At 39.6% G+C, this 282,326-nt stretch overlaps 13 protein-coding genes and 2 long non-coding RNA genes across 26 annotated transcripts; 10 read left to right on the top strand and 5 right to left on the bottom strand.

Annotated features, from left to right (window-relative positions):
• Nucleotides 1-35,080: 35,080 nt before the first annotated feature.
• Nucleotides 35,081-35,486, top strand: LOC119769185 (the record flags this gene model as incomplete). The annotated part of the gene is made up of 1 exon (XM_038261093.1): nucleotides 35,081-35,486. A coding segment is annotated over one exon (399 nt), but the record flags the coding sequence as incomplete, so codon positions are not given.
• A 33,654-nt stretch (nucleotides 35,487-69,140) lies between these two features.
• LOC6030789 (pseudouridylate synthase 7 homolog) lies at nucleotides 69,141-71,943 on the top strand. The gene is made up of 2 exons (XM_001841647.2): nucleotides 69,141-69,590; nucleotides 69,652-71,943. Exons 1-2 carry the CDS (start codon nucleotides 69,304-69,306, stop codon nucleotides 71,549-71,551), a joined length of 2,187 nt encoding a protein of 728 aa, XP_001841699.2. The 5' UTR covers nucleotides 69,141-69,303; the 3' UTR covers nucleotides 71,552-71,943.
• Nucleotides 71,944-80,651: 8,708 nt separating this feature from the next.
• On the top strand, nucleotides 80,652-88,767 carry LOC6030818 (GDNF-inducible zinc finger protein 1). Of its 3 annotated transcripts, none has more exons than XM_038260051.1 (7): nucleotides 80,652-81,366; nucleotides 84,303-84,920; nucleotides 85,895-86,003; nucleotides 86,062-86,158; nucleotides 86,856-87,800; nucleotides 87,857-88,175; nucleotides 88,236-88,767. In XM_038260051.1, the coding sequence occupies exons 1-7, from the start codon at nucleotides 81,342-81,344 to the stop codon at nucleotides 88,373-88,375; spliced, it is 2,253 nt and encodes a 750-aa protein (XP_038115979.1). In that variant the 5' UTR covers nucleotides 80,652-81,341; the 3' UTR covers nucleotides 88,376-88,767. The 3 variants fall into 3 exon arrangements, with proteins under 3 accessions (XP_038115979.1, XP_038115980.1, XP_038115978.1); XM_038260052.1 differs by lacking the exon at nucleotides 80,652-81,366 and adding an exon at nucleotides 83,578-83,780; XM_038260050.1 differs by lacking the exons at nucleotides 80,652-81,366; nucleotides 84,303-84,920 and adding exons at nucleotides 83,579-83,780; nucleotides 85,083-85,803.
• Nucleotides 88,740-93,389, bottom strand: LOC6030837 (pyrimidodiazepine synthase). The gene is made up of 4 exons (XM_001841649.2): nucleotides 93,187-93,389; nucleotides 90,890-91,482; nucleotides 90,708-90,829; nucleotides 88,740-88,892 (listed from the first exon to the last, which is right to left on the bottom strand). Exons 1-4 carry the CDS (start codon nucleotides 93,212-93,214, stop codon nucleotides 88,862-88,864), a joined length of 774 nt encoding a protein of 257 aa, XP_001841701.2. The 5' UTR covers nucleotides 93,215-93,389; the 3' UTR covers nucleotides 88,740-88,861.
• Nucleotides 93,390-95,376: 1,987 nt separating this feature from the next.
• Nucleotides 95,377-97,293, top strand: LOC6030816 (UDP-glucosyltransferase 2). Its single transcript, XM_001841650.2, is given in 6 exon segments — nucleotides 95,377-95,603; nucleotides 95,663-95,883; nucleotides 95,940-96,231; nucleotides 96,286-96,462; nucleotides 96,464-96,833; nucleotides 96,893-97,293. Coding segments are annotated over 6 exon segments (1,554 nt in total). The 5' UTR covers nucleotides 95,377-95,487; the 3' UTR covers nucleotides 97,271-97,293.
• A 4,085-nt stretch (nucleotides 97,294-101,378) lies between these two features.
• Nucleotides 101,379-105,071, bottom strand: LOC6030822 (UDP-glucosyltransferase 2). Its single transcript, XM_001841651.2, is given in 5 exon segments — nucleotides 101,379-101,960; nucleotides 102,020-102,264; nucleotides 102,267-102,571; nucleotides 104,319-104,828; nucleotides 104,893-105,071. Coding segments are annotated over 5 exon segments (1,611 nt in total). The 5' UTR covers nucleotides 105,057-105,071; the 3' UTR covers nucleotides 101,379-101,573.
• A 744-nt stretch (nucleotides 105,072-105,815) lies between these two features.
• On the top strand, nucleotides 105,816-108,825 carry LOC6030812 (UDP-glucosyltransferase 2). Its single transcript, XM_001841652.2, has 3 exons — nucleotides 105,816-106,602; nucleotides 107,737-108,289; nucleotides 108,347-108,825. The coding sequence occupies exons 1-3, from the start codon at nucleotides 105,971-105,973 to the stop codon at nucleotides 108,731-108,733; spliced, it is 1,572 nt and encodes a 523-aa protein (XP_001841704.2). The 5' UTR covers nucleotides 105,816-105,970; the 3' UTR covers nucleotides 108,734-108,825.
• A 3,847-nt stretch (nucleotides 108,826-112,672) lies between these two features.
• Nucleotides 112,673-114,609, top strand: LOC119770851 (UDP-glucosyltransferase 2-like). The gene is given in 4 exon segments (XM_038266439.1): nucleotides 112,673-113,489; nucleotides 113,573-113,886; nucleotides 113,889-114,124; nucleotides 114,184-114,609. Coding segments are annotated over 4 exon segments (1,566 nt in total). The 5' UTR covers nucleotides 112,673-112,860; the 3' UTR covers nucleotides 114,571-114,609.
• A 2,198-nt stretch (nucleotides 114,610-116,807) lies between these two features.
• Nucleotides 116,808-124,068, top strand: LOC6030795. Its single transcript, XM_001841655.2, is given in 9 exon segments — nucleotides 116,808-117,162; nucleotides 117,227-117,294; nucleotides 117,297-117,455; nucleotides 117,516-117,807; nucleotides 117,865-118,414; nucleotides 118,526-118,899; nucleotides 122,331-122,468; nucleotides 122,526-123,707; nucleotides 123,773-124,068. Coding segments are annotated over 9 exon segments (3,159 nt in total). The 5' UTR covers nucleotides 116,808-117,052; the 3' UTR covers nucleotides 124,059-124,068.
• On the bottom strand, nucleotides 118,899-121,015 carry LOC6030813 (UDP-glucosyltransferase 2). Its single transcript, XM_001841656.2, has 4 exons — nucleotides 120,712-121,015; nucleotides 120,422-120,651; nucleotides 119,863-120,362; nucleotides 118,899-119,654 (listed from the first exon to the last, which is right to left on the bottom strand). The coding sequence occupies exons 1-4, from the start codon at nucleotides 120,822-120,824 to the stop codon at nucleotides 118,920-118,922; spliced, it is 1,578 nt and encodes a 525-aa protein (XP_001841708.2). The 5' UTR covers nucleotides 120,825-121,015; the 3' UTR covers nucleotides 118,899-118,919.
• A 1,578-nt stretch (nucleotides 124,069-125,646) lies between the features above and the next one.
• Nucleotides 125,647-127,415, bottom strand: LOC6030809 (UDP-glucosyltransferase 2). Its single transcript, XM_001841658.2, has 2 exons — nucleotides 127,226-127,415; nucleotides 125,647-127,169 (listed from the first exon to the last, which is right to left on the bottom strand). The coding sequence occupies exons 1-2, from the start codon at nucleotides 127,324-127,326 to the stop codon at nucleotides 125,702-125,704; spliced, it is 1,569 nt and encodes a 522-aa protein (XP_001841710.2). The 5' UTR covers nucleotides 127,327-127,415; the 3' UTR covers nucleotides 125,647-125,701.
• A 5,072-nt stretch (nucleotides 127,416-132,487) lies between these two features.
• On the bottom strand, nucleotides 132,488-261,750 carry LOC6030793 (DNA-binding protein D-ETS-3). Of its 10 annotated transcripts, none has more exons than XR_005278289.1 (10): nucleotides 246,929-247,056; nucleotides 243,699-243,959; nucleotides 243,077-243,498; nucleotides 196,084-196,134; nucleotides 186,297-186,374; nucleotides 174,081-174,128; nucleotides 150,304-150,493; nucleotides 142,592-142,797; nucleotides 134,157-134,392; nucleotides 132,488-134,090 (listed from the first exon to the last, which is right to left on the bottom strand). XR_005278289.1 is itself a non-coding variant. In XM_038260822.1 (9 exons), exons 2-9 carry the CDS (start codon nucleotides 243,932-243,934, stop codon nucleotides 134,256-134,258), a joined length of 1,368 nt encoding a protein of 455 aa, XP_038116750.1. In that variant the 5' UTR covers nucleotides 243,935-243,959; nucleotides 260,829-261,750; the 3' UTR covers nucleotides 132,488-134,255. The 10 variants fall into 10 exon arrangements, 8 of the variants coding, with proteins under 8 accessions (XP_038116750.1, XP_038116748.1, XP_038116751.1 ...); XR_005278290.1 differs by having other exon boundaries at nucleotides 132,488-134,087; XM_038260822.1 differs by lacking the exon at nucleotides 246,929-247,056 and adding an exon at nucleotides 260,829-261,750 and having other exon boundaries at nucleotides 132,488-134,392.
• LOC6049676 lies at nucleotides 164,680-165,544 on the top strand. The gene is made up of 3 exons (XR_005278292.1): nucleotides 164,680-164,840; nucleotides 164,908-165,054; nucleotides 165,379-165,544. It is a non-coding gene; the product is annotated as an uncharacterized LOC6049676 (long non-coding RNA).
• Nucleotides 250,066-251,071, top strand: LOC119768972. The gene is made up of 2 exons (XR_005278291.1): nucleotides 250,066-250,348; nucleotides 250,414-251,071. It is a non-coding gene; the product is annotated as an uncharacterized LOC119768972 (long non-coding RNA).
• Nucleotides 261,751-276,710: 14,960 nt separating the features above from the next.
• Nucleotides 276,711-281,457, top strand: LOC6030784 (esterase B1). The gene is made up of 5 exons (XM_001841663.2): nucleotides 276,711-277,437; nucleotides 277,494-277,621; nucleotides 279,806-279,942; nucleotides 279,998-280,589; nucleotides 280,649-281,457. The coding sequence occupies exons 1-5, from the start codon at nucleotides 276,868-276,870 to the stop codon at nucleotides 280,959-280,961; spliced, it is 1,740 nt and encodes a 579-aa protein (XP_001841715.2). The 5' UTR covers nucleotides 276,711-276,867; the 3' UTR covers nucleotides 280,962-281,457.
• Nucleotides 281,458-282,326: the final 869 nt, after the last annotated feature.

Here is a 282,326-nt window from a genome sequence, read left to right as displayed (position 1 = left end):
AAAATTCAAAAACCAAATCAAAAAATCAAATTATTCTCTCTACAGCATTGCCTTGGCATTCTCGATTGCGACATTCCTACTCGAAACTAGGTGCCCGAAGGCTTGATTGTTGAGGGAATTGCAAACCTCTTTTTAGTCCAACTGCCTATCAGCGACTCCACCGAGACAGGGCCCAGGGAGACGACTCCTACACCCGGATTGAGCTAACGGCCTGACCCTTTAGGTTAGACCGGGGCCAACATTTACTTCCCCGTCCAACGGAAGGCGTGATCAGACAATTCTCGTCTCGAAAAATGCCACCGGGACCTTCTGGGATCGAACCCAGGCCGACTGGGTGAGAGGCAATCACGCTTACCCCTACACCACGGGTCCCGGCAAATATATAAATTCACAAGATCGTATTTCTTATAACCTAATAGAGTTTTGGAGTTCCTTTCAACTATGATTTATACTACAATCGTGATGCAATCTTTAATACTGTTATGAGCAATACAAAAATCGGAAGTATCGTTTCTGGAAATGTAATTAAAAAAAACAGATCCATGCACAGGTTCCATTCCATCCAAAATCTAGAAAATTTACATCAATTTCATCCTACCCAGTTGGGTCAGTAACATCGACAGGCATCGGCCACACTTTAAAATTCCTCGCAATGCATTTCGCACTGATTTTCCCCGCGAAACTGTTTGGTAAGAGAATTAAATAATTCAAACTTATTGGAAGTAATTGCTCGCTGCAGCATGAAACTGATCCACCTTCTTGCCTTTCCAGGCCAAATCTCGAGCCCGGCCTAACCTCAAACTCGCCACCGAGTGAAAATGCAATCATTTCTTTCAATTAACATCCGCTATATCAATAACAATTTCTGCGCCACCGACCGCTATTGTGTTGGCCTACAAATAGAGAGTGAAATAAAAAGATTGGCCGAGAAGAGTGCGGAAAGATCTCAGTACTTTGAACGGGGTTGCGTCGCGCCAAAAACTGTATCGATTAAATAATAGGAAAATTGCAGGATAATAGTTTTTGGTGGTGAGGTCCGGGAATAGGATATAGGGGGAACAGTTCATATATTGCTGGTTTATGCTTTCAGGAGCGAACCCCTGTGGTGTACATTTTTGGTGGTACACATTTATAGCATTGAGCAGACACGTAAACATGGCATGTTGATATTACATTTTCGATCGATAGAAATATTGGTAGGGACTCTTCCCAGTAGGTACTTGACAATGAGTGACATTTATTTAAATAGAAAAACAATTCTTGCCTTACAACTTATTTCGGAATAGTTACCATGGAGAATTTCCCTTATCCCCTTTAAAAGGGGAATTTAAAAAATGTAATCTCATTTGAAATCCGCTAAAATCTTGAAACAAATGACAAATTTACTTCCAACCGATTGTAAACAATATTCGAGAATGAGATAAACATGATTTCGAACCGGAATGGTCGTATCATCTGCTTAGAGCGAATCCTAAATCCCCAACAAAAAACTTCGCACCAGCTTTGTAATGTTTCCACCATGCGTGAGAACCTAATACCCTTGCAACGGTATAAACATCAGTAGGTGACCTCCTTCGCAACGGCTGGAAACCATTTTCCTCCAGATGTCACCATTCCATCAACCATCTCGCGGCCATCGGTAGCCGCAACTCTACATAGTCGCGCAAAACGCGTAAAACATGGCTTAATTATACTATACAACAAACCAAACGGACACCGCCTCCTTCGCTCTCTTTCAGCAACGCAAACCCTGCTTGGACCCCTCATTCAGCAACATGTGACGAGGTTGGTGACAAAAAACGGGCTGCTGCGATTGGGAGTGCGCGCGGGAATCAACGCGCGTTAAATCTGCACCTCCACATGCATGCAAGTCGTCGCCGTCGCCGTAGTAGGCCATCCAAGGGTTATTTCTGCAGCAGAGAACAACCATGGCTAGCTACCACGAAAATTGGCCACTGGACAGATAGAAGCGATGCATCGCGTACGGCGAAAGAGAAACTTTCTGCGAAAAAGTGCATCGCTGCAGCAGCCATGAATGGAGAAAATGAAGCTTAATTATAGAGAGCGTTGCGATCGCCGCGCGGGGACAATTCGGAAGAGGTTAACGGTATTCTCCCCTTGGTCATTGCTTTCCGCTGACTGATTGTTCGATTGTGCTCTTCTAGTTAGGGGGGCGCTTTTCCGGCAAAACGACATTTCCACACTTTGTCCACCCGCTAATAGATGGTGCGAATGTCACTTGCCTTTCACCATTCAAGTTGCCCGGTGGTCTGAAATAGTCCATTTTCCAGTTTCTTCAACCAATTCCTATCAGTATGCAATGTAATGAACACAGCGTACAGAGCGCAACTGCTGACGGTTTGATTGCCCTCGTAAACTGCCAACTTTACGATTTTTTCGCAATACTTCCAGCAAAAACGACCAATTTGCCAGCACAAATTTAGCTTGAAATTGAAAGGCCAGTCGGACGTTTATGCCATCATTTTCTCGTAGTCAGCAGTTTGTGCAGGTGCGAGGGGAACAATTGGCCCGAGTTCTTCTCAAAATATTTTAAAAGGTCTGTTTTTTTTATAAGCGCTTGAATTGCAAGACAATAATGCCGGCAACGGGAGCTATTAAGCGAAATGTGATACCTTTTTAAATGGCGCGAATTCGATATATGTGCTTGCTAGCATTCTCGCCGCTCTCGGTATTGTATTTGTTCTGTGCGCGCGCAATTTCCTTTCGATGGGACGCTCAATAGTTGAACCTTCGCCACTGGGAACGCCGTTGTGGCTGGGAAAACCACGGTCGAATGACATGTTTATTGGAGAAGTAGGAAAATACGACTCTGAGTTTTGTGAATAATGTTCGCATTATTATTAATTGGTTCACATACTACTACTCATTTAATACCAAACAAAACATTTCTGTACAATTGAAATTGAAAGTTGTACACTACCTAACCGAGGGGGGAATAGCCTTTAAGCTCGGAACTATTATCATAGCAACCTTTGATCGAATATCTGATGATTTGACAGTAGAGGTTTGATAAAATTCACTTTTCAACAATCAATCTTCGATCTTAAAAAAGCGTTAAAAAGAATATTTTTTTTCAAATTTTAGAATACAATTGCATAGTGGTTTAACACCTAAACTCCCATCCATAAAAATATCCCGCGGACTACCAAGCAAGCGAAAAAAGGTGGAACTCCAACTTTGAACAGCTATATCTCGGCTCCCTGTGGACGGATTTTCGATATCTAAACAGCAAAAGATGCGGACAGATCTCTAGATAATGTTGCTTTTTTGAAAAGTCAAAAATAGAGGCGTTTACCCTAAGTTATTCCCGAAACCATAGGAGCAACTTTTTTTCAGCCCTCTTTTTACTACATGTTTTACATGCAGTTATAAATATTCAATGATAATCTATGTCAAATCCATGCCAGAATGATAGATAATGCTCATTTATTATACTCAAGACCATTTTCGGTCCAATGTGGCCACATTGGAACCGGTCCCAGGTACTCCGGTGAAACCCGGATTACGCTATATTGTGGAGCATTTTCGGGAATATTTTGGTCAAGGCAACATGCATATCACAGTTCATCATTTTCAATATCAAGCTCATTGGTGATACCCAAGTCCATTTTGGACCAATCTGGCCACTTTGAAACCGGTCCCGGGGTCTCCGGTAAAACCCAGAATATGGCAAATTACGGGATTATTGGAGGACAATTTTTGACAGGGCAATATGGATGTCAAAGATTATCATTTGCAAAATCAAGCTCATCCATGATCCTCAAAACCACTTTTGGACCAATCTGGCCACTTTGGGATCGGTTCCCGGTACTCCGGCGAAACCCGGAATAAGGCAAATTACGGAATTATTTCTGAATAATTTTTGACAAGGCAATATGGATGTCAAAGTTCATCATGTTCAAAATTTAGCTCATCCATGATACCCAAACCCTCTTTTGGACCGATCTGGCCACTTTGGGACCGGTTCCCGGTACTGTGGTGAAACCTTGATTACGCTCTATTGTTGAGCATTATTGGGAATATTTTGGTCGAGGCAACATGCATATCAAATTTCAAAATTTTCAAAATCAAGCTCATTCGTGATCCTCAAGACCATTTATCTACCAATCTGGCCACTTTGGAACCGGTCCCGGAATCTCCACTGAAACCCGGAATAAGGCAAATTACGGGATTATTGCAGGTCAATTTTTGACAGGGCAATATGGATGTCATAGTTCATCATAATCAAAATTAAGCTCATCCCTGATTCCCAAACCGGTTTCGGTTCCCAACATTCCGGTGAAACCCGGAATATGGCAAATTAGTGGATTATTTTTAATAATTTTTGACAGGACAATATGGATGTCAAAATGTATAGTTTTCAAGATCAATCTCAACCACGAATGCAATTTCTTTTTTTTTTCGATATGGCTATTATGGCAGATGACTGCGGCAATACCAAGATTTTTTTCAAATAACGGGGCTCTTTCAGCAAAAAAAAAAAATTACTAGTCAATGTGGATGTCAAAATAAATATGATGAACTTGTAAACTCAAATTGGCTGATCAAAAATTGCTCTAAAAAATTGCAACAATCCCGTAATTTGCCATAATCCGGTTTTCACTGGAGTACCGGAAACCGGTCCTGAAGTGGCCAGTTTGTTTTAAAAGTGGTTTTGGAGAACATGGATGAGCTAAATTTTGAATATGATGAACTCTGAAATCCATATTGCCCTGTGTAAAATTATTCAGAAATAATCCCGTGAATTGCCTTATTCCGGGTTTCACAGGAGTACCGGGAACCGGTCCTAAAGTGGCCAGATTGGTCCAAACGTGGTTTTGAGGATCATGGATGAGCTTGATTTTGCAAATGATAATCTTTGACATCCATATTGCCTTGTCAAAAATTATTCAGAAACAATCCCGTAATTTGCCATAGTCCGGGTTTCACAGGAGTACCGGGAACCGATCCCAAAGTGGCCAGATTGGTCCAAAAGAGGTTTTGGAGATCATGGATGAGCTTGATTTTGCAAATGATAATCTTTGACATCCATATTGCCTTGTCAAAAATTATTCAGAAATAATCCCGTAATTTGCCATATTCCGGGTTTCACCGGAGCACCGGGAACCGGTCCCAAAGTGGCCAGATTGGTCCAAAAGAGGTTTTGGAGATCATGGATGAGCTTGATTTTGCAAATGATAATCTTTGACATCCATATTGCCTTGTCAAAAATTATTCAGAAATAATCCCGTAATTTGCCATATTCCGGGTTTCACCGGAGCACCGGGAACCGGTCCTAAAGTGGCCAGATTGGTCCAAAAGTGGTTTTGGGGTTCATGGATGAGCGTGATTTTGCAAATGATGGTCTTTTGCATCCATATTGCCTTGTCAAAAATTATTCAGAAATAATCCCGTAATTTGCCTTATTCCGGGTTTCACCGGAGTACCGGGAACCGGTCCCAAAGTGGCCAGATTGGTCCAAAAGTGGTTTTGAGGATCATGGATGAGCTTGATTTTGCAAATGATAATCTTTTACATCCATATTGCCTTGACAAAAATTATTCAGAAACAATCCCGTAATTTGCCATAGTCCGGGTTTCACAGGAGTACCGGGAACCGATCCCAAAGTGGCCAGATTGGTCCAAAAGAGGTTTTGGAGATCATGGATGAGCTTGATTTTGCAAATGATAATCTTTGACATTGATATTGCCTTGTCAAAAATTATTCAGAAATAATCCCGTAATTTGCCATATTCCGGGTTTCACCGGAGCACCGGGAACCGGTCCTAAAGTGGCCAGATTGGTCCAAACGTGGTTTTGAGGATCATGGATGAGCTTGATTTTGCAAATGATAATCTTTGACATCCATATTGCCTTGTCAAAAATTATTCAGAAATAATCCCGTAATTTGCCATATTCCGGGTTTCACCGGAGCACCGGGAACCGGTCCTAAAGTGGCCAGATTGGTCCAAAAGTGGTTTTGGGGTTCATGGATGAGCGTGATTTTGCAAATGATGGTCTTTTGCATCCATATTGCCTTGTCAAAATTATTCAGAAATAATCCCGTAATTTGCCTTATTCCGGGTTTCACCGGAGTACCGGGAACCGGTCCCAAAGTGGCCAGATTGGTCCAAAAGTGGTTTTGAGGATCATGGATGAGCTTGATTTTGCAAATGATAATCTTTTACATCCATATTGCCTTGTCAAAAATTATTCAGAAACAATCCCGTAATTTGCCATAGTCCGGGTTTCACCGGAGCACCGGGAACCGGTCCCAAAGTGGCCAGATTGGTCCAAAAGTGGTTTTGAGGATCATGGATGAGCTTGATTTTGCAAATGATAATCTTTGACATCCATATTGCCCTGTCAAAAATTGTCCTCCAATAATCCCGTAATTTGCCATATTCTGGGTTTTACCGGAGACCCCGGGACCGGTTTCAAAGTGGCCAGATTGGTCCAAAAATGGACTTGAGTATCACCAATGAGCTTGATATTGAAAATGATGAACTGTGATATGCATGTTGCCTTGACCAAAATATTCCCGAAAATGCTCCACAATATAGCGTAATCCGGGTTTCACCGGAGCACCGGGAACCGGTCCTAAAGTGGCCAGATTGGTCCAAAAGTGGTTTTGAGGATCATGGATGAGCTTGATTTTGCAAATGATAATCTTTGACATCCATATTGCCTTGTCAAAAATTATTCAGAAACAATCCCGTAATTTGCCATAGTCCGGGTTTCACAGGAGTACCGGGAACTGGTCCCAAAGTGGCCAGATTGGTCCAAAAGTGGTTTTGGGATTTCATGGATGAGCTTGATTTTGCAAATGATAATCTTTGACATTGATATTGCCTTGTCAAAAATTATTCAGAAATAATCCCGTAATTTGCCATATTCCGGGTTTCACCGGAGTACCGGGAACCGGTCCTAAAGTGGCCAGATCGGTCCAAACGTGGTTTTGGGGTTCATGGATGAGCTTGATTTTGCAAATGATGGTCTTTTGCATCCATATTGCCTTGTCAAAAATTATTCAGAAATAATTCCGTAATTTGCCTTATTCCGGGTTTCACCGGAGTACCGGGAACCGGTCCCAAAGTGGCCAGATTGGTCCAAAAGTGGTTTTGAGGATCATGGATGAGCTTGATTTTGCAAATGATAATCTTTGACATCCATATTGCCCTGTCAAAAATTGTCCTCCAATAATCCCGTAATTTGCCATATTCTGGGTTTTACCGGAGACCCCGGGACCGGTTTCAAAGTGGCCAGATTGGTCCAAAAATGGACTTGGGTATCACCAATGAGCTTGATATTGAAAATGATGAACTGTGATATGCATGTTGCCTTGACCAAAATATTCCCGAAAATGCTCCACAATATAGCGTAATCCGGGTTTCACCGGAGTACCTGGGACCGGTTCCAATGTGGCCACATTGGACCGAAAATGGTCTTGAGTATAATAAATGAGCATTATCTATCATTCTGGCATGGATTTGACATAGATTATCATTGAATATTTATAACTGCATGTAAAACATGTAGTAAAAGAGGGCTGAAAAAAGTTGCTCCTATGGTTTCGGGAATAACTTAGGGTAAACGCCTCTATTTTTGACTTTTCAAAAAAGCAACATTATCTAGAGATCTGTCCGCATCTTTTGCTGTTTAGATATCGAAAATCCGTCCACAGGGAGCCGAGATATAGCTGTTCAAAGTTGGAGTTCCACCTTTTCCTCGAGCATGGGAGTTTAGGTGTTAAGATGCTGTTTTAACGAACTTAATTGATTATTGAAATCTCCATTTCCGTGCTTCGACATGTTCTACAACTTTGTTCTTCATGATCATGGCCTACTTTTGATTAAAATTGTGAATTAAAAAGTCATCATAGTATGCTAAGAAAAAGCTAACGTTTAACAGTTGAGAGATAGAGCTTTGATGTCTTCGGCAAAGTTGTAGGGCAGACGATTTTTAATAAATTTTGTGCCTTATCTTGTTATTGAATGTTAGTTTTGGGACCATTTCATAAAAAAAGCAAAGCAATCCACTTTAACGAGCCCCGGGTCTTTTGTGGGCTCTGTTGCAAGTTTCTGCTCATTTTTAGGCGTCCGAAGGTATGTGTGGTGAGTCACCCTAAACCTCTTTTACGCAAATGGACCGACGTTTTAGAAGGCCAAGAGGATAAGGCGGAAATCGAACCCGCACCCCATAGCAACTTAGGGATCGGCAGCCGAAGCCGCTAACCACCGCTCCTCCTTTTAATAAACATCCCCAAAAAAACATTTTTTTGTCTAAAACGATGTAAAACATTGATTTAAGACGATTACAATGATCAGAAAAGTTATCAATATTATCAAAGCAAGCAAACAACTTTGTCCAACACGCCAAGTGATAGGAGCTCTATATGATGAGTTATAGCAAGATTTTGTGATTGTGATAAAAGTCCTGGGGTCAAATAGATTATGTCTAGTACGTTTAAAAAAGCAAGGATAATAATTGCATTAAAAATATACTGGAAAAGAATGAAAAAAAAAAAAAAACATAAAACAAAAGATAACAAGTTTTTTAAAGCAAAAACTTCAAAATGAAAAAGAATTAAAAAAAATGTAGAAAGGAGGGCAATAGAGAGTTAATCTGGCCTGTCATGCGAGCACTTCTAAAATTAATTTGAAATCAACTGTTTGAAATATTATGATAAGCTTATCGAAAATGTTCAGTTTTATTGTTTCTCAAATTAATTTCTCAATGCAAAAAATGATTGCAAATTAATCATCAATGACTCACCCCAGGCTCACTTTGATCACCGAGTACTGCGACAATTATGTTTACCGCTGATAATCACAGCCTGCTCGTTTCAATCAAGTCAGCCATGACGGTGCGCGTACGTGTCCATATCAATTAATCGTGGCATACTTTGGTCCTGATGCCGTGAATGAGCAATCATAGTCGGTGTTTGCCAAGCGTGCCTGCTCATATAGACATTAACCGATACGGTCAACGTGAGTAGGCCTCGCGGTCGAAGGTCAACATCGCGCGCTTGCGATGTCATCGCTAAATATGTAAACTTACGCCGTATAATTCAGCCTACTAGATGGCGCGACCTCTAAGGTTGAAGAAGAATTGATCGCGCGCGGCGACGTTCTGTCTCGCGATCATCTCTTCGCTGCGGCGTGAGTTATGCGGCGGCAATTTGAAATTCTTGAACTGTGTCTGTTTTTCGTTCGCGTGCTCGACTCTGCAGCAAGTGAAATCCTAATGGCCACCAGACCGCTCGTCACCAGCTTGGGAGGAATGCTGTGCGCTGAGCGGGTTCTCCACGCGGCTTAGTGCGCGCGCGTTAATGAACAGAATTATTCATAATGGTTCCACTGGTCAAGACCGTAATTGTCTTCCTCATAGGTGCTCCCCTTCTCCCCCTGGTCGGTTTGTCAGATGAAAGCGAAAAAATCTCATGAATCCTTAATCGCTTACCCCCTTGTAACTCCACGCCGCCAAGCTGGCTAATAAATTGTATAAATATTTATTAGTCCAGCCCGGAGGGATCGAGCGCGTAATTGGTCTTCGATTTGACCACGGGCGCACAACTTAAAAAAGCCGGTTCAGCAACATTTTGATCGAGGGTATCTTTCCGGTTCTGCTGACGTCGATCCGCGATCAAGCCAGACTTGCTGTGGCCATCAGATTAGCTTTGGTTTTGGTTTTGGCCGCCGGGGTGGACTTGGGAAACCGAACCACCGCCTCTATTGAGTGTGTGTGTTGCTCACTTGTCACAACACGAAAATATTAACACAACGATAACGATTTATCTTAATTATAGGAAACACATTGGGGCGATTTACGAAAAGTCTCGTGTGTTTGCGTTGGTCAAATATCGCATTTCATCGCACCGACAGAGCGATCGTGCGCGCGATCGCGCACAAGTGGTGGTCCAGTTTGACGCGAAACAGGTTAAGTGTCCTCGGGGTGGATCGCGGCAGGGCACATAAATAACAGATAAAGCAAATTTTCAAGCTGAAGATAAGGCGCAAGCTTTAAAACAATTATCAATTGTGTCATTTTTTTTTGCTTCGGCGAAATCGGCGGTGAAATCGAGGTCAACGTTGCGAAGCTGACCGTGTGATTTCCTGTAGGTTGAACCTGAAGTTGATACGGTACAACTGGAGTCCCGCCAAAAACCTGAATTGTAACGGAATGAACTGCACCAAGGCGTAACATGGTTCTAAATCGCCCACAATCACCAACTTGTACAGCGAGATTCGACCGCCCAAGATTTATCGCAACAGATTTAGGCTCGCTCTTAGCTACAAACTAGAAAAAACAGGAACAAACTCATTAAATTCAGCAGTCCGTTTTTGCGCCTAATGCAAAATGCATGTTTGTTCATAGTTCTGATCCCGCTACACCGCGACCGAGCGTGTGGGTTCATGTCCGCCGTATAGGGGAAGGTGGGGCAAGACGACCATATGGGGCAAGAGGAACAATCGCTCGTACGGCCGTAATTTTTACAATTTTGATTATTTCCAGTATGAGGAAATGTTGCTAGCAATGCAATTAGCTGATTCTACTACCACATAACCGCCAAAACGACGTAAACGCCACGGAGCATAGGATTTAATGAAGTTTTTTTACAAACCTTTATTTTCTTATAATATTTGGAAAGTACAAAATAAGACTTTGGGTTCGTTTTAAGGCTCATTTTATCAAAATGCATTTTTTCCTAGATCAGTACTGTCCCTACCAATGACTTGCACGTATTATAAAGTATGATTTATGTTTTGGTTATTATTGTAGAGAGCTTTTAAAAAATCTTGTTTAGGTGGGGCAAGCGTACCATATGGATTTTTAGTATGGAAAAAAATACGAATTGCTGCAACAACATATTTTATTGGGAAATAAATACATAAACGTACTTAATAACTGATAAACAATTACTTAAAAAAATTGTCCTTACAAAATATAGTGATATTATGAAATTTTCCTTTTTTTCATCTAAGCAATAATCTTTTTCGTAAAAACGATCAAATTTTTAGTAAAATAATATTCTTTAATCTAAAAATGAAAGAAACGTTTCAAATACATCCTTATCTGATGTATCAAAGTGATAATAGTTCAATTGTCAGCAAATTAACATGTTTTTTCATTCATTGTTCCTCTTGCCCCAACGGGTTGTTCGTCTTGCCCCACTAGTTGAGTAGAACATACTGAAAATAAAAAAAAATTAAAATCATTTTTTTGCATTAAAAAACAGGATTTTTTGAAAACTTGTTCTATCAAAGTCTTAGTCAAGACCTGCAATAAGATGATTATTATAAAATCCGACACATTTTTAACGTTTTTAATGGGTTACAACGATCATTTCCTTAGCTTGTTACACTTGCCCCACTTTCCCCTACTAACGGTTACCCCCATGCCAAAGTGGTGCATGCGTTTGCACATCGCTCATTCCTGCTCGCGGAGATTCCTCCGCTAAATGGTACATAATTTACGGATTATCTCGGCCCAGAACAGCTTCAAGTCTTCCGCGGGGATAATTTCGCATGTTTCGCTACAGAACGGGACCTCGGGAGTGATCGGGAACGTAAACCAGATTGTGTCAAAGATCGGGAAGTATTCGCACTTCAAGTGGCTCGTGTAATTTCATCTTGAGAGGTTAGCTTTGGCAGTATATTTAGCTCGATTTGTTAGATGACCAGTTTGCACGCAATGTAGCAGTCACACGCAGCATGCCATGACTATCGCGGTCGATATCATTGAGTTATGTGACGATCAAGTAGTCTGGCTGATCGCTGCATCGGCGGGATTTAAATCTTGTCAGCACAGCCAACTGAGATCTGAATGGAGGATCCTCTGACAATTTTTGACTGCCAATTTGTAACTCCTCAACCCTAGCTTATTAGTCGTCTTTCCAGTTTATCGCTGTCGTCCGGCCAGCGCTGCCCGCTTCTCAGCATATATATTTATTTATTCACTCTCTGACACCGAGAATACCTGTTTTCGCCATCAGAGACAGGTTGACCTGTTTGGCATTTCTCCCCGTGCCGCACCGCAGTCGCAGTTTCTCTCGGCACTGTGTCAACCGATCGCCTTGGGGCAACGACTTTGTCGTATGAGGCAAGCCAGCAAGAGTCAAGAGGAGAGAGTGGCCAAGTTTCGAAAACCTATGCTTCAAAGTGCCAATTAAACAAAATTAAACAACAACAGCAATCAAAATATGTCCAACATCTTGGGACCGGGCCGGCTCTTGTGGAGATGGATCCATTTGGCTGATATTTGCCAAGTGGGTTTGCTTGCTCGCAAACCTGTTTGGATTTCTGGGAAACGAACTTAAGATGAGAAACGAAATATTGGTTGTTTTGCCCCCCACCCTCTTTCTGATCTTCCTTTATTTTGCGCCCATCTGGCGCACTGGTTGATGCTGGGGCTTAGCGTGGTCTGTCTGTGCTGCTGCGTACCCAATATGGCATTAAGCCAATCGGCTCTCGATAATTGCATAATCGCCACCGAACCAGATCTGCCGATGCAGCCATCGAAAGTTGATTGGTTGAGTGCAGGATTGGACGGATTTGGAACCATCGAAATGCAGCAGTCACAAACCGATGCGGTGGCGCTCCCGTCCCGCAGAAGTCGGTCAAGTATCGACACCGACTCTGTTTTTTCATCCATCAACTTTCTAAAATAAAAACAAGTTGACCGAGAGCGCGCGAGCGTTTTAAGTAAGTCACTTTTCCAAGTGAAGGCTTCTGAGAACTGGATCAGCGAGACAGGCAAACACACCAGAAATACTTATTATCACCATCGCCTTCAATGAACGAAAGGTGCGAACTGGATTTCATTCATGATTGATTGGCTGTTATCACTAACGGGGGGAGAGTCACGTTTGGTGTGACTCCTACGTGGGTAAAAATTGACGTCATAAACGCTGTGATTGATTTTACACATTTCTAGATTAACTAAATATGTGCTATAATTTAATGTGATGACTTGAAAAGGTAACCTACCAAACCTAGCAATTGATCCTTCTATTTCGACGAATCAACTTTGCGATTAACTTCACGCAGTAGGCTTGGCCATTGAGAAGAAGACGGTTCCAAAATGCAGACTGGACTTCGACTGAACTAAATTCTCAATGACAGCCATCTATTGGAAAAAGGATTTGGATGACGGGAAGTGTTGGCGATCCACCTTTTATGACGATTCCATCAATCAAATGTGACTTAATGGATTCAGTAACATAACGAACCTTGTAACAATACTACACCAAGAAAGGATCTACATCTTCGCTCAGCGCACGATTCGCTTAGAAACGTGTCAACAAGGCCAGGCCAAGAAAATTACACACAAATGGACGACGACCTAGCCCCGGCCATCGCCATCCTCGCAGAAGATAGTGTTCTCAAAGTGCGTTAGCAGCGCTTAACGATGACAGAGATGGATTACATGGCCGCTAAATTGCTCCGGCACTAAATTTGCACATTCACCTCCGCTGATGGCTAAAATAGAGCAACCATCATCATCCGCGACGATCGCTTAGAGGGCTCGACAATCGGCGTTGTCGGAGGCGGCGCTGAGTCTTACCGAAACTGACGACCGAAGGTGGCGTGGCAAATGGCGTTTTGATAACATCCGCCGGCGCAGCCTGCTGAGCTGTGATGCGCTTGGTTTGATTTTACACCTATTATAAAGCAATTATCGGGCCCACAAAAAGGCGAGCGACGAAAGGTACTTAATCTTGTCGGTCGCGACGCAAACGACGCGCTTCCTCAATAGCGGAGTTGAGGTGGAAGAGGAAGAAACTTGTGAGGCAAAAATAGCGAAAGAAAAGGTGCGAAGAAGGTGATTCTGGGATCACGAGCTAGCTATATAGATGATGACCGGTTTATGGGCCGTTGATGAAATATCGAAATAGTTGAGTATGTTCATTAGATTTCTTCCAGCGTTTTATTATTATCGCGTTCTTAACAAAAGACATGAATGGACTCTACGCAATGTTCTGCTTAGTAAATGGAGGTTTTTTAACAAGCCATTTACGGTTCAAATTTCACGGTATCCGCAGCAATTATCCAAGAAGATTGTTCTCTTTGTTTTCTTGTTTACACCCAACCAAAAGTTTTGTGATATTTAAATTGTGGCCCCCAATGAGTTACGCTTCTTGTATTTAAATCTAAAATAGTCAATTTTTGAGTAATTAGAACGAACTCAACTCAAATGGAGTCGGAGACGGCATATTCCTAATTCTGAAAATCTTGAGTCGGATTCGGCGTTAAAGTCAAATAATTTCTAACAACTTTGTTGGGGAGTTTTTGTTGGAATCGGAATCAGTGAAGACGATTGTTTTTGGAGAGCTGGAGTGGGAGTTGGAGTCCAAAGGTTTCCGTATTCCGCTTAAAGGTATCATCATTGGACTATTGTTTAGTTTGTAGGTCACATTCATCTGACCGGTTCCAAAACAATGTACATATTAAAGGCCCCAGCGTCCTGGCCCGACACACAATCATCTCGCGCTTGACCTTTCCTGGTTCACAGCAAATCCATTCAAACCCCTAAATGACCACCGGAGTTAGAAATCGGCGTCGATTCGCCACTCTTTTCGCCCGGCCCGATGCCCTCCTACAATAGACCACACCACACCACAAAGAGATCAGGCACATCCGCTGACCTTAACTCCAACGGCTTGGGGGCCTCACCCCAAGAACATAAAAGCCACCAACTAGGTGGTGGTCGGCCACGCGAACTGCGGCTAACTCGCCCATAAACCGGAGACAATTAGCCGAAAAAGTGGCGTCCGACGGCGTCGTCTTCCGGAACTGGGTTAGTAGTGGCGAAACTGACCTAATCAAGTCGGCAGCAGGCTGCCGGGGGGCGTTCAATTGTTTCAATTGATGTGTGAAAATGACACAAATTAAATCCGATACGTTTGGCGGCGACCAAAATCAAGTCGCGATCTTCTGGTCCGCCGCACAGAACAATGGCGCATTGTCCGGGAATCGTAGTTGGCGGCGCGTCGGAATGCCGCCGACAGCAGCAGGTACTCTCTGGGGGCACGATTCCCAAATTAAATTGCCGCGTTTTTGGCTAATCGAATTGCGAGTGAATTGCAGCCAGCTTACCTGTGGAGGAGAAAGGAGAAAAGAGAAAAATAGGGTTAATTTTGGGGCTTCGATAGCTGTGCGCAACGGTTGGATACACGATAATTGAATTAACAGCGAATTAGTCGGTTAATTAGCGCCGCCTGATCGGAACCTGCGATTGCTGGCACGGCCGGCGTTGAGGCGTAACGATCGAACATAAAGAGCGGAGAAGCTATCCGATTTGCAACAACTCACGATCGAGGTGTCGGCGCTGAATGGTGCTTTCGAGTGGAACGTGCGTGGAATTCTTGTCTATGGGAGTGTGAATTGGCTCGTTTCAGAAGGAATCTCTAATCCTTTCCGCCGGCCCGGTTATCATCGCAGTAGGCTAAGCCAAATTAACTCCGAAAATTTATGGATTTATTATGCACCTGCGTGTGTTTATGGAGCGATCTCCACAGGTGAATCACTCATCCCGTTCCGTGACCCGAAGGTGAGAACACCCAAAACGAAGGACAATCAAAAATGTAAATTCCATCGATTCGGAACACGGGGTCCCCCTCAACTCTGGCAAACTAGTGCGCGCGGCAGTTTAAACCTACGATTTATCGCCGACTTGATTGTGTCCAAATTAGCTGATTTTTATTGATCTTCTATCCCTTGTGGTTGCGCGGCCAAGCCCGTGACGATCGCAGATCGCTTCTTCAAAGCCCATTCGCGCGCGATCATCGTCATCGTCCCAAGTGCCGTTATCCCGTTGGACCGACCTCCGCGAAGAAGCTGTGACGACGACGACGAACGGTGAACGGGGGAAGAAGTACATATGAAGATTCGCCACTGCCACGTCCCCGGTGCGGGTCTTGACCGCGTTATGTGCGTCCGCGCGCCCCCCAGCGTGTGATAAAAAGAGGCGCGAAGAAAATGGCGATGATCGGCGGTAGGGTGGTTGGTTGTTGAGCTGTCAAAACGGCGATTATAGCGATAATCAGTAAAGCAATACATTTTTAGGACCAAAAACTGCTTTGGTCGGCGTAACATGCTTTTTTTAAAGAAGCTCGAATCGATAAATTTATATGCTAACATGATCTTCAACACAACTGCGAACCACCCTAATGTTTATTTATTCACGCCTATATTTTCCAGAGGAGAAACTGCGTCGACCTTTCTTCAGGGCAGGTTTCATGGCAATGAGAAGGGATTGGTTACAAATCGTTAAAATGGTTTGATGTTAAATTGATTCGTAATGAAAGTAATATTCTTCTAACATAAACTTTTGATTTTGAGCATAGTGCATAGCATGGATAAAAAATAAACTCAACTGTCGCCAGAATATTTAATTTTACATTTTCATACAAGTTTTTTAAAGAGTTTTGCGACATGTAAGTGCAAGTATTTTGGAACCCTTTCTCAAGCAAAAAAAAAATAATCCAACTTTCTACAAAAGCAAACGATTTCAAGCAGTTTGCAAAAAAAATCCGGGCCACTCCAATCATCTTTCTTCACAAGTGGCGACAGCATCTGAGCCACGCACGTATGCAAATTTTGCCCTGAAGGTTTCAACTGTGATGTTCATCAGCGAGAGAGAGAGCGAGCGAGAATTAAGTCAACGCAACAACGGCGACTAACGGGCTTGTTCAAACACGCGGTGGGTGGTGTGACTTCAACTACAAAGTTTGCTTTGATTGCGCGCGCACACGCTGAGTTAAAAACACATTGGCTTAATTTTGCTGTGGCTCAATTAAATGACACACGCGCGCATCATCAAGCAGTGCCATGATTCTGGACCTGGCTGTGTTTAGGGGCGACACTTATGTGTGCTGAAAAGGTCACTCCAGAGCAAACAAAGGCTATTTGATGATGTGGCATCCATAAATGATGAAGCTTTTTAACTTCTTTAAAATAACTCTTATTATAAAGATTCTTGTCTGTATAAATAAGAAATATTAGCAGTGTGTGTTAAGGGGCATTAGACTATGACAAAACAAATACGCAGGTAAACAAACAATTTGATTCATTTTGCATTTATATTTAAAAAAAATGTTTTTGATAAACATACGTATTGTATGATGTTCTAACGCTTTTCAACCTTTGTCTAGAAATTCCACAATGTCAGCATTTTAACCTAACAAACATTAACAAACAGTTAAAACTCACTCTGCAACATGACCCAAAGGGTCAAACCATAAACAACACAAGGTCTTCTCGGGTACCATAGCTTACCCATAAGGGTAAACAATAAATATAGCAGTCAAACTGTCATTGCGCGCACAGCACAAAGTACCTCCTCGGCCGCTCTCGAATTTCGTCATTGTGTCAAAAGGCATTAAACCAACGTAAATATAGGTACTCTTACTTTTATTTAGGCACTTACGTGGTCAGTACTTGGGCACCGTCGTCGCCGTCGCCACCGCTGGGGGGCACAATTCGCGACAAAAGAGTATTATTAAGTGCATTAAACGAGCAAGCATGAAAGTATGCGCTGCGCGGTGGTGGGAAATCTCGCCTGCATCCAAGTAAGCACTGCGGTATCACTCAGGCGAGCTCGTCTCATTGCCGACTAGATCACATATTTCGTGAACAGTGTGTATTACCACATGTGATCACACTGGCGGCGTACAAAAGGAGCATTCAATGGGAGCATGAACCGGCTCAGGTCGCCCAATTTGGAACCGGTCGCAGCGGTCGATTGCCCCGGGGCCAGTAGTTGTGGACAAATTGGAAGAATGAATGAAAAACATGGTACGCGATGAATGAAGCTGTGCGCTGCTGCAGCAACTCTCGCTCGCAGATGCGACAAGTGAGTAAAGTCAACCAATCTAAGGGGGTATAATATTTTCTGCGAGAATGTGCCCCTTGGAGCTGTTTTTTTTACGTAACCGTATAAATAGATATTTTGTATACACTAGAAGACCTCGAACCGGTCGTTTTCAGCAACCAACTAACGGCGACGCAAACGCCAAATCGAGCTCTTTCGCGTACGAGATAATTACTTCTAATTTTCAGATAATTTGATGCTCGGATCAGGTATCCGAAAATTAATTTACGAAACTTGGCTTGGCCCTCCTACCGCGAGGAGGTGCGGCAAGGTTCGCCGGTCTTAAGTCCATGATGAATTGAGTTGCGTAAATTTCGTGTCGTCTGCGCTCTTTTGTGTTCGAAAGGACCTCCACGACGCTGATGGATGATTCCTTATAAGGCTTACCGGTGAACCTTGATGCGTACTCGACGGGGCCACCTCACGCGACAGGTTGCTCCGCAGAGATGCCGTTAGTTTCGTCGATTTCGGAGATTGGGCAGGCGAAATTAAGGGAAAGTAGCACCGATGCTGAGAAATGGAACGCGTCATTCTGCCGCTGGCTTGACCAAGATCTAGATGAAGCTGCCGCGACTGCGCAGCTGATTGTAATCAAGAAAGCGAAATTGAAACGATCCCTGACAGCCCACCTTCATTTAGCTCCACTAAAGAGTGGAGCAAATGCGCGCCAGTGAAAAGCTTTTTTATTGTATGAATTACGGTCCACATTCCTAAATTTAGTCGGTGTTTAAGTCTGTCCGAGAAGCCAAGTGCTGCTGGTCCAATCCGATCCCGTCCTGTCCCGCCGTACGGAAAGATCTTGCATAAGATCACACACGAGCTCGAACTCATTGTGGCCTATGCGCGCGGCGCAAAATGCTCTCGTTTTGTATGTTTATAATAGAGAACCATAAATGAGACGAACGAGATACTCTATTTTATACTGCACAAAATTGCTACCGCGTAAACTAAATTCACCACATGATGCTGGCCGATCTCAACCGTATACTGTCTCTTTCGTTCCGCACGGGAACAAAGCCGCAATGGTGCTCTCTTTCACCGGCGTACACGAAGGAACACAATAATTACCCACGTTTTGGACTCGTTTAGCTTAGATGGTCTCATTGGCTGCTTGTTACGGGGCTGTATAACCATTGAGACCACGAGAAGTTGTAACAGGTTGGGAAACGTGATCTGGTCAATTTCCCTACAAACACCCCGTGGTGAGATCAGCTCGTTACGTTGGCAGAAAACAGCCCTTGTTAATACGAACATTCTGGAGAAATCCGATCATCATTCTTTCGAGTGAGAAATTTAGTTATTTAGATTAAACTTACACAAAGTTTTTTTCATTGAGTCAAAACACTATTTTTTCCTAACACCTCATTGGACCCCAGTGCCATTGACCAAAAGAAAAATATTCAAACTACACAGTAAAAAATATTATAAATTTGGAAGCTGTAATTTGGAAAGGTTGAATATAACCTCTTTAATGATGTAATTTTACCTCAATTTAGACTGAAAAAGAGACATTACACCAGAAAAGTGGTAAAATTACACATTTCTAGAGGTAAAATTATACATTTTTTCTGACATAAAAGATGAACCCCTTCCCAGATGTAATATTACCATGATTTTTTTTTTCTGTGTACATGCCCACCGACTAAACCGGTCCTCCTAGCAGAAAGTGAAATTCCTATCTGACACACTTTCCAGCACATACCACCGCCGCGGAGTTGTCCTACCACGAAAGCATCTCCTAAATGCAGAGAGTTAGAGCGCCAACGAACGATGCTATCTTGCAGCAGCCATCTGAGCGCATGTGACAGCAGTTGGCGCGTCTGAATGAGACGCCATAATTAATGTCAAAGGTGGCGAGCATTAATAAAATTACCTCATCATGTGTGCGCGCTGTGGTGTTGTGTCCACTTGACTCGACCGATCACGCCTTCGGTGTTGCGTCCAACATAAGCACTTGTCGCGACCCTGTCGATAGAACGCACCACGCTGCTAGACACTCAGTTCACGAGGACAAATTGATTTATCTATGAGCCGTGGCGTCACGAGATGGCTTCATTCATCTAGCAAGCCGTGAGTTTGCGTTAGATTGATTGAAATTTGTTAACCAAAATTACACGAATAAAGAAAACGCGCCAAGCACGACTCTGTTCTCCACACTCCCATATAAACTGGTTGCAGAAGAAGATGCTCATCGAAGCAGACCATCATCGTGGCTTATGCAACCGCTATCGCACCTCCGCGATGCTCGTTTGCGTACGCAAACACGCGGGGGAAACGACACAAATGTCAACGGGTCATTTACGAATATGAAAGATGAAGTGTTAGCTCTCTCGAGGGACAATTAATTCGGTCTAAATGACACATGTGATCGCGCAAACAGGATGGCTTCGATCAGATGTTGCATCATGCACGCGGCACACGCATACAGCGTGGTGCTGGTGAGTGACCTTTTGCCAGCCGCCGATCCCTCGAGGTGCAATCTGCCTCGGATCTGGCACAAACGGCGCACAAAAGGCCAATTCCAGCTAATGTATAACAAAACAGCATCCCGAGATTTCGTCAACATTACATTGTACTGCGGGACTCGCGGGACCAAGAACATGGCCGGGCGCGGCACAGTGGGGCCCAAGTAGATGAAGATTAATCTTCGACTTCCCACCGACCAGTACAATGGGCTGTCGTGGTCAACAATTGATACGCTTAGCGGGCCATTGATTGCAGTAGCCGGGATTGGATACACTTGGGCCTGATGGGCATCATTATCGTCGAAGTAGTCCGGTCCGGCGAGGTGTGTTGCTGCCAAAGGGGCTACTAAAGCAACATGGAAGGGGTGAAAAAAGTGGTTCAATTATGTTTTAATTTTCAAACACTCACAGTCAGCTTCAAGCGTGCAGAGATACAATTTGATGAAATCTTTTCTTTCGTAATCGGTTTATTGACTGTGACAAAACTTCTATGTTCTTATTTCGCAAATCATTTATCAACATGTAAATACCGTTACATAAACAAAATAAAAATAATTACTGTAATTTTCCAGCTTCATTCGAGGTACTGTCAATACAATAAAACTGTCAATCTTTGGATGTTACGCTGAAATGCAAGATTTCAAATTCATTTATTTCAAGTTCTTTTGAGCCAATCTGTACAATTTACAACTCTGATGAAAGGAATAGTATGTAGCAATTTTCTCATTATTTTGATAATTTTGCTTAATTTAGCAGTCATAACCTAAAATTGAGTTCAGCCACCTTTTCATAATACATAACATTCCCAGAATTTCGAGTCTCAATTGCTGGCAACAAACTTACAAGTCAAACTTCTTGAGACACATTTGCTAGTCCCTTAGGAAACAGAAAAAAAAACAACCTTACCTAACATGCATCGAACCGGTATGGCGCCGACACACCAATGCCCTTCCCCCTGCTTCTCCCATCGCGTTATGCACGGCATGTGTGTGTGCCTTTGTGCTCCGCATTTCGATTCCATTTCTTCAATATAAATAGTTTTCACCTTCTTTGGGGCCGTACCCGCTGCAAGTGAGTGGTGAGAGGTGATTAGCATTAAACCGTGGAACGCGTTGTTTTTAAATTTTCAGCGGTACTCGAGTTCTTTGGAACCTTCGTGGTCAACGGCACGGAGAGTCCACCGACTTGGCATGATGATGCGTGTAATGTAGTAATGTTGCCGTGCGGTAGGCATGATGTATGGTTTGCGTTAAGCGATAAATTTCACACATTTTAGAAAGCATAAAACACCCATGAACGGGAGGGGTATCAAATTTCGGTTTGTATTGCGATTAACCGCGGCGGAAACGGTCAGCTGTGCACAACGTAATTTGTCCCAGACCAACGGCCACATTTACTCGGTAAAAGTGTAAAAATTGCATGGACTTTTGGTTTTTATTACGTTCTCACCATCAGACCGTTTCCGCACGTTACACGCTTGCGAAAATTAACCCACTTTTGAGTTTAAGTCTCAGCTTTTGCTGCAAAGGTTTGCTCTTCTGTCACATTCACAGCTCTGCTCAATGTAACGAAAGGATCGTAACACTTTCGGGTGGTTAAATCAAAGCTTCCAGTTGACAAAGTACAAAGCAATTGCATGTACAGCAAACTCTGATTGCTTACCAGGGCGAACCCCAACCTACCCCAATCTGTCCTCCCTGCAGACGACGAAAAAGTGTGCAACACACAACAAAGAAACAAATAAACATGGCACCACCACCAAAGGCTACAAAAAGACCAGATTCGCCCTGCCTAGCACCACCGATGCCATTTCTGCTGCAGTAATAACTCTTGGAACGGTTGGTCTGCCCACGTGGTCCGTCCGGCGACTCCGCCGAGACACTTGGTTTGCACAATCCGAAAGAGCATTGGCCGCGCGTGGCCGTTGCGCCTTGCGGTCTGTACCAAGAAGCGAAAGTAAAGCGATTGATTGGTGCCGGGAGATGACTCATGTTTTGAGATATGCCCCGCGTAAGACCGCGAATTCGTCAGTCCCAGACTGCGCGCGGTCTCCGAAAAAAAGCTTTTAAATCTAATGAATGACATTGGAGATCAGGTCGGGGTGGAGAAATGGTACCACCAGTGCATCTCTAATGGCTGCCGCCACCGCTGCCGTCGCGGATTACTCCGTTAAAAGTACACAGATGCTGCGCAAAATATAGGGGAGGAAGGTTTCGTAACTCGGCGATCGAGACCGCCACATTGTGCAACGATCCATCGCGAAACGGTCCCTTGAGTCGCTCGAGCGAACGGACATCCTGACCCGGGGGTGAACGTAGGAGGTGTTGATCCAAGGTGGCTACCCTGCGCCCGGCACTCTGGATAGTGCCAATCAAAGTAGGCTGCGTTATGACTTTGGCTCGACACAAGGCGAACACGCATGAATGACATCAACTTCGATTGACGCCTAAATTTGCTCCAGACTGCTCCCTCCGGGCCAAATCGGCACGATTACGATCAATCCGTCCCTGAATGCTTATTCTCCACACATCACCACGGCAACTCGCTCAAGCAAGCTCGCTTGCTACGACTGCGAAGCCTTGTCGTCGTCATAGTACGTAGATTAATTGACGGTGCCATTGTGGAGCTCGGCGATCCGAAACTAGTAATTTTCACATCCACCCGCTGCGAAGAGATGGCGCATTCGTTTGCGCGATCACGCGCGCACAGAAGAGTATCGAAATAATTGATCCAACTTCCTTTCAGTGCAGCATCGCGAGCCCCAATTGCTCTCGATTAATGAAATAATTCCCTCACTTGACCACGACCACCGAAAAAAAAGCAGCAGCTAGTTTCTCAATTAATGCCCGGTGCACCCGCGCGCCCGTCCGTTCTAGTTTGGACCCACGGTTGCGGCCATGGGACCGCCGGATCGTAAAGAGATCGCAACAATCGACTCTCGGGTTTCGTTTTGTTGTTGTTGTTTTTTTTTGGAACCTTTGGCATTGAATTGAACACGACCAAGACGTTTAGAGGTGCCCCTCTCTCCGTTTCTGTCGATTCACTGGACGTGTACAAAGGTTTAACAGCCCCGCACAAGGCTTAGCGCCCGCGTGAGGGTTATAAAATTACTCTAATTTCTATTCTTGCGTGGCTCACTAAACGATACTTAAGTGTTGCTAATTTATGGTAATGCTCAGTGGGATTTGTGTTGGCCTCTGTGGGTGCCGATTTGAGATTTAGCAACACCTTGAAGGCATCGTTTAATTTAAATATTGCCTAAGTACAATGATTTTACTAAGTAAAAGATGACCACCATCCATCTTTGTGATGTTGCTGCATGCTGGACATAACCTAGAAATTTCGGTATTAAACCGGGCAAAGCCAATATCTACTAAGGTCATAGGGCGGCTTCTTTTGGAGGGTAGAATTTGGATTGATTACAACAAGTCAACACCGAGCTTTGATATATATTTTTGTAAAAGTTAGCTCAATGTTGATTGGCCACCAACGTTCCTTGAATCTAGGCAGATCAGTGTAAAACAAACTAGAGGTAAGCAACCATACCACAAATTGTCAAATCAAACACGCTGAAAAAAGATTACCTCTGTTTTGATTAAAATCAAATTGGGCTCGTAAACCTCCTCGCGAAAAGTGCCCATTTAGTGAAACCCCAATGGTTTGAATCCCAATAAAGCGCCATTCATTGAATGAAACTTACATTGTTCCACATTTTGGCCAACATTGTTAATCCCGGAATTGTAGCGTCCATTTCTAACCCAATTCATCTTAATTACCACAATACGCGACCTCGCTCGCACAACAATGGGAAAAAGTGTGACCGGAAGTTGTGGGGCCCGCAAATGAATGCACTCATGTGACATCGGCCACACGGTTTTCAGCAGCAGCCCCATTAACCGGTTCGTTCCGCCGACCGCGGCTCGATTCCGTCCGGTTGACACGTGGTGCACTTGAAAAACACACTGACACCGCACGTTTCCGGTTTGAGGTTCTCTCTCTAGTTTGACACGTTTTTTTACTAACAGTAATTCGATGTTGTAGGTCACCGTGCCATTCAGAGACGCCTTTGCTGAAAATCAAGGTAAAAACACGTACGACAGGTTCACCTTATATACGTGGGGTGGGCAGCCGATGTGTGGTCCCACCGGTTCGGGTGCTCTAATGCCACTTCTGAGCTGTGACGGTGGTAATAACCTAAAAATCGCGAAAAAAAACGCTGTAAGAGCTTGCATGTCGCCTTAATAACATAATTTTATTCATTGTCGCATGCGTGACTGGCCGGTTTAAAGTTTGTTTAGCATGCAGTTTTTTTTCGGTATTTTACGTTGACTCGACGGAAGGATGTTTAATTCAGCATACGGTAGCGTAAAGAACTGGAGGAAAGTCAGCGGAAACGCCACAAACACGCAACCCAAAGCTACCGCAAAATGGAAAATACCTACATGAATAGGGCAAATTGGCCTTAATTTAGGACGCGAAGCACTGCTGAGGACTTTTGGGGAAGTTTTGAGTTATGGTACAATCATAGTATGCTATGTGCTATGGGAGAAAAGTTGTACCGCACGGCAATAAATAGTTATCGAGTTCTCCACAGTGAGTCACTTTTTGCTGGCTTGCAAAGCCAACTTGGACAATCCCGGCATGACTGCCATATGACGGCAATAAAGGCAAGCAGCCTACTGTGTGTAGGATCGTCGAACGGAGATAAATTTATGACGATAATAGTTTGCATATTTTGACGAGAACTTTTAAACGAATCTTGTGAACATGCTAAATTCTAGCTGATTCTCACGTCAAGGAAATGTTGGAATGAGAAAAACTCATTTAATCCAATAAAAGTGACCGGGAGCTCCCATAATGAAGCGTTAAATTTAAGCACAGTTGAGTCGCTTTGAATAATTACCAATATGATTTATGTCCGTTCCTTTCCCAAGTGGCCCCCGGTTAGTGCCAACGAACTTTTGCAGAAAATTCGTCTCTCGTAAAACGTAGAATCGAATTCCCACATTGTCCAAATTTAGAAAATCGTCCATTTCCCATGGTTCGAGGCAGAAGAATGAACGCTCAAATTAGCGACGATTGGAGATTATCGCCGTCTCCCTTGCCGTCTCCAGGCCGGAACGTGGTGGTCCAGCGGATCGTGGCAGCGACAGGAAAGTGTATTACGTGGGGCGGTAAACGGTTTAATTATTTTTCTATAGTCCCGAAGCCCGGGATTCATTCACGCTCAGTCACTGCGGTACGTGTCCGCAAGTCAGGTCACCTTGAAAGCTTGCTTCTCTAGCATTCCATGGGAGACCAACACGAATCGGCCGCTTGCGGAGTTTTACACTTTGTTGATGTCATTTACAAAGAAACAACCATTCGATTTCTTTCCGTTTTGTTGTACCCACGGGATCTCTCCGTGTTCTTCGTGTGGATTCATCGCAGAACGTATATACGAAGAAACGGAACGAGCAGAATGTCTCAGGTAACTAGATTACAAAAGGAAATTCTTCACAGCCACCTTCGATTGTACCCAGGCCCAGATGAATGGAAGAGGAGAAATAAATTAAAATTCCTCAACTACCTGATCACGTACCTGCGTATTTGTGCCTTTCCACACCAGCTTGGGACCGAACCCGAGGTCTCTACGCATTCTTCCAGCACGGATTACCTGCTGCTGCTGTCTTCGTAGTCGTCGACGACGCACGTACGAAGGACATGGCAGTTACGCGCGCGTAGCAAATGAGCCAGAAGGTGATTAACTCTGTCAACACAAGCAAGATCGAACATTTTCCCACCGACAGGAACCCCTCACCGCCGACTGGGCAAGAAGTCACGAACTTTCGTCCGGTCCTTTTTGGAGCCCACGTTCAAGGACCAATCGACTACCAGGAATCTCTCCGTAATAGTTTGTTATTGCTAAGCAGTTAGTATAAACAAATGATCTCGTAAACAGATGAGCTTCCCGGTACTATTTCCGGCCTTGGAACAAACAGATTAGAATCTTGCAGTCGTCGTCGCGGGCCGTGGACAACGCCCGGCGGAGACACAGCCCGATAATAATGAGGTTGTGCGGAAGTCGTAAAGAGCGGCTTGATACATTACACGATACGCGCGAGGAAGCGATCTGTTTCACGACACCGCGACGGCGGCGATGAGGGTAATTGCAGCTTGGAATGCTCCTGGAAGTGCCCGGTACCGTTACTAGTTTGCATACAAACCGGACTCTGTGTTACATATTACGGGACGAGAGCAGGTAATTGTTTCCGATGAAACGTTATCGAGAAGATTCTCTTAAATTTTAGTCATCCGGACGTTTAGTGACTCATACCAAGTTTTGACACAATTCCGCGAAAACAGATCGCAGCAACCTGAATCTCAGCTTCCAAGTGACGCTGACTACTCGGATCTGTGGTTCATTCAAACACAGGCTGATTCACCAGCTTACCTGGTTCAACATTGTACACGCATCTTCCAACAGGCTTCAACAGAGCGGTTAATTTGCGTGCCGGTAAACAAATCATTTAGCAAAGCGTTGAAAAATTCATATAAAATGCTTCACTTGGCGCCTCACGCTGCCAAATTCCTCCTCCGAAACCGTAGCGAAACACGCTGTATTAATCTTCCCCAGCTCAATAGGCCGTTACTCATCATCATCGCTCATATCGGCGATCAAAGCGAAATTATTGTAAGCATGCAGCGGAGCATGTGCTCAAATTATCATGATTCATTAGCGATGTTTCCCCGGAGCCAGGAAGCGCCGCGAGATGCACCCCCGGAGGCGTAGAAAATTGCACTCTCGCTCTCTCTCTCTCTCTATATCTTTCGGGGGCGCGAGCTTCCTTGGAGCGAACAATAATAAAAAATACGCCAATCCAGTGTGAATAATTTAGTGAATGAAAATGATAAACTATGAATGAAATTAAGACTCGCGGCCGATGGAGTGGAAACGAACGGTTTGTGACGGGAGGGGTTTGGGTGTTACCGGACGATTTTAGAACCTGTGAAACCACATGCGTTGGATCGTAAAAGGTTGGTAGCAGTGATGGGAATACTCTTTCTCTCAGTTTGTGTTATTCCACCCCTGCATTTGACATTCGCTTAACTTTAATATCGCAAACCTTGAAGCGCTAAATGACAAACGCGTGATCAAGGTTTAAAGTACTAAAGGTATGAAATATTTGTGAAGTTCTTTTGCCATCGCTGACATTAATTAAACAACGAATCCACTACCTTTGTGTAGATGCTGCCCAGTGTCCCCCGAGCCAGGGCATCGTGTATACAACACAACAAGTATTGTGTGGGACTCATTGTGGTGCCCGCCACCTCTCTATGAATGTTTTATGGGATGGTGACGCGACGGAGGTGTAGGTCGATGCCGAGCTTGTTCGGCAAACCAGGTAGACAATCAACCTGCAGCTGAATGATTTACGACTCCCTATCTGGTTAATTATGTTAATTAGTCTGCAATGTTTGGACGCCCGCTCCGCGAGTTCAATGATTTTGGGTCAGTTCTACAAATATTGATTTGCGCGCAAATTGTGCCTCGCTAATGAGTCGACCCCCCGCGGGGAAGTGTATTTTGTCTAACTAAACAACCCAATTCTGAGCAGTGCATTGATCGGAACCTTGGCTTCAGGCACGCAAAGATGTTGATTTTAGTGTGCAATTTGTGTAAACTACCCTCGATGTTGTTGTTTTAGACGTCGCAAACTGTCCAGAAGCCGGCGTCACGAGGTGTCTTCGCTAAACGCAGTAGCCCGTGCTCGCTAAGTGACTCATTTGCGGAAACCTTATGGCATATAATCTCGTCCAATGCATGGTTTCCTGCGGTAAACAAATGCAGTCCAAGCAAACACGGGCGATAATCGGGTCCTTCAAACTCCAGAACGCATCCAAGGAAGCCGCGCTGCGCCACACAATGCAGCTCGACTGTCAACGCGTCACGTCACTTATCAGTAATAGTGACGCGAAGAAAGAGAGTCCGCGTCTCATGCATAAAGCATGAACCAAACCGTCGGTCAGTGCCTGCGGGAACCGCTCATGAACGATAATCGGTTTTGTTTTATTTATACATTATTTGCTTTCTTATCCACCTTCGATGTCGACTACCGTGTATCGAGGCGGTTGACGCCACGCCGCCTTGGATTGATATTCCATGGGGACACACCAAGATATTTGCTCACTTAGGGTGCTTTCAGAGTGGACGCTACTAGCGACGCGACGCGACTTTGACAGGCGAAGCGACTACGCGCGACCATGCGCGACTCATTTGCTGCCAGCAGAAGTCGCGCGCGTATTCAGAGTGGAAGCGACGCGATGCTATGCTACAAGCGATGAGTAAGCGACTGTCAAAATCGTCGCGCGACCAACCTTTGCTTACCGAGGTTCGTCGCCTGTCATTCGCGCGATCTGATCCGGAAGATTTGTTTATTTAGTTTTTTTTTAAGTTTCAAACTCAAGTAAAATGTCCCAGTCCCAGGAAATCGAATCGGAAGACTTGATTTCTGGAGTATTTGAGAGACCCGCCTTGTGGGACCAGGCTTCAAAGTCATACCGTAACCGAGTGGCCATAGATAAGGCGTGGTCAAGTTTGGCCGCCAAACTGCAACTTCCTGACGGCAAAGGTGAGTATCAAAAGAAGGTACTATGTTTTCAAACTTTTGAATGCTTTTAAATGCTTCAGTTGTAATATAATTTGCAAATCAAATTACGATTCCAAAGGAGGGTGGTCGGGGTTAGGCTGGGCCAAAGTGTTAATGTATGGTTCATTACCAAATAAAATTACAACAACAATGGTTTAAGTAAGATTTTTAAAGATCTTCTATGGCAGGGCTGCCCATCCTTTTGGCCCTGTGGGCCAGATCAATTTTTCTGAAATAGTGGCAGAAGTAATTTTTGATAAAAGATTAAAAACAAATTATGTGTTATTTTCAAAATGTCCTATAAGCTACAGGGTTTCCTATGTTAATAGGACCTTCACAAATAAAAATCCAGAAATAAAACTTATTGATTATCGAGTGTTGCAAACTAGATTAATATTTGTATATAGAATTATAGAAAGAGAGAGGCAAAAAAAAATGTTTGTTCGATTTATTTCAAACGCACTCCTTTTTCTTCCTGTTTTTTAAGGGATTTTCAAATCTTTTATTTGCAACAATCTTTATTTTCAATTCTCATGCTAACCTTGCTTACTCATTCCAAAAAAATCATGTTCCTGCAAACAGATAAACTTCAAAGGAAGTGCAGTAAAAAACCATGAAAAAACAAAAATAAATGATTTTTATCTAATGTTTGTTTTAAAATAAGAAAATTTGATATTCAATTAATTTTTTAATTCAAACACTCAACTTAGTCAACTAATTTATTCAATATTTCATGTACGGAAAAAAGGGCCAGTCATTGAAAATTTTTCAAGATCCGTCGCGGGTCCGATGAGATGGCTTAACGGGCCGGATCCAGCCCGCGGGCCGTGGATTGGGCAGACCTGTTCGATGGGATTATTTGTTAAATTTTTCAGTAGATAAAAGGTATGCCGGGACCAACATTTTTTCCCATCAGACGGAAGGCGTGATCAGACAAGTCTCGTCTCACTGGGGCCAACTAGGGTGAGATGAAACCACGATTATCACTCATCGCCGGATCGGGTAAAACTTGTTGAACGTGTACTTAAGTTTTGTTTCTAAAAATCATTAAAAAATATATTGTACAACAGCGATGTACCAATTTCATTTCTCTGTGTCTGTTCTGATCTGACAACCCTAACTAAAGGTTGTGGACTTGAACTAATAGAACATTGAATAGCTGGATGTCGTTTTCGGATTACATTTTTAAAGAAAATATTTTAACTGAGATAACTTTTATTGTATCGTTATTAGAGTGCTATAATCAATTCCATCTGAATAAATCGCGAATTCAGTTTGATACACCTTCAAATTTTATTGTTCCACACAAAATCCGAGAACTTCTCTCGGACGACTCGTCCACTGCTTACATTCACGGGATTAGATCGTCTGGCACGGGTTGGCCTAATATGCTGTTGAAAATATTCGACTTCTCTCAACAATTCAGCTGTACCTTCACGGTCGATAATAGTGTTATGTAGCACGCATATGGCTTTCGTTATCAGTTCAGCAGTTGTTACATCGGTTTCGATGGGCTTCCACAAAATACGCCATTTTGCATTAATACCACCGAACGCGCATTCAATGCACTTACGAGCTTTGGACAATCTTTCGTTAAAGTATTCGCCCTTTTCGTCACAATTTCTTCGGGAAAAAGGCCTCAGCAAGTTTGGCAAGAGGGGGTACGCCTCATCCCCGACGAGAACGAATGGGGCAGTAATGTTGGATCCGGGTAGTGGAGCATCTGGGGGGATCCCGAGCTGTCCGGTTCTCATCAGATCATGTAAAGTAGATGCCCTGAATGTTCCTCCGTCGCTCTGTTTCCCAAAAGCTCCAACCTCAATTGTAACAAACTTGTAGTTCGCATCAGCTACGGCTTGTAGGACCACCGAAAAAAACTTTTTAGTTAAAGTACATCGAACCTGATTGGGGAGGGCACTGGATCCGGATGTGCTTGCCATCGATACTGCCGAGACAATTGGGAAAGTCCCACAACTGCCAATAGCCTCGTGCGACCATCAAAAATGATTGTTCCGTTGGTTGAGGCATGTGCAAAGGCTGAAGGTGGTTCCATATCGCACGGCATGTTTCCTTAACAATCTCTGCGGCTGTAGATACTCCGATGCGGTATGAAAAATGTATTGCGTTGTAAGAAATTCCAGTGGCCAGAAACCTATGAATTAAACAAAACAGCATAGATTGTTTTTTTTTAATAAGATTTATTCTAGTGAAAAATTCGGTTGCATTAATTTTAAAAGTTATGTTATTTTAAGTCTTTCCTTTTTCGATTACCATAATCGATCATCTTAATGATGAAGGCTATAAAATTACTCGAAAAATGAATTTCTTAACTTGACGATTCTGACTTAAGGACGGAAGATTGTAATAAGGGTGGGTTTTTTTTTTTTATACATTTTTAGAAAGGTATTTAAAAGAGCCCAAAAGTTTAAAGATCTAACAACCCTATCAAGAGTTATAAGCACTTAAGTGTTATTCATACACTTTTTTAGGCCAGATCTCAGATATTTTGATGAAAACGATGTTCGGGTCATTATTCGACCCATTGTTGAATGGGTTATCAAAACACTTTTCCAACCAGCCTAAAAGTTTGAAAATTTGACAACCCTATCAAAATTTATGATTGCTTATGTTAATTATACCCTTTTTTGAAGCCGGATCTCACACATGAAAATGATGATAAAAAAAAATCTATACAAGTCTCCATACAATTTCGGGGGCTGGTGATACAAAATGAGTACGTAAATGTATGAAGTTCTGGATCTTGAGAAGGTATTTTTGATCGATTTGGTGTCTACGGTAAAGTTGTAGGTTATGATTAGGACTTCCCGGAAAAATATGGACACGAAAACAAACGGATTTTTTAATAAACTTTTTAAACAATAAGTGAAATTTCCAAAATCAAAATTTGAAAAGAAGAAAAGCTGAGATATTTTCTCTCAGGAATTTAGAAAATCAATTTCTCAGCTTTTCAGAAATATTTTTCAGGGGTGCATTTTCTTAAAAGAAGAATTCGATATTTTTCAAAAACTCATATCTTCTAAACCAGATTTTTCACCATCACGCGCTATGGCTCAAAAGATGGTGTTTTAGTTCCCTAAAACACATCGAATTTTTCAAAAAGTTAAAAAATACAAATTTGCGGAATTTACATACTTTACATAATTTACATGCCCATACTGTATAACCAACCTTCAAAATGGTATGGAGACTTGTATGGAAAAACTGATGATGCAAAATTCCTACTTTGGAAATAGACAATGTATGGACAAAGTTTCATCCAAATCAAAAAAGTAATAACAAATCCCAATTTGCGAAATCTTAGAGAACCACTCAAATGCTTAAATGAGCAATTCTCTACGAAATCGACCATTTTTTTTTTATTTGCCTCAAACTTTGCGGGGCCATTTTGTGTCATTGGTTCACCCATATAAATCTCCATACAATTTTGGCAGCTGTTCATACAAAAATGGTACTTCAATATTCGAAAATCTGTTACTTCTCAAGGATTTTTTTGATTGACCGAAGACCTCAAAAGTTTTAGTTATTGATGAGGACTATTCAGAAAAAATAGGTACATGGAAAAATGGTGTTTTTTTATTACCTTAAAGTACGGTAATAAAAAAACAATCTTTTACTTAAAATTTATTGACCTAATTTTTTTAATGTTAAATCGAATTGGTAATTGAAAAGTGCATTACAATTTTTTGATTAAGTGCACCGTTTTCAAAATATATCCATCAAAAGTTAAATTTTGTCCGAAAAATTCAGGTTTTTATATTTTTAAAATAGTGTCCATGATTGTCCATTCTTGAAATATTCCTGAATCAACACTAAAATTTCAAAAGGGCCGGCCAAAATTAAACTTTTAATGGCTTTGTGTTGCAAATGGCACACTTATTAAAAAAACGTAAAATTCTTTTCGATTGCAAATTCTATTTTATATAAAAGAAATGACGTCAAAAACATATTGTACGAAATTTATTTTTTTACAAAAACTGCAAAAAAAATACTAAACTCGTCGGCAAAAATTTGGTTCATTCTTCTGATTGGCTTAAAAGATGCGGGGGTTTGTCCCCTAAAACATATATATAATTTCAAATATTAAAAAAAACACGGATTTTGGGAAATTGATTTTTTGTGAAAAAAGGTTAGTTAAAAAATCACCAAAAATTTTACCGTGTACCTATTTTTTCTGAATAGTCCTCATCAATACCTACAACTTTGCCCAAGAAACCAAATCAATCAAAAAAAATATTTTAAAAGTAACAGATTTTCGAATATTGAAGTACCATTTTTTATGAACAGCAGCCAAAATTGTAAGGAGATTTGTATGGGTAAACCAATGACACAAAATGGCTTTTTTGTGATAGGAAGGCCCCACCAGGTTTGAGCCAAACCAAAAATATTAGTAAAATCCATTTCCGGGTTTGCTTGAGAATTGCTCAAATGTGTTTAAGTTTTTGCCTTCCTCACTGAGGTAAGGCTATAATCCTGCTCTAAAAACAACTTTTTAATAAAAGCTCGAAGACCCACCTTCATGTATACATATCGACTCAGAATTGAAAACTGAACAAATGTCTGTGTGTGTGTATGTGTGTGTGTATGTGTGTATGTATGTATGTGACCAAAATTCTCACTGAGTTTTCTCAGCACTGGCTGAACCGATTTTGATCAAACCAGTTGCATTCGACTTGGTTTAGGGTCCCATACATCGCTATTGAATTGTTTGAAGTTTTGATAAGTAGTTCAAAAGTTATGTATAAAAATGTGTTTTCACATATATCCGGATCTCACTTTTATGCATGTAAACGATGTCTTGATCCATCATCCAACACATCGTTGATTAGGTAATCGAAAGACCTTTCCAACGAGTCCAAAACATTGAAGATCTGGCAACCCTGCCTCGAGTTATGACCACTTAAGTACTTTTTATGTACTTTTTTGAAGCTGGATCTCGCTTAAATGTATGTAAACGATGTCCGGATCCATCATCCAACCCATAGTTGGTTAGGTTATTGAACAACCTTTCCAACGAGTCCAAAACATTGAAGATCTAGCAACCCTGTCTCGAGACATTTCCACTTAAGTGCTATTTATGCACTTTTTTCAAGCCAGATCTCACCTAAATGTTTGTAAACGATGTCCGGATCCATCATTCGACCCATCGTTGGTTAGGTAATCGAGAAACCTTTTCGACGAGTCCACAACACTTAAGATCTGGCAACCCTGTCTCGAGTTATGACCACTTAAGTGATATTTATGTACTTTTTTGAAGCCGGATCTCACTTAAATGTATGTAAACAATGTCCGGATCTATCATCTGATCCATCATTGGTTAGGTAATCGAGAGACCTTTCCAACGAGCTCACAACATTGAAGATCTGGCAACCCTGTCTCGAGTTATGACCACTAAAATGATATTGATGTTCTTTTTGGAAGCCGGATCTCACTTATGTGTATGAAAACATTGTCCAGATCAACAATCCGACATATCATTGGATAGCTATTCAAAATACCTTCCAAACGAGTCCAAAATATTAATTGTCTGGCAACCCTGTATCAAGTTTTGACGACTTAAGTCAGTATTTTGGTTTATTGGTAATTGTTTCCTTACCAATAACCAAGTTTGATAATAAATATCAATCATTTCCTGATCTTTTGCGTAACGAGATCTTCTGGTAACGAGTGAGGAAGGCACCAACCACATAGGTGGATTAAGTTAGTTTTTTAATTGTTTCTGTCCGAATTGTCGACTTATAAAATGTTAAAAATGAAAAGAATGTATGCAGATTTTTAAACAAAGATGGCGTAAAGAATGGTGCACGCCCGAAATGTCAAAATCACGCAATGGGACCAACATTACAAAAAAAGTGTGCCATGGCATGACAACCACACTTTTTGGTACCACTGAGCGATTTTGACATTCCGGGCGTGCACCATTCGTTACGCCATCTTCGCTTAAAATCTGGATACTATTAATGATCAATTCTACACTAACATTTCATATAGCGCTACGTCTCAGACAAAAGCTATGTACATGGTGCTTTTGAAACGTTATCGGAGTATTGTCATTCTTTAATATTTTTTTTTATTCTTCAAACAATCCTCTCTTATAGGTTCTGTTGACATTCTCAGGAAGAAGTGGAAGGCTTTGCGCGATATTTACCGACGTGAATTGCAGAAAATCCCAGAAGCACGGTCTGGAGACGCCGCGGACGGAGACCAAAATTATTCGACCTGGGCCCACTTTAAAAGCATGGCATTCGTGCGTGACCAAATGCGGCCAAGGAAAATGAGTGGCAATCTACAATCGGGAAATTCGGTGAACCAACAAGAGCCTGAGGAAAACGAAGAAAATGAGTGCGCGTACGAAGAGGAGCACCTTGACGAAAGTGCGGAAGATACGTTCGAGGTTCCAAATCCGCCTCCTGCCGAATCAGGCAGTCCAGTTGGGCCAAGCCCCCCCCCAAAGAAAAGAGAATGTCCAAAGACAACAATGTGGCACGGCTGATTGACATCGAAACCAAAAGCTACAACTGCTGGAAAGAAAGGTGGCTTCAAAAGAGCGAGATGAAGACGAAGCTTTTCTTGAAAGCCTTCTGCCGCATCTCCGAAAGCTGGATCCCGAGCAAAAACTGCTTTGCAGAATGAAAATGCAGAGTGTTGTTCTGGAGCATGTGTATTCCCACGGAAACAGTATTGACGGAAACAACAATGTTTAACTGAATCAATATTCAAAGAAAGAGGTTGTTTGAAATGTAACCTATTGAATTGCAATAAAATTGAATTGAATTACAATTGAAAGAAAAGTCAATACATAATTTCTCTGAAAAATATCCTTAACCGAAAAAATGGCAAAAAACATTTCCAACCATTCCAAAACATTAAAGATCCCTATCAAAAGTTATGAGCATTTAAGTTTTAATTAAACAATTTTAGAGTTCGACACTTGGATGAAAGTGATGTCCAATTCACCATTTTAATTTTTGTTTTGGTAAGAGGATGACAATAAAAAAAATCTACATCAGGGATACCCATATTGCGCGCGTTCTCGGTTAATTGGGTGAATCCCAAACCTTTTTTCCGAGTTGAGAATAACGTATTTCACCGCTTCAGAGGCACAAAAATCGTCGTCAGAATCTGAATCCATTTTTTGACACAACTTGAACTAGTTTTGTATATATTTGAATGTTTGTTTTTCCCCCAGTCGCGTCGCTTTAAGTCGCGTCCACTCTGGGGCGGAAATCGAGTCGCGCGTTGTCTCTCGCAGTCGCTTCACCTGTCAAAGTCGCGTCGCGTCGCTAGTAGCGCCCACTCTGAATGCACCCTTACTTGCCGTGGCTTACTTCGACCCCGGGTAAACACAGGATATTGTAAATTATGTCAAATTGGAACTTGTTGGGCGGCGCAATAACAAACAAACCGGGGGCTGTCGGCAACCAAAAGAAGAGGCAGGAGGATCGGAAGACACATGGCTAGACCCGATTATCAAACAATAAAAGATAGGGTGTAATAACAATATTTATCTTCGATTCTTGCTATTTCTTCGCTCTGATCTTTGGCAGCGCTGGTGCCGACAAAAGGGCTCCGTAGGCACCAGCGTCTTGGGAGGTTCGTTGACTTCCGCCTTGGCGGTAGGCGCCCGTTTCTCAACATTCTAACAAGGCAGCCGCAAAACTCTCGGCTAATTGATATCGCTTTTTTAAAACTGTCCATCTTATCTTATTCCAGTATTCAAATGGCACTGATACTCATCGCCGCAGACTCCACTGTACGTTCCGTGGGAGTTGGTAGAAAGAAGTTAATCGAGAAAGGCAGGCGCCAGCGGCTGATGTCGACTTTAAGTCGACTATTTACGACGAACGGAATTGAAGACGACCCAGCCGTATAGTAGGCGGGAAACGAGCGCCCTCCAAACTTGCGCGCGAACTCCTCCGCACAGTCACGCGTCCATATGTTTATACCCCAAAACGGTTACTTAACCGGCGGAGTGTGTTCCGCGAAAGTTGGAGGGGCTTAGGGTGATCGCCTAATAACGTCATGATTCGAATTCCCGGACGCTTCGAAACCCGGACACTTCAACTTGTTTTATCAATTATTTGGATATAAGTTCGCATCATGAATGTCAAAACTGTATTATTTGATGAATTCTAACATCAACTTTCATTTAAAGTTTAGTTGAACGCTGTAGTTAATGCCAAAACAATTAAATAATATAAAATTATAAGTTTACCAGAAATGCGAAACATTTCAACGGAAATATTTCATAGGCGTCCGAAGCACCGGGAAGGCAAAGCAGAAATTTATGGTTTTGATTTTCCTTAATTCTAGCTAATTTATATATAAACTATCGATTGTTTTGATGTTAACAGCTTATTTGTGACCTAAAGAATGCCATTCACTAACATTTCAGTCCAAATTTGTGAGATTCATAAACAAAATCGAGTGTCCGGAATTCGAAGCAAAAGTGTCCGGATTTCGAATCAGCTTTTAACAGTGTCCGGGATTCGAAGCACAACAAGTCATTTTAGTTTTCAAATTCTGATGAAAAATTGTTAGAAAAGACATATTTTGCATGCATTCTCTTAAAACTGACTGTTTATACTAAATCCTGATGATATTTCTACATTTCCAACTCATTACATGATTTTTTGCCAGCTATAACAAAAATAATATGGTACTAAGTGTCCGGATTTCGAATCATGACGTTACGCAGTGACAAAGATGATGACGACGACGATGATATACGATGTTTGGGGCAGTTCGTGTGGTAAATCTTCGATCCTCGTGGCCCAAACGTGGTCGTGTGTCAACGACGAATGGAAATATAAATTGGGTCGTTTAATTTTAATGGAGTTTATGATTTGTTAATCTACGGTCGAACGAAGTGTTTTGTTTTGATCCCTGTGCTATGTTGGGATGGTTATCTATGTAAAGTTGAACTTTTTCTAAACGATTTGTCTTCTCAATATATTTTTAGAATTAGATAGTTTTCAGTATTGCAATCCTCGGGAAAAGCAAAGAATTTTAGTTTGCCTTTTTTGTGAATGCCAGAGCTTACAATTTTGCAAGTTTCACAACTCGCTCATATCGCAGAACCATCTATTGCGTCATACCCACGGGCGTCGTGAACCATTGTGGTCTGCATGTGTGTACACACCTCTCGCGTTACCAACATAAACCGACCTCTTGAAGTGACCCTTGGGTTGCACGGACCTAGCACACAGCCTCGCGCTGGTCAGTTGGCAAATCAACGTACATGTGTTATTATTTGTCCGCAAGTTGAACCTCGTAGCACCGCCACCATTTACTAAACAAGGGGCTTTAGAGTTGAGAGGTTGCCACAAAACAGCAATTTTGGCAGCTTTGTTCAACTTTTGCTCGTGTATACTTCTTCTCCTACCTCCGTTCTTTGTACAAAAGAGGATTTTTTTAACGTATGTGATAGAGCCAAAGGTGGACAATTACGGGGTTGAGATCGGGAACAAATGTTTTCACTTTACATTTTAAGGGACACCAAAAGACATCAGGTACAAATGGTGGCCCGACAGATGTCATTAGGGGGGTTTATTTCACATGTAGGTGACCATTATCTACTGCAGCCATCTCAAATTGTGTCTTGTTGTGGCAATGTTGGATGCGAGCGAGAAATTGCGTGACGAATAAGGAAATTGTTTTTAAATCATATTTGAGTGAATTTTTGCTTTTGTTCACAATGTCCACATTTTTTTTAATTTTCTGTTGTTTTGGCAGCATACTATAACTTTGGTTTTGCTTGAAGCTCAATATATTCAAGGTAAGGTAAGCTACTTGTCAAAAACACGGTTGGAATAGGGTTAAAAAGATCAAGATAGGAAATGACTATTCTTTCTAGATCAAATCACCCTGAAAAAGGGATGGAAACATCCTTTCTTACACTGATGATTATCGTAAACACATTTTAGACAGCACAATGCTACCGTACTTGCATAATTTACGCTCAATTGATCTTCAAGAAATTACAACCCTGCGTTAATTATAGGAATTACCCGGCTCATCTTCAACAAATCCATCCTATTCTTGCGCTCTATTACATCAGCTCACCCGGAAATAATTGAACACTTGAGCGCAACCGGTTACGCGAAGATCACGAGTTGAAGGCCTGGCATTATTAGAAATTATCATCACTTTCTTTATCCATTGGCGCTCATGGCCACCTGAGATCATTGTAGTTGCTCGGATGGTGCGGTTTATTGGCTACTGCCACCAAATCGTAGCAATCGCCGATATGCTAAGTACCAGATTGCTTGGATCGGCAAAAGTGAAAGTGTTTTCTGACATGCTCCACCACGGTAACAAGACTGTTGAAAGAGACCCATTTATCATAATTGAGCTTAGAGCGTAACGGAAACTGCCCCAAACTGAACAAAAATCGGTTATGGTCACGATCACCAAATATGGCAAACTACTACCTGTTGCACCCGGCCAAGCTGGTGATTTGACGGGCAAAAAACCTGCTCCACGCTACGGGTCCACAAAAAAAGGCAAACCCTCGAGTCCCACGCAAGCGTTCACCAGCACCAGCACCGTTTGCAAATCATATTCTCACCGCCAACTGCCACCGGAGCAGCCAACGCGATTTTTTTGCGCTCGCGTAGAACACGGTACGTCATCTTTGCACACAAATCGAGTCCTTGGACTTACCTGGAAAAGAGAGAGAGAAAAAAAGAATAACATTAAAGCTCGTGTTATTTTTTTCGGTTTGAGCCGTACTAAAATTTATCACGGGCCTTAAATCAAATTCGGCTTCGACCATGAAGTCGTCTGCGGTTGATGGAAGAACTTATCCCATGACTAGTCGCGTCGTCGTGCGCAAGCATCTTCAAGAAAATAGAAAGTGACAGTGGGATTCTCGCGAGAAGCGTGACTCGCCTTCCGCTTCGGAAAAGTTCACCCTGAACTCCATCTATGGACCCCGCACAATCGCTAAAAGTCAGTAACATCTATCTCACGATCGAGGGCACCCTCGCGCTAAGCTTTAAGCACACTTTCGTGCTCTCGATCTGCGCAAGCAAATAAAAGCGCAACTTTGCTTACTCATCAAGCTCCGAAACTCCCGAGTCGTCGTCCAGCGGGAGAGGTGCTCCAAATTGGATGGCTTTTCGAACGGGCGCGGGCGCGCAAAGCAGAACGCTGAAACAAAGGAAGCGTTGCTGCCCGGATTGGCCGGCTTGTGGACAGCATTAGTCATAGCCTACTCAGCGAAATAAAGTTCACAGGTAGGATTTTTTTAAAGCTTTGGATGATTCTTGGGATTTTGTGGATTCAACCCGAGTTTTCATCGTCTATACAAGTAAAACTACTCTGTATCTGCCTACTTGGATCGAAGGGTGTTAAAGCCCCACGAAACTCCATTAACAGCCAGCCTCCTAGCCAGACTGGTCAACAAATTACCCGCACATGGTTGCAAGGACACACTAATTTAGTCGCGGCGACAAGATCCTCCAGATGATAGTTGTTAAGTGGAATGGTACTTGTTCTGTGCACGCGCAGCTTTATTGGCACAAGGGCTATTAAACCAGACCGGATCGTGACCGGCTAAGGTCCCAAAAAATCGTACAGAACTACGATAATAAATTGGCTTGGGTTTGGGAAGGTTTTATGGGTACTACATGGGTAAAAAAAAGTAAATCTTTCCCAGTTCCTGAGGGGAACACCCTTAAAGAGTATCGGGGCCGGCATTTACAAAGCGGATTCAGTGGCAGTTTCATTCTCAACTTAATGTTAACATGTTAAGGTTAATTTTAACATTCCAAGGTCGCCTCCCTAAGGTGTCGTGATAAGGTCCAGTTTGTGACGATACACTACCTTCCCTTTACTAAGCAATCGGTTCCAGAAGGGAAAAGATCACCAGTTGTGTTGGTCCGAGCCGGGATTTGAACCCCGATCTACCGCTTACGTGCGGAAGCGTTACCACTGGACTACGTGGCTCGATCAACAGCTGAACTTTATTGTTTCGGCAATAATGGGCCAAAAAGGTTTCGGTGGTCAACCAATCCAATCCGGTAGGGCGGCTACGAATTTAAGGTAATTATTTTTTTCAAACCCCTTCTACAATTTATTCCCGCCTTGTACGCAACGATCTTTTGCACTATTTCTTGAAATTACACAGACTCACCGCTAAAAATAGTTCAATTTGCAACAAACGATCGATTACAACGCCTCCCCTTGGCAGTGACGGGCACCCGCTCCAAACCTCCTTTCCATCGCACCTGTGTGTGGATGTATTTTTAAATTTACTGATTCAGATCAACCAAACGCTGCCGTGTTCTGCTCGCCACGCTGCTCAACGTTTCTTTCTTAAACTTCTTGCACGGTCCAGCATCCCACCACTCCAGGTAAATCGCCGACTCTCTGTACTCAGATCTCGAGGTGAACGAGTGGAAAAAATGGATCATAATGGGTGTATGCTGGTCGGATCTTGAGAGCGCTCTAGATCTGGTACGGCCCTCCCCAAGCACACTCCCGACACTCTTCTTGGGGGGAGCGCGCGCACGCTCGATCGTGGAGGATAAAAAACGTGTTTTTCATGGCTGCGAAAGGGCCCGCGGGAGCTAGACGGAGGAGCGGGTTACACCGGAAAGACTTCATGAATATTGAAATTAAGTGCTCGACCGGGATGATGGTGAAGGGAGGTGCATTAAAACGCCACGATCCAGATCGGCCAAGAGAGAGAGAGCGAGGGTATTTAAAACTACGCTTAAGGTTAAGATGATGCTACAGAATTCAGCCAGGAAGGAGTTGATCCCCGGGGATCACGACTGCAGAAAGAGTGAGGATCTGTAATTGTTTTTGAACAGGTCTTGAACGACTTGAAGTAAATTTCGACTCACTTAAGTATTACAGGTCTGAAACGTAGAGGCACGTTTTAATCCAGCTTTGGATGCTGAGATGAGTTCCAGAAAATGGAAGTTTTATGCGAGAGGTTCCAGTTTTGTGGTTGACAAATGCTCATCTCTAGAATAGTAAACTTTGACACAACAAAGCTAACACCAGAAAAGGTAGGGCAAGTAATGTTAGCTCGGCACACCTCATTGCATTACGTATTGCAAATCAATTCATTCGATTAGTTCAAATTTTCTTCCCCCGATTGCAGTGATATAACATTTGCAAACGATCAGGTGATAAAGACGTTCAACGCTGACATAACGCTTCTTTCTTTCCCAAGTGATAACAAAGTGTCGAATTGGCAATTTTGTAAAATCAAGTCCAAATTAACGAAAACGCGCTGAAACAAATACGGGCACGATGCACCAAGAAAAAACAACAACAAGCCGTTCAAAAAACGGTGAACAACCAATTGGATAACACCGAAACAAAAATGTGACGCAAGCTAGAAAGTGGTCAACATTCCGGCCGAATTGTAACCGCGTGCCAATGAACGGAGAGTTTTTCAAAGATCGATTGCCGAAATTATCATTTTTTCTGATTTTCATGAATTGATGCACAGCAGCAACGTGGTATCGTTCGGAAATTGAACAGAAATAGATCTCAACCGACGCGGAAGTGATTCATTATTCTGACTAATTTGATCAGTTTGTTGATATTTAATTCATGGGTAAACAGCGGTAGCAATCATAAGTATTAAATCAACATCTGACTTTACTTTACCTTAAGTTTGTCTACCTTGCTTGCGTTACGTTTAATTTTGAAGGTAAGTAAATGTCAAAGGTAAGATAAACTTTAAAAGAAAGCATCTAACAGTAGGGATGTGTTTTTATACAAAATTCCAAGCAAATGCGCTTAAAAAAATGACGTATGATGCGCAAAAAACAAGAATCCGTTAATCGACAGCGTAATTAGTGTCGTGTCATCTCCGCTTAAATCATCGATCCTTAATTGGCAGGTAATCGGTGCTTTGCTACTTGAAACAGACAGAGACATGTACCAAAATATTTACTTGAAGTGACTGTTTTTGGGGCTTGTCTATTTGATTTACCGGACGCCAAACGCAACGTTGTAAAATTCCGTTGGCGACTTAGAGAGCTTCCCCACACCGTGTTCGCACTGATCCACCTACAATGGCCTAAACCCCGTAATTGCCAGACACAATCGAACCAAACAGTCAGTCAGTCAGTCAGACAGACAGATGGATGATACTTAACCCCGTGTTTTCTTTCGCCTTTTTCCGCCAGCACAGCGACACGAACGCCTCTATGATTAAGTGCTTGATTATACTCTCCCACTTTTGGGTTAATCTTTGTTGTTGTTTTTTGGCTGTTCGTTTCAATTTGCACATCAAACCATGATTTAGATAAAGCTCTTCCGAGCTACCGAAAATTACTATAACTGTTAGCCAAATTGTTGCACGCAAAATGGCGCTTGAGAACGGTTGCTCTCAAGAGCGTTCTCTAAAAGGCGCTCAACGCCCATGCAGCAAAAGCAGATTGAACTCAAGATTTGGGTTATCTTCGTGAGCGTGTAATGTGTTGACAGCATGGCTTACGGTGGGAAATGACAACTCGGCAACAGCGCGTTCCCACTCATGACGGGAACTTCAAGTGCGGTCAAGCGAGGACACCAACCCCTTAGGGCGATCGCAAAACGTCTCGCGACACCGGTTCAGTGACCCCTTCCGGGCTCACCCAATCGTTTATCCAATTTTCATTGTCTTTCCCGTCCAGGCGTCTCCCAAGCGTATCACGACGATCCCCAAACGGAAGGAAAGTGTCTGGTTCTGGAGCGTCGTCCCCGGAGCGGATCCATGCAGGCTTACGACAGTCAAATGGATTTATTATCCAGTGCAGTTTTTTATACCTTCAGGGGTCTTCTCGCAGAGTTAAGCCACATGCAATCTGATACCGGTTCCAAAGATCGGACTGGAGGGGCGACGGAACCGTCCGTACAGAGAGAGAGAGAGAGACCGCGAGTGAGCGGAGAGGAGACTTTTCGCAAGTAACCGATACTTAAGATGTTGTCGAGCAGGAAACCGCGAATCGAACTGTCAACCGCAACGGTCTGGTTTCCAGTTTCAATCTGTAACAACTTTGAGCTGCTTCGAGAGACAATTTTATGCAATCGCTTTGAAAAAGTGAATTTTCTTTAAACCAGGTCACATACGACCGAAACCAACAAAAAAGGTCAATTCCATTTGGACTGCTTGGTGTGCTCGCGCGATTCCCAAAAACACACGTGTGGTAAAACAAATCAAAACCTCAGCAGGCCTCGTCGCGTGTTTTGGTCGGAGCAAATGTTAGGGTCCGTGGACTAAGGCGGCGACGACGCGGTCCCAGAAGGCTCTGACACGGAATGTACCGCTCACTTGGTAATGTAATATTCATCAGAGTCACAAACCGTTCGTTCCCGCGCGGTCACATATCAGTGTGTAAAGGCCTTTAGAAGAAAGTGAGCGACGCTCTGACAAGACAAAGAGGTAAAACTCAACGGTTTCCAGCGAAACAAGTTCTGTGCTACTGACCAGAGGCGTCCCAATACAAATAAGGAGGGTCGGCTTTTAAATTTCCAAAGAACATCTACTGCTCTTGACTTTTGATTGCCTTTCCCTGGTGTTTTGTAAGTCAAGAATTAGAAAATTGACGAATCAATTATGTTTAGGACCCTCGATCAACCAATTTTCCCCCTTTTCAATGGCTACCAATGCTCCGGGAAACCAAGGAGAGTGAGGTGACCCAACTGTTGGTTAGGGCGGTGTTGCCAGTCCGTGTGTTTCAACGAACTTTGTGGGAGCTCCGAGAATCAAGTTTTATGTTATATCAGATGGAAGTTGTGTGTATAGGATAGGACAGGATAAAGTGTGCAGTACAAGAGAGTGAGGGCGAAGCAAGAAAACTCGAAGTAAAAACAAACTGAAATAACCGGTTTTAAAGCTTTTCTTCGTTCCTTTTGTTTTGGTTGTCTTCTCCGCTTCTTGGGTTAGTCTTCTTGGTTGAATTTTATTTTCATTTTATGCTAACTGTGTCTCGTTGTCGTACGAAGGAGAGAAAGAGAGTACGACTTAAACCTACAACCTACTGGGATGTTCAAAACTAAAAGCACTTTATTTTGTAGTTCTTTTGCCTTCATGGTTTGCTTTGTAACATTGATTTCCTTAATCATTTTTTTTTAAACTCGAAAATCAAGTGACTCACAGAAATATAGCAGAGTACCCAACATCGAGTAGTTTATGTTGATGTCGGCCCTGTAAGCAAAAAATCTACAGATTTCTTAACGAATACTTCTGATAACCATTGAATCATTGTAAAACTGAACAACCCTAATCAAGCCACAACCACAACCAAATCGTGCCACACATGAGCAGCGTGTCTTAACCTCTATCATTCTCTCTGTGCGCTCAGAGGCCTGACACTGCGCTGCGCAGGCACCCCGTGGAGAGGCCTGAAGAGGGGACACACAACAACTCCCATAAAATCTGTGTTGGCTGGCTGGCTGGTTTCTGTGGCCCGCGCTGCACACTGCGAGCTCGATACTTTAAGATTTTAAGCTGCTCAGTTATCATATTCATAAATTTCGCCTGTAAATCATAAGATTGAGCACAGCGATTCTCAATAACCTAGTACCGCTGTCTCTCGGAGTTCTCGGGGGTTATCCGCAGCACAACCGCAGCATATAATTTCTATTTCGTGCCTGCAGCTTCAAACACTGGATTTGGAGGTTCTGATTTTGTTTCCAGTACAAGTTTCGAACTACGCGAGAAAGATTCGGTCTCGAGGAAGAGGAAGTCGTGCCCTTTTCTCCGAACACGTGATGCTTTGTTATGGGATTATACCGAGTTTTGTTGTTCTAATAAATAACCTCATGTTTGCCTAAGACACTTTCCGTTTTCTCCCGATTCCAGGTACACCCGAGAGGTTGACTGTTTACACACATTAATCATCACACAGAGGACAACACCTTGGCAGGTATCCTGGGGATGAAGTTTTCTTCCTGCTTATTTTTCTAAGGAATTCATTTTTAACTAGTTTTTATCACTCTTCGAGATCTAAGCAGGCCTCACTCATGACAGCGATCAAGCAGGCTGTGACTATCGCTATCCAGAGTCCAAAACAGGTCATCTAAGTAACCCTTGAGAAAAGAATATAAACTATCCTCTGGAGAAGGCCATTTTTCATACAATTGAAAGATTTGATAATGCTGTGAACTATCTCCCCTTCTCTGTTTTCTTAATATGCGCTGCGCGTTGCACCATTTCCCGCCACAACAAACAGCTATTTTGAGAAATAGTCCAAGCGAAAGGGTCGATCCAGATTCTATGGCCGCGGTCTTCACTCTCTACGCCACTGGATAGCGGTATCAACCGACCGCCGACACACATTCATAAAGAGGTTGCATTCATTGTTTTGAGCTGGTGTTGGTGGTTATTGTTTACTCAGGCCTGCTGTGATTTACTAAAATTAGTTCTTTGTTTGGGGACGCGCAGGTCATTAAAATGAAATCCAAGCCCGCCGTCACGAAAGAATCCAGCGCGTTGAAAAACGACGAAATAATCGTAAATTAATCCTTACAACTGTCGTCGACTTCGTTGTCGTCATCGTCCCCAGAACAAGGTTCATTTGTCTGTGACACACTGTGCCATTCATCAGGGGAGCGCTCCGCGTGCCCTTTGACATTCCAAGGCACATGTGATTGATGCAGAATTTTGCTGGCGCGTGCATGCACCGATTGACCACGTGAGCAAACACATGGCGAAGACAACAAAACACAAGGAAATTACCGTTTCCATTACTTCATTGACTGGAGATAATTAGTAAACAATGCAACATTAAAGGTGCTTTTGTCAATAAAACATTCGTCGACAGAACGAGCCGGTTCATTTTTACAAATGTTTTCAGCGGGCTTAATTGCTCGGACAGTTTCATTCGACGGTTTTAGTCGTTGGGTGTACCGCGAGGTACAGACTAATTAAATGTTTATTTTGCTGGGTACACCTTCTACCCCATACACAAAAAGGTAGAACGTTTCATTACCATACAAAGAAACTCCCTGAGGTTTAATGGTAACGTATGCGCATAAAATCCCTCGATAATAAAATGAACAGGGAAGACAATCACAATCGACACGACGACGTAGAGTGATTGTTTTGGGTTTGAATTGTTTACATTCGATGATCTGACACGAGATTTGTTCCGATGTTTGCGTTTGACGACGCATGGATGACCATTAAAAAAAGAATTGAGAGTATTTTGCTTTCATTTATAGAAAAATATCACAAAACTTTAATTATGCTCGTAAAATAAATCAGAATTGAGTAGTTGACGTTAACTAGGATCAAAACAGCTCTTTGTGCTCAGAAATAAAGATAAAACACTTCAACAGCTACTCAGCGGGAGTGCCCACTGGCTGGGCCAACCCCGGGTGACCAGAAACCAGTTTCAGGGATTAAGGAGCACTCGATAATGATCCCCGACGGGCTCCATAAAATCAACGAGAGAACGTTCTCCGTTCCAGCGGTCAATTTTGATTCGGTGTTACGCCACTCCTGGAACAAGACATCATAGCAGGAGGAAACAACGCGCAAAAGCCACAACTTGAATCTCAGCCCCGAGACCAACCTGTGACCAAAAAGTTGCCCCCCGATGGGGCAAGACAACTTTTTGTTTCGTTTATCCTGGGACCAGTTCTCGGTATCAGTTCGCTGGACCAAAGGACCAAAGAGATGCTGCGAATGATTACACCAAAAGATAATGACGATGACAACAACCCCCGGAGGCGGCCCCGTTGTTGACCGACTACGTGGCACATCAACCGGGATTGCAGAAGCGGCGGAGATCCCATGCGAAACGGTTTTTAAATATTCATATCCAAAGACAGCGGGAATCGTAAAAAAACGAGTTTTTATCGGACCTTCAAAATCTGGGGAGACTTTTAGGCGTTTTAAGGCTCGTGCTCCATTTTAATCGATCGGGTCGTAGGAGCAGAAAATTAATCTAAGTTTTACGACTGGCGAGAATTGGTGCGCGGCACTCCCAGTTCCAAAGAACCAACGCGATCCAAGTAAGCTGCAAGCCAATGGTAGCAGGCTTCTCGCAATCGACGCAGACTTAAATGCAGCGGTGACGTAAATGATCTTGTACCAGTTGCATACCGCCACTAAAGGAGTCGGACTTTTGCATTCGCCTTATGATATGGTAAGATACCTGTTTATACTTTGAATGTTTCTTGTTTTCCTCTCGAGTTGGCTGTTATTTTTCCCTCGCAGTATTCAACTCAACACATGGCCGAGGTACGTAACTCACACAAGCATGCTTGTTGCGACGCGAAAAATAAACATTCAACAATTTTCGTAATTGTGCATTTTCTCATTGTAAACATTGAGCAATCGTGGTTTTCGCTTCTGCTGGTGGAGAAAAGCGCACTTCGGACCGCTCGTTCCCGGAAGGGCGATCTAGGATGCACCGACTTTTGGTGAATGTTTGTATCAACAAGCATGCTGCTGACTGGGCACCCCCTTGGTTGCTTTGTTTGCGGCTGATGTTGAACAGATAACCTACTTTAGCTTGAGCTTTAAAGATATGAAACTTAACGTGAAGACTTCCATCATTGTCATGATTTTTCCTTCAAAGATATAAATTTTGCGTCGCTTTCAATGTTTTGACAAAATTCCTTCAACAAGTTGTTTAGAATAGTGCCCTACACATGCTGATTCCTTTTGGTAACGATTATCCCATTCCATGTAAAGTTATGGAAATCGTCATTAATCAATGATTGCCAACTAGGACGTTAATGACTGTGCCACAAAATTATATAAGTTTTGAAGCACCATTTATTTAGATCAAAAATTCCTTCAGTGTCTTCAAGAAGGCAACAACCGGCACATGTTGATTCCTTTTGGTGCTGAAATTCGTTAAATTGAATTTAATACTCAATTTTTTATAGTGATGATTAATTTTCTTCTAAAATGATCAACGGCTTCACCTTAAACAATTTCACAAAAAGTGTCATGTCTGAAGTGCTATTTCAAACAACAGAATTCGAGTCATCAAAAGTTATACAATCCAATTAGCTAAACGCTAATCAAATACTACTTAACATCACGGGAAACCAGACAGAAACCTGTCACAACGGGACAGATGTTCCCGAGCGTGCCGGTTAACACCGTTTCATTGTGCTGAGATTTCTCTCTCTCTACCTATTTTTCTAAACAAAACTCCACGAAATCTCGAAACCTTACAGCGCAAGGTGGAAAAAACATGGTTTATCTTATACTTTCCCTTCACGTTCCGTGTCTCGTCAACGAGCAGTGTACCTGCCTAATTCAAAATTCTGCTCTTCCCCAAGACATAAATAAACAAACAATAAGAGTCTGCCCGCCGTGGCCAACGAAATGCATTCGTCTTCTTCAAACTGCCGCCAGACAGCCCCGTCGGAACGACGGTAAATAGACGCGAAAAAAGCAAACCAAGACGGCCACGACCATCAGGCAGGCCTAGAACAAATCGCGGAGACGAGCAGTGCAACAGGTGGGACGGGACGCCGAAAAGTGCTCGAAACGGGGTCGATTGTGTACGGATAGATAGCAGTAGGCAGTAGGCGCGGGGAACGTGATCGAACTTTTAAGGGGGTTTGCACCTGCCCCAGCGCCTGCTGGTTGACCGTGTAATTAACCGTGATTTTTTAGCCATTTTGACCACGGCGTCCAATACCGCTAAATATAAAGGTTTTTTTTATTTGCACGATTGCTGGATAAGCGATTTTATTGTCGGGCTAGCGACTTTTCTTAGCTTGTTGTAGGTCACACACGATTGAATATTTGCGATAAAGTAACATCGATTCCAGTGATCGTGCCATGAATCACGCGATACAAAACAAAGTGATAAGTCGAATCAAGTTCAATTAGTCCACGCTGATGGCTCATCGACTTGTTATATAGAACTGGAGGAATTCCAGCGGACACGTAATGATTAAAATATGCAGATGGCACTACTTAACTGCCCTTCAACAGAGTACAACAATTACAATCGTGCACCGCATTTTTAATCACGGCACCCACTCACGGTGCCATTAATTCACGCAGTAATCGATACTCGCTTTGAAGATCGGTCACGGTTGATTCCGGTGAAACTGCGAGCACCTCCAAGCGGGAGATAATTGCTCTGCAAAGGATGACAAGGTGCTAATCAGTATGCAATCAACATTGACAGTAAAAATGCAGGTGATTTGCAAACCCACCGGTGGAATTCCAACGCGCGAATGACGCAATAAATTGCTTGTATTCCAGCTTCCTAGAAGGATTCTTTGAGAATTTGTAATCATTTGCAACTAGAGGATTCGTCGTGCGGTATTTGCGTAACCATCGAAGCTGGCTTCGTTTTCTTACGGCAAACCATCTCACGATCAAAGGTCTTAGCAGCCCTGCCTACTAGATCATCCTAACGAACGATCGTCAGACCACCATCACCAGAGTTGATGGCCTGCTACGTTGAGAGTGTACGGTTTTTTAAAGTTCGGCGCGCATAGGGCGAACCCAATCTATCATTAGACAGATTCACCACACTCGAGAGCCGCGCACACGGTCTCCGGAATCTTGCCGAAAGATTCTCTATTTTCGGAGCACACATTCCCCCCCCGTAGCCAGTCGGTGAAGGGTTATTACCATGGCACGGCGCGCGGATCGTATCGGGACCAGATGATGAAAAATTATCGAAACACAAAAGCCAAAAGCATGAAAACAGTCGAGTGTGATAAAATGCCAAATGGTTTCCATTCGATCGGTGAATTTTGTTTGGCTTCTGGGAGAAGATTTAGAGGTGTCTCCTCTTCTAAGCCACACATTGCCGGCCTGACCGCTTCTCCCCACCGTCTGGCCGACGACCGTCTGTCTGTCTGGCCACAGTCAGCACCGCCACGTCGTCCGGCCCTGGCAGAAAGGCAGAAGATTTATTTTTACTCGTAAACATTTTTTAATTCATTCCAATTCATTCTGATCCCGCGTCTCGCGAACGTCAGGCCCCAAAAACCGCTGACGTGCGCGAGATTGGTTCAGATAAATTCAGTGATGTCCAGACTGCTGTGGTACACCCTAGTGAGGATAGCAAAAATGTGCGTGTGCTGCTCACATGGCACGACATTTTCTGCCAGCCCTTTCTTGTTTGGGTGTACCAATCGCAATCGTCCTGAGCGAAGCTTAAGCCAAACAACAGCAAAAAAAAACTCATCAGCGCTCTCCGAATCTCTCGACTAGGGTTAGACAAGCACTAGACGTGTTTGTTGAAGCAAAAAGAATGGCAGCACAACACATCCCGAACGGATTGCGAAAAAGTCACATCCACGGAGCCGACTCATGCGAAATGTCGTCGCGACGCCGAAGATGCTGTGCCATTTGCAAAAGCTATCATCATGATGTTTTTTTTTGCCGAGCTACCAAACAAACCCATCGTGAATGAGTATAATGAACCGCGAGGGTTGAGTTTTTTTTCGCCAGCATTCCCGCCAGGGTCTGGAGCCGGTTCCTAGATGTGGCGATAGTGGCCACGTCATCCTGGTGGAACCATGTGTGAAGGGCAAATGGGACAGTTTGTCGAAAAATGGTCGGCACTACATGTTTATATTTGTAAATATTTTCCGCAGAGTTCAACGATTTGTCAAGTACCCCGTTTTGAGCTCATATAGTGCTGGCAATAAATCCAAGTCAAACGAAGAACGTGCCTCGATTAAATCGCTTTTTGCAATGTAAAGTGTTGTTCGAACGGGAGGTCAGACCAGTTCAAAATTCTAACCTAACTTTTCAGGTCGTTTAAATGAGGATGAATGGTGTGCCATGCCGCAACAAAGTGAAATTGATTACACCAAATGCATGTCATTAGAATACTTTATGTTAATTATCTTGTCCTAACTAAACGTTGTTCGAGAAGTCTATTTCGATCCGTCATTCGATCCTTCTTGAGGTCCCATAAGTTGCTATTAAAAATTATGCAGTTTAGTTAAGTACTTCAAAAGTTATGCTAAAAAACGATTTTAGAAAAAGTCCGGAAGATTGTAAATAGGGTGGTTTTTGAAAGAACCCGTCATGCTATACATTTTCAGAAAGGTATTTAAAAGACCTTTCCAACGCGTCCAAGACATTGAAGATCTGACAAATCTATCAAAAATTATAAGCACTTAAGTGTTATTTCTACGCTTTTTGGAGGCCGGATCTCAGATATGTTGATGAAAACGTTGTCCGGATCTCTTACGCGATCTATCGTTGGATAGGTATTTAAAAGAGCTTTGCAATGCGTCCAAAACATTGAAGATCTGACAACCCTATAAAAAGTTATAAGCACTTAAGTGTTATCTACGCACTTTTTCGAGGCCGGATCTCAGATATTTTGATGAAAATGCTGTCCGGATTAGGGACCTACATAGGGAAATGAAATGTTCTAAGAGAAATTCTAAACATCCAAAGTCATTCAAATTTAAGGTTGAAAAACTTGTAGTATTTTTTTTTTGTGCTGGCACGTTTCTTGTACCGAACTAGCACAAACTTAACAAAAACTATCATTTTAATAAAAACAACAGTTTTAAAATGTTTGTAAATGTTATTAATCTCATTTTTCTGCCCAAAATTATTTTAAATTGATTCTGACCTTGTTCTTGCATGGTCTTGTTGCTCGATTGGAACCCCGATTTGACAGTTCGATTGGAACCCTGAGAGTAACATTTCGCCTCTCCATATAGGCTCTCTAGTCCGGATCTCTCATGCGACTTATCGTTGGATATGTATCCAAAAGACCTTTCCAACGCCTCCAAAACATTGAAGATCTGACAACCCTATCGAAAGTTAAAAGCACTTAAGTGTTATTTACGCACATTTTGGAGGCCGGATCTCAGATATTTTGATGGAAACGTTGTCCGGATCTCTCATGCGACCAATCGTAGGATGGGTATTCAAAAGACCTTTCTAACGCGTCCAAAACATTGAAGATCTGGCAACCCTATCAAAAGTTATAAGCACTTAAGTGTTATTTACGCATTTTTTGCATTTTGGATAGCACCCTTTAAATGTGAGGAAGGCGCCAACCACCTAAGGGTGGATTAAGTAACGTTTTTTTTAATTTATGATGCAAAATAAAAAATCTGAAAACATTGTTTCCGTAAAAAAAAACAATTAAAAGAAACTTTTATCAAAGTTTTTTTGAAAAATTCAACCAAAAGCGATACATTTATTCCAGAACCTTTGAAGTACAGTCCAGACTCGATTATCCGGAGGCCTTTTACCAATTTCACATTAGAAAATCGAATAATCGGATAGTCGAATCACGAAAAAAAATCTTTCGTTGTCCCCGAAACTACTCTAAAGTGATTTATATTTTTTTAATCCAAGATAGCGCCCAAAATGTTGGTGATGAAATACAGTTCAGACTTGATTATCCGAGGGCCTTGAAAAAAATTCACTTCGGATAATCGAATCTAAATTGTCGAGCTTAATGTGATTTAAAATCTTAAAATACACGATGGCGGCCAAAATGGAGACGATGAAAAATTAAAAAAAAAATGCATTTTGTAATTTAATAGGCAATCAACTAGTAAAATTTGACTAAAATTAGTTCGCAGAATTCTAATTTTAATCCGAAGTCCCTAATAAACCGTCTGATAATTAAGTATGGACTGTATTGTATCTTCAGATATCATAACATTTTTTGCTAAGTACGATAATCATTCATTGTGATTTTACTAAATCAATAGTCCCAGTATAGGGACAGTTTCGTCTCCCGTACGACCAGGCTTACGGAGGGAGAAAAGCGAACGGGTTTGGCCGCGAAGAAAACCGGTCGTTTGCCCACCGCAGCTCTTTTTTTGCTGCTGCTATTGCTTACTTTATTCAGTGTGTTTGCTCTTTCACAGCCGTATTTTATTGAAAGAGAGAGAAAGAATGGAAAAAAACAGGATTCAGCATATTTATTTTTATCGCTCGTCTCGGGAATATTCATTCCCTCCGCGATCTCCACCACAGGACAGAAAAAATCAATAATGGAAAACAAGTTCAATTTATTGGCCCTTTACCTATAATGTTGCGGAGAAAAGTGACAACAAAGAAAAGTGTAATTTATAAATGTAAATAAAGCCTCTTTCAACGTCCTAGACAGAGCGTTCCAACGGTTTGATGGAATCGGTTTTTATGAAAATCATCTTTTTTGATGGACCCTAACCCTACCCTGCTGATCGCGGTAGGCGAGGCGTTCTTTGGTAGCTCAACGCCTATTCTGTTCTACCCATCGGCGATCTTCTCCGTACGTCTGCTAAGACGCGTCTTCTTCGGACGCACACGCGGCACCAGTTGGTGGATGGTCTAATAATGGCGTTTCATCAGGATGCTGAGAAAATAGATTTTCGAGGAGATTCCGCCACTGCCCCTGTCCGGCTCGTTATAGTAATTATCTCTTACATTAAATCAGAGAACATGATTATTATAAAAAGAGAAAAAAAGAACGATATAAATTATTATAAAAGCGTAACCTGGTTGGGCCCCGGGTTGATGTCCCGTGCAATGCCGCGCGCCGTCCAAACAAAACCAGATCGATCGATCGTTCGTGCCTCAGAAATCCTCCGTGATGGAATGGTTGGTGCGCTTGGACCGCTCGGTGTCCCATTTTAAATGCGCGGAAGGGGGGAGCCGGTAGGATGGAGAAATGAAAGTAGAAAAGCGGTTCGATTCATTCGGTAGCAAGCCATCCGGCCTCGGAATGGCATTTTACTGGCCCGGCCGCGCGGCGATGGATGAGCCTATTAAGTTGCCTAGGCCCGTGTGTCACAGGCGGATTGGTCACGGGTTGAGCCCCCGGAGGCCTCCTAGTCGTCGTCGTCATCGTCGTCGGGAGGAGAAACATGTTTTCTAGTTTCTCTTTCCTTTCTCTTGCCCTTCTGCAGCGCTGGCAAGGGGCCGGGAGGGGCTTCCACGTCGCTATAAATCGATGTTCTTGAATCGTATTAAAAATTTATAACGTCGTTGTTCCCGTCAACTTGCGAGCGGGCTCCATTATGTTTGTGTGTGTTGGTTGCTAATGTCATATGAATAAATAGTCACCACATAAGCAGCAAACGACGTGCACCTCACCATCGGTGAGTGTCCCTCCCCTCGGTCGTGTTCATGTTTCAATTTATACGCCGCCGCCGGGTCTTTATACGGGAGGAATCTAAACAGAATCTCGAAACTGCCATTGCCACCAGCATCCATTTCTTTATCTGTAAACGCTGTTGGTGACAACTCTTTCCAACCACGGAAGGGCACAACAAAGTTGGAATCGGAGCGCATTGAACTGTGGGGACTTGGGTGGACTCCGTGGGATTGTAGTTTTCTTGCGGGAAATAATCTAACAGAGTATCTTATCTCAAATTGATATGGCAACACGGTTCAGAGTAAAATGATGTTGACTTTGGATCACAATTGTATTCAGTTAGCCCTGTGCAGATTTATAGATAAAATGCATACAAAAAGCATTTTTTTTTCTCCTCTCGAATATTTAAACTGTTTTATTCGTTAACATTCGTGCTGATTAATTCAATTCGACGAATGACCTCTACGATCAACTTCACGCAGTAGGTCTGGCCGCTTCCAAAGTTGTGAGACAAAATCCACGCTCCAGAATTGTTTCACTTGCGGCATACAAACTAAAAAGTGTCATACTACTGAGGATTTTCTATGTAAGCAATTTGAACAGGATATGTGTCGATCCCCCGATTCCCACACCAATCCAAGTTGGTCCAGATTTCGTGACCAACTTGGACTGAAAAACGAACGGACGCAGCAATCGTTGACTTCCTTTTTTCTTCGCTCGACAACGTGTTCCGATCCCGATCCAAGTAACCCAAACCCATCATGACGACGCATACGAGATCCTCCCAAATCGCAGCCTACTCTTCTGGATTCCGGATCGCGCTCTCGAGTGGTGAGCTAACCGTCTAATTCAGCCAAATAGGTTTATAATCATCGGAAATCGTGTGCGTGTGTGGTGTGTGGTATCTGAGGAGCCAACTCCTTCTTCCCCATTATTCCTGGAGCTGGTTAGTCGAATGACGCCAAGTTACACCCACCCGCGCACGACGCCGGTGTCTGTGGCGGGGAAAGGTTGGGATTTTCCCTGAGAGCGCGCGCGGAAAACCTCATCCAAATTTCCCAGCGACGCCGATGCTGACGCGTACGTGTGCCAAAAGTAAACAAATCCCGCAAGTGGCCACCTTCTGAGTCGTCGGAAGGGTGGAAAATCTGCTACCACGTGGCGGTAGTGGCGTCTAAACGCGAGGGTTGTGTAAATATAAACACAGCGCAGATAAATTGCAGAATGCGTGGATTTATTTCAGTATATTTTCACATCTCGTTAAGCTAAACATCGACACTAAACATGCACGTTCGAAGGTGATTTGGCCAACGAGAAGCGTAGTAGGCTTTGGATTTCCTTATTTAAGGTGAGAGGGCATGTGAATCAGAAGTTAATCTTAACGTCATAACTGTCAACGAGAACCTTTTCTAACGCAAATTTTTGTGTCATCATCATTTAGTTTTCTGATTGTTGGATGTGAATATTTTGAAATTCAAAATAACTCTTATAATGAAGCCAGAATTAATTCCGCTTATCTGTGGCGGTTTTTACGAGCTAACGAATCTCAAAAATGTTGATGAAGATGACAGTTTTTCGCGTATTTGTCAGATCATCACTGGTTGTGGTTGGCAACCGGGGTGTATTTACACATTTTCTCAGCCCCATCAACAACAACAAAAAGCCAAGCACTCGCGTCGTATAGTGAAACGCTTTTTTTCTGAATGGAAGTAAAAATAAAAATTTGGGTTGATTGCGCTTTACGATCCTTGCTTGCGGAGACACAACGAGTGTGGCGGCTTTGTGTGTTGAGTGTCGGCTCATTAGCTCGGGAAGTTGACTGTTGATAATTTTAAATTCCCAAAAAAGCATATTTTAACCCTTAAAATGTGCTTGATGTCAAAACATTCCATGTAGAAGTTTATATTTCAGGCAAAGACAATACAGTCGACTCTCTGGCTGTCGATCTTCTCGATATCAATATTGCTCCATCTATCGATGAATTCTACAGTCCCTTCAAACTGCATACTTCGATTGGCTTTATTCCTCGATATTTTCTCTTGCTTGAAGGATCTCTTCCTCGACGGTCCCTTGGATTCTGTTTGCTTTAAAAATCTCTTCCGGTTGTCAATATTGTCAGTTTCTCATGGCTTGCATAGACATTTTTCTTAGCGAAACGAAGCTTTGAAGGGTGTTTGACATTAGTTTGTTTTTGTTTGCTGGACGTTGCCATGATTCTCTCCCATAGCTGGGTTCCAAGAAAAACATATTTTCAATCGAGTCTTCATTTTGCATCGTTCTGTAAACTGATGATTCTCTTCCTCGACGGTCCCTTGGATATTGACAACCAGAGAGTCGACTGTAATTTCATGGGATTATAATATTTTCAATTAAGGGCGAGAAACAATATTTTTTAAATATGAAAATCTTTCAGAAATAATCAACCCTAGTCATTTGAAGGTCGTAAATGGCACCATTCTTCGTCTCAGTCATGTCCTAATTTGCATTGCTTGAAGCAATTTACTTCAATCAAAAGATGTTTTTCTATTTCCGCAGCTGACTTCCAGTTGATTCAACGAGTTATATTTTAAATGTTATTTGTAGAAATGATCTACAAAGCTTGTTAATACGGTTCTGTATATATTTTTTCTCTCTAATTCAGTTCAGACTACATTATCCGAAGCCTAAATAATTTGAGGTCTTCGATTTTGCTTTTTTAGTATTTTGTAAATCTTGTTGCAAATTTAGAATTGTGATATCCCAAATTGGAAAAAAATCAAAATTATTTACACCGCTATTTTGCATAAATTAACCGATGTTTCGCAAAATGCAGGCTGCAATGTTATAATGTACAAAGAATTTTGTAATAAATATCTCTTATTTAAAAATATAGAATTTTGTAATAAATATCTCTTATTTAAACATATAGAATTTGGGTTCCAAAGCTCATCGAAAAAAAAAAACAGTGATTTAAGACGCATTAGAAATATTTTTGATTAAAAACGATTCATGTAAAATATCAACAAATAAAATATCAACTTGGATTCGATGACTCCATAGAACGACCTGTCATGCAAGATACTTTCTGTCAAGAAAGGTTGCAAATAAACATATTATAAAATAGATTTAAAGATCATTTTTAAACTTTTTTTTTGTTCAAAGTTGCATTGTGCTAAAAAAATAACCATTATTGTTGTGTGAAATTAAATCCGCAATTCAAACTTGATTTAAGGACCCAATCAGAACTTAAATTTGATATTTAAGGAATAAATGTATAAAAACCCCGTTGCATAAGATAAAATCTTTACATAACAAACCAAACCATGAAAATTCCCCAAAACTTGCCTTGTTGATTGAAATTGCCACTCTCCAAATGTCTTCCAATGTGCGGCTCGAGTAGGCTTTGCGAAAACAACGAATTTATTTGCGCGCTTCTTCCGTGTGCAAACTCACGCGCTTGCTTTGATCAGCGGCGCGAACGAAGGCTACCCACCAGTCATGAATATCCAAATTGCAGTCGAAAATAAAACCCGCCACAAAGCTCAATAGAAAGGATTCACTTTTACTTCACTGCTCATAAATAATTATTTCCTACGAATTGCATGTGTCGTAATTCCGGGCTCAGACAATCACTGCTTTGCATTTGCTCATCACAATAAACATGTTTTGTACACAAACATTGAATTTGTTTGAAGCTGTTTTGCTTTTTTTTCCTAAGGCACGACCGAGTACTTTTACTATTCATTCACTGCGTTTTTTTAACTCAATAAAGCTGTACACATGTTGAACCGATAAAAGTAACGAATTCACATTCAATTTAAATTATCGATCATTTTGCAATTGAAGGTGCTCGCGCGCATTTCTTCAAAATTTATTCACTTTTTATGCCCAAGTTGCGCGCGTATGAATCAATTCATCACGTTTTTTTCTTCAGGCGTATTTCCTTCGTTCAGGCGTACTCGACCATTATGATTCTCTTCTCCTTTGAGGTTCGTTCGTCTAATTCTCTTGCGCTTCTCTCCCTTCTGTCTAGATAAACATACAAAACACTACACTCCTGTGTGCGGGCTTTTATTATTCACGTTTCATTCCGTTTCAGTTTTCCTTCGTTTTCTTAGGCCAAAAGTGACTTAACTTCAGTCACTGTTAAACCAATGCAGGATATCCAAAAAATCACGACTTTTTGAACTTCTTTGCCACTTATGTTTCACTAAAAATTCACTGAAAACATCCAACAGTTTAAGTTTAAACTAAAACCAAAATATAATCCAACAAGCTCGCAATCCAAGTAGTCCAAGAGTAATAAACTATGCGCTGCTCCTCAACGCGGATCAACAACGGTCAACAAAGCAGTCCGTGTGGCGTACAGCTCACATACAGCGTTAACTCACTACTGACCTGAGCATAGCAGGCCGAGTCGAACAACCCAAGCCATCGCATCGTTCGCCAGCCACCCCATTCTATGTTTCTCCCTATCCTCTCCTCCACCCTCTCTCATAGTCACTGTAGCAGCGTTGCCAGCAGGCCATGGCGGCCGGTGTTGCGTGCAAAAGAGCGAAACTGAGAGAAATCGACGCTGCTGGCAACCTCACCTCGAATGAAACAGAATGAGAGTGGAAAGCAAGAATGAAGAAAATACACAAAAAAAGCAGTATGAATGTAAATATTTTTATGCTTTTACTTGGCCATACATTTGAATGAAACCGGTTTCCAGTGATTGTAGTAGTTGTGAGCTGGGATTGTGTTTGTGAAATAAACAAAAACCGGTTTTACTGCCAAAACGATTGAAGGTAAGGTGAGACCTGTTAGGATAGAGTAAAATACAGTCATCCCACAAACATGTAACATTTCCCAGCGTATTATCGGCTCCTCCACTAACCCAACACTCTTACATTTTTTTTTACCGAATTTGATAAAGTTTATCGATGATGAAAGGTTCGGTAAACTGAAAATTAATTAAATTTAGAATAAAATTTCACCATCTTGTTCCCCAGACGAAAAAAATAAAAAAAATTTATGTAAATCGCATGCACATCACCTTTGTGAGTAAAAGCATGTAACATTGTACGAGAAAACGTGTACACAAAAAGCATGTACACAAGAAAAAAATTTGTTTTGCTGGCTGGTAAAAAAATTTAACCTCAATCTTTTTCTATCGAGAAATTAAAAGTGCAAAATGGAGTTAAACTTTCTGTGAAGCTTCTGTGAATTTTACCATGACAGTTGCGAAAGTTTAACTCCATGTTACATCTCTCTTTTTAATTTCTCGATCCAGGGGTGCCCAACCTTTTGGCCCTGCGGGCCAGATCTGATTTTTCTTTAGCAGTGACGGGCCGGAATTAATATTTAAAAAAAAAAATAAAAAATATAAAAATTGAAATTACAAGCCTAGGTTTTAACATTTGGATGAAAAAAGTGTTTTAAAATTCATTTTGCAGGCGTACAGTTGCTTTCCAATCATTAGTTTTGAAAATATCGAGGTATTGACGGAATTTTTTTTTCTCAGAAAAAAAACTTTTTATGGGACTGTACATTGGTATTTCATGAAAATTTAAAATGTTTTCAAAGGAGTTTAATCATGCTGAATATGATTATAAACGCGGGAAAATGCATTTTAATTAGTTTTCAGTTGATTAAACCTTAATTTTTATTGAAATTTTGAAGTTTTCCGAAAAAAAATATTTTTGCCCCCTGATTATTCAGGCCAACTTTAAAGGGGGAGGGCGACATGAACTTTGAAAAATATTTCCAACGGCCTTGTTTAAAAAAAAAAGAAAATAGAAAAAAAAAACTTCAAATTGAAGTAAACACAGTCAAAACTGAAAGAAATAACATTTAGTCTCTTTTTGTAAATTTTAAGACAACAATCCAAGTTTTTTCATAAATTTAACAATTTTACGAAATGGATATTTTTGTTTTCCTGCACAATTTTTTCAGTTAAAAAATATCAATATAAAAATTATAAGAATTAAATTCAAACATGAAGAATGTTCTTATAATATATTAAAATTTGATCTCAAGCTTTTTTTTAATTCAGACAATAATTTTATTTATTTAATACTTCATGAACAGTCTTAATATTTTAAATATTTTAAAAAGCCGTCGCGGGCCGGATGAAATTACTTCACGGGCCGGACGTTGGACAGCCTGCAGTATACATCGTATACAGTTGATACAGTGTACGACGTACACGAAAACTAATGGTACATCAGCTTTGAACTTATCAATTTCAAGACGGTGACTCGAGGACGGTGAGATAGCCAAGATGGTTGGGGCGCGTACTCGGTAATCTGGATATTACACACAAAGAAAAGATACTTTTAATTTGAAAAGATCGTTCGTTGGATTAAAAGTTCGCGTTGGTGAATATTCGTAGAATGTTAACCTCGATGTTAACACTTTTTAATTTAGAAAAGTTGTAAAGTTTTTGATACTGTAGGGATTATGGGTTGCAGGATTAAATATGTAATAAATTATTAAATGAGTATTTATTATAAGATTGATATAATTCATAAATAAGAGTTAAGAGCGCAACAAAAAGTGCGCACCTTCATGAATATTGCCTTGTTAGCTGATTGTGGATCGAGTGCGAGAGCGCGCTAGCGAGCTACGAGAGAGAACAACGAGCGAGAAAACAATGAGATGCGCGCGGCCGGCGAAAGAGAGAATGAAGATTGTCAAATCAGTTTTGTGGTTAATTTCTGTGGAATAAGACGTGTTGTTTGTTAATTGCAAAATATCTGTGTTTTTATTATAAAAGAAAGTCCCCGATCACGACAATGGCACAGTCCGGTAAGTCGAACCTTTCGATTCATGAAAGATCATTTGTTTTGCTTGAATTGTTGTGTTGTGAAATCCAACAGTTTTGTTTACCTGCCAGGATGCAGGTCCAAAGTTTCGCTTTGTTGTTTGCCTGTGTTTTGAAATAGGTAGATTTTTGCTTGAACTTGTTATTTGAAATTGATAAAAGGCATAAAACTATCTGCGATAATTGACGGTCTTGAATTTAATGAATGATTTGCTTGTTCTTGTTGATATTGGGAACGAATGTTTTGTTTTGAAGTAGTAAGTTTGGCTTTTCGTTGTGATAATTGAAAACCAATGTTTTATTCTAAGTTTATGGTGGAATTTGAAGGCAAATAATTTGCTCGAAATTTGATTGTTTTTGTATAATAACACTTTTGCTTTAGATTTGATTGTTGTTGTTTTGATTGACGACCAATGTTTTGTTTTTAATTTGATGCAATGTATAATGTTGTTGTGGAAATTGAACTACAATGTTTTGTTACGAATTAAACTTATTTTTTTTCTTATTTTTGTGATTGATGAAAATCAATATTTTGTTTATAATTTGACAAAAGATTTGACAAGATTGTGAAATTGAAAATCAATTTTTCGTTTTGAATTTGATGGAGGATTAGTTTGCGATTGAAGGTAGATAATTTGTTTTTAATTTAGTTGTTGTTTTGGTAATTGAAATCAAATTTGTTGTTTGAATTTTATTGTTGTTATTATAACTGACGACCAATGTTTTGTTTTGAATTTGATGCAAAATTTGATTGTTATGGATTGTTGTTATTATTGATGATCATTATTTTTATTTTTTTATTTTGGATTGGATGCTGGTTATTTTGGTAATTGAAGACCAATGTTTATTTTTGAATAAGATAAATATTTGCTTCTTGTTAGTTTTGTTTTAAATTCAATGAAAGATAGGCTTGTTGTGGCAATGACTTGATGCAAAGTCCAATAAAATCACAAATTACAAAATTTACAGGTTTAATTTTGATTGAAAGATTTGATTGTTGATGAGGGAATTAAAGCCCAATGTCTTGTTATGATAAGATGACAAATTGGCTTATTTTGCGATAAATGAAAACCAATATTTTGTTTCGAGTAAGATACGAGGTTTGATTGAAATTGTGGTAATCGAAAACCAGTTATTATTTTGAATATGATGATAGATTTGCTTTTTGTTGTGGCAATCGAAGGCCAAGATTTGTTTTCTGAATTTGAGTTTTGTTATTATAGAACGGTATTTTTTCGGTTTTAAATTTCATGCAATATTTGATTGTTGTTTTATGATGGGCAATTTTGAGTTTTAAATTTGACGCAATATTTGATTGTTTATATGGTAATTGATGACCAATGTTTTGTTTTGAAGTTGATGCAAAATTTGATTATTAATTTTATGGTTAATGAAAAAAAATAGTTCTTATTTGAATGAGGATTTTATTGTTGTTATTATTGACGATACATTTTTACTGTGAATTTGATGCAATATTAGATTGTTGTTTGATGCTGTGGAAATTAAAAACTATCGTTTTAGAATTCTAATGAAAATGTTATAGATTTATGCTGGAGCCTGACGGACCTCTGCGATGGTAGTCAGAAAAAAGACTCTTCTGTGTTGGAGGCTGACAGACCTCTGCGATGGTAGTCAGAAAAAAAGTCTCCTCTGTGTTGGAGCCTGACAGACCTCTGCGATGGTAGTCAGAAAAAAGTCTCCTCTGTGTTGGAGCCTGACAGACCTCTGCGATGGTAGTCAGAAAAAAGTCTCCTCTGTGTTGGAGCCTGACAGACCTCTGCGATGGTAGTCAGAAAAAAGTCTCTTCTGTGTTGGAGCCTGACAGACCTCTGCGATGGCAGTCAGAAAAAAGTCTCCTCTGTGTTGGAGCCTGACAGACCTCTGCGATGGTAGTCAGATAAAAAAAAATGAATTATCTGTGCTGGAGTTCTTTGCGAAAGCAGTCAGATAACAATCTCCTCGATAAGGGAACCCGACAGACTTTTGTGATGATTTTTTTTTAATAACTTCGCAGAAGGAGCCTTATGGATTTTAAAAATATATTGTTCAGCAAATCTTTTCATTCAATTAAGGACCGTCTTTAACATCACAAAAGAAATTGACCTAAGAAAATGAATAAATAAATTTATATGTGATAGTGAGCACTTTTTGGTATCCACAAATAAAGCAATATGTATTTTGGTAGGGATCGTGGTGTAGGGGTAAGCGTGATTGCCTCTCACCCAGTCGGCCTGGGTTCGATCCCAGACGGTCCCGGTGGCATTTTTCGAGACGAGATTTGTCTGATCACGCCTTCCGTTGGACGGGAAGTAAATGTTGGCCCCGGACTAACCTGAAGGTTAGGTCGTTAGCTCAGTCCAGGTGTAGGAGTTGTCTCCCTGGGTCCTGTCTCGGTGGAGTCGCTTGTAGGCAGTTGGACTAACAATCCAAAGGTCCTCATTTCGAATCCCGGGATGGATGGAAGCTAAGGTGTAAAAAGAGGTTTGCAATTGCCCCAACAATCAAGCCTTTGAACACCTAGTTTCGAGTAGGAATCTCGTAATCGAGAACGCCAAGTCAATGCTGTAGAGCGAATAATTTGATTTTGATTTGTATTTTGGCGTTATGTCTGTGAACTACCTAAAGAAATGATTTTAAATTCATCGAATAGGACTAAAACGGTTGTCACTAACACTGGAGTTGTCATCTCTTGAAAGATAAGCCTCTAAATTGAAAGACGTTAATGATTAAGTATTCCATATTGATAGTTGTTATGGTTAATTGTTACTTTAATCGATTTACTCAGCTGTGATACAAAAGTTGCTTGAAACCCAACATTATTTCACAGGGAAGTAAAAATTTAAGTAATCGTTAACATGAACATTACATTATTAGTTAAAAATGTAAAATAATACACTTAATAATTAATTTGATGCATTTTTAAATAATAAATAAAGGAATGATTAATCATCAGAAATGCTTGAAATATAATTTAAAGTGTGAGAGCGTTGCGTCACAAGAGAAAATAATACAAATATTTGAATATTAATTTTGAATTGAGAAGTATGAGTGACAATTTGAGCAACAAAAACATTATTTTAAAAAAACTAGGAAATATTTAAATTTATTTTTCAATGTAATATCTGTTATTTGTATCAAAATGGTTCAAAATCATTCATAAATTTCGATAAAAATTATATTTTAACACTGTATCATTTTATTGAGTTAAAAAAAAACTTTCAAAATTTTAGTATGGTAAATACATCAAAAATCAATTAAGAGAAACATTATTTTGAAATAAATTAAAGAAACTTTGGGGTTCTTTAATCGATTGTAATTAATTATGAAACCAAACTTTTTCAAATTACATAACAGGAGTTTATCAGCAAAGAAAAAGTTAAAATTTTAAATAAGAAAAGAAATTATTGACAGGGATCGTAAAGATCGTGATTAAAAAAAATAAGTTTCTGTGAACAATCTACTCAAGTAATTTATCAAAGTTGCTTGGAACCCATTTTACATGACGAGAAAAATAAAACAAAATATTTAAATATAAATCTTTAAAAAATCTTTAAGCTGTTTTTAGATAAGCAAGATACGTTTTGAAGGAAATTATGGTTAGGATATTGTCTCCTCCGTATTGGAGCCTGACCTCTGCGGTGGTAGTTTGAAAAATGTTTCGCCTGAGCTGGAACTCTTTGAGAAAGTAGTCAGATTGCAATCTATACATCTATGCATTACAAGAATAATTGAATAAAATATGTTTTTTGTTGTTATCTGATTTTTTTTTACATTTTGAAGGTTTATATAAATAATATGACCTTAAACATTCTACGGAAATATCAAAAGTGCTTGAATCCATACCTTTAGCTACAATAAATATAATTTGAAGAGAAAATAAATTTGACATATAATAGAAATCGAATTTAGCCGAACGGCATTTATTTCAGTTTATATATTTTATTTTTATTGCAACAATTTACCACATGATTTTGTTTTATTCATCAGAATAATATTTTCTGTACTATGTTTTGTTTCAAGATAAACAAAAATATTATTAAGTAGACACAACAGAGACAAAAAAACTATTCGGTAAAAACTATCGTTTGTTTGGTTAAAAGATCGCGTAAGTGAATATTAATAGAAAGTTCAAAATTTTTAATATAAAAGTTGAAAAATGTTGATACTACCATGCATTTACAGAACAAAATCGGTATTTTTTTTAAAGAAAGCTTTTGTGGCAAAAATAAACAACATTTGATTTTATTTTTTTTATAAAATAAATGTATTTTGTGCAGCAAAGCACATTTTGAGCATTAATTGAATTATTTATATTATTTTTGCAATTTGCTTCATTTATTGAGATTGCTTTTCAAGAAATCATCTTAAACTGAAATATGGACTATTTTTTATTTTATAAAAGTGTACCGGTACTGATGAAAACAAATTCTTCGAAAATATTACTAATTTTGCATTTTAGTAATTTTTGCCATGATTTATTAACAGTTTCAAAATTAGTTAAAATGCGGTAATTTTTGATACAATGTTAAGCGGTGTTTGCACATTGGAAGGAACCGGTCAAGAAAAAAATCAAATGGGCAGCAGTAGAAGCGAAAGCAAGCCAGATAGGGTGAAGAAAAGCCTCAAGAAAACGCTCCCTCTCCTTTGTTCTGCTGTTCGCACTAGCGTGCCCAGGGTGGGGCAACATGGGGCAGTTGCCCCACCATCCTCGGAAATTTGTTCTAAAATTGGGCAGGGGGTGTCAATAAACGACGAAATTTTCAAAACTCTTATATTTTTGCCCCACCTTCCTTGAGGACCTGGGCACGCTAGTGGCTGTTCGTAAAGCTGTTTATTGACCCCTTTCCTTCCGATCTCCATACCAACCTTTATTAAAAAAAAATGTTGTTTGTTTTAGCTGTACAGCTTGGTTGGGAATAAATTACAGAAAAGTACAGATGAAAATATTGATAATGAGGAAGGAATAAGCTTGCTTGTAGATCCATTTTGGGTGTTTTTGGGTATTACTCACAAACATATACTTTTCGTCACGTCTGCATTTAATATTAAAATCAGTTTATGTTTACCTTCAAGTCCCGTCTGGTGGATCAATCGGACGTGGCACTGGGCTTGGGCTCATAATCCATAGATTTTTTTAAATAAGTTAAATTACCACATTGTATATATTTTTAGAAATGTTTATTCTTTGTTTTTTATGGTACACATAAATTTAAAACTTAAAAAAGCCAGAATTATGCTTCATTTGTTATTTAAGTCAGCAACATGTTAGATTTTTGAATTTTGAACACATTGTTTTATATTTCATATTCACAATATGATAATAAATAAGAATAATGTGATTTCATTTCATTCGAAATGTTTAAAAAAATAAAAATTGCTTTTGAATTTGAATTATTATTTTTTTAAATTGTGTTGTTTCAGCAATGCTTGTAAAATTTGCTTTTTAATTTTAAATTACATAAAAATTAAAGAAAATCAGGTAAACAATCACTAATCTTGTATTGCATAAAAAATTGATAAACCTGCGTTTATTTGAGAAAAATTTGTGGTTTTTGTTTTTCTCCTCGTTTTTTCTTTTTCTTATATTTTCAGGTGTTTTTAAATTTTCAACCTCATCAGCGCATTCCATTTTCTACAACTCCTGCGATCGGATGTCAGTCTCTTGGACAGCACAGATGAAACATTTCAAAGACTGCGCTTTCGTATTTAGATCAGCATGAAAACAAAGTCAAGGAACCCGACGAAAATCTTATAGGAAATTAAAAAAAATGTTGATTGATTTAGCATTCATGCAATTTTTCTGTTAGGAATTATGATTGATATTCGTCATCTTGAGAGTAGAAAAGAGGGAGAATGTAGGGATTATGGGTTGCAGGATTAAATATGTAATAAATTATTAAATGAGTATTTATTATAAGATTGATATAATTCATAAATAAGAGTTAAGAGCGCAACAAAAAGTGCGCACCTTCATGAATATTGCCTTGTTAGCTGATTGTGGATCGAGTGCGAGAGCGCGCTAGCGAGCTACGAGAGAGAACAACGAGCGAGAAAACAATGAGATGCGCGCGGCCGGCGAAAGAGAGAATGAAGATTGTCAAATCAGTTTTGTGGTTAATTTCTGTGGAATAAGACGTGTTGTTTGTTAATTGCAAAATATCTGTGTTTTTATTATAAAAGAAAGTCCCCGATCACGACAGATACTATCATGCATTTATAGAACAAAATCGTTGTATTGGTTAAAATTTTGCATAAGCATGTATTTCGTCTTGGCCACGTTCAACGAGAGGTAATATTACAGTGATGATTTTCAAAAAATGTGATGAATTGTATTTCAAAATTCCAAAATAAAAACAGTATGTTTTAATTTTTTTATTGTATTTAACGCTTCTGCTTTTGGTTCCGCGTCCGAACTGTACCGATTCATACGGTACGCCACCGGTGACGTCTGAAGACCCCAGGCTGAGCAGGTTACGGATGGACGTTTGTTTGGGCAGCAACATCGTGGCCTTCATTTTGGAGCGCAACAGCGATGTAGAGAACAGGGTAGTCTCGTTACCGGCCTTCATCAGGACAGGCTTGGAGGAGTTGGCCATTGGCTGTTGATTCGGGAAAGGAAAGTCAACGTTTTCCGGCTGGGAAGTGAAATGAAGCGCCTGAACAAGGAGTTCCCGATCCTGGAAGCGCATCCGAACCTTGAAGCTGCTAAGGCTCTCGGACCGGAATTCGATTTCCAGCACTTCATTCCCTTCGTGAATGACACAGATTTTCCCAAGGTCCAGGTTCATTCGGCCGAAGCTGCGCCTTCTCGAGGTGAGCATGTGTGGGCGGGTAGTTGCTAAAAGAAATTGAAAGTAAGTGAACACATTCCTAATACTTACCGGTGTTGTAAACCGCCGGCACCGGGTGCAACATCCGAATATGCCACTTCTCGGCGAACTCCTCTTCGTAGGATTCTTCTCCTCAACGTGAAAATAAACTTTTTCTTACTTGTCCAAAAACTATAATATTATGTAGATGTCATCCCAGTCCTCGTCGGAATTGACCTTCAACCACCCAACCCGGGCCACCACCACCGAACACAACCGGTGCAAATTCACATCCCGGCCTCCGATCTTCGGCAACCGCATAAACGGCGTTTTCTGCAATTTTAATACACACCTGGCAAAAAATGCCAAGCAATTCGATGAAGAAGAGTTTGTCGCGTGTCTTTTTGGTGAATACGCGCAATGTTTAATAAACAAGCTTGTTTTTTTCCGTGTTCGCTCAGGCTGAAGTTTTGATGAAATTTACTACTTTTCATGCAGCGTGTGTACCCCCATTTTGACTCTTCCAAAATATACGTGCACTTCTTTTCCTCGCGATTCTTCAACTGTCATTCTCGTTCGCGCATTCTCTCTCTCCGTCGGCCCGGCAAACACGTGCAAGTTTCTACCCTGCCCGCTGGTAGATTCCAACTCCTTCCGAAATCCCGCGTCCCAGTTCCTTGATACCCAACCAGATAAGCGCCCTCCGATCATGGGCCGTAACAACTTTCAGCATCGCGGTGGCCGTGGTGGCGGAGGCGGCCGCGGCGGTGGTCATCGGAACAATCCGTTTAAAAATCGTGGCGGTGGCGGCGGCGGAGGAGGACGAGGTAGAGGTGGTCATCAGAACCGGCCACCGTTCAACCGGAACAAGCAAGCGGGTGGCAAGGACCGGAATCGACGCGACGGGGCGGTGCTGTCCGAGCTGAAGGAGGAACAGGTGTTTGTGACGGAGTACGTTACGCCGGGGGAAGGATTCCGGGGGATTTTGAAGTCGAGGTGAGTGTTTTTGGGAAGGTTGGTTGAATGTGAAGGTGAATAAATTGATTTTATTTTATAGGTTTTCCGACTTTCATGTGAACGAGATTGATTGCGAAGGAAACGAGGCTGTGTTGACGGAGTTGAAATTGCCGGAACAACCCAAGGAGGACACGAGCAATAGCGAGCAGGAGCTAGTGGCGTTGATCACGCAGGAGACATTGGATCAGATTCGGAAGGTTGCGGAATCGAAGGACAAATGCAGCGATGTTGTTGAAATTGACGTCACCGAAATGTCCAAGGAGGACCGTGGAAAGATTCACAACGGTGCCAAGGGATTGTTTGGCAGTGCCATTATTGGATCGACCGTGACGAAGGACGACCGAAAGTTTGTCACTTTCACGCAGTTTGACAAGAAGAAAGTTCGCGATCGGCGCGAAAAGTGGCTGTGGCCGGAGGAGTTTACGCACTTCCTGCTGTACAAAGAGAATATCGACACGATTCAGGCGACGACGATGTTAACGGAGAACCTGCGATGCTCGCCGTCGGCGTTTGCGTACGCCGGAACGAAGGATCGACGGGCCAAGACGACGCAGTGGGTCAGCATACGGCACGGTGATCCGGTTCGGATTGCATCCGCCGCGGCCAAGCTCAGAAACATCAAGATCGGAAACTTTTGCTTTAAACCAGCGCAGCTCAAGTTGGGCCAGCTGCGTGGCAACCGGTTCCGGATCGTGCTCCGCCAGGTCATGGCTAGTGAAGACGTGCTGCGAAGCTCGCTGGAGAGTTTCCGCGAGAAGGGTTTCATCAACTACTTCGGCCTGCAGCGGTTCGGTAACTGTGCGTCCATTCCGACGTACAAAGTCGGCATCGAAATCTTGAAGAGCGAGTGGAAAGAAGCTTGCGACTTGATCCTGAAACCGCGGGAGGGCGACGTGTGGTTCATGCAGCAGGTTCGCGAGATTTGGCAAAAGACTGGCGATGCGCAGGCTGCGTTCGAAAAGTTCTTTTACAGCAACAAGAGCATCGAGAAGACGATTCTGAAGTGGCTTGCATCGCACGAAAACGATTTTCGAGGCGCCCTTGAACATCTGCCTCGTAACATGCGGCTGCTGTACAGCCACTCGTACCAAAGCGTGATCTGGAACAGAGTCGCTTCCAGACGAATAAGAGACCTCGGCTATCGTCTCGTCCCGGGAGATCTCGTCTTCGTGGACAAATCTGCGGAACATGTCGATCTGGAACCCGTTCTTGACGTGGAAGCCGCCTTAGAGCAGAACGAAACCGTCCAGCAGGTAGACAAAGAAGAACCCGACCAGTCGGAACAATCCCCCGAACTCTCGCACTTCAAAAGCCTCGTGAAACCGCTCACCGAGGCCGACATCGAATCCGGCTCGTACACCATCTTCGACATCGTCCTGCCCCTGCCCGGCCACGACATCGCCTACCCGGCAAACGAGTGCGCCACCTGGTACGAGGAACTCCTCGCCGCCGATGGTCTGTCCTCGGAGAAGCTCAAGCAAAAGACCAAAATGCACTCGCTGACCGGAGCCTACCGGAAGGTCTTCATCAAACCGGAAAATCTCGACTGGAAGCTAGTCCCGTACGAAAACCCCAACGGCGCGCTCATTCTGTCAGACCTGGAAAAGCTAAACAACGTGCCGGAACCTACGCAGCCGGAAAACGCCCCCCACAAGGCGCTCCTGTTGGACTTCCGGCTCCCGAGCTCGGCGTACGCGACGATGGCTCTGCGGGAGATCCTCAAGGTGGACACGTCCGCGCTGTACCAGCGATCGCTCGAGCAGCAGGAGACCAAATCGGAGGAAAGCGCGCCAACGGAAGAAGCGGAAGCACCTAAAGAAGAGGACAAACCAGTTGTCTCAGACGGCGACGAGAAACCTGAGGAAAACCACGAGGCAGAATCTCCGGAAGGCAACGGAGACGATGAAGAACCGGCGGAGAAGCGGGCCAAGCTCGACTGAGGCTGTTTTGCGAGCGGGATACTGACCACAAATCGCATTTTGGGGATGCCACACGGCCGGGTCGGTAAAGTGTTCGATTGAAGGGAAGTGCGGAGGAATCGAAAACGAGCAGTTTCCCGATCTGGGTGTGGTGGCTCAAAATGTATACTATCGAGGAAAATAATTTAAAACACACACACACTCACACAAAATGTAACTTTTGGTTCCGCCAAGGAAAACTTCCTTTTACAAATAAAGGAGACTGCGTTTTGAAATTGAAGGACAAGACTGGAGGTGAAAGGCAATCGAAGAGACAGAAAAGTTAAGCAAGCAGAATAAATATGTAAAAAAAACAAACTGTAACTTCAGTCACTCGTATTTTTGATAAATATATCATTCGTTAGCAAATGCAACATTTGGTTTTGTTTTTTTGAGGGTTGGTCTTTATTTTTGGAAATCCGAGTGATCTTTCATGTTTTTACTCAGTTAAATACAGGGTCTATTCTAGCATTCGATCGAATCGTAAATCGAAAGGCATCAAAATAAATAAAAATCGGCAAGGCAAATTCTGACCAAAAAACTAACTTAATCCACCTATGTGGTTGGAGCCTTCCTCACAACAATGGCTGTACACAAGTTTCATCTATTTTTTAGATCCGGCTTCCAAAAAGTACATCGATATCACTTAAGTGGCCATATCTCGAGACAGGGTTAGCAGATCTTCAATGTTTTGGGCTCGTTGGAAAGGTTTTTTGATAAACTAACCAACGATGGGTCGGATGATGGACCCGGGCATAGTATACATACATTTAAGTGAGATCCGGCTTAAAAAAAATACAACAATATCACTTAAGTGGCCATATCTCGAGACAGGGTTGCCAGATATTCAATTTTTTGCACTCGTTGGAAAGGTCTTTTGATAACCTAACCAACAATAGGTCGGATAGTGGATCCGGACATAGTTTACATACATTTAAGTGAGATCCGGCTTCCAAAAGTACATCAATATCACTTAAGAGGCCATATCTCGAGACAGGGTTGCCAGATCTTCAATGTTTTGGACTCGTTGGAAAGGTCTTTTGATAACCTAACCAACAATAGGTCGGTTAGTGGATCTGTACATAGTTTACATACATTTAAGTGAGATCCGGCTCCAAAAAAGTACATCAATATCACTTAAGGGGCCATATCTCGAGACAGGGTTGCCAGATCTTCAATGTTTTGGACTCGTTGGAAAGGTCTTTTCATGACCAAACTAACAATAGGTCGGATGGTGGATCCGGACATAGTTTACATACATTTAAGTGAGATCCGGCTTCAGAAAAGTACATAAATATCATTTAAGAGGCCATATCTCGAGACAGGGTTGCCAGATCTTCAATGTTTTAGACTCGTTGGAAAGGTATTTTGATAACCTAACCAACAATGGGTCGGATGGTGGATCCGGACATAGTTTACATACATTTAAGTGAGATCCGGCTTCAAAAAAGTATATCAATATCACTTAAGTGGCCATATCTCGAGACAGGGTTGCCAGATCTTCAATGTTTTGGATTCGTTGGAAAGGTCTTTTGATAACCTAACCAACAATAGGTCGGATAGTGGATCCGGACATAGTTTACATACATTTAAGTGAGATCCGGCTTCAAAAAAGTATATCAATATCACTTAAGTGGCCATATCTCGAGACAGGGTTGCCAGATCTTCAATGTTTTGGATTCGTTGGAAAGGTCTTTTGATAACCTAACCAACGATGGGTCGGATGATGGACCCGGACATAGTTTACATACAGTTAAGTGAGATCAAAATATATGTGAAAACACATTTTTATACATAACTTTTGAACTACTTATCGAAACTTCAATCTGTATAAAACTCGATCTATGGGACCCTAAACCAAGTCGAATGCAACAAGTTCGGGTCAAATCGGTTCAGCCAGTGCCGAGAAACATGAGCTAGTTTGTTGGTCACATACATACATACACACACACATACACACACACATACACACACATACACACACACATACACACAGACATTTGTTCAGTTTTCGATTCTGAGTCGATATGTATACATGAAGGTGGGTCTACGACGTTTTTATACGAAGTTCATTTTTGGAGCAGGATTATAGCCTTACCTCAGTGAGGAAGGCAAAACCTGAAATGGATTTTATTTGTATTTGAACGGTGTATCCAAAAATTTGTAAGGTCTTATTCGTTCTATGTGTCCCCAATTGCCCCAGTTAGTAGTTTATCACTATTATTTATGGTGGTTTTATGATCATCTTGCTATACAGTATGTAAACAAGACTCAATGCTTGGTGCAGTGCTTCTCGGGACGCGCAGTCTTGTTTTTTCGCGATAATTTTCGTCTCTTTTGTGTCGCTGTTTGTGCGACTGGAGTGATTGGTTTTATGTGATTAGTTTTTATTTGTTTTATGGTATTTTCTTTCTCGCAAGGGTTTTTTCGCGTTCGTCGTCGGTGTGCAATAACAACAAAACCTTATCATACCATTTCAGCTCGATAAACATCGTAACTCGTCGTTCGCTTCGTTAAGGCTAGTATGCAGATCGGAAGGAAAGGGGTCAAGAAACAGCTTTACGAACAGCAGAACAAAGGAGAGGGAGCGATTTCTTGGGGCTTTTTTCACCCTCTCTGACTTGCTTGCGCTGCCGCTGCTGCCCATTTGATTTTTTTCTTGACCGGTTCCTTCCGAAGTGCGTATACCGCTTTAATCAGTACCCCACTAAACATCAATCATGTAAAACTCATAAAAACATCCCAATTTAAAAGTTACACTGTTAAATCCTTCATCATTTAATTACAAATGATTTTGGTTCTTTCTTTCCACAGCCTGCTGTCTAAGATTAAACCATTTCAACTAAAAGTTAACAACCGATAAACGGGAAATGTCTCATCCGCAGCATCCGATTGCTTGCCTTGAGAATAATACATAATACCGTTCAACAAATACTGTGATTTTGCCATTTTGGGTCGCATCATCATCTTCTATGATGAATCCTGACCCTATCCTACTAACAAATTTTCAGGTTCCTGGCGCTTGTGGGGTGTAAGCACAGAGTAAATCAGCTGCCCTAGTAGCAACCTGCGCTAACTAACATTCCCGTCCCTTAAAATCGAAATCTACAAACTGACATGGCGGGCGCCTTTAGTGGCCAATGACTGCTACCTATTCGCAACTGATCTAGTTTTATCAATCATGGTGTTTTATCTTTTCGGCGCATTCATACATGCTGTTGATAAGGGAAACACCACTAGATCGTCGAAGCCTATGATCAGTAGTGCTGAAAGGATATTACGGTTCTGTTCAGCAACGCACAGTGGTCCGAAACCGAAATCTAGCGTGACAAAATTGATAGCGGCCACACGTTAAGATTTAGAGCTTTGGTGTCTTCGGGACAAATGATCAGGGTCAATTGGGGCATCTGATGGTATGGTGGACATCAGGATGGTCCAAATTTTAGGGTGGTTCTGAATTTTTATTTTGGCGGGATGAATAGATAGCGCTTTGGTGTCTTCAGAAAAGTTGTAGGGAACACCAATCTGAGCAACTTTGCTCAAGAGCACAAAACTCTATCTTCAAACGTAAATTTGTTTGAAGTGATAAAACCACGCATGTTTATTTAAAAAAAAGTTTTGTTATTGATTTATTATTATAAAGTTCCATTTCAAAGCTCAATTATTATGCTTCAGTTATGTACCATAAACTATCGAGAAATTAAAAAGAACAACATGGAGTTAAACTTTCTGTCAAGCTTCTATGAAGTTTACCATGACAGCTGCAAAAGTTTCACTCCATGTTACCGGCTCACATCTCTCTTTTTAATTTCTCGATAGTTTTGATAAATTATAAATTTTAACAGTTTCAGCAACTACTTTAATCAGGCTATTTTAAAACTCATTATTGAAAAAATGTCCGACCCGATCAAATCGCGCAAGGGACTGCGACAAGGCGACGGTATCTCCGGCCTCTGTTTCAACATTGGGCTTGAAGGTGTTATGAGGCGGGCGGGCTTCAACATGCGGGGCACGATCATCAACCGGTCCAGCCAGTTCATCTGCTATGCCGATGACATGGACATTGTCGGCAGAACGTTCGAGGATGTGGCCAGGCGGTACACCGAATTGAAGCGGGAAGCAGATAAGGTTGGATTGAAGGTGAATGTTGCGAAGACGAAGTATCTGCTGGCAGGAGGAACCGAGTCCCTCAGGACTCGCATAGGACCGAGCGTGACGATCGACGGCGACGAGTTCGAGGTCGTGGAGGAGTTTGTGTACCTCGGATCGTAGGTGACGTCGGACAACAACTGCAGCAGGGAAATTCGGAGGCGCATCATCAACGGTAGTCGTGCCTACTACACTGAAAGAAACACACATAGCAATCTCAAGTGTTCCACACGTGAATCTGCCCCATACGACATTGCATGTGAATGTCATGTGCAAATCACTTCAAGAATTCTCATCCGCGATAGTATAGTATAGTTTTCCAATGGTTTTGAGGAATGTAAAACAATTAGATAAGTTTTATTTTTTTATATAAATTTATTTCACGGTTTACACGGTTTTATTGCAATCAAGTTTTGTTTATATAAAAAAAAACACACACACTTTTTTCACACATTTCACATCACTTTCATTCAACCTATACTAATCGAGAACCTGCCGGTACGGAAAATCACAACGGTCAGGTAACGGATTTTAGTTGGTATTTCTCGAACCGACAGCTGGCGGATCCGTATGTCCATGATAAATCCAGAGAAGCACCGACACCGCATGCAATCTTTTGTACGGACTAACAGCTCCTGATCAGGAGCAGATTTCGAAGACAACCTCTGGCAAAAATCTGATCTTCTGAAAAAAATAAAATAAAACGCGTAAATTTCAAACAAGTTTTCATCTTCTTGATTTTACCTACCACAAGTTCAAAATATTAAAAGTTACCCAAAGAAAATTTGTTTGCTAAACGATTAGATAACAAATTTTCATTGGCTAAACGATCAGCAACGCAAATTTTTCACCACCGTCGTCCGTGGCCATCTTACTAATGGAGATTTTTTCTCCATACGCAATTCAAAATCTAAACATTCCAATCTAACGTGTTTTTCTCTTCAAAATCAAAGGAAATGCCGAATGGGGCAAATCGATGTGAAATTCAATTAAATCTGAAGTGAACTTCATGCGAAATAAGAATGGAAGGTTTCTCGCTAACGATCAGCTGTTATTAATCTATTTTCACATCCATTCGAAATGTAGAACATGTGAATGTTAAAGGAAAAGCACGTGAAATAATCGTGTTTATTTTTGGTGACTCTCACGTGAAAAAACACTTGAGATTGCTATGTTGGTTTCTTTCAGTGTATGGACTCCACAAGACCCTACGGTCTGGTCATCTTTCCCGACGTACAAAGTGCACTATGTACGAAATGCTGATAAGACCCGTCGTCCTCTACGGGCACGAGACGTGGACGATGCTCGAGGAGGACCTGCAAGCGCTTGAAGTTTTCGAACGACGAGTGCTTAGGACGATCTTTGGCGGCGTGCGTGAGAACATAGTATGGAGGAGAAGGATGAACCACGAGCTGGCGCAACTCTACGGCAAGCCAAGTATTCGGAAGGTCGCCAAGGCTGGCTGAATCCGGTGGGCCGGACACGTCGCAAGAATGGATGCGCGCCAACCGAACCAGACTATCAATCCGGTGAAGTTGGTGTTTAATTCGTAGCCGGTTGGAACACAGCGGAGGGGAGCGCAACGTGCACGGTGGTTAAACCAAGTGGAGGAAGATCTGGAAACGGTGGGAGTTCCGCAGCGGAATTGGAGAGAGCAGCCCAGGATCGAGTCCAGTGGCAGCGCATCTGGAGACAGCTTATGACCCGGAGGTTGTCTGAGCAGTAAAAGTAAAGTAAAGTAAGTAAAGATTGAAAAAAATGTAATTAGGTTGATTACCACAAGCATTTCGACGTCGTCGTGCTATCTTGTCGCACGCGCCATTTTGACGTTCCGAGAAAAACGTGTTTTAATGTTTGACCTTGAATAAACAAAAACGAGAGCACTCAATGTAAACAATAACAAACACGTTTTGTTTGGCTGACCATTCTGTGCATAGAGCTTTATGACGTTTCGCGTACGCACACTAGCGCACCATTTGATTTTGCTGGCTGACAAAATTTAACCTCACTTTATTTTCGTGTACGTACACGCAATACATACGCACGTAGATTACTCTATTGTCCCGATGTTTGGTTGATGTTGGTTGCTGGAGTCCCGAGTTATAATTACAAATGTTTACGGTAGTCTAGCTTGTACGTGCGTCAAACGCATCCTGACCTGAAATCCCTTGCCCTTTGTCGCACTTACATCAATTTTCAGGGAGTGACAAGATAGCACGACAAGATTGAAACTACTTTTATATGAAAAGTGACAAAAATTTTCGGAGCTTTTTTGGTTTTCATTGTTTTTTTTAGGATTGAAATCGAATTTCGGGGATCTGTGAAGGTCAAAAGATGTGGCATTGTGAGATGCACAAAATGGCGTTCTTAACTCAATTTGGCCCAAAATGCACGTACGACAAGTTAGCACGACGGCGACGATTTGTTATATCTTTAAGAAAAAAATATACTTAACCACACAGATTTCTTAACACTTGGCTCATTCAACCCTTGGAAATTTTTTTTGGAAGTGCCTTTTTTTTATTATAACTTAAGGTAGACGCATTTGTTTCGGATCTACCTTGGTGGAGGTGATTCTTGACATTCTTCCGGATTGAATGCAACAAGAATCATCCAAATCGGTTGAGTTTTCGCCGAGATACTGCCGGTTGAAGTTGCATTTCCAACTTTTTGGACCCCTTGGTGCTTTGCGTTAATTTTGACCCCGTTGGTGCTACAAGTGTTAATATTTGTAGGTTTTATTAACAGAGATCCATTTGGAAAAGTTGGGATTTTCGTTGTCCTATATCAGACCCCCCAATTTTGCTCGAAATTGATCAGTTCTTCGTTTTATTTTAGTAAAGTCCCTTAAACTTACATCATTTAGACTTACTGAAGTGAAATAATCAGTCATACAATTATTGGATCATAAAATAGAAATGCTATTTTGTTATGAAAATATTGTATATGATGGTGCAACATCTGGTTCCAAAGATATATACGATTTTTGAAAAAAAAGATTATTTAAAGTATCATAATGTCATCCAAAAATATAAAGGCTTAATCTTTGCAATTGAAAAATATGAATTTTTGATAAAGTTCACCGTTTTAGTGCTATAGTCACTTTTAGGTTATATAATTTTCGGAAATAAAAATAAAATCGTTTTTTTGAAAATACTTAATGAAGGAAGCCAAAAAAATATATTACTCACATTTTTTTCTCTGAGATTTTGTGAAATTGGGAAGTTAGTTTTTTAGATACCGCCTCACAAAGAATTATTAGAATTATTCGAATCGATGAAACTGAGTTTTTAAGTGTCTCCGGACTGCCCATAAATGGAAATTCGGCTATTACATATGCCAAATCAAGTATTCCGAGAAAAACGCGTTTTAGTGTTTTTCTCATAAAAGTGGCATATTAGCCGGCCCGAAAATCCAGAGGAGGGCAAAACAAATATTTAATCAAAAAACTTCAAAATTTCAAAGGCAATAGAAGTCTAATCAAATGAAAACTATCGAAATTTCATTTTACTCTAGATTTTGCTGCATTTTTATAATTCCAAAGTACACAGAAAAAAAAATCATGGTAATATTACATCTGGGAAGGGTTACATCTTTTATGTCAGAAAAAAGGTGTAATTTTACCTCTGGAAATGTGTAATTTTACCACTTTTCTGGTGTAATGTCACTTTTTCAGTCTAAATTGAGGTAAAATTACATCATAAAAGAGGTAATATTCAACCTTCCAAAATTAAAGCTTCCAAATTTACATTATTTTTTTCTGTGTACTACACTGCAAAAAAAATAAAAAAATAAAAAAATGTATAGTCATACCACATATTCGGAACACCCACAAATTCGGAACACTTTAGTGATAATTTGTCAATAGCATGCCCAATGCATCTTTTCTGTCGTCCCTACTAGTACCAGAAGTAAACAAAAAACTGCATTTTAAGACTATTTTATCCAGAGCAGCCATAATTGAGAAACAATATTGTGCCTCCCACAATTGTGGAATACCTGAAATCAACTGATATTTCCACACAACAGTGTTATCAGACCATGTATAAAACATTACTAAGCTTGCATTTTATTGGTTTCCGTGTGTGAAGTCATTATTTTGTAAAAAATGTGTACTCCTGGAGAGAACTGAAGTTTGTTTACTTCCGTAAGAAAACAGTGTTCCAAATTTGTGATTTTCTTTTAAAAACTTGATATAAAACTTTAAAATTTACATCAATCGAAAGTTCGCAAGAAAAGCTTTTACATAAAGGTATGTTCAATTATCGATTTTCTATGTTTTTTTGAACATTGGCCGATCTGTAAACTGTTCCGAATATGAGGGATGACTGTTGCTCGATAGATATTTCAAAACACTTTTTTCATTCAAATATTGAAACCGTGACTAGCAATTTATTTTGATAAACTTTTTTATTATTTTTTTTTGCTTGATCATCTGGTCTTGAAAAAAGCCACCGGGACCGTCTGGAATCGAACCCAGTCCAACCGTTAATAAAAATATTTTATTTTTAATTAAATTTTATTCAAAATCATTTTTTTTTCGATTGTTTCAAGGTGGATCTGGATCAACATTTTCTTATCTTTTTAACCCTTAATATAAACCAGGGGGGCGACATCTGTAGTGAGCTACAGGCAGCTCAACTGCAGCCATAATCAGCTGTCAATTACGGCACCAGAACAAAAGAGAGCTGTCATTTACGACACCAAAACAAAGCCATAACAAAAGAACAGCTGAACAGCTGAAGAACAGTATAACACAATTTCATTATTGATGTTATGTCTGTGATTATGTCCTGAATACCGTTGAAAATCAGACCATCCTGCCGAAACATTCGTGTATCCCTTTTCGAACACCCCAACATTCCACGCGTTGCTTTCTGCCTGTCTGCGAGAAGTCGGGTGGGTGGTGGGTGGGTTTTCCTCGCCTGGCCAGGACGCCAAACAGCAGCATGGATTCGATTGTGTAAATTTTCCAGACGTTCGAGGGTTTATGCTCTTTCAGTTCACTCCCTCTCTCTCTCTGTGTTGGCTTTTGTATTGATCTATCTTCATTCGGAGTGCGTCGTTGTCGAAATAAACACGTAAATTTCGATCTGGTGCGCGACAGATATTCGGCCAAGATTTGTAAGACAGATAGGTGATTGATAAATGTTTTGGTGAAATTATATCAATTGAAGAGAAGATAACAGTGGTGAATAGTTGTTAGTACGTATTAGGCTGCAAGCATAAAATAAAATCAATTGTGCGAGGAAAAACTAACGTTGACCACAACCCCCGTGCAATCATATTATTGTTAATCAATTTATCGATTGTTTGGTGAAATTGAGCGCGCTGCGAGCGACTTGTTGTTAGTGGAAACCCAGGAAGGAAAAGGGTTGGTCAGGAACTGCGTGGCGGAGGGCAAGAAGGGAGAGTTTATGTCGCGTTTTTGGCTAGACGTTGAAAATCCATGCCCCGTGCTTGTGCTTCATGTGATTTTTCCCTGCCACCTCTCGCAAACCAAGTGTTGAGGATGGCGTTTCGTAGGATCAAGAGGATTAATTAGAACCGAGTTTGAACTTAGTGAGATTGCCAGCATCACACATCGTTAAATGGTTTGAGGATAAAGCATCCCCTTATCAACATGGATCTGTGCAAAAGGCGGCTTAGTAAGTATTTAACTGATTACTTATATCTGAATCTGTTGAGACGAAAGGATGGCAGAATATTTAATAAAACAAACTAAAAAACTACCTTAAATGCAGTTTCAAAATGTGACACATGAACTAAAATATGCTTGCGTTTATTAGTTATTGATTTTTCGATCCGTTCTCAAATAAAAGCCATGTGATGATTAAGATATAAAGGAACAAGGAAATTTATCGTTGTTGAAACAAACATGAATTTTCGCGTATTTTTGATATCCACTTATCTAAGTGGGAAACCATAGACGCTAGATCGAATTTAAAAAGTATGCTAACATTCAAAACAAATAAATTCAAAAATGTGCCGTTGCCAATAATGCGAGCATGGACTTTACGCCTACAGCTTTTTTTTAATTCACTCCAAGAATCATATTACTTATAGTATTAATTAAAAACTCAGTGGAAACAGCATTAGAGACGACGAACATTTTTATGCAGACTTTCAATAGGTACCGTCATCTGGGGTCAATCGGGAAACAGTCTGAATAGGGACAGCAGTGTTTAGAGCACTTAAAGGTTTTAAATTTGGAAATGGATGTACACATTTTGTTGGTCTGAGTCTGTTCTATCCGAAACCAACCAGAAAAATCAAAATATTGTGCTCTAACATGGTTAAAACTGCTGTCCCAATTCGCCCCATGTGTCCCAATTCACCCCAGTTGACGGTATTCAAAGCTCTAATTAATAACACTCTTAAAAACACTGAAGTCATGGACGTCTCAAATTATAATATACTGAACATTCAATTTATTTTTTTTCTTTTTTGCCTTTTTATTGATAAAGTGTTAAGAAGTCAATTCTGTTAATTCAAATAATGTAAAATACTTTCGGCTTTGATTTATTTTTTATAGGACAATTACAGCAACACTTCACATTCTTTTATTTAATCTAATAAGTGGTTGTTCCTCTTACATAGTAATAATAAACTCTTTAAGGGGTTACACACATGTAGAAAATCACAAAATTGCATATTACAGAAAATTTATTGAATCCAGTAAAAAGATGATTTTCAATCACTGCTGAAAATTTCATGAATATATTACATGATTAAACTGAGTTAGAGACGATTATAAGCTCAACATTTTTCCGTGCGCAAAGCGGACTGTCAAACTTTCTGAGCGTTTTTCTCTAAAAATGGAGTTGATTTACGGGTGCCACGATATCTCGAGATGGGATGGACCAAATTGGCTGAAATTTTGGGTGAAAACTCTCAAGACATATCCCGTGTGCATGACGAAGCCCGATTTTGAAATTTTGCTTTTTAAAAAAATACAAAACTCAAAAACTGACGATTTTTTATATGAAAAACATTTTTTTTTATCTATTCTTAAATTAGGTTTTTGAAAATTGGTTTACGTCATGCACACAGGACTGGTTTAACGAGTCTTCACCAAAATTTTGAGCCAATTTGGTCAAGGCAGTGTTGAGATATCGTGACACCCATTTTTTGAAACTGCTAACTTCAAATATCTCGGCAATGATACCACCAAATGTCTACAAATTTTTCTTGATAATAGTTGAAAATGTATATTTTAATGCCCTGAAAACAAATTTTAAATAAAATTCAGCGTGTGCTCACACCAACCTCTTACTTTTTTTGTCGATTTGCATGTATGTAACCCCTTAAATGCAAAAAAAATCTTGATTTATAGTACAGAACTAACTTAGTCCAATGGTTTAGCCGCAAATAGTATGTCAATATCACTTGGAGCAACGACTTCCATCGTTTGAATGTACCAGATTTCGACAAAATTCTTTCTACAAGTTTAGATGTGATTGCTGGTCAGGACGTCAATTGGGCCCTAAAATTATGCTAAACCCAAGTGTAAACCAGCTTTGGATTACCTCACCATTAAAGCCACTGAACGCCTAGAACTGAGTAGGAATCTTGTAATGGAGACCATCAAGACTCGAAGTTGCTGAGCAAAGGATTTGAAAAGAAATTTAATTTCTGGTGTATTTGAGGATATCTTACGAGCACCAAAAGGGGGGCCAAATCTGGGTGAAATTAACAACTGAAACAAATGCAAGTCTGTACAAAGTTTGTTCCCACACAGCAATTTGTCGAGCTGTATGATATTTCTTTAGCTTCGAAAGGGTCTATGACACGTTTGATGTATCCAACCGCCATCACGCACACTCGCGCAAAACTCGGCAACTGTCAAACCAACGATGTCAAACATAAATTTTCACTCGTGCAAGCTACTTGAATATCTCTCTAGTTTGTTTGTAACTCCATTTATTTGGATTTTCGCTGCGTTTTCAAGTGCAATTTGTTCAAAAATGTTCACTTCAAACAGTATTTCACCAGTGTAAATAAGTGAGCATCAAAGTTTGTACGAAAAGCTATTGAAATCATCATAAAACACGATAAAAATGTACGTATACCTTCGATGGTGATTTCGCTTCGCTTTCGAGCGCTGAGAAAAATCGATAATATTGATGGTAATCTCTGAAGCTTTTCCTCGTCGTCAACATTTGATGCCTTTAGAGTTGTGGTTTCAGCGCTTACAAATCCAATCAATCGGTACAGCTTGAACCAGCGCCAATTATGCTCTAGTAAAAAAATCCTCATTTGAGATAAACAGAGGCACATTTTTTTTTCTAATAGCAGGGAACAGCTTTTTCTACTGAAACAATTTTTTTTATTCTACATTTAACGTATCCTGATTTTTAAAACAAACATGTTATCATGATTTTAGTTAATTTTATTTGAACATGTTAATTTCTGAGAGTAAAAAGTTTAGGTCTTTCTGCTATCAGTGGTACCGCTGTAAATAAACAATATTTTTATGGAAAAGAATTTCCCTCAGTATTTTCCTTTTTATAAAAAGTTTATATGCTTTAAAAGTATCTAAAAAGTAGATCAAAATCACTACCATCACGCTTTAACCCAACAGCTCGCGAAAAGATGAACCTGGGCCAGTCCACGTACCACTGTTCAATATGCTTGGTCCGGGAGAATCCGGTAGAAACGCTCAGCGGAACCATGATCGCAAAGGTCATCGAACGAGGCCGACCCACGCCGCCGCTTCCGTTGCTCGCAAAGGAATGCCGCTACAAGGGAAAGGCTTTCACGAGGCGTTTCAAAAGTGAGAATTACATGCGCTACAATTGGCTCTCCGGTTGCGAGTTGGAGAACAAGCTGTTCTGCTGGCCATGCTTCGTGTTCTCGTCGGATCCCAGCGATACCTGGGGCTACAAGGGCTTCGATGGGTTGAGCAATTTCAGCAACTCGGTCAAGACCCACATGAACCAGGAGTTGCACCTGTTGAATGTCGAAAAGTACAATTGCTATGCACCGAAAGAGAAGGCAATTTTGGTCACTCCAGATACCGCTGGTCATCATTTGGGCAATCGTCGAAGGTTCGATGCTGCAGCGACATTGGTCGCGCCTCCTGTGGAAACTATGACTGTGGAGGATGAGGATGATGATGATTGTGAGATTATTCCCCATTCGGAAGTCCTCGTAGAACTGATTGAAGGAGATGATCCACGAGAACCAGACAGCGATGCAAGTATGTTCGATTTGTTACTTTTTTTTGGGAAAATCTTTATTTTATTTTTTTGTTTCTGAAACACACGTACAATCTCTAAAGGCATTAAGATGTAATGACGACAAAGAAAGTTTCCTTGCTTCCAATTGGTTGAAAATTTAATCAAGCTATTTCTGAATGCAGCTTCCCACGATCAGAACCATGGCCAACGCTCCCGCATATCACTGTATAGTTTGTACATTGACCAAGATCCCATTTGCCTCGTTGAGCAAAGAAAGTCAACAGAAGATTGTCAAAAGTGGTCGTCCAACGAATCAGATGCCAAATCTGCACGCAAGATGCCAAAACTCGATGAACTTGAACGTTTACAATTGGATGACGGGTTGTGACAAGAATCAACGGCTGTACTGTTGGCCCTGCTTGTTGTTCAACACGATAGATTACGACACCTGGGGAAAGCGAGGATTCGCAGAATTTCACAAGCTGTCTCATGCGACACTCGAGCACACCAAGGATGTGTCTCACCAGGCAAAGAGCAAAACGTTGAAGCTTTGGATGGAGACGTCGTCGGACATTAGTGACGAAGAGAGCGAAGCGGAGGAATCGCTTGAGTGCATTCCGGAGCTGGACTTTCTTGACTCGAATCTGCCGGGCGAGGAGGAAGAGCTGGACATTAAGCCAAACGTGGAAGCCTTAAACGCATCCTCCCAGCAGGCCGTTACGGCCATCCTCGATCTGTGCGATCCGGCGGGTGTGAAGGAGATCGAGGTACAGCGATGTAGTCCCATACTGGTGAGGGACAACTCGCCCGAACCCGATATGAATTGCAAATTTGACACCACTGAAACACGACCGGAGACGTCAGTCGTTACATCAAATGAGTTTGAAATTGCCAAAATATATCGTACGTGTTGCTTTTTTTTACTGCAAAACTGTGCCACCTTTCGTCTCATCTTTGATCATAGAATTTTATATTATTATTTTAATAATTTCAGGAGAATCATGTGACATGTCTCAGCCATCCGCTGCCGGAGCGGAAAAGTACCAACTCAAGTGGCATTCTCACCAACAGAATCTCAATTCGTCCATCTCATGTCTCTACAGGTTAGTCTCGTCGTATCAATTTGCAATTTGCAATTTGTTTACGCCAAATTTCTTTCAGAAATGATCGCTATGCCGATGTAACGTTGATAACTTGTAACAATGAAGAAAATTTTACGATACCTGCTCACAAATTGGTTCTGGGAACTTCCAGCACGGTAAGCATACCACGTCTATTGTCTGTTTACAAACTAACTTTAAGGGCACATTAGTGCAACTGATACAGATTCACCGGTTGCCACATTTGATTCTGTATTTTTGAGGGTCAAAAATCTATATATCTGTATCAGGGGGAAGAAAATCTGTATTTGGAATCTGTATTGACATTTTTAAACATTTTTCAAAAAACAAAATATTCTTAATTGTTTTTTAATGCATAAAAATGCTATACAATCTAAAATTTAATGTTTGGGCTCATCCAGCAATTGAAAAAAAACAATATTTAAAGAATTAAAATTATTTGATTTAAATAAAAAATCGGGAAAATCTGTATATCTGTATGTTTTTCTTAAAATCTGTATTTCTTTATATACAGATTCTGTTTGACCTCATAACCTCAAAAATCTGTAAAATACAGATAAATCTGTATTTGTGGCAACCCTGGATTCACCTCGGGGTACAGTTTTTAAGCACACTGTCAGATGGTTGTGCCGCTGTAACAAAATCGTTTCACAGCTGTCAAATCCTCCAAAAATATCAAGAAGCTTGAAATTGATCAGCAAATGATCCAGATTCCCTCTTGAATCGCTTATTAGTAATGCCAACCCTGAATGATGAGTAGTCAGTAACTTCGATTGAATTATTGCTGGGAAAATGGCAAATCTTCTTGATTCAATGTTCCATTTTGTTCCACAGTATTTTGCCAACATCTTCGACAAGAACATAACTCCACCCCACGCCATGACGTACATTGTCCTTCCGCCGGAACTAACGCGGCGCGCCATTCAGACGCTGATCCAGTACATGTACACCGGCGAATCGACCGTGTCCGCCGACATCCTCAACGAGGTGCTGCGGGGCGGAGAAATTCTGAAAATCCGTGGCCTATGGCGTAATCAGGGCGCCGGAGGGTCTTCCGATGGGGCTGCGGCCGCAGAACAGCTGGTTCAGAAAAATTTGGCCGGTCGGCATCGAACGGAACGCGTCTCGGTGGATCGGGTTCCGCTGCAAGAGCCCCGACTTGCGCAGAATCCCATGCATGACAGTCCGGTGATTGTGACGAACTCTGTTAAGAGTTATGGGATAAGCCAAAACGCGCAGATGCCGGCCAGCTCAAGTACCCCAGTGATAAACGTGAAGAAAGACGTTGCCATCGATCCTGGGGAAAGGTGCAGCAGATCGGATGGTCAGTACGAAGGTCACTCATCAGGAGTGAAGCGGTCTCTGCCTCAGTCTGTGAATCAGGAAAACAACCATCAGGATCTCAGGCAGCACAGCACACATAAAGCTTCCCCGTCGAGGACCGCACTGGTGAGCGCGGAGAATGTTCCGGCCGGAAGTTCCATGCCGGAAGCGTTGAATTTCCTGAACGTTAAAGAGGAGCCGGTCGAGTGGTCTGACGTGAACGCGGACGAAATCCAACTGGGAAGAAAGGATTTATCAATGGTAAAGGTCGAGATGAAGGAATCAGGTAGTACTGCCGACGATTGTGGGAGTCAAGACCAGGAACAGATCTATTCTCCGTTGACGTGTGAGCTGTGCAGTGAAACATTCACCGTTCCGGCCGAATGGGTACGCCATATTGAGAGTCACACCGATCCTCCACATACAGTTGCGAAGCGACGCAGACGTGTCGAAGATGTGAGTAGTTTAAGCTAGACCTGTAGAACTTATCTTAAAGGAACTCTCTCTTTCAGAACGACGATGCCGACATTACCGCCGCGCTCAAGTGTGATCTGTGTGCAATGTACTTTGTAACCCCGGCCGAGTGGGTTCGCCACGTGCAGAGTACCCACACCGAAACGGAACTCGCAATGTCAAACAACAGTAGTACCACCAGCACATCTCGCAGAAGCACGAAACCGGTCGTCCCGTCAGAACAACATCCGATGGTGTCGACCAGCTTGGCGACCACTTCCACTCAACAGCAGCAATCGCAAGAGAAGGCCTGTCCGATTTGTAACAAAAGTTTTCCCTCGTACGCATCCATGATCATTCACAAGCGGACTCACACAGGTTATTGGGAATCTAGTGCCCAAATAATAACGAACCTTAAAACGTTTCTAACAATTCCAGGAGAGCGACCATTCTACTGCGATATCTGCAACAAAGGCTTCAACGTGAAATCCAACCTCCTTCGGCACATGCGAACTCTGCACAACCAACAGGGCAGTCAGTCTCCCGGAGGCGATCCGGACAGCCACGGTTCAGATTAGTTACTCGGAGCCAACACGGAACAACTTTCAAGTTTTCTCTTTTTAACAAGACTTTATAAACGAAAAAAATAACACACACACCCACACAGTTAATACAAACAAGAGTAAGTGTAGTTTTGTATTTTTATACCGATACGTTTAACCTTCCTTTTTGTACAACACCGTTTGGACAAGTATAAGCTAAGTTGTGCTTGGTCATATTTGAACAATTATATGTCGAATCGAAACAAAGAAACAAAAAATCTTCTTGCAGATTGAAAGAACGGAATCCGTTGGATTTCAAAGTGATACTGAAAAACGGGGAAATGATTGGATTGTTTCTTTCAAACCTTAATTGTAATAAAACTAAGTTGTTTTTTGCGAAACATCATGAATACAAATTTTGATTTTAAGTAATAAATATCTCGGCAATTTTCATGAATATCCGAAAGCCTTTCATGAAATTTTGAAAACGCTGGTGATTTTGTTCTGTTGGGAAGGTCGAGATTATGCGGCACGCAGTCGTTTTGCATCGTTTCTGAAATTAAAAAAAAGTTGAAAAAGTGAAAGTGTAAAGTCCTAAAAATACATTCAACAGCAAAGTTGGTTATATATAATGAGTCGTATTGTTTTTAAAACCGACTTTGACTCCGACTTGCAAAATTTTATCGACCCCGTCTCTAAAAACAATATCCAACAGATATTGTTGACAATTACCCTGTTCCGGTTCCGATTCCTACTCGAGGATCTAAGAATTTGCTGTTTCGTACTCCAAATCCGAGTTCAAAGAAGTACCCGACTCTACCAACTACGGTTTCGACTCCGTCTCACAGCCTTGATTCTTACGAGAGTCTGTCAAAATCTGTCAAAATCTTGCACAGATAAGAATAAATTTTTATTTAGGTTGACACTTGAAAAATCTGGCATTCTCAGATCAACATTTGCGAACATTTTCAGGAGAAAAAAAAAACTTACTTGCTCAATAATGATGCACAATTAGGCCGTTGCAAATATATTTTGAAGTTTATGTCCCTCCACTCTGACCAAAGCTGCAATCATTAGTTTCCAAAATATCTAAGTATTGACGAACATTTGATTTTTTACGAAAAATAAATTTTTTTCGGTGCATTGGAATTTTGTTAAAATTCAAAACATTTTTAAACAAGCCCAAACATGCTAAATATGATTATCAATGCAGAAAAATGCATTTTAGATTGTTTTTCGTTGATTAGACTTCTATTTTCATGGAAATTTTGAAGTTTTTTGGAAATTTTTTATTTTGCCCCCTGATTTTTCAGACCGATTTTCAAGGGAGGGGCGACATAAACTTTGAAAAATATTTGCAACAACCTTAAATACGTTTGAAAATATAAATCGAATCAAAAATTGCTTTGAAAATTCCTGATTTCACGGCATTTTACGGGATCGCGAAATCGTGTAAAATCAATAGCCGCAGTCATCAAAGATAAAGAATCATCTATAAAAGTCTCAGAGTACCCTGAGTAGGCCGCGGGTAATCGGCTCCCCTCCCACTAACATTAACACACAAGATCATCTGTAATTACTCTTAGTTTTAACTTAAATGTATTTACAAAGGCCGACTCGGTCCCAACCAGGACCCAGCACCGAAAAGGACCTAATAAAAATAATTTTATGAAAAAAAGTCTCAGAGAATTATTGGCTTACTAAACGTTTTCAATTAAAATCTATGGGTTGAAGCATAATTGCGAATGGACAAACAAGTTTCTATTATGTTTCGCCAAATTAATTGTTTGACTATCTATTGGCAAATTTGTAGTACCGTCATCTGTGGTGAATCGGGACTACAGTCTGAATAGGGACAGCAGTGCTTAGAGCGCTTAAAGGTTTTAAATTTGGAAATGAATGTACACATTTTGTTGGTCTAAGTCTGTTCTATCCGAAACCAACCAGAAAAATCAAAGTATTGTGCTCTAACATGGTTAAAATTGCTATCCCAATTCATCCCAGTCGACGGTATATAACACTATCGGTTTTGAAGGCCAGTTTGTCTTACCTAAAATTGCCCCACACCAACAGAAAACCCACTCCGTTCAAGATAAATTTATGTGATAATATTTACAAAGTGAGAGTCATGTTAGATAGACATTGCATTTGCTTTATTGTATACCAATGTGATGCGTATAGATCAATGTGCTCCATAGATTAATATGATGCTTAGAATTGCATACTTTTGCTTCTGTTGTTAGTGCACTGCAGGGTTAGTAAATGGAAATAATGGCCCCCAATGTACAGAGTGCGTTGATAGAGATGAGAAAACGAATGCGTAACAGAGAATTCAGAGAGCAGCTGCAGCCGAGCGTGTGCAACTTACGAAAGTATATCGTAGTTGTTCTCTCCAGACTTCCGGCTCTGCAGAAACTTGGTGTGGCTTTCAGTCGAGAGGAATGATTGCTTGACCGCTTCGTCCTTTTCCATAAGTTCGCGCCACTGAAGCTACAATAAAAACATGATATTATAGTTATCGATAATATACGTTCTCAACTCGATACTTACCAATTTACCGAACCGTTCTTTGTCCAGCTCGTACTTGTCTCCTAGGGCAAACTTCAGCAGATCGACCCGCTCACACCACGGCCAAATCATGTAGTCGAGCATTCCGGGTTTGTCGCCTCCAAAGTACGGCGTGGCTCGGCTTTTCAGTTCCTTCTCGAAGATGTCCAACCCCGTTCCAAACTCGGTGATGGCACCCGGTGGAATGCCGTCGCTGGAGAACAGAATCCGGTAGTACGGTGAGATGACCGCTCCGTTGAAGCGTTCGATCAGAATGCGGTCCTGCGCCTTCTGGAACGGATCGGCCGGGTAGAGTTTGCGCTTCTTGTCCGAGTACGCTTCCTCGATATAGTCGGCCACCACGAGCGACTCGTACAAGGTGATGTTTTCCTTGTCGGGAACTTCCAGTGCCGGAACCTTGCCGAGCGGATTCTTCTCAAAGTACCACTCGGGCTTCTCCGTCAGGTTGATGAAGATCGTGTGGTACGGGATGTTCTTGGCGTCCAAGATTAGATGGATACGCTGGGCGTACGGGCAGAATCGCATCGAGTAAAGGCGCAACTTGCCATCTTTGCCCAGTGCCGGTGGGGTGGATCCTTTGGAAATAACAAATTGTTTTAATCACCTTAAATTGTATTAAAATTAGTAGGAAACCAAAGACCATATCAGAAAAGGTTGAGTGTGATAGTGTGTACCTTTAATATTGATAAGCCAGGAAAACAAAACAGGCAAAGTCATTGACGATTTTAAAAAATGATAAGGTATCGGAAAATCATTCTACAATTAGTCATGATGTGTAGGCCACTTTAATTGCCATTATAGAGGCCAAAGTCACAAGCCAACCCTTGATTTCTTACCAGTGTACGGACAATTTTCTCAGTACCGGCTATATAGTTCTCTACAACTAAAGACCATCTCTAGACATTGTAACTTCAACTAACGTGTTTTCTGTCGAAACTCAGCTAATTTGAATTTTTGATTTTTCTAAAAATATGTAGGGATCTCTTGAGTCTTTAAATACTGATACAACTTAAAAAAATAAGGGTGATAGACGCGTATGGGCTTAAAGGCTTAATAGCAACATAACAATGATAACAAGAAGTGAATTAACTAAACAAAATATCTAACCAGATAAATCAGACACTCTACTATTCCCATGGGCGGAGTAAGTAGAGGGCCATCATCATTCCATCATTGCCTAGATTTTTGGTTCAAAGATATAAATTTTGCGTCGCTATCAATCTTTTGACAAAATTCTTTCTACAAGTTGTTCAGAATAGTTCCCTACATGTGTTGATACTTTTTGGTAACGATTATGCCATCATCAATCAATGATTGCCAGCTAGGACGTCAATGATTGTACCACAAAGTTATACAAAATTTAAAACACATTAATTAAGACCAAAAAATCCTTCCTTCTTCGAAATTGAGAAATTTAATTTTATAGGAAAATAGTGAAAATAGAAATCCACAAATTCCTGGTAGAATACAAAAAAAAACTCGCAAATAACCATATTTTGTAAGTAAATCAAGTAAATAGTAAATCAAGTTATCTCTCAAAAATCAAACCATCACCCCAGGTCTTTTGTGATCTCTATTGCAAGTTTCTGCTCCTAGGTCCAATGGCTTGAATGGGGAGAGCATCCAAACCTCTTTTTACTCCAAGGAGCATTCCAGCCCAGTGTTCGCACTGACGACCTTTGGATTGCGAGTCCAACCGCTGTCAGCGATTCCTCCGGAGCAGGCTTGGTTTGAACATTGCTTTTGAAAACTATTTTATCTACAACGAAAATGTATAGTCAATGCAGTAGTCTAGCATGATTTTTTATTGTGCTGCAAAAAGTCACAACATATTTTTTTTAGGGTAGTGAAACACTTGGTTTATAAATATATTTTATATTATTAAATAATGTAGAAAAATGAAATCATGAATCGTAAAACAAGTATTTGTTACATTCTAAATATCTTTTACTAATCGTGATATCTAATTTGCCCCTTTGTTTGAAGAGCTTTGATTTGGAGTGCACGGTTGATTACACAATGCAATTCTTTGTATGCAATTATGCTGTTTTAGAGAAGACTAATCCGTTCACTAAGCTTCCTCCAGCACATCATGTTTGACATAACATTTCTCCTACATCACCGCCAGACAACGATGACATCAGAGTTAAAAATGATCTTTCCATGTTTGCTTTTATGTCTTCTTTTCTTTCCATAACTCTACTTTTACGTGTCGTTGGTTTAAAAAATCGATAACACTCGAAACATTACACCCTCGAATATGATAAATAATTCCTTACCTTTGGCCAAATGCTTTCCACTGCTCATGTTGTCCAGAAGGTTCTTTCCAGTATCACAAAAACCTTGGCAAAAATCAACCCAGATCGATTCGTACTGCGAGACAAGAAGTTGACCACAATCACTCTGGTTCTGCAACTGGCTCTCCACTGTCGGCACCGTCACAATGACGATTTCACATTATTTGTATTGACTGGCTCCGGCTTACTTTTTATATTAGTTTCTGTACAAATCTGGAGTTTGTTTTGATAAGGTCCAATAAACAAAATTTTCAGTTTTTGCTTTTTGGGTGTTTTTTAATACTCCTGACTCAAGGCGGTTTCAAAAACATCCAAAAAGTAAAAACTGGAAATTTAGTTTATTGGACCTTTTAAAAAAAACTCCAGAAAAGTGTTTCGGGAGATTGAAACCGGTTGATTTTCTCTCTCCTGCGCTCACTGTCTGGTCTTCTCTTGATTCGTAGACTGTTGTGACGGAGTACTTGTCAAGCCGGCAAACTGGAACAAACCCTAATTTGTGTATATTGATGCTGTTTTAGTCACATTTTTTATTTTGAAGTACTTTTCAAGATTTTTAACTTTAATTAGTTTATCGCAAACATTGTCTGATAAATTTCCGTTATAAGGTATCGATGAGCTACCCCTTGATTTATTTCCAGCGGTTTTACTATTGTGCCGCTGTTTTAAAAGTGCAGTCCGATTTATATCAAAATTAGGGTGATATGTTTTCAAAAATCATAAATCAATATAATTTTTTAAATTCTTTACTATAGTGACGTTGCAACGTCGGAATGTGTCTTATGCTTTTTTGCAAGTATCTAGGAGTAATTAAATTCAAACAAAAGGGTTTTGTAATGAAATTTGTGAGGAACGCATCAATCACTAAGGTGGTTAAATAAATTAATATTCGTGTTTCTTATCATCAAAGGTTCTTATTCACTCGAGGATCCTGTTCAAGTAGAATATCAATGTTTGTGAGTTTAAACCTCTATACAACCCAACCCCGCCTTTAGACGGGCTTAGATTTACAAAATAGCCAATATTTTATTTTTGCCATTCCGTCGTGAAACTACTTACTTTTCCTGTCATTCTTGAACGACGAAATAGCCTACTTTTCTGTACCAAAAATAACAGAATCGAATAGCAACACTTTTCAAAATAAATGCTGAAAAGTTCTACTTTTCAGCACTCAAATGGGTGCTGAAAAGTTGAACTTTTCAGCACTTGTTTTGAAAAGTAACACTTTTCAACATTTTTTTTGATTTAAACGATTTAATGACAAAATACATGAAAATTTGACATAAAATTTCACTCAGTGTGTGTTTTTTTTGGAATTGCAAAAAATGTTGTATGGAACTCGTTGCAAAACTTGATTTTTTCAGCACTCTTCGTATTTATCCAACTCCGTGAACCTCGTTGGATAAATGTACGACTCGTGCTGAAAAAATCCTCGTTTTGCAACTTGTTGCATAAACTACTATTTTCAACCAATTTTTGATCTTTAAAAACCATTGGAAAGAAGAACTTTTAAAATTTTAGAAAATTTATGGGTTGGAAGTTTTACTTCTTATAAGTGACTTTGCCAATGTTTTGAAAAATTTATTTTTTTTAGGGTCTCTTTGGCTGTGTTGTTTTACTAACATTTTCTATATTTTAAGTAAAAAGAAATATGCAGTAATTTTGTTAGTGTCCCAGACGATGGCCATACGCATTTATTTTCAATTTTAATGATAATGGTGCCATTTTATTACAGAAAATGTGAAAAACAAGCAAAACATTGAAAAAATGACTTAAAAACATAAACAAATTATATAGGCAAAATGTTATCATAGGAGGTGTTACAATAGGCCAAATAATACCAACAACAAACATGTACTAAACAAGATAACTGCAAATTAAAATACTTAAAAATGAAACAAGAAAAATCATTAAACAAGAGAAGTAAAGTTCTTCGTAGAACAAAAGTTGCTCAAAATGAAAATTTTCGAAAAAAAAGTTTGGGCCGTAGAGGGTTAACTATTGAATGAGTCGGTAAGAAAGAGAGTCTATCAAGTTTTATACAGTGAGTTGAAGAAAATCATCTTTTGATAGCATTGAAAGTTGAGTTGGTATTCTTTTTTACTTCAACATGTAATTATGCCTTTGATTAGAATGCAACTGAGAGTTTCAAGACTGCAAATATTACGTTGTTTTAATAGATTGCATTCTACTCAGTTTCATACATTTACAAACCCGTGGCAACACTAGCACAGCCCAGCTAGCACATACAACATTTCTCAATTATCAGTCAGACGTTTCTCAACGATGGACCGGAGCAGAGTGCTGGTGCTGTTTCTCGTGGCCGTTTTGTGTGTGCCATCTTCGGATGGAGCTAACATACTCGCAATCATGACCGTTCCTAGCCCGAGTCATCACATTTGGTTGGATTCAATGAAGTTATTGGGTTTGAGTTAAGTAACGGGTTGTGATCGGTTTCCAGGAATCGTGTGTGGATGGAAGCTCTCGTGGATCGTGGCCATAACCTTACCGTTGTGACCCAGGACAAGGATAATTCAAGGGCAAATCTTACCTATGTCCTGCTGGAGAACGTTTATCCTACGTTGTTCAAGGATGGTGCAACAAACTATGTGGAAATGGCTAAGGAAAGTGCATTTCGAACAGTGTTTTCCTTTCTAGATTATTACGATAGCGTTTGTGAAGGTATGTGTAATGTGAGATGTTTAATAAATTGATGTTGAATAATTCATTACATTCAGGTGCGCTTGCATCTAAGGGATTGGATGTGATTCGAGCTTATCCTAAGGAATTCAAGTTTGACCTCGTTATCTATGACTATGGATGTGGACCTTGTCTGCTACCACTTCTTCACAAGTTCAATTATCCACCGCTGGTATCGTTGACGCCATTCAACAACCCTCCGTACTCGGTCGATGTCGTGGGAGGTCACAAGCAATTTGCTTACACGCCATACTTTGCTCTCAACTACGACAGCAAGATGAACTTCCAACAGCGCGCTTACAACACTCTGCTTTGTCTTCTAAGCTCAGCGTATGCTTTACTTATCTAGATCGAATATTTAACGCTTAAGCTACTTTTTTTTAGTTATCGTAACTGGTACATTATGCCACAGCTAGATCGAAAGGTGCGATCCTTTTTCCAGTATCCAGACATGCCTCACCTTGCCGACCTCGAGCAACGGACACAGTTGATGCTGGTCAACACTAACCCTGCTCTGGATGCTCTTGAACCATTACCACCCAACGTTATTGCTATTGGTGGTGCACATCAAAGACCCCGAACCACTTCCGGCTGATCTGGAAAAGTTCATCGCTTCCAGCCGAGATGGAGCGGTGTTATTTTCCTTAGGATCCAACGTGCGAAGTGACCAAATCGGCGAAGAACGTCAGCGGATGTTCATTGAAGCTTTCCGGCAGATACCTCAGTATCACTTTTTGTGGAAATTCGAATCGAAACTAAACCTTGATCTTCCGCCGAACGTGATCATCCGCAAGTGGATGCCGCAGAACAGCATTTTGGCTCATTCTAGAACGAAGGCGTTCATTACACATTCCGGAGGTTTGAGCACCCAAGAAGCATCCTGGTTTGGGGTTCCGTTGATCGGAATGCCCTTCTTCATGGATCAAATCAAGGTTAGTAAAACGTATCAATGACGATCATCGAATACCTCAATAATTTCACAAAATTCCAGAATTGCCAGCGAGCGGTAAGTGCCGGAGTGGCTGAGCGGCTCAACTTTAACGATCTCTCGGTGGAGAGAATTCGAACCACTGTCCTCAAAGTGTTGCAAACCCCCAGCTACAAGGAAAATATGATGCGAAGGTCGCAGATTTTCCGCGATCAGGAAACGAAACCGTTGGATCGTGCCCTATGGTGGATCGAGTATGCACTTCGACATCCGAACGTGGCCACCATGAAGTCACCGACGATCGAGTTGGGCACAATTCGAGCAAACTTGTGGGACGTTTATGCGCTTTATGTGGCGATTGTTTTTGCCGCTTACAAACTTGTCACGGGAGTGCTGGGGTCGATGGGTCGGAAGAGAGTGAAGCAAATGAAGAGAGATTAGTAAATGTGTACTTTTTAATTAAACCTGTATTTAATTTGAGAAAACCAGCAGAAAAAATATCCATCATTATCCATTTGTCATGATAGTGTTATCTGTCACGTACATTCAAGGCTAGATGCAGTTAAAAATACCATGTATTCTCAATGCTTCACCTTATTGGCTTGGCTTGGCCTTAACGTGAAGACTTCCATCATTGCCATGATTTTTCGTTCAATGATATAAATTTTGTGTCGCTATCAATATTTTGACAAAATTCCTCTACAGGTTGTTTAGAATAGTGCTCTACTGTAACACATGCTGATACTTTTTGGTAACGATTATCCCATTCCTTGCGAAGTTATGGAAATCGTCATTAATCAATGATTGCAAACTAGGACGTCAATGATTGTTCCACAAAATTATATAAATTTTGAGACACATTTGATTTAGATCAAAATTCCTTCAGTGGCTTCAAGAAGGCAACAACAGGCACATGCTGATTCATTTTGGTGCAGAAATTCGTTAAATTGAATTGTGTACAGAATATTTTAGAGTGATGATCAATTATCTCCGAAAATGATCAACGGTTTCACCTTAACAGATTCACAAAACTCGATTCCAAACCTAAAGAAATGCATTTCATACTATATTGTCTAATTTGGGCTGTTTTAGACGAATTTGGACATCTTGGTTGTCGATCTTCACTATCTTAAAATTGCTCCACCTATCGATGTTTTTTTAGTTCGTTCAAACTGCATACTCTTATACTATCCTTGTCTAGATATTTTTACTAACTCGACGAATTCCTCTCTCGATAGTTCCTTGAACTTTAATTGCTCAAAAAAGTAAACCACTAAATGTTTACATTTGTTTTCTAGGATTCAATAAAAAAAAAAGTCTAGCAAAATTCGCAATGGAGTCTTCTTTAGGCATCGTTTTGTAAACTTGATATTGATAACCAGTCGACTTATTTTTTTATTAAACTCATGTTTTACAATGTTTGATTAGAGGTGGGCAAAATCGCTCTTTTTTGGAGCCGCTCATTTTCATTTGTTTTGAACGGTTCTTTCGCTCTTTTTCAAAATTTGGATGAAAAGGGGTTTTTTTAAGAATCGTGTGATTTTAGAAGTTATTTTACATAGGACTTTTATAAATTATTTGATTGGCAAAAAATAAATATAAAAACGAGAAGATGCCCTCGAAAACCATAGGTCTTGGTATGATCTCTTTTCTATAAACACTAAAGTTTAATCGGACAAAAGGATATATATTTTCCAAAATCTCTAAACTATTCAGTAGATTTTTTGTAATATTTTACAAATTCTGCAATTTGAAATGCTCAAATTTGTATTCCGGTAAAACTATAATGTACAGTGAAAGTTTTTTTGTTTTGTTTTGAAAATCATTTACTTTTGGGATTAATTTTTATAGGCTTTGAAATAAGATTGTGTGTGAAAAGAAAAGAATTTTATTTCGTGTTTCATCCTGGTTGGCTTGCCCACAAGCAGAAGAAAATCAGTTCAATTAGTTGGGTGGTGACGCGCGGTCAATTATGTGGCATTGTGTGTGAAAAGAAGGGAATTTTATTTCGTGTTTCATCCTGGTTGGCTTGCCCACAAGCAGAAGAAAATCAGTTCAATTAGTTGGGTGGTGACGCGCGGTCAATTATGTGGCATTGTGTGTGAAAAGAAGAGAATTTTATTTCGCGTTTCATCCTGGTTGGCTTGCCCACAAGCAGAAGAAAATCAGTTCAATTTGTTGGGTGGTGACGCGCGGTCAATTATGTGGCATTGTGTGTGAAAAGAAAAGAATTTTATTTCGTGTTTCATCCTGATTGGCTTGCTCAAGTCCTTCCTACATCATCGTTGATCGGGAGGCACGACGTCGTGTGAATTGTTGCATTAAAATAAGTTTAAGTATTACTGTAAATGACTGTAAAAAAGTCCTTCCTATATCATTAATGGCGTCTGGGTAATCGTGATGAAAAATTACATTTATTCAGTATTTAAATACCTGTGCGCGAGTGTTTTGGTGTGCTAATTAGAAAGACCTTCCCATAGCATCGTTGCTCGGAAGGCTCGCCGACGGGTTTGTTATGAAAGTCCTCCCATAGCATCGTAGCTCGGGAGGCATCGAAAAGCCAATACCTTATCCTACTAACCCAAAAAAATCACGTGATGCTTGAAGGAGATGCTGTGGATTCAACGGTCTCAAGCGGTATCAACAAGTATATAGCGAAAAACTATGTGCTTGATGAGTCTGCAACTTCAACTATCGGACTAACATTCCTCCCTTTTGATGAACTGCAGGCTTCTTGGGAGGGCGCCGGTATTGACTAATAAAGTCGGAGTCTTCAGGGGTTAAACAGTGAACGAATGGTTGGCTCCCACTGATCATTTTTGATTCATTGTTTAACTTCAGCTGATCTGTCAATAACGGAGAAGCAGCTCATTGGCAGTCAACCATGCTCATGCTCATGCTAATTTTTATAGGCTTTGAAATATTTGAAAATGCATTTTCAATTCAATTCAGTTTAATACTACACTTTTTTCGGAAATTCAATAAATTATATTCATAACAAAAATCATGCCATCTTAAACCGGAGTATAAAAAAGAACCGCGGTTCTTTTTTTGTGAGCCGCGGTTCGTTCGCTCTTTTTATAGAACCGGCTCTTTGAGCGGCCCTCTTTTTTTTGTCCACCTCTAGTTTTGATTGATTGAGTTAAATTTGACATTTTGTCACGAAAACCTACAAAATAAAGTTACCAGAAGTTAAGAAACAATCCAGCAACATACTTGGTCTATATAGCATGAACATATTTTAGATTTTTTTGTTGCTGACACTATCCCGTGTTGATTGATGTAATACAATCGGAACATCACTTTGTGCTTCGGTGAATGTTTTTAAAATAAATATAGTATCCGTATATGACTGCAGCCGGGAACCGTGGTGTAGGGCTAAGCATGGTTGCCTCTCACCCAGTCGGCTTGAGTTCGATCTCAGACGGTCCCGGTGGCATTTTTCGAGACGAGATTTGTCTGACCACGCCTTCCGTCGGACGGGGAAGTAAATGTTGGTTCCGGTCTAACTTAGAAGGTTAGGTCGTTAGCTCAATCCAGGTGTAGGAGTCGTCACCCTGGGTCCTGCCTCGGTGGAGTCGCTGGTTGTACTAACAATCCAAAGGTCGTCAGTTCGAATCCCGGGGAGGATGGAAGCATAGGTGTAAAAAGAGGTTTGCAATTGCCTCAACAATCAAGCCTTCGGACTCCTAGTTTCGAGTAGGAATCTCGCAATCGAGAACGCCAAGGCAATGCTGTAGAGCGAATAATTTGATTTTTGATATGACTGCATGTACATTTTTTTATAGACTGTATTTTTGCAAAAGGAATAGAGGAATAATAGAACGATCATATTTTGTAAAAATGTGAAAAGGTTTTATTTATCCTAATTAATACTCTAAGTTGGATAGGGAGACTAGGAAAATAAATCCTGGATTTTAGTCCGATGTTTTTTTCACGTTGGTTTATATTATAAATTGGGTTTATCTATTATGATGTTATAACAAAATAATAAAAAAAACAACAATTATTAGCGCAATTTTAATTAAATTTGGAATTTAGGACCAAAAATCTGAAAAAGTGTAAAGAATATGGAGAAAAAGAGTTTTTAGACCACAAATCTGTAAAGACGTTACAAAATAAAAAAAACTAGCATTTTTATTTTAACATTATATATTTGTTTTTTTTTGAGATTGAAATCAGGTTGCTTTTATTTTTTTTTCCTTTTTACTTGATATCCTAAAATTGAAAAAATGTTAGCATAACAGCATACCATTGAAAGAATGTCAGAATACAATTATGTATCAATGTGCTTTTCGTCGTATCAAATACGTTTATCGTGTTTGATTTATGATTTTGAATCGAGTGACCAACACCATTAACGACACAAAAAGACGGTGCAGTTGACTGAGATTGGTTGTATTGCATTCTAAGTAGCGTGATAGACACACACGTGAAAAGTCATTGCTTGATCGGCGGTGCAGCAATCGCAGCTGTACTTAATTATTTTTACACAAAAGCGAATGGTCAAACAAGCGTTTCGTATTTAGAATTGTAGGAAAAAGATTTTTCAGTGGTTTAAATTGTTCAATTATATTTTATTCACAATATATTTTTTCTACAACTATTCGCTTGGCTATGATGATGAAGTTATTGTCAATTGAAATTTAATCTTCTTTTCTTACAAGGGTGGTTTACAGCTAGATTAAATTCACGTGTTTCGCTATCAACCAAGCTTGATTTTTTGCTCGTCATCATCACTGTTCTACTGTCGTTTCTTATCACTGAGCTTCCTCGTTTCCGCTGATAAAATCTTCATCAACGCTGATTTCAAGACCCACACAACCACAATGAAACCGAAAAGCAAAGTACACTTTACATCGTACAGCTCACTTGTCCACGAGCTCATCCACTTGCTTGGGGATTGAATTGATTTGCAGTTGGGATGACGTAGGGCCCATTCAATCCACCATACGGCACGATTCAGTGGCAGCTCTGGTTGATCTCGGAACAGTGCGGATCGTTGCTTCATGTTCTGTCGATAAGATGGATTTTCCAAAATGTCCACCAAAGCTGTTCGAACTTTTTCCGCAGTCAATGCGGAATGATCCAGTTTGATTGCCACTCCAGCTCGAACAGATTTGTGAAGGTTCTGAAAGATCGAGTAAATGCTAGTAAAAGTTGCAATTCATGACGAATAATGATTCTTACCCGATATTGATCCGCAATGAACGGAATTCCAACCATCGGAACGCCGTGCCACGTGGCTTCGTGCGTACTCAGCATTCCTCCGTGCGTGATAAATGCTCTGATGTTTGATTGTGCCAAAATATCATTTTGAGGTAGAAACTTCTTTAACATCACATTATTCGGAAGATCACACTCAATTTCTGTTTCAAACTTCCACAAAAAGTTGTACTGTGGAAATTGTCGAAACACATCCAAAAACATCCGAATCGTCGATTCCCAAGTCCACTGCTCTGCACGTTTGTTCCCAAAGAAAAGAGAACAGAACCCTTCCGGCCTGCTTCGATGAAAGTTTTGAGATCCACTGGTAGTTGTTTGGGCTTGGTGCGAACCTGAAGTCCACCGACCGGAACGTGGTTCGGTGGAACCGACTCGGGAAAGTCGACCGAGAAGTGGTAGTTTGCTAGCAGGAGCATAATCCGTTTTTCCAAGTCAAAGGCACTTTCCATGTTTTCTGATTTGTAATATTGATGCATCATTTCGTCAATTTTGGGGAGATAAACGTTGTGGCGGTAGCTGAAAAACATTGCATGATGAATGGTTTCTTAGAAGCAAGAACTTTGTGGTCCCCAGAAGCATAAGCACTAAGCAGTGACTTTTTCAATTTTTTTTAGACAGGGTCGATTTTTTTAAAGTTTATATGGAGAATTAAGGCGGTTCGCTGCTTAGCTAATTTCTACATCCTAAAAATTCCGACAATCCCACAAAAAAGAGAAAAATCTCAGAAACACGATGCTGACAATGTCAAAATCAAGCAATATGTTTTCATTTGCGCAACAAAAACTAAACACAATTTTTAATTAAAAAATAGACGTTTAATTTCCTTCAATGTGAATTCCGTATCAATCGTCAACGATTTGTAGAGAGTGAAAAATGGGAGTTAAGTGAAAAATGGGAAACTTTGAAGTGGTGCAATATACGAAAAAATGGTCCTAAAATCGGAATTCTTCCTTGTTTTTACGGTATCAATAGCTCCACCAAATTGATATGAATTGATGATTTAAATGTTGTACACCCAAAGTTAAAGTCCATGCGGATAATCCTTTCGAAAAGAAACAAGAGGAAAGTACTATTTGGCGAGTAGGGGAGAGTGGGGAGACTTGATCCCCTTTTTTTGTATCGCACATAACTCTGTCAATTTCTCACAAAACGATAAACTTTTTGCATGAATTGAAAGCTTAAACATTCATCTATGTTTGGTTAGTAAGGGTATTTCATCAGATGAACTCTTCGAGTCATGCCAAGCGTTTAAAAAAAATATTTTAAACCGGCATTTTAAAAATGTTAGGGGTAACTTGGTCCCCCTTTCAACATTTTGAAGAAATCTTAAGAAAAATGTTTCTTATTCATCCAAACTTTTAATTTTCTATAAATTGCAGCAATTTCACATAAAACCTGTACGTTTGTGTTCAAAATATAACAAGTTTAGTATGTAAAATATTGAAAAACCAAAAATATTATTTGTTAGACCATAATTAAGCATGTTTACAAAAGCTGGAAATTTTTGTTTACAAAACTTTTGAAAAAAGGTTCAAACTGCAGTAAGTTATGGACAACTATACTAAAGGAAACTATGTATGAAAACCCAGCCCAATTAATTAATCTTGAGGCTGAATCCAGTGACTGTAAAAATGCAGGGATCAAGTCTCCCAAAACGCACTTTTTTAAACAATTGATTGTAAAAATAGTATGACGATAAATTGAACATCAAATGCGTAAGGGTTTTTGAGTTGATAAGTTTATCAAACAATTCATATATAAAAAATATTTTTTTTAATAATTTTCAAGTGTTTTCTATGCATATCAAAAAAAGAAAAAAATATCTCTTTTAAGTTTTTTGCAGCTCATTTTAGAAAAATGTGTGTAACTAAATCTTAACATTTTTAATTTTTTTTCTTTGTTTTCTACAATGAGTTTTAGTTAATTTCGCACCAATTTCTAGAACAAAGCTAATTGTTTTACCCACATGCTGACGAGATACAGGCTTGGGATCAAGTGTCCCCGGGGATCAAGTCTCCCCACTCTCCCCTACTCTTGCGCTACAACAACAACAAATCGTTGTTTGAGATTTCCAAAAAAGTGTCCACTTGGTTTGTGGCTGGTCCTAGCGCAATATTTTGGTATTTTTGAGTGATTTCGATTAAACTAGATTCAGTTTTTTTTCTGAAACGCCTCAGATGATGGTACTGATATTTACGAGAATTATTCGGAAATATTGATTTCGTCACAGTATACCAACTATTGTCTGCCAAGCGATACTCACTAATGATCGTAGCTGTAAACGATGTAGTTGTACATTCGCTCGAAAAAACTCATGTCATGATCGTAGTTTAGCATCACGTACGGAACGTAGGACGGATGTTTGTGGCCCCCGACAAAGTCCGTGGTGAACGACGGGTTGTTGTACGCGGTCACACCCACTACCGGTGGATTGCCAAATTTTCGAAGCAACCCGAACATACACGGCCCCAGAGTTACATCGGCGACCACCAAATCAACGCGGAAACTATCCGGATAGCTCATGATCTGGTCCATCCCTCGTGAACTCAACACTCCCTTGCACATGCCAAAGCCCCAAGCGTAGACACTGCGAGCTCCACCGAAGGCGTTCGCGTTGGCCATTTCGTACAGGTCTAGGGCTTCGGCCAGGAACGAGTACGCCTGCTCCAGATGGATGTAAGTCATGTTGGGACTCGCTGCCTGTTCCACGTCGGCCGATACGATGGTCAAGTTGTGTCCTCGGGCTGCCAGGGCTTCCATCCATGCTCGGTTCCTGATGGTTTGATACACTGGGTTTTAAAATTGAACTCGTACTAGACTTGGGGTTCACAACTTACCAGATGTGGTGGCTGGGACTAGGAACTGGCGTTAGACACAAGATGTTGGCCCCAAGGGTGGGTCCGACCAGTACTGACAACAGTACTACTACAATGTTTGCAGTAATGCACATGTTTAGCAAATGAACACCGGATAAAATTGCAACGGAGTTTTGCTGCTGCATGAGGCTAATGAGGCCAGTTTATGAAGCACGTGAGTAGAATTTTTACCTAATCGTTGTCAATTTGATAGATCGACGTCCTCCATAAGTACATTTATAGTATATATTATGACTGGCAGAATTAAATACCTGGCTTCCATAAGTTGCATTGCTTAGAAAATGTAAAGATAATCTATGGAGTTTTTTTTAATGGTCCAATGAACCAAATTTTCAGTTTTGCTTTTTGGGTGTTTGTTAATACTCCTGACGCGAGGCGGTTTCAAAAACACCCAAAAAGCAAAAACTGGAAATTTGGTTTATTGGATCTTTTCAAAAAAAAAAAGCTCCGGAACTGTTTCTTTACGTGATTAAAACCAAGAAAATTTCAAACTGTGCTCTAACAATTGTACAGGCCGCAATTAGTTTTTTTTTTAAACAGTTTCAAGATTTGAGTGTATCAGTTATCGCTGAATGGTTCTAGTTGAAGTTAGTTGTAGATATATCCATAATGAATATAATGCTTATGCTATTTTTCAAATGGAGAGTCAGCATGTTAAGATGTTTCATCTTTAACGAACTTGATTTTATTAGGGGAACGTTAACCGTATGGGCCATTCGCTCCCGTATTCAAATTATAAATATAAAAATAGACATTCACTTCAGTCACTAATATTTGTTGCAGTTTGTTCAAAGTGCTAAACCATGACGCATGTGTTTCATTCGTGTCTAGCTCTCAATTGCAGTCTTCTAATGTGTCTATTATATTATCAGTTAGTGAATTGCTATAGGGTGGCTTGTGGCTCGTTAGTGCTTAGTTCAATTGTGCATCATTAGGTGCAACTAAAAAAGTATCACAATAACCCACCCTCTTCTATCATCTGGGCAGTACGGAACAACGGTAGAAATTTTGATGCACTGTTCATTCAGCAATTGGCACGATGGGACGCATAGTAGAATACCTCGTTGCGGCATTGGCCGTTTTAAGTTCCTTCGCTGGTGGGACGAATATCCTTTGCTTGATGTCTGTGGCAAGTTACAGCCACCACATTTGGAACCGTGTGCTGATGGAGGCGTTAGCTACGAAAGGATACAATCTTACAATCGTGTCGGCGGATGTGGAAAAGGTCCAGAAGGTGAACATGACTTACATCCACTTGGAAGAAACGTATCATGCAGTCCACGAAGGAGATTCCGCCATTGATTTGTACGAGATGGCCCAGGAGGGCTTGGTGAAAAGTATGCGAACATTTTATGATTATGGAATTGCGTCGTGTGAAGGTTCGTTGAGATCGAAGGGACTGGGTCAAATTCTGAGCTACCCGGACGACTTCAAGTTCGATTTGGTGCTGTATGATTTCACGCTTGGTCCTTGCATTTTGGGATTGTTTCACAAGTTCGGACAACCGCCACTAGTTGGAGTAACAGCGTTTAATATTCCTCCTTACACTTACGATCTGATCGGTGGACACAAGTATCCGGCGTACATTCCATACTATACGCTCAACTATGATAGTTACATGACATTTTTGCAAAGATTGGAAAATGCGTTCATTTATGCAGCAGACTATTTGTAAGTATTGAATTTGTTTTATTTAGCGTGTTAAAAATTATAAAACAGAACAAACTGACATGAAATGTTAATTCATTTTGCCCTCCTGTAAATGAGAATTTGAACAATCTAAATCAAAAAAAAAAAAAAAACAGATCTGCCAATGTTTTACAAATCATAGAAAATTAATAATTGAACATAATGATTTGCTTTTTCCTTGATTGAAAAGCCGTTCTTGCGATCTTTCGTTTGATGTAAAGACCGGCTGTACATTAGAGTGTAACAAAAATGACTTTTTGGCGGGCATTCAGGGGTTTGTTCCGGTGGGCATACTGAACCCAAATCCAAAATATGAGCTTGATTGGACGTAACAGGAGCTGGCGCTCCACCCTTCAATTTTAAATGGGATTTAACCCGTAAAAAAAGATTTTTTCAAAAATGACAATTTTTGAGGCATTTTGGCCACTGAAGCGTTTACCAAAAACATCACTGGCGTGTAGGCCAGATCCTTTTGGTATATATAACATTGAAGTGGAGCACCCCGGAGCTCGGTACAGACCTTCAAAGTTTGGCATTTTTTCGAAAAATCGGCAAACTTTTATTTTCTCCAGTAGTACATATTTTTTACAAAAAAAAAAGACTTCACACTCTGAAGCCAATAAAACTCAAGCTTAGTGATGTTTTAAACATGCTCTGATAACTTTTTTATGAAAATATCAATTAAATTCAGGGTTTCCACAATTGTGGGAGGCACAATAACATCCCAAAATTATGGAACAGACAATTTGGAGGCAGAGTTTTGCTGCTCTGGATCAAATAGTCTTGAAATGAGATTTTGTTCAATAAATACTATTTTTACAAGTTAAATAGCAAATAAAGGTCCTAAAAATAGCGACAGAAAAGTTGCATTTTGCATCCTAGCGACAAATTACCACAAAAGTGTTCCGAATATGTGGGATGACTGTAGTTTATTTTACATGATGCAATTTTTGCGGGTTCTCATGTAGTTGAAGGGTTTGAATTAACACAATAATGTTATTCTTCCCATAACAAATCCCATACACACGTAAAACGCCGACAATCAGGATTAAACTATATATTTTATTTAAATTTTCACAGCATAATAATCACTATATTATCTATTTCGCGTAATAGCTATCGCACCTACGTCTTCCTACCAGCAACAGACAAGCAAATTCGTCAGATTCCTGCATTCAAGAACATGCCTTATGTTGGAAGTTTACAAGAGAAAACAATGCTCGTGATGGTCAATTCCCACCATTCAGTTGACTTCCCAGAGCCGATACCCCAGAACATGGTTATGGTTGGTGGGCTGCAGATCATGGAGCCGAAACCATTACCCGAGGACATCAAAAAGTTTATCGATTCCGGACGCAAGGGAGCAGTTCTGTTTTCTTTGGGCACCAACGTTCTGAGCTCAGACCTCGGCGATGAGCGGATTTCCATGTTTTTGGAAGCAATTCGACAGTTTCCGGAGTTCAATTTCCTGTGGAAGTTTGAAGCAGACTTGAAGAACCATCGTGTGCCCAAAAACCTTATGGTCAAGAAATTTTTACCACAGAACGACATTCTTGCTCAACCAAAGATTAAGCTTTTTATTACGCACGCGGGTTTGCTGAGCACTCACGAGGCCACCTGGCATGGTGTTCCCATGGTTGGAATTCCGTTCATTGCCGATCAGTATCGCGTAAGACCATTCTCTAAAGGGTATATGTTCAAGTAACACAAACATTTATCGTTTCAGAACCTCGAAAAATCCCTCCAGGCTGGGGTCGCCGAACGGTTGGTCATTTGGACGGTAAGCACCGAAAAGATTGTGGCCACTATTCGGAAGGTCCTTGAAGACGATGGTTATCGGGTACGAATGAGGGTCAAATCTGCTCTGTTTCGAGATCAACCGGAAAAACCTCTCGAGCGAGCTCTCTGGTGGATCGATTGGTGTTTGAGGCACCCAAATGCGGAAACAATCCGGTCGCCAACAGTCCGTCTGGGCCCGTGGAAAAGTGAACTGTACGATGTGAAATTATTCCTATTGCTAGTGACACTGTTGGTGGTAGTTGGGATAAGGAGGACTCTTCGAGGTTTGTTTTTGAGCGGAAGTGTAGTTGAAAGGAAGATAAAAAATAACTAAAATACAACATTCCGACATTTAAACATTTTAGAAATTTAGTTATTATTTGTTGATTCAGTGAAATAAAATTTTACAGCTTCGAGAGTAAAAAATTAGACGTGTTCATTAGTCTTATTTTGTGATCGCCACATTTATAATCGGTAGCAATAGTTATGGATTTCAACGACCGAGTCTAGTAAGGTTCTCTCCACTAAGGTGGCCCCGAATATGACCTGATTTGACGAATACTTGAGCAGGCCATGTCAAGTACAATTTTAATTGAAAAATAGCCAAAAGCTTAAATTGCTGTATCTAAACAATTTTCTTCTCCAAATCGTTTGAAAAATGTAATTAACTTGGGCAACTTTAGTTTTAATCCTATTGGGCTTATACCCATACAATTCAGTCATGTAATAGACAACGAAAAGTCAAATTTGATCAACCCTATTGTTCGCACAAGGCTTCATCCATAAAGTACGTCACGCTAAAATCAGCCAAAATTTACCCCCCCACCCCTCCACCCCTTTGTCACGCTTTTCCTATACTTACAACACGCAATGTCATACTTGCTCAGACCCCCCTCCTCCCTAGAGCGTGACATACTTTATGGATGACGCCCAATACAATTGAGCAATTCTCTGAGATTTCGGTCATTCGATTTTTTTTGTATTTTTTAATCCGGCTGAAACTTTTTTGATGCCTTCGGTATGCCCAAAAAAGCCATTTTGCATCATTAGTTCGTTCATATAATTTTCCATACAAATTTGGCAGGTGTCCATACGAAAATGATATGTGAAAATTCAAAAATCTGTATCATTTGAAGGAGGTTTTTGATCAATGTCTTTAGCAAAATTGTTGGTATGGATATAGACTACACTGAAAAAAAAATGATACACGGTATAAAAAAATAAGGTGATTTTTAATTTCAGGTTTTGTCACTAAAACTTGATTTGCAAAAAAAAAAAAACACAATTTTTTTCTGATATGTTTTAGAGGACATTTTTTCAGAAATTTCCAGAATGGGCAAAAAATCTTTGACCAAGTTATGATTTTTTGAATCAATACAGATTAAAAAAAATCGAAATATTGGCCGCATAATTTTTTCAATATCATTATTCGATGTAAAATCAAATTTGCAATCAAAAAGTACTTCAGTGAAATTTTGATAAAGTGCACCATTTGCAAGTTATAGCCATTTTTAGGTAACTTTTTTGAAAATAGTCGCAGTTATTCTTTTTTTTTAACTAGTGCCCATGTTTGCCCATTTTTGAAATAGCTTTGAATAGCTGAGAAAACATTCAATATTACGCCCTTTTGAAATGTCAGTCTTGATTTTAAATTATTAAAAATATTGTTTTCGAAAAGATCGGAAAATTTCACGAATGTTTCATATTTCACTTTAGAAAATGGTGGGTTGTTTGGGTGAGACTTATAAAATTCAAATTTCTTGCAACTAAGGGTCGTATGGACAAAGTTCAAAAAGCAAAATATAGATAATTTTCTCAGCTATTCAAAAATATTTTTTTCAAAAGTGGGCAAACATGGGCACTAATAAAAAAACGTTACTTAATCCACCCGGTGGTTGACGCCTTCCTCACATCTATCCAAAATGCAAAAAGTGCGTAAATAACACTTAAGTGCTTATAACTTCTGATAGGGTTGTCAGATCTTCAATGTCCTAGACGCGTTGGAAAGGTCTTTTAAATACATTTCTGAAAACGTATAGCATGACGGGTTTTCTTACAAAAACCACCCTTTTTACAATCTTCCGGACTTTGTTAAAATCGTTTTTTAGCATAACTTTTAAAGTAATTAACTAAACTGCATAATTTTTAATAGCGACTTATGGGACCCCAAGATGGATCGAATGAGGCCAAATCGGACAAAATCGGTTCAGCGAATGTCGAGATAATCGAGTGACAATTTTTTGATCAACATCCCACCACACACACAGGCATTTGCTCAGAATTTGATTCTGAGTCGATAGGTATTAGAGTGTAACAAAAATGACTTTTTGGCGGGCATTCAAGGGTTTGTTCCGGTGGGCATACTAAGCCCAAATCCAAAATATGAGCTTGATTGGACGTAACAGGAGTTGGCGCTCCGGCCTTCAATTTTAAATGGGATTTAACCCGTAAAAAAAGATTTTTCAAAAATGTCACTTTTTGCGCATCTTTAGTATATATAACATTGAAATTTGGAGCACTCTGGAGCTCGGTACAGACCTTCAAAGTTTGGCATTTTTCGAAAAATCGGCCCCGGCAAAATCAAATGGCGTCTAGGGCGTCGCGAGGCGCGACGCATATCTTTGCCGGGACCGATTTTTCGAAAAAATGCCAAACTTTGAAGGTCTGTACCGAGCTCCAGGGTACTCCAAATTTCAATGTTATATATACCAAAAGATGCGCAAGGATCTGGCCTACACGCCAATGATGTTGAAAATAAACGCTACAGTGGCCAAAATGCCTCAAAAAGTGACATTTTTGAAAAAATCTTTTTTTACGGGTTAAATCCCATTTAAAATTGAAGGCCGGAGCGCCAGCTCCTGTTACGTCCAATCAAGCTCATATTTTGGATTTGGGCTTAGTATGCCCACCGGAACAAACCCTTGAATGCCCGCCAAAAAGTCATTTTTGTTACATCCTATTAGGTATACATGAAGGTGGGTTTAGGACGTCAAATTAAGAAGTTTAATATCCGAGTGATTTTATAGCCTTTCCTAAGTAAGGTGAGGAAGGCAAAAAGAATAACTGCGACTATTTTCAAAAAGTTACCTAAAAATGGCTATAACTTGCAAACGGTACACTTTATCAAAATTTCACACAAGTACTTTTTGATTGCAAATTCGTTTTTTACATTAAAAAATGAAGTTGAACAATTTTTGGGACCAATATTTCGATTTTTTTTTAAATCTGTGTTAATTCAAAAAATCATAACTCGGTTAAAGATTTTTTGCCCATTCTGGAAATTTCTGAAAAGTCCTCTAAAACATATCAGAAAAATAGTGTTTTTTTGCAAATTAAGTTTTAGTGACAAAAAGTGAAATTAAAAATCACCAAATTTTGTTTATACCGTGTATCAATTTTTAGTGTAGTCCATATCCATACCAACAACTTTGCCGAGGACACCAAATCGATCAAAAAAATCCTTCAAAAAATACAGATTTTTGAAATTTTTGCATATCATTTTTGTATGGACACCTCCCGAATTTGTATGGAAAATTATATGAACGAACTAATGATGCAAAATGGTTTCCTTGGGCATATCGAAGGCACCAAAAAAGTTTCAGCCGGATTAAAAATACAAAAAATACAAAAAATTAAAGAAAAAAGACCGATTCCGTAGAGAACTGCTCAATTGAATAAGTCGTTATCAACCGGGTAGATGATATATGTTCAGTACAAACTTGGTACAAACTATCGTCTCTATCTTTCTGCTAGCTGGTTGAGTTTGAATCGCTGGAACTTTTAAGCGATGCCACGGATGATAGGACTTTGTTTATCAAATGTTATTTTGAAGATGTTGCACCTGATTCAACGCACATCTAAAAAAAAACTCCCGCCCGTGTGGATCAATCGGACCGCGCACTGGACTCACAATCCAGAGGTCGCAGGTTCGAATCCCGCGGCGGGCGCTCTAAAATTCTTTGTGTAAATATGAGTATTCGGCGCCGTCGCTCCGTGCCATACTTTCATACACTTAGGAGCCCAGGGCGGCGAAGTCCTTGTAGATAAAAGGAAGACACTAGTGGTTGCTACTAGCAATGGTGGCCGACAGCTATAAAGTCAACTTCGTTTTTTTTTTTCTAAAAAAAACTCCCGTTTGATGTGCAGTTAAAAAAAATCAAACATTCTAATAAAATTTAAAAGTAAACCAAAGCTGCTAGACCTACTGCTGCAGGTTACAAGTGACATAGTGTGTTTCCTTTTTCATTCGCGACCAGCTCTCAATTGCTATTTATAATGAGTGTTTGAAATATATTATCAGCAAATGGTCAACCATATTAAGGTGGGGTTAAAGTTTGTAGATAGTTCTCCAGGCACAGGAGGACTAGTTGTACTAGTTCGTATTCAACATTCGCATCGTTCACGGAAAGTCGGAAGACAGGGAAGAAGTTTTCAAACAAAGTTCATTAATTAAACGGCACGATGGGACGAATCGTGGAATATCTCGTTTTGGCTTTAACGGTATTCAGTCCCAGTGAAGGGACGAATATCCTTTGCTTGATGTCGGTGGCAAGTTACAGCCACCACATTTGGAACCGTGTGCTGATGGAGGCGTTGGCTGCAAAGGGGTACAATCTTACAATCGTGTCGGCGGATGTGGAAAAGGTACAGAAGGTGAACTTGACTTACATTCACTTAGAAGAAACGTACCAAGCAGTGCACGAAGGAGATTCCGCCATTGATTTGTTCGAAATGGCCCAGGAAGGCTTGGTGAAAAGTATGCTGACTTTTTACGACTATGGAATGGCATCGTGTGGAGGATCGTTGAGATCGAAGGGATTGAAGCAGATCCTGAGCTATCCGAACGACTTCAAGTTCGATTTGGTGCTGTATGATTTCACTTTTGGTCCTTGCATTTTGGGGTTGTTTCACAAGTTCGGACAACCACCACTAGTTGGAGTATCAGCGTTTAACAATCCTCCTTACACTGACGATCTGATCGGTGGACACAAGTACCCGGCGTACATCCCATACTATACACTCAACTATGGTAGTGATATGACATTTTTGCAAAGATTGGAAAATGCGTTCATCTATGCAGCGGATTACTTGTAAGAATTTATTTATTCTAAAACACAAACGAGCCCCCCCCCCTCCCCCTAATCCATACTAATCATATTTCATCTCCAAATAGCTATCGTACCTTCGTTTACCTTCCGGCATTAGACAATCAAATCCGCCAGATTCCTGCCTTTAACAAAATACCTTATATCGGAAGTTTACAAGAGAAAACAATGCTCGTGATGGTCAATTCCCACCATTCAGTTGACTTCCCAGAGCCGATACCCCAGAACATGGTTATGGTTGGTGGGCTGCAGATCATGGAGCCGAAACCATTACCCGAGCACATCAAAAAGTTTATCGATTCCGGATGCAAGGGAGCAATTCTGTTTTCTTTGGGCACCAACGTCCGGAGTTCAGACCTCAGCGATGAGCGGATTTCCATGTTTTGGAAGCAATTCGACAGTTTCCGGAGTACAATTTCCTGTGGAAGTTTGAAACAGATCTGAAGAATCATCGTGTGCCAAACAATTTAATGATTAAAAAGTTTTTACCACAGAACGATATTTTGGCTCAACCGAAGATTAAACTATTTATCTCGCACTCGGGTTTGCTGAGCACGCATGAGGCCTCCTGGCATGGAGTTCCCATGGTTGGAATTCCTTTCTTTGCGGATCAGTACCGCGTAACTTTTCCCCTTTTTATGATTAAAACAACAAGTAACACAGACATTTATCGTTTCAGAACCTCGAAAAATCCCTCCAGGCTGGGGTCGCCGAACGGTTGGTCATTTGGACAGTGAGCACTGACAAGATTGTGGCCACTATTCGGAAGGTTCTCGAAGACGATGGTTATCGAGTACGAATGAAGGCGAGATCGGCTCTGTTTCGTGATCAACCGGAAAGGCCTCTTGAACGAGCTCTCTGGTGGATCGATTGGTGTTTGAGGCACTCAAATGCGGAAACCATCCGGTCACCTACGGTTCGGCTGGGTCCGTGGAAAAGTGAACTGTACGATGTGAAATTGCTCGTAGTATTAGTGGCACTGTTGGTGGTAATTGGGATAAGGCGGGCTGTTCGAGGGATATTTTCTACCGGAAGTGTAGTTAAAAGGAAGAAAAAAATGAACTAAAAGATTATTTAAGCAACAATAAAATTGTAAACCAAAAGTAAAAGATCAGTTAAAATTTGATTAAATGAGACTAATCCCTATGAAACTTGACAGGCCCTGGATGTAGGGGGCAAGCGTGACTGCAAGACAAAATGGGCATGGGGTAAATTTAGGATTTAGGACTATGTACTCTATGTACTACTATTTTTTAATGCTGACAAAAGTTATTTATTTATGGTGTAAAAAAAGATGGCGTAATATTACTACTTTTATGACAACAAAAGATAAAACCATTCCGAGGTGTAATTTCACCATAGTTTACTTTTACTACCGCCATGACCCAATTTCATTCCCCAGACCCAATGTAGTATTTTTTTATAAACTTTGATTCGTCGTTCAGTAATATTATTATAACGTTAAGTAACGCTACAATATTGTCCCGCTATCATTGAGCTTGACTAATTGAGTTTGATTCAACGCCACGACGCGTTGACGCGGAAGCACACACTCGTGTGAGCAAGTCAAATATAATACAACTTCATATTCACGTGCATCGTTCTGCTGAGTGTCAAGGGTATCATGAAGTAAACAAATATAGAAATATTTTATTGAATATTATGGCTTGTCAATTGTTGGTACTGATCATTTTTGCCTTCCTCACCTTACTGAGGAAAGGATATATCCCTGGCAACACACGGAGAAAAAAGAGTTCCTAAAATCGTGAACAAGCGTTCATGACAATGGGAACCACGAACAAAGTGTTCAAATTTCATGGTACGTTTTTCAAAATCGTACCATGGGATTTGAACACTTTTTTTTCTCATTTTCATGAACGCTTGTTCACGATTTTGGGAACTCTTTTTTCTCCGTGCACTGACACAGGAAAGTTGAGAATTGTTTACGTCCGCGAAATTTCGCATTATTTAATAATTAACGTGCGTTTTCTCGCTTCTTTTTCGGTATTCCGGCTATTGAGGAGTTTGCGGTCCCGGGACTGTTGAAGGTTCGTCTGTAGCGGCCCATTTCGGTGGGAAAGTTCTTGCTTTTCCAATCGTCTCACTGGCGAAGAGTTGAGGTTAGGATGTCCGGTCGGCAGCTCTCAAACGTCCAAGTCCTCGAAGGAAAACAAAGCAGCAGCGGATCAAAATTCGAACATCTCGCAGCAGCTCGAGGAGATCAACGCTAAGCTGGCCAAGCTAGACTCGTTGGAGAAACTTAACAAGGATCTCCTGACGAAGTTGCTGAAGCTGTCTCAGCGCGTTGACGCCGTCACGGTGGAAAGCAGGAAGTGGTAGATCTGAAGCAGGCGCAGCTTTAGAAGGAAGTCCTCATCAAGGGATTCAAACTGGAGCAGCCCAAGAAACATCTGGAAGCCTTCACCAAGGTTTGCAAGCTGGTTGGCTTCGAGGAATCCAAGGACGTGGAGGAAGTGCGGCCGCTAGTTTTCAAGCAGAATAAGCGAACTGACGCTGTCCTGGTCAAGTTTTGGCGGGTTCAGGACAAGCAAAGGTTCATCGGCTGCGTGCGTGCTCTCAAGAGGCCTGTAACTCCGGCGGAGCTCAACATCCGATCGCAGAACAAATTTGTTCTGGTTCAAGACCATCTGACACCGGAGAAGGTGGAGTTGCATCGGCAAACTTGGGAGCTCTGTATGCTGGGACTTCAACGCCCCTGGATTTACAACGGCTCAACTTGGACCACTCATCCCGAGACGAACAAGCGCTTCCAGCAGACGGGACGGAAGGACCCTGCACTTAGTACAGAGGTAATTGTATCGGGAAACTAACTCAACTGAATGGAAGACATTGAGCAACGTCTTGATCACGACAAGTTTAACTTTTCATATAACAGCATTGATGACTTTGATCGAGATTTTTCAAATTTCAACGGTTTTTCGATTCTTCAAATTAACATTAGAAGTATAAATAATATTGATCGCTTTGATAATTTTAAATTCAATGTAAGTAAATTACCACGCAAACCAGATGTCATTGTTATTGGTGAAACTTGCGTCCAAGAAAATTTAACACAACTTTATTTCATTGATGGGTAACCTTGGAGTGCTCGAAATACTACTGTCCCTATTTAGAAAATTATTTCGATATTCCCAAAAGTTTGATTCTAACAGACAATTTAATGATCAACAAATATATCAGAATACGGAAATCAATATAAATTTAAATTAGCAATATTATAAACGCATTACAGTATTTTCCTCAGCTCATTTTTGATTTTAATAATCTTATCATTTTACAGTTTGAGTATCCGTGAATGTGCGCATCGTGTCTGTTTGAGCATAATTTAAATAGGATTAGTTTGGAGCAAATTTAGAGCATCGACCACCGTTTGCCCTTGAAAAGCATAAATTTAGCACTTGACTCGCTTATTTTTATCATTGGTCGCTCTCACTTTTAAGCCAATTGATGAGACTAACCGCTCCTCCATTCAGTACGTTTTCGGTGGTTGAACTGCGTGGTCACACGACCCCACGAAGTTCGGTGATATGAGGACCGTTTTCATTGCCGTACTGTTTACAGTACAGATAGTTAGTGTGGCGTTCGGTGCCAATATTCTATGCCTGTTTGGAGTGGCCAGCCCGAGTCATCACATTTGGTAATCGTTGCTAACTTGGGTAAATACTTTGAAGTTGTTTCAAGTTTGTTTGAACATTAAACAGGAATCGTGCAATTGTCGATGCGTTGGCGGCCAAAGGTCACAATCTAACGATTGTATCGCCCGATGTAGAGAAAATACTGTGGAAAATATTCACTATATTGAGCTGGAAGAAACGTACCCGGAATTGTACAGCGGACCACACAATGTTGATTTGATGGAGATGGCAAACGAGAACGTCTTCAAATCGGTGATTTCATTCTATCGAGATTTTGTGATTACGGAATGCCAAGGTGAGAAGAGGTTAGACGTTACTTTCAAGTTCAATAATTTATCATTCATTTTTGTTTAAGGAATTCTTAAGTCCAAAGGTTTAGCCCTAATCAAAAACTACCCCGATGATTATAAGTTTGATCTTGTGCTCTACGACATGACCTGTGGAGGCTGTATGCATGGGTTACTGCACAAATTCAAGTATCCTCCGCTGGTCAGTGTTACGCCCTTCAACAATCCACCGTATGTGACGGAAGTGATCGGCGGTCACAAGTTCTACGCGTACACTCCATTCTTCTCACTGGGCTACGGATCAGATATGACGTTCTTCGAACGCGTCCATAACACGTTGTTATACACTGTAGACTTCATGTAAGTATTCAGAATTATGAATTATCGAACAAAAACTGCATCAATTTCTTATTTTAGATACCGCAACTATTATTCGAACCCGGTTCTGGACAAAATGGTCCGCGAATACTTCCAGTACGACGACCTACCTTACGTTCCAGACTTGGACCGTCTCTCAAAGGTTCTTCTCGTAAATGCGCACTATTCAATAGACTTCCCGGAACCGGCACCGCCGAATCTCATCCCAGTAGGTGGACTTCAAATCAAGGAAGCAAAACCAGTTCCGGATGATTTGGAGAAGTTCATCAACGCGGGAAGAAAGGGAGCGGTGCTGTTTTCACTTGGGACGAACATTCGTAGTGATGAGTTGGGGAAGGAACGTCAGATCTTGTTGATCGAAGCCATGCGACAGCTAACGGATTATAACTTTTTGTGGAAATTTGAGTCCGACTTGGATTTGAAACTGCCGAAAAATGTGATGATCAGGAAGTGGATGCCCCAGAATGACATTTTGGCTCATCCGAAAGTGAAAGGATTCATCACACATGCGGGCCTATTAAGCATGCACGAGGCGTCCTGGCATGGAGTGCCGATGATTGGGATTCCGTTTATCGCCGATCAGCATCGGGTAAGTTCGTCAGTTAGGGTGAGAGCCAGCCAAACAAGACAAGAATCGACTGTTTGGCTGTTCAGATTTTGAAACTGCAATAATTGAAAAAAGTTGCGCTCTTCGTTTTAGAACATCCAAAAGTGCATCCGCATGGGCGTCGCCGAGCGAGTAGTCTTCCAAACACTCTCCATGGAGCAGGTTCGCGATACGGTCCGTAAGGTGCTAGAAACACCCAGCTATCGCAAGAACATGGACCGCATTTCAGTCCTGTTCCGGGACCAGCCGGAAAAGCCACTGGCGCGCGCCGTTTGGTGGGTCGAATGGGCGCTGCGCCATCCGGACGTTGAATCTATGCAGTCGCCGGTGCTCAAGCTGGGATTCTTGCGAAGCAATCTTGTAGATGTGATTGCATTCTTGGTGTTGCTTCCATGCGTGTTGATCTTGGTAGTCCGGAAATTGGTTTGCAAGGGACGTCGTGTCGATCGCAGCAAGAAAAATAACTAGTTGTGGGCTATGAGATCATTTATTTCAATTTTTCCTTCTTATCACAATCCGTTTGATGAGATTTTTTAATGAGATTTTTAATGCATTTCAAAATAACGGTTAAAACTATTGCGAAAAATAAACACAGAAACACAAACACATCGATATTACCTTTGGCAAAATATCCCAAATCCAACATCGGAGAACGCATATGGTTCGAGTGTGGATGTCGGAGGACCCACTCGATCCACCACACGGCACGATCTAGTGGACTTTCAGTCTGATCGTGCAAAAGTTGAGCTCTTTTCGCCATATTTGAAGCAAACTTTTCCCCCGTCAAAACTCGCAGCAAAGCGCGACGAATTGCTTCCGTGGATAGATTTTTCAGATCCAACGTGACGCCCACTTCCGCCCGGGCCGATCGCTGAGCGTTCCGGTGCTGATCGACGTAGATGGGAATGCCGATCGTGGGAACTCCGTGGTATGACGCCTCGTACGTGCTGAGCAGGCCGCAGTGAGTGATAAATGCCTTCAGCCGGGGATGAGCAAGAATGTCGTTTTGGGGAAGCCACGCTCTTACCATCAGGTTTTTCGGAGCCGGAATGGGCAGATTGTCGTCGTCGAACTTCCACAGGAAGTTGTACTCCGGCAGCAGGGCAAATGCTTCGATGAACATGGCTTGGCGATCTCTGGTGAACATTTTGCTTTTGAAGTTTGTTCCCATCGCGAATAAAACCGTTCCTTTGGAGCTGCTTTCGATGAAGTTGGAGATTTCCTGAAAATGAGGATTAAATTAAAATATCGCGTAGTTGGCACTGTTTAAAAGCTGTAGCTAATTATTTTATCACTAAAACTTCAGTTGTATAAGCTGTCTCAGAATATTCGAAGTCTGATAAAACTACACTATCCCATAATTTCGATACTAGCCAGGAATGCACTGGAAGCAAAAAGTGGCGCACAACACCCCATTTGAACCTACTCACCTCCACCAGCGGCTTTGGCTGCACAATTTGCAATCCACCAACAGGGATAACATTTTGCGGCAACGTTTCCGGAGGATCCAGCACGGGATTTGTGTTCACCAGCATAATCTGCGTTCGTTGCTCTAGCTCAGCAAGATTTGGCAGAGTGAAATTAAACGCAGTTTGTGCCAACCTCTGCATGTGGGGTAAAAACACCCACTCTCGGTAGATGGAATCAAAGTTTTGAACAATGAAATTGATCATTCTTTGGAAAAAGCCCATTTTTGTATCGTATCGGAGGGAAAAGTGGGGAACGTATGACGATGGCTTATGTCCGCCTACTAGATGATGGCTGAACTGGGGAATGCTGAACCCGGTTAAGCTAACCAGGGGTGGATAGTTGAACTTTTGCAGGAATCCAAGCACGCATGGACCACAGGTAAAGTCGTAGATGACTAGATCGAAAGGGAAATCATCGGGATACTCCATGAGCCTTTGGAGGCCTGCTGAGCTCGTTGCTCCTGTTGGGAAGATTATTTTTTAGATATTTTTTTTAAGAGCATGTAACAACAAACATTACCTATGCATCCCAGGGTTCCAAATTTATAAAACGACATGGTGGCTTGGAATGGATTTTCCTCGGACCGTTTGAGAATATTGTTGTTTGCTTTTCCATCACCGTACAGCACGTTGTACGTATTTTCCAAGTGAATGTATGTAATGTTCTCCACAGCGTTAGGATCAGTGTTCACCGAAAGTGCAGTTATATTGTGCCCATGTTGGGCAAGTTGATTTATGATTGGTCTGATCCTGCGAAAACAACACATATTTTAATTTTCATTCAAGTTACACCAAATTGTGTAATATCACCATATAAAATGACTCGGCGATGGAACACTCATCAACACAAGAATATTCGAACATCTAGCGATTATCACAAACTCCAGCCAAATTAACACCTTTAAAACAGACAAGTGCCCCATTCTCAAATCACACCAACCAGCTTACAAACTATAGTTTCACTTTCAACTACGACGTTCTGCAGACTGACAAGTTGATCGGATTTCAAGTCACAAAGTAACGGAATCTAGTCGGGCCACGGTCATCCCGAGAAGCAAATCTTGTAATCGCTCAGAGATAACTGCCACAGCATCCCCGAGACCGGTTTCTGTTTACACTTCGTCCACGAAATGGGTTAATGGTATTTGGCTAGACGACAGTCGTCCTTTGGGGGCGTCCATAAACTGTGTGAGATTCTTTTGAAAAAGTATGCAAAAAGCGTTATAAGGCAACTTTGTAAACTTCTTGCTGTGAAGAAAAAGGAATAATATTGTTTTGTTTCGTAGTTTACGGCATCCCCAAGTTATATGACTCAATTTATAGCACGTGGAGATGGTAAACAGTGCGGAATTATAGTATGGCATAAAATTACAATTAGGAAGTCAGTTGATCTTGTTCGTGCATCACGTTCATTATGCATGCAAAAATGCTGCTAACGCAAAAAAGCTGAGCGCATTGTCCACTAGCTATCTTTATCATTTGCAAAAAAAATTGTCTTCGTTATCACACTCGGGCTTGAATTTCGATGTCTTATCGCCATACCATATTTCATTTGTACGCATGGTTTGCTGTCCATTTCCTACCTCAAGAAACAGCTTGGATTTATAGATGACTATTAGAATGTTAGGGTGGGTCACGTTTGAGGTTAAAAAAACTAATTCAGAGAGAAACGCAAAAGAATCATTCAAAAAATTTACATAATAATGTGTGATTTTTGATGTGAATATTACAAACAAAATGCCTTTGCAAATATTTTTGAATAGTAATAAAGGATGTGCATTGCATCTTCTGGAACTTGATTTCCATAAAAAAAATACTGTAAAGATCAAACAGCATTATCTCATTCTAAATTGAATCTGGAAATAATACGTACCTGTGATGTTGAATATAATTGCGAGTGCCAGCTTATGTTTCGTTAAATTAGGCTCGTAAAGTCCAGATTCGATAATCCGAAACCCTTGGGCAAATTTCGAATAATCGAATCTTCAGATAGGTTATTGAAAAATTAAAAATAACTTTTTCTTTGATGACCATTGAATTACTTTGAAATTATTATAAATCCTAGATCGGACGGCCAAAATGACGGTGGAAAAAAATATAAATAAAAAATGTATAAAGTCGACTCTTTGGCTGTCACCTTCTCGATACCAATATTGCTCCAGCTGTCAATAAATTGTTTAGTCCCTTCTTGACGATCTCTTCAATATCGACAACGGAAGAGTTCACTGTATAAATAAATATATTAAAAAGTAAATTTATAAAAAAATAATCCTTTGAATTCATCATGTTTTCAAAATGCTGGTCACAAAAACCTACAAAGTGCGACTAACTCTAAAGCCAATCTATCTGGCTGTCCAAAATTCAGTGATAAGGCTGTGCTGCTTGTGGTCACTTTTATTTTTTGACAAATATGCGAGTTAGTGATACAATAACCGTCGTATCAAAAGCACAAGTCCGATGAAGCAGTCGATTTTGATTCTGTTGTTCGGCCTATCGATAGCAGCCGTGATTGATGGAGCAAACATTTTGTACATTGCAGGCGTTGCATCCAAGAGCCATTTCATATGGTGAGGTTAGAAGAGTTAAGGGTTTTGATGATAATTAACTGTAATTTGTACTTTTAGGAATCGACCTTTAATCTACGGCTTGGCAGCACGGGGTCACAATGTGACGGCGCTGAGTTTGCAAGTTGAAAATAATCCTCCGGAAAATGTGCACTTTCTTCAGATGGAGGGTGTTTACGAGGCCATTTTCAACGATCCAAAATCGGCGCAATCCGATTTCTTCAGCATGGGCAAGATGAGCCCATTTGGGATGCTGTTTGAGTTTGAAGAGTTTTGTGTCAATTGTTGTCGGTTTAGTTTGAAATCGAAAGGATTTGCTGAGCTTATGAACTACCCGGCTGATTTCAAGTTTGATCTCGTGATTAATGATTACTTAGTTGGACCTTGTATATCGGCAGCAGCGCTTCACAAGTTCAATCGGCCACCTTTGGTTTTGGTCACGGCTTATAATGGGATCACGACGTCGACCCCGTTCGCAGGATCTTTTGCATACTCTGGTCTGGTTCCAAACCACGAGTTTGATGCAACGGAAGATATGTGCTTCTATGATCGAGTCATGAACTTTTTCTACAACACGTGGGAACATTTACTGAAAGAGTGGTACACGTTTCCCAAAATGGACGAACTGGTGCGTGAAAAGATTCCTCAGATTCCATACGTAGCCGATTTTAACAAACTTGCGCGTGTTGTCATGCCGAATGTGAACGCTGCAATTCAATTTTCGGAACCGTTGATGCCGAATGTAATTCCGGTGGGAGGACTTCAGGTGGTTGATTCTAAACCGCTCCCGAAAGATCTTCATAGCGTGATGAACAGTGCCAAAAATGGCGCCATTTTGTTCTCGTTAGGATCAAACGTTCGCAGTGATACCTTGGGAACGGAACGCATCATGGCCATCTTAGATGCTATGAAATCTTTTCCCGACATTCAATTTTTGTGGAAGTTTGAGTCTGACACGCTTCCCGCGCCGGTTCCAAAGAATGTGTTCATTAAAGAGTGGCTCCCTCAGAATGATCTTTTGGCGCACCCTAACATGAAACTGTTCATAACGCACAGTGGCCTACTGAGCACTCAGGAAGCAATCTGGCATGGCATTCCTTTAATAGGGTTCCCGGTGTTTGCCGATCAGTATCGGAACATCAACTATTGCACCAAAGTAGGCGTGGCGATGAGGCTCTCGATCGTGAAGATCGATGCTGAGCAGTTGAAGGCTACTATCCATGAGATGATGACTAATGCAGGGTAAAGCTCTTTGTTTTCTACTTGCCTTTGATGGAATCATATTGTCAATCGATTTTTCTTTCCAGTTACACTCAAAACATGCAACGACTTTCCAAAGTGTTTCGCGACCAGCCGGAGAAACCGCTGGACCGTGCCGTCTGGTGGATCGAGTGGGTGCTGCGGAATCCCGACGTGACCTACCTTCAGTCGCATGCCGTCGAAATCGGTTGGCTGAAAAAGAACGCGTACGATGTGTTGATTTTCCTGTTTGTGGCGGTGGCGATCACGAGTCACGTTATCGTCGGAGTAACTTACAGGATTGCGTGTAAAAAGCACAATGGGGGCAAAAAGTTGAAGAATAAACAAGCATAATTTCAAACAAGTTGGTGGTATTTATTTCCTTGATGAATACGGGGTTTATATTGATTTACCTGCTCTGCAAAAAATGCTTCTCTTCTTTTTTTATCAGTTCTTTCCCATAGTCATTGTTAGGACAAAATTCAGTATCATCACTTCAGAAGTAACTTGCCTTCTAAACTACTGTGTGAGCACACTTCACTGATAAGAAATTCTGCTTTGATCAACCATTACTGTTGGTTTGCATTAGTTTCAAATGCTTCACAATTGGAGCGCAACTTTTGCTTGCAGTTGATCATTTTGCTCACCATGTCAACTAGAACCATTATTGTTACAGTCATCCCACATATTCGGAACTCCCACAAATTCGGAACACTTTTATGATAATTTGTCAATAGCATGCCAAAAGTAGCTTTTCTGTCGACCTTTCTATTTTTAGAACCTTCATTTGGACATCATCTTGCTATTTCACTAGTAAAAGTAGTACTTTCTGAACAAAAAACTTCATTCCAAGACTATTTTGTCTAGAGCAGCAAAACACTGCCTCCAAATGGCCTGTTTCATAATTGTGGGATGTTATTGTGCCTCCACAATCGTGGAACACCTGAATTTAACTGATATTTTCACAAAAAAAAGTTATCAAACCATGTATAAAACATCACTAAGCTTGAGTTTCATTGGTTTCAGTGTGTGAAGTCATTATTTGATAGTAAATATGTACTCCTGGTGCGATCCAAAGTTTGTTTACATTCGTAAGAAAAAAGTGTTCCGAATTTGTGGATTTCAAGGGTCAAAGTAATTCTTCAAAAACTTCATATAAAAGTTAAAATTTGCAGATGTTCGATACAGCATTCGAAAGATCGCAAGAAAAGCTTACAAATGAAGGTAAAAGCGAATCATTAAGTTCAATTATCGATTTGCTATGATTTTTTGAACATTGGCCGATCTGGAAACCGTTCCGAATATGTGGGATGACTGTACTATACTTTTGGAGTGCTTTTTCGGAGTTGCTAGTGCTGCAAATATACTTTTCCTTTCGGTATTCCATCACCTAGTCATTCAATATGGTAACTGAAGAGATAATGTGGATTATTCGATTAATTTGTGGTGGTTTCAAAGTATTTGATGGATGTTTTTCAATTTTTGTTTACCGTCACTCTACTTTTCCATCAGCCATAATATCTACTGTCTCTTCATACTGCATACTCTGATCATAGATAAACGGCATCGACTCCAATCCTCGTTTTTGATCTCCAGAGTGGATGTCATTTTGAAAACGGAAGAGAAATCTACTCTATGCACGGAGAAAAAAGAGTTCCCAAAATCGTGAACAAGCGTTCATGAAAATGGGAACCACGATCAAAGTATTCAAATTTTATGGTACGTTTTCGGAAATCGTACCATGGGATTTGGACACTTTGTTCGTGGTTCTCATTTTCATGAACGCTTGTTCACGATTTTGCGAACTCTTTTTTCTCCCTGTGATAGCTATGAGTTGATTTCGAAGGACACGTTTCTGTATCCACACGGAGATGCTCTCGTAAATTTGATCTTCCAACGGTTATATATGATCAGATTAGGTTAAGTTAGAATTCAATGTATGTGCTAACGAAATTGAATATTTATTTTCGACATTTTTTTTTAAATAAAGCTCTCATTTATTGTCTCTTTTGCTTCGTTGAACTTTTGCCTAACTGCTTTATGACTTTCATGGAAAATATAATAATTAATAAAGCAATCAAAACCGTACATAGAACAATAAACAGAAACACGTCGATTAAATATTTCTGCATCCACCCCATTTGCATAACGCTGGACTGCAACACGGACACATCTGGATTCCGTAGCACCCAGTTGACCCACCAAACGGCACGCTGCAGTGGAGTTTCCGGTTGATCTTGGACCAACTGCGAGAGCCGCTTCATTTTTGCATTATAGCTGGGATTGCCCGTTAGCTCTCGGATGGTTTCGATCAGCTCTTGGGCGTTACATCGTTGGATTGACTGCCTTTGGGCGACGCCGATCGACGAGCAGTAGTTAATGTTTCGGAATTGATCGGCGAAGAGTGGAAATCCGAGTATGGGCACTCCATTCCAGATTGCTTCCTGAGTACTGAGCAGGCCACTGTGAGTCATGAAGAGTTTGATGTTGGGGTGTCCCAGGAGGTCGTTCTGGGGCATCCAAGCTCGAATGAAGACGTTTTCGGGAACCGCCATCGGAAGTTTGGACTCGTCGGATTCAAATTTCCACAGGAATTGAAACTGCGGGAAGGCTTTCATTGCGGTCATGACGCATCGGATGCGATCCGGACCGAGGAGGTCGCTTCGGGCGTTGCTGCCCAGTGAGAAAAGGATGAATCCATTTTTTGCTTTTGAAACTATCCGGTTTAGGTCGTCGGGAAGTGGTTTTGGTGGTCGGATTTGCATTCCGCCAACCGGAATCACATTGGGCATCATTGGTTCTTTGTACTGGATAAGTGGGTTGTTGTTGATGAAGAGAAGTTTGATTTTGCTTTGAAGCTCGCGAGCACTCGGAGCATTTGGGAAGACCGAACGAATGATGGCGTCCGTTTCAGGATAGAGATAGGTGTCTTTCCGCAGCTCTTCGTAGCTGTCGTAGAAGAAGTTTTGCACTCGCTCCAAGAAGGACATTTTCAGTGGAACATCGAAAGAATGGTTTGGAATCGATGCCGAGTATGCGTATGATCCTATGAGAGGAGCTGACGTGGCTAGCGCATTGTACGGAGCTACCGGAATGTACGGAGGGCTACCGAAACGGTACATCAGCAGTGATGCCAGACACGGACCAATCATGTAATCGCTCATGAACAGATCAAACTTAAAGTCCTTCGGATAGTCCATCAGATGCTTGAAACCAACCGATCTGATGGATGCTTTACACATTATGATGGTGAACTCATCCAGGAACGACAGCATCTTCAGTGGTCCTTCATCGGCCATTTCGAAAAATTGCAAGTTATCACGCTGACTAGTATTGTACATTTCACTATACAGGGTCTCCAGATGAACGTAGGTTAAATTTACTGGAGGTTTCTTCTCAATATCTGGACTAACAACGGTTACATTGTGCCCATCGGCGGCAAGAGCCGTTGCCAGTGGACGGATCCTGTAGAAATATAAAAATGAAAAAAAAAGTAAGACTAATAACCAATAAAAACTTACCATATTGAATGACTTGGCGATGGAACTCCGGACAGAATTAGTATGTTTTTACCAAAAGAAAACTCAAAGGCACAAAAAAGAATTACAGCGATTCTGTACATTTTTTTACTTTTTGACTAACCGGAAATCAGCACAGATGTGATCACAGTCAAAATTTTGCACACTTACTTATAGCAGCGACCAGGAGATGCCTTATCTTTATAAGCGGCCACTTGAAGGCATTACAAGTTGGTCGTCTGTCTGGCACGTGAAAGATAGTTGGGTATGAGCGAAATCTGCCCATCTAATCATGACTGGACCGTTTGCATCTGACGCCACGCTGTAATTAAGTCACGAATTATTGGTGTTATTTTATATAGGTTTATTATTAAAACGTTTATTTAAGATTAATGGGATGAGTAACGTTTTGAACGCATGTTGCATAATAGTTGTGTTTATTTTAACATTCATGTGATTAGAACTCAGCGTAATATATACTCGCTAGCATCTCTTTTTAATTTCTCACAAGGTTCTTTGTCCTTTTAATCCACACTTATTTTATCCAACCCCATCGCCAAAGTAAGTAGATTTTTCACATGAGTTTCGGGCCGCATTTACAAAGCAGATTCAGAGGCAATTTATTTCTTAACTTAATTTTAACATGTTGAGATTAATGTTGTTGTCAAACATTTCGTAGGTCGCCTTCCCTAAGGTGTCGTGATAAGAAACCACGATTTGGCACGGGTTCGGACAAACACTAAAGGTTTTTTTAATTGTTTTAGTTGAAAATTGTTATTTGAAAAATCGAGCAGAGTTTGATACCATCAATTTGATTATTAGAGGGGACTTTTACAGTTTCATTCAAAAGTATTACAAGTACAGCACAAAAGTTCCAAATTTAATCAAAATTCATTAGAAATAGATTTAGTCATAAAAAATACCAACTTTGGTAAACATCCCCAAAACCGATTTTATATCATAATTCAAGGATTTCAAAAATTTGCTGTGCAAGTTAATTTTGAATTCTTTTTCAATAACACTTGAAGTTACGATAAACATTTGAATTGACCCCCCCCCCCTAGTATAGTAAAGAGAGATATACCTAGTTCTATGTTAAATATGACACTTTGAAAGTATTAAAACAGTCCAATTTACCAATGTCTTCATAATCAAAGTAAACTGTGCAATTCTCTTGTAAATCGACCGATTTGATCCATGTTTATTTTTTTTTTTTGTATTTTTTCATTTGGCTCCAAGTAGAGGGTGACGAGCGGGAATTCCCGGGGAAAAATTCCCGGGAAATCGACCATTTTTGGACCTCTCGATTCCCGGGAAATTCAGTCGAGACTCCCGGGAAATTTTAAACTTATAAATATTGAAGCAAAATTATATAAACTAATCAAGAATTATTTGAAAAATTCAAAATTGTTTGGAACATTGGATGTTTAATGTTCGATGTTCAAATTCAAATAAACCAATGCTTCTCTAATCTTCCTATTCATATTTTTTTATTTTTTAAATTTTAACTTGTCAAAAATTCTAAATCGAGAGAAGCCAAAAAAATGTGGACCCCAAAATTTACCTCAAAACATACTCTGCAGTTACACCCCAGAAATGAAATTTAATGTTTTCTTTTTTTTAAATCCAGAGTGTTTATTGGGCGTTATGAGAAAAACTCTTGAAATATTATTTTTATTTATTATTTCTAAGAGGTAAAAGCTTTTTCAAGATAAGTTCAAATTCCATATCTTCTCTCGAGCATAGCAATCCTTTGTTTTAATTCTAAGTACCTAAGTTAATTTTCAAGGTAATTTCTTTTTTGATGTCAATGCGATATAATTTTATGTTTCACGTCAACCTCAATATTAAACTCTGGAGCGGTAATCTTTGTGAATACTCCGGTTTTCCTGATAACTGTAAATATATCTTCAATTAAAATTTACAGTTGACCTTAAAAAGGATGAAAAAAATTTAAATTGTTGTTTTGAGTCGTTCTTTATCATATTGCAAAAATCTCGATACTGGGAAATTATAATAATAAGAAGTTCATGGAACAAGTTTGAGCAACATTTGAAAAGTCACTCATTGCGAATTATGATTCATAAACATTTTAAAACAATTATAGTAAACTATATAGTTCCTAAAAATTATGAGTATACTTAATTTAACGAATAAATAACAAATTTAATACTTTTCTTTTTAAATTTTGCCACTAATGGCATAGTATAAAAATTCCCGGGTCCCGGGATTTCCCGGGAAATGGCCAAATTCAACTCTCGATTCCCGGGAAGTTGAAAATCTCGAGAATCGTCACCCTCTAGCTCCAAGTATGGCTCACCCAATTTTTTTTACCGATTTTTGCCTTCCTCACTGAGGTAAGGCTATAATCCTGCTCGAAAAATGAACTTTTGAAATACAGCTCGTAGACCTATATTCATGTATACCTATCGACTCAGAATCGAAAACTGAACAAATGTCTGTGTGTGTGTATGTGTGTGTGTGTGTGTATGTATGTATGTGTTCAAAATTCTTGCCAAGTTTTCTCAGCACTGGCTGGACCGATTTTGATCAAACCGATTGCATTCGACTTGGTTTAGGGTCCCATACATCGCTATTGAATTGTTTGAAGTTTCGATAAGTAGTTCAAAAGTTATATACAGTATGTATAAAAAGTATTTACACCCCTTGGGCACTATGCACATATTGTGATGAAACATCTAAACAATTTAATGTTGACAGAAACCTAGTACTACGTTTTGTTCAGAAACTCATGCCAGACATTTTGCTACAAAAAGCTCATGAAAAGATGATTTCTATAAAAAGTTATATAACAAATACTATTACGAAACTAAAAAGGTGCAAAAAAAGTTTGTACACCTTTCGAAAAATTAACATAAATAATGTTATTTGTTGACAAATCACCATAAATCCAGTCTCCCAACTTCAAATAGGCATCCTTGACTGATTTATAAAATAATTTGGATTGAATATAAAGTTTACTAACAACTTAGTATAAAAGTTTATATAACTCTGGAAATTCTATATAAAACTTATCTAAACTTAATTTTGCAAACTTTTAATTCAACTAAATGTCAATATATTACCATATAATTGCTAAATAAACATTTTGGAGTGGGTATAACACCGTTTTGGGGTATTTGTATCGATAGAATAGATTTTCGTTGGAATTTCGTACCAACCCGGAATTACGTCGTCGGAAAATCCGCCGGCATCCGAACCGGTCCACAATTCTTAAGTCAACCTATGTGGCATCGGAAAGGGCATAAAATTTCCGATGTTTTGATACCCATACATCTAGGTTTTCTATAAAACCCACGATTTTATATACCTAGGTAAAAACGTTGTTATGGTTTTGTTTGAGCAATCTGCCAAAAATGTATGGAATTTCGTAATTTTTGTTCTCGTGGATCAAACTTACTTTTGCCCAGGTATTTAAAAACGTGGGTTTTATAGAAAACCTAGATGTATGGGTATCAAAGATCGGAAATTTTATGCCCTTTCCGATGCCACATAGGTTGACTTAAGAATTATGGACCGGTTCGAATGCCGGCGGATTTTCCGACGACGTAATTCCGGGTTGGTACGAAATTCCAACGAAAATCTATTCTATCGATACAAATACCCCAAAACGGTGTTATACCCACTCCAAAATATTTATTTAGCAATTCTATGGTAATATATTGACATTTAGTTGAATTAAAAGTTTGCAAAATTAAGTTTAGATAAGTTTTATATAGAATTTCAGAGTTATATAAACTTTTATACTAAGTAGTTAGTAAACTTTATATTCAATCCAAATCATTTTTAATCAGTCAAGGATGCCTATTTGGAGTTAGGAGACTGGATTTATGGTGATTTGTCAACAAATAACATTATTTATGTTAATTTTTCGAAAGGTGTACAAACTTTTTTTGCACCTTTTTTATTTTCGTAATAGTATTTGTTATATAACTTTTAATAGAAATCATCTTTTCATGAGCTGTTTGTAGCAAAATGTTTGGCATGAGTTTCTGAACAAAACGTAGTACTAGGTTCCTGTCAAACTTTAAATTCTTTACATGTTTCATCACAAAATGTGCATAGTGCTCAAGGGGTGTAAATACTTTTTTTACATACTGTATAAAAATGTGTTTTCACATATATCCGGATCTCACTTATATGCATAAAAACTATGTCCGGATCCATCATCCAACCCATCGTTGGTTAGGTAATCAAAAGACCTTTCCAACGAGTCCAAAACATTGAAGATCTGGCAACCCTGTCTCGAGATATGTCCTCTTAAGTGGTATTGATGCATTTTTTTGAAGCCGGATCTCACTTCAATGTATGTAAACTATGTCCGGATCCACCATCCGACCCATCGTTGGTTAGGTAATCAAAAAACCTTTCCAACGAATCCAAAATACTGAAGATCTGGCAACTCTGTCTCGAGATATGGCCACTTAAGTGATATTGATGCACTTTTTGGAAGCCGGATCTCACTTAAATGTATGTAAACTATGTCCGGATCCACCATCCGACCCATCGTTGGTTAGGTTATCAAAAAACCTTTCCAACGAGTCCAAAACATTGAAGATCTGGCAACCATGTCTCGAGATATGGCCACTTAAGTGACATTTATGTATTTTTCTGAAGCCGGATCTCACTTAAATGTATGTAAATTATGTCCGGATCCACCATCCGTCCCATCCTTGGTTAGGTTATCAAAACCCGTTTCCAACGAATCCAAAACATTGAAGATCTGGCAACCCTGTCTCGAGATATGTCCACTTAAGTGATATTGATGCACTTTTTTGAAGCCGGATCCCACTTAAATGTATGTAAACTATGGCCGGATCCACCATCCGATCCACCGTTGGTTAGATAATCGAAAAACCTTTCCAACGAATCCAAAACACTGAAGATCTGGCAACCCTGTCTCGAGATATGGCCACTTAAGTAATATTTATGTACTTTTTTGAAGCCGGATCCCACTTAAATGTATGTAAATTGTGTCCGGATCCACCATCCGTCCCATCCTTGGTTAGGTTGTCTACTATCGTTCGCATTCATATGCCTGATAAACAAATTGCTATCTTGAACCGAACGGCGAGCACGAGGCGTTCACGAGCGCTAGGCTAAATAACTCTGCTTACAGGATCAGGTTGATGTTTGCTCCTCGACTCCCAGTGGAAGAATTATTTGTGGTGACTTAGAAATTGGAATGTAAAAAACAAAAAATGTAATGGTATTGCTTCAAATGACAAAAAAACAACAGGAACATATTTTTCAAACATTTATACGAATTTTATTTGCAGTTTTCCTTGGAATTATCATGTTCATTTCCATGTACAGTGAAGACTTGTTTTTTTATTTGTTTTGTTTTTTTTCGGTTACTTTTTTCTTGTCACACCATTTACACATTTATAATTCAATATAAGATTCCGTTTTTTTGTTTTGTTTTAATTTAACATTTGTTTTACTCTGATGTTTACTGCGCTTGTTAGCCCCGTTTGAGCTCACGAGACTCAAACCAGTCGCGCGAGACCATTCAGTGGGATTGAAAAATAGACATTCAGTTACACGTTTCAACTGTTTTTGTTTGGTTTGGTTTTGTTTTTACTTAAATACCAGCCACTGAAGAGTTATGTGTGTTATCAGTAGAATAAATTTGCTGCTTGCTTTTCACTCGATACACTTGATATTTCGGTTGCACGATAAAACTGAACCTCGTTAGACGTTATATTTACAAATAGTTTGCATTTTTTCGACAACCGGTGTGAAACGCTGACGTTTAGATTTTTATTTGTTTATCTTTTTTTGTTTCTTTGATATCGAAAACACATCCATACAGTGATTGCTCTGACTTTTTGCGCGGTTTACTTATTTGTTTATTTTTTTTTCTGTGGTTTAAAGTTTACTACACCTAGAGTTTTTGAGTATTTGCAAATTTTTGTAAATAACTATGTACAAATAAGAGTAGAGTCCATTTCTTTTTGCTCGCAAAGAAGTGGGTAATGTTGATTTTGTTGTTGTAATTTTTGTTTGTAAAACATAGTTTTTGCTCAATAGTTGTAGACAATTCGAGTAAAAACTGTTGCGAGAACGAAATTTTAACAAGTGTCGTTAACTATCACAGTCTTTGTATGTACGAATATTTGCTTTTTTGTTTAGTTTAAATTAGTTAAAATATAGATAAACAATAGTAATACTTAGATAAATAAAATAAATAATGACTTAGAGGAGAGTAGTTTCAAAGTTTCATACTTTGGTTGTTTTGCACTGTTTTTTTTTTTACAATGATAATCAATGACTAGTTTTCTTTTTTGGTTTGTTAATACTTGCCAATTTGTTTGTTCATATCACAAATCATTAAACAAAAGAGATTCACAATTAAAAAGATTTTCTTGTTGGTTTTCGTTCTATGTACAGACAATAAAGTACTCACTTACACAATAATTGAATAACTACGATGACTCGGCCTATTTCAGAAGACTATTACCTCTTTAACCATTTCCTAGTAGTGAAATGTGTGTGTTAAGAGTTTGGTTTGCTGCTCTTTACATCAAAAATATTGCTAGTATACACTGACTTGGAATATCTCGCTTGTTCTGTTCAGCTGGGTTTGTTTTGTTGTATAATCTTACTATTTAAAATATGTATCATTTCTCCTCTTTACTTCTTCTTCCTTTATGGGATGAAAATTTTAAAAGTTGAGACATTTGCTTAGATGATCTAAAATACATTTATCTAGGTTGCGTCGGTAGAACTGTTGCTGTTCGCTGCTGCTGTTGCATTCAAGAATTGGTGGTGGTTGTGGGGGTGGTTCGATTGGCTGCAGAACCGACTGCTGGACCAGCTGAAATTCCTGCTGATGCTGCTGCTGCTGGAACGACGGGAGCTATTATTCGTACGGGGTCAACTTCTTGTAGATGTCAAAGTTCGAGTCAACCTGCGAGTGGTGATGATGGTGGTGGTGGTGCGAGCCCGAGGTGACGGAAGCGGCTGCCGCGGCCGCTGCCACCGCAGTCGAGGACGTCGTCGGTGATGGTCATGCGTAGTGCGGGTACGAGCCGAGGTGCGGCGCGACGTGCGACGGCGTCACGTGCGACATCGAGTGCGACGGGTAGAGGTTCGTGGCCGGGCTGCCCCAGTTGCCCCAGGAGGCGGCCGACGGGAAGATGGAGGCTGCAATGAGCAGAGCGAGTAAAAGATTGTTTTCACTGATGTAATTTTACTCAAAAATTTAGACAATTTTTCAAATGTATGGCAAAATATCGAACAAATTAATCTTCAATAAGGTATTTTTTTTCTCTTTACCCAGGGCAAGCTTTAAATTCACTGTAAAAATTGTTACGAATATTACGTTACTAAATCCACCTTTAGGTGGTTGGTGCCATCCTTCCTTTTTCCATGAAAATACACTCAACCCCCGGTGGTTTAGTTTGTACCCCGTTGCACAGTGTTCGGAATGGCAAAATTAAGTGGAATAAATTGATAACTCCTTTATTTGACGTCCTAGCCAAATGGCGTCTTCGGAAGAGTTGTTGTATTTGATAAGGGCTATCTTTTGAAGTTATTGACATACAGGGTGACGACCTTCCAGGGTGTCAACCAAAAACTAACTTTGTTGGATGACGTTGTAGGGCTTTGGTGTCTTCGGCAAAGTTGTAGAAGAGAAAATTTCATGAAAGTTTATCGAAGGCGCCAAATTTGTAGCTCTTAATCTACTCGAGATATACGCCATTTTTGCAAAAATGGTCCAAAAAAGCACTTTTTTGGTGATAACTCAAAATGTTAGCATTTTAGCGGCCTACTATGTTCTGAAGAGTTGTTTATGACATAAAATTACACGTCTTTGCGGAAGACAGTAAAATGTTTTGAGCCTTTATTGAAGAGTTATAACCATTTTTATGTGATTTTGAGCCTATTTTCAAGTTGCTATGTTTTCAAAATGGCGCAATTTGGCGCAAAACCAAACAATGCACCTGAAAGTACACACTTTCAACTACATTTCCTGAAAATATCTCCGTGTCTATCCGTGTCTATTTTTAGATATCTCGATTTGAATTTGACGGTTTTTAATCAATCTATTAATAAATGTTAATCGAAATCTTGTTGAATACGAGTTGAAAATCGGTGAATTGAAGGGAAAATTGATCATTTTTTATGGAAAATACTTTGTCTATAAAAAAATACGACAACCTTTCTAAACTGACCAAATATAAAAGGAAATATTTAATTTTAAATACGAACAATTATTTAAAATTTTAATTTACATTATTTTTGCGTTAAACATGTTTTTATTCATAATTTTAGAATATGTGTCATAATATAATGCATAAACAATGTATTTTCCATAAAAATCGATCAATTTACCGATTATTACCACGTTTTCAATAAGATTCCGCTTTAAAATATAAATAAATTGATAAAAAACCGTCAAATTCAAATCGAGATATCTAAAAATAGACACGGATAGACACGGAGATATTTTCAGGAAATGTAGTTGAAAGTGTGTACTTTCAGGTGCATTGTTTGGTTTTGCGCCAAAATGCGCCATTTTGAAAACATAGCAACTTGAAAATAGGCTCAAAATCACATAAAAATGGTTATAACTCTTCAATAAAGGCTCAAAACATTTTACTGTCTTCGGCAAAGATGTGTAATTTTATGTCATAAACAACTCTTCAGAACATAGTAGGCCGCTAAAATGCTAACATTTTGAGGTTATCACCAAAAAAGTGCTTTTTTGGACCATTTTTGCAAAAATGGCGTATATCTCGAGTAGATTAAGAGCTACAAATTTGGCGCCTTCGACAAACTTTCATGAAATTTTCTCTTCTACAACTTTGCCGAAGACACCAAAGCCCTACAACGTCATCCAACAAAGTTAGTTTTTGGTTGACACCCTGGAAGGTCGTCACCCTGTATGTCAATAACTTCAAAAGATAGCCCTTATTAAGTACAACAACTCTTCCGAAGACGCCATTTGGCTAGGACGTCAAATAAAGGAGTTATCAATTTATTCCACTTAATTTTGCCATTCCGAACACTGTGCGTTGGTTTGACAAAGTCCCTATCTTCAGAAGTAATTTTCTGATCGATTTGGTATCTTGAGGAAAGTTGTATAAAAAGATTTTTTAAGTTAGATTTTTTGTATTTTTTCATCAGCACTTTAAAACAACCTTATTGTTGCATTTTACTTTTAAAGTGTTCCAAAATATGAGATCGATCCGACTTTTACAGCCAGAGTAACTGCACTGTCTCATTGCAGACGCACTTGGCAGGAACAATAAGACAGGCGTGAAACAATGAGTACTCCAGATATAAACTCGATTCGACATGGAGCTTATAGAGAACATCTAGGACTACCATCTGAGGCTGAAAGCGCCTTGGGTAAAACAGTTCAACGCATAAAATAGACTCTTTTTCTTTTAGTGAAGTTTTTGGTTGTAAATTTTTGCTCAGTGGACCCCTTGGATCCCATTTTCTGGTGGAAATTTTGTCATATTCGTGTTCCTGAATAGAAACATAGTCCCGATTTTCCCCACTTTCCGTTGACCCCGTTTGGCCCAGATGCTAGTTTTATGTGTACAAACAACCCCTAAAAATGGCACGCTGATTGGTAAGGTCGATGCGAGATGGGTATGCTTTGCTCGTGAACCCGCTCTTAAAAAAATTAACCTGAAAACCATGTAGATTTGTCCAATGGTTGTTAAGTAATATTGAAAGAAAAACCAGCAAAAAAAAAAAAATGTTTTTCTGAGTGTCCAAAAGCGTCCAACATTCGCGTACAATAACTATAGTTATATATATATTAGGGTGTTTCATCCAAAACCAAAAGTTCTCAGAATCAGGCAAACCGAGGTTCCTTTAGTAGAGGATACCCATAGGGACTCTCATGCCAAATATCAGCCCATTTGGTTGAGAATTAGCCTGTCCCCAGCGGTTCAAAGTTTACATGTAAATTACTATGGGATTTTTATGCTTTTCGTTCAATCGTTCCTACAGGTCTTGGGACAACATGGATTCACTCGGAATAAAGACAGGTTTGTAGGGGATGGTCCAATGAACACATTCCAGAAGGAATTAGGGTTGTCCATTCTGTCCCCAAGGTGCGCATTGGATCGACGTCCGGTGTCTCCAGAATCATCGATTCACCCTTCAAATGTACGCATTGTCCTTAGTATGCTATGACGGCTAAGAGAAAATTACGACGCCCCATGTCAGACGGTGAACACAGGCCAATTCTCAACCAAATGGGCTGATATTTGGCATGAGAGTCCCTATGGGTATCCTCTACTAAAGGAACCTCGGTTTGCCTGATTCTGAGAACTTTTGGTTTTGGATGATTTTCGATGTTGACAAATGAAACATTCGAAAAAATCTATTCTTTCTAATAAAAATATGCCGATTTGTTGTCTTTGGTAAAGTTTTGTTTTGCAAGATCAGGCTATAAAAAAGATTATTCAATATATCTGTCTCAGTTGAGAGTGGAGGGAGGGAGACTTAATTCAAAACAAGGTATCGCAATTCGCTATTTACTTCACAGTTTTGCAACAGTCCAAAATATTTGAAATATCGATAGTTTCATTAGTTTATTTTTTGCAGATGTGATACGTTTCTTTCCGATCTCAGAATTATTTTTATCAACCATAAACAATGTGTTTCAAATACCTTGTTCACCATTCAACAAGTTGTTTTCGATGAAAATTATTTTTTGATAAAAATTTGTTCATTAAAAACGCAAATATTGTCCCCCCCCCCAAACCAATAGGAAAAAATGACGAAAAATTACCATTAATTTCCTTCGTTTTCCTAGCCGACCTTGCACCTCGTGCCTAGCACGGCCTTCCAGACTGGGACGAAGGAAGGGTTGTCCCCTCATCCCCAAACCGTTCCGTCCCGTGTCCGGGGGGTGGTTCCGTCCGTCTTATATTTTTTGACGAAGAAATGACGGCTCTTCGGAAGCGTCTAACAAACAAGCCGTTCCGAAACGGAACTAGTTAGGGAAACAGAAATTAAGCCAGGAGAACGATTTCGTTTCCTTCTGGTTCCCTTCTCGGGTGTTTGGTATGAAATTTGAGGTAGGTGACAGTGGTGGGGTTTCGGGTCTTTTCACCACCCCATTGGCGACAGCGGGCGGAAAAGAGACAACGAGACTGTGTGTGCGGGTGTGTGGGTGTGCGAGGAAGCGCAAGTTTTTCCAAAGTGAGTGAGACAGGATGCGAAGGAAAGAAGATGATACTTGAGGTCTTCCGTCTGCGCCGGTCGTTCGTTTCGTTCCAACCCCACCATTTTCCGGACAAAGGGGGTTGATGGCGTGAAGGAGGCATCGCAGAAGGCTCTGGCACACACCATCGCAGTTGTCTCGCGCCGTAGGAGGCCATGCCTTGGTGTTGGTGACTGGTGGCTGCCAACCAGTAATCATCGCAAATGCCTGCTTGGATGGAAAACTCGCTTTTCCCTTTTCTGACGTACTGATTTGATGTGTGTAGGTGTGGGTGGGTGTTTCAACGAGGGAGTGACTTTCGTCGTGGGAAGAGGGAGTAGTGGTGGAGGGAAGGGAGGGAAATCTGAATGGAAAGTTGGCGATTTATTCCAAGTTTGGATCTCCCAGATATGATGCCAACCCGTCGGCCGGGAAAGTGTGGTCTAGTTTGGCTGTCCTTCCGAGAGTGAGTATTAGAGGTGGAATCATGGTGGAGGCAAATGTAATTTGTAGAAATCAATAACGGGTGACGACGATGCTGGGTGTTGAAAAGTGGAAATCGATTTTCTGATGCTTCGAGTAATAGGTATTCCATTTTTCAAGTTTAACAAGGCACTTCAGCTTGAATTTTGACTAATAAAAGGTTTTCAGTGAAACTCCAAAAATATAATAATTAAAATAGTGTCAAAGTAAAATGAAACAAATGGGTGAGACTAAACACAAATAAACCTTTGAAAATATTAATGCCTGAACGTTCAAGGGATTTCCTAGGAAACTAAAATTATTTAAAAATGCGCCTGATAAATATTTTTCAACGAAATGGTATTAGAGCAATATTTAAGGACAAAATAAGTGCGAGGCGAAATCCTTACCTACTTTTTGCTCAAATAATTAGCCACGTATTTGGACATTATGGCCCCACAGACATTATTTTTTCCAAAGCTTCGTAACATAACTTTTCGTCGTTTAATATATTTGTTGCTATCTTAGACGCAATTAAAGGTTATTTGTTTGATTTTTAAGGAAATTAGTAGAGGACTACGAAACCCAACCAGCTAATTTCTGAAAATATTTTTATCAGATTTTTTAGGGTGAGAAGTTCATAAACTGGATTCCGAGGTACAGCCTTGTGGAAATAGCTAAAGAAAATTAACTTTTTTATCTGTAACATGGCCGTAACTTGAAAACTAAAGCAATGTTCTGATAACAATATTTCCATAAATGGACTCTCTGATTCAGACACAGCCAAAACGGCACTTTGAAAAATAGTACACAGCAAGAATCCGATGGTAAAATCGCATGCAAAAGCATGCACATCACCTTTGTGAGCAAAAGCATGTAATATTGTATGAGAATATGTGTTTACGAAAGACATGTAGCGTAGAGTTGTCATCAATAAGACACGGGGAACAATGATAAAATGGCTCTCACAAGTCGTAGTTTCAATCAATGAGGCTCATATTTGAGTAAAAGGTGTATCTACTAGATACACGTCTGCTAAAATAGCTGCTTTGGTTATGGACACTCCCTTGAAAAGTTATTCATAAATGTTTGAATCTGGGGTGTAAAAGTAAATTATGGACAAAAAATACTTTTTCGCTCGTAGGCTGCCATTTACACCAAAACTAATATTTCTTCATATTTCTTTCGACGTTCCATAGGGATAGAGTTGGGCTACAATGTCCAAAATTTAGAATAAACCCAGAATCCAGGGCTGTCTCGTTGTTCCCCACTTATTTTAGCCCATGGGTAACAATGAGACACTTTGATTTTTCTTCATTAAACATTTCAAAATCCATGTAAATCTTTCAAAACATGAATTGAAAGTGATTTTTGGCATATTTATAAAGTTTTAACTTCCTTTAACCAAACATTCAAAGTTATCTATGCATATATAAAAATTTCGACGGTTTTGTTCGAACGCGAATCAGTTCAATACGGAGCGTCGGATCGAGGTGCTCTTTGTTGCGTTGGGTTCGTATAAGTCCAAGGAAGGTTTATACGCTAACTAATTGACACTTTGGTCACTATGGAACCGACTCTGGAGCATCGGCCAATTGTGTGGAGAAAGTTACGTAAAATTAAATTTTGATCACAGGAGGCTGAAAAAACAAAAAAGCAAAAAACGTCAACAAACGAAACAAAAGGCAGAACGAAGTTTGTCGGGTAAGGCTTGTTTGGTACAAATATATGGATTTTACAAAATTTAAATACTTTTTTAGTATAACTTTTGTTAATTAAAGTTTCATGATGGCAAAATTGCTCAAAAATGTTCAAGGCAAGTAACTATAATGGAACAATACAATAACATGATGTTTTACTAGAAAAGTATTGATTTTCGTAGAGTGTCTTATTGTTCTCCAGCTGTCTCATTGTTCCTGCCAAGTGCGTCTACAATGGGACAGTTAAATAACTCTGGCTGTAGATGTCGGATCGATCTCATATTTTGGTCAATGTTAGAACACACTTAAAGAAAGAAAATGGAACAAAAAGCTCATTAAAACATGCCGATGAAAAAATAGAAAAATCGTTGAAAGTTGAAAACCAAAAGTGTCTCATTGTTGACTACTCTACCCTACCGAAGAAATAAAAAACAGGTCTGCTCACCCCAAAAATAACATCAATCCGGCGAGAGTCATACTTAAATTATCAAGTCTGCGCCCCAACCTGCTCGGCTACCTCGCCGCTATGAATTTAGCCGAATCTTCACCGATGTAGCTGTAGGTTCACCCATAGACTGTATGCAGTTAACAAAGTATACGACTGTTACATTGGCATTGATCCAACCATTGACACAGCGGTGAGATAGCCGAGCAGGTTGGGGCGCGGACTTGGTAATCTGAATATGACTCTCGCCGGATTGATGATATTTTTGGGGTGAGAAGATCTGATTTTTTTTTCTTCGGTACATGCTTTTTGTGTACACGTTTTCTCTTACAATATTACATGCTTTTGCTCACAAAGGTGATGTGCATAGGGGGATGGCGTCGCTATTTTTAGACCACGTTTTCCACTTTTTCTCATCGAAACCGACTACTTTATCGACTTCATTTTGCTGGGCGAGATAGGACGCCGTCTATTTTTAGACGATGACTCAGCACTTTTCCACTCTTGCGCTTAAAAAAACCAGGTGGCAGCACGATGTAACGCCACGTCCCTATGCTTTTGGATGCAATTTTACACAGCATTTTTTTTACTGTGTACGTTTTTTTCAAATGTTATTCTAGATTTTGCGGCAAAGAGTGCGCTAATTGGTTTTAAAAAAAGCTATAAGTAAAAAAAAAAAGATTTTGGTCGTTTTTCAACAAATTTATTTTTTGGAAATACCTCAACTAAGATCAACGGTCAAATAAAAATTGCCTGCCTAATTATTTGTTCTAAGGAACCCTTAATTTGGGTATTTCGTTAAATTTTTACATGGAATTGCTTATATTACTTTAATAATTTAGTGTGCATAGCAAAGAAACAACTGAAATTCATATTATTTGTACTATTTTTTTTTAATTTTCAGATCTTCCCCTCTTGTGGACAATTAAATGGTTAAAGCGTCCCTGAAAATGCCTGACTGATTCATTATAAATTTGTAAAAAGGAATAAACTTTTAGATGAAGCTTCATTCAAATGTTAGCTTTTATGAAAAAGTTTTGAATACTAGATTACTTCTTCAAAACAACCCATGCATCATGGGTTCCCTATGTATATAGGACCTTTTGAAAAAGTAAGTGAGAATATACCTACACATGTTTAGATTGAAAAAAAAAACTATTATCAATTAAATTTATTTGATTCTGAATTATTGTAGTACAGAGGACTCTCTCGTTGTCGATATTGAAGGGGCCGTCGAGAGTGGGAGGTATCAAATTATATTGAACAAAAAATGAAAGCATGCTACCTGAAGTGATTCAACAATTTATTTACAGCTAGAGCAATATTGATATCGAGAAGATCGACAGCCAGAAAGCCGACTGTTTTTTTTTTAGATGTGATGAATTCCGTTTAAAGTTTTTTATTGCCAATAGAGAGAAAAATGTCTCAAGTAAACCCTTGATTTCTTAGCAGAGTGTGAACATTTTTCTCTGAATCGGCTATTTTAAAATATGCTTCAAATTTGGAACATTTTTGCCACAGTGTTGGCATTTCCATCAATCGATAAACAGAAGTGAAATACTAACCGGAAGATGACGTCATGCTGTGGTGGGGGCTCATAAACGAGCTCAGCTTTGCCCCGTGGTGGTACGGCGACATAAACAGATCGCTCTGATACTTGTACGTGGGATCCGTCTGCGGTTGCGTTGCCGCGGCCAGTCCCTGGAAGTCGAATTTGTATGCGTAACGCTTGCCGTGCACCTTGGTCATGATATTCTTATCGTAGTAATATCTGGAAGAAGAAAAAGAAGAAGTAGAAAAAAGTTAAAGTCAAAACTCAGCAGGCGGCTAAGGCACAAGGGAAGAAAAGTGTCTCAATCAGAGTAGCCACTCTTTCACTATACATTTTCGGCCAGGTACACCGTGGACTACTACGATTGTCCTGATTTCCCGGTCGCGATAAGCTGCACGACATCGAGCTAATTTTCTTCCTTTCAAAAAAAGGGCGATTGTAGCCGCTCCGGCACGCTTGACTGGCCCCGTTCCACTCCGTTTAGGGTGGTTCCTGGTGGTGTGGTTTTCACGGCTGCCCTTTGGGAAAACTCCCTGCGGACAAGAAATAGGTTGTTGTGGTGCTGTCAACCAATCGTCACAAGATCCACGTGCTTGATGGAAAGGCAACGAAATAACAAAAAGGCCCGTTTATAGCGAGAAGGGAAAGAAGTGGTGTGACACACAAAACAAGCGAACAAGAAGTTAAAGCCGTCGGCCGGCCCTGCGACGACGCCTGGCGCATTGTCACTTGTGACGAAATGTGACATTCTGACACAAAAGTTGTGTGTTACGTGTCAGAGTGAGAATGGAGCAGGGAGAGGACATCCAGTCAACCGCGATATGTTGCAGATTGTGGTGGCGCGATAGTGGTTTGAGATTTGGCCATTGGAGATCTGTAACCGTGACGGATTGACACTGTATTGGGTTAAAGTTGAGGGAACAGTGACCCACAATCTCTGCTATAAATTTTCTCTTGACGATATATTGTTGATTAAAAAATTCCTCGATCCATCCTAGAATTTGTAGAATTTCTAAGTGTAAACACCATCAAGATATTGCAAACAACTTTGCAAATCCAGACACCCAATTTTCACACCATGTCTTTTTCAGGCCAAAATAGCGAGACAGATTTGCATACAATCCGCACATGCATCGTTATATTTCCCCAATCCTTTGCTGAGATATCTTGATGGAGCTGTCAAGAACAGCAGCTCTATTGACTCATCCTCGTTACAACGACAGTACTTTGGATAACATATCGTGGTTGTCATGCTATCGTGACACATTCCTATATATTTCTCAGGCGTGCGGTAAGTCGGCTCGACGAAAAAGATATGTGAACAATTTGATTAAATTTAATTTTAAATATTTTACTTATTTTGAGTGTTCCTAAAGTAAAAAAAAAAAACAACAATAAAGTGAACATCAAGTGCATAATTTAATCCCAGATTTATTATCTTTAATGTGAAAACAACAAAAAACAAAACAAAACAAGAAAAACTTTAACAATTCACATTTGATGTTTGTACGAATGATTTCAGCTTCTTATAGCACAAAAATCTAGATTAATTCTCTAGTAAATTACTCTATTGGCAGCCCCCTCCCGAACAACTATTGACCCACATTATCATTCAGAAATAATGCTCTTTTGATGTCAGTTTTATAGCAATTTTCACTCAATTTACTCTGATCGTTTCGAATTAGCCATTGAAAGACACAGACACAGTTTTCCCCCTTCAACCAAGGAAAATATTGCTCATCTCTTTTCAGAACCAAAAAGACCAAATTCCACAGTCCCCCGAAGAAGCAACATTTGGCTAAACCTAATAAATATCCCCGACAAGAAGGAAACCTCCCGAATCCGTAAAGCAAAGTAGGCCCAACAAAAGAAATCATCACAGTAAATCAAATTGTCTTTAACGATCACCGCCTACTGCTGCAGGAATCTGCAAGCAGCCGAGAAATCGTCGGAGGACGTTCAGCACCCAATTGGGAGGGTGTGTATTGGGAAAGTGTATCAAAACATGTGCCAGATTTGGCCGGTTTGTGGTGTCCTGCTGTGGGGTTGATTCCTCCGCAATCAGGAGTGCTGTGCGAGTGCCCCCCTGGTGTGATTCACTCTTGGTTTCTGGTGCAGTCTTTGGGTTGACAATGGCTCACGCAGCTTCTTCGGTAATAGGATTTTTATTTGGAAATAATGAGTAGGACAGACAATTATCATTTTTGATTGTTGTTGGCAAATTTGGTTACACCAGGTCTCCCTTTGAATGCGAATGCATATGTCAAGTTATGTTATAGTTAGATTTTATAGTTAGATTGTTGTTTATTTATTTATTAAATTTACAAAATTTCTGTAGTTGGCTTAAAATTTACGTTGTCGTGCTATCTTGTCACACGTCGCTTTTTGACGTACGGAGAAAACGCGTTTTAATTTTTGACCTTGAATAAAAAATATAGCACGAAAGGTAAATAATAACAAATACGTTATGTTTGGCTGACCATTCTGTATATTGTCCCGAAGTTTAGTATCAAACGCGTTCTGACCGGAAATTCAGTTGCTAGCACTTAAGCTAAGAACAAGATTGTCCGTTCGACGCAGTGGTGAACGCAGAACGCTGTGCCAGTTCGATTTTTCCAACAACTGTCAGTCGAACAATCTACAGGGGTTGCTTTGTTCAATGGTCGATGACTGGCAGGCTATGATGACAGCCGCAAAATTTTGCGTTTGCGTCCAGGTCTGACGGACAATCTTGTTCTTACCTTTACATACCGTAAACCGGGGTGACTTTGATAGTATTTCAATTTGGTTTTGGAATATTTTCCAATAGGTAAGGTTTTTCACAAGATTATTAATTTTAAAACATGTACTGGGGTAGGCTACACAAAGTCCATGCACTATTTTGGAAAAAAAGTTTTTTCAATAGTGTTTATAAAAATAGTTACGTTAAAAATTCTTGGTTTGAATCCCGGGGTTACTTTGATAGTCATAGTTTTTCTTGTTAAAATCATATTTAAAATGTTCAAACTTTATTTGTACGTTAAATGTACCATCGCTAGAGTAGCTGATATAGTTTTTAAGAAAAAAAATGTTTATAATTAGTTAACTAAGTTTAAAAGCTTTTTAACAAAATACATACAAATTTTAGTTAAGATTGTTAAAAATTCGGAATTTTGTCTGAAATTTGTTAAAACTAGTTTTTTTTAATAAAATTATCGGTTTATATTGCATTTTATACTGAATTCGAAGCACGAATCACAAGTTTTCACATTTTGTATAAAATTTGTTCTACTGAAAATGCCTATAAATCTGGAGATTTTTTGAAATTGTATTTTAAAAACACATATTATTTATTATTTATTCCCATATTGTTTTGGTTATTATTTACAAACTTATTTAATCTTCGCCTAGTAGAAAATTGTCCAAAGGCCATTTTTCATAAGAGTAGCTCATTAGACGTTTTGTTTTTCGCATCGGCAGCCAAATACAAACATTACTTGAGTAAAATTCAAGTTTTAGAAGATGCGTTGGAACATCCTCTACCACCTGGTGCCAATAACTCATTTTTGCCAAAAGTAGATATTATCCGTTTTTTCAATGGTGGGTAGTGAAGTGGTGCACACTTGTTCACAAAACTAGGTTAACTGAAATCAAGAAAAAAATGTTGTGAATTTTCAGTTCTTTAGAATCCTAATGTTTTGCTACTTACTTTTCCTGTCATTCTTGAACGACGAAATAGCCTACTTTTCTACTTGTTTTGAAAAGTAATACTTTTCAACATTTTTTGATCCAAACGGTTATTGACAAAATACATAAACATTCAGCACTCGTTGTATTCATCCAACTCGATGAACCTTGTTGGATAAATGAACGACTCATGCTGAAAAAAACCTCTTTTTGCAACTTTTCGCATAAACTACCATTTTGCAATTTCATCGTGGAACTAGGCGTCATCCATAAAGTATGTCACGCTAAAATCGGCCAAAATTAATCCCCCTCCCCCCAATGTTACACTTTGTCACGCTGGCTCTGACCCCCTCGAAAAGTACGTCACGTTATGTTGACCCCCATTATCTTGTTTTTTGTGTACAATTTTAGCATGATTTCGAATTCGAGAAAGTTTTAAATTTTTACAGGTTGCGTTAGATTTTTTTTTATTTTGTTCAATGTTGTAGTGGTAGAAATCACCACCACCGTCACAGTTTTTTGATGCATATTAAATCTATCATCAATAACTCTGTTTCTAAAAGCCTAATGTTTGATTTATGAGTAAAGTTTATCAAACATCAAACTTTTAAGCTACACACAAAAATATTTCCGAATGATACATCTTTTGCACATCATTAAACATTTAAATTCAAGTGTAATTTGATGTAAATTTGCGACAAATTATACGTTGAAACATGATTTTACGTGTGATTCAACCGTTTACGTCGAATCTCAAGTTTACATCAATTGAGTTTACATGTGATTCATTTTTTCCGTGTCGAGTAAATTCACATTTTTTTTTCTAAGTATATTTAAAGAATGAATTTTCAGTATTAATGAAATAGTTTAGCGTAACGTCATAGTCTCACGTACCCCCCGCGCCGATGTATGCAGGGACAGTGGTGGAAACCTGATCGTAAACAAGAGCGAGGTGTTGGACAGGTGGAAGCAGTACTTCAACGAGCACCTCAACGGCGATGAAGCGAACGGAGACGGCGATGGAGTCAACCTTGGAGCGCCCGCAGCTGATGAACAGTTCCCAGCACCTGATCTGGAGACGGTGAAGAGGGAGATCAGGAAGCTGAAGAACAACAGAGCTGCCGGAAAGGATCGGTTACCCGGTGAGCTCTTCAAATATGGAGGAGAGAAACTAGCGAGGGCGCTTCACTGCGTGATTTCCAAGATCTGGGAGGAGGAGAAGCTACCGGAGGAATGGATGGATGGTGTCGTGTGCCCCATCTATAAAAAGGGCGATAAGCTGGACTGCGGCAACTACCGCGGCATCACGCTTATCAACGCGGCCTACAAAATCCTCTCCCAGATCCTCTGCCGCCAGCTGTCACCCCATGCAAGGAGGTTCGTGGGGCCCTACCAAGCAGGCTTCACTAGCCCGCGCGCCACCACGGACCAAATATTTTGTCTCCGACAGATCCTCGAGAAATGTCGTGAGTACAACGTGCCCACACATCACATCTTCATCGATTTCAAGGCGGCCTATGATACAGTCGACCGCGAGCAGCTATGGCAGATTATGCACGAGAACGGGTTTCCGGATAAACTGACTCGGCTGATCAAGGCTACCTTGACGGTGTGATGTGTCACGTGCGTGTTTCGGGGACTTAGCGGAACCCTTTGATCACGCCGAGGGCTGCGGCAAGGTGATGGCTTATCCTGTGCGCTATTCAACGTCGCCCTTGAGGGCATTATTCGAAGGGCGGGCATCGAAACGAGTGGCACGATTTTGAACAGGTCCTACCAGCTGCTTGCTTTTGCCGATGACATCGACATTGTGGCAAGAAACCTGGAGACGGTGAAGGATGTCTACACCCGACTGAAGGTACAAGCAAGGCGTGTAGGACTTGGCATGAATACGACGAAGACGAAGTACATGAGAGGAAGGGGTTCGAAGGACGTCGGCCCCCCAAGTCTCACCCCTCTAACTGTGGATGGTGATGAGTTGGAGGAGGTGAGCGAGTTCGTGTACTTGGGATCGCTGGTAACCGCCGACAACGACACCAGCAAACAGATCCGGACTCGTATTTTTGCTGGGAATCGTGCTTACTTCGGATTACGGAAGACCTTCACATCGGATCGAGTGCAGCGCCGCACGAAGCTGACGATGTACAAAACACTGATTAGACCGGTAGTCCTCTATGGCCACGAAACCTGGACGTTGCGGCAGGAGGACGAACGTGCCCTTGGAGTTTTCGAACGGAAGGTGCTACGAACGATCTACGGTGGAGTGCAGGTGTCTGACGGAGTGTGGCGAAGACGCATGAACCACGAACTGCACGCGTTGCTTGAAGAACCGACCATCGCCACCCAGGCGAAGATTGGGAGGCTCAGGTGGGCCGGCCATGTCGCCCGAATGGACGAGAGCCAGCCTGTCAGACTGCTTTTTGACCGCGCTGAACCAGCTGGCGGAACAGGCAGAAAAGCAGGGAAACCGCGCGCACGGTGGGGAGATCAAGTGAATGGTGATATCCGGAAGATCTGTAACCTGGGAAATTGGAGAGTAGCAGCTCAAGATCGAGAAAGATGGAAGCGTCTTCTTGCTACAGCACGCGTACCTGGTGCGCTATGCTGATTGGTATGGTATGTATCACGTACCCCCCCCCCTCTCCCCCTTGTCACACTTTGTCACACTTGCGCCAACCGAACTCCCCCCCCCCTCCCCTAGTGCGTGACGAACTTTAAAGATGACGCCACTTTTTCAGTCATTCTCGAATGACGAAAAAGCCTACTTTTCTGTACCTAAAATATCAAAATAGATTTAACTTTTTTTCTGGCTTAATTTGCTTCTCAGAACACGAAGAAGAGAGAAATCATTATTTTGACTTGAGGAAAAAATATTTTAGAAGGAATTGAAAAAATACATCTATTTGAACTAAAACTCGAAATTTGAAATCGGAGACAAAAAGTTTTATTTGCTCTATTCAAATGAATGTTTTCATTTTGAATATTATAAAATATTGCCGAACAAGACATTTTTAAAATTATTTGTCACAGCCTGATTTTGAAGGCGAAACTAACATAAATTTATTATGATGGCAAATTTCGTTTTTCTAAATTTGCAACAAAGTTTTACTTTTTATCCGAGTCAATCCTTTGAGAGAAAGCTCCCCAAACAGCTGTCTTTCTTTTTTCGTGAAAATACTAGAAAATTTCATCAAATTACACAACATTTAGCTTGCTGCCCACGCTACCGTTGTCAGCTTCATGTTCTGTTTGAGCATTCTTTTTCCCCACCTTCTCGTTTCTTGTCACTTTTCCAAGGTGATCACACCCGGGCCCAGAATCGTGTCGATTCACGTTTCGACGGCCATCACCAATATGGTTTCGACAATTTTGGCTTGGATTTCTTTTTTTTTGCGATTTATTTGCATGCACGTCACGTGTGCTGTCTTTCGTGCCATTTGACGCGGATATTTTCGATGGGGCCGGATTCGGGGCTCCCCAACGCCATAATCGGTGGGTGCGCCGCCGATCGGATCGTCGTAGACAAAAGAGAGCTTTCCCTGAGCGCGGGAAATTGCCTCTCGAGTTTTGGATTTCGGGGAGTTGGGTGGCCGTCAATTTTCGCGATGCTCGTACGATTCGAGGAGCAGCGATTTTTTTTTCTGTTTGGTTGTGGCTGCGAGCAGGAATAGAGGCAAACGCCAAAAAACGTTGCATTTATGTTATGTTTTTTTTGTGTTGTTTCTGTTCGATAGGTAATTGGACTTTGAGAGTGGAAGATTTTTTACGCGTGATAGCCAATCATCATGACGGCAGAATGTTCCGTGTGTCGATATGTGCTCTCAATATGTCCAGTATTTTTCGATGGTGCATGAAATTGAAACTGCGGAAACAAAATATGAATGTTTCCTTGAGGATGACTATTTTGTTTCAATTCTGTATGGCTTTGAAATGTTATATAAAAGGTTTGTATTGTGTTATTCTTAAAGTAGCTAAAGTTGTGTGATTCTCAAGAGTGTGGGTATGTGGTTTTGTAAGATTACCCAACAATATTCCACCTTAACCCCTTTCTAAACTCACCTCAACGCCCGGCTCAGCTTGTCGTAGTTCATGTTCGGCTTGGACTTCCGCTCGCCCCAGCGCCGCGCCACCTCGTCCGGGTCGGTCAGCTTGAACTCACCGTTGGTGCCCTCCCACGTGATGCAGGCCGCGTTCGTCGAGTCGCTCAGCAGCTCGAGCAGAAACTGCCACAGCTGAATTTGACCGGAACCTGTTGGGCCATAGAAGAAGAGAAGAAAGCAGAAGAGGAAAGTTTTGATAAAAAAACGCGAATTTAGCACAGCACAGGAACAAGTGGTTGACAACCATAAATCTCGTCGCTCAACAAGCAGCTAAACTGGTCCCTCCTTCCAAGGAAGAACTGCCGTGCGACCCTGCTGGAGGCCAAAATTAATAGCGACAGTAATGGCACGACAATACACAAAGGGCTAATTATCATAACATCATCAATAATAACACCCCCTCGAACACACACACGTTTTTTTCTGGTTCACGCTTAAACCCTCGTAATCGAAATTTGAGGGAAGGACGCCTTATTCGCCGGGGACCATTTAAGGGGTAGCGACAGAGAGAGCAATCTCATTCTTTGGCGTCGTAAATCGGAGGGAATTACCAGGGCATTATCAGAGTATGTCAAACGTGGATTGGGACGGAACGATGACGACGAGAGTGGATTATGATTCATCATTAACGTTCAGTTGTGCGGAACGTGTCCTCTTTTTTTCGGGTGATCAAAGGAATTGTGATAAAGAAGGTCATCTTTGGTGGTTCTGGGTGTGACAGGGAAGATTGCGAAAGGGACATATTTGCTAACAATTTTGGGCACTTGATTTTTTTTTAAATTTACACGTCTGTACACCCAAAATTCGAGTCGAGAGAATCGTTCCCACAAAATTTATTGAGGGCTCAAAGCCAAAATCGAAATAATAATGCTACCAACTCACACCATCATAACAAATGTGTTTATTCGTTTGTTGATACAATAAATCTCCATAAATATCGTGATAAAAAAAATCGTAATTTAAAATTGGCAGTAAATTTAACTATTTTTTAATCAACATTACTAGAACTTCACGTTTGAAATAATACTAAAGAAATGTAATTAAAAAAGTGTTTTGGAAAAAGAAAAATATGAAAAATAATGGATTTCAGACGATTTACTAAAAACCGTGAAAATTCACTTATCATGACATAAAATTAAATTTTCCGGTTCTCCCACTTAATTACATTTTTTTAATCTGAGGAAAACTCAATACACACAGTAAAATGCATAGAATACTTTTGATGTAATTTTTAATTTTTAGTCAAATTAGAATATTTTTAAGTATTAACAAAATTAAGGCTAAAGATTAAGGGTATGCTTGAAACCTGATACTTTTTGCCTTCCTCACTGAGGTAAGGCTATAATCCTGCTCTAAAAATGAACTTCGTATAAAAACGTCGTAGACCCACCTTCATGTATACATATCGACTCAGAATCGAAAACTGAACAAATGTCTGTGTGTATGTGTGTGTGTATGTGTGTGTATGTGTGTGTGTGTATGTGTGTGTGTATGTATGTATGTGACCAACAAACTAGCTCATGTTTCTCGGCACTGGCTGAACCGATTTGACCCGAACTTGTTGCATCTGACTTGGTTTAGGGTCCCATAGATCGAGTTTTATACAGATTGAAGTTTCGATTAGTAGTTCAAAAGTTATGTATAAAAATGTGTTTTCACATATATTTGGATCTCACTTAACTGTATGTAAACTATGTCCGGGTCCATCATCCGACCCATCGTTGGTTAGGTTATCGAAAGACCTTTCCAACGAGTGCAAAACATTGAAGATCTGGCAACCCTGTCTCGAGATATGGCCAGTTAAGTGATATTGATATACTTTTTTGAAGCCGGATCTCACTTAAATGTATGTAAACTATGTCTGGGTCCATCATCGGACCCATCGTTGGTTAGGTTATCAAAATACCTTTCCAACGAGTGTAAAACATTGAAGATCTGGCAACCCTGTCTCGAGATATGGCCAATTAAGTGATATTGATGTACTTTTTTGAAGCCGAATCTCACTTAAATGCATGGTAACTATGTCCGGGTCCACCATCCGACCTATTGTTGGTTAACTTATCAAAAGACCTTTCCAATGAGTCCAAAACATTGAAGATCTGGCTACCCTGTCTCGAGATATGGCCACTTAGGTGATATTGATGTACTTTTTTGAAGCCGGATCTCACTCAAATGTATGTAAACTATGTCCGGATCCACTATCCGACCTATTGTTGGTTAGGTTATCAAAAGACCTTTCCAACGAGTCTAAAACATTGAAGATCTGGCAACCCTGTCTCGAGATATGGCCTCTTAAGTGACATTTATGTACTTTTTTGAAGCCGGATCTCACTTAAATGTATGTAAACTATGTCCGGGTCCATCATCCGACCCATCGTTGGTTAGGTTATCAAAAAACCTTTCCAACGAGCCCAAAACATTGAAGATCTGGCAACCCTGTCTCGAGATATGGCCACTTAGGTGATATCGATGTACTTTTTGGAAGCCGGATCTAAAAAATAGATGAAACTTGTGTACAGCCATTGTTGTGAGGAAGGCTCCAACCACATAGGTGGATTAAGTTAGTTTTTTTAAATAACTTCATGGATATTTTGACATTTCTTTTCATAAAACCACACCTGGAGTATTAAGCTGATCTGTTTTGGAAATAGTCTACGGATCGTTTTGCATGCAAAAAAGGCCAATGGCTGAAATTTCAGCTAAATATATGCACGGGAACCCATTGACCTTGGGGTTTTAAGATTTGGACCTAGTATGAAAATTGATATTTTTTTTTATTTTGTGTGGTAAATTCTTAATCGATGTTACGTCATGATTCGAAATCCGGACACTTAGTAGCATATCATTTTCGTTATAGCTGACAAGAAATCATGTAATAAGTTGGAAATGAAGAAATATCATCGGGATGTAGTATTAACAGTCAGTTTTAAGAGAATGCATGCAAAATATGTCTTTTCTAACAATTTTTCATCAGAATTCGAAAATTGAAATGACTTGTTGTGCTTCGAATCCCGGATACTGATAAAAGCTGATTCGAAATCCGGACTTTTTTGCTTCGAATTCCGGACACTCGATTTTGCTAATGAATCGCACAAATTTGGACTGAAATGTAAGTGAATGGCATTCTTAAGGTCTCAAATAAGCTGTTAACATCGAAACAATCGATATTTTATATAAAAATTTGCTAGAATTTAAGGAAATCAAAACCATAAATTTCTGCTTTGCCTTCCCGGTGCTTCGGAAGCCTATGAAATATTTCAGGTGAAATGTTTCGCAGTTTTGGTAATCTTATAATATTCTTTTTAATTGTTTTGACATTAACTACAGCATTCAAACAAACTTTAAATGAAAGTTGATGTTAGAATTCATCAAATAACACAGTTTTGATATTCATAGTGCGAACTTATATCCAAATAATTGATAAAACAAGATGAGGTGCCCGGGTTTTGAAGCGTCCGGGAATTCGAGTCATGACGTTAGGCACCTGAAAACATATCTCTGAGGGAAATTTCAGCGAAATTATGTAGATTTGGAGATTTTTAGAACAAAATGACGATTTTTGCTAATTTCGACAGGAAATTACTTTTTTTTTATTTAAAAAAGTGCAATTTTGTTCTAAAAATCACCAGATCTGCTCTGATTTTGGTGACGTTTTCCTATGCTTTGACTCCAAAGACGCTTACCTAAATAAAAAATTGAACACCCGAAATAAGTGTTTATGGATTTCATACCAGGTCAAAAACTTAAAACCCCTTGGCTGATGGGTTCAAGAACGATTCATGAAACTTTTTGCAAAACGGATAACGCTACTAAAGCACGTTCCTATTTTAAGTATTAAAACAGTAAGTGATACTAAATATCAAAACAGTTATTAAAAGTACGTTGGTCCGTTACCAGTAATCAAAAGCTGGCTTGTTTTTAATATTGAAACAATTTCTATTAATAAATTCAGAAAATTTCAGGCTCACAGGGTTGGATTCAGGCCGCTTCTCTGGTAACTCTGGATTTTCAAATTATTTACAATTCCTGGTTCCCAAAAACACGGTGGACAGTTGCCCATACAAAGAATAACAATCGATACCCCACCTTTCATCCCTTATAAGTGTTTACGTGGTTTGTGGATGATCCCTCATCAAAAATTTGCATAAAACTTTAGAAGTACCGTCAGTGGGGGTGACATTGGGTCTGGGGAGTGAGATTGGGTCAAAGTGATTTTTTACGGATTTTGCCTTTTTTCAGATTTTTCTCAATGAAACTGAATTCTGTTAAAAGGGTTGTGTAGGGGACATCTTAAGATGACTTCGCTGAAAAAAATCTCGTTCTTAGAACAAATCCTGTTATTTTGGCAACTGTCTAAAGTTAAGGCTTTCTAATATTTTTCTGGAATTGCTCGAAAACTACCCAAATGTTAGAAAATCTCCACTTCAAACATTGTAGCATGTCAATACGATTCCCTCGAACTAGAAACACTGTTGGATGACTTGTTTTTACCATATCGTTGTATTTGAGCAGCATTTTAGTTTCATTTGACCCAATGTCACCCCCATTGTCATTTTGGGAAAATATTTGTAAACTATCTAAGAACAAATCGACGTTGAAAGATTTTCGATGTTATTTAAATTGTTTTTGTTATAAAGAAATTACGAGAGGTGTATCGTTTTTTGACCCATAGTCAACCCCACTGACGGTATTTTCAAAGTTGTACCGAGATTTTATTTAATGGTTTAATAAAATTTTGATTTTTGCTTTTCGAAAATAAATGTATGTTAGACAGAAAAAAAATCAGATGTATTTTTTTATTGACGAACATTTGTTTATGAATCGGCCGAAAGGTCAAAAGACTTGTCCCGAAGATGCCATCGCGCTAATTACCGTCCGGCTTCAAACAGCAGTTATTTCAAAAATGTTGTGCAACGAAAACCACGGCTTGCACGCGCCCAGAAGGTCCACCCAGGCGAGGCGTCAAACCGCAAAGGTCGTGACAGAGGCGCACTATATCACCGTTTGCCCTGGTGACGGCGACTCCAAGGATCGTGGCGAGCGAAAAAAAAAGAAAATTCCGGAAAACGCACCACACCACGAGGAAGAAAGAGTGGCAGGTTGACTGAATGGAGAGAGAAAAACGTTAGCTGCCCGAAGAGAAAAAAACTACGAAATCATGTTTTGTTGTATTTATTAATATTTATGAATGGAAAAGAGCAAGAAATATAAAGCGTTTAATTAAATTTCCGGCGACCGAACGACAGCCGCGCCACCGCGGCCATGCAAATGGCCAGGACGGCGATGGGGACACCTCTGCCCCAAGGGGGGTTCACTCTCTCTCACACACACATAAATAAAGTACAGTGGAAAAAATATGAAACAAAAAAAAGTCATTCGTGAAAAGCTTTTGCCGGGCTGGTAATTAGCACTGTTGGCACTTGTGAATGGCGCTCGTGCGGTTGACTGTGTTTGGGTTTTGAAGTTGAAAGAGAAAGAGAGAAAAATTCCAGCAACATGCCAGAAGCAACAACAAAACAGCAAAAAAATGAAAAAAAATGCAAAAAAACTCATAATACATGAGCGAAGCTGGCGAAAACGGAAATAAGACTTTTCATTACTAATTAAAAGTATTAATTATAGAATCTCATTAAGATAGAGGTCGCACTCTGGCTTCCGATGAGCCGCTGTGAGAGGGTACTTTCGTAGATAAAGCCGGTGGAATCTCAACATGGCCAATCCGCGAGCGCTTGAAGCCACTTCCGGTAGGCTAATCATCCCAAGAATCATGAACTAACTGTAAAAAAAAGTTGTTTTCGTGGGCAAATATTTAAATATTTTAGTAAAGCCAAATCTTGAGATAGCTAATACTCCTTCACTAATTTATTCATGAACAGGTTTCACTCAATTTGAAGTGTTCGCGTTCCGTGACGAAACAGGTGTCGTGTGTGTGTTTGTGAGCACGTGATCGTAAATATAGGAGATCACGCGGAAACTAAGGTTACAGGTGCTATGGTGTCCCGGGGGTTAAGCTCTACCGGAAGCAAAACAATATAGCTCCATTTGGAAGTAAAAATAAAGCACCCTTTCGTCGTCGCCGTAGTCGTCGTCCACTAGTAATGTATTATAATTTTCTGATTATGTGATTTGCATTAACTAGCAGTCCGAGCAGGCCGTGTAGTTGTAACACGGTGCAAGTGAGTTAATGTGTAGAATGAGGGTTATTTTTTTCTCGAAAAGTGGCCGTAAGTAAGCCACCCCTGAAAACGGAACAAACCGAAGGGGTAGATGATGATTTGTTATTAGTTTCGAGGTTTCCGCGTAGTAATGCAAATTTTACACCTGGTTCTACGTGCTTAAAGGGAATAAGGATATATCAGACGTTGATGCCTTAGCGCTTTTTTTAAAAAAAAAACTTTCTGGAATTTTAAATAGTAAGTACAAGAGAGCACAGAGGCATCGATTTGTCAAACATTGGTTTCTCACTGAGGAAAGGCTATAAAATCACTCAAAAATGAACTTCCTTGTTTGACCTCCTAGACCCACCTTCACGTATACATAACGACTCTAATATAATCTAACCCTAGCGCAGCCAGTCTTTCGAGGGCATCCTGGAAAATGCCTTAGGTTGATTAACGCCTAGCATCCTCTTGTCATTATTAACAATTGCAGTGGCTTTGAAACAAACGAGCATGAGCATGAGCATGGGCATGGTTGACTGCCAATGAGCTGCTACTCCGTTATTGACAGCCCAAGTAACATTTTTTTCCAGGAGTTCTACAAGAGCTCTTCAAGATAGCTACAGCATAGCAGTTTGGACCGCGGTAGGATAAAATTCTCTTTAAAACTTCTTCAGGAGTTTGGAAGAGTACTTGAAGAGAGTTTTATCCTACCGCGGTCCAAACTGCTATGCTGAAGCTATCTTGAAGAGCTCTTGTAGAACTCCTGGAAAAATGTTACTTGGGAGATCAGCTGAAGTTAAACAATGAATAAAAAATGATCAGTCCCCAACCATCCGTTCACTGTTTAACCTCTGAAGATCTCTACTTTATTAGTCAATACCGGCGCCCTTCCAAGAAGCCTGCAGTTCAACGAAAGGGAGGAATGTTAGTCCGATAGTTGATGTTGTAGACTCATCAAGCACATAGTTTTTCGCTATATACTTGTTGATACCGCTTGAGACCGTTGAATCCACAGCATCTCCTTCAAGCATCACGTGATTAGTTTTTTTTTGGGTTAGTAGGATAAGGTATTGGCTTTTCGATGCCTCCCGAGCTACGACGCTATGGGGAGGACTTTCAAATATGGTCAAAATTTTTCATTTTCATATCTTTTATTTATCTATGCATTTTTCTAGCTCTACAACCTCCCAAATTTTTATCTAGATTCATAATATGGTTCTGGAGTTAGAGCCGTTTGATTAACCTACCATAACAAAAAAAATCCTAAAAAAAGGTAAAAGCCCACCCGGTGACTTTCGCCAACATTTTTTTCGTTTCAAATTTTATCCGAAATTTCTTCCTACATTCATAGTACAGACCATGAGTGAGCATCTGAAACAAATTTGACATCGATCGGCAATCCCGAACAATTTTTAGAACGATTTACTTTTTGCCTTTCTTACTAAAGAAAGGTATAGGTTTTACTTTATGGCTGGACGTCATTTTCATCTTCGTAAATAAGACGATACAGCATTGATATTAATCGGAAAAATTGCCAAAAATTCACACTGCATTGATTTTCGACGCTTCGTCGCCAAGTCGCCAAGTTGTCAAGTTGAGCTTCGAATACTGGCGCGAGAATGCTGGCGCATATATGTTTTAGCTCGACTTATACTCGTTCGTAGTAGCTTGTCTACCGATGTTTCCTTCAACATGTAAGATATCGTAGCTTTTCGGTTTCTTTTGCTTTGTCCGTTTTTGCATAACTGTCCAATGTTTATGCAAAAACTTTTGTAACGTAGGACATTCATCCGGGTACAAACAATTTGTTTCCCGTGTGCTCCTAAAAACGCCTTTAAGTAGGCTTCATTTTGTCGTGATTTCGTAAGTTTATTTAACAGAGTTCATTGGATTCCAATAGGAGCTTTCGAAGCTTCTAAGCTTTATATCGTTTTCAATGCTCGCGACGCCAATGGATATCTACCTAAGATAGAGAGCCTGGAGCTTATTATAGAACGGACATCTCAAACCAAAAGTGCCAATCGAAGCACGAGAACTGTCAAACGGAGGTACCAATCGAGCATAGGACAAAGGATTAATAAGCTTCAGGCTCTCTAACCTAACGTATTGCGATTGAGTGTGTAGTGGTGCGGTTGTAAAAATAGCTATCTCTGACTCTCTCACTTTCGTAGATGCTGAATGGCAGCTTGCCCACTGTGCGGTTAACTCCGTTTTGCTTTGCGCCTGCTTTGTTCGGTTTTTGGGCTCGTACCAAAACTAGAAAACCAAAACCGCGGTGTGCGTCGTCACTGGCGCATGGGAAGCTTGCCATGCTTGCGTTTGTCATAAACGCTTGTTTGATTAAACATTTGTACGATTAAAAATATTCTATTTGTGAAAATTGCGTTTTCAATTTCTTTTAGAAAACACATCATTAATAAAACCTTGCTTTCATCATAAGATTTTTTGTATCAAGTCGATGTTATGAATTGAAAAAAGTTATATTCTTTAGTAAGAAAGGCTATATCTCACTCCTGGTGGGATTAAATCGGGTTTTGGAAATCAATTCTTAGTGCCAAAGAGTGATTTTAAATATCACCAAAACAAATGTTTCCATGGATCATTTTTTTCAGTATAGTACAGTCTATATTAAATCATCAAGACTTTAAATCGATCCAAAAATTTCTTCAAAAGATACAGATTTTTTAATTAAAATATGCTAAATTTGTATGAAAAATGATATGTACAGAATAAATAATTATCCAAAATAGACATACGAAGGCACCCACAAAGTTTCAACCAGATTAGTGCGTTCTGTGAGAACTGATGATTGCAAAACAACTGGGCTGGGATAAAATTAATTTCAATACACATTTTTTTCATTCAAATTTTGAAACAATGACATGTAATTTTGATTCTATAGTTTTGGTTGTGGCGATTTAGCAAAAAATGCAAGATTAATCGTTTTTTATTGTGACAAAACATTAGAAAAAAACAGATTTTTTTTGTTGGTAAAGTTTGGAATAGTATACCAGAAATGTTACCATTATAATTGTTTTTAAACTAAATAATAATTATTCTACAGTCTTAAAATAGAACGTAGAAAAGTATCTCCGAATCATTTTCAAACGCCGAAGGCAATCCTCAAATCACGTAATGGAAAACACGTGGAAGACAGTTCCTAGCCAGAATTTATGTCCCGGTCGCATGTCGGTCAACAATAATTCTCGGAAATCGCTCGACCAACAGCGTGAACTATCAAGAAGCGTTGTTCCTTTCCACCACCCCGAACCGTACCATATCGAACACGAAAAACAGCTTTTCTCCACCTACAACAACTACTCAGCACAAGAAGGAGACTCCTGGGCTCGGAGGTTGGAACGAAAGTGAACGTGTTTGGCTGTGTTTTGTGGTCGGTGGGCCGTAGATCTTATCTTGTACCTGGCAAAGCTCTCTTTACCGGGGGTCGTTATTTCTATTTCTGTTTGATAATAAAGAAATAAAAATAAAAATAGTGCACGAAAGGAAAATTGGCGCCGAGTCCAGCTCACCTCAGGGAAGCCCAGAAAAGCACTCGTTTCCTTTGGTGTTCGTTTTTATCGTTTCATTTGCGGTGGGGATTTCGAGAACTTCTACACTACAACTCTCTGCTGTTGCTTCTTGGGCGGCACACACAGTCCCACGAGGAGGCACTATTCACTCTTCATGTCGAGATCGGAAGTCCTGTAGAACGTGATTTGACCCAAGCTGGTTGGTGGGTGGTACGCGAAGGACCTTCAACAAGTTGAGTGGGGGTGGGTGGAGGGAGGGGGAAGGAAAACGGAAAGGAAACGGAAAACCGGAGGAAAATGAGAACAGAGGTGTGAAATGATCGGAAACCAGCAACAAATATAATTAGACGCCGAAGGACGCTCCCGGAGTGGACGCGGAGTTGAAGAATTGTGGTTTTTGCTTTGTTTTTGTTTCACGAATAGTGAAATATTGCATCGTCATAAATTTCGGCACGGAAACAACAGTGATTACTATCGCGAGGGGTTTGTTAAGTGCAAAAAAAAAACAGGAAATGAAGATTTTCAATGTTTTGGTTCCAACATTCTTTTGGGTTAAGCTTAGGTGCATTTTTTGCATTACAACACCTACTCTGTCCATTGTTGAAGATTTGATTACTATACAAAACCAAGTAGATTCCGAGAAAAACGAATTTGAGTTTTAGAACATGCATTGGAGCATCCTCTGCCGCCTGGTGCAAAAAACGCGATTTTTTTTAATATTTTGCACAAAGTTTGGCATGTTTAATTTTTCAATTATTTCTCTAGCACAGAAACAAATGGAGAAAGTGGGGAAAATAATTACCTTTATGATTTTGTGAAACGTGTCTTTCTTCTTGTCTCTCTTGTCAATTGTATAATGTATGGACATTCCATTCCTTTAGGCAATATTTATTTAGGAGAATTTGTGATTTATACGCTTCAAATAAATCGTAACACCCCAATTGCCGATTTTCTATTCCTACATCAATTTTCAAATTTCCACAGCCTGCATTTCAGTTCAGAGGACAATGTTTACCTTCCCATTTGGCAGTGTAAATACAAGGTCTGGTCTGGCTGAGAAAAGGTATCTTTGTTCGACAGAGCAAAAAAAAAGTTCCACCTCATTGCGGGGTGCAGGTCGACAAGCCGTTTCAACCCTCTGCCAGAGTTCAAATTCATTTGGGGTCACCACACCGGTGCAGGACAGCGATTATGAGCAGGGGTTAAATGTCGATGTGATATACAACAGCCCTGGGGGAAAAAACAGAACCCCCGAGACACCACCCGGGGAAGGTGTTTGCCCAAGGAGGGGTGTTAAAAAATCTCGATCAAATAATTTAAGGTTTACCGGTTTGAACAAGGGGTGGGTGGTAAGGACACATGTACGTACACGTGGAAAGTGCTGCTACACCCTCTCTATTTTGGGATTTTAGGGCTAAAAAGGTGCAATGTATTCATGATTCATAGTTGATTTCGTGCAATTGTTTTAAATACATATTAATAAGTTTATTGTTATTTGTTGGCAAAGGGAGAGAAAGCCATGTGAAAATAAGCGTGACGGTCGGCTGGCCACGTGGCACCGTCAATCAACTGTGTTAACTCGGGAGGGCAATATTACGCGCGCTGGATGGTGGCCAACGTTACATGAACAAATGACTTTTGTTGGCTCAATCAACACAAGGGAGTTAATGGATCGGGAGCAGCAGCGGCGGCGATGCAGGGCCAAGAGAGTGACGAAGACAGACTTTAATTCTTGGGAATATTAGATAAAAAATATATATTGCATTGTTGCATTTGGACTGTACAAATGCAGAAAAATACATCGAAATAAATTCTGAAAAATGCTGAAAGTTTTATGACTCAACTTCACCCCCAGACCTAATGTCACCCCTGCTGACGGTAACATAATCTTTTTGTCCGACATTTCAAAATCACGCCTATGGTTTTGAATGGGTTGAATGAGTTATTCGGCTCTTGGAAAATTTTGGAATAAACTGCCAAAAATATTTTGAATAGTTTAAGCCACTGCCAATTAATTACAGATTTTGTCTGCGAAACGAAGTTGACTTTATAGCTGTCGGCCACCATTGCTAGTACCAACCACTAGTGTCTTCCTTTTATCTACAAGGACTTCACCGCCCTGGGCTCCCAAGTGTATGAAAGTATGGCACGGAGCGACGGCGCCGAATACCCATATTTACACTTAGAATTTTAGAGCGCCCGCCGCGGGATTTGAACCGGCGACCTCTGGATTGTGAGTGCGCGGTCCGATTGATCCACACAGGCGGGACAATTTTGGGTACCCTTTAAAATTTTGACCAAAAAAAAGAGACAAAAATTATTAGTGAATTTTCATTCAGTATTTTGAAGGTAATTGTTAATTGAAAAAAGTATTGTCATTTGTAAGTAGTTCAGAATACATTGTAAAAAAGTTTGTTTTATAAACATCGGTACTGTTGGGATTACAGAACGAAACTAATTATAAAGTTTAGGAAAAAAATATTCAGTAACATAATTATAATGATGTTAGCATATTTTAAATAAGAAATTTAGCGCATTCGCATATTTTTTCTAAATTCTAGTAAAAGCATTTTTTTTGAAAATTGCGAAAAAATATGTTTACAAAAAACATTCAAATTTTAATGGAAGTAGAGTCTAATCAACGGAAAACTATTTGAAATGCATTTCCCTGCGTTGAAAAAAAAAATCGTCAAAACCTACTTTTGCACCCAACGCGTCCCTCGTACGGCCGCTGTATCACGTCAGTGTCAATGTTTCGTCAGCTGTGTGCTATCTTGTGACATAGACCATTTTGGTCGAAAATGAGTTACTGATGACGTTTTGCTATACTTAACAAACACTACAAGATGCTTTATCCCGATTTTGCAAACTCGCTTCCGTTTCCCGGATATCGCAATACACACTTGTGACATAGACCAATTTATCATCAAAATGATTGTGCACACTTGTGACACGTCATACATGTGAAACTAATGACTTTTCAGTATCAAGGTGGACTAGCTCATTCCTTTTTCAGGGCAGAGACCATCTACTTACAGGTAGTCGTAGACCGAAGCTACTGACTACTCATCACTCAGGGTCGGCATTTCTACTCAGCGATTCAAATGAGACACGGATGTAATAAAAATCAAGAACCACAATTTTCTAACTAAAACGTGTATTTTCTGGATAAGTGTAGGGTGTGGGTGTGTGGGGAATGTAAGGCACTTCAGGGGCAACGTACCGTTCAGCAGCTGGACTCGCAGCGAGGCTTCGCTGACTCCACTCCAATCCTCGAACGCCTTCGGCGTTCACCTGCTCCAAGGCCGGTCACAGGAGCGCCCTCGACTGTGCCGCCGCGATCCCGTGGGGGGGGATGTCGTTGAGCTGCTGGTTGGTCGTTGACTTCCGGATGGCTTGAGCTGCTGCTGGGTTGGGCTGGAACGCAGAGGTAGGCCAGCGGGCGTTGCTGGTCCTACTTGCGGCAGGCGTCTTCCCTCAGTGGCGGATTCGGCAGCCCCAGAGTCCACTGTTTTGGGCGTGCCGAGAGGGGATAATCTCCTGGACGATTATGGCGCCGCGCGCCAGAGATTCGGGTCGGTGCTTGACGATAAAACGTAGCCAACGGCTCCTGCGCACTCACGAGGCTAGGTTCACCGGTTCCCGTGTGCCGTCGCGCCGACGGAACTAGACTTCCGTGCTGGACACTTCCACTTCCGGAAGGTAAGGACGTGCGCAGTACAAATAGACGATACTGGCACAAACGGACACGACTTAACACACGGACGCCTGAATGGCAAAAGAGGCCGATGCTAAACATCGGCGGGCCAAGAAGAACTTTTTCCCGCTCGAATACCAAACGGGAGGGGAAAAGCTCCATTTTCTTTTCCACCCAATTCGAGTAGTCCTGCCCTATCGCTGTCAAGGACTATCTCGTTACAGCGGCACGAAAACCCTTCTACTGCCATGTATTGTGTGATGTTGTATGTACGGAATCAAGTAGAAAAGTGAAGGTTCGTTGAAGAATTGTAACCAACGGTTACACTATCCACCACCCCGGTGAAAAAAATGTGAAAGCTCAACGAGGTTTTGCATTTTTTTACAACAACGCTTTATTCAACCATCGTCGGCATTTACTGGATTCGTGGGTGTGGACAAAGAAACCTACAATTCTCAGGTACAACTACTCTACAACGCGCGAGATTATGAACCTCCACAAAACAACTCAAATAATAAATAAAATAAACAAAACATGCACAAACTACAAGAATTCAATGAATAAATTAACATAAAACATGCAGAAACAAATTAAAAATTAAATTAAAATCATCCCGTAATTGGGGTAGACAACTCTATATCTATGTTGCGCAACAAAAATAATATTTACAAATTAGATCACTTTCGATCCGTGAGGGGTGATTCAAAATCAAATTAAGCCCCTGCAGCAAACTGTCTCTGCAGATGACAGATGCAAAACGTCACGACTGACACGTCGCCGAACTGTCAAAGCATAACGCAATGTTTACTTTTCATTCATCAGTTCGGTCGACGGTGTAGTTTTTGTGAACGGTTTTTTCGTTTTTCTGGCCAGATTTCGTCATGAAATGACGGTATGTTTTGGTAAGTACTTACAAAATCGGTGAATGAACACAACGAAGAAAATCTTCGTTCAAAATTTCCTTTCTTTGCAGCCCATTGAAGGACAAGCTTTCGTGGCGTTTTGCTGCCAGTGCGTCATCTTCGCGAAGAAGATGAGCCTGCAGAAACCCACTAAATTCTCGGGATGAACCGTGAAAGCCATCTTGGCTAAGCAAGATGCACTTCAGGTTAGTGTACACATTAAAATTGCAATTAAAATCACTAATTATGGTCGCCTTGACCGTGACTTTTCAGGTTTGGCACTACTGGCCGTGATTTGTGGCACAGTCCCCTCACTACCACTCCACATCCGGCGCTCGGACACAAGGGCACAACGGATTACCCCTTGGTCGTCTCATCGGATGCCAGTGCAGCTATGAACCGCCAGCATAAACATAACAGGTATACCTTTTCATTATTTTTGACCATTCTGGCCGTTGAGAACTCCACTCGCGACAGCTCCACGGACATTGTTCGGGTGAAGGATAAAAGCTTATCACTCCTTCACCGTCCCTTGATCCGCCAGTGTAACTATGTAGTCTCAACCTCAAACATAATTTGACTCACTTTAACGACTAGGGGTGTTCAAAATCCACTAGTCTTTGAGTTCAAAAAGTTTTTCACAAATACAAAATTTTACAAAACGCTTACACATTTTTGACACAACATTAAACATTCAGTAGTACGGTTATCTAATAATATTTTATTTTTCTCTTTTAATTGCAGGTTCGCCATTCCATCACTTCGTTCTCGCCGTAAGCATCCGGGTCTTTGGGTTGATCCGATCGTGAGCTCCGAAGGTACATTAACCCTTCACCAACTCCCGTGGACTGCCAACCCTCGGTCGGATTTCTTACGTAAATCCGAAGTGTGGAATGTAACTACAAATAAAAGGGACTAATAAAACTTATTAAAATATTCGCACAACCTCTCCTCGATTGGCAAATCCGGATCTATCTTCCGCATCTCCGAAATCAATCCGACAATCTCTTCCAAATCAGGGTCTATTTCCGTTTCCAAATCATTTCCATTTCCGTTTAGCAAAGTTATCACAGATGTTTGTATTTTCCTAATTTCATGTTCAAATTCCTTAAATTTATGTTTGGCCTTATGCTTGACCTGCGACGATTTCGTCGGCTTTGGCAGGTTCCTTGCCGAACTGCCCATGGCTGAGTCCGACGACCTACTCGATTCTAGTCCTTGGTTTTTCTTAAATTTCACAGATCGCGGCCGACTCTTCGGGGAACTTCCGTTGCCCGAATCCGACGAAGACCGCGACTGCTTCTTCTTCAATTCCTTGCCACCGACCTTGCCGGGGGACAGCTTGCCTTTGCTTCTGGCCGAACTCGCTGCCGGCTGAGGTGGTCTTTTAGTTTTTGGTTCCGGTTCTGGTTCCCTAAACTCACAGGTCGCAGCCACCGGCAAGTAGCGGGTGTTGGCTGCTTCCAGAACTATGGACAGGTCGCGCCGGAAGAGTTGCATGATGCGCTTCACCTTAACAACGTCCTCCGGTAGCAAAGTTCCCTCAGCTCGAAGTTCTCTGAGGAACTCAAGATTAAAATCAACATCTTTCTCTAATTCTTCCAGGGGGTAATTAGGATGATTAGAGCCGACGGGACTGGGCATCTCGGCTAGACCTTCATCGTCCGAGCAGTCTGCGTCGTACTCCTCACCCTGCCATTCCACTCTCCTCCATGCCACTTTCAATTGGCTCCCAGCTCAAATCCGCGAAAAGTGATCAAGGTTGGTGAAGTCAAGCAGAAAAATCAAAGGATTTTTTCAACGGGAGGTGGCAGGAATCCGAGTAAGCTCGGTTGGTCACTGTCCACCTACCCTGGTGCAAAACTATGTGAAAAGCACACAAATCCGCGGTTCCTTTACGGTCCTGTTGGAAAGAGGATCTTGCGCGCTTTCCAAAATCGTTTTAGGCACGATTCTACTCGTGGATTTTGGTCAGCAGCGACTTTTAACAAATCTATGCTGCTAGTACATAATTGTAATGTCCCTATGTGTGATACTCGACAGCCAACGCAGCAGCATTTATTGTTATTTATTCCGTCTCGTCCCTTTTGTGTTCGGACTTGACGATGAAATTGATTGACAACACAACACACAGATCTCCCAGCACACACAATAGACAGAAAGTGAAGAACAAAACGGAGGAGTGAAAAGCCGTACTTACTGCACAGCAGCAGCGGTGTCGATCGTCGAGTTCGACAATATTGAGTAGCTCCAGCCGAAGTGGTAGGGATAATTAAATAACGACCCCGAACAGGTCGTCAGTCTGCTCCGCGCGGGTGATTAAAGACCGCCGGCAGAGTTGAAAATTATTTGTGATTTTTGTACCTGATTGAACCCACAATTTGTCGTAGACCCAGACTGTTGATGTGACGTCATCCCTGGAGAGACATTTGCACCTGAATCTAGTCAAATCTTACCTGTTGGATGAAGCCAAGAACTTAGGCAATAAGTAAGTCCTGTGAGGCGATCCTGAATCAACAATTTCACCTGTGATTCACCCGTGACCCAGCCATATGACAAGTGACGTCATCCCTGGTAGGTGATAGGTACCTGAAAAGTCTTGTTTCTTTCTTAATTGAGGACAAGCAACCAAATAGGGGAAAGCCCCGACCCAAAAGCTTTATTTTAACTAATTTCTTTTTAAATTTTCTTAATTCTAGAACTTAAACTTAGTAGGAGATGCTGAGGAAATCGGTGGCCAAGATCGGCACCGACTTGGGTGCTAGGGGTTTATTGCGGCGTTGTCCCATCTTCCCTGGACCAAGTCAGCCGGTCTGGATTACCACGATATCCCAGTAGTCATTCTGAAACGTTGAGAGTACCTGGAAAGAAAAATAAAACAGAAATATTAGTTGAAAGAATAAAGTAATTAGAACACCGTGATCTGATAAAATTAGCCGTCTGTTGGTTTTAATTTGCTAGTAGGATTAGTGTGTGTTTTTGTGTGTTGATCTTAGCCACTCTCCCCTAAAGAAGTGTGGGTGGAGAATCCCACCTTCGTGAAAAGGGATGAGAGTTGCAAGATGGCATAAACCTTGGTGCTGTAACGAACCTAAACTACTCACCAGGTAAATCGGGAATCCATAGCCCAACGGGCCAGTTCGCGGACGATCAAGGGGTTATAAACGTTGTTTCCCTCGGTCCGAGCGCGGCTGGTGGTGTTGTGGTGAGGGGATCTCCCGAAAATTGCAAAGGCCTAAAAATTTGTTTTACGATCCATTAGTGATCAAACATTTTAAAGTGTACACTGTTTTGTCTTACCTGTAGCTCATCTTGCGCGTCAAGATGGCTAGCACGGTATCCCAAAGACCATTAGTGGACTCCTGCAGGCGACTTTTTGTCCAAAAAGTTCGTTCTGGCAGCGATGTTCCACGTCTCAGTCCAAATCCCCGCTGGGATGGACGAGAATGAGTCAACTTACCCTATAAAAGAAGCGCTTCGTTATGTTGTATATTGTACTGTACTTACCTTAACGTTCGTTGAAAATTCTGCAGGTTTTCAACACTTTTCACCGATAAAACTTTACGTTTTCACTTGCACTACTTTTGCATGTTCGCATGTGTAAACATTGCGATATGCTGACGTTTGACAGATTAGAGACGTTTCGGGAACTGTCAATCAGTTTGCCCGTCAGGAATGAACCCTTGTGGTGAATTTCCGAATAAGATCGAATGTGATCTAAAATTGGATTAAATGTAAATAGTTCATGAAAATGAACATCGTGGCCACGATTTGTAAATAGAGTTGTCTACTAATGTTTTGGGAATTATTTTAATTTATTCTTTTAATTTGTAGTGCATGTCTAATTGTTAATTTATTTATTTATTTAATTTATTTATTTTGCCTGTTGGGCTGATTTGATAAATACCTCTGTGATATAATCTGTGATTGGTTATCACATGGACATGTGCATATTTGCCTAAAATGAGGCTTGTACATAAGAACTTGACCACGTACGCTAGACCACGAACCTGATGAGTGCCGAAGATGATTTTGGAAAAGCAGTTCGATTAAAAAAAATGTTCTTGAACTTCGTGCATTCACATTTTTTTCGCCGGGGTAGTGGATAGTGTAACCGTTGGTTACAATTCTGGATAATTGAAGCTTCGCCTCAGCATTTTATACCACTTACACTACACTACAACAGTTTTGATGGGGCGAAGCGTATCAGTGTAATCGAGGCTGATGTCCACCAGTTTCCTGCGGGCGCATTTGAATACGTCACAAAGGAAATGGTGGGAAAAATGGACTTGGGAAAACAAATGAGGGAAGTCGATTTGGGGAAAATCGCTCTCTTCCAAACAGGCGTCCGAGTGGACAAGTCGTGCTCCCGCGAAGGGTCGTCAATCGCCCTTCCCATCGGCGGAACCAGGAGGTTTCCGCGAGCAGCTCGTCCATCTCGGATTGGTCGGCCTGGGTTGCGTAAATCCCGTGCTGGTAGCTTCCCACGTCTAATCCGTAATAGGACCACCCCCGTCGTCTGGCGCCTCCCGCGCCATCACCGTCAAGGACGACCACCCTCAGGCCGCTGGCCTTAACCGCAAAGGAGGGTCCCCTCTCGGCACGCCCGCTTCAGTGGACTCTGGGGCTGCCGATCAGCCAATGAGGGAAGACGCCTGCCCATCGGAACCAGCAACGCCCGCTGGTCGTCCATCATCCCGGCACAGAAGCCGGAAGAACCGACGCCGCCCAAGGAGGCCGGCGAACAACGCTGCATCTGGCGCCGAAGTCCAGACTCGCAGCCAAGAACAAAGGGCCGCCGCATCCGTCAGCAACAACAATACCCCCCCCCCCTTGGGGCAGTTCCCGCCGCAGAGTGGAAGTTGGACGAACTCCTCTGCCGGCCCGCAATCGCCGGAGGCGAACCATCAGCTGAGCGGATCACGGTATGTTAGCCCCTGAAAAACCCACACTTTACACACCCACACCCACACGAACCAAAATCCCAAATAAAGTGCTGTTGAAAAGTGGAAATCCTTCCGTGTTTTTCTGTTGTAACCGATCCTCCCTTGAATCACCTAGTAGTTTGCCGACCCTGGGATTACCCTGTCCGAGTCTTGTGCTACGCTGGCCAAGCCATTACTTTCACATGTTGTTGGAAAATGTGGAAAATTTTTCTTGTTTTTCACAAATTTATGTACACACATACTTTCTAAAGGAAATTCAACCTTTTGTTTATAAAAATATACTGATTAAGTCGATTAAACCATTGATTTGAGCTTATTTTAGTTTGTATGGGAATTCTGTGCACACTTGTGACACGTAGTACAATTTTACTTTCGAAACACACTTGTGACACGTGCTTTTCAGATTTTTGTTTACATAATTTATTGTATCTTTCAACTGGTGTAAGGGACCATCCATAAACCACGTGGACACTTTTTTGGGATTCTGTTACCCCCCCCCCCCCCTCGTGAGCAATTGTCCATACAAAAATAAACTTTTTGTATGGATCGTGACAATCGCCATACCCCCACCCCCCACCCTAAAGTGTCCACGTGGTTTATGGATGGTCCCTAAACAAATTAGTTGAAACTTGGAGCGTTTGTTAAGCGATAGTATACGAACCGATTGCTTCAAAAAGTTTGGCTCTATCATTCATAGTTTTGAAATAATTTACCAACAAACTTTAAAAATCGATTTTCTCGAAAAGTACTAAATGGTCGTTGTCACAAGATAGCAGACAACTGACGGTTTGTTATTGTTTGCGTGGTGCCCGTGCTGTCGCTTGGAAATCAGGAATCAGTCAAAAGTTTAAAACTTCTTCAGCAAGCGACATATCCGTAGTAACTTTTCAATAGGGCGAATCTGCATTTGTAAACAAGCAGTCTATCCCTTTCCCTTCAAGTGACAGTTCACGTCAAGTAAGAGGGGGATAGACTGCTTGTTTACAAACGCAGATATCCGTAGTAACTTTTCAATAGGGCGAATCTGCATTTGTAAACAAGCAGTCTATCCCTTTCCCTTCAAGTGACAGTTCACGTCAAGTAAGAGGGGGATAGACTGCTTGTTTACAAACGCAGATTCGCCCTATTGAACTGTTACTACGGATATTTTGAAAACTTATTATTGCAAAAGAACTGAACTGGTGTAAAATGCATTTTAAAACACTTGTTTCATTCTTATATTAAAGCGTTGGCTTGTAATTCTTTTTTTTAACCGGATCACACTTATGTTCTATAAGGGAAAAATATCTAAGCACAATTTTGTAAAACGTCGTTTACGTCACTTAATCATATCAGGGCAGTAGACCCCAATTATGAGCCAAATCTACCACTTATAATATTAGTAATCTTTGATTTTCATTGCTGTATAGAAAAATCAAATATGAATGAGGACAAAAATAGACAACGTTTCACTGATTTAAAAAAAAACAGAAAGATTTTCGAAAATGTAGAGAATTACTCTGCAGCTATTTTGCCTTCCTCACTGAGGTAACGCTATAATCCTGCTTTAAAATGAACTTTTTATTAAAAGCTCGTAGACCCACTTTCATAAATATGCCCGGAAACTGATCAACTTTCTGTGTGTGTATGTGACCAAAATTGTTACTCAGTTTTCTCAGCACTGGCTGAACACGTTATGCTCAAATTTTGGAATTCGATTCTGTTTAGGGTTCTATACGTACCTATTGATTTTTATGAAGTTTCGATAAGTAGTTCAAAAGTTATGTATAAAAATGTGTTTTTGCATGTATCTCGATCTCATTTATATTTATTATACACTATGGTCGGATCCATTGTCCGACCCATAGTTGGTTAGGTAAACGAAAAACCTTTCCAACGAGTTACTAAATTGAAGATCTGGCAACCCTGTCTCTGTCACTTTTGTTCCGGACCAAAAAAATAGATGATTTTTTTACTTCTTTACTTCGATACCGTTTTTTAAACATCCCTCATTGAACATTCGTAGATACAAACGTACAAATTCCGTAACCTTCTGGAGCTTTTCGTTTAATGTTTGTCCCGTTTAACATTAGTATTCAGTCGGCAAAGACGGTGTAATTGTCTTGTTTTTAAAGAACTCATTCTGAAAAAAGTTTTGTAGAATTGACAATTTGCTGAAAATATTTTGAAATAAACATATCCTAGCTCTGACCTTTTAGACAAATCGGACTTAATATATCTGCTTACTTTTACTTCACTCCTGAGAATCTACTTTCATTCCAGTGTAGCTAATTGCACCGCCCGACATATACGAAACAAAAATACAACTTTTAATGATAGTTTTTCCACAAAACCTCGAGGCCGGCCGGAAACCCCCCGGTTGTGGCTTAATTTCTTCCCCGTTTCAGTATCTCTCACACTCTGACGACCGACGGACTCCTTTTGCCCGGTCCAAACACCAGGGCAGGCCCCTCCTGCAAGAACACGGAATTATAATTATTCTATAAAGAAAACGGAAGCCGACGCTCGGGGAAAAACTTTTGGAATTGGTTTTGCGCGTTCCTCGAGGAAAATTTCTCAGTTTGGGTGGTGGAAGGGTAGGATGGTTAAGGTTTGAGGTCATATCACGCGAAACTCACGACGACGACAACCGTGGCGTGACTTTAGTCGAGGGGGGGAAAGGGGCCAGTTTGGACACCCTATCAAGATGGCTGCGCGGCAAATCGGAAGGTAGAAGTTATGAATAATCACGGCGAAGAAATCAGCCGAATGACGTTTAAGAAGGAAAGAGGGAGGAAAAAACACTAGTGAAAGCTTAATGTATTTCTAACCCATAAAGGAAGTGGTAATTAATCAACAACAACTTCGTGTGTGTGTGTGTGTGTGTGTGTGTGTGTGTGTGTGTGTGTGTGTGTGTGTGTGTGTGTGTGTGTGTGTGTGTGTGTGTGTGTGTGAGAGAGAGTGCCGGTCACGTTTTCCACTTGACGTGGGTGAGGTTGGAGAGGTGGAAAAAGGTAAACTCTTTCCCTGCTGCTGTTGGGGCCCCTTCGCCGTGAACCGCACCGCACAGACCACGGCGGCACCGGGGCAGGAAACCGGCCGGAATCGGTTCGGAAATGTCGGAGCGCGAAGGCGTAAATAAAGGTCATGTTTCTTTATGCAAAATTATCGATTTTTTTTGTGGGACGGTGCATAGTGGTAAAAATGTTGGGGTTTGTTTTGAGAAGATAGTTAGGGGCTTTACTGAATAAATTACACAACATTCAAGTGTTTTCTGAAGAAATGTTTTGATCTGAAAGTTTGCATTACTGAATCATGGTTTACGTAGTGCAGTAAATGGCATTTTATTCTTTCCATCATAATTTAATTTCAGAAACATTATGAGATTTTCAAAAAAGTGCTGAGTTTGAGTAGCTTAATCCCCAAAAACAAAAATCGAAGTTACCAACAACAATTAAGCGTAGAGCATTCCTTAAAATGGGAAAATTAAAAAAATATAAGGGATTTTTGATATTTTGGATTGCAAAATATACTTTTTGCAATTCCGCTTTAAAACTGTCAACTTTTCCTGTCCTTATGAAGAAATAGAACGGCCTACTTTTCCCTACTAAAAATAAACATAATGCCTTTCAATAACTGAAATGGGTGCTGAAAAGTAGAACTTTTCAACACTAGTATCGAATAGTAACATTTTTCAATTTTTTTTTGTTTTGAACGGTGATTTTACTAAACATATGAATGTTTGACATAAAATTCCATTCAAGACACGTTTTTCGGAATTGCAAAAAATGTTGTTAGCAACTCGGTGCAAAACTTGTTTTTTCAGCACTCGTCGTATTTATCCAACTCGGTTAACCTCGTTGTATAAATGTACGACTCGTGCTTAACAATCTTCTTTTTGCAAGTTACTTTATTAACTACTATTTAACCCCTTCCCGCCAAGAGCAAAAACGAGATTTTTTACGTTTTTCACCATTACTCGTAACTGGATCGACCAAATTAGATAAAATTTCAATGGTTATAAGTTAACATTCTATATAAACTAATGTAGTTTGAACCAGGTTGAAAAAAAAGTTGGTTGCAGAGAAATTTAGTTTTGAAGACAAAAATTAATGGTGCTCTGGAGTAACCATGGGCGTTAGAGGGTTAAGATTTATTTTAAAAAAATGGGGCACTCGCATCTCCGCACAACTGCTCTTGTTTTACATTATGAAATAAATATTTTATCTGCAAAAAAATAAATTTCCATTGGAAAAGCATAACTCAATGCCTACTATCCCGAATTGCAATTGTCACCTCACTACTACACAAAGGAAGTTCCAATTTGGCTCTCTTCCTCACATTCTTATGGTGTCACTTGTGTCACACAAGAGGTTGGTGTCGGAAGAATTGTACCTTCAAATTTCCTTGAACTGTTCTCCCTATTGCCGGTTGAAGCACCATTGCATTCATGTTACCAATCAAATTTATGTGGCAGTTTTGCTGTTTGACAATTTTTGTTTCGAATCGAAAGTCACTTACCTGAACTAGCTAATCGACTACTGGTGGGACCAAACATCTGATATGGATCTGGAAATTATAAAAAAAGGTAAAAGTTCGATTTTAGTTTGTTTCGATTACGTTTGAACTTTAATCATTGTCATTTTAATTCCAGGAAGATTGTTTTTAACTCAACTTTAAACTTCATAAAAATCCAAAATAATTGACTCAGCCACCTCATGTTCTCCGGCAAAGGTGTAATTTAATTTTATTATTCTGAAAATGTCTATATTACCGATTCAAACGACCCAACGGCGACAAAAACGACCCGCCTCTCGCTAATATTCGCCTTCCTTTTGGGGCTTTTTCAACCAGTGTGTCCCCCTCACCGTGGTGGGTTAGAGGGGAGGACACCCGTAAACAACATGGGCACCACCGTGTGATGGCCAGAATGCCGGTTGTGGCCATAACATTGCACGCACACCTTCAAGCTAGCGCTGGGTGGTTCGATGGCCCAACCTGGTCACTCCGGAATCCCGCCAGCGCACTAACGACTTACGGAAGGAAAAGGCAGAAAAACTGAGAAAATATTTAATAATAACTTTCCACTCTCGCACAAACTTTTTTCTTAACCCGCGCCCGCTGCAGGACTCTTGTGTTCATCAGTATAAGGGAACGTTTGTTGGAATTGCATCTATGTACAACAACCAACTTCTATTCACAGTTTGTGAGTGTGAGTGGAACCGGAAAGGGAAGGAATATGAAGGTGAGAAGAAAAATGTTCGACAAAGTCGATGAATATTTAATGAAAAATGTTTTAAATTATTTATTTCAAAAATAAAAAAAAAATTCCGCGTCTATAAGTTTCATGATAGATAATAATCGGATTAATCGTTGCTTTGATTTATACTTTAAAATTTTATTTCATTATGATTTAAATTTAATATAACTAAGAAAGATTGTGTTGGTTATAAGATTATCACCAAAAATTTGTTCCAAAATTTTAATCAAAATCGAATTCATAGAAATAATACTATGCAAAAAATTAAACCCGCTGATGAGCGTTAAAATATGTGCAAAAACATCGGTATTGATGACATTCCTGAATATAGTTACACTTCCTTTTCTGGTTATGTCAATGGTAAGTAGGTTTCAAAAATCAGAAAATCATCAGAACACATAATAAATATCAGAATAATTTGAACAAAACATAGTACTGAGGAAATGCTATCAAATCACTCGAACAATGAACTTCTCAATATGAACTCATAGACCCACCTTCATTTATATATTTCGAATCAGAATCTCAAGCTGAGAAAATGTCTGTGCGTATGTTTGTTTGTAATTCCGTGCATCAAAAAATATGCACTCCCATAAGACCCTAGTAAATATTATGAAGATAAGAAAAGTACTTCAACAGCTATGCTAAAACCGATTTTGACTAATGATCGGAATATAATAAAAAGGGTGGGTTTTGCAAGAAAACCCGTCGTGTGATATAATTTCGGAAAGGTTTTTGACAAATCTATCAAAAATTATTAGCATTTAAGTAATATTTATACACTTTTTGAACGCCGGATAAAAAAAAATTTAGATAAATTGTATTCATTTATCAATTACACATGCCATCAATATTTGATATCCAATAATATTTTTCCGAAACCAAATTTACCAGATATCTAGCTTTCTTTAGAATAACCCCATTAAGAATGCTGGAACAACCAAGTAGACAGCCTGAAGTTAACCCTCTTCTGCCCAAATTTTTTTTCGAAAATTTTTATTTTTCCCGTGCAGGTCATTTTGAGCACTTTTGTTCTACGAAAAACTTTACTGCTCTTGTTTTATGATTTTCTTGTGTCATTTTTAATATTTTAGTTTGCATTTATCTTGTTTAGTTTATGTTTATTTTTGGTAGTATTTGGCCTATTCTACCACCTCCTATCATTACATTTTGCCTATCTAATTTTTCATGTTTTTGCAGTCACTTTTTCAATGTTTTGCTTGTTTTTCATATTTTCTGCTATAAAATGGCATCAGTGGGTCTAGCTCATTTCCCCGAATGACATTTCCCCGAATGCCATTTCCCCGAAAATCATTTCCCCTAATTGGCCACATCCCCGAATACCATTTCCCCTAATCAGCCACATCCCTGAATGCCATATCCCCGAATATCATTTCCCCTAATCGGCTATATCCCCGAATGCCATTTCCCCTAATCAGCCATTTCCCCGAAGTGACTCTTACGCCAATTGCCGTTTATTTAAATTTAAATTTTCCCGAATTTTCATATCCCCTAATCATCATTTTCGCTAAAGCCTTTTTCCATCAATAACAGTTATTTTCTTTCTCAATTTTTCCGAACAAACAGCTTTTTCGGGTATGCTGTTGATTAAATGTTGTAAATTGGGAAGTTAAGCCCTTTGTCAATTTTTATGAACAACGGTAAGAAACTATTTCTGATAACGTTTTTTTTCATTTTTTGCATTTTTATGTGGGCCTCGTGGCGCAGGGGTAGCGGCTTCGGCTGCCGATCCCGATGATGCTATGAGACGCGGGTTCGATTCCCGCCTTATCCACTGAGCTTCTATCGGATGGTGAAGTAAAACGTCGGTCCCGGTTTCTCCTGTCTCGTCAGAGGCGCTGGAGCAGAAATCCCACGTTAGAGGAAGGCCATGCCCCGGGGGGCGTAGTGCCAATAGTTTCGTTTTTTTTTGCAAAAAAAAAGTTATTGACAAGACAACATTTTTCCGATGGATAAACTATGGTCCCTTTGGAACGAGCTGTCAAGTAGGAGCTTTTCTGCCAAGAAGGGCCGTGAAGTGAATTTTTAAAAATTGAATAATAAATCCATTTTAAATCCTTTGTGGTCGTTCACAGGGTCATTGTACTTCGAAAAATAAGCTTTATCGCTGTGAACAATAATATCACAAATTGAGGCTAAATTTTAGGACCCAATTAAGTCCAGACTCGATTATTCAATTATCCGAAGGTTTGTATGGGACTTCAGATAATCGAATCACGAACAATTTTTTTCTTTTTTTTCTTTTCCTTCTTTTAAACATCAATTTTGAGTTCTGCAACCCCATTTTAGTCAAATTTGAACAGTCGATTGCCTATTAAATAATAAAAAGTATTTTTTTCAATATTTCAACACCACCATATTGGCCGCCATCTTGGATGTAAAAGTTTTAAATCACTTTAACGTAGTTTAGGGGTCATACTTAAGCTCGACAATAAAAAATTAGGTATCGAAATTTTTTTTTTCGTGAATCAATATCCGAAGTGAAATTTTTCCGAGGCCTTCGGATAATCGAGTCTGGACTGTACTAGTTTTTTTTTGAGTTCAATTAACATTTGTATTCAACCGCAGAATTAGATGCTGTTTTTTGAGAAATTTGCAAAGAATTTGTCTTTTTTCGAATTTTGTTCAAAAACCCAAAAATTTAACAAATAGGTACATAAGGCTGGTACAAATTTTATTTAAAGTTTTTTTTATTATACTTTTCGCCAAATCCCAAACCAGCAATGTGAATAAAAGGATCAATGTGAACGGGGTTCTGTACTACGAAAATCGCACAGTATATTTTTTAAATCATGAAAAATAACAAAACTTCTATTGCATTATTATTATTAGGTCTATAAGAAAAAAGTATTTGTGTTGAGAATATATAAAAAAAAAGTCTGCAACAATATTCATTGTATTTGAATGAAAAGTACCAAACCTTTCAACACCCCTTCCCCCCCAAAAATGCTACGTCTGTTCTGAATGAAGCCAAAAAGAAAGTTGATCATTCAGAGCCAATACGAACCTTTCAAAAAATATTATATGTTATTTGATGTGATAAAAAATTGCCATCAAATTTTTTCTTATAAAATGCTATTTCCCCGAACGCGGTCAAGCGGAAATGCCCGGTGCCCAGGAGCGCGCGCGCTCCGGGGCACCGGGCATTTCCTCTTGACCGCGTTCGGGGAAATGGCATTCAGGGAAATGACTATTCAGGGATATGACTAATCGGGTAAGTGGCATTCGGGATTGTGGCCCATTCGGGAAAATGGCATTCGGGGATGTGGACGATTAGGGGAAATGGGAAATTCGGGTAAATGGAATTCGGGGAAATGAATATTAGGGGAACTGTCTTTTCGGGGAAGTGGCATTCGGGGAAATGTCCCTTCGGTAATATGGGTTTCGGGGAAATGTCATAGATTCTCTTTTTACTTAAAATATAGGAAATGTTAATAAAAAACACAGAAAAAGTTGAACCCTAAAAAATTACATTTTTAAAAACATTGGCAAAGTCACAAAAAAACAAGTAAAACTTTCAACCCATAAATTTTCTAAAATGTTAAGAGTTCCTTCTTTCCAATGCTTTTGAAAGATTAAAAATTAGTTGAAAAATGGATTTTTGGCGATTTTTCAATTCGAAGCCCGTCTTAAGGCGGAGTGAGGTTGTAAAGGGTTAAATTCATTGTATAATTTGTCATGGAAATACAGCAAAATATTGCCCAATTTTGAGCATTAACAATTCCAAGAGTATTTCTTAGAGTATTTAATCAAAAATCTATTTACTACCCAAGAGGTTCCCAAAATTATATTTTTAATTCTCTGCCACATTAGAAAATGAAAACATTTTCGAGGCATTTCCGAGAATATTTTGCAGAGCAAATTCTCTAAATCTAAATGATCAAGTTTTGTTCAATATTAGCAGAGATTTGCACAATGACAAAAAATAAAAAGGGACATTCTCCATATTTTTTGGATTTTATTCCCTTTTCTACGATTACCTGAATAGATTTAGCGTATTATTGCACCAAAATGGACTCAAACGGAATTGATTTTTACTGTTTATATCTGGATTTTATTAGCATAAGAGTTATTTTAATTTTATCATGATTTATTCTGACACACTGGTCACAAATTCATAAATTTATTACCGCTCTAGAACAGCAGTTTGCTAGTCACCACAATTATCCTCAGATTTTAAGTGAAATTAAATTACTCCACGCGGATCCACTTTCTTGTAGTGGCCGCGCAAATTGGACCCGGCCGTCAGCAGGACCTAAGCTCCGTTGCACCCCGGTGGTGGGGTTGCTCCGCAACACTTCAGCATAATTATTTAACAACTTTTAATGAATTCACATGCTCCTTTCTGGCGTAACAGGCCAAAGTCATGTTATTACGGCGTTTGTGTGTGAGTGTGTTACATACGTGTGTGTTTTTAATGCTGGCTTAATTTGCATATTTTTGCATGCTTGGCTGATTATGCACTCGGCTCGAGCAAGGAGCAAGTGCGTCCTCTCATTTTGTAACGCAAGGGTCACACTCTAGTTTGTGGTTATCACCCAGATTATTTTAGTACAGTATCGTTAAACTGACCCCTTATGTGAGTTTTGTTCGAGATGAATGTGCTGATTCGGATTCGTTCTGTTGTTGGTTTTTTTCTGTTGAATGGAGAAAAATCTGCATTAACGACTTAACGGCAATCATCATTTCGCTATTGTTTCCAAGCCCGGATTGGCATGCGACTGCGGTCATGAAAACTGCTATTAATAACCATTAAATAATTATCCTCGTGCTATTTGTTTGCATTCAGGGCAATAATTCAAAGGCTCACCGCAGTTTTTCTCTCTCTACATTTCAAAGTGATGCATTGCGACAGCCATTCAGTTTTCACATAATAAAAATTTCAATGAAATGAATGGAATATTAAAAACCAAAAAAAAAGTGTCCTTCTCCCGGTTTCAATTGTGTACCGCATTAAAGCTTCACCTTTTTGTTCAGGCCACGTGAATATAACCTAAATTTTCATCTCGTCGAAACCGAAATGCGTGCGGCACACAAAAGCACTCCCGCCAAATCCGACACATCAAGTGCACTTACTGGTGCCAATCGTCGCCCAAGTGGTCTCGGTATCGCAGTAAATGGTCCCCGGGACTCCCTGCCAAGATAAATATAGATTCAATTAGATCCTATCCAACGCGAACTTTATAATGTTTTCTGTCAAGAGAGCTTCACCGGTGAAGAGAGTTTCAATACACTCAGTAGTATAAAATGATGAACTTTTAAATTACACTTTAGAAATACCTGCCAGTAATATGCACTTTTTGAGAATTTTTACCCAAAATTTCAATTTAGTTTTTTTCTGTGAACCTGACTGTAAATCAGCAAACGAAAAAAAACCGTCCTCCTTAAGAGGTCCTTCAGCAAACATCGACAGTTCCTTTATAGCGAAAAAAAGTGGTGATGCTGAAAAAAGGGGTGCACGACACGTGCGACAAGTATGGCACACATTAAACCACTCGAGGTTTTCCGAAAAAAAAAAAATCCGATTAACGTAAAATGAATATATACCTACATTTCGTGCTGGTGACTGGTTGTTGGTGACGGTTTTGCAACATTAAATCCAAGTAGGCGAATAAAATGGACACTTGAGCGTCACAAAATGCGTTCCCCAGACGGGTACAATAGCAGGCATTTGTTGAAGTAGTTGAAGGTTCATTGTAAATATTTTGTTCATTGTTTTGGGATGAAGTTTGAATTATGTCACAATTTGGATTTTTGTAACTTTAAATGCATTTGCAAATCTTTATAAATAAGTATAAATAAAATCCAAATTCAATTAAGGAATGATCAACTCAACGAAGAAGAAAATTTCGATATTGATTGCAAACGCAAATAAAGTTAGTCTAGGTTATGGGATTATTGACCATTTCGCCGCCTGCAAGGAAGAACAACCCTTCGGATTAGGGAGCAAAATTTGGCTGGACTGGTCTGGCAGTGCGAGCATCCGGTTTGACCAGTATGTGTCTCTTCCGAGGTGGTGTTATTTAACTTTGGTTTTGTTTGCTGTTCGATTTTTGTTATTGATTCAATGAAATCGCATTGATTGCTGGGAAGCCGATTTGCCAGCCGAAATTTTCTTTTTTTTTTGGATGCGGAGAGCTGATTTTTTTTTGAAAAAAAATGACAACTCACAATATTTTTAAAAATTTCTAATTTTAAATGATTGTTTTTAAACTTATAATAATAATTCAATTAATTCTAAAAAGCAAAGCAATCTACTTTAACAACCCCCGGGTCTTTTGTGGTGTCTGTTGCAAGTTTCTGATCATTTCTAGGCGTTCGAAGGTTATGTGTTAACTGAATTGAATACTTTATTTCTGACATGACTCTGACTCTGTTTCCCAACTTTGAATTAATCAACTATCGAAAGGAAGTCCACATCTCTGTTAAGGATAGTAACATCTGGCAAGTAATGCTTGAACAACGAAATAAATTAAATGAAATTATGTCGTAAAGCCATCTAGGTTAGGGATACTATAATAATTTTTTGTTAACTGTGAGAAAGGCATCAACCAACCCAATAAGTGTATGAAGATAGCTAGATTTAACAAATTCCAATCATTCATGAAGCCTGAATGATTCTTTGAAAACCCAAATATATTTCAAGTTATTTAAAAAAAGATGTACATATTACAAATGTAGGTACAAGTGACTTTTTTTCATACAGTCTAAACTCAATTGTTCAAAGGACTTTAAATAAACTTAGAATAAAAGAATCATGATTATGTTTTTATTTCTGTGAAAATATCGATAATATGAGTTTTATTTTTTTGTTCATGAAAATATCTATGTTTAACCAAATTTAGTTTTTTTCTTCTGTTTTCATGGGGAGATTCAAACTTCAAATCATTTTTTTTGGCGTTATTTCGAAGTGACAATATGTCATGGCCTTTTGCTGGTGAATTTCATCCTGCTACAAGACCTGTCGCCTGTATTCCAACAGCGCCATATTGGTCACCATCTTGGATTAAATATTCTTAGATCACTTTGGAACCAGTCTGGAGTGTAATTTTAAAAGAAGTTAGTAGTTTTGCTATTTTTAAACGAACTTTCTCGGCTTTTTTGTTGAATATTTGGCGATTGTTACATCTGGTTGCTTATTCATTCACGTAAGAGAGCGTAACGTGAAAAATGTACATCATTATTTAATAATTTCTGTATCCACTTCGATGACATCCAGTCATACATTGAAACTCACAAACCCACACACAACCCACACACCTACACTCACAACGGTCGCCCATCAAACAACGTGGAAAATGTTCTGCACGTGAATGGAAATCTCAAAATCATTACGGCACACGGAGAAGTCTCCTCTCCACATGAAATAAAATAAAATATAATATGAAATGGCACAGCACAATAGTTGCTCGCACGAACAATAGAAAATGTTTCATAACAATTTTCAATACAGGGCATTGTGTTCCTCTTACCACCACCCCACAACAGTCAGTCCTCTTAGCGTAGCGTCGCGACGCCAGCAAAAAGAGCTCACGCGCTTGTGTGAGTGTGGCGAGCGTTAAACAATAGCCTGGAAAATGTTTTCCCCCTCACCCAACCGTGCACTGCCGTTGGTTGTTTCTGGGAGATTTTTCCAGCCCACACAATTGTCCTCCACGTGTTGGCGGTCCAACGACGGAAAGCAGTACAACTCTCCGGGCTGTCAAACAGTCCGCTCCTAACACGTACCCACACTCTTTTGGGCCACCCTACTGATTATTATTATTGGGTAATTCTCTACCAACTCACACGAAATCGGGAAAAGTTGCCCCGACCCCTCTTCGATTTGCGTGAAACTTTGTCCTAAGGGGTAACTTTTGTCCCTGATCACGAATCCGAGGTCCGTTTTTTGATATCTCGTGACGGAGGGCGGTACGACCCCTTCCATTTTTGAACATGCGAAAAAGAGGTGTTTTCAATAATTTGCAGCCTGAAACGGTGATGAGATAGAAATTTGGTGTCAAAGGGACTTTTATGTAAAATTAGACGCCCGATTTGATGGCGTACTCAGAATTCCGAAAACGTATTTTCATCGAAAAAACACTAAAAGTTTTAAAAATTCTCCCATTTTCCGTTACTCGACTGTAAAAATTTTGAAACATGTCATTTTATGGGAAATTTAATGTACTTTTCGAATCTACATTGTCCCAGAAGGGTCATTTTTTCATTTAGAACAAAATTTTTCATTTTAAAATTTCGTGTTTTTCTAACTTTGCAGGGTTATTTTTAGAGTGTAACAATGTTCTACAAAGTTGTAGAGCAGACAATTACAAAAATTTGATATATAGACATAAGGTTTGCTTATAAACATCACAAGTTATCGCGATTTTACGAAAAAAGTTTTGAAAAAGTTACTTTTGCGTTTCTCTTTGTTTCGTCGTCCGTGTCTGTCGCGGGTGACCATGAACGGCCATGATCGATGACGACCAACTTTTTTAAAACTTTTTTTCGTAAAATCGTGATAACTTGTGATGTTTATAAGCAAAACCCTTATGTATATATATTAAAATTTTTGTAATTGTCTGCTCTACAACTTTGTAGAACATTGTTACACTCTAAAAATAACCCTGCAAAGTTTGAAAAACACGAAATTTTAAAATGAAAAATTTTGTTCTAAATGAAAAATGACCCTTCTGGGACAATGTAGATTCGAAAAGTACATTAAATTTCCCATAAAATGACATGTTCCAAAATTTTTACAGTCGAGTAACGGAAAATGGGAGAATTTAAAACTTTTTAGTGTTTTTTCGATGAAAATACGTTTTCGGAATTCTGAGTACGCCATCAAATCGGGCGTCTAATTTACATAAAAGTCCCTTTGACACCAAATTTCTATCTCATCACCGTTTCAGGCTGCAAATTATTGAAAACACCTCTTTTTCGCATGTTCAAAATGGAAGGGTCGTACCGCCGTCCGTCACGAGATATCAAAAAACGGACCTCGGATTCGTGATCAGGGACAAAAGTTACCCCTTAGGACAAAGTTTCACGCAAATCGAAGAGGGGTCGGGGCAACTGCTGTGTGAGTTGGCGGAGAATTACCCTATTATTATTATTTTGAATGAGCCACTCCAACTTGTGTCGCCAAGCGCTCCGAAAACTTGGCAAAAATCGAGAAATGAATAAAACTTGTGATTTTTTTTTTGTTCCGTATTCATGGCTCCAGCAACAGATGCGAACAAGTTTTCCACCAAGAGGACACTTTTCGGCCAAATTATGGTCTCTCGAACAGCTATAGCAGAGAAGAAAAAAAATGTTTCGAGTTTTCAACGCAAATCATACACTCACACCTTAGAGCAGGTGGTAAATGGGTGCTCCACGAGTTGCACACACAGCCACACACATTAGGCGAACAAAATGAGGAAATAAAATGCATCTGCACTGCATGCATGAACGAGCTGTGAATTACAGGTGTGAAAATTCCACTAACTCACTAATCTTTTCCTGTGTACACTGCACACTCGGAAACTTTTTCGTGTTGAGAGTTTTCCATCCAGCGAAAGGACTGGAAATGTGACGGTTTTACGGAGACTGTCGAAGAGCATGCGAGTTTAAATGTAGTTTTTTTACTGTTGAATTATCCGTAGGTTTCTAAGGAACTTCGAAGAATCAACATCAAATTTAAGCACTGCGACCCTATTTTAGCCAAATTTTAATGGTTTGCAAATGCATTTTTAAATATTTCATCACCGTCAATTAGGCCACCATCTTGAATTTTAAGTTTCCAAATCACTTTGTGCCCGTGTGAAGGTCGCCGGTTCGAATCCCGTGGCGGGCGACAAAAAATTATATGTGTTAAAAAGCAAAGCAATCCATTTTAACGACCCCCGGGTCTTTTGTGGTCTCTGTTGCAAGTTTCTGCTCATTTCTAGGCGTCCAAAGGTTATGTTTTGTGAGTCACCCAAAACCTCTTTTACGCAAATGGACCGACGTTTTACTTCCCCATCCGATAAAAGGCCAGAAGGAAAAGGCAGGAATCGAACCCGCGCCCCATCGCAACTTAGGGATATTCGGCGCCATCGCTCCGTACCACACTTTCGTTCACTTAGGAATCCAGGGCGGTGAAGTCCTTGTAGATGAAAGGAAGACACTAGCGGTTCCAACCGGTTGGTACTAGCAGTAGTGGCCTACAGCTATAAAAACAACATCATTATTTTAGAACATTTTGGATGCCGAAGATTAGCTCAACGACCTAAATCAAGACAACAAAAATATTTGTTTTGTGATTTGATTATCCGAAGTGAAAATTTTCCTAAGACTTTGTTTAACATTTGCCTGAATTATTACGTAAAATTGATATTGATATCAAACTAAATGAATTCAAAAGACATTTCACGCTCTCAGAAAATGCCATTCGATGCTCCCGGCAACCAGAGGCCATAATCTCAATTTGCGAGTGCCCATTTGGAAAGGTCCACTCGTACCAATGCCCATTATGGTCCTGGTGATTTCGCAAACAACGTTCGCAGAAGACCTCGGGGAGCATGTCAACATGCGTCGTGTCGGTCAGTCGATCCTGCAAACGGTTCACAGCACTCAGTTTGCTGGCCGAGAATTTCCCAACTTTCCTCCGCTTGGCTGTTGAAGCTAGGACCGAAAATGCTTTTAATTACGTTTCGTGTTTGCCGACTATCCAACTTCATTATTCGTCTGCTTGTTTGCTTCCAGCATTCGCAGCAAAGTCACACTATTGACTATTTGCTGGTGCTCCTGCTGCTGTGGGTCCTGGTGCTGATATTTGGATGCTGTGTGAACGGTGGCTGGTGAGTGGAGCTAAAATTGATCTCTGTTTGCCTAGTTTTCCATCCACATCCACAGCAAGAATCAACGAGCAAAACTCGGAGGATGCTGCTGAAGCAATGTTTATCGATTAGAGAACTGTGTGGAAGGTACACCCAGTTGTATTTAAAAAGTCAAATAACGAAAAAAAAGAAATTTGTAAAATTTCAAAAGAACTTTACATAAAAATTGATTATAGGAATTCTATTACAATATTTCACATTCCTTACACTCCCGAATCGATTCATTTGCCGTTTTCATGCAACTGAGGGCATGTCACGAATTGACAAGCCACGTTAAAACCAAACTCAAGTTTCTCGAAACACATTCTTTGACGTGACCCTTAGCCAATCAGTTGGTTTCTGACTCAGCATGAACTGTTTCAAAAATTGAGTTGCTGTTAATTTTCAACTTGACCGTAAAAAACAAACGTTTTGTGTTGAGTTTTTGTTTCCAAAATGACTTAACATCATGTAACAGTCACGTTGAAACACATAAATTCACAACTTATAAAAAAAATCAATGAAATCAACAAGACACAACGAACAAACATAAAATGCGTGCTTGATTGAGATTTACTCTTCCGTTTTATTTCTCTAACCCTTGGTTCATTCGAGTGCTGGGATTAGTTTATTTACCTGGCTGTCTAAAGTGTGAATGTGCATCTAATGAAGTTTTCCCGACGCTAACACTGCTCAGTGCATTTGAACTGTAGCCTGCAAAGATCGGGGGAAAAAGAGAAAAGAGAAGAAAAACGGAAAATCAATGTTGCCGTTTTTTTGTCTATGTGTCGTACATTTAAAGTGAAATGTTGTTTCGACCCTATTTTATCTAGTTTTATTTAAACCCATTTGATTGAAATATGTTACTTTTATGTTAAAATTGGAATCTATTGTTTTATGTTTTTGTATTCAAATATATCGTTGAATAATGTGAAGTATGAACGGAAGAGACTAATTCAACAAAAATAGAACTAAAAAAAGCCACACTCCTTTCCTGACAGGCCATGAATCAAAACATGCGTCCACATATCAATAAAATGGTACACAAATGTTAGTTCACAAAAAAAACAGAGTAAAGAAAAAACAAGCCATCCCGCCCTCTCTCGTAATCGCTTCAGAGTCCCATCCGGGGGATAAAAAACGAACGCAGAAACGCATGACATTCGATATTTGTAAATTTGCTCGAATTTGTATAATAAAATATATCCAATGAAGGAGAATAAAAAACGAGAGCCAAAAATGGGACAACGAAAACTCAGTCAACCAACAGAAATGGAGCCAATCTAGTAGACGTATGGGTGGTGGCGAAAGCCAGCCATCAAAGCAGGCATGTCAACGAGGCTGGTTGGGATCGAGGGGGTGGAATTGTAGCAAATCTGTGCAGATTTCAGAATCGTTTGATCTCGCTGTTTTTTGTTGTTTTTACGGTTCACATGCAGTAAAATGTGTATGTTTTTTGTGTGTTACGAAGAGAGCTACAGAGAAAAAATGTAAACGAGTGTAGCATGTAAACTACAAGCGAAGAACTTTTGGTTCCAGGGGGTAATTGGAAAGAAAAATATTCAAATTTAGGTGAAAAAGAAGATTTTTGGTACAAAATCAAACGATGCTGATTGATGTTTCTCCTGGATAGTGGCTAATCAAAGACATCATTGATCTTGTTAGAATTAACATTCATTGATCACGTTAGAACATTGTTGTTCAAAACATAATCAATCGAATCGTTGATTTTGAAACAATCCCTTTTTAACCCTTTTATGTATTTGTAGCCTAACAATCCTTAGATTTATCTGTTTGTTTGCTATGTTTAATAGCAAGTAAAATATACATATGTCTCAAAAATTCAGCGGTTTGAACTTCATAACGAATAAAAATGTGTATGAAGTGTATAAGGGAGTTCTGATTGGGTCCGAACTATCATAAGGAATTAGAATATGTCACACTATAGGGTAGAATAAGGAACTTTTTTTAAACATCGCTCCACAAGCTTAGTATTGCTCCTTGAGCAATTTTAGGACTCTGGGCCAAATATGAGCAAAGTCGGTTAACATTTACCCATCGACGGAGAAATTTGCATGAGAAAAATCGAAAAAATGTAAAAACCCCCAATTTTCTCAAGGTTTTGTCCACAGGGTGCGCTACTCCATCCGCTCATTGGAAACGCTCTGCAACTTATTAGAATATGCCAAAGCTGTCCAAATCGATCCTGAAAACGTATCGGTCGAGTTGTTCGAGCCTCCATGCCCTCTTTTGAAAGTTGATCAGCACCACAACCCGCTTCTTATGCAGCTGGAGTACAGAACTGCGTTGAACGACAACACTGTTGAACCCGTTGCTGTTTTTGACTTCAAAAGGTGTGATTACACGACTTTGAACGAGAGAATCCTTGCTGTCGATTGGCTGACCTTTCTGGATGCTCCCTGTGTCAACTCTGTGACTGAAATGTTCTACGAAAAACTCTTTGAAATCTTCAACGAGGTTGTACCAAGGAAGTCAGTACGCATCTGCCACCGCTACAAGCAGCCCTGGTGGAACGACGATTTGCGCTTGCTCCGAAATCGTCTGCGGAAAGCCACTAGCAGGTTTCTATCAACTAAAACAGCGTGGGACAAAGTCGTCGCGCGTAACATCGAAGAAGAGTAGGGGAGTGTGGGGTAATTTGGACACCCTAAGGAAATTGCTCTGCCACGGGCTGTATGGATATTTTAAAGGAATGTTGATGACACCAGAGGATAATAGAGACCTTATTTGATGGAAAAATGTCATTCATTTCGATAAATTTTGATAAAAACCCATTTTTACCGCAAAAATTAAAAGGTGTCCAAATTACCCCCACATTTTTGTGTGGGGGTAATATGAACACCCCTATGGGGTAATTTGGACATGCCTTGTGGGGTAATATGGACATACCTTGTGGGGTAATATGGACACCTTTTGTGGGGTAATTTGGACACATGTTGAAGAATAAGTTTAACATTTGATTTTTTGAGTATGTTTTTGTAATTGTTTTATATTTTGATGTGTTTATTTTGCTCACAATATTTCATCAAAGGTATAAATAATGATTTTGTGATAGAACTATATTTCAATAGGAAGATAACAAATGGTTCAGTGTTCTATACATAATTCAATCATTAATTCTGAAATGATTTAAACATTGATTCTGGATAAGGCACAAGTATAGTTTTTAAGGATTAAGGTATTGTTTAGATTTATATAAATCAATCTTTATATAAAACTAATTAACCTGAAACCATCTTTTTTTTTAATTTTACATGTAGCCCTTAAAGTTTTGATACTTTTGTAAACCAGCATAGAAATTAGATATGTCACAGAAATTGACTAAAAGCTAAATGTGCAGTAATCAAATTTCATCCATTTGAATATTGCAATAAATTTATCTAAATTAAAAAATAGGGATTTTGTGAAAGTTCTGATTGCTCACATTCCTTTTTGAGTGTATTGACATTTTAAATCCCTCTAAATCCCTTTAAGGACTCAACCAACCATGAAAGTTATTTTTTACCTGACAGGTAGACTTTCAGGTATGTCCAAATTACCCCACAAGCCATGTCCAAATTACCCATATAGCATATTCTATCATAAATTGCAATTTTTGATGATAAAAATTGATAAAATGCACAATTTTTATAAGTACATATCTCAGACATCGTCCAAGCAACCCCCTTAAACAAAAAATGTCCACTTTTTTGCCATATAACCTCTGCAAAACCTTATTTCCCAACCCTCAAATATTAGAACTTAAGGCAGTGCCAACCGGCCTTTGGAAACTTTCACATACTATACCAAAACTACTTAACCTATTCCAACTTTTTTGATTTGTCCATACTCCTAGGCCATTACTAGTACTAGCCTTATCACTTAAATTGCCGTTTTCACTTTATATCCGAAGAAAACGTGATTTTTTAAGGGGTGTCCAAATTACCCCCACTGTCCATATTACCCCAAACTCCCCTACCTGAATCTTCAACAAGAGAGCTTCCAGAACTACATCAATGATCTGCAAAGTACCGTGAAGAGCAACCCGTCAAAATTCTGGACCTATGTGAACGCAAAAAAGCAGACTGAACAAACTCCGCTAGACGTGTCCTACCGTGATGTCAACAGTTCGTCGCCTGAAGAGTCAGCCAGTTTTTTTGCTGATTTCTTCAAATCTGTATATAACACAAACTCTACGGTGTATCCGGACAGCCACCTGGAGGGGGCTCCTACCTCTAACATCTCAATCCCTCGCCCAACCCTTGCAGATGATGACATCCTCAAGGTTCTTTCGAGCGTCGATCCTAGCAAAGGTCCTGGTCCCGATGGTCTCCCACCAGTATTCGTGAAAAGCTGTGCAAACTCGCTTGTTGTGCCGGTCTCGGTGATCTTCAACAAATCGCTGGAACATGCAATCTTCCCGACATCTGGAAACTTGCTTCGATTAGTCCAATCCATAAATCCGGTAACGTAAGCAAGGTCGAAAACTACCGGCCTATTTCTATCCTAAGCTATTTAGCAAAAGTGCTAGAAAAGGTCGTTTACGACAGGCTGTTCCCAGCAGTGCGACGGATTATCTCGGCAAACCAACACGGGTTCATGCGGAACCGGTCAACTACCACGAACCTTCTTTCCTTCGTCTCACCTACTATCAACGTGTTGGAGAGTGGAGGCCAGGTGGACGCAGTGTATATCGACTTCGAGAAGGCGTTCGACAAGGTGCCGCACACGCTGACCATCAAGAAGCTGAAAAAACTGGGCCTCCCGGACTGGATCGTCGCTTGGCTTCACTCCTATTTGACGAGCAGGAAGGCTTTCGTTAATCTCCGGGTAACTCGTTCCGATATCTTCGATATTCCTTCTGGCGTCCCGCAAGGTAGCCACCTGGGGCCGCTCATTTTCATACTGTTTGTGAATGAGCTCAACACTTTGACGGGTTCAAGTACGCTTATGTACGCCGACGATCTTAAACTCTACCGAACTGTAAAATCTCACGTCGACTGCCTCGCTCTACAAGCAGATGTGGACACCTTGCTGCACTGGTGCGACCGGAACGGGATGACAGCGCACGCAAAAAAGTGTAAGGTTCTGTCATTCAGCCGTTCGAGGAACCCTATAATCTCGGACTACAGCATGAATGGACAACAACTCGATCGTGTGGAAACCTTCAAGGACCTGGGAGTAGTTGTTGACAGTAAGTTGAGGTTCAACCAGCACATTGCCCTAACGACCGCCAAAGCTTTTGCCATGTTGGGCTTCCTGAAAAGGAGTACCAAGCACTTCGACGATCCTTACTCGCTAAAATCGCTGTTTTGTTCGTTAGTAAGAAGTGTTTTGGAGTACGCAGTCGTTGTATGGGCCCCGTTCCACGAAACTCAAGTCACCAGAATCGAAAGAGTACAGCGGGCTTTCGTACGGTACGCCTTCCGGAAACTTCGCTGGAACGATCCTGCGGTTGCCACCGTATGAGCAACGTTGTGCGCTGTTCAACCTGCCTACGCTCGCCCGCCGCCGTGTTTTTATCCAGCGTCTACTGGTCTTCGACGTTCTTAGGGACAACATTGACTGTAGCAGCATCCGTGAACTGGTCCATTTCTACGTTCCAGCACGTCAAGGACTCAGGAACAACCCACCACTGCTTAGTGTCCCGCGGCACCGAACGGTTTATGGACATCACAACCCGTTAGATGTTTGTTTGAGAAAGTTTAATGACGTTCATTCATGTTTTGATTTTATTGTGTCTAAAAATGTGTTTAAATCTAGAATTAGTTCATAGTTTTTGTAAGAAAGTAGCCTGTGCATCATATTGATGGAGGTGTCGACAAATAAATAAAAAAAAAATTATTTTTGCATGAAAAACATTGTTTTACCCACTTTAAGCTCAGGTAACCCAATATGGTTAATCTTAACCAAATTTGGTACAGATGCTTAAAATAACCTAAGTTCAACAGGTCACCATGGACTAGTGGTAAGCATTTTTGATTACCAATCTAAAGGTCGGGGATTGAACTCCGCCTCGAGTGCCCTTGATTTTTCGTTCATATTCAGTATTTCAACTACAGTCCAGACTCCATTATCCGCAGGTCTCGCTAAATTGCAATCGAATAATCGAATCACGATTTTTTTTATTTTGTTGTCTTTTGTTGTCGAGCTTAAGTAAACCCCTAAACAACTATAAAGTTTTCAAATCCAAGATGAATCCAAGGTGTTAGAGTATTGAGATAATGGTAATCATTAAAGCAATCAACCATTCGTATTTGACTAAAATGGGATCGACGAATTTGGATTTTATGTTAAAAAAAGGCAATAAAAACACAAAAAATATATTTTTTGTTCGTGATTCGATTATCCGAAGTCCCATACCAACTTTCACACAGAAAAATATTTTGTAGAATCAGCCTGTACGAGATTTGATTCAACAAAATTTTTGTTGAATATAATCAACGCCGATTTTGCGTTGAAACAAACCTTGATTTTCTCAATTCCACAAAAATCTTTTGTTGTTTTGAAAATGTTGCTTTGACGTTTAGCGTTGATTCAACAAAAATCTAGATTTTCAAATCAACAAAACGTTTTGTTGATTCAAATATGCCTTATTTTTCTGCGTGTTTGAATAATCGAACTTCGGATAATTGAGTCTGGACTATACTTCTATATAATTAACCTTTTCGTTGGTAGCAAATGGGAATCGAATCCAGAACCATTCGCTTACAAATCGAACATAGTAACCAGATAGCCAAGGCTGCCATAGTGAAAAAAAACAATATGCTTTTTTCCATCCATCCATCCTTGTTTTCGGTTATGAATCGATATGTTTACTAAAGAAAATAAGACCAATGCAAATTTCATTGCGAGTTTTAGTCAAAGCCTTCTTATAATTTTCCTCAATAAATCAAAAGCGAAAACTAATATTTTTGTTGCCTTTTGATTACACAAAAATTGATAAAAACATATCTGCGAAGGATCAACTCGAGGAGAAACATAAACTTTGGGGTCTCCAGAAACACGTGCAATTTGAATTTTAGGAGAAAAACTATTCGACCCTTTATATTTTTGAAAACTTCAAAGTGCACGTGTTTCTGGGGACCTCAAACTCCAGGCTTCCTCTTGAGTTGTGCCTGCGCAGAAATTTTGTTGGTTGGGGTTATGTTTAATTCATTTCATGATTTCCACATATGAATGAAAAAACTGTTTAAACGCAAACATTTCAAATTGTTTTTTTTTTGTTTATTTAATTTTCAATGTTAATATTTTATTTTAAGGATTTGCAAAAAAAAATCCTGTTTAGATGAAAGGGCGAAACAAACTTTGAAAAATATTTTTAACTACCTAAATGCAAATTGCGGATTCCGGAATAATATGTTTTGTTCCAAGTTGCCAATTTTTATTGAAAAACGAATTAATTACTATACAATTTAAGACATTAATGGAATATTTGTTCTAAATCAAATGTCTTTCAATTGTCATTAAATTATTTGAAACTGATATCTGTAGGCTCTGTGATTGTGAAGTGGAAACTTCAAAGCACTTACTTTGTGTGTGTGGTGCACTGATTTAAAAAAAATCAGTAAAGGGATTTTAGCTCCCTCAGAAATTTATTTAGAAAATCCCACTTCGGTTGTTGACTTCATTTCTGAAGCAATGCCAAACTGGGGTATATCGCATCCTCAGCCAGTGGCGGTCACCCTGAAAATATGCGACAGTAATTCAATTGATTTAGGGGTACACTACAATAGATCAACTAAATGGTCGCAGTAATCTTAAATCCCACCAAAAAAATTTAGATTAATGATGGTTTTCATAACTTTATACGGAAAAGAAACCCGTTACTGAAAAGTTTCGTTGTGTGTAGAGTACTTTATATTTTTTTATATACTATATACTATATATATTTTTTATTTACATATACTATATATGTTTTTTTAATATCTTATCTGGATCGGATCGAGGTGCTTTTTGTTGCGATGGGTTCGTATAAGCTCAAGGAAGGTTCTAACGCTAACTAGTTGACACTTTGGCCACTCTGGAACCGATTCCGGAAAATCTGCAGATTGCATGGGAATAGTTGCGTAATATCAAATTTTGATCACAGGAGGCTGAATAAGCAAACAAGCTAAAAACGTCAGAAAGCAAAAAGGGCAGGACGAAGTTTGCCGGGAAAAGCCCGTAAATAAATAAATATCGTCAAAAGGCATAAATCTTTCTGTTTTTTATTCAGTTATTTTGATATTCAATTGCTCCACCATCAAGAGCGATCTATTTGCAGCCGAAAAACTGGCATGTGCTACGGTCCCATCATGTGCGAAATAATTTTGTTGAAAGCCACGATAAAACATATTGGTTTTGGTTAAAGCCCTTCTAAATCTTTTATAAATCTTGTATGTTCTGGCTAGTTAATTTAAAATATATTTAATTAAGAGCATGTATGCTTAACGAATTTCGCCATATTGCTGCAAGAAGCAAGGGCCAAAAAACCGCAGCCATATTGAATTTAAAGCAACAACAATAAAAAATAATTAGTTTTTGAAAAAAATCTTTTTTTTTCAGAAGATTGAAAGTGCTCATACTATTTTTTCGAGCTATCTTTGAAAATTGGTCGAAGATTTTTTGGCATGGCTGTTATGGCTTATTATAAGTTTAAAATACAACAAAACTATCTTAGTTACAATAATATTGCCAAATATTCAAGCAACTAGGTATCATCTGCCATCAGCCATTGCATTTGCGTGTAAGAATATTTTATTTCAATCAAGTAAATTTGTATGTCATTCCTTCTGCTATACAACCTTTTAGTTTTACTGCAATACTAATAAATAAATACTTCATGCTTTGATATAGCATTCAAGAATGATATCAGACTACAAGAAAACCTTTTTTCAAGCCATGCAGTCTTAATCTTGCTTTGAAGAGCTTTATAATGTATTTATAGAGCATTCGTTAAAATTGTTAAGTTTTAACATGCTCTTCAAAAATACCCTCGATAACCTCCAAAAATGTTCCATTTTGGCTTTATTGTTGATTTAACTCGTATTTAACTCAGCATGTAGAACCATAAAGCATTTCATTTGAATTTTCGTAAGATTTCTAGAGAAACTCTATAAGAATATTGTAAGACTGGCATTGTTTCTTGGGATTGCCACGGTAGTAAAAAAGCAAATCATGCCAACCAAATCCTGACTGATTTTAAACAAAGTTATATCTGAATCTGTGTAAATACACCAACAAGTAGATCCTTGAATCACATTCACCCGAAAATCACACAATCAGTAAAACGGCAGCAAAAAAAGCAATCACCATTCTCGTTAGAACTCAGAGAAAAAAGGGCTGCCTCAAATCGCCCCGAGCATCTTCACACCACCCCCGGCTCAGTGTTTTCGTTCCGACGCACAAACGGCCGACGCCTTTTATTGTTTACAATCAGTGCAAATCATCAAACCACTTTTTGATCACATTCAAATTGAATTTAAATCTTGACGCAGCAGCAGCAGCAGCAAAAATCACGCACATGTTGGTTTGGGAAAATCTCCCCTTCTAAATTTTCGCTTCTCGCCGGCGGGGTTTTAGCTTGGAAAATCTGTTTTCCTTCGCGCTCGACAGGGGGCCGCTTCCATTTGCGTTACTCCAAGCGAAACCACCACCCCACCTCTTCGGGGTTCCACCCGGGTTAAACTTTAATTTTAATGCTCTGTGTCAGAGAAACGCTCTGGGGTGTAATTTGTAACACCATCACGAAAATCGAATGGCGTTGGATGTCACCCTTCCCCATCCCCGAAACGTCAACGCGTTATTGATTTTCGAGACGTAATCTGCGTTCAACCCCCGGTCGGTTACGAAAACAGTTTGCACAAGGAGCAGCAGCAGCAGCTAGAACCAACTTTGCCCGCGGCCAGCAAAACTTTGCAGTGCGGAAAGCCAAAAGTCGCTCCTTCTCCATGGATCACACGGAACAGGCCAACGAGGACAAAGTTCCCAAAGGCGAGAAGTGGATCAACACATAGCAGAGGTGGTGGTGGTGTTCTTTTGATGTTCAAGCGAGATCAAGCGAGCGGAACATTTGTTTTTGATATTGGCTCTCTTGGCTTTGATTGCACATTATGAAAACCGCACAGAACGTGTCATTCGAGCAAGCGCTTCAACAGTTTTGCCTCCGGAGATTTGTGTCATTCATGCATTGCCGGTGGTGGTGCTGGTTTGAGGTAACGAAATTGGCACTTTGCAAACTGATGCGGTGGAGGACATGAATATGATCGTTAGGAACTGAAGTTTCAAGTGATAATTCAGTGAGATGATATTTCTCGGTGCATTTCTTGTTTGATTCATCAATTGTACACTTCAATACATTTAATTCATTCAGTTGATAAAGTTATTTCATTCGTTCACATATTTATATCATTGAAAATTATTGATGGATTTGTGTTATTACCTTGACTTTGTGATGAACTGTGAGAGCCCCATGATGATTTGTATGATGTATCTGCAAAAAGAAAGGAAACATTTGTTCTATAAGTTTTTGGTAATTATGTTTATTTTTATTGACGCACAAAACCAATAATTTAACATTTAATGTATAGCATCGAATAGTTTTAAAGTAAAATGTTATTTTTTCCTTAAAAAGTGATCGTCAGTTATATAATTAAAATATATTTTGTTTTCAACCCCTCAGTACGTACCGGAATACCAAAATTCCCGTTTAATAATATTTTCTAGTTGTTGTGCTGCTCACGTTCACATAAATGTCCCATATACAAAAACAGCAAGCTGAGAAAAAAGCAAGTCAAATTTGTCCCACAAATAAAACTACGTGTTACACAGAAAAAAAAATCATGGTAATATTACGACTGGGAAGGGGTACATCTTAAATGTCAGAAAAAATAGTGTAATTTTACCTCTGAAAATGTGTAATTTTACCACTAGTCTGGTTTAATGTCGCTTTTTCAGTCTAAATTGAGGTAAAATTACATCATGAAAGAGGTAATATTCAACCTTCTAAAATTACACCTTCCAAATTTACACAATTTTTTGCTGTGTATGTTTTCGCAGAAAAACGGGAAAACGGAACAGACATTTTCCATTTGTTCAATCTACAATGTCTATAACGACATTCTCCTATCATTTTAGCATTGGTGTCTACCCGTCGTTGCTTCTACGTTATTGATAAGGGCCTCAAATAATTGCTCTATGGAGATGAAAAGTAGGAACCAATCATTACCACTTCGCAACTGTCAAATGCCCTATCATGCTGATCAATTACGGCGCCAGCCACGACTAGAGGAAAGACACTGGGAAGTGGATAGGAATGTTAGTCCGATACTTAAGTGGTGAAGACCGCTAAATCGGCTGCTTCTCCGACAAAGTATCACGTGAGTTTTGAAGGGTTAGTAAGATGAGTATTAGATCAAGATTCACCGTGGTAGGTGATGCGACCATGAGCAATGTGTTATTGCTTGACATTTTAAAAGTCTTAGGCAGTCGGCTGAGGAAAGATACAATGTTAATTATTTTTAAAAGTTATTTAATCGAACGCGTGCCAACCGAGCCGTAGTGCTATGGGACAGATTTATCAGTATGTTTTTACTGTTTAAACCATTTTGAAAATGTGATTTTTTTTTATTTATTTTTTTTTTCAAAAAAACGGATAGTTTGATGAGTTGATACTTAAACTGCTAAACTGCTAAAAAAGATTGAGTTACACATTACACATTTTTTTAAAGTGCTGCAAAAAAATTCCAATAGATCTTTTTCCTACGTTTGGAAATGCTCTATGCATATTTTTAAATTTATTCAAAACAATAAGTTTTATGCATTTTTTAAAATTTGTTTGGTTTTTCGTACATGATTTCCTTTAGTATAGTTGCAGTTTGAACCATTTTTCATTGAAATTAAAACAATAACTTAGACGAACTAAACCGACGGCGTGCCTTCCGATCAAAGATGGCAAAAGAAGGACTGATTTTATCACTGCTAACAAGAATAAAAGGGTAATGCAGATCTACCGCGAGGTCCCGCTACTAGCAATCGAATCCTAGAACGATACAACATAAAGAAACGAAAATGTGTATACAAATACGAGACTGAGCGACCCCGCGGCCAGCACACTAATTTTTATGGTGAAGCCGCCTATCATTTTCAAAAAAAAAGTGACCATCACTCTTAAATGCTCTGTTTTTCGGTTAAATTTAACGAATTTCTCAACCAAATCGAATCAGCGTATGTCAGTTTTACCCTTCTAAGATCACTGGAATGTTACGCCCATTTAAAATGCTAGTCTTGATTTAAAAATTTTCAAAACATTTATGTCTAAAAGATCGGAAAATTTCACGAATGTTTCATGTTTTAACATTGAAAATCGGACCATAAGTTGCTGAGATATCGACATTATTGTGGGTTGTTTTGGTGAGTTTTAGAAAACTTCAATTTTTGTGTTTCTTTTTCTTAAAACGGTTCTATCTCAGCAACCCGAGGTCCAATCTTCAATTTCTCTTAGACAATTTTATAGCAAATTTTCTGAACTTTTCAAAAAAAATATTTTCAGAAATGGTCACTCATGGTCAAAAATCTAAAACTGCAAATATTTCGTTAAAATCAAACTTTCGGTGGCTAAATCTTGAAAACGGAGCCTTTATCAAAAAATCTGTAGAGTAGTTGTCAATTGCAAATTAAATTTTGCATTGAAAAATAACGTCAAATTTGTTTTTGAATGATTTTTTTTTCCAAAAATCCCTTTTTTTAAATTCATAACTCAGTGGCAGATTTTTTGACCATGTTTCTCTATGGCTCAAAAGTTGCGGATTTTTATCCCCTAAACATATCAAAAAATCTCGAAAATCAAAAAATACGTATTCAGAGAAATTGAGTTCCAGTAAAAAAGGTTGATTAAAAAAACTGCAAAAAAAATTTCCGTGTACCTATTTTTTTCTCAATAGTCCTCAACAATACCTACAACTTTGCCGAAGACACCAAATTGATCAGAAAATTCACTCAAAAGTTACAGCTGTTTGAATATTTACATACCAATTTTGTATGGACAGCAGCCAAAATTATATGGAGACTTGTATGGGTGAACCAATAAAGCAAAATAGCTTATTTAGTCATAGGAAATGCCCCCACAAAGTTTGAGCCAAATAAAAAAATACAAAAAAATGGTCGAAATTGGCCGTTTTCGAAGAGAGTTGCTCAGCTCGAAAGATGCTTCTTTCATCCAAAACATATCCACAAACTAGATTTTTCTAAAATGTTTCATTGTGGTGAAGAGATGAAACCGACTTATCGGCAGTTTAACGTAATTGAAGATGATCTAGGGGAGTTTGGGGTAATATGGACAGTAAGGGGAAATTTGGACACCCCTTCAAAAATCACGTTTTCTTCGGATATAAAGTGAAAACGGCAATTTAAGTGATAAGGCTAGTACTAGTAATGGCCTAGGAGTATGGACAAATCAAAAAAAGTTGGAATAGGTTAAGTAGTTTTGGTATAGTATGTGAAAGTTTCCAAAGGCCGGTTGGCACTGCCTTAAGTTCTAATATTTGAGGGTTGGGAAATAAGGTTTTGCAGAGGTTATATGGCAAAAAAGTGGACATTTTTTGTTTAAGGGGGTTGCTTGGACGATGCCTGAGATATGTACGTATAAAAATTGTGCATTTTATCCATTGTTATCATCAAAAATCGCAATTAATGATAGAATATGCTATGGGGGTAATTTGGACATGGCTTGTGGGGTAATTTGGACATACCTGAAAGTCTACCTGTCAGGCAACAAAAAAGTAACTTTCATGGTTGGATGAGTTTTTAAAGGGATTTAGATAAATTTAGAGGGATTTAATATGTCAAAAACAATCAAAAATGAATGTGAGCAATGAGAACTTTCACAAAACCCCTATTTTTTAATTTAGATAAATTTATTCCAATATTCGAATTGATGAAAATCTGATTACTGTACATTTGGCGTTCAGCAAGACTCTAATGTTGATTGCTTTTAATTAATTTCTTTGACATTTCTAATTTCTATGCTGGTTTACAATAATATTTAAATTTGAAGGGCTACAGAATGTAAAATTAAAAAAAAAAATATTTTCAGGCTGATAAATTCTATATAAAGATTGATTTATATAAACATAAACGATACCTTAATCACTAAAAACAAGTATAGTGTGCCTGATTCAGAATCAATGTTTAAATCAAATCAGTTTCAATTTAATGATTGAATTATGTATACTACACTGAACTATTTGTTATCTTCCTATTGCATTATAGTTGAAGGATAAAAAACATGCTCAAAAAATCAAATGTTAAACTTATTCTTCAACATGTGTCCAAATTACCCCACAAAAGGTGTTCATATTACCCCACAAGGTATGTCCACATTACCCCACAAGGCATGTCCAAATTACCCCACAAGGCATGTCCAAATTACCCCATAGGGGTGTTCATATTACCCCCACACAAAAATGTGGGGGTAATTTGGACACCTTTTAATTTTTGCGATAAAAATGGGTTTTTCATCAAAATTTATCGAAATGAATGACATTTTTCCATCAAATATGGTCTCTATTATCCTCTGGTGTCATCCACATTCCTTTATAATATCCATACAGCCCGTAACAGAGCAATTTCCTTAGGGTGTCCAAATTACCCCACACTCCCCTACTGAAGTTTGAAAAAAATCAATATTTTGCAATTACAAATTTCACGTTTTCGTAAAATATCTTAATTTTGCAAAATATGAATATTCGTTAACTTTTGAACACATCCGGATTCTTCAAAATCGGAGACTCCACAGCAGTACCCAGAAATTCAGTTCAAATGATTATTTTCCAGATAACCTTTGTAAAGACAAATTAAAGTTTACACAAACATTGCTAACGAGGTAATAAATTTGAACGTTCATGTAACATTGCTTTCAAAATAATAATATTTTGCTAAACTATTGTGTAGGTTTTGAATATTAAATTAAGAAAATAAATTATGGAAAATCGTTACTGACATTTCCAAAAGACCAAGAATTATTTCCATTATTTAGCTAGAAGCTGGACTAAAACCAATAGAATGGTAGATACATCTCGGACGGCAATATTTTTGGACTATTCACACAGAATAAAATGATGGTAATATTAATCAGAGAATAGTGATATATTTCACACTAGACTATTTCTTTAATGCTGAAAATTCATTCTTAAAATACAGCAATTCGCCACGAAAACAGCATGATTCGAAAAAAGCTCTACGATCGGGCTGACAATTTTTCTGGGGGTTCCTTGGCAAAAATAATTTGACCCGTATTTTTTTGTTTGGCTATTAGGGTGACATACGCCGTGTTAGTGTGGTTCGAAAAAATGCCATTTTCGTCATTTTCGCAAAAACCACTTTTTTCAAAAAATCATGTCTCCACGCCATTCAATCCGATTTAAGCTGTCTTAGACGCAAAAGAAAGGTGATTAAATTGGCTGTTTGGGGAAAATAGTAAGAAGTTTCAAAAATCTAGCTTAACATTTGAAAAGGTCGTATGAAAACTTAAAATGCTGTTTTGAAGTTCTAGGGACCAAAGAGCCTATGTCTGAAAATATTTTTACCTGATTTCTCCGGAAATTTTACATAACGTATCAAAAAATGTTGAAGTTGTGTTTCAAATTTTCATAGATACGATTAAAAAAAAATATGAAAAAAAACTGGGATTTTCGACGCGTCACGCGCAAAAATGGGAAAAAGACGAAAACGGCAAAAATCAACATTTTTCACTAAAACTGCGATAACTTAAAAATTTCAGCGATGATCTATGCATGTTAGGGCACCAAAAGTTGCGTTTTTTTATTACGAAAATGTTGAAACCCTAATATGTATAGATCATCGCTGAAATTTCAAAAAGTCGATTTTTGCCGTTTTCGTTTTTTACCCATTTTTGCACGTCTAAAAACCTCAGTTTTTATTTTTTCAAAATCGTGTCTCAGAAAATTGAAAACATAACTTCACCATTTTTTGATATAATATTTGAATTTTTGATTTGTTCAATATTTATCTTTCAAATACAGTACTTATTTTGAAAGTCACCGAATGCTGTTCGCTAACTGAGCTGAACGAAAAATAACGAGGGGATCACCGATACCGATACGTAATATTTTTCTGATGAAATATAAAAATAAAAGTGAATCAAATTTATTTACAGACCTTACTTTTGATTTTTCTTCAAATGTGACTTGAAATTGAATAAAAGTTTGAAAATTGTTTTTTTTTACATGATTTTTGTATCCTAACCCCTCGGTCATTCCGGTTTGCTTGGTTTTTTGATGTTTGTCTGCTTTTTAACTGGGCTACGGCCCAGTTATCGAGTGTCCAGCTAAAAAGCAGCGCATTTAAACAACGTCCAGTTACCGATCAACTGCTGTACAATAAAAGTATGAGATTTCATCAAGTTTACGACAATGCTAGAAATTTAATAGTTTTAATGGTTTTCCGATTTACTTTACTTTGTTTTTCACAGAGGGCGCATACATGTATTTGGAATGAGCTCATCTTCAGTTTAGAAAACTTGCTGGGCCGTTTAACGTTGATTTGCAGTTGTTTGTTTACCGTTGATGGAAAACGTCAACTTACCGTAGATTTTAAAATTTAATAAACCATACCTCAAGTCACTTATTTGCTTACTTTTGCAGTGTAGAAAATCAGATTCCTTTCTATGAATTTTAATTAGGATTTTTTATCAAACCAATTTATGAATTGCCGAGCTCCCGTGGTGTAGTGGTACGGGTTTCGCTTTGTAAGCGGAAGGTCGATGGCTTGAAACCCATCTGGCGAGGCAAAAGGGGTAGGTGGCGGTCGAGAGGGGAGTTCGGTTGCTGCGGGAATTGACAATGTCAAGTCCCAAGCCTCCCCAAACCCCATCCCATCCAATCTCTCGGACGATCTGTTGGCGACTGAGTCTGAGCGTTGAAGAACTCTGCAACAATACACAGAGAAGAGCTTCAAATGCTACTTTCGACTCGGTCACATGCTCTCAGGCAAAATTCGAGCTGAAGATTGGGCTATATGATCGGTAACGATCTCTAGATGGGTCAAAAATAAACGAGATTTCCCCTCAATCTCGCTCATCTCCACGTCCTCGGATCGGTCTCTCGTGCTCGTGTGGCATGGCATTGGGGGATTGGTTTTGGGAATGAGAGGGGGCAACTGCTCGAATAATTCGTCAAAAACTGTCTCGCTCAAACAATAGCGTTACGGAAGACGATCGTTCGGCAGGCTGTAAGCAGCAGCAAAACAGAAAACCTGAGAACAGATCATACTACAATAGATACGCAAGTGTCGCAGTGGTCCGTGTCTGTTTACAGTAAAAAAAAAATAAATTATGAATTGGTATATAATATGGTGTATTTGTTTCGAATCAACAAGTTTTTTTCTTTAAGTCATCCGTTAATTTAGCGTTAAATTAAAAAGCTATTACATTAAAACTACTTATCAACAGTTATAATTACCAGCAAGTAACATTGAAAAGTTACCGAATGTTCCTCCGGAACTGGTCCGATTCAGATAATCGGGTGAGCTTTTTATGTCAATCATAATTTTGCCGGTGGTGTTTGTATCGTCGAGACTGCTCTCTCGTGGCTTTCCAGTTTTTAGGCGAATTTTGAAGGCCGTTTCCTCGAACCGCGCCGTTTTCAAAGACTTTGCCTGTTCTACCTGTATTTTCAACTATGAGAAATTGTCACTCTCTTTTCGTTCAATCACAACTCACTAACTCACTCACGGACATTGCTTATTATATTTCCACTTGCGCGGCGACGACGACCACCGGCCACACTTCCGGCGTATATTTCACTTTCACTTGCCCGGAAACCCCGCGCGCGCTCGAATCAATAGTTGTGACCTCCCCACGTCTCTGCACTAAAGGAGAAGAGGAAAAACAATCGAAATTATTCACTCCTTTTTTCTCCGTGTCCGGCCGCGCGCCGTCTGTCCCGTGGCGTGCGCGCTAAGAAGTTGACAAAAAACGCGTCGAGCACAATCAATTCCGGCTGCTCGCGCACTCTGTTGCTCCCAAAGGCCCGCTATCGGGTAGTGTCGTCCAGCGTCGTACGGCGCCCACCGGTTGATGGTCTCCGGGACGGGTGCAAAAATTCCTCCACACAAGCACGTCCTCCCCTTGCGGATTGCGGCGTGGGGAAACCGGGAATTATTTATTTAGGGGGCAACCGTTCGTCCGGGTCCGGGAAGTTGCACTCTTCTCTGGTTCCGAAAACAATAGACCGCAGCCCGGTCCGGTGTCGACTGGTGTCGGGGTGACGCAGAAAAAAAGGTCACCAAAAGTGTGCGTTTGTGTAGTTGTGTGTGGCTGTGTATCGGAAGAGGAAAAGGAACGGGAAAAGTGACGATCGGAACCGGTTAACGTTACCGGACACCTCTATTTCCGGACACTGTTATTCATCCACACTGTGCGGGAGCGCGCGCTGCACACAACACAAATCTCCTGCTTGCCGTCTCGCTCTCAGCAGGCTTTGGCACCACCAGCCTGCTTGGATTGTGGGGGGTTTGGCCACAACCGACGACGACGACGGCTCCTGTTGCAATGGCCGTTTGCAGCGTCTGTATTGGTGTGTCGTGTGGGAGCAAGGTGGTGCGGGAAGCGACCTCCGGATCTCGGTGGGGACCACACAGACACACTCTCACGGTCGCCACAGGAATGATAGCGCGACTACACGTACATCCGGGGTCTTTTCATCGCACAGCAGCTGTTTCTGGTTCCGACACCACTACTACAGTAGAGGGCGCGCACAATGGCTACTGGGATGCGAACTTTTTTATTTTCAGATTTTGCTCTGCCCAATGGCTCCTTCGATGTTTCCCCGGTCTGGCCAGCGGTGGTTTCACTGGTCACCGATATCGGCTCTGCACATTTGCATAAAAACCAGTTGAGCGTAAATTCCGACTTTTGAGCTATATCCGGTGATTGGAAAACTATTAAATCGTATCCGGCCGAGTGGCGATTCTTTCCGTCCGGTGAAACTGCACAACCACGGTACGATGAGCGACTTGCCAACAAACAATCCGCCGGAACAACTATCGCTTCCTTACGATCTCACGGTCGCGGAAGTTTTTCTCGTGTGCGGAGGTGATCCCAAAACGTGTGTGATGTGCCGTAGCGCGCGGTGACAACTAAATTGCGTTCCGTGTGTGTGATAAAACAAAAATCCTTATCCGCCGCTTATTTCCCCTCGCACATTGTGCGAGTGACTAACTGTGTGTGTGTGTGTAAATCGACACAATCGCCAATCTAGCCAACGACGGCGACGGCATCGACACCCGAAAACAAAAACAACAACAGCAACATACATCGACACCCTCCTACGACGACGGAGCCGACAGAAACTATCCGCTCTTCACGATTTAATTCCTCTTTTTTGTTGGTCCTCGTCGGGCGCCCTTGCAAAGGGAAATGTTTTACAGCAAGGATAATTGGGGCCCCGACTGTAGTTGAGTCCTTGCAGTGGGAGAGCAAGCGAGAGCAGCCAACCCCGAGAGCGAGAGAGGGAGAGCGAGAGAATTGGAGAAAGCGCGACTGCGAGAACGTGATCCTTGGCGCATCAACTCCGTTCGTCTGTGTGTTGGTGGGAATCAAGGAAGGCGGAGCTATAAATTGTCCCTAGCAACCACCAATCGTGCAGTGTTTGCTGCGGTGCAAGTGTGTGTGTGTGAGTCGCACACAGGATCGCTCGTTCCCGACCGGGAACGGCGTGCGTGCTGCATACTTTCAAGGGGCAAACGCTGTGACACGGGACGAACACGAGTCTGGTTGAAGGATTGCGCGGAAAAGAGACGGATCCTGGAACCACTTCCTTTTTCCTTCCTCTTCCCTTTCATATCAAGGATATTTGTCATTACACGATAGAGGAGACAGACAGACAGAGGCAGGAAGAGAGCGTTTTTTGTGGTGGTCTCTGGGCGCGCAACAGTGTGTTTCTCACTTTTTGCAAACCTGATGGTTCCCGGGAGCAAGTGGACAAAGTTTTCTATTTTATTAAAAATACAAGAAAAGCCCGGTTACTAATTCAATACACGAAAAACCCGGTGACCGGGTTGGGTTGCGAGAGTTGGAGTTGCTAGTCCTCGCCTTGGGGCAGTTTGTTGTCGACTGAGGACAGATTGCTGGCGGCAAATAACTTTTATGCGAGCCGAAGAGAAACACACGGGTCGACCGACCGAGCCGGGTTGTCGTCGGTGGACGGACATGGTGCGATAAGAAGGAACAACTGTGCTGAGTTTGGTTAGCTGGGTGAGAAGTCTTGAAGGATTTTTATTATTATTATTGAGTGGGTTGCTAAAAGAGTGCAGCTCAGAGTTACTTAGAGTCACGTGTGGAGCCGGTTGGTGGACACGTGGTGTAGAACGGAAGAAAATCAAATTTACTGCTGGTCAACACAAGTCCAAGTGATGACAAACTGGTTGATTCAATTAACTCCAAAACTGTGCTTCCAAATTTGAAATGCATAGTATTTTCAAACTGTTCGATGGTTTACTAGTTCCTCTTTTGAGAAGTAATACTGCCTCAATTTAGGTTGAAATTGTGATATTACATCGTAAAAAAAGTAAGTTCAGACATTTTTAGATGTTAAGTTACATTTTTTTTCTGACATAAAAAAAACATTTCCACACTTATAACCATGATTTTATATACTCTGTACCTTCACAGAGAGCAAAACAACTTAGTCAAAAGAAACCAAAAAAGAGTCCATATTCTTTTATGGGTATTAATTTTTTTAACATATAAAAGTTCAACTATTTTCATATGTTAATTTGCCAAATAAAAGTTTTGCAAACTTTCAAGCAAACCTAAAAATGGATAGATTTTTCAGTCAAGAATAATATGTTTATTAGAGTGTAACAAAAATGACTTTTTGGCGGGCATTCAAGGGTTTGTTCCGGTGGGCATATTAAGCCCAAATCCAAAATATGAGCTTGATTAGACGTAACAGGAGCTGGCGCTATGCATTTAAATTTTAAATGGGATTTAACCCGTAAGAAAGATTTTTTTCAAAAATGTCTCTTTTTGAGGCATTTTGCCACTGAAGCGTTTATTTCCAACATCATTGGCGTGTAAGCCAGATCCTTGCGCATCTTTTGGCATATATAACATTGAAATTTGGAGCACCCTGGAGTTCGGTACAGACCTTCAAAGTTTGTCATTTTTTTTTAAATTGACCCCTGAAGAATTCATCGGTACATGAGGTAATATTGATATCGAGAAGATCGACAGCCAGAGAGCCGACTGTAAATCAATTTTACAAAGCAAGCCTTTTAAAGATAAATTAAGGGATCCGAATAAAAAAATCCGGCGATCCTGTAGATTTTTTGTTATTTGGGAGAGTTATAGGAAAGGCTACCAACTGTACGGATTTTTTCCTTACCATACAGATTTTCGAACCTCTTCGCGGATTTTTAACAGGCCGGAATTTTTGTAGGGAATTTTACGCTCTATACGGATTTGTACGGAATTTTAACAACTTTTTAATCATTGAATTGCTTTTTTGAATTGTTCGAAGCTTTTGTTAACTAGAAATTTTGATTTTTCTGTGAGTTCGATTTAAAAAGGGAGAGTTTTTCGGGGTTTCCTCAATTCAAACTTGATTATCAATAATTCTAGAGTTTTTGAACTATTGTCTTTCATATGTTGATAGGACCTTTTAGAAAAAACTCTGGAATTGTTCTTTTAGAAATTCCTTACTAAATTTATTTATCCCTTTCCATAGGCTTTCTAAAACTTGTGAAAACATTTGAACATTTCAATTAACAAATCTAGAGTTTTTTTAAAGGTCCTATAAACTGTTGTGTTTCACATGTTATAGGACCTTTTTAATTAAAAAAAACTCTGGAAAAGTGTTCGTTAAAACACTAAGAACGATATTATTCGTAAAAGCAAACTTGACATTTCGTAAACTTTTAAACGTTTAACAAAAAAAAAAAAAAATAAAAACATAAGGATTGATTCAAATCACGGTTTATTTTATGAATACTTTTAAACGTGCAAGTCATAAGCACTCTGATAGCATTTTGTGAAATTTGTTAGCTGTAAAAACGACACAGTTTTATATTTTTAATTCTCAAATTTATGAAATTTAATTTATCTAAATAATTCATTATAAGTTTTTGTTATACCATGGTGTCATATCGGCAAAGTGTACGGATTTTTGTTCAGCACGAGTTGGTAGCCTTAGTTATAGGTGATAAGATTAAAATTTTGCAATACGCAAAGTGATTTTTCAGTTATTTTGTTTTAAACAATGGTACATACTTATGTAAAAACTTGAAATGAATTTTATTTAATTTTTTTTATTTGGCTCTGTATGAACCTTAAATGGTTTGCATAAATTTTATTAATGAAATTTGAATAAATACGTTATTTAATTTTTAATGCGAAGTTCTTTTCAAGTGAAAGCTCTATTTAGTGATTTTAAACCTCTTTTTTTAGATCTGGATCTTGGGTGACAGTAAATAAATCGTCATAAAGGATGCCCCTTGGCTTGATTCTTTTGATTAAAATAAGTAACTGTGCCAATTTTGAGCCATATCGGTTAAGGTTCAAGGAGGGTCACTATAGAGTTATCTACGTGCGCATGTATTGCGTGTACGTACACGAAAAAGATTGAGGTTAAATTTTGTACCCGCCAGCAAAACAAATGGGGTGCTAGTGTGCGTGAGCTCGGGCTTAGATAACTCTATAGACCGTTAAAGCAGGTGAAAAAAAATCATGCAAAATCGTCTTTTAATAACTCGTATGGGTTGACTCGGATCGGTTTGCGGACTTGGTCAAAGTTGTTTGTCATAAAATGTTTCATAAGAATCTCTGACGCCACCTTTTGGTGAAATTTAGAAATTTCTGCCTTTCCCCATATATTTTATCGATTTGCTCCCTACAAATTTCAACGGTTATTAGCGATCCTTAAACCTCAACTGATTTGGCTCAAAATTGACACAGTTACTTATTTGTACCCAGAAAATCTCTTATCTTATCTCTTATCTCTGGATTCATACAACGAGTGCTGAAAAATCACAAGAAGTTGCATACCGTCATCAGGAGTGACATTGCGTCTGGGGGTGAGATTGGGTCTTATGAAAATGCTGAAATTTGTATGACCCGATCTCGCCCCTTAGACCCAATGTCAACCCTGATGACGATACAATTTTTTTAAATCAAATATGATAAACACCTTCGGTGAGATAAGATTGCATATAAATGTTGGTTGAAACTAACATATATCTATCAAATCATGTCAGTGTCGTTTTAGTGGCTATTTGTTGGCCCCTAGGTACCCTTAGAATTTGACGTTTCTATTTTAAATAAAGTTTAGTATTAAGTGCTGTTGATGCTTTTTTAATCCTTGTATAATATATACAGTAGGGTGGGTACGTTTTTCAAAAAGTTCTCGGATCAAGTTTTAGTATGGTTCCCTTTGTAGGGCATGCCCATAGGGACTTTCATGCCAAATATCAGCTCATTTGGTTGTAAACTGGATGCGCGCATCAGGGTTAAAGTTTACATGGGAATTACTATGGGAAATTGGAACTTTTTGTTCAAACGCTCCTACAGGTCTGGAAAATCACGCGCCAACTTCTGGTATGGTCAGGCCTATGGTCTGGAGAACACTTTTCCCGAAGAGAGCATATGGATTCGTTGTCCCTAGACCTGGCGCATCGGCAAACAATCCGATGTCTCCGGAATCAATGGTTTTCCCTCAAAAAGCATCAAATTTTCCTTAGCATGCTATGAAAGCTTGATGAACACCGCGACGCCATACGTCAGGTAGCTACCACGTGGGTGAGAAACGGCTGGAATATTTAATTGCAAACCTTATTTTAACTAGAAAATGATCATTTCGAGTAATCCTGATATTATTTAGTCGAATTCAGAATCTTTGCATAGCAAATTTGTATTTTTTTGAAAATATTTCAACCACGTGGTAGCTGCCTGACATATGGTGTCGCGGTGTTCATCAAGCTTTCATAGCATGCTAAGGAAAATTTGATGCTTTTTGAGGGAAAACCGTTGATTCCGGAGACATCGGATTGTTTGCCGATGCGCCAGGTCTAGGGACAACGAATCCATATGCTCTCTTCGGGAAAAGTGTTCTCCAGACCATTTCCCATAGGCATGACCATACCAGAAGTTGGCGCGTGATTTTCCCAGACCTGTAGGAGCGTTTGAACAAAAAGTTCCAATTTCCCATAGTAATTCCCATGTAAACTTTAACCCTAATGCGCGCAGCCAGTTTACAACCAAATGAGCTGATATTTGGCATGAAAGTCCCTATGGGCATGCCCTACAAAGGGAACCATACTAAAACTTGATCCGAGAACTTTTTGAAAAACGTACCCACCCTAATATACAGTTATCATTTAACCATGAAAAAACTCAATCACTTTAAATTCAACAATTTTCTCTAACCCAATTACTGTTTGACTGTTTGTTATGTCATTATAAATTGACTTTACGATTTCGATTCCCTACCGCTGGAATAATCGTGCTCGAAATGCCCTCCAAATTATCGGCACACTTTCCGCGCCCGAGTTCCCACGATTACCGGCTTTCGGCACAGACAATCACAAGTCAATGAGTCAATCCGCCAAAGGGTCTGGAACTCGAACAAAGGGACGAAAGTGGCACAACACTTGAAATCATTATCTCTTTTCTCCTCCCAGAAACGATCGACACACTATCCTTTTGCACCCCTACTTGGCTTGGTGTGTGATTTGGCAGCAGTGCAGCGTATAAATAATAATCAAGTCGGTAATCGGGTAGCACACGTACGAACACACATACAAACACACGCAGGCACACGCGAGATTCCGGAAGCGGAAAGATAGTGCACAACATTCATCAACGACCAAAAAAGGGATGCTCAAAAGATTAAATTGTTTCGATAGAGCCTAAGTGTGCGTTTTTCTTCTAAAATTGTTGAACATCCCTAAACTAAGGAATACAATGGGAAGGGTGTTAATGGTTCACCCTTCATTCGAAAGCTGCTTTTTTATGGTACGTTAAAGGCGCAGTTAACATAAGTTACTAATCGACTAGACAACAAAACAATTGCCAGTCCATCATAAAATTTGGAACATTGAATCGGCATTGTTGGCTCTGCACAATTGAGCAGTAATATTTATTTGCATTGATGGGAATTAAAGGAAAAGTCCCACCCTTGTGTTGAACAATATGAATTGGAATGTTACGAATTAAGAAGTTCATAAGGATTAATATTTATTTATAATCATGGCAAGCGATAAAATTTTATGACTATTTTATTTCGCATCCACGGTGACTTAGACTACATTTCAGATGAAGTCACCTTAAGTAAATAAACAATATAGTTGCAATATTGTTTTTTTTTGTCTTTCAACGGTGCACATCACCCAGAGCTTTTGAACCCAGATTTTTGTTACAGACATTTCAAAACTACGGGAATTATTGATTCAATTTTTATTCATCTACTATTTCTATAAAGATTTACAACAAAATTTGACAATCTTTATAATAATATTATCCCAGGATTGGGTCCGCCAATTCAAAAATTTTAGTTGGTTACTGTGTATCTTTAATTTTCAAGGATATTTTGAAGGGAGACGAAAACATAAAAAAAATTACGTGTCCTTAATTAAGTAAATAATACTTGAATAAATCTTCCTATATAATCAGGAAGACCATTACAGTACAAAATATTATTAATATTAATTTATCGAGAGGATTTAAAATATTTTTGATTTCTAACTTCATGAATCATTGATTCCATTTTCAATAGTGAACTAATAAATGAGGGACGGCCTCGAAAAGCTAATTTATCACCACAGATTATTCTATATGAATATAATTCAATTATCCTTCCTATTTCACAAGGGGTAATTCTCTACCAACTCACACGAAATCGGGAAAAGTTGCCCCGACCCCTCTTCGATTTGCGTGAAACTTTGTCCTAAGGGGTAACTTTTGTCCCTGATCACGAATCCGAGGTCCGTTTTTTGATATCTCGTGACGGAGGGCGGTACGACCCTTCCATTTTTGAACATGCGAAAAAGAGGTGTTTTTCAACAATTTGCAGCCTGAAACGGTGATGAGATAGAAATTTGGTGTCAAAGGGACTTTTATGTAAAATTAGACGCCCGATTTGATGGCGTACTAAGAATTCCGAATAAACGTATTTTCATCGAAAAACACTAAAAAGTTTTAAAATTCTCCCATTTTCCGTTACTCGACTGTAAAATTTTGGAACATGTCATTTTATGGGAAATTTAATGTACTTTTCGAATCTACATTGTCCCAGAAGGGTCATTTTTTCATTTAGAACAAATTTTTCATTTTAAAATTTCGTGTTTTTTCTAACTTTGCGGGGTATTTTTTAGAGTGTAACAATGTTCTACAAAGTTGTAGAGCAGACAATTACAAAAATTTTGATATACAGACATAAGGGGTTTGCTTATAAACATCACGAGTTATCTCGATTTTACGAAAAAAAGTTTTGAAAAAGTTGGTCGTCATCGATCATGGCCATTCATGGTCACCCGTGACAGACACGGACGACGAAACAAAGAGAAACGCAAAAAGTAACTTTTTCAAAACTTTTTTTCGTAAAATCGCGATAACTCGTGATGTTTATAAGCAAACCCCTTATGTCTATATATCAAAATTTTTGTAATTGTCTGCTCTACAACTTTGTAGAACATTGTTACACTCTAAAAAATAACCCTGCAAAGTTAGAAAAAACACGAAATTTTAAAATGAAAAATTTTGTTCTAAATGAAAAAATGACCCTTCTGGGACAATGTAGATTCGAAAAGTACATTAAATTTCCCATAAAATGACATGTTCCAAAAATTTTTACAGTCGAGTAACGGAAAATGGGATAATTTTTAAAACTTTTTTAGTGTTTTTTTCGATGAAAAATACGTTTATTCGGAATTCTGAGTACGCCATCAAATCGGGCGTCTAATTTTACACAAAAGTCCCTTTGACACCAAATTTCTATCTCATCACCGTTTCAGGCTGCAAATTATTGAAAAACACCTCTTTTTCACATGTTCAAAAATGGAAGGGGTCGTACCGCCCCTCCGTCACGAGATATCAAAAAACGGACCTCGGATTCGTGATCAGGGAGAAAAGTTACCCCTTAGGACAAAGTTTCACGCAAATCGAAGAGGGGTCGGGGCAACTGCTGTGTGAGTTGGCGGAGAATTACCCCAAGATGATTGCGGTATTTTTTTTATTTTCGCAATTTTTGAAGTTTGGAATATTTAATGAAAATTGCATGCAGATAAAATTGTTGTTTTTAATTTAAAACTTTTTACAATACATTAAAATTTAATGTTGAAAGAAATTGAACAAAATTATCGAAATCATTCCGATAAAAAACGGCTCGATACCGATGACAATTCAGACAGTAGAAGTGCAATACGCAATCGAATCAAAGCAAGCCTGCTGCCTGCCCGAGAGCGGAACACGTGGCTGGGCGCGCGCTGGTGTCATTCATACGTCACCGTTGGTCACGTGCTAAATTATGTTAGTTGATTATTCGAAGAATTTATTGCCACTCCCGGCAAAGCAGGAGGCCGTGGCGACGTGAAAAATATGCTCACTTTGCTTCCCGTCGAGTGGAAAACCGTCGGCTTGCTGCGACTGCGATGATGTTTTGTTTGGGCAGTTTTTATCCGCAAAATAAGCAGAACTTTGGCTTGTTGTCGTTCCCCCGTTCACGGCCTGCTGAACCCATCGTCCCCTGCTGGCGTTTATTAAATGGCGCCCTGTGCCACGTTTTCTCAAATTTTTTAATTAAATCATTACAGAGATTATGTCACTTTTGCTCATTTTGTTCTGCCAACACCTTGCACATTTGCAAACCGTCCGAAACCGTCACAAATTAGGGGAGAACCACCCATTTTCATCAGCAAAATTGATGAAAATTGGTATCAAAACTATGCCCGCTGACAATTGGCACTTTCTCCCTAAATGACTAAATCACTGCAGGTTGAGTGTCAACACCCTAGCCTCTCGTGATGAGATTTAGCATCACCCACCGTCGGGAAGTGAAGAACGATCCAACTATTCCGTATGAGCGAATCATCTTTTGGGTGGGAAAAATAAGCCAGAATCGGTGAAAGTGGAAAAGTGCGCGAACAGGAGTCGGAGCAGGAGCATGGGAGAAGCTAATGCGATAATGCGAAAATAATGGAACGCCCGCTGGTGAGAAGTGTTTTCCCAAAGTATTATCTCAATGACACTCGAGAGAGAGAGGAAAAGACAAGCTGAGCTGAAATTAATCGTCTGTTTACGTTGCTTTTAGGGATCATAGGCCACCGTTATAGTTGGGCTTCACTTTGAAGTGAAGTGAAAACATTATCGGACGACAGATGAGGAAAAGTCTGACGAAGTTAGTTTTTGAGTAAATTAAATAATTATGATTATTACCTTGCATGATGTTAAACAATCGTTGTCAATCGATCCTCTGGGTCTCGTTTTTCTCTTTTGAAAATCAGTATCAGTAATCAGTACTTCATCACTCCAAAATACACACAAACGGCGGTCGCATGATTGTGATGCATGGCGGCATGAAAGTATATCAGAATCTGCATGAAATCTGTCCTCATGCATTTTTTTGCGATATAGGGGTATGACATTTTTGCCCGTTACCGACAATAATCGACATTACCGACGGCTGATTGATTGTATTGCAGAAAAAATATCTTGTCAGAACGAGGATTGAACAATCAACTAATTGGTTGTTGATCCAACACGCTACCACCGCGCCATGGACGCTTGATGTACTGTGATGGGCAGAGCACCAACATATTCTCCTCTCTGGAGAGTTGCTTGGGGACGCGCCAGCATGATATGTGTTGGTGAGAACTGCAGATCACTGAAAATGAGATAAGAACTTGCTACAAAAAATGTTATAAAATGTAACATTTTCTGCAGCAAACCCACTGTTGCAGATTTTGATATACATTTTTCCTCTGGGTGTATGAATACGATTTAGAACAAGATACAAAATAGTAGTTTATGCAACAAGTTGCAAAAAGAAGATTTTTTCAGCACGTGTCGTACATTTATCCAACGAGGTTCACCGAGTTGAATAAATACGACAAGTGCTGAAAAAAATCAAGGTTTGCAACGAGTTCCATACAACATTTTTTGCATTTCTGAAAAAACACCCATTGAGTGAAATTATAAGTCGAATGTTCATGTGTTTTGTCAATAAATCGTTCAAATAAAAAAAAATGTTGCAAAGTATTATTTTTCAAAACTAGTGCTGAAAAGTTCAACTTTTCAGCATCCATTTCAGTGCTGAAAAGTAGAACTTTTCAGAATTTGTTTTGAAATGTGTTTCTATTCGATTCTGTTATTTTTAGTAGATAAAAGTAGGCTGTTTCGTCACGCGAGAATGACAGGAAAAGCAGGAAGTTTCAAGACGGAATTGCAAAAAAGGTTATTTTTTTAAAGAAAATATTTTAAAAAGAATATTGAGGAATCGATAAAAAGCCGCTAGTCCGTCCCATATGTAATTTCGTCAATTTTTAGTTAATGATGCAGTTCGGTTCAAAATCATGTAAACTATCAGAAAAACTAATAAAATTTAGTACTTTGTTCTAGAAAACCGTAGAAAACCCACATTTTCGTGAAATTCTAACCCGTAGCCTTATGGGCGGGACAAATTTGACATGCGTTTTTCTCGGCTTGCTGTTTTTACATATGGGACGGACCCGATTAGAGCGGCAGTAAAGCTTTCTTACGATATGGGCACTTTAGTGAACTGGCAAGCCGTTTTAGACTTTGGAAATTAAAAGTTTATTTAACAGATAACGGGCTTCAACCGAATGTTGCCTATAATTTAAAGCATTGAAAAATTATCTACGTAAATCGACTATCGTTTATCACTAAAAAAATATTTCTAAAAATATGTGCTTTTTTATCTGGAACGGAAGGAGAGAAAATTTTTTTAACCTTACAAATAAATAAAAAGAAATGAAAAGAAAACTTCCTGCTAATTATTCTTTCTTTCTGAAAGTATCACATTTCTCCACCATCTAAAAAGCCATCTGAAAACAGATAAATCATCACACCTTCCCCGCACTTCTACGGCCAGCACGCTCCCCGAAATTTTCCCACCCGAAATTGCGTCGCCCAGAGTGACTTGCAGTGAAGTGTGGGATAGTTTTCCAGGCGCTTCAAACCCACAAACAACTTTATTTTCACCCCCTGCAGCGATTATCATCAACTCTCGACTCACCCTGGTCAAGTTTTGGCTGGTGGCATACGGTTTTTTGAGGGTGCCCCTCTCAACGACAATAAAAGGACGCGCGATGATCACGCGTGCGAAATTGATTCCACTGAGAGTTATCTCATCCATTCGAGAGGAGAGGCGAAACAACCCCGCCGTGTGCGAAGGCGTTGAGAAAAGTTGGAAAATCATAAATATTAAGTAACATATTTTCCAAATCAAAACCCAACGAGGAATAAGATAAATTATCCTCCGACGATGACGCCGTCGTTGTCGCCGGGTGGCAAAGTTTCAATGGGAAAACGTTTAGCTGGGAGGGCGTCCGGATCGTCGCCGTTTATGCTTTATGTAATGGAGATAAGCAATAAAAAATGAGGTGTTAAGATCAAAGCAAATAAATAATAAATTTGTACTTCACCTCATACTTGGTGAATATGATTTAAAAACAGTTTTTTACCGATTGTAAAAGAATATTTTGACATTGTTAAAACAATATCCATGAACAGGTAAAATGCCTGTTCAATTTCAAGGTGAAACCGTCCATAATTTTCATGGAAAATAATTCATAACTCAATAGTGCTCTGCAATTTATTCAATTCAACCAGAATAAATCATCATGTGCTTTTCTGTCTGTCTGAATTTCTGTCTTTGAAGAAATTTTTGTTTAAAAAACCGTCAACTGGCGTGACATCGGGTGTTGAGTTAAATTGGGTCATACACATTTCAGCATTTTTGTATGACCCAATCTCACCCCTAATGGCGGTATGGCTAAACATTTATAAATTTGTGTGACGTAGTCATTGCTAACCTGGTTGGCAATCATTTATCAAATATGAATTTTATTACGTTACGAAAAATAGGTACTGTCAAAATTATCAACGATATAATTGATACTATTTTATACAAATTTTAGAAGAAAATTTGTCAAAACATTTTATAAATTTATGAGAAATCATGGCAATGGTGAAAGGCAACACCTTCATAATCTAGGTTTAATTTGAGTCAAATTGGATAAATTACACCGACCAACAAAATTTCTGCGCAGGCTCAACCTGAGGGGAAGCATGAAGTTTGGGGTCCCCAGAAACACGTATACTTGAAATTTTTCAAAAATAGTTAGACAGGGCCGAATGTTATTTCTCCAAAGTATGCTCCAAAGTATTTAAGAAAAGACAAATTCTCACCAGCCAAACTGTTATAAACTGAAATTCAGCTAAAGGATTTGATATCATCTTTCCATTTTTACTGCCATCTGGTACCGGAATGGAAGAAAACGAAGCGAAAAAGCTCATTCCATGGCAACGCATGGAAATATTTCACATTAAAGCTCGGTGCTAGCGTTGGTAAGCTAGGGGAAAATAATCGAACGCAAGGTCTAGGGTAGTGCTTTGAAGAGAGATTCCATACGTAGACGAGGATGAATAAATCGAGATTTTTTTTTTTTTGAAAAGGTCCTATAAACATATGAAACAAAATAGCTTACAGGACCGTAAAAAAAACTCTAGAATTGATTTGATTTTAAGATTTCATTCATTTTAAAACAATTTTGTTTGGAGGTTAGTCTTGTTTTGTTTGAATTGTCCAATATTATGAAAAGTTTTATCATTGTCATGTTTTATACCAACATATATTTTGTACGAAAGTAAATGAAGTAGGAGAATTTCTCGTATACTTGGAAAAATACAGACTTGGTCCTATTTCCACAAAAATTACTGTGTCTATTTAAACTTTTTGTTTCTAATCTTTTGATTAGTATGTGATTATCAAACTTTGACAGTATTATTGTGCTTAGCTATCTGTTTCTATGATTTTTGTCCATAAAATGCAATGCAGTAACGGAAAAAGTAGTGGGTGCATATTACCCCCTCAGGTTCAACAAATTAATCATTAGCATATTTTTGTGAAACATTTCAATATTCCTAACAATTCCCATTAACCTTTTATAAGTAAAGTTGAAACAAATATGTTTAACTACAGTGATTAAGATCAAATTCTCTGGGATTGATTACATGAACATATCGTTGCTGTAGTGCTATCTTGTCGCACGTGCATTTTTGGCCAAATTGAGTTGAGAAAGCCATTTTGTGCAGCTTACAATGCCTCCCGTTTGGACCTTCACAGATCCCCAAAATTCGATTTCAATCCTGAGATATTCAATAAAAACTGATAAAACGCCGTGCATTATTGTCACTTTTCATATGGAAAAAGTTTCAATCTTGTCGTGATATCTTGACACTGCCTGAAAATTGATGTCAGTGCGACAAAGGGATTTCAGGTCAGAACGCGTTTGACACAAGTACGGGCTCGACTACCATAAACATTTGTAATTATAACTCGACACTCCAGCAACCAAATTTAACCATACTTCAGAACAATACAATATTAACCAATTTCTCCAATTTCACTTTCAAATTGATAAGTCTGTTAACCCATTTCAAATATGAGAGGACATTTTTATGTAAGCAGTTTCCCTAGAATAAACTCCTTGTGCATTTAAATTCACTTAATCCACTCCAAAACCAAACAAACTCCACACGTGGTCGATGGCCCGGTGTCTCAACCCTTTGCAAACCCTTGAACTACCAAACTCAACATTGTACATTGTTCTGAGCCGCTACTCCGAGCGTGTTTACTTTTTCAATCAGAGCTCAAACACAGGTCAACTCCACGTCAGGCTGCTCATGAGTACCTTTCCGACAACAACAACCCCTGCGACAACGTCGTCGACGACGACGACCTGAACCCCTTTTTTGATCCTTTGGAACAACCACCAGAACCAGAACCGACAGCAAAAAAGGGGTTTCGCCGTGGCCGCGTGACACGATATTTACATTTTGATCATGATCTGAATAAATAATTAGCGCACCACAAAAGTGTCCCTCAAACCCCTAACGAACTAACAAAAGTGTTAACATAAATATTAATAAAATTCTACACCCGTTTGCAGTTGAAAATCGTCGGTGTGATACAATCTTGTTGTAATGGACGTTAAAATTTAGGATGGTTTATATTTTCATTGATTTTATTTTTATTTTAAATTTAAAACACAAGCTTGAAAAAAATAGTTTTTAAGCACATTTTTTGAACTTCCTGTCAATAGATACCACAACAGTGTCAAATATATGAACCCTTTAAAAAAATCGCGATTTAAGGGACGCACCAACCCGGAAAGTGTTTATGAGCTCGCGTATTAGCAGAAGAAGGTTTTTTTCTCCTCCTCGGCGGCCGTCGGAACTTTGACGGTTTGCCGTCGGTCCTGGCCAGTTGGACCACCTATGGAAATATTCGTGCGATGACAGACGGCCAGCGAGCGTGAAAATGGGCGGAAAAATAATTCGTCTTTTCCAGCCAGCCATTGCCAGCCAACGTCGGAAGTGAAAGGTGGAAAATACTTTGCTGTTTTTTTTTGTTTCATTCCCCGCACTGGGTGGTGTTTTTAGCATATTTTATTGAATTAATTAGAGTGTAAATGGTCGTGATGAAAAAATTACACGCGACGCTGGGAAATGAGAAATATTGTGACGAAAGGGTTATTTTTATGCTTCATTTGATTGATAGTGCAAACATTTAAAAAACGATTGAAGAATAAAACATTTTTGTTGCATTCATAGTCCGGAGTTAAAGACTAATGTTATATTTATTAATACTTATTTTGGATTCTAGTCGTACCACTGATTGAACCAAGAATCTCTTTGGATTGAAAAACAAAAAAAGACAGAAGAATAGTTCTTTACGATTTCGCATATCAACTTTTCTTTCTATTTTTTTTATTAAAATGAAATTTTGTCCAATTTTTTATCATTAGTTTTCCAAACAAGTTTCCATACGTTTTTTTTCGATTGGTCATAGTCATACAACATGGATACGTAAATAAATTATAATCTGTATCCTGAGATTAGATTTTTTTTACGATTTGGTGTCTTTTGGACTCAGAAAAACATCATTATAGCAAAATTTGCAGAGACATCAATTTAAAAAAAAGTTTCTAAAAAATAATTAAAATGTGGATAATAAAATTTTAAAAACATATTTTTAACGGCTAAATCAAACTTGCTATCGAAAAGTACTTTACCAATTTTTAAAAATGCGCCGTTTTGGACTTTTAGGTTATACTTTTGATTTTTTTTCGTTTCTTTTAAATTACTTTTTGAAGGAAAGTCACCCCTTCTCAACAATGTTTTAAAAACTGAGAAATATTCCTAACATTTTCTCTCTGGAATTTTAAAATCGAGCAATAAGCTTTTGAGATATAGCCCCACTAATAATTCGAATGGATCAAAATAATTTTTACTACGTGTCACCTAAAAACGAAATCGACGTAACACTTTATAATATGGCCCTCTTAAACCTTGCGGTTTGGTCAACGGATCCACAGGCGTGTATCGTTCTTTTTGCGACAAGACTCCGCCTCCGGGGCTCCTAAGTGTGAAGGTATGGGCACGGGGAGAGGGCACCGAATACCTATATTTACACTTAGAATTTAAGTCACCTAATAAGTTTGTAATTTTCAACTGGTTTGATTTTCAATGTTGAAAAATGAAACTTTTGTGAGAGATCCCAAAACTTTTCGGTACAAGGGTCATTCCATCTGAAGCGGAACAGCATTTGAAAATTACCCTCTCCGATCCTGCTCAAATTTGGCAGGGCTGTTGATACTATCAAAACATGCAAGAATCCCGAATTTCATCCAAATCGGACCACCCCCTCCATTTTTGTACCTCCCCAAAAAATCAACTTTTTGGCGATTTTTGACCAAACCTCCTAGTTTCAAATGACGATAACTCAGGAACCACAAATCTTAGAGGGTCGGTCTTAGACTCAATTTTGAAGGCAATTGGACGTAGAATCCATTTCCGTGATCAAAATGTTGATTAATTTATTTTTTCTACCTGTATTGCGCAATTGAAAACTTGAAACGGCTGTATCTCAAAACACCCCAACTTATTTTTTTAATTTGACCTCACCATCGTGTTCCTCGGCCAATTTTACATAAGAATCACTTATCGACAGAAATGAATATGTTTCGTTCCAGAGATATCGAATTTTAAAGTTTTGTGTTTTCGAGATTACCTACATCAGCTTCATTCGCTGCATCTGCTAGAAGCACACAGGCGGGCCGATCAATAACTGCTACCTGGTAATTTAACTGTATAACACTGTAGGAAACTGAAGTTTAATCGCGAATAATCGCGAAATAGGGGAACAGCATCTAATTCCAGCGTGCCTCTAATGTTGGCAGGTCAGAACTTTGACATGCAATTAAAGCTAAATAAAAGCGTTTTCAACTGAAATCGAGTAATAAATAGCTCAATAAGAAGTGAGCAAGCAAGTTTCTACCAAAAGTTTTGCAAAATTAGTTGTTTAAATAGTGAAAATCAGCAAATTGGATGGAGTTAGGAGCGAGAGCTTAACCTGCCAAAGATACGAGAATTTCCCCTATCTGCTCAAAAAAAATAATGAAATGAATTTCTGTGCTAACCCACAGGACAGAGCAATAACGACACACAGTAAAGGGCAGAATTGGATTCCGACGAAGTGAGCAGGAAAATGCAATTAATCTTGTTAGTAACACTGAACAATAAGTGTACGATACATTATTGAGTAAAAAATATGAATTAAAATGAATAAAATTTGTTGATGCGTTGTACTCTAGTGAAGGACGATCACAAGGAGTAGGTAGGAAAAGGATTTCTGGAAAGTATAAAATTGAAAAATGTAAGCAAATCACAAAGTTTGATCTGCTTCAAAGCGGCTAATTCCCCAAATTTAGTTGCGATGATTTCGACCCTACCTTGATCAAAATCATCTTTCAATCAAATGGAGCTGGCTAACAATATAAAAATTGATTTAATATGATCAATCTGTTAAACCATAAATCAGATTTGCCAAATTATGGTAAAGTGTCAATAGTAAACTATAATAATGTTAATAATAATAATAAAGCAGGTTTTGGGGTTTTTGCTGAATGGCACTATTTTGCTACCGCCCACGATAAAGGCCCTAGTCATGGCCTCGGAGGTACTCTGAAACGGTTAGCAACACGTAAAAAAACGGTGCATTCAAAATAACCCAATAAATATTCCTTTCACAAAAATACATTGATCTAGGTAGGGGACCATCCATAAACCACGTGGACACTTTAGGGGGTATGGCGATTGTCCACGATCCATACAAAAAAGATTTTTTTGTATGGACAATTGTCCACGAAGGGGGGGGGGGGTAACAGATTCCCAAAAAAGTATCCACGTGGTTTATGGATGGTCCCTAGGTATCAGCCATTTGAATAAATATTTGCGTAATTTTTTTGAAATTTAAATTAAATTATTCATCTCCCAGAACACCAGGTAGCAGTAATTGATCGGCCCGCCTGTGTGCTTCTAGCAGATGCGGCGAATGAAGCTGATGTAGGTAATCTCGAAAACACAGAACTTTAAAATTCGATATCTCTGGAACGAAACATATTCATTTCTGTCGATAAGTGATTCTTATGTAAAATTGGCCGGGGAACACGATGGTGAGGTCAAATTAAAAAAATAAGTTGGGGTGTTTTGAGATACAGCCGTTTCAAGTTTTCAATTGCGCAATACAGGTAGAAAAAATAAATTAATCAACATTTTGATCACGGAAATGGATTCTACGTCCAATTGCCTTCAAAATTGAGTCTAAGACCGACCCTCTGAGATTTGTGGTTCCTGAGTTATCGTCATTTGAAACTAGGAGGTTTGGTCAAAAATCGCCAAAAAGTCGATTTTTTGGGGAGGTACAAAAATGGAGGGGGTGGTCCGATTTGGATGAAATTCGGGATTCTTGCATGTTTTAATAGTATCAACAGCCCTGCCAAATTTGAGCAGGATCGGAGAGGGTAATTTTCAAATTTGCACTTTTTCGTGCACAGTTGAGATGGAATGACCCACAAATTATTTTCAATTTTAATAATTGGTCTTAAATATGAAATGAAGAAAATTATTGATTTGTTAAGCTTTTGAAAAATATATGCCTGATTTTGTAATTTTGAAATAATTATTTTTGAAAAGAGGTAATAAATCTTTTAAAAATTTCAAGTAGCTTTTAAAACTAACGTTTCGATGTTTGCAATTTTTTTTTATTTTTAATAAGTCATATCTTTGGAATCCAAAATCTTTTAAGTCCCATAAAAAATAACAATTTTAAAAAATTAAAAAATAAATGGAATTCACTTTTAAGTGAAATAAAGAAATGGGTAATACAGTTTTAGAGTACATATATTTTTTTCTGAATAATCAAAAAAATATAAAATTTGAAGCAACAAGCCATATTCTCAACCTTTGAATAAATAAAGTGTTTTAAAATGCATTTTACACTAGTTCAGTTGTTTTGCAACCATAAGATTTCAAAAAATATAAAATTTTACGGTTACGGGGGAGGTGAAAAAAAACTTTAAATAAAATTTGTATCAGCCTAATTATAATCTACAAATTTGTCGAAGAGACACCAAATCGATTAGAAACCTCATCTCAAGATATAGATTTATATATTTACGTACCCATTTTGTAGGACCAGCCCGCAAAATTGTATGGAGACATGTATGGAAAAGCTAGTTATGCATAATTGCTTCTTTTGACATAGGAAATGTATGGTCAAAGTTTCACAAATTTGAAAATCGCGAAATAATTTGCGAAAATCTAGCGAACTATGCGAACGAATGCTCAAACATGTTTTGAATGCTCACAATTAGGTATACAAATTTTATTCAGCATTGATTGTTTTTCCAAAAAAAAAATCAAAACATTTTAAAAATTATTATAAGTAAAACATATTTTTGCGTTTGATTTTTTGTTTGCGTAAAAAATGTTCAATTATATTGTAGTAATTATTGTTACTTTAACCGAAGTTCAGGGATTTGTCACCTTTCAAGATTGAGCAGATCTTGGAAGGATTTTAAATGTTCCCTGATTTTTTTTATTCTTAAACACAAGTCCGTGCACCGAAATATATGCACACGATTATCTTCATTGACCCAGAAGGGTCATTTTTTCATTTAGAACAAAAAAATTCATTTTCAATTTCGTGTTTTTTCTAACTTTGCAGGGTTATTTTTAAGAGTGTAACAATGTTCTACAAAGCAGAGCAGAGGATTTGCCTATAAACATCACGAGTTATCGCGATTTTACAAAAAAAAGTTTTGAAAAAATAACTTTTTCCGTTTCTCTTTGTTTCGTCGTCCGTGTCTTGAAAAAATAACTTTTTCCGTTTCTCTTTGTTTCGTCGTCCGTGTCTGTCGCGGGTGACGATGAATAGCCATGATCGACGACTACCAACATTTTCAAAACTTTTTTTCGTAAAATCGCGATAACTCGTGATGTTTATGAGCAAACCCCTTATGTCTATATATCAAAATTTTTGTAATTGCCTGTTCTACAACTTTGAAGAACATTGTTACACTCTAAAAAGTAACCCTGCAAAGTTAGAAAAAACACGAAATTTTAAAATGAAATATTTTGTTCTAAATGAAAAACGTTACTTAATCCACCGGAAGGTGGTTGCTGCCTTCCTCCTAAAAGCCTTGCAACCACACACTACGAAAGCTTTGGCTAACACTTACTTAGTAAAGACACTATACATCTGAGTGCTGCCATCTTGGTATGATAAATTTAATGAACCATTTGAAAGCACTGCAGTGTTTGTGTGCGTGCACTGAGCGTAAAGTTCCGACAGCTATCCGCCGGAGCTTTCAAATTATGTAAATAATGACCCTTTTTAGTATCAACCAAAACAGTTTTTCGAACATATCTTTTAAAGTACTGCACCAAGCCGGATGAAATTTAAAAAAGACTTAAAGATCCTGAAGGCAAATCCAAAAACATAGATCCGGACAAAATCGGTCGAGCCAGTTCCGAGAAAAGTGAGTGAGAAAAAAAATTCTACGTCCATCCACACGCACAGACATTTGCTCAGAATTTGATTCTGAGTCGATATGTATACGTAAAGGTATATCTGGGAGGCTTATTTAAAAAGTTCAATTTTTGAGTGATTTTATAGCCTTGCCTCAGTGAGGTGAGGAAGGCAAAAATGACACTTTTGGGGCAATGAAGATTCGAAAAGTACATTAAATTTCCCTTAAAATGACATGTTCCAAATTTTTACAATCGAGTAACGGAAAATGAGAGTATTTTTAAAACTTTTTAAGTGTTTTTTTTCGATGAAAAATACGTTTTTTCGGAATTCTGAGTACGCCATCAAATCGTCTAATTTTATATAAAAGTCCATTTGACACCAAATTTTTATCTCATCACCGTTTCAGGCTGCAAATTATTGAAAACACCTCTTTTTTCGCATGTTCAAAAATGAAATGGGTCGTACCGCCCCTCCGTCACGAGATATCAAAAAACAGACGGGGTCGAAGTAAGTTTTCCCGATTTCGTGTGAGTTGGTAGAGAATTACCCTTATGCATATGGTCGGTCATATTATTACGGTCCTGTTCAGCAACGGAGAAGGACAACCATGGGTGGTCTTTCATGCTCATGCTCATGCTTTTTGGAGGCCGGATCTCACATATTTTGATGAAAACGTAGTCTGGGTCTACCATGCGACCTATCTTTAGAAAAATGTAATCAAGAGATCTTTTCAAAGAGTGCACAAGAATGAAAATCTGACAACCCTTTCAAAAGTTATGAGTACTTTAGAGTTTTAATTCACTTTTTTGAGGCAAGATGTCAGATATTTTGATCAAGTGTTATTTAAACACTTTTTAAGGCTGTGTAGTTTGTTCACTTTATGAATGTGAGGAAGGCCTCAATCACATAAAGGTAGATTAAGTAACGCTTTTCATCGGGACTGGCAACCCTAGCCAGCAACAGTCGAGTGTTCGGAGCTCTTCAAACTTATCGATTGTTTCGCCGTAATTAACAGTGATTACCCGCGAGTTTGCTGCTCCAGCATGCCGAGGACCGACCGTGGCCGTGGCAGTTCGAGTGCGGCCTCGAAAAACCCGCGAAGTTCATCTACCGGCAGAGTGCAGAAAGGTAAACTCACCAACGCTGCATCGAACGCCATCGTGCACGGGAGCACTGAAAAAAAACCAATTCTCGAAATCGTGAATTAAATTCACGAATGCGAGAACCACGAATGAATATATTCACGTTTATGGTGCAAATGCACCATACTCATGAATGAATTCCTTCGTGGTTCTCACATTCGTGAACTCAATTCACGATTACGAGAATTGATTTTTTTTCTGTGAGCGTGCCCAGTGACGTCACCGATCCATCGTTTTTACACGTGTCATACCGTCCACGTGAGTCCCCAGTATGGACGAGACAATCGACCCGGGCATCCGGAAGCACTTCCGGCCAGCAGCAGCAGCAATGGAGAGTGGAGATGAAAACAACACTGACAGTGACAGAAGCAGTGCCGGCGACGACGATGACGATGATGAACTTGCGCGCAAGCAAGGAAAGCAGTAAAAGTGTAACTCTCCGAAGGAACGACGACCACCTCCAATTTTTTTTAATTTTTTTGGATACGTTGGCGGACGATGTTGACGAGTTGCTTGAGGGACTCCAATATTGTCTTAAAATTAGTAAAACTTCAGAGCAAGTGATAACGCATAAAAAAACAGAATTTCAACTTGGTGGTGAAGAAGTTGAAGAGGCGAAACTTCAAATTCTTCACATTTGACCCTGCAGAGAAGGTCCCAGTGAAGATCGTCTTTCAGGGATATCCGGACCGCCCGATCTCCGACTTGGAAGAAAACCTGACGGGCTTCAAGGTTAAACCTCGAGAGGTTAAGGTGCTCTCGAAATCGACAACGGTGACAGGTACGTACACCTTGTACCTCCTGTACTTCGATCGTGGGTCCGCCAAAATACAGTACCTACGGCGGATCAAAGCACTGGACGGCTTCTTCGTGACGTGGCGATTCTACACGAAGAATCCGGCCGACGCAGCGCAATGCCACCGCTGTCAAAAATTCGTATACGGTTCTAGAAATTGTAATCTTCCGCCCCGGTGCGTAAAGTGCGGTGAGACCCACTTCACCGAAAGGTGCAATCTTCTGCGGAAAAACCAGGTGGGGGAAAACGCCCAACAGCACAAAGAGCGCGTCAAGTGCGCGAACTGTGGTGGAAACCACACGGCGAATTTCCGTGGCTGTGCCGCGCGGAAAAAGTACATCGAGGAGCAGGACAAGAGGAAAAAAGCGCCAGCGTCCCGCCAACCTCCAAAGACTTCGAGCACGAACGCTGCAGCAGCTGGCGGCGGAGCGGTTCCATCGACCAACCCAGCGTTCCCTCCCGGTTGGGGAGGTTCGTACGCTAGGGTAGCCGCTTCTGGGAGCGGTACTTCACCGGGACAAGCAGACGTTACCGGAGATGACCTCTTCACGCTTCCCGAGTTTTCGCTCTTGCTGGAGAGATGCTCACGCGCTTTCAAGACAGAACAATTCCAAGCTCTGAGTGAGCTTATGATGAAGTATATCTACAACGGATAAGCTGCCTTGTGCAGTGAAGTTTTTTCGACGTCAAAAGGCAAAACAAACTGTGATCTAGTTTTAAGCTTTTCTATTTCTATCCTTTTCCTTAGCAGACTTCGAAGTTTTTTTTTTTTTAATTTTTCTTTTCTTGGCAAATCCATTGTTAGAATATCCAATTACATCAAAATGAACTATAGTACAAATCATAGTTGAAAGGTACTCCAACACTCTATTAGGTTATAAGAATTATGAAATTGTGAATTGATTATTTACTAATAAAAACAAATTGAATTGACAGTAATGCTTTTATATGAAAGACGAAATATATATTTTCATCTTTTTCTTAAATAAACTATTTGAATACCTTCGTCATGCACACTTAACTGGTTTAACGAGCCTTCACCAACATTTTGAGCCAATTTGGTCAAAGCAGTTTTTAGATATCGTGGCACCCGTTTTTTGAAACTGCTAACATCAAATAGCTCTCGGCAATAATACAACCAAACGTCTTCAAATTTGTTATGTTAATAGATAAACGAATGTATACTTTAATGCCCTGAAAACAGATTTAAAAAAAGTTTAACTGTGTGCTCATATCAAACTCTGACATTTTGGCCGATATACATGTATGTAACCCCTTAAGTTAAAAAAGATGTTACCTTCCATATTGAGGTAAGACTAGAGGAACAACATCTAATTCCATCGTGCCTCTAATGATGGCATATCAGCATTATGACGAAAACTTCACTGAGAGCTCGGAGACCCACCTTCACCTGTTCTCCTTTGGATCTATGTGGAAGTGTGTACACAGGTGAAATGAGTAAGCTTGTTCAATGAATTTTTGCATTTGCTCAAAGTGAGTATACAATAATGAGTTTTTTTAGCAAACAGCTTAATTTTCCGAATGAAAATAGTAGTTCATGCAACAAGTTGCAAAAAGAGGATTTATTCAGCACGAGTCGTACATTCCAACGAGGTTCACCGAGTTGGATAAATACGAAGAGTGTTGAAAAAATCAAGTTTTGTAGAAAGTAGAACTTTTCAGCATTTATTTTGAAAAGTGTTGCTATTCGATTCTGTTATTTTTGGCACAGAGTAGTAGGCTATTTTGTCGTTCAAGAATGACAGGAAAAGTAAATAGTTTCACGACGGAATTGCAAAATAGTAGTTTATGCAACAAGTTGCAAAAAGAGGATTTTTTCAGCATGAGTCGTACATTTATCTAACGAGGTTCACCGAGTTAGATAAATACGACGAGTGATCAAAAATCAAGTTTTGCAACGAGTTCCATACAACGTTTTTTGCAATTCCGAAAAACACCCTTTGGACAGAATTATAGGACAAATTTCGATGCATTGAGTCAATGAATCGTTCAAATAAAAAAAAATGTTGAAAAGTATAACTTTTCCTAACAAGTGTTGAAAAGTAAGTAGTTTTACTACGGAATTGCAAAAATACTTTTTTGCAATTCCGTCGTGAAACTACTAACTTTTCCTGTCATTCTTGAACGACGAAACAGCCTACTTTTCTGTACCAAAAATAAAAGAATCGAATAGCAACACTTTTCAAAATAAATGCTGAAAAGTTCTACTTTTCAGCACTCAAATGGGTGCTGAAAATTTGAACTTTCAGCACTTGTTTCGAAAAGTAACACTTTTCAACATTTTTTTTTATTTAAACGATATATTGACAAAAAAAATGAAAATTTGACATAAAATTTCACTCAATGTGTGTTTTTTGGAATTGCAAAAAATGTTGTATGGAACTCGTTACAAAACTTGATTTTTTCAGCACTCTTCGTATTTATCCAACTCGGTGAACCTCGTTGGATAAATGTACGACTCGTGCTGAAAAAATCCTCTTTTTGCAACTTGTTGCATAAACTACTATTTTCTAAAATTGTGGATTGTGAAATTAAAATCATAGTGGTCGTATCAGCCCTCTTTTACAAGATGTATGAAAATGAATCCCAATCAGGGACCAAAGTGACTGTTATAAATAATTTTTTTAGCAGGTGATCATTTTTTTAGCAGGTGATCATTTTTTTCTGTGATGAGCAGTTGAATATTTCTAGAATTTACATTATCTAGCACTTTTGTAGTAGATCGTAGTAAAATGGTCAGCTTGTTTTAATAATTTTAGCACATCATCATACCACCCGACTCGGGCCCCTCAAAAAGTAAACAAACAATCACCGAAGCTAAAATCATTGCCATTAATAGCTGTATTGTTCCGAGCACGCGTCGTCATCATTACGACGAACTGCACTAAATCGGAACCAAACGACGAACCCCTTGCAGGAAAGGGATGCTGTGCTGGGAAACCAGCGAAAAGGCCATCGCCGTCTCACATTGCGTGAGAAGTTTGCTTCCGGCTTCCCGACTAAGTTCGGAACCAGTGCGATAGTCCCTACACCAGTCGAGGGTCGCTCCCTTTCTCGAATGACTTCCCGGCCCTAAAAGTAGCTTTAATTTATGAGCCTACGCCGGTCGCATGCGGCCAATTTATGAGAACATCATCATTGTCACTCTGCTGCTGCGCTATCATTATATCGATACAACCGCCGTCACGACGCAAATGCACTCCGATTGGCATTCATGGCCACTTCAAACGAAAAAAAAGGGGTCCCACAAATTATCGATAATCCCAACTTTCCCACCAAACATGTAAACAAGCAGCATGTCTAATCGCATTACCGAAATTGTTGAGAGAGCCCCGGCGCGAATCGTGAAGTGGTTGGGTGTGGCCCGGGGGATGTTTCCGCAGCGATTAAGAGAGTTCTAGTCCTTTGAGCAGTGGATTTTTCACGGCCGAGTGTTGCAAATTGAGGAGTGTGCAGCGATGAGATTTCCGATTTCCTTGTGATAACCGTATGCTGGATGTGGTTTAATGAACTGTTCCTTTTTTGTTAAACTAAAGTATTATGAGAAGTAAAGCATGCATGTCTTTTTTAAGTTTGTGTTTTAATAAGTCACAATTAGTATTTTTTGGTGGTGTCAAAGAAACTTTAATGTAAAATTGGATATCTGATTTGATAACATACTCAATAAAGTAAGAGAAAGTTTTAAAACATTTGTATTATTAAATTGTAAGTATGAGGTTTGCTTCAAAATACATAAAATACATTATCGAGATATTATAAAAAAAGGTTTAAAAAAATACGTTGAAAGTTGCCACGCAATAAAACTAAAAATTCAAAAGGGTGTTGCTCTGAGCTAGAGCTAAACATTTGATTATACGTGAAATATGTGATTTGGTCTCTGATAACCGAAATTCACGTTTTCTGTTGGACTGGGTAATAAATATCACACATGATTTAGTCACTGTTTCACAATATATGCCTAACGATAACCCATTAAATTGACCGAATAAATGCACCATGATTTACAAAATCATTTTGTTCAAATTTGACAACTCATAGTCTAAAGTGTTAAACTACCGCGATCAGCATAGATAAAAAAAAACACTAAAATCATCGTACCAAAATTAGTGAAAGTGGAAAATACCCCCACCCTCAATCCATCCCCTTTTTGAGCTTCTCAGTTAAGCTCCCACCAACTCGTTCCTGCCGAGCAGCGCGCAATCTACCGAAGAGAGACTCATCCATTTATCATTGTTAGTAAGTATGATTTATGGGGCCAGGATGGATTTTCGCTATCGTAAGCGTCTTCTTTTGCTACTTCTTCTTTTTCTCGTGAGCACGCCCGTTTTCCACCACCCAGTGACGATTCATCCCCCAGCCACCCCAAAAAGAACACGATTTAAATCGGTTGAGTTGGTTTGCGAAAAAGAAGAAAGGCAAAATAAGGGATGATGCTGCTGCTACCCATTGGAAGCCATTGGAGCGTGTAGTAGCTTTGAAGTAAGGAGAAAACGGATAGCTGAATGGGCGAGAAACGCCATCTTTAACAGGGGGTATTGATTTTTCTTGCCATGGAACGGTATCGATGGGTAGCTTTTCAGACTTTGTAGAATTGTGTGTTTGTTACTTAGTTCCTGAGGAAATCAACGTTTAATAATAATATTAAAAAAATACAATTAAAAGAGAAAATTTAACATTTGCAATGAATAACTACCGTAAAATGGGGCGAATTGGGACAATTTTTGATCATTTTTGTTAGTAATTCAATGGTAAGAAACTGTTGGAAGCCTAATTTATTTTTCATCCATGTAATGGATAATTACCGTTACAAATGTATCAGTTTCATCCTTTATCTGCTTTGTTAAATTGATCAAATAAAAGTTTTATTAGCTGTCCCAATTCGTACCGACCTTGGGGCGAATTGGGACACTTTATTTGTCTATCGTTTTTTTTTTTAACAAATCACTTTATATATACAAACTAGCTCATATTAATCAAATTTCGATTATATTTGAACATTTATGCTACTTTTTATCAAAAAATTTCACACTTAATGTTTGTTTTATACAAAATTAAATTTATCCAGCAGCCATAAGAATAAAACTTTTTGCTGCTATCACAACAGCATTTAATTGCATTATTTATAGTAAAACAGATGGTAGAACTACTAAGTTGACTGATGTATTACAAATATCTCATTAAAATAACGATTAAATACTAAAATTAGCATTAAAAATATTTTTTTTTTGCTAGTATCAAATCGACCTAGGATTTGGAATTACTCTTTTATTTGTAAGTTCATCACAGAGTGTAGATAATTTTGTAAACAAAACATGCATACAGTCACGATTCGATTAGTACGGTTACGATATTTTGTTCGAAGATTTAAGTAAGCTTCTTAGCAGTATTTCAACATTATTTTGCAGACATATTTATGTGATTAATATTTTAGTTATTTTTTTTTTAATTTATCGAGGAAAACTCATTATATGAAGTATTTTTTTTTGTTAATTTCAACAAATGCTACCGTACTATTTGTCATCCGACTGTATAGCTGCGTTGTTTTTTTTCATTAAATTTTGAAATTTTCATCCATTTTGAGACGAGTCTTAGTTCAAATATTTCTACTTCTTTTCGAATTTATTATTTTGATTTGTAATTTCATTCCCAATTTACAACAGAATAATGTAAGAAGAGCAGCAACTTGAAAATAAAGATATTTTTTAGTTCGGTTTTGATTTGTTTATTTGTTGTTCATTAGGGGAATGAGTTCAGTTTAAATTGTGATATGATTACTTGTATAGAATATCAACCTGTGTGGAAACGACAATCTAAATCAGTGGGTTTGGCTCGAACGAATAACGGCCACGACGCACGCTTGGTTCCTTAAGGGTTATTATTACATCTTGGGACGCGAAGGCACGCTCGTCCGAAACATCCGGAAACACGAAAATGTCGGATTTCTTTGTAGATTTGCGCAGGAACGATCCTAGGTAATCCCCACCTGCTTTGCTGGTGATCTTTCCAATGTGGCGTGAATCCCGTTTGCCGTACACAAATTTGACGAGAACCCAGCTTCCAACTCCGGGTTCCAGTTCGTTCAGCGTGTCCACGTTGTCCAGCTCGTCGTCATTTTCTCCCAACTCATCCTGCTCGTCCTCGCTAAGTGCACAATCAGCTTCCGGCCCCGGTTCTCCCAGCTCGCCCAGGTCGTTCAGTTCATCCTGTTCGCCGTTCGCGGAAAGCGCCGGTTGACCACCTCGTTTCCGTAGAACGCAGTTCGGGTCTTTTTGAGTTTCGACTCGCCGCTGGAGCGAGGATTTGGAAAGGCCATATTTCTTGGCCACCTTCCGGAGCGGAACACCTCGCCGCCTTTCACGCAAAGCCTTCATTGACGCTTCCACACTTACAGATCCGGTTTTTGCGTTTTCCGGCAGGTAAACACGAACCATCTATAAATAAAGGAAAACTTATAAGTTTTATTGATAAATTTGCTAGATTTAGGCAGAATTACCTTAATTAAAACGACGAAACCGACGAAACAAAGAAAATCAAAACTCTGCTGAGACGGTTTGAGGCGGAAATGGCAAATTTCTCGTGTCAACTTTTGTTTACTTCAGTTTTGACATTTGCACGGTTAAATGAGGTGCGTGATATTCTTTATGTTTTACTCGGTGTTAGCGTGAATTTGATGAAAAATCATTTTTTTTTAAATAAAATGATCAAATTACCGGATTAAACCAAATATTTTATAGAAACTAAGTGAACTGAGCATAACGATGTATATTTTTACATGTATTAAGTACGCATAAGGTGTTGTAGGAATCATACAAAAGTAGAAAAATACTGTCCCAATTCACCCAAAATCTTCCAGTCTTTTTATATTTTTTATATATATGGTTGAAACTATGTGTTGATGTCATAGAATTTAATTCTTTATACTTCATTTTGTTAAGGAATAACTTGTTAAAAAGTTATACTATATGAGAAAGAAATAAAATGCGCCTAACGATGTTTTCCAAGTAACACTTTGATCATCATGTTCATATGTCATTCCATCACGCTTTCTTATTTTGGGTTGTAAAATTATTTATCCATTATATTTGAAGCTCTACTTAAAAGAATATCAAAATTCGAAGTATTTCAAACATTTTGTGAGAAAAGTAGACTCCTAACAAAGGAAAAAATGCAGAAAAATGTCACTCAAATAATTTTCCCAGTTTTGTCCCGATTCAAACTGATGTCCCGATTCGCCCCATTTGACGGTAAGCAAATCTCACAGATTATAGCACATAATTTTAACCATGATTTAACATAATGAAACGCATAAATGTTAACCTGCTACAATCGAACCCCACTTTCAAACGGTCTTCAATCAATATTTTGACAAAATGCTTTTATAACTGGGTCATTTTCTGTCTACTCATTTTAATTTTAATATATTGAATTTTACTTTTCAAATAAGTAATAACCCAGAAGTGTAATTTATTCATTTAGAACCAAATTACTAGTTTTATCAAAATCTTGTTTTTCGTAACTCTGTTATTTTTTTGGAGTGTATCAATGTTCTACAAAGCTGTAGAATAGACGATTCCAAAAAAATGATTTATAAACAAAAGGGGTTTGCTTGTAACCATCACGAGTTATCGTGATTTACCGATACAAAAAATATAAAATGTTAAAATTAAAATTTTTGTTCCAGATGAAAAAATACACTAATTGCATATTCCAAAAGAGCATCAAGAGCGAGATTTTCTACAGAGTGTCAAAGGTATAGAGGCGCCCAATTTGAATGAAAATTTCTGCGTTGATTGTTAGCCCAAAAGGACAAAAGGACGTGGGGTAAAACGGGCATTAAAGTTTAAGGTCAAAAAATCATTAAAAATCTTAAACAAATCTTAAAATTACTCGGATGTTAGTAAAACTTGATGAAATACAATTCTCTTGGTAGCATTTGAAATTAAACCGAAGTGGGGTCGGGGCAACTGCTGGGTGAGTGGCGGAGAATGACCAAACTATTCTTTCATCTTCAAAACAATAGTAAAGAGAAAAATGTGTTACCATTCTCCATAATCAAATTTCTTATAGAGTATCCAAACAACTTTGCGGGCTGGTCGATAAAATGGATTTGTAAAATATATCTAAAAAATCGACGATAATTCCTTAAAGTGAAGCATAGCATAGCAAAGCATAGCATAACGGGTCTGCACCACGCTGTAGGGGGTGCAACAATGGTCAATTCAATATTCTTAGACAATTTGATTGCTGCCCGGTACATCCAAAAATATCTAAGAACGTAAATTTCCACACTGTGCTCCAAGGCTACTCCCATTCGGTCCCGTGGGGATTTGGGAGGGGATGTTTTTGTTGTTCACTTGTGGCAAAAATGCAGGGAACCCATGCGACTTTTAAAAGTGAACAGAATATTTTTGGGAGGTTTGGAATGGGGGTTAGGGGAATTTTATCGGGCCGATGAAAAAAGTTGAACGCGTAATGTATTAAATGATTTGGAAGTTTGTACGTGTAAACATGAGTCTTTAGTGTATTATCTAATAAGCATGTAGTTTTGTAATTATAATAAATAAAACATATAAAGAAAATAAAAATATAAGCCATATAAATAAATAAAAAAATATAGTCAAAATGATTCTAGGAAGCTGTAAAAAATAGCATTAATTTAAAAAATATAAATGCTCCACATGGTTCCCATGCTGTTTTAGAATGTTTTGCCAATTTAAATAATTTGATCATATATGGTATGAGGAGAAGGTATGTCACAGGAAAGGTAAAATTTACCTGAATAATCACGACTTCGACTGACGTGCAATAATATTGTTTAGCACAATGACCCCCTCACCACATGCATGACATGAACATGAACACGATCACGAATACAACACAAAAAGAACACCACAAAAATTCCCGTATTGGGATTTATTAAAATTTAATCTTTCACTTTTTGAATTATCAAATCAAAGAAGCAATGGTGAAATTGAAATGGTCATTTGTATGTTTTTCTGTGTATTGATTTTTTTAATTATTTTTTTGCTCAATATTTATAAAAGTTTCCGGGAATCGAAAGGTCCAACAATGTTCAAGAATCAAACAAACTATGATGACCTTTGTAGAATCAAACAAACTATGATGACCTTTGTAGAATCAAACAAACTGTGATGACCTTTGTACTGCAAATGGGCACCATGAATTTTAAATATATTTCAACAAGTCATCAGCTTTGAAGATCTTTCATTAAATTTATTAAGGCTGTTCAATTATGAGCAAAACAGGTTAGTCAATTATATCTTCGACAATACTGTTATTAACGGCTCATTATTATTTTTTGTTATATTTTCCATAGAACGATACATATGTTTTAATATTATATGTTTTGTACGGTCATGTTTCCAGCTATAACCGGACACGAAAATATTGCCAAAGTTCAAAAAGTCTACCATTAATAATTCAAACAAATTACCTGACCCAACTTTCGGCAACATATTTATGGCTTCATTGAGGTAATGAATCCCTCCATTTGTTCTATTTGGTTGCCTTAAAAATGTTAATGTGAGTTTGGCAGTGATGGTTAGTAGGTACTCTGGGTGGAAGACTTTTTTCTCTGTCTTGCGGTATTCAAATTAGGAACATTGCCAAAAATTGAAATAATAAAAAATCTCCATTTGTTATGGTCAACCCCACCCTGTCTATATTTGTGGATAGATCCACACAAAGGAACACAGAGTTTGGTCTTTTCTTTTTTTTTTCTTCGAGCAGTTTGACAAAAATATTGCACAAATAAAAAAGGGGCATACATAATTTGAATAAAATATCTTTGCATGTTGCGCCCCCGGACGTTCAAAGGGTGCCATTATTATTCGAGAGTTAATTTTCTTTTTCTCCGTCCGTCTCCAGCAGCAGCAGCAGAGTACAAAGAAAATGTGAACAAAAGATGGTACGGTTCACAGCCACCACAACGATGTAGAAAGAGTGAGTCCTTTGAGGTGAATTAAAGCAGAAAGAGATATGTCAGACGGAAAAATTCTGCCACAGTTTCGGAAAGTTGTCTTTTTCCAATGATAATAGCACTAAGACTATACTTTCTTGAGAAACTTATACCGTCGATTCGGAAATGTAATAGTGATAGCAAACATGTGTACATTCACGCCAATTAGGCTATTTGATAGGCTACACCCTATCAATTACGCGACCCTCGTATTCGACCACACTTTCTGCCACCTATGTTGGACGGAGGGAAAATTCACCCCGAAAAAAAAACTGGCAGTAAATGTGCGTCTTTATGGCACTATGCTATCGATAAACACATCAGCGACCCATTAGCAGTCCACGAATTGATACAAGCCAAAGGTTATAAAAAGACATCCCACACAACAGTCTGTAGACCGGATTTGCATCGTGAAAGCCACCCCCGCTCATGGCCCCTTTCAAACGACCGACCGACCGACGATCATGCTTCTGGGCAATAAAAATCGTTTTTCACCGAACGCAACCGTTGTTGGCTTTTGTTTGAACCTCGTCCCTTCCATCGAAAGACACATGCGAGAGTGAGCTCCACGTTTTTATCTTGAATCATTGCGTCTTTTTTTCTTGCCTTTGGTCCTTTGGTTGTCTGCTTTTGGTTTGGCATTTGGTCGTAACATTGAACTGGAATGTACATTGTACATTTTCGTCACGGGCAATGATGGAGCCATGAGATTTTATTAAAGTCCATTATTGAATGAATGTTCTGTACAGTTTTCTGAATATTCGTCCAATTTATTGTGAGAATTTTGGTTACATTTTGGAAGGATAGTGTTCAACTCCTTGAAAAAAAAACAACAACAACAAAAATGAAGAATTTTAATATACATGCCGTTTTGCTAAATTTAATTTAGTAAATTCACACGGGCGAGTTAAAACATGTTTTAACGGTAAAACCTGTTTTCTCACCATTTTGAAATTTAATTACTTTAAAGTTTGTGTTAACTCATATGTGTAAATTTGGAGAAATGTTCTTGTAATATCACCTCCGTGTACGCACGAGCGCAAGCAGCAGTCAAGTGCTCAGTGCTCCATCGTTTTTTCGATTTTTTTCGCCGTAGTTTACCGTGATTAGCCGCGAGTTTGCTCCTGCAGCATGTCAAAGGCCGGCCGTGGCCGTGGCAGTTCGAGTGCGGCCTCGAAAAACCCGCGAAGTTCGTCTACCGGCCGTGTGCAAAAAAGTAAACAAACCAACGCCGTGTCGGCCGCCATCGCGCAGGGGAGCGTGAGCGCAGATGGAATCGACAAAAAATTACTACAACCCGGTTATGTTCCAAGATCACAAGTGCGAACTCGTTCGGGTACTTCTGGTGCCACGACCAGTGGAACGTCAACATCCGCCAACATTCCCATCAGGAACGAGTTCCAGATGCTGAGCGACGACGAAGAAAACAACAACACCGACGGTAGCAGCACTACCGACGACGACGACGACGATGATGGTCGTGCACGGAAAAAAGTGCCGACGTCAAAAAAAAAACAGTTCTCCAACGGAACGAAGACCACCACCAATTTTTGTTTTGGACACGTTGGCGGACGATGTTGACGAGTTGCTGAAAGGCCTCGGAAATTGTCTTAAAATCGGTAAGTCGGCAGTGCAAGTGATCACACTGAACAGAAAAGATTTCGACCTGGTGCTTGAAGAACTGAAGCGTAGCAACTTCAACTTTCACACATACGACCCAGAGAAGCCCCCTGTTAATGTCGTCTTGCAGGGTTACCAAGACCGTCCGATCGCCGACCTGAAGCGACACCTCTCGAACGCCGGAATAAAGCCACGGGAGATAAAGGTGCTCTCTCGAAAGACAACAGTCACGGGTACGCATACCCTGTACCTGTTGTACTTCGACCGCGGCACCATCAAGATCCAAGATCTGCGGCGGACTAAGACGTTGGACAGTTTTTGGGTAAACTGGTGGTAGCGCAATGCCACCGTTGCCAGAAATTCGGCCACGGCTCGCGGAACTGCAACCTCCGGCCCCGCTGCGTGAAGTGCGGTTAGTCACACCTCTCGGAGGCGTGCGCACTCCCACGAAAGGCGGACAACGCAGAACAAACCAAGCCGCGTGTAAAGTGCGCGAATTGTGACGGCAACCATACCAGCAATTACCGCGGATGCGTCGTGCGCAGGGCCTACCTCGAGGAGCAGGAAAAGAGGAAGAAGAAAGCAGCAGCGTCCCACTCTCCTCAGCGGAGTACGAGCGCAACCGTTCCTGCAGTTGGGCAGCGTACGGTTCCAGCGGACAACCCAGCGATCCCTCCTGGATGGGGGCGTTCGTTTGCCAGCGTGGTCGCTGCCGGTAGCAGCGATGCGGCCCAGCAAGGAGTCTTCGGGGAAGATCTCTATACCCTGCCGGAGTTCTTTGCCCTCGCGGTTGAAATGATGACGTGGTTTCGGAGCTGCCGTAACAAGGCGGGGCAATTTCTGGCCCTCGGGGAGCTGATGATCAAGCACATCTATAATTGATATTATTTTTGTCTGTGATCTAGTTTTGAGCTTTCTGTCTATCTATCCTTTTCCCATTGCACTTTCTGTAAGTTTTTGGAAAACTTTACTCTTGCCTATTCCATAGTTATAAGTAATAATTTTTCGATTGAATTACGATGTAAAACACAGCTGAAAGGAACACCAAAACTCTGTTGTGTACCTAAATGAACTCATTGTAACTTGATTATTCACAAATAAAATCGAATTGAAATTGAAAATTCTTGTTATAAATCCTTATTCGGGTGCACAATAAAGTAAGTTGATTCTAACTTTTGATTTTTTTTATAAAATTTAAAGAAGGGGTCTTGTGTCCGCTGAATGTAATGCTGTTCCCCTGGATACGATCAGATCGTGCAATCTTGACACACCCTGCAAGTGCAACAACTTGTCCAAGGAAATTTTCGTTATTGCCGTTTTTCACAAGAGCATGCATTTTTTATTTTAACTCAGAACTCTGATAGCAAAATTTAACGGGACAATGCAGGGAACGGTCAGTCAAATAAACTATGTTAAATATTGTTAACATTGCGTGAACATCTTTCTGGTTTTAAGGCTTCTTAAGGCCTCAAAATAAATGCCGAAACGTCGGTGAAGTAGAGAAAATCTGTTTTTGTTTTTTGGCAAGACTGCTCGCCAAAACCAGAAAGATTAAAAAATAATTAGTCGTTGCGAACACGGATTGCGTGAACATTTAAAACGCTTTTTCTCTCGAAACGTCAAAATAGTGAGTTTGACAAGATAGACCAATCACGACGAAATCATAAATTGTAGGCCTCTCATCTAAATAAAAAAAAACTTGAAATTTTAAAATAATTTTGTTGTTTCTGTCTTAGAAGGATCTGTCTGAGAGGATAATAGTATCCTCTCAACACTCGTTCTTTGAAGCAGCTGATCTCTTTTGAAAGCAATATATTAGCTTTTAAACATTCCTTATAGGTTATATCGTCATCGTCGTGCTAACTTGTCGTACGTGCATTTTGGGCCAAATTGAGTTAAGAACGCCATTTTGTGCAGCTCACAAGGCCTCACCTCTTGATCTTCACAGATCCCCAAAATTCGATTTCAATTCTAAGATATTCAGCGAAAACCGAAAAACTAAGTGCATTTTTGTCATTTTACATATGAAAGTAGTTTCAATCTTGTCGTGCTATCTTGTCACTCCCTGAAAATTGATGTAAGTGCGACAATTGGCCAAAGGGATTTCAGGTCAGAACGCGATTGACGCACGTACAAGTTAGACTTCCGTAAACATTTGTATTTATAACTCGGGACTCCAGCAACCAACTTCAACGAAATTCGGGACAATGCACATAATGGTCAGCCAAACAAAACGTGTTTGTTATTGTTTACATTGAGTGCTTTCGTTTTTGTTTATTCAAGGTCAAACATTAAAACGCGTTTTCTCGGACCGTCGAAATGGCGGATGCGACAGGATAGCACGACGACGTCGATATACTAGTACACCCAGAACTGTCCGATTTTTTACACTAAAATAACGTAATTTATTTTTTTAACAACCTTTTGCCTTCCTCACGTTACTGAGGAAAGGCTATAAAATCAATCGAAAAATGAACTTCTCAATTAGACCTCCTAGACCCACCCACAGAATCAAATTCTGAGCAAATGTCTGTGTGTGTGGTGGGATGTCGATCAAAAAATTGTCACTCGATTATCTCGACATTGGCTGAACCGATTTTATCCGTTTTGGCGTCATTCGATCCGTCTTGGGGTCCCATAAGTCGCTATTAAAAATTTTGCAGTTTAGTTTTAACTTTAAGTACTTAAAAGTACTTCAAAAGTTATGCTAAAAAAACGATTTTAGCAAAATTCCGAAAGATAGTAAAAAGAGTGGTTTTTATAAGAAAACACGTCATGCTATACATTTTAAGAAAGGTATTTAACAGACCTTTCCAACGCGTCCAAGACATTGAAGATCTGATAAATCTGTCAAAAGTTATAAGCACTTAAGTGTTATTTATACGCTTTTTGGAGGCCGGATCTCAGATATGTTGATGAAAACGTTGTCCGGATCTCTCATGCGACATATCGTTAGATAGGTATTCCAAAGACCTTTCTAACGCGTCCAAAAAAAGAGCTTTCCAATGCGTCTAAAACATTGAAGATCTGACAACCCTATCAAAAGTTATAAGCACTTAAGTGTTATTTACGCACTTTTTCGAGGCTGGATCTCAGATATTTTGATGAAAATGCTGCCCGGATCTCTTAAGCGACCTATTGTTGAATGGGTATTCCAAAGACCTTTCTAACGCGTCAAAAACATTGAAGATCTGACAACCCTATCAAAAGTTATAAGCACTTAAGTGTTATTTACGCACTTTTTGCATTTTGGATAGCACCCTTTAAATGTGAGAAAGGCACCAACCACCTAAGGGTGGATTAAGTAACGTTTTTTGCCTTCCTTACGTTACTGAGGAAAGGCTATAAAATCACTCGAAAAATGAACTTCTCAATTAGACCTCCTAGACCCACCTTCATGTATACCTATCGACTCAGAATCAAATTCTGAGCAAATGTCTGTGTGTGTGGTGGGATGTCGATCAAAAAATTGTCACTCGATTATCTCGACATTGGCTGAACCGATTTTATCCGTTTTGGCGTCATTCGATCCGTCTTGGGGTCCCATAAGTCGCTATTAAAAGTTATGTAGTTTAGTTAAGTACTTCACAAGTTATGCTAAAAAAACGATTTTAACAAAAGTCCGGAAGATTGTAAAAAGGGTGGTTTTTGTAAGAAAACCCGTCATGCTATACATTTTCAGAAAGGAATTTAAAAGACCTTTCCAACGTGTCCAAGACATTGAAGATCTGACAAATCTATCAAAAGTTATAAGCACTTAAGTGTTATTTATAGGCTTTTTGGAGGCCGGATCTCAGATATGTTGATTAAAACGTTGTCCGGATCTCTCATGCAACCTATCGTTGGATAGGTATTCAAAAGAGCTTTCCAACGCGCCCAAAACATTGAAGATCTGACAACCCTATCAAAAGTTATAAGCACTTAAGTGTTATTTACGCACTTTTTCGAGGCCGGATCTCAGATATTTTGATGAAAACGTTGTCCGGATCTATCATGCGACCTATCCTAGGATGGGTATTCAAAAGAACTTTCTAACGCGTCCAAAAATTGAAGATCTGACAACCCTATCAAAAGTTATAAGCACTTAAGTGTTATTTATGCACTTTTTGGAGGCCGGATCTCAGATATTTTGATGAAACCGTTGTCCGGATCTCTCATGCGACCTATCGTTGGATAGGTAATCAAAAGACCTTTCCAACAAGCACGAATTGGATTAGGGATCTGGCTACCCTATCATAAGGGGTAAGCATATAAGTGCCCTGCAATATGAAGACTATCCAATCTAGTGGTATGAATAATGAGTCAAATTGATAAAACACTGAATAACATCGCACTTTTGTGTCTATTTTGGAAAGCACCCTTTAAATGTGAGGAAGGCACCAACCACCCTAGGGTGGATTAAGTTACGTTTTTTTGTAAATTTGGCCCGCAAGCTCATTTGAGCTTCAAATTTGGCCAGGTCTTCAAAAACTTTGAGCACCCCTGATGTAACCCATCGCGTGGCCGTGGGAGGTGAAGAAAAATCCACAAGGAGGAGTCTTCTCATCGCAGTGTGCGCAGCACATTCATTAAAGCGTATAAACACAAACCGGTAACCATGGTAACACCATCCCTTTCCGATTGGTGGATTCGTTTTCCCCTCTGAGATTTCACCAAAACGTTTCGCCTACTTCTCCCCTTTTGAACAGTGTGTTAAGAAAATGGGGTTTGCTGGAAAGATTTCTATTCTTTTTGGTTTTGGCACCTACCTTGTCGTGACTTGACGTCCAGCGAAGGCGATTCCAGGTTCTGGGACAGGATCGACGACGGTGTCGAGGTGGTGGTCGGTGATTGTGTTGACGAAACAAGACTCAGGTTACCTGTCCCTAATAAATTACTGCGATGTCTTTGCGACGTGAGACCGTTCCCAACTAGCAAATTGTTTGGCGAAACGAGGGAAGTCGCATTAATCACACTGATCCCACTACCGCCAGAGCCATTTCCTCCACCACCACCACTACCACTACTTCCGTTTCCGGTGCTATTTGAGTTGTTAATACTGTTACTTGTTGTACCACTGTTGTTATTGTTACTGTTGCCGCTATCGGTGTTGTTATTGTTGTTGTTAGTACTACTGTGCGTTATCACATTTTCCAGCGATTCCGTTAGTCGCGGGGAGGAGTAAATGTCACTACGGACAGGAAAAGTAAAGATGGTGGGTTAGTTTACGTGATAAATCTACTTATATTTTAATCAGTGTGTTAATTTGACAGTTGCTGGAAGAATCAGTAATTTAAATTAACATAAAGGTTATTTACTTAAACATCAACTGTCAAATGAAGCACTCCCGATAAGTGGCTGTGGAACCAATTTGGACCCTAATGAACCTACCTGAAAGCACTGGAGCTGCCAAGGAACGCGGTTCGATCCTGCAGGGCAGCTTTGGCCTTTTCGACACTTTGCTTCAACTGTTCGAAGGTGGACTGATGAAATCGATACGAGCCCCAATCCGTGGTGCACTGGGTCAACCCGAGACAGTCCTCCGATTTAACCTGGTGGGTGATCAGCGGAGACGCGGCTCGTTTCAGGTCCAGGGCCGTTTGATATGAGCAAGAGCTTTCATACATCTTGCTGCCGAATTTCCGTTTGACCCTTGAAAAAAGATAAGAAACATGAATTTAATAGGTAGTAATAAGATTTGAGCATATTCTGTTAAAATTAATTGATTAATAATTGAAACACAAGTTGGCTATAGATCGAATAACAAATACTTTCCAATATCTCTCAAGGATCAACCCGAGCAGTCTCTTTGTCCTTGTGTCCTTCCGTGAGTTATCCATTATTATTTGTAGCGTTCAATAAATTATGTCACTCGTGACATTCGTTTGATAAAGCGGCGCTCAGACCATTATTTTGTGCCCAGTTCGGCCGAGTTCCTTGCTCAATAATTATAATTTATGCTATAATTTACATTAATTTCACTGTTTTATCAGCACAATGTCCAACTGGTCGGTCTTACCACCATTCATTGACAACCAACCCACCCAACCACGTGCAATTTGAGTCGACCAGAAGAGACGAGTTGAATTATGCCACTTTGGTAATGTGAAGGACAATGGAACGAGGCTCTGTTTTGAGTGAAAATACATTGGGTTGCTCACAGGTACCTACACTATTATCACCTTCTCTCTTCGAGATACCCATGTATGTGCACGTGTGTGTGAGGCTGTATTGTGCCATTAAACCAAAGGTGATTAATGAAACGAAGATACCCAGAAACAGTGCACACGTGTGTTCTGCCTTCGGCCGTGAATAAGGGATGTTCAACAATGTAAGAAATTAAAAAAAAATAACCTTAATTTTTGTTCGCTTCGCTAGGAGACGGTGATTTTGCGGATTAACCTTAATTTTTGTTAGTTAAAACTAGATTTTGGCTCTCTGTAATTGTTAAGCATTATTCGAGAAATTGAAACATTGTTTTTCTCAAATTCAATTCATTGCAATCTCGGAAACTATTTTTGAAACTTCAAAGCCTAAAAATAAAAGTAGTACAGAATTTACTTAGCACCGTCATCTGGGGCGAATCGGGACTACAGTCTGAATAGAGACAACAGTGTTAAGAGCACCTAAAGGTTTTGAATTTGGAAATGAGTGTACACATTTTGTTTAGGTGAGTCTGTTCTGTCCGGAACCAATCAGAAAAATAAAAATACTGTGCTGTACTGTGGTTAAACCTGCTGTCTCAATTCGCCCCATGTGTCCCAATTCGCCCCAGTTGATGGCAACGTAAAAAGAGTATTTCAGAAATGAATAAAACATGTATATTATGTGTTGGCATGGTTGATAGCCAAATGTGTTCGTTATTGACAGATCAGATAAAGTTAAATAATGAATCAAAACTGATTAGTGGGAGCCAATAATTCGTTCACCGTTTAACTCCTGAAGATCCCTACTTTATTCGTCAATACCGGCGCCTTCCCAAAAAGATTGCAGTACAATAAGGGTGGAATGTTAGTTCAACAAATATTTGTTCGGTAACTGGGCTGCTTTTTACCTGGGCGCTCAATAGCTAGGGCGTAGCCCACTTGAAAGGCAGACAAACGTCAAAATTCCATTGTAAGAAATAAAACTTTTATTTTATTTTATGTAATTTCAAGTCACAATTAAAGGAAACTTGGAAACATGATCTAGACTAGAACATTTAGAAACTTTTATTTTTGTATTTTACTAAGACAATATAATGAATTTGTATACCCATCGGCATTTTTCGTTCAGCTTAGTTAGCATTCGGAAACTGGGCTACGTTCTCAGCCCAGTTACCGAACTAGTTCTGCATTTGAATTTGCACACTTCTCAGACATGACGTTTGTTGCCTTATTCCTTACGACGCCGCTTAACCCCTTTGAGTTCACAGCATCTCGTGAAAGATATGCCTCTTTACTTTCTGTTAGTAGGACAAGATATTAATTTTTCGATGCCGATTCCAAGTAACTAAGCATCATGTTTACCATGACGACCTAAACCGCCAACGTGCCTTCCGATCAACGACGATATAGAAATGAGTGTTTTACAGTGCAATGTTTCATCACTTTAAATATTTAAAACATTAAATCATGAGTTAAAGTAACAATTCACACGACGCCGTGCCTTCCATTAAACTATGCTATAGGAATGACTTCTTCAATTACACAAAACTTTACACAAGTTTTGGTCACCTACCGTGCACCAGCACTTTACTAATTGAGCTATCCTGCGTGGTGCAAGCCAATCACGATCACACGGAAACAAACACCTTGCGGTTAGGTGGTGAACTCACAAAAACATGGACATTATTATATAAAACCAATCAAAACCAATAATGAAGTTATTTGCTATGAAAAATAAGCTTAATAGAAACAATTTATACGTTTAAGAGTGCATATTTTTTTATTCATAAATATTACAAAAAATATATAAGAATCTCTTCCTTGCAGTTAATGTAACGCAATAGGCCTGACCACTTTTCATCTCAAACATGACCATCTTAAACCCATTTATACAAATTTAAACTCAAAACGGTACCATACAAAATTTGTTGAAATGAAGATTTTTTTCTCTATTCGAAAAATTAATGGTAACATCATCCCTACCAGCGCGATCATTTCATTTCGCTCCACTGCCGATGTTTTGCAACATAATGTTATTGTGTCCATGAACCAGTATAGCCCAAAGAGCTGTGTATGTTTGTATGTACAGCCGCAGAATTATTGAAATACGCATATTCCGAAAAACCGGAAGTGAACGCATACAATCTTGTAAAGAGCCATCCTGCACCAGGCCTGACAGCGGAAGGCCCTACCTCGGTATGTGTGTGAGTTTGTGTGTCTGTTGTGCCGAGAATATGGCCACCCCTGGGGTGGAGTTTACGGATCGAGGGATTTATAAACGTAAATCAAACGCTTTACTTCCGGCAGAATTTGAATATTCATGCAGATTACGAGCCGAGCGGCAGGCTTTTGTGTGTTCTAGAAATGATCCGTGAAGGAAGGGCTCGGGTACACGCACGTGTTTGTTTTAATGTGTCGAGTTGGGACCACTTTAAGCCACTTTTGAAGAGATGCTGAACATGCCTTGCCACTAACCTCATGGTTTCTTTTTTTTCTTGTAACACTTTTAAACAACTTAATAAGATTGAAGCAACAAAAACAATCACATTTTTCAACGCGACCCGTCCAGACTAAACTAAAACGTATCAACAAGTGCTACAACGTGTTTGCGACCTGGAGCAATAATACAAACTCCGACAACAACAAATAAGCACTCGCAGAGAGTAGAAACGAACAAAAAAAACACTGCCGAACCAGCAGCGGCAGCAATTGAGCATTTCCGGTACCGGACATAAATCGAATTTTAAGCGCATAAACGCAAAGCAGTGCCCCCAGAACAGCAGTGCGATATTGGACTTCGCTGGACTCCCCATTTTCAAAGGGGGGTTCGTCGGAGTTGCAGGTGAGGTCTAGGTCATTATTTGGCGTGTGTGACGGACCCCCTCTGATTTCTCCAGCAAACACGAGGGTTTTGTTGGTGAGATCAGCTGTTTGCAAAGTCGCCAAAACAAATAAATTTCGTGTAGTCGTTCAAACAAATCCAAATTGCCGGTGGCACGGGTCTAACCATTTGTGACAATATTTGACTTGAGTTATAATCGCGCAGGTAATGTGTTTGTATAACTGATGTAGCTTCAAATTGACTTTCGGCAACTAAAGCAAACATCGTAGAAAATGGATGTGTGAATTGCTTCGCACATCGTGATGATAATCTAATGAAAAATTAACATCTTTGTAAGGTTTTTTGGTATAAAAATACAAACAAACTTTTCCATCGAAGCACGCAGAATGATATTGGTTAGGAAAAGTTTTAGTTATCCAATCAATGCAACGTCACATAATAGAACCGAAAAAATCATCAACATTTCTGAAATAAAGGTTTTAAAAACATGAATTGCTATTTGAATGTTTTACTTCTAAGCAATTTCACAAATTCAGAAAAAGTTGCACAGACCCCTCTTCGATTTGCGTGAAACTTTGTCCTTAAAGGTAATTTTTGACTCTGATCACGAAACCGAGGTTTATTTTTCGATACCTCGTGACGGAAGGGCTCCTTTATTGTTGAACATTCGAAAAAAAACGTATTTTTCAATTTTTTTGCGGCCTGAAATGGTGATGATTTGGAAAATTGAAATCAAAAGGACTTTCATGCAATGTTGGACGCTTAATTTGATGGCGTACTGAAAATTCCAAACAAACGTATTCTCCATCGAAAAAAAATGAAACAGTGTTGAAGCTTATGCCATTTTTAGTTACTCAACTTGTAAAAAATTAGAAGGGAAACTCAAGAGAAGTTCAGAAAAGTACACAAATTTATTGAAAAAAAAAAAGTTTCGCATTTTTTGTAACTATGCAGAATTATTATTTAAGGGACTACATGCATGAGGAAAATCTTAAAATTTCTTATTTCCGAAAACATATTCAATCCTTTCCAAAGGTGATTTTCACGATTCTTGTTTGAAATTTTACCAAGCGCCACTATTAGGGGTTAGATCTCTCAAGACATATTCCGCGTGCATCATGAAGTCCGATTTTGAAATTATCTTTAAAAAAAAATACAAAACTCAAAAACTGACGATTTTTTATTTGAAAACATCAGCCTTCGCACACGGGACCGGTTTTAAGAGTCCGCCAACTTGGTGAAAGCAGTTAAGAGATATTGTGGCACCTGATGCTTACTTCGAATAGCTTCGAATCTCGGCAATAATAGAACCAATTGTCTTCAACTTTATTTTAGTAATGGTTTAAAATATGGTAAATCATTCATTTTAAACCATTAAGGGGATACATACATGAAAATCGACAAAATTGTAAGAGATTGGTTTGAGCACACACTAAAACTTTTTTTTAAATCTGTTTTAAGGACATTGAAATATATATTTTCAACTATTATCAAAATAAATTTGAAAATATTTGGTTGTATCATTGCCGATATATGGCCATTTTAAGTTATCAGTTTCAAAAAACGGGTGCCACGATATCTCAACACTGCGTTGACCAAATCGGCTCAAAATTTTGGTGAAGACTCGTTAAGCCGGTTCCGTGTGCATGACGAAGCCCGATTTACAAAAACTTTACCAAAAAAAAAAGAAAAAAATATTTTTTTGTTTTTCATATAAAAAATCGTCAGTTTAAGATTTTTGTATTTTTTGAAAATTAAAGATTTGAAATTCGGGCTTCGTCATGCACACGGGATATGTCTTAGGAGTCTTCACCCAAAATTTCAGCCAATTTGGTCCGTCCCATCTCGAGATATCGTGGCACCCGTAAATCAACTCGGTGTTCAGAGAAAAACGCTCACAAAGTTCGACAGTTCGCTTTGCGCTTGGCAAAATTTTGAACGTAAATCGTCTCTTACTCAGTTTAATCATGAAATATCTTCATGAAACTTTCAGGAGTGATTGAAAGTCATGTTTTAAGTGAATTTATTAAATTTTCTGAAATATGATATTTTTGATTTTCTACATGTATGTAACCCCTTAAGCCCTGAAAACAGAATTTCAAAAATAGTGTGTGCTCATACCAACTCTTGACATCTTGCTTATTTACATGTATGTAACTCCTTATGTTGCTTTTTGCTTGATCTCAGTTTAAAACGCTTATCAAAAAATGTACATCAAAGAATAGTTAAACGACTCATCATTCAACAATTAATAAATCTACCTTTGAATTTCCTGAAGATTCCCATGTTTCTGGTGAGGAAGTCAAAGTTGCAGTTAAACAAATGAAAAATATGAAAGCTCCAGGCTTTGATAACATTTTTAATCTAGTGTTGAAAAAACAGAATGATCAGTTCTTTCAACATCTAGCCAATATTTTCAATAAATGTTTGCAACTTGGTTACTTCCCCACCAATTGGAAACTGGGCAAAGTCACACACTTAAAAATATGAATTTTACATTTAACGTAATCATGGTTTCAACGTAATTTTTAATCATGTAATCAATTATTTGATGTAATACATATTATGTTTTCTTCCGACGTAGCTTGTAAAAATTATCTTGTAGATGTTAAAACTCAATTTTACATCATAAAAAATGTAAGAATCAATTAATTATGGCTCAATTTTCGGTCAATTATTATGCACATAGATGGAGCGTGTTATTTGATGTAATTTTCTGTTACATTTATCCGAACTTAACACGGTTCCACTTGACAGTGCAAAGCATAGACTAATTAAAGACTAAACACTCCGAACAAAATTTTTCAAAAAGTATGACTCATAAGCTGTGAACCGCGAGTACCACGTTGAACCACACATCGGCTCGCCCCTCGTATGACAGAACGACCTGGCAGCGCTGGGTTTTTCGATTTCGTTTTGTGCTGATTTACGCGCGCATCTTGTTTGTTTTTGTTTTGCTTAGCGATCAAGGCAGGCTGCAAATGAGTCAATCAGCTGTGCAGGGATTTTTGTTTGGCGCAACGAGCGAAATTGACTGGTGTTTGGTTTTTAAGGTAATGTTTAGCTTTTAAAATAAATGCTCATTTTATCAGTTTATCATTGGTGTTCTCTTTTCCAGATGATTGCTGTTTGTCATCATTCCTCGTAAGCGAAATCTGTTCAATACGAACACCACGATCGTCCGCGACCTTGCCGCCGGATGATTTGATCATCTCGAATCTAGACAACTCGATGGTAACGATTGCCTGCGACACTCTACCAAAGGCCGGATTTTTGGAACCGAAGTGCGCGTTTGGCATTTCCATGCTGTACATTGTCCGTCCCAACACGTTCATCGGTGAGGGTGTCGACTTCGGCGGGTCAACATTTCCGGTCAACATTCCGGTCATCAGAGGCCACTCCGGCCAGACCATTATCCCAGTGAGCTTCCCCAGGACAAGATTGCCACCCTGGCGGTACGCATTCAGGAGGTCCTCAAGACCAAGACCGGTGCCGGTGCGGACACTCTCACGACGGCCTACGCCGAAGCCCGTTTTGCCCTCGCTATGGCCCATGCCATGAACGGCAAAATGAACGTGATTGAGTGCGCGTTCGTCCGCTCGTCACTTGCTTCTCCACGCTGCTGCTGCTGGGCAAGAACGTTCTCGAGAAGAACCTTGGTCTGCCCAAGGTGAACGCCTACGGACAGGAGCTACTGAAGAAGGACATATCGGAGCTGAAGAAAAACATCCGGAAGGGCGAGGAATTTGTCAAGAACTATGTGAACAAAAAAAAAAGTGAATTTCGATCATGTTGAAAAAGTTGTAACCGTTATAACCAACCATTGAAAATAAACTTTCAAGTGCATGATAAAAATTATCGTCGTTTTTGTTTTCTTTGTATTTACCAAAGTAAAAGAAGGAATTTTTCCCCATGACCCATGAGGATTCTTAAACTTAGCGACTTCGGTGGGTCTCAGTTCCGGGACGAAGTGGGCTTCCTTTTTGGGGGCTCCCTCTAAGTGGAACAAACTGTGCTGACCTCCGCGTACAGTTCGCCTATATAGGTGACGGAGAAGGAGGTGCACTGGGCGGTCGTACGGATTGTCGGTGAAACTGGTTCGGGGACAAATTTTTGTTTGACGACGTTATCGCTGGGGTTCGGAATGCCAAGTTGACGGTTCAGGGCAAAGAACTTGGCTGATTTGAGGTTTTTGAAGTAGGTGCACATTCTTGCCTTTCAGTGTGACAATTCCGGGTAGGAGGAGGACGGTTTTCTTCAGCTGAAGCCGGACGGCGGTATTAGCCGGAGGTGGCCCGCGCCGGTTTGGCTTGGCAAACCCGACGGTGATCACGTGGATCGTTTTTGGGAAGAAGACGATTAACATCCCACAATGATCTCGATCGAGAGCCGCTTCTTGTCTAGAACCGACCACTCTCGGGATTTCGCTCGGGATCCCCTCCTCATCCGGAACATGGCCCATCGTCCTCATCCGGATCCTGGTTCCGTCTAAATCAAAACAAGACATAAACAATAACATTGCGCGAAATGTCATGTCAAAGTCAGAGCTGCCAGTTGTTGACATTTCGATCTGTCATGTTTGACAGTGAACCGGCCGTGCCGAGGGGTCATAAAAAGGTTGAGTCATGGTTCAGAGCCCACTGAGTAGTCTTTTATTAGTCTACACAGAAAAAAAAGTGTGATTTTACAGGACACTGAACTACTGTTTTGAATGTAAACATGCTCAATGTAAATTTGAAAATCGTTGTAAATCGTTGTATTGCATTTAAAGAGGGTTAATGTAAATTGAAATTGAATGTAACCGCCAAATCCCATTTAAATGATCTTGTTTTGTTGACGCTGGCCAAATTTGAAAGCATGAAAAGCATGTAATTGAACTATCATTGTAAAATTTTCTAATCGTAAATATAAAAAGCATTGAAATTGTGTTGTGTTTAAATGACAGCTGACCAAAACAAAGCAGTTATTTGTGTTAAGGCGAGCGGTGAAGCGGAAGTGTTTGTTTATGCGCCGCGTCAAGTGCTTGAAATATTAGATAAACAAACTTTCTGGGACGGGACGATGTTGTCCGGAGTGTCAGTGGCTGTACCAAGCTGGAGTACGGGAAATCCGTTTGATTAGTAGAAGTACTGGATCAATCGTTTGGTGAATTGTTTTCGTAAGTGCTCGGTCTGTTTCCTTGTACTGGACTCATAAATAATGTATCTTTTTAGACACTTTCAGCAGTGGCTGGAGAGGGTCTCTATTTACTTACTAACCGGACAACAGAAGACAGTTCCGGGACTCCAAAACCAGAGTTCCTTCACGCATCTAATAATGGCATGTTCTGGAAGTAACGTGAAGATTGAAGGTAAGTAGTACTGATCGGAATGTTCCAGTCAAACTTAGCCTTTGTCAGCAGCGTCGAGAACCATTTCCGATTTTGATGGATGGTCTTGGAGGAGCATCGATGAATCAGCTGCAGATTAGAACTTCCTATCCTATCTGCATGCAGGATGCGGCCATAGAAAATATCGTACTCGATTGCTCCAAGTCTGACCCACACACAAACATTTGATTCACATTAACCGTTCTCTTCCTTTCATACAAAAGATTTGTTTCGGCTTGGAATTATTTAGAAATTGGTCAAGAAAATTAAAAATTGCTTCAAAAGATTAAACGAAGTGTCAAAATTTGTTGACATGCTACACGTTGATGAGAAAGTTATATAATAAAGGTTGGATCAAAATAAAGGGGAATTCGTACTGCTTATGCTTATTTCTTTCGCAACGTGTAGTTTGTTTTGATTTCACACGCCAGTCAGTTCAATACGAATTCTGAGCACGAATTCGTTTCGAATCTTGTAAGAATTCCGTTTCAAATGCCGCAACCTGTTCAAACACGGAACCAGTTGTTGCATTTTAAACGGAATTCGTATACGATTTGAATTCGAATTGAACTGACTGAGAACTTCCGCTTTTTCGGATTCCGTTTTTGGTTCATTCTTGATCTTGAACAATGATGTGATTAAAATGCAACATAAGTTGAAAATCATGTTGTTATAGGTAAGATAATTTGAACGGTATTGCCATTACAGAGAAAAATTTCTCAGGCCAACCCTTGATTTCTAAGAAGAGTGCGGACATTATTCTTTGAATCAGCTATAATTTCTCCGCTAGAGACTCCATGGACCAACTCCACACACGGTGACGAGCAATTATTTTGACGATTTCGATCTATAAATTAATTCTATCTCCCATTTTGAACACAGCCTAAACTGCAGCAAAACTGGCTCGTGGAGGTAAAGCAAAATTGGCCATCCTTCGTCCCATGCCTACAATGGCCAATACGTCAACACGCAGCTCCAAAGGAAAGGGGTCAAGAAATATCTCTCGACTTTTTTTTATTAAGTCCTATAAACATATAAAAGAGCTTATAGGACCTTTAAAAAAAATACCTCTGGATCTTTACGAACAGCAGAACAAAGGAGAGGGGCGATTTCTTGGGACTTTCCTTCGCCCTCTCTGGCTTGCTCCCGGTGCCGCTGCTGCCCATTTTAGATTTCTTTGACCGGTTCCTTACGGATTTATTGCCTTTTTATGACAACGTTCTTAAATTTGAAAATAAATTAGTAACTGAATTTAATAATAAGTTTAAATATTGCATCTATAATTTCAAAATGTTCTACGAAATTGAATGATTTTGAATGAGGTGTGGTACACACCTACCAAAATAAACAGCTTAAAATTATTTAACTTCTCATTACGATCGAATTAGCGAGATTCGAACCAGCGAATCTGCTCTGTACAGCTTAGCTTGAATAACCATTTAACCCCAAGTAGTTGGAAAAACCTGGCAAAGTGTATTTTCTGGTAAGCGTGTACTGAAAAGCGCCCCACCCCTCGCCCTCCTAATTACGGTCGAAAACGTCAAAACAAATCAAAGTAAACTCTGCTTTTGCAGTAACTGTTTTCGTTCTTTTTTTAATGTTTTTTAAGTTGGTGGTGCTAAATCGGAATCTTCCCTGCTGGACACGGCAGTCAGCTTGCGTCAAGATCTCGGGCAAACGGCACTTCATCAGTGTGCCAGTAATCAAAATTTACTGGGCATTCGGCCTTTGCTGTCTCACAGCGTCGATGCAGTACTTCATCATGGCCCATTTGGCCACAAAAACATCCTGCAGGATACACCCTCGGAGTGCCAACTGCTGGAGGCGACAATTGAACAAAGCCGGCTATTTAAAAAGCGACTGCCAGATAACAGTTTAGTCGTGGTCATGACGGAAGACATCACTCTACAATTTCGTTCCGGTTATCAAGTTTAAGCTGAAGCACGCATCAAACAAGGTATTGATCAAGGTAAGACCCTCATTAAAGGAATGTTCTCAATTTTTAAAATCCCTCCCACACAGCACAGTACGTACATTATCACGACGCATTTTGTCGACGCTGTTGGATCAAATGCGCACGGGCAGGATGATCCCGATCGACGTCGTCCTCCTGGCAACTGTCGAAAACTTGGTGCAAGACGCGATGCTGGTCCCCCTGGTCCCGCAAGCTTCCGCCGCGACTAGTGAAAACGTTGGATCGCTGGGCAGCGCGAGCTAAATGGCAACAACGGGCTCTCCGACGACGGAAACCGTTTTACTGCCAACGAGTGAACACTGTTGGTTTTAGTTCAGTAAGTTTGACAAACTATTTATTTAATACAAAATTTAATTTAGGAATTAATATTGTAGTTTGGTGCAGCTGCCAGTTCGCAGGCGCTTCGATTCAGCAGAAAAGGTGTGATGTCAAACTGCAGCGTTCCCACCTTCATCACCAAATTCATTTGATTGATCTAAAGTCGCGCGAGCAGATCATGCCGAACATCGCGGTCAACGTGTGGCACGTGGACATGACCTCTAGGTAATTTGCATAACTGTAAGTTTTTATTATTTTTAATCTCCCAGTGACTTCCGCAGAGCTAAAATCACAATTTGCATGCTCGTAGAACAAATGTTTTCTTGCAACTATAGTAGGACTCCGTTGAATTTTAAATCTGATGATTTTCATGTTATTAGCCCAGAAGTCCTTAAGAATTAACTATTGCCTTTTCTTATTAATAGCGAGAACTGTTTGATTCAAAACAAGTTCTTAAGTTGATAAGAAAGGAGTAACTTTTTAATCAATATTTCTGGCGTTTATTTCTTCTTGAAATATACCTAACCGTCAAAAGAAAACAATCAGTGTATCCCGCACATTCTAATAGATGTTGACATAAAGTGTGAGCAGAATGCTCGGAATGTTTACTTTTGGCGTATTGGTCTGTTTTAAGAAGAACTCGATTTGGGCTAAAACAGTAGAAATTTACATCGGATTCAAAATTCAACGGAGTCAAAAAAATTTGCTGCTTTGGTAAATTTACATCATTTTCATCGGAAATTTACATGTTTACGGAGCGTGTTTTGTTCAGCAAGTTTACGTTGGAAGACATGTAAAATTCAGATGAAGTTAATGTAAATTAGCATCATTAATGACGTGCACTTTTGGTACATCATAAATGATGTAAATTTACCGAATTATTTTTTTCTGTGTATGGTGCAAAGCCTCTGCAGAAACGTCAGCCATGTTTGTAGACTCAAAAATAATTGCTGCTGTCAAGGTGGCTGTTTCATTTTACGCTAAAATCACATTGAAACCTGCTAGAATTCAAGGAAAACGACAATTAGATCATCTCTTGAGGTAAGTTTTATCGATTTTTCATGAAATTGAAATTGTAACCCGAATATCTGTTGTTGTTTTTCTATTTTAGAGTGGAAGAGGCAATCTCGAAAGATCCCGGCTCGAAACCTGCTCCGATTGGAATTTCCGGGTTTTTGGACCTGTTTTCTTCTCCGGAGCCACTCTCCAGCACAAGCTTATGAAGCTGATACTGGTTCTGTGTTCCGAAAAGTTTTCTGAACTAGTGGAGGTTCCATTAAAGCCGCCGACCATATTCTACTGGAAATAACCCGGAAGAAGAGCGGAGTTGACCAGCAAACGCGCAGTGAACCGAACCAGAACCGTCAGCACAACCAACAAGCAAGAAATCTCCATTTTAGTGACCTAATTAGCGTAGACGGCCTCATGGAAGATGGCCAGGTTCTCGGACGAGGAGGAAAAAGTGATCAAGAGAACGAATTTCTCGGTTTTCCGAAGCAGGCCCGAAAAGAGAAAAAATGTGAGTGAAGAAAAGTGAAGGTGAAAAAAATCGATAAAAATCTTCAACGCGATGTTTTATTCCAATAAGAACCATTTGAAAATCCAACAAGAAATGCTTCCGACAAAATTGCGTTAGCTGTAATTTTACACTCACTGAACCATGGCGGTTGGGTCGTGTAATTTTAAAATCAGACGTAATGTTGCGTCTTTTTGACGCTTATGTGCATCAAAAAGACAGAAAATTACACAATTTTTCCGAAGTGTGTACTCTTCCTGGTAATGGTGTGTTGTCACTTTTTGCTGATGACACTGTCGTTATTTATGAGGGTAAAATAACCAGATATTTAGTTGGCCGTCTTCAGAAGGGTCTTGACGTTCTTTCCGAATACTTTGGCGACTGGAAAATTCGCATAAATGCAGCCAAAACTCAAACCATCATTTTTCCACTTTCCAAATCGGCCAGATTTGTCCTAAACGATGATGTTTTGATTAAAATGAATGATGTTTCGATACCCTGGTCAAAGGAAGTTGTCTATTTAGGTCTCATACTTGACTCGAAACTATTGTTTCGGCAGCATGTAGACAAAATATTGAACAAGTGCAGCATTCTCATCAGGTGTTTGTATCCTTTAATTAACAGAAAATCAAAGCTATCTTTGAAAAATAAGCTAGCAGTTTACAAACAAATAATTTACCCCGTTATTGAGTATGCAGTACCTGTTTGGGAGTGTTGCGCTAGATCTCATAAATTGAAGCTCCAGCGTGTCCAAAACAAGGTACTCAAAATGGTTTTGAATGTTCCTGGCTGGACAAGATCAAGTGAGGTTCATGAATTAGCAGAAGTAAAAATGTTGGATCAGAAGATTCAAGAAAAATGTATGAAATTCAGGGAAAAATGTGCTATTTCTGAATACCCCTTGATTCAAGGATTGGTTGATTTTATTGTAAGTTTAAGTTAGTTTTAGGTTTGGTAATGTTTTCTTAAAAAAAATTTCCTCAATGTACCTAGTGTTACAAAAATGATAAATCATATACTTTTAAAGTTATGAAAATGAACAGTGTTTAAATCACGAAAAGCAAACTAAAGCTGAAGAGCCACAGCTGACCACTTATTATGTAAACCAAATGTAATTATTATAAGAAAGATTCAATAAAGTATATTTAATTAAAAAAAAAAAACAAATCATCATTGGGCTAAATTACAAATTTTATTCCGATCTGACCACATGGACCCTATCAAAGAAGTGCCTATAGTTTGTAAGCATTAATTTTGTATTCTTTGATTTTGTTGAAACTTTGACGAAACATTCTGTATGCCTCTTCTGCTCTCTTGCTCTAAGCTTGCTGCGAATCCTATTTAGTTAGCATAAGAGAGCAAGGAGATTGATACATGAAGGAGAGGGATAAAACTCAATTTTAAATTTCAGGCCTAGTTTCCAATTTAATAAATTTAACATTATTAATGGTTTCCTACTGCGAAAATTTTGCGAAATATAAATTAATCCATGACATTTTTTAGCCCAACATGTTACATCAGTTTTGCTCTGAGATTCCAAAATAAAAACATTACATGGTACCTAAAAGTGTCTCATTTAATATAAAAATTCATGAATATTATAAAAATAATCTAAATAGTTTACAATTTATGGAACAAGTATTTAAAATGAAAACTACTTTTATAATTATTTTGCCCACTTTATTTCTAAGGAACAATTTATAATGAAGAGGGAAGAAGACACTTTGAATAAAATTAGCATGCATCAAAATAAAGTGTAAATTTTTAAGAAAATCATGAAGTAATAGAGGTCAAGCCTTCTTTTTATAAGATTTGAAGATATCAGAAGAATGAATGAACATTTAAAGACAAAATAATTATAATTTGAGAATGAATCATTCTGGGAAATGGAATTCTATGGAATGGTCCATTCTTGCGAATGAAACTCTGGAGAATGAAATTCTGGGTAATGTAATAGAACTCACTCCGTAGAATTATGTTGTTTGACTAAAAGAAATAATTCAAATGTTTACTATAATTATGAAATTCATAGCGATTTTCCCAATTTTATAAGATTTGCAGGTATAGAAAGCCTTTTATAAGATTTGATGAATAGAGTTTTTTAACGAGAATTAAAAGGTCAAAAAAATTTTTTTTGTTATGACTGGTAAAAAGGTTAATTTCTATGAATTTCATAATTTTCATAATAAATATACACTTTTTTGGTAAAACAACAACAAAAAATACCTAAAAATGTTCCATTCTGGAGAATGGCATTCTGACGAAGGGAATTCTGGAAAATGAATTGCCAACCTTTAAAATTTTGAGAGATTTCAAATCAAATCAAATCTAGAGGAGCACTAGTTCCGTATAGTCATCCCACATATTCGGAACACTTTTGTGATAATTTATTAATAGCATGCCACAAATGCAGCTTTTCTGTCGAGCCTGCTATTTTTAGACATTCATTTTCACTAGAAAAAGTAGAACTTTTGAGACAAAAACTTTATTTCAAGACTATTTTATCCAGAGCCGCAAAACACTGCCTCCAAATTGCCTGTTCCATAATTGTGGAATATTGTTGTGCCTCCCACAATGGTGGAACACCTGAATTTAACTGATATTTTCACAAAAAAAGTTATCAGACCATATATAAAATATCACTAAGCTTGAGTTTCATTGATTTCAGTGTGTGAAGTCATTATTTTGTTTAAAATATGTACTCTTAGATAGAACCAAAGTTTGTTTACATCCAAAAGATCAATGTTTTTCTTTAAAAAAATATATATAAAACGTAAAAAAAAATACAGCCGGTCTATCCATCAATCGAAAGATCCCAAGAAAAGATTCCACATGAAGATGAAAGCAGATCATTATGCTCAACTATCGGTTTTATATGATTTTTTGACCATCGGCCGATCTGTAAACCGTTCCGAACAGAGAGGGATGACTGTATGTGAAATTTCCATGTACAGTCCAGGCCTCCGAAAAATTTCACTTCGGATAATCGAATCTTCGGATAATTTAATCACGAAAATATTTTTGTTTAGTTGTCTTATTTTTTTATGGTCGGGCTTAAGTTTCACCCATGAACTACCCTAAAATTATTTAGAATTTTTAAATCCAAGATCGTGGCCAAAATGATGATGACAACATATTGAAAAAATATTTTTTGATTTTGAAGGCAATCAAATATTCAAAATTGACTAAATTGTGGTCGCAGAACTCGAATTTGAAGTTTAAAGTAAGAAACTAAAAAAATGAATTTTTTTTTTGGGTCATGAAACGATTATCCGAAGTCCTATACAAATCTTTGGATAATCGAAACTTCGGATAATCGAGGCTTAGGATCTGGGTGCTGAATAGCGGTTTGCAAAACGGCCTCAATTTTGAACTGTCAAAGTGGAACCAATTTACTGTTCGCCAAAAATAGAGAGTATTGTTATCGATCATGATGTTTTTTTAACGAGAATGCAAAATGTGTGGCTTTTGATGACCTCTCAAGAAAGTTGAAGGCGAGATTGGCATTAAAAAAAATGAATGGAAGTTATTTATGGAGTCGATGGGGTTGTATCCATCCAGAAGCAGACTTTATTGTTTGATTCCGTTTGAAAACCTGATTTAGTGAAAATCATCTCTGTTTGTTGGATCAGCTTTGCTAGAATTAGCAGCAGGATTCCTAAACCAGCCAGGGAATTTATCTGCGACATCATAGAATAACACTCTCGCCGCAGTTCTTCGTCATCCTTTAGAAAGAAAAAAATCTAACCGATCGAAACGCGACAATTTTCCAGCAAAAAAATGTCAAAAACTAGACAAATAAAACACTTACTGCTGATTATAAAACAGATAATTTTAAAAAGTCAGAAAAAAGTCATGCTTGTGCTTGAACAGCCTCTTACTTTGTAGATGTAAACAAAGTGGGACCATTCGAAAATCACGTTACGCATTCTCTCTATTCGTCACCCAGCTTAGGATGATCGAGTCTGGACTGTACAACATTGATTGACATGCTAAACGAAATCAACAAATTGTTGTTCGATAGACACTAGAGTGTCACCTGCTTCAGGTGCTTCTGGGACTATCCTGTAAACTTAGTAAGAGCTCAATCACTTGGATAAAATCCAGATTTGAACAAATTTTATAACGGAAATTTGCTTTGCTTTGTATTAGCTATCCGATATTTATCATTTCTTGAATAACGGATATTAATTATATTTCAAACAATTATATTTCAACAAATTGATCGCACTTAAATCCTTTTTTAAACATTTAGCTCTTAGCTTAAGATTTCGTTTTCATTCTTCATAGTTTATTCACTAGTGCTTATGGGTTACAACATGCAATAAAATTCAGTTTTTATTCTTTTATACATACCTTATTTTCAAAAATTATGTTATAAGCTTACAATGTTTCTATTTCTAAAATGGTTGCCGACTTAATGTTGATGGCATTCACTCTGTTCAATCTTCCAGTGTTAATTTTCTACTTTTATTGAGCGCACATTCACTGAATCACTTCCGTTTGTTTTTTTTTTTTTTCACTAAAAAAAACGCAAAACAATCACTGCACCTTGTGCGCCATGTACCAACTACTGTTTCCGTTTATAGATCTATCGTTCCTTTCCGTTCGAGTACTGTCTTCTCCGAGCACCACAACAACCACTTGCTGCATGCAGCTGAACAATCTATTAGCAATCGATAAGCAATCGCGATTCAGTAGCGCGACAAATGACTCCGTCGTGCGCCTACTTCGTTTTGGTTCAGGCGCCACAAGACTCACGATGCACCCGGCCTGCCCGGATGGCAGTGCCTACTCCGCATTCGACGACGGGATGCAAGAAAAAAGACAGATAGCTTGGTGCACTTTTATTTGTCCACGGTTCTTCCCGCGAAGTGAACCTTTGACATAATTTCCAGCGTCCACACGACGCAACTAGAAGTCCGCGACTTCTCGGCAAGTCCCGCGAATTATTTTTTTTTTTACTTCTCCGTTACGGTTAGTTCAGCGGTTCCAGCGGTTGTGAAGACAACGGGCAAGACCGTAGGCTTGTTGGACACACACTTTTTTGTTGGTTGGTTATGCTTGGCCAAACAACACCGAAACCACGGCACAAATCATTTATTGGTAAATTCCGGAGCGTCGGACCGAAAGACCTTGGCCGATGTAAAGTGGATATCCGTTTGGCAAGCGTACCCGACCGAACCGTTCACCATACCAGGAGCGGCAGATGATCCGCTCTTTTGGGGTTTGCGGAATGTCGGTTAGGACTTGCTTTTGCTGTTGTTGCTGTTGTTCTTGCTAGAAGACGCCGTCTCCGCCGACATCCCTGCAAAAAGATCATAACGACGGCGGCGCACTCACGTGGAATTTGCGCGCTGAATCCCGGCGCAGAGAGTGTGACAGAGAGGAAGCAACCTACACCACACCGCAGCAGTAGGCCGAGACACGTGGTGAAGAAGCACCGCGCAACATTGTACAGGAGGAGAGGGATGATAATAAAGGCGTGGCCTACTGCTTTTCTATCCTGCACACGTACACTGCGAGCTGTGATGTGTCCTTTTTCGCATACTTGTACAAGTTTGTGTTTGTTAGCCATCCTCAATGAATCCCGACGACGACGACAGCAATATCATAGTAAGCCTCGACGGCCTCATTTTGTAGAGCACAGTAGTGCAAGGATTACTTTGTTGGAAAATTTCACTATCTGTCCGTTTTGGGACACGTTCGCTTTCACCATGCTTTTTCCTAACTTATCTACTGCACTCAAACACACACTGGATCGTGTGCAACCCATTGATACAAACATAAATTATTCGTGAATCCTTTTTTGCGCTTCTGGTTGTTGTTGTTTTGGTGGTTTTTCAGTCTTTTCACTGAAATGGAGGAGCATATTTTTAGCAAGAAGGTACAACTGAGCGGCACAGTCTTTGTTTATGTGTCACTTGTGCGTTGAAGTCGATCCATCTGTCGTGCTTGACTGTTGTGTAGTCTCAGTGACACATTTGTTTTCTAGATAGAATTACACACGGAAAAACAGGTGGTTGAAAAGCAACTTTGATGGTCGTAGCCGACGGAGAAGCTTTTTTCAGTTCAGCACTTACGTAAAGTCGCCTTAACTTGTATAACCCTGTTTATGCACATCCTCAGTTTGATGTCCACGTTTCATACAAAAGAGATTTTTTGTATGGAAACTGTCCACTAGGGGGTGGGGGTGGTACCTTTACAAAGAAGTTCCCACGTGGTTTATGGATAGTCCCGTATGAGCAGTTCTCTACGAAATCGGTCTTTTTTTAGAATTTTAATTTTTGTATTTTTTAATCCGACTGAAACTTTTTTGGTGCCTTTGGTATGCCCAAAGAAGCCATTTTGCATCACTAGTTTGTCCATATAATATTCCATACAAATTTGGCAGCTGTCCGTACAAAAACGATGCATGAAAATTCAAAAATCTGTATCTTTTGAAGGATTTTTTTTATCAATTTGGTGTCTTCGGCAATGTTGTAGGTATGTATATAGACTACACTGAAAATAACATAATACACGGTAAAAAAAATGGCGATTTTTTATTTAATTTTTTGTCACTAAAACTTTTTTTTTCAATTCAATTCGGGTTTATTTGTGAATAATCAAGTTACAATGAGTTCATTTAGGTACATAACAGAGTTTTGGAGTTCCTTTCAGCTGTGTGTTACATTGTAGTTCAATCGAAGGCATTATTACTTATAACTATTAAATAGACAAGAGTAAGAAAAAATTTTCAAAAAACTTACAGAAAGTCACTAAAACTTGATTTGCAAAAAAACACTATTTTTATTTTTTTCATTTTTTGATATGTTTTAGAGGACATCAAATGCCAACTTTTCAGAAATTTCCAGGTTGTGCTAAAAAATTTTGACCGAGTTATGAATTTTTGAATCAATTCTGATTTTTTCCAAAAATCGAAATATTGGTCGCAAACATTTCCCAACTTCATTATTCGATTTAAAACCAAATTTGTAATCAAAAAGTACATCAGTGAAATTTTGATAAAGTGCACCGTTTTCAAGTTAAGGCCAGTTTTTGTTAACTTTTTTGAAAATAGTCGCACTTTTTCATTTTTTAACAACTAGTGCACATGTTTGCCGTGGGTCTCGTGGCGCATGGGTAGCGGCTTCGGCTGCCGATCCCGATGATGCTATGAGACGCGGGTTCGATTCCCGCCTTATCCACTGAGCTTCTATCGGATGGTGAAGTAAAACGTCGGTCCCGGTTTCTCCTGTCTCGTCAGAGGCGCTGGAGCAGAAATCCCACGTTAGAGGAAGGCCATGCCCCGGGGGGCGTAGTGCCAATAGTTTCGTTTTTGCACATGTTTGCCCACTTTTGAAAAAAAAAAATATTTTTGAAAAGCTGAGAAAACTCTCTATATTTTGCTTTTTTAAAACTTTGTTGTTACGACCCTTAGTTGCTGAGATATTGCCATGCAAGTGTTTAAAAACAGGAAAATTGATGTTTTCTAAGTCTCACCCAAACAACCCATCATTTTCTAACGTCGATATCTCAGCAACTTATGGTCCGATTTACAATGTTAAAGTATGAAACATTCCGTCCTAGTAGGGTGATAGACTTTATAAAACAAGTCGTACCTAACTGGGACAACACGCAGTAAACAGGAGCTGCCGCTCATCGTTCCATGATGTTGGGTTAACCTGATTTGCTATAAAAAAGGGTCACACCACAATATTCCTCTAATTGGTCGCAGTGGTATCAAGGCTCAAAAAAAAATGAAACATTCGTAAAATTTTCCGATCTTTTCAAAAAAAAATATTTTCAAAATTTTTGAATCAAGACTAACATTTCAAATGAGCCAAATATTCAATATTTCATTCTTTTAAAATGTTAGTCTTGGTTTAAAAATCTTGGAAGTATTTTTTTGGAAAAGATCGGAAAATTTCACGAATGTTTCATATTTTAACATTGTAAATCGGACCATTAGTTGCTGAGATATCGACGTTAGAAAATGGTGGGTTGTTTGGGTGAGACTTAGAAATACACTTGCATGGCAATATCTCAGCAACTAAGGGTCCTATCAACAAAGTTCAAAAAAGCAAAATATATAGAATTTTCTCAGCTATTCAAAATTTTTTTTTTTTGCAAAGGTGGGCAAACATGTGCAATAATAAAAAAAATGAAAAAGTGAGACTTTTTTCAAAAAAGTGATCTAAAAATGGCCTTAACTTCAAAACGTGAACTTTATCAAAATTTTACTGAAGTACTTTTTGATTGAAAATTTGAGTTTACATCGAAAAATTAAGTTGAAAAATTTTTGCAACTAATATTTCGATTTTTTTTAAATCAGTATTGATTCAAAAATTCATTACTCGGTCAAAGATTTTTTGCACAACCTGGAAATATTTGAAAAGTTGGCATTTGATGTCCTCTAGAAATTTTTTACCGTGTATCATTTTTTTCAGTGAAGTCCATATCCATACCTACAACTTTGCCGAAGACACCACATTGATCAAAAAATTCCTTCAAAAGATACAGATTTTTGAATTTTCATACATCATTTTTTTATGGACAGCTGCTAAATTTGTATGGAAAATTATATGGACAAACTAGTGATGCAAAATGGCTTCTTTGGGCATACCGAAGGCACCAAAAAAGTTTCAGTCGGATTAAAAAATACAAAAAAAATTGAATGACCGAAATCTGAGAGAACTGCTCGTATGCGAAAATTCGAAAAAATGTACAGGGAAAAGCAAAATTTTCAAAAATTTGTCGAAGACCGCAACACGATTAGAGTTATTAACAATTTAAAGTATCCATCTTCAACCATAATAAACGACCGTAAACCCTTAACCATTTTCGCTCAAAATTTTCACAGTTACTTATTTTCCCTAAGGATTCGAATCATGGGGTATCCCTGATGTCGATTTTTGTTATTGTCACTGTATTGTCCACGCGTTTATTTTTGTCTGAAAAACTGGCCTGGGGGGGGGAGGAGGGGGGAGGGCGAGGGGTTCTGAGATTTCAAAAAAAAAGTGTCCACGTCTAGTGGATGGTCCCTTAGTGCTCATAACTTTTGATAGGATATTTGACAAATACCTAATTTTCAGAAACATTTGATCATGTTTTTGGATACATTTCAATGTTAAAGTTTACAACAAAAAATATGTTATGAATGATAAAACTTTTGCATCTGAGGCGAATTGGGACAGCTGTTCTTGCACTATATTTTAATATTTTTCATAGATTTCGGTTAGAACTTGAACTAACTTGAAGCATTTAATGCATATTTTATGTACGGGAAAACTATTATTTAGTTTATGTGTGTTTTTCGATAATCATAATATTTTTAAAAACTCAATCTTTAAGTTTATAGGCATTTCAACGAATTATTTACGCTTAGAAAAAGGTAAAAACTACTAATGTTATAAGATAACAGTTCAAACATTTAAATCAAATAAATTTTCACATGAAACAGCTACTTATTATTTTCACGATGATGAAGATTGGTTCACAGCGAAAAAACGAGTAAGGTTTGCTTCAATTACCGATAACTGTACCAGTGGCATGTAAGAATTACAATGCTTAAAGGCTATTTTGATTTACGGCCCGATAATAAGCAGGTGTGAGTTTTGAATATGTGGTTGGATTTATGATACCTTTAAAAATATTTATGCGTTGCGTTCTTATCGCTAGCATAATCTTCATTTCTTCATTGCTTTCTATGGAAATAAAAACGAGCAACTCACGTTCGAGGGCTAGTACCATCCCTTCCTTCTAGCAGATAGCTATTTTTTTTTTGTTAAATTAAACACGAGGGATCCTTAACTCGCGAGTCCTCCTGAAAATCATAAATATATCGAATGTGTCGTCTTCCTGGCAAATTTCTGGGTGGGTCATATTCTACGCGTGAATTACTGCTGGGGGTGGTTTATGTGTGTAACGTGAAACCTTCAATCAGATCAAACGCCCACAACTCCCGAGACCGACGCCAAACCACAAAAACGGCACCAGTCACTGGCACCCCTTTCTGGTAATATTTATTGCCTCCTGTTAATAGGCACTTTAAATGTTTTGTTAAAATCTAAACCGATTATCAGCCCCCGATAAATACAACCCTCGACACGTGGGGGATCGTAAAATAGGGGCTTCTCCCGTTTTTCAGGGGAAGATATAGACAGTTCACCCCTCCTCGGCTCTGAGTCAGAGTAGGCCTCGTAAATTGAACTACCACCCAAAAGTGCGACATGGCATGCTACGGCTTGCAAAGGGCCTTTATCGAAGAGGGTGACTGAATAGCACCAACAAACAGACAGCTCTGCGGATGAATAAGTCGGTGTGTACTTTGATGAGGTACTTTGGTATTACGTGATAAGTGCATATAATTCTTGTAACAGCCACTTTGTATCACTTTCAATTTGCGCTGAAGCAACATGATTGACGAACAGAGATATCGCCTGGCGTCATATCAACAGAAAGTTGTGGGACATTGCTGACAGAGAACATGAATTTCTAGAAAAGAGTTTCAAAGTAAAACATTACTTTAATTTACCATAATGTTTTGCCGACAACGTTGCATATGTACAATTTTCTCAAATTACATCATCGTTTCTTCAAATAATATTGAGCCTCTTCGAAAAATGTAATTGAAAAATAAAATTCCGCAAATTTCATTTTTGTGCATTTCTTTTACCAATTTAATCACTGATCACTGATTCCCAAACTATTTTTGCCCACGCCCACCTTCCACATATTAATGGTGGGCCCATAGAGCTTTATGACGTTTTGCATACGCACACCAGCGCACCATTTGATTTTACTGGCCGGAAAAAAAGTTTCCGAAATCGTGAACAAGCGTTCATGAAAATGGGAACCATGAACACAGCGTTCAAACCCCATGGTACGTTTTTGGAAATCGTACCATGGGATTTGAACACTTTGTTCGTGGTTATTTTTTCATGAACGCTTGTTCACGATTTGGGAACTCTTTTTTTCTCCGTGTATGGCCATTCCTGAAACTTGTCCGGCCTCACTAGTGGGGTCCAGTACCCACTTTGGGAAACACTGATCTAGATTCCGTAAACCACTGCATTGTTGTATCTTGCCGGAAGTCACGTGCCTTCCACAAGTAAATCTTTCGCTTTTGAAACCCATCAGTAAACTTGTACAAAGATTTTTTCTGTCTTCCTCCCCGATGCTGACAACCGAATTCATTAAATGCGTACACACGATACCAGTGGCTTATTAATTGGCAAGGATGCTCATTGCCCATTCTCTGTCGCGGGCATCTTTCGACGTTCACTGCAATGTTGAGTTTGATGTTTCCTTGACAAAGCGAAAACGTCCTCCTTGTGCTTTGAGACGCATTTCATCCATGATTATCATGTTCAATTGAGCGAAGTGAAGTGTGGCCATTTGGGTGTAGTATCAAAATCGATTTTCCAGCACAGCAATGTTGCACTTCCTTTTGGGATCCTAAACAACTCCCCAAAGTTTGGGAACGATTGGTTTAGTCCTCACTTTGTGCATAACAATTCAATTTTTTATGGGAATGTGTATGGGAAAAACTTTTTGCCTTCCTCCCCTTACTGAGGAAAGGCTATACAATCACTCGAAAAATGAACTTATGAGCAAATGTCTGTGTGTGTGGTGGGATGTTGATCAAAAAATTGTCACTCAGTTATCTCGACAATGCCTGAACCGATTTTGTCCGTTTTGGCCTCATTCGATCCGTCTTTGAGTCCCATAAGTCGCTATTAAAAATTATGCAGTTTAGTTAAGTACTTCAATTGCCTCTCACCCAGTCGGCCTGCGTTCGATCCCAGACGGTCCCGGAGGCATTTTTCGAGACGAGATTTGTCTGATCACGCCTTCCGTCGGATGGGGAAGTAAATGTTGGCCCCGGACTAACCTAGAGGTTAGGTCGTTAGCTTAGTCCAGGTGTAGGAGTCGTCTCCCTGGGTCCTGCCTCGGTGGAGTCGCTGGTAGGCAATTCGACTAACAATCCAAAGTTCTTCAGTTCGAATCCCGGGGTGGATGGAAGCTAAGGTGTAAAAAGAGGTTTGCAATTGCCTCAACAATCAAGCCTTTGAACACCTAGTTTCGAGTAGGAATCTCGCAATCGAGAACGTCAAGGCAATGCTGTAGAGCGAATAATTTGATTTTTTTAAAGTACTTCAAAAGTTATGCTAGAAAACGATTATGACTAAAGTTCGGAAGATTGTAAAAAGGGTGGTTTTGGTAAGAAAACCCGTCATGTTATACATTTTAAGAAAGGTTTGAAAGACCTTTCCAACGCGTTCAAAACATTGAAAATCTGACAACCCTATCAAAAGTTATAAGCACTTAAGTGATATTTATGCACTTTGTGGAGGCCGGATCTCAGATATTTTGATGAAAACGTTGTCCGAATAAAATGACTACCCAATCTGATGGTATGAATAACGAGTCAAGTTGATAGAACACTGAAAGGGTCGCTCTTTTGTATCTATTTTGGATAGCATAACCCTTTAAATTTGAGGAAGGCAGCAACCACCTAAGGGTGGATTAAGTAACGTTTTAATTTATTTTCATAATTAGAAAAATCATGCTTGACGCTATACTAAACCCGGTTACATATTTGGATGCTCTGAAAGTTGCTCTACAACTTTCCCGAAGAGAGTATGATGCTAGCATGCCCCTAAAAGATACAGCATGTTCAAAACTGGTCTATAACGTGTTTTGTGCTCGAAAATCACGTTTTAGACCAGGGGAGTGAATTTTGATTTTATTTTTTTTAGCTAAAAAATACAAATTTTTCTTCCTAAAACGCCCTGCGATGCTCAAACACAAGCTTTTATGGACCATGTCTGTACAGGAGTTTGTTCAGGGGACATTAAACTATAACTAGAAGCCCAAGGCGACCAAATTTGAATGACTTTAGTATTTTTTTTTTTTTTTATTATAGACATTTTACCACTTTTGTGGCATTCATGTCTTTGAAAAATGGTTCAAATTTTGTTGTATAAACTGGTTTCTTTCAGGAAATTTATCATCGATTTCTCCTTTCTTTTCTCGTTTGCAAGAATGGTTGGAAGTGTTCCACTAATGCTGTTGTTTTTTCGGCTTTCCTCGAAACCTCTGCAGTCTTGCAGAATATGTTGGACTGTAAAGGAGACGCCACAATAGCGACAAACTGGTGGCGCAATTTTCTCGAGGAGATACGAGTGAGTCAAGCGGGTGTGACCTATCCGTAGTCTCGTCAGAAGACGCTGGTCCGATGCACAGCTTCTGTCCACGTTTCTACAAACGGTTCGTTTTATCTGTCTAAGTTGTTGTTGTGTTTGGTTCCACTGATTTTGCCATGCTTTCCAAATCTCGTTTTTCACAGTCCGTACAGCATCTTGAGCAGGAATTTTGAACGAGTGAGGTGGTGGCTTTGATCTAGCTTGGTTGGCAATATTGTCTGCTCCTTCGTTTCCGGGTATGCCTGCATGCCCTGGAATCCAGCAGAACGTGATGTTACACCCGGCTGCTACTTTTTCAGCTGCTTGGATCCATGGGTGTGATGAGTGTCCACTTCTGATTGCATTGATGCAACTGGCGGAGTCCGTGAGGATGATTGTGTTCGCTTTGCAGCAGGCGATAAACGCTGCTTTCCATAGCCCGTAAGCCTCTGCAGAGAACACGCTACAAGTTCCAGGAAGAGTGTAAAGGTATTGGCTGTTCTCGGTGACGACGCCCACTCCAGTTTCGTCACCGTTTTGGAACCGTCTGAGTAGATTGCGTGGTGTTCGTTATAGTGACTAGACATGTGGGACAGAAAGTTAGGTACAACTACACTGCTTGGAGCGCCAGACCGTAGTTGAACCTCGAACGTATCGTCAATTTGGATTTTGTTATCGTACCACTTTCTTCCGCTTAGTCGCAGTACGTTCTCAATCTCTGGAAATGGGAATCCTGATAGTTCTTGAAACAACGTAATAGCACGCTTTATTTGTGGTGCTTCTGCCAGGGAGGATTTTCCCACATAGCCGGATTGCGAGCTGGGATAACCGTTGAGTCATCAAGAACCTGAACGGCAAACATCCTGCCTCAGCAACGATGGAGAGAATTGGGCTCGTCCTAAATGCGCCCGAGGCTTGGCGGATGACTTCGTTGTACGTGGGGGCTAGTAGTCTTTCCATTGCTTCACTGTTGATGCTGGTGATTCCTATTCCGTAAAATAATTTTGATGTAATGAGAGCTGATCCGGCTTTCAAAAGAGTTGTTCGGTTGCTGCGTTTCAGTCGGCCCCCAAGAATGCGTAAGATGTTCACACGATTGCTGCAACTCTTCCTAATACTTGCAAAGTGCTGAAGGAAGTTAAGTTTTGCGTCTAGCAGCACTCCAAGGATCTTCATTTTCTCACCCGTGGAATGGGAACATTATGAACTCTTATTGCACGTCCGCGCTTTCGATGACGAAGTTTGCAGATATGCATTAATTTGGATTTTGCAGGTGCAACTACAAAACCAACACTGTCTGTCCAATCGATAAAAGCATTGACCGCTTCCCTCATTCTGCGACGTACCAAAATCGAGTTCGGGCCCTTGGAGATCAGAAGGACATCATCAGCATATAAAAGTATATGGACGTCAGATGAGATCCTCGCGAAGATTGGCTACATGGCAATTAAGAAGAGCGTAACTGACAGAATTGAGCCTTGGGGAACACCGTTTTCTGCTATCCTAGCGCTCGAGAGTACCCCATTTGCCGCAACCCGAAAAGTTCTGTTTTTAAGAAAGCTTGCAAGTATAGTTCGAAGACGTCCAGTAATTTTCCAGTCGGTCAAATTCTGCATGATTGCGTTGCGCCAAGTTGTGTCGTACGCCTTGGATATGTCGAGCGAAACTAGTTCAACGTGTTGATCCGCTCCTGCTTGTAGTAATGTTTCTAGCTGCGCGAAGTGAGTGTCGACTCCTCTTCCGGCGCGGAATGCATGCTGACGATTGTCGAGCTTCCTGTTTCCTCTAGTTCCGTAATCAGTCGTCGATTAATGATTCTTTCGAATAGTTTTCCTAAGCAGCTCAGCAAGGTTATTGGTCGATATCCCTCTGGTTGGCTTCGGTCCGCTTCCGGTTTTGGGATGGGAATTACTACACCCTCCTTCCATTGATCTGGGAACTCTCCAGATGACCATACGTTATTATATAATTCTAGTAAAGCTGCTTTGCATGGGAGTGGTAAGTGTTGGAGAAGTTGGTAACTGATGTTATCGTTGCCCGTGGATGCGCCACCGCGCTTTGACAGTGCCCACGTGAGCTCGTCCATCGTAATATCCGCATTGTAACGCTTGAACAAATCAGGTCGTCTAGAAAGGCTCCAATCTCGTTTGTTCCCAAGGTTTTTCTTACGAAATTTTTCCGTGTAGTTTGCATCGGATGATCTTCGCTCGTATTCGTCAGCAAGTGCGTTTGCCACGATTGATCCTTCATTGGTGATTCCATCTGGGAGCTTGAGGGTGATGACGTTACTGCACCGTTTACCACGAAGCCTGTTGATGCGGTTCCACATTTCGCTTGACGAACTCGTTGGGTTAATGCTTTGTACGAAATCCTCCCAGCTTTTTGTTTGGCTTCTTTGATTACTTTGCGACAGAGAGATCGCGCTTCGTGAAAGAGTTCAAGTGCTTCGATCTTCCTGGGGTCTTCGTCGTTTATTCGTCTAAGGGCTCGAAGTCGCTTTCGTCGCAGTTTGACGGCTTGTTCAACTTCCTGACTCCACCATACCACTGATTTTTGTCCTGATTTCCCGCTTGTTTTTGGTACACTTTGATCAGCAGCCTCAACAATCCTGGCGGAGAATTCTTCCACTGACAGATTCTGGCCAGGTCGGATGGTTGAAATGGTGAGGTCCTCAAACATACGCCAGTTTGCTCTGTCGTAGAGCCATCTTCTTCGGTGCCTTGGTTCGTCAGCTGTATCAGTAGTGTCAATTCGTATCGGGAAGTGGTCGCTACCAGCACAGTCAAGAACAACATTCCAGGTGAACTGGTCTGCTATCGATGTCGAGCATGCTGAAACGTCGAGGGCTTGTGTCCTGCCAGTGGACGGGTCACAGCGAGTGTGAGAACCAGTATTCAGAACGAGCATGTTTTGCTCCACGAATAGCGACAGGATTTCGTGTCCTCGTTTTTGCGCTATAGTTTTTCGGTTGATAGTCGACTACCCCATTCAGTGTGATGTGCATTCAGGTCACCAAGAAGCAGTACAGGTTTTGGAAGTTCGTTCAGCAAGCTGGTCAGGTTATTTGTGGCCTCACTGTCAGTCGGGGGCAGGTAGACTGAAACAACTGTTATTTTGGTAGAGAGGTGAATTCGTACTGCAACTGCCTGTATGGTCGTCGTGGTCTGGATTCGTTCAAATGGTACTCCACATCGGATGGCCATACCAACTCCCTGCCTTCCGTGAGCAGAGCACGGCCCGAGTAGAAGAGTATAGCTAGCTCCAAGGAAATTCTGTGGTGTTTTCCCCTCTTGTGCGTTTGTTTCTTGTAGACAAATAACTGCTGGTTGGTGTTCAGCAATCAGAAGCTCGAGTTCTCCACGATGTGCTCGAAGGCCGCTCATATTCCATTGCAGAGCGAAGGATTTCCTCTTTTCCATGTCGTTGTTAAGTGAACCTGTGGAGCAATGATTTACAGCCGGAGATGGTGCATTCTTAGAAATGATAGGGATACTTGCCTGAGGGTAGGCATGTTCCCAGTGCCAGCTGCCGCCCCAAGCTCGTCGATCGTATAGATCGGTACGTTTGAGGTCAGGGCTGGCACAAGGATTTGCCTGTTGCTTGATGCACTTGTGGTTGATGTTGTTGGTGTTATGTTGTGGGCTGATTCTTTTCTCCTACAGTTCAAGCACGGTTCAACTGGATCTTTCGACGAGCCAGGCCGTTGTAAGCAGTCAAGGTAGATAAGACACTGTTCAGCTTGCAATACTGGTTCTGGTTCCATCCTCATGGCAGGACGACGGGTAAGCTGACAGAGCACAGGTTGCAGCATGACGTCCTCGCTCCCGCTTCCCGTAGCGTCCTCCCCCTCTACTGGGGGCGGGTAGACTACTTTCTCTTCATCTGATCCCAACCATGTGTGTTTGAGTTTTCGATTGTTTTTTAAGTGTTTGAGTGTGGTTCTTTTTCCTTTAGTGTTCGCATTTTGTTCCATAGGATCCGGAGCCACTCCGGATCCACCTGTTTCCTTAGTTTGGGTTTTACTAGACATTATCTTCCTCATCGTCTGCGTCCGCTGTTTCGTCCAGCACTTCGTCGCCGGAGATTATTTCCAAGATTTCATAAATGTTGTTGACGTCGATTTCCATAGTCTCTGGCTTGTTGGCTTCTTCTACCCCGAGCTTTTTGCCAGGGGGGTTGTGAGCTACCTTCTGCTTCATTCGATAGTGATGGCTTGAGTGGTCGTTTCTTCTTGTTTTGGGTTTGTTGGTGTTGCTTTTCATGTTGCTGTTTAGCTTCCTTGGTCGTCTGCTGGTTTTTGAAAGTGGAATTAGATTGATCTTCTGGTTGCTGGGGGTTTGGTTTGTTCTTGTCTTTGGGCTTGTTACGACAGAGTTCTTGTAATTTGCGCTTCATTAGATCGTTTTGTGTTTTTAGTTTTGTGTATGCTTCCAAGATTGTTTTCATTTGGGCAACCTCGACTCGAAGTTTTTTGATTTCGTTGTCCTTTTCTGATTCATCTCGGGCCTTTGCTAATCTAGCTTGAACTTGACTGGCGTAGCTACCTGCTCCACTTCTCTTTTCAATCTCGAGTTTAGCATCGTTGTAGGTCATTCCACAATCAACCTTCAGCTTGATTATTTCTGTTTCGTGTAGATAAACGGGGCATGTTTTGCTTGACGGTGGGTGGTTTTGCTTACAGTTCTTGCAGAAAGCGGGACTCGAACAAGCGCCTCCTTCGGTCGAAGTGTGGTTCTTGGAGCAGTTACGGCACGCTGCTTCGGCGTCGCACTTGGCCTTTGCGTGACCAAAGCTGAAGCAATTGTAGCAGATTAGAGGAAGTGGGTAGTATTTTTCTGTTTCTACACGAATCAGCCCAAAGAACACATGTTTCGGAGCGACTGTACCGTTGAATGTTAAAATCAGGCTTCTGGTGTTTTGTTTTCGTCCATTCACGAATTTGGTGATCCTTCTTACTGCGATTACTCCTTGTGGATGCAGCTCAGCTAGTAGCTGATCCTCGTCCAGTTCGACTGCATCGCTACACCTAGCCCAACATTTGACGACGTTCAGAGATGGGTGTGGGGCGATTTTTATTTTCGTTCCATCGATGAGTTCTTGTACGTCTTGAAGTCGTACGAATTGATCGTGGTTACGAACTTTGATGACATACTTGCTTCCTTTAGCTTCCGTATATGCCTCGGCAATTTTTCCGACAGCACGTTCGATAGTTTTCCGATCGTAAAGGGGTTTTTCGGCAGGGTGTTGCATCATCAGCCGTGCATAGCTGAAGAACTTCAATTTGACCATGTTCATTGAGAGGATCCATCCAAGTCTGGATTCGTCTGCTGTTTGGTCCTCCTCCCGTATCTGCAAAAGGCGGTGTCACCGCCGGGTGCTTGCTTGCCGTGGCCATTATGGCCGGCAAACGATCAACGATTTGGAGTTTTCAGTAGCAGGTGATTTAGTGACCCGTATATTTCGATTGAGTACAGCCTGGTTTTGCGTTACCGTCGAGACGGGTAACGACTACGCTTTTCCCTTGATAACTATTTCGACCAAGCGTTAGAAGGTCCAGTCAAAATAGGAACGTTTTTCCCTGGTTACTAGTAGCTGTCCAATACGTCCAAAGGTCCAGACAGTACCAAATGCAGAATGTTAGAAATAGACACAGTTTGTGCTGCTCGTGCTGGGTAACTTATATTCCTCCAACACCTACAAACTGGTAGTTCTTCTGATTGAGAAGAGGAACTGTTTTGGTTGAAGGTTTTCTCTGTTGACAAGATTAGCGTGAGTGACCAGAGAGTTCACCCGCTCTCAGGCTCGAAGCTTCTCCTCTTCTGCAAGCTTGCAAGCAAACTGACGCTGGATCTCCACTTATCGTTTGCTTCACTCTCTGTATAGCTCGATGCTAATAACTTCTCACTTGTCAGAACAGTTCACTTCTAATAAATAGTTTTTCAACTATTCGGAATATAGTCTGTTAAATACACTTCCGCGCGATATTCGATAATAAAACAACGACCGACGCACTTATCTACCGGCGCGACTTCTTCAAAGTTCAGTTAAGCCCGAAAGTTAATGAAAAGATCGAATAATACCAGCAGTAATGACAACGTGTGTCTAAACTCACTAGTGAGCAAAAGCTCGATGATGGACTTTAGTATGATTGTCACGCGCATTTCTGAAAAGTTGAAAACCATTTTTGGGAATTTTTTGTTGTATGAAAACATTGTTCCTGACATCCTAATCTACCATTTTAGGGGTGAGCACCAAAGATTTGACAACTGTTCATTTTTTTTGGGACGGCCTAATTTATATGGATAAAATATCAACTATAATTTTAATGAACATATTTAATATTGTAACTAAGTTCAAATTTATGATTCAGTTTACTTGAAAAAATCAATTATTTGATAATCTACCCATTAAGATTATAAGGTATGGCTCTTGTCAAAAATAAGTTTATGAAATTGGAACGAGCAGGCTTTTTAGCGGTAGTAACTAAAAAGGTAAACACTGGATCAGCAACCAAAACTTGTCCAGTCAAACATGCCCTGCTGCCCTTCGGTAGTTAAAAATTTATAATGTTTATAACACAACGGATAGTTTCATTCGTTAAATAAATTGCTTTGTTTGTTTTTATCATTCATTTTTACAAATTTATGTGTTTACTTTTTAATGTGTCATTACATAAAATTACATAAACTCAAATCGTTATGCTTCAGGCAAATCAGACTCAAACGTTCAAACTAGTCACTATTCACACTAAAACATGCTACTGAACAACAACCGCAGGGACGGGCGCAACACACAGCACAAATTTGCGCGCACTCGCACTTGTACACAAACCCCACCCGCAGCACGTGTTTCAAGTGCAGTTTCGTAGTGTGGAACATAAACGTAAATAAAGCGAAAGTGCACGGAAAGACGAGGTGGGGTGGTTCCGATCAACTTTTTATGCTTTTTAAAATCAAAATTTCTAATGAATTAGTTCAAGCATTACAACTAAATATAATTCGAAATTTGTTTCAACCTATCTTTCCGTGCATGCTCCACTGAAACTCGGCTTAAGTGGATTCGTTCGTCGGCATTGCCTCCAGTTGTGTATCCACTTCCAAAAGAAATCGTTGTTCGTCGATCGCGCTAGATCATTCATAACCGCAGTGAAATCATCGCAGACATCGTATCGGTTAGAAGATCGCTGTCTTGATGACCTTGAACGGACCAACATCAACAGCGGCATGCTCGAGTTTATTTTTACCGTGGCGAGGCTGGTTTTCAGCGTGTCCACTTACTTCATCAAGGGGAATTTTCTGAAGCTTTGGCCGCCAAAGGATCGTCCCGTGGTGACGGTTCACCAGGGCAAACTTCGTGGCATCAGTGACACCCTCCCGAATGGTCGTCGATATCACTACTTCAAGGGTGTTCCGTACGCTCAACATCCGGTGGGCCCACTGCGGTTCCGACCACCGGTTCCACTCGAGCGGTTCGACACTCCGACCGTCGAGTGCATCATGGAAAGAAGTGACTGCATTCAGCAAGATTTGTTCACCCATCGAGTCGTTGGCTCGGAGAAGGGCCTGTATATGAACATTTACACGCCGGAGTTCAATGGGGAAAAGTTCCCCGTTATGGTTTACATCCACGGTGGTGGTTTCCTCGCCGGTACTGGAAGCAGTGTCTTCTACAACCCGATCCATCTGGTCCAGGAGGGAGTGATCGTGGTCGTCATGAACTATCGACTGGGACCGCTGGGTTTTCTGAGCTTCCCATCAGCTGGAATCGCCGGTAATGCAGGCCTTAAAGATCAAGTAACATATCGTACGATGAAATACTTTTCAATTCCTAATACATGTTAAAATTTCAGCTTCTGGTGTTCAAATGGGTTAATGAAAACATTTCCCAATTTGGCGGAGATCCCGGGAATGTTACACTGTTTGGCGAGAGTGCCGGCAGCATTTCGGCATACTTGCATTATCTTTCGCCAAACTCCAGGTGCGTAAACAGCAGTGTATTTTTAGAATAAGAATCGCAGTCGAGGGGCTTTGGTGCTTCCGTTTTTGAGAGAAACTGGATATTTTATGAATCCGCATTTTTGTTAACGAAAATGAGATATCAGTCTGGTTATTTGCATTGCCAATATTTTTTCTATTTTTAATCATCTTCTAAATTTGTAATAAAAATTGCACTGTATCATAAATAATCACCATCTTATTTAAGAGGATAAGGGAATTTCTCCACGGTACAAGTAAGGGTAACTATTCCCATTTCTCGGAGAGAATGCCCTGTGCGTGTTAGGTTTGTTTTCTTTGATATGACTCGATGAAGGTTGTTCTGTAAAAGCACTCTAGATTGAATACTGATTGGATGAAACTTTTTGTTATTGAACACGACGCAATATGCAAAAAATCATTCGAATCTTTCTTGAGCCCATTCAGTCAAAAGCGCTATTTAAGATTCAATTAGCACATCGTTGAGGAATCGTTCATAAATAGCATTCAATCGCCAAAGAAGGTGTGAATTGACACTGTTTCATAGAACAAACAGAGAAGTAAAGTCTTGATATACCAGTTTAAAAGAAAAATCAGTATTATCCATCTTTTCCTATGTAACGCCTTTCAATTATAAATAACATGATGATTATTTTTGCAATTTGAGTGATTATTTAAATACGACAAAATTCACACTAAGGCAACCGAAAACAATAGTTGATAAATCAATAAGGTTTTGATCGAAACATTCTGAGAACTTTACTGAATTAAGTTAAAATAATTAAATTGTGTATAGGGTATGGAAATTTACAAAACTTGTTTTTATAATGAGAAAAATCGCTCTAATTATAATTAATTAATATATTGAAGAAGTCGTCCATCGGTACTTTATCATAAAAATCAGAGTATCACCAGAGTAGCTGTTTGTAACTGATACCTATTATTTGAATATTTACATTTTTTTTGTTTTGAATTGGCGACATTTTTTTTCCACTAAAATTTACCTAATTTCTCAGAAAAAAGAAGATTAATCATTATATTTTCTTTTGCAAATTTATTGATCATATTGCTTGCAACAATGCTTTGTCGTAAGTTTTTGCATTCAGTCATGAAAGTGTTGGTACTAGAGCAATTTAAAAAGAACTTGATGAAATATTTAATACAATTTTACAGCTTCTAATGACGCTGGGGATCAAGTTATTGGTCGATTCGTGGTGTCCAGTGTCGGTGATATTTTTATGCACTACAATTTTTTATCTTAAAGAAAATTTACATCTATGTTTAAGTTACACCTAGATTTGAACGTATTTTTTAGGGCTAGGTGAAAAACAAGGTTTCATTTCATTTCATTTATTGGATTGTTTTGGCAAAAACATCAGTGCAATAATTAATATAAGCTGAGATATAGGGTACCTTTCAACAGCTGACAAGTTCAAACGGTGTTAGAGTTTACTGGTACGCAGGACAACAAATTGAGCAGGGGAAGGAAAAAAGTTAATAAAAATAACCTTCGAAATATCTGAATAATAAGATTTTTTTGTCCTCTAACGCCCAAAGCTTTTTACCTGTTTTAAAAAATAGTAAATATTTTTTGGTCCGATATCTCTGAAAGAGCTGTTCTGTGACCCACAAACATTAAATACACACAAACATTTAAAATTTGGAGTGGTGCAACAGTGCTCCACCAGGAAGATAAGGGACTTTTTTCTGCACCGGCAAAAACTCTGCATTATTTTCTTACAATTTATTCTATGCTCAACCTTAATATAAAACTAGTTAAACTTCTTTCAATAACTCTAATATATTTCCATACAGAATGCTATAACAAGTTTATTGACCGCATTACAATTTATCATCTCATTTTTCATTTGTTCTGACTATTTAGAACTTATTTATAACAAAACTATAGATTTTAGCGCAATCTCACAATCTCGGTGCTCTGGTTCTACTATGGGCGTTAAAGAGTTAACTTTAATATCAGATCAGAGATAAAATCAGTTTTCACCGATAGATTAATTTGGGAATCGGTCTTCTGGCTAAGAACAGTTCTCCAAACAACCTCCAGATGAAATTTCCAAGATTTAAGCAAGTTGCATAATAATCCTCTTCTTTCCCACCTTAAATTTTTACTATGACCGAGCATTTCAATAAAATTTCTAAACAATATATTAAATTTATCTCATTTCAGAAAATATTTCCATCGGGTGATCTGCCAGAGTGGAATCCCGTGCACAGAAACTTTTTTCCAATCCTCGGGCAATGAAAAAGCACGAAAACTTGCCAAACTACTCGGCTATGAAGGCGATTGTGACAAAGAAGCGCTTGGTAAGTATTTTGAAAACCACTAATGGAACTTGGATATAAAATATCACCCTTTCAGAAATTCTCCTGAAAGCTTCCCCCGCCAAATTGATAAAGAACCAAAGCAAAGTGTTGATTTCCGAAGAAAAGCAACGTGGCGTCAAATTTGCATTCATGCCTGTGATCGAAGATATCGTTTCTGAAGATAGCATCATCACTCAGACTCCAGAGGAGATTATCAAATCATCGATTGATTTGAGCATGCCAATTATTGACGGGTGCAACAGTGGCGAAGGAATCTTGTCATTGTACTTAATGAGCAAAAGATTAGGTATCGTAAACAAAGAACCCCAACGGTTGGTCCCACAATTGTTTGGCGATTTGGAGGAAATAGATCGCACCTCGCTGGGACAGCAGCTCAAACAGTTTTATTTTGGTGATAAACCTGTGGGAAAAGGTACTGAAAATCAAATCAATGAGGCACTCGGAGACACTTACTTCTTAGTGAACTCCTTGATCAACGCTGAGTGGATGGCTAAATATCAGCCCAAAGTGCCTCATTACCACTATAGGTTCACTTACCATGGTCGGTTCAGTATTACAAAAAGATTATTCAACCAGAATCACGTGCATGGAGCCTGCCACGGTGATGATGTGTTTTACATGTTCAGGTAAGCAACTAAAGTTAATTTAATCCCCAAGATCAGTCACAACCAAATTTCTTTTTCAGTCCCACATACCTTCCGAATCTTCCCGAAGACAGTGAAGAGTGTCAGGTGAGACAAACGTTTGTAAAGCTGTGGACAAACTTTGCCAAGTGTGGTGAACCAACACCCAACGAAGGTTCCGGAGTGCCGTTCCGATGGGCTCCGGTGGCCAAAATCAGTGCAGATTCAACCGAGTTCGATCTGGACTGTTTGGAAATCGACGCCAACACTCGCATGATTCGAAATCCTTACCCGGAGCGAATTACACTGTGGAGAGATTTGTTGCGACGATATAGGAAGGGGTTTTTGAAACATGATTTTGTTAGGAGTCGTTGAAAAGTGGTAATATAAATAAACTTATGCCAGTTAATGTTTTTAATATAAATAAAGAAGGAAACGAGGTATTGTAAAAGCTTTTTTTTTACGTAAATAAGTTAATGTTGTCTGAATTTAACTGAAAACCATTTCTTAATCCACCGTAGGGTGGTTGATGCCTTCCTAGAATAAACATTTTCAAAAAGTTTTTTTTTTTATCATAACTTTTGAAGTACATTACTAAACTTCATTATTATTAATAGGGTCTTATGGGACGAATCGAATGAGACCAAAACGGTACAAATTGGTACAGCCAGTGCTAAGATAATTGAGTGAGAATATTTCGGTGCATTTGTTCGGTTTTTGATTCTGAATCGATAGGTATACTTGAAGGTGGGTCTAAGCTCTAAGCTCGTATTAAGATGTTTATTTTCAAGTGATTTTTTTCAGTAATGCGAGGAAGGCAAAAAAGGTTTACAAAATGTTGGGTATGTGACCAAATCAACTCAATAAATAATCATGTCTCATACTTTTCAACATCGGAATTGTCACAAGATTTTAATCAAGAACGAATTGATGATGAAAATAACTCCCAATACAGTACTTGTTCGGTAACTGAACGTTGATTAATGGCGTCATCCATAAAGTATGTCACGCAAAAATCGGCCAAAATTAACCCCCCTCCCCCCTATGTCACACTTTATCACACAAGGTTGATCCCCCCCCTCAAAAACTACGTTACATTTTGCCAGACCCCCCTTGTGTTCGATGGGATTTTTTATATTTTTAAACTCTCATTATTTTGGTATTTTTAGCATTTTTAAAGCAAAATAAGTTAAATTTTTCTAATTATTCATTTTTTAGAACAAGTATTGCGATATAAAAAACAGTTTTTAATCTTTTAAAAATTGGAAGACCTGGTATAACAATCAAATATAAAAAAAAATCTTGAAAACTGTTTTTTACAGCATTGTATCATTTATAGCAGTTTTCTTATGAACACCCTGCTTTTAAGGCATTTATTTTAATTTGCAATATATTGAAGTTCCAGCTGAAAAAATGTGACTATATTATAAATTATAATGTGATACCGTCATCAGGGGTGACATTGGGTCTGGGGGGTAAGTTTGGGTCTTACAAAAATGCTGAAATTTGTATGACCCAATCTTCCCCAGATCCAGTTACCCCTGATGACGGTACTTCTAAATAAGAGTAAGCAAAACATTTTAGAAAAGAGGATTTGATTTAATTGTGTACATTTCAAATTAACATTATGCAATCATAAAAAAAACCTAGCGTGACGTCACAATCTCGCAAATCCTCCTCCTCCCTTCGTATCATCTTGTCACACCTTCGCGTTTTTTGGAATTGCATAAAATGTTGTAA

Source organism: Culex quinquefasciatus, chromosome 3 (assembly GCF_015732765.1).
Source record: "Culex quinquefasciatus strain JHB chromosome 3, VPISU_Cqui_1.0_pri_paternal, whole genome shotgun sequence".
Lineage (NCBI taxonomy): Eukaryota > Metazoa > Arthropoda > Insecta > Diptera > Culicidae > Culex > Culex quinquefasciatus.
The sequence above is the reverse complement of the archived record's forward strand: the minus strand, read 5'-3'. Positions and strand labels throughout refer to the sequence as shown.

What these genes read in the sequence shown, in the direction of transcription:
- LOC6030789 (XM_001841647.2), top strand. Translation starts at nt 69,304, where the DNA reads ATGGGCCGTAACAACTTTCAGCATCGCGGTGGCCGTGGTGGCGGAGGC. An exon ending in CGGGGGATTTTGAAGTCGAG is followed by an intron (nt 69,591 to 69,651) that starts GTGAGTGTTTTT and finishes TTTATTTTATAG; the next exon opens with GTTTTCCGACTTTCATGTGA.
- LOC6030818 (XM_038260050.1), top strand. Translation starts at nt 85,101, where the DNA reads ATGGCCAACGCTCCCGCATATCACTGTATAGTTTGTACATTGACCAAG. An exon ending in TGAAATTGCCAAAATATATC is followed by an intron (nt 85,804 to 85,894) that starts GTACGTGTTGCT and finishes TAATAATTTCAG; the next exon opens with GAGAATCATGTGACATGTCT. An exon ending in TTCTGGGAACTTCCAGCACG is followed by an intron (nt 86,159 to 86,855) that starts GTAAGCATACCA and finishes TTTGTTCCACAG; the next exon opens with TATTTTGCCAACATCTTCGA.
- LOC6030837 (XM_001841649.2), bottom strand. Translation starts at nt 93,214, where the DNA reads ATGAGCAGTGGAAAGCATTTGGCCAAAG. An exon ending in TGGAAAGCATTTGGCCAAAG is followed by an intron (nt 91,483 to 93,186) that starts GTAAGGAATTAT and finishes TTATTTCCAAAG; the next exon opens with GATCCACCCCACCGGCACTG. An exon ending in AACAACTACGATATACTTTC is followed by an intron (nt 88,893 to 90,707) that starts GTAAGTTGCACA and finishes TTTTAATTTCAG; the next exon opens with AAACGATGCAAAACGACTGC.
- LOC6030812 (XM_001841652.2), top strand. Translation starts at nt 105,971, where the DNA reads ATGGGACGCATAGTAGAATACCTCGTTGCGGCATTGGCCGTTTTAAGT. An exon ending in ATTTATGCAGCAGACTATTT is followed by an intron (nt 106,603 to 107,736) that starts GTAAGTATTGAA and finishes TTCGCGTAATAG; the next exon opens with CTATCGCACCTACGTCTTCC. An exon ending in TCATTGCCGATCAGTATCGC is followed by an intron (nt 108,290 to 108,346) that starts GTAAGACCATTC and finishes TTATCGTTTCAG; the next exon opens with AACCTCGAAAAATCCCTCCA.
- LOC6030813 (XM_001841656.2), bottom strand. Translation starts at nt 120,824, where the DNA reads ATGGGGCACTTGTCTGTTTTAAAGGTGTTAATTTGGCTGGAGTTTGTG. An exon ending in TCGCCGAGTCATTTTATATG is followed by an intron (nt 120,652 to 120,711) that starts GTGATATTACAC and finishes TTGTTTTCGCAG; the next exon opens with GATCAGACCAATCATAAATC. An exon ending in TGGAACCCTGGGATGCATAG is followed by an intron (nt 120,363 to 120,421) that starts GTAATGTTTGTT and finishes TCTTCCCAACAG; the next exon opens with GAGCAACGAGCTCAGCAGGC.
- LOC6030809 (XM_001841658.2), bottom strand. Translation starts at nt 127,326, where the DNA reads ATGTACAGAATCGCTGTAATTCTTTTTTGTGCCTTTGAGTTTTCTTTT. An exon ending in TCGCCAAGTCATTCAATATG is followed by an intron (nt 127,170 to 127,225) that starts GTAAGTTTTTAT and finishes ATATTTCTACAG; the next exon opens with GATCCGTCCACTGGCAACGG.
- LOC6030793 (XM_038260820.1), bottom strand. An exon ending in GGACGTCAAGTCACGACAAG is followed by an intron (nt 196,135 to 243,076) that starts GTAGGTGCCAAA and finishes TTCTTTTTGCAG; the next exon opens with ATACATCATACAAATCATCA. An exon ending in CAGTTCATCACAAAGTCAAG is followed by an intron (nt 186,375 to 196,083) that starts GTAATAACACAA and finishes CGATCTTTGCAG; the next exon opens with GCTACAGTTCAAATGCACTG.
- LOC6030784 (XM_001841663.2), top strand. Translation starts at nt 276,868, where the DNA reads ATGCTCGAGTTTATTTTTACCGTGGCGAGGCTGGTTTTCAGCGTGTCC. An exon ending in TTGTGACAAAGAAGCGCTTG is followed by an intron (nt 279,943 to 279,997) that starts GTAAGTATTTTG and finishes TCACCCTTTCAG; the next exon opens with AAATTCTCCTGAAAGCTTCC. An exon ending in GATGTGTTTTACATGTTCAG is followed by an intron (nt 280,590 to 280,648) that starts GTAAGCAACTAA and finishes TTTCTTTTTCAG; the next exon opens with TCCCACATACCTTCCGAATC.